The sequence below is a fragment of the Apostichopus japonicus genome, chromosome 7 (genome assembly GCF_037975245.1).
Source record: "Apostichopus japonicus isolate 1M-3 chromosome 7, ASM3797524v1, whole genome shotgun sequence".
Taxonomy (NCBI): Eukaryota; Metazoa; Echinodermata; class Holothuroidea; order Aspidochirotida; family Stichopodidae; genus Apostichopus; species Apostichopus japonicus.
The window spans coordinates 21,451,303-21,701,410 of record NC_092567.1 but is presented as its reverse complement, the minus strand read 5'-3'; the positions used below and the strand labels follow the sequence as shown (position 1 = coordinate 21,701,410).

The 250,108-nt window shown below is 36.7% G+C and overlaps 6 protein-coding genes and 2 long non-coding RNA genes across 32 annotated transcripts in view; 2 read left to right on the top strand and 6 right to left on the bottom strand.

The window, feature by feature from the left end:
* Positions 1 to 7,285: 7,285 nt before the first annotated feature.
* Positions 7,286 to 25,453, bottom strand: LOC139969733 (cysteine and glycine-rich protein 1-like). Of its 5 annotated transcripts, none has more exons than XR_011793794.1 (7): positions 25,280 to 25,453; positions 23,635 to 23,740; positions 22,322 to 22,499; positions 21,597 to 21,729; positions 20,908 to 21,001; positions 19,639 to 19,770; positions 7,286 to 9,702 (listed from the first exon to the last, which is right to left on the bottom strand). XR_011793794.1 is itself a non-coding variant. In XM_071974942.1 (7 exons), the coding sequence occupies exons 2-6, from the start codon at positions 23,729 to 23,731 to the stop codon at positions 15,026 to 15,028; spliced, it is 579 nt and encodes a 192-aa protein (XP_071831043.1). In that variant the 5' UTR covers positions 23,732 to 23,740; positions 25,280 to 25,453; the 3' UTR covers positions 7,286 to 9,702; positions 14,986 to 15,025. The 5 variants fall into 5 exon arrangements, 2 of the variants coding, with proteins under 2 accessions (XP_071831043.1, XP_071831044.1); XR_011793793.1 differs by lacking the exon at positions 19,639 to 19,770 and adding an exon at positions 14,961 to 15,102; XM_071974942.1 differs by lacking the exon at positions 19,639 to 19,770 and adding an exon at positions 14,986 to 15,102.
* Positions 25,454 to 27,291: 1,838 nt separating this feature from the next.
* LOC139969730 (tumor protein p53-inducible protein 11-like) lies at positions 27,292 to 147,657 on the top strand. Of its 9 annotated transcripts, none has more exons than XM_071974935.1 (8): positions 27,292 to 27,624; positions 52,327 to 52,521; positions 135,470 to 135,563; positions 137,234 to 137,292; positions 142,402 to 142,450; positions 145,096 to 145,195; positions 145,693 to 145,794; positions 146,440 to 147,657. In XM_071974935.1, the coding sequence occupies exons 2-8, from the start codon at positions 52,367 to 52,369 to the stop codon at positions 146,619 to 146,621; spliced, it is 741 nt and encodes a 246-aa protein (XP_071831036.1). In that variant the 5' UTR covers positions 27,292 to 27,624; positions 52,327 to 52,366; the 3' UTR covers positions 146,622 to 147,657. The 9 variants fall into 9 exon arrangements, with proteins under 9 accessions (XP_071831036.1, XP_071831035.1, XP_071831033.1 ...); XM_071974934.1 differs by lacking the exon at positions 27,292 to 27,624 and adding an exon at positions 43,058 to 43,253; XM_071974932.1 differs by lacking the exon at positions 27,292 to 27,624 and adding an exon at positions 46,492 to 46,692.
* Positions 147,123 to 186,921, bottom strand: LOC139969728 (uncharacterized). Its single transcript, XM_071974928.1, has 25 exons — positions 186,821 to 186,921; positions 181,910 to 182,079; positions 175,269 to 175,389; positions 173,909 to 174,006; positions 172,099 to 172,297; positions 171,213 to 171,445; positions 170,855 to 170,929; positions 169,992 to 170,131; positions 166,680 to 168,296; positions 165,771 to 165,921; positions 161,806 to 161,958; positions 160,553 to 160,703; positions 160,078 to 160,271; positions 159,188 to 159,315; positions 158,025 to 158,098; positions 157,485 to 157,578; positions 156,793 to 156,951; positions 155,357 to 156,044; positions 154,384 to 154,751; positions 151,411 to 151,493; positions 150,656 to 150,766; positions 149,275 to 149,329; positions 148,674 to 148,812; positions 148,044 to 148,137; positions 147,123 to 147,927 (listed from the first exon to the last, which is right to left on the bottom strand). Exons 2-25 carry the CDS (start codon positions 182,042 to 182,044, stop codon positions 147,785 to 147,787), a joined length of 5,403 nt encoding a protein of 1,800 aa, XP_071831029.1. The 5' UTR covers positions 182,045 to 182,079; positions 186,821 to 186,921; the 3' UTR covers positions 147,123 to 147,784.
* A 2,935-nt stretch (positions 186,922 to 189,856) lies between these two features.
* LOC139969729 (four-jointed box protein 1-like) lies at positions 189,857 to 208,795 on the top strand. Of its 3 annotated transcripts, none has more exons than XM_071974929.1 (6): positions 189,857 to 190,200; positions 202,710 to 203,408; positions 203,841 to 204,017; positions 204,784 to 204,967; positions 205,650 to 205,799; positions 207,500 to 208,795. In XM_071974929.1, the coding sequence occupies exons 2-6, from the start codon at positions 203,012 to 203,014 to the stop codon at positions 207,927 to 207,929; spliced, it is 1,338 nt and encodes a 445-aa protein (XP_071831030.1). In that variant the 5' UTR covers positions 189,857 to 190,200; positions 202,710 to 203,011; the 3' UTR covers positions 207,930 to 208,795. The 3 variants fall into 3 exon arrangements, with proteins under 3 accessions (XP_071831030.1, XP_071831032.1, XP_071831031.1); XM_071974931.1 differs by having other exon boundaries at positions 189,857 to 190,204; XM_071974930.1 differs by lacking the exon at positions 189,857 to 190,200 and adding an exon at positions 192,448 to 192,631.
* On the bottom strand, positions 196,049 to 202,053 carry LOC139969732 (uncharacterized). Its single transcript, XR_011793792.1, has 3 exons — positions 199,432 to 202,053; positions 198,615 to 198,787; positions 196,049 to 198,037 (listed from the first exon to the last, which is right to left on the bottom strand). It is a non-coding gene; the product is annotated as an uncharacterized lncRNA (long non-coding RNA).
* Positions 208,796 to 209,204: 409 nt separating the features above from the next.
* On the bottom strand, positions 209,205 to 213,349 carry LOC139969725 (uncharacterized). Its single transcript, XM_071974926.1, has 3 exons — positions 212,926 to 213,349; positions 210,999 to 211,377; positions 209,205 to 210,341 (listed from the first exon to the last, which is right to left on the bottom strand). The coding sequence occupies exons 1-3, from the start codon at positions 212,977 to 212,979 to the stop codon at positions 209,416 to 209,418; spliced, it is 1,359 nt and encodes a 452-aa protein (XP_071831027.1). The 5' UTR covers positions 212,980 to 213,349; the 3' UTR covers positions 209,205 to 209,415.
* A 5,586-nt stretch (positions 213,350 to 218,935) lies between these two features.
* LOC139969723 (liprin-alpha-1-like) overlaps positions 218,936 to 250,108 on the bottom strand; it is a 132,571-nt gene continuing 101,398 nt past the window's right edge. For 7 of the 11 annotated variants that reach the window (XM_071974922.1, XM_071974914.1, XM_071974917.1 and 4 more), the window contains 11 exons: positions 246,743 to 246,769; positions 242,450 to 242,580; positions 241,614 to 241,813; positions 232,533 to 232,617; positions 231,585 to 231,867; positions 230,562 to 230,737; positions 228,122 to 228,219; positions 227,163 to 227,407; positions 226,256 to 226,447; positions 225,429 to 225,596; positions 218,936 to 224,590 (listed from right to left, as the gene is read on the bottom strand). In XM_071974922.1, the coding sequence (XP_071831023.1) occupies positions 225,471 to 225,596; positions 226,256 to 226,447; positions 227,163 to 227,407; positions 228,122 to 228,219; positions 230,562 to 230,737; positions 231,585 to 231,867; positions 232,533 to 232,617; positions 241,614 to 241,813; positions 242,450 to 242,580; positions 246,743 to 246,769 (1,563 nt within the window). In that variant the 3' untranslated portion in view covers positions 218,936 to 224,590; positions 225,429 to 225,470. Of the gene's footprint in view, positions 224,591 to 225,428; positions 225,597 to 226,255; positions 226,448 to 227,162; positions 227,408 to 228,121; positions 228,220 to 230,561; positions 230,738 to 231,584; positions 231,868 to 232,532; positions 232,618 to 235,269; positions 235,297 to 241,613; positions 241,814 to 242,449; positions 242,581 to 246,742; positions 246,770 to 250,108 lie in introns of all 11 variants that reach the window. The other 4 variants (XM_071974915.1, XM_071974920.1, XM_071974918.1 and 1 more) reach the window with 3 other exon arrangements.
* On the bottom strand, positions 238,284 to 239,396 carry LOC139969727 (uncharacterized). The gene is made up of 2 exons (XR_011793791.1): positions 238,356 to 239,396; positions 238,284 to 238,319 (listed from the first exon to the last, which is right to left on the bottom strand). It is a non-coding gene; the product is annotated as an uncharacterized lncRNA (long non-coding RNA).

The window sequence follows — 250,108 nt, the reverse complement described above, 5'->3', positions numbered from 1 at the left end:
AGTCGGAATTATACAAACCATCCGTAATATCTGGAAAATGTTACAAAAGTAAGTCCTTATAAAAAGGAACAGAGACGAACGGATTACAAAGTTTACAAAAAATATATTGGATATTTCGACCCCTTTTTCTAAGAACTTACATTACGCAAAGTATAAAAAAAGTTGCATTGAATTAAAAAACAAACAATAGCAAAAACAAAATCTTCATAAACTAATATTAACCAACTATAATCATTCAAATCGTTTTTCAGTGCCAATCCCGCTGTAAAAGCCTTGATAGCTTTCACAGAGGACAAAGCCTCAAGTCCCGGCCCCTTCACTCCAAAATCAAGGAGTTGCGCGTACGCCGCCCTGTTCTGAATGACCCTTCAATATATTCAACAGTTCTAATATCTGAATGTTACTTGCACGCGCGCAGCGTAGATCTTGAGGGGTACTGTATATGGGCGTATGAGCTTGGATCGCTTCTCATCACATTTTGCTTAGATTTGTTTTGCGCGAACCACCCTCTTACCCGGTAGGCGGTCACATCCGTAAGACCATGGTATGTGTATAGTATATATTCTGTTTCCAGGGAGCTGTTACTCTAGGTGGAGCTCCCTACTATTTAATTCTAAGGGACCCTGGGTACTCACGTGACGGTAATACCGCCATGATCACGTGGTTTACAGTCTCAACTTATATGTAACGGACTGCAGGGCTTGCAAGTGGATCAAGTTGTTTGGATTTTCTATAAACCGCCGATGCTCTATCTTGGGCGACGTTTTCGAAAAAAAATGTGTATTCAACTACAAAAACGGTTGGGAGAGGGGGGCGACTTTTACTCTTTCACTAATCATAAATCCTTACGTCCAGAATTGTTAAGAGTTTTAGTAAGATATTAAAATTTCTCAGTATCTATAGACTGTGTCAGAGAGTGGTAGTCAAAACATCCAAGGGATTTCAAACACCATGCAATTGTACCGTTGCCTTGTGTTGTCGTTTGACAAAGTGTAGGCCTACATGCTACATCATGAGTTTTGATTGAAACTTGAAAAAAAGGCAAGAAACATTCCCGGCAAATTATTACGACGTCGACCATAGATATCTTCTATCGTGTCCTATCGTGTTGTATCGTTTATGTACCGTACATAGTAGTATTAAGGGGGGTATATTATGTCAGCAGTAGATGCCGTTTTCACGTTAAGCAATATTGTATATGTGTCCGCCTTAAGAGCTACTGTGACGCTCTGGATGTTTCCAGCTCATTGCCACTATCCAGGTGAAACATCTCCTCACACCTAACCTGCTGGCTGGCTTTTGTGGTTTGCTATTTGTGAATGGACTAATCAATATTCAGATTGCATATATTTATGCATTCGACAGATCGGATGTGACATGACAACAGCGCGGTCACGAACATGTGATCGTTAGAAACTTGAGCAAAAAGACTGTTTGAGGCTAAATTTAATTGGATTGTTTGACGTGATTCGCTCATCTTACGGGCCCCAATCGCTGTCAATTTGACGGCAAGAGGAGGCATATGCTGTCTTCTCCGCAAATATGAACGAATATAAATAAAAACAGATTATTTCAACAGCAAAGTAACATAACACAGATTGTTGATTTAACACGCATACACAGTCGTAGATGCTTTAGTATCACTTGTGATGCATCTTCTACGGCAATGTTGGTTTTGCTCGGTTAGGGTGTGGAAGGCGGAGAAATTATATCTTAAAATACAGTTTGCCAGTTTCTGGTTATGATGATATTCTATAAATTCTCAAATCTGTCCACTGTCAAGACCAATGTTAAGTAAGGCGATGGGCTCAGTTGGGAGATGACATTTTTGCTGTTTCTTCCACAAACTCTTTGTTGTGGTGACTTTTCATAGTAACTATAAAATGGAGTAAAGTCTATCCGTTTTGAAATCAAGTCAAACAGTTAATCCAAAGCTGAAGAAAGATAGTTGCCAATTAGTGATAACAATGTCGTAGCCTATATGTAAAAGGTCACCAGTAGTTAATGGTATGTATTGTGTAATTGTGTAATTATATATATATATATATATATATATATATATAATTACACAATTACACAATACATACCATTAACTACTGATGACCTTTTACATATAGGCTACGACATTGTTATCACTAATTGGCAACTATCTTCAGCTTTAGACTAACTGTTTTACTTGATTACAAAATTACATATATATATATATATATATATATATATATATATATATATATATATATATATATATATATCTTGAACACTGTGCAGCCTGCGGCTCATTGACTGCACTGAATTTAATTTCCGCATATGGCCTCTGTGTTATAAGGTATATTACTGTGAGGTTAGACAAAAACACACATGAATCTAATTAAATTCGCATTGAAAATTTATTATCAATAAAAGGCTTGCAACTCTCACACAAAATTCCGTCGTAGTCCAAAACCAGCTAATTACATCGCCTATCCCTGGGAGTACCGTTGGTCGCTATGGGTTTCTCATTAATTGTTCAGGAAATGAATATCTTAACTCAATGACGAAGGAAATGAAGTGACGTCATAAGCTAATATTTAACCTTGATTACACAGCCGTTAGCAGCGGCTTATTACTGTGTCGCGTTCACTGTTTACGGTTGCGTCAAATGACGTATGACATTTACCAGTAAGATGATAACCATGCAATGCAGTTTCGCAGATCCAGTCAGTCACAGTAAGGATTCATTATAATGCCTCGTAGAAAAACGAACTTGTAAATTTATATTCTAAAAGGGAGACATTTTCATTGAAGCAACGTTTCTTAAGCTGGGGTGCACACACCTAGCGGTCAGTGTGAGGCAGGATTTTAGTGGTGCGAAGCTATGTACTTATATAGAACGAGGCCTAAATGACGGAGCCAATGAAGTGATGTAGTTTTAAAATAAAGCAGGGTAGCTAAAAGGTGTCTTCCCATAAAATGTGTCCTTTATGTGCGTTCATTTGATAATGATATGCCTATACATGTGGTAAAGAAGTCTCAAATGTAGAACAAGAGAGTCAATGACCCGGACATGAAATTTAAAAATATAATTTAATTATCATATTCATTTATGGTAAACTTATTCTGGTTTTGGGTGTGGTGGGGGAATGAATGAAGTGTGAGGGGGGGGGGGCATGGGCGTTTTGCGAAATCTCATAGTCTTTATTGTACATCAATTAGCGGCTCCCACAAGTTTCGTTATTCACTATACTTTTATCTTTTAAAACAAAGAATACCTCATGAAAATCCTGCTTGAATTCAAAGCCATTTGAATCCATCGAGGCACCTTTAAGAACAGGATATGGCGTCATTATGACGTAGGCCAAAGAAAAAGCAAAAAAATCTGACCAGCATGTCCTTCTTTAAAGTCGTCAGATATCCGTGAAGTACAACAGAGATCGATTTAACGTGTCTATGTTTGGTGTATCGTCTCCGTGGCAACCTGTATCTTGGCTGTCCCAGTTAGCATATAAACTACATTTAAGGTGGCCTACCGATCGCTATGTAAATTTGGCAGCTGTCCTCTGTTTAGAAGAAAACCTATTTAATTATGAGCCTAGCAAATGGAATCACGCTTTCTCAGTGTGCAACATATACAAGGCTATGGAGGCGAATCCTTATATATCAATTTATACTATTGTTATACCAGAGAAAGGACAAGCTGTGCTAAAAAAGAAAGAAAGATAGAAAAACATGAAATCAAGATCGCCAATCACCATGACGGGGGAGGGGTGGGGGTGGGGGGGGGGGTGAGGGGAACCAAAATTTCTGTCATGGGAGAGGGGTCAGATGCTATCTTATCCTTGGAAAGGGTTCTTACGAAGGTATGGTTTGCTTCCTCTTTGAGAATCTTTAGTAGTGTGGAAGTTGCTTAGATGCAAAATGGCGCTGTATTCTGCTTTTTTGAAACAAAAGTCGAAGACTTGTCAACTTTGTTCAGGTTTAATATTCATAGACGTAATATACTACGTACTGCACACTAGGAAAGTTGATTAGTCTGTACTATGTCGGTGGGGTGGATCAATACATGCAGAGAACATCGAATACTATATAAGCAAGCATTCCTAACGTATCATATTTCGAAGACAATTTAACAAGATGATTATAATAGAAAATTTCGTGAAGCAGCTGAAGAAACTAAACCATGATGACGTCACAGACCACTTATTAGGATCGGCTTCCTGTAATAAGGAAGGGTCTGACCATTCAAACTAGGTTACATTCAATTAACGATGACCTATTTCAATTTATTAAAAAAGTGTCACGAGATGGGATTGTCAAATAACAGCCTGGAATATTTTTCTCTGTATAAGGTGTTTGTCACTGCACTCCCTTTAAGTTTTATGTGACACAATTTTATTCGCGATGGGATGGAATAGAACCCCCAACTAATTATCTAACCAATCTGTAAATTCTACGCCCGTTCTCTTATAATTCCAGTTTTTCGCACATTACACATGTATTCTTGGATGTTACGGTTTGTTGTTACAAATCGAATTTAGGCGATAAAAATATTTTCATTGAAAACATAAGAAAAAATCGTGAGTTAATTTGGTAAAGTACACGAAGGCGTCATAACGTCACATCTTTGCACGGATATATATATTTGTTCAAAAATATATAGTACTCGCGCAGACGACAAGACATTGTTTGTTTCGTCGGTCACTTAGCAACCCTCGATCTTTTGATGGGCTAATGTTTATGCAGACTATATAAAACCCCCCAAAAATACATGCTAAATGGAATTTGTGATTGGTTATCGCGCGCTCCCAAATTTTTTAAAGGCCTACCAACTTTTACGAATTTAAAGCGATATTATTTATATATATATATATATATATATATATATATATATATATATATATATATATATATATATATATATATATATATATATAATTGGTTTGGCTCTTAACGGAGAAAGTGCGCTAAACAAATTACTCTAGATCTTTTTTGGTGCGATGTTGCAAATGGAGAGGGCGGTTGCATCACAAGCAGTGGTGTAATACTTTCTAAGCTAAATGTAAAATCCAACCGACTGACGATAGGAGGTGGGAGAACGCTCCTTCTCCCTCCCCTTTTGAGCACGCTACTGATTTTGGTTCACTTTCAGTAGGCTTGAATATGAACATTCAGTTTGACTTGACTAGCAACGTTCATTTCACACAGCCTAATAGACAAAGTCCACCTTCTTCAAATTGTTTTTGAAGTAGGCAATAATGTAGCCTGGATGTCTGTAAGACAGAACGTTTAGAAGCGGAAGTATTCAATGTTTACTTGTTAATTATACGTTCAAATTTATAGAAGTGACGTACTGAATTAATTGCCTATCTAAGGCAAGCAACCAGACAGGACTATTGTGAAATTTAAAGGGTAATCTTTAAAGGGGAAAAAATAGTTCTTTCGTTATAAAGGCTTTCTCATCAACTTTAATTAAAACACTACTTCTGGAGTACGAGCAGCGTGCGTGCTGTGGATGTGTTTTCTTCTAATGAAGATTGGTTTTGATCTGATGTTAAGCACCTTTGCAAAGGATTGAAATGTTAACCATGACAACGATCTGCTCCTACTGACATATTATTTTCAACTTATAGTTTTGTATGTACTAGACTTTAAAGGTTAACCATTCGATCAATATTTCCTTCTCCGTCCTTATGGAAAGCCATTTTAACATTTAATCGGGAATTTTAGATATCTGAAATTATTTCTTATTTCAGATATCTGAAATTGAATTCGAGATATCTAAAATAGATTTCGAGATATCTGAAATTCTAATTCAGATATCCGAAATTGAATTCGAGATATCTGAAAATTGAATTCGAGATATCTGAAATTGAATTCGAGATATCTAAAATAGATTTCGAGATATCTGAAATTCTAATTCAGATATCCGAAATTGAATTCGAGATATCCGAAATTGAATTCGAGATATCTGAAATTGAATTCGAGATATCTGAATTTGATTTTAAGATATCTGCAATTATTTGTAGATATCTTAAATAAATTGGAGATATCTGTAATTTAATTTGAGATATCTTAACTTTTTTCGAGATATCCGAAATTCCCGATTAAATGTTAAAATGGCTTTCCATACGTCCTGCCCTTACCAAGCCATAGGTAAGTTGACATAAAGCGTCTATCCAACTCATTTACCGAATGAAAACTACATTTCTCATAAAGATCTGAAGGCGGACAAAATAGATGGCGCACTTTCTAATCGTTTTATTAATTGGACTAACACGACCTACTGTTCATACTCTGGGGTGGGCAGAGATGCGACCCTGGGACCGTTGAAGCCGACTCGTATGTGTGTATGTGGGGGGGGGGTGGGATGTTACACGTGAAAGTGGTGCATTCCGAGGCACATTAAGGCTATAATATAATAAGATCCACACCCAACTTGGTGGATATAACTGCATTTATTTGATGTGTGGGTTTTAGAAAGGGGAGATGGTAACCCACATCCCTTGCATCTGCGCCTGATGCTGGAACATATGTGGACATAAATTCAATTCGAAGTCTACAATAATTCGATTGATTGCCCCAATAAACTCCTAGCCTATCAGAATTCACTTTATATGTCCGTATAACGTATGTGGATATTACCATAGGGTGGTGTTAGAATGTATACATACGCCCTATCAGCATTGAAGGCAGTTATTTTACGACACCGAGCAGCGTCATATGCATGTGGTAGGAACTGAAAAGCTTATAACTTATCCCGGCTCATGTATTTGAATTGTTTTGACAATTTGATATACCATTTCAGATTAACAAAACTTTGGATTTCTCCTGGATGAAAAGCCCACCTTACTTTAGCCAGCCAGGACAAGAACTCACAACCTCCAGTACACTATGTTTTATTGCTTTTAAAGCCGCCATCTTGCACGAGGATCACTAAATATTGCATGTTGTTACATCAGAAGAAACAGACAAGATTTTTTTATAAAATGTCTACATCACACGACATGAAAATAAAGAAAGCCAAAATTAAAAATAAAAACAAAACACAACACAACAATGGAACTATATTCTACCCATAAGTTTATTGTATTGTGTGTAAGGGCAAGTTCTGTCAAGCGTGTACAAAGGAAAAGCATCAATTAAAACATAGTTTGATATACCAAACAATAATGAGGTTGCTTTAATAGGCACTCATTGTAAACTATTTTATAAACAAAGTTCTCTGTAGCAATTAATTGCCGAGTTGTCATTTATATGAAATATTGCTGGAGTAGTACACATAATAGCATTTTTAACAATTTTTTTTAAATATCAAAACGGTAAAAATACTTCAAAAGGGTTCATTTTCTAAGAAATGATAGATAAAAGTGGTAACACTAAGACAGACTAAGTTGTGCCATTGTTTGAAAATCATGTCTTAACACCATCGGTTTAATCAGCACTCGCCTTTCATTCATGTTGTTGGAAAAGTAGGCCATTGGTGGTGGCAAAACGGCAGCACTCAAATCTGCTAAAACTTCTAAAAAGTCGCATGAATGTACACAGTGCTCGGTGCTACGGCCTTTCATCATTGCCAGAAGTGGCCAACTCACAGGCACCTTAGTTGCGAGGCCTTCCAGCTTAGACCTATAAGACATCTTTTTCTATACCAACATAGTACAGATGCTATATATCAGGCTTACTTTCTGTTGTAATACTAAATGACTGTATGTATTTTGTAGCAGCTAACAAGCATATTAAGATTTTCATAACATATCTCACGGATCATCAAAGTCTTTGCTAAGCCGGTTCCATTTTGAAATCATGATTTTGGCGTGCAAGCGTGGAAGAGGTATTACTTATACTAATACTGACACTTTTTGTGATGAAAGGCAACAGTGAGAAGACTGTAAGAAACGACAAAGTCATTGTACAACTCAGCTAGTATGTAAAACTCATATCAACCTATATTCAAGCACTTCTGCAAAGATTACTCTTTAACTATTACCAATCTATATCATGCAAATAAATGCCACATTCAACTTCATGACTTTTTTGTTCTTGTTGATATCTTGTTTATCAACACACATCTGCAGTCACTGTAAAGATGGGCAGGTCTCCCTCACATCACCTTTCAAAGGATTTTCACTGCAATTGATTCTTCATTCTAACACTGTTCTCATATACAAGATATCAAAGAATCCTTTTTAACAGAATGCTACAATGCTAAAACTAGATGTGAATAATTGGTTTTAGGTTTTAAACTTTATGATAATGCATATTAACTAGCCACTAACATCAAATTTATTCCAGTTGTGAAGGTAACATGTGTATTGCAATTCACGCTGTTACATTTAAAATACTTGATAAACATACTGTATTTTATGATGAATGATATTACTATAAGATAGATAATAAGGCACTGAAATATATCGAAACTTTAGTAAAAAATAAAGTCAATCCAAAAGAAATGTTGACATCAACTTCAACTCAACATATTTTACAATTTGGGACTTGAAATTTATTTTGAAACTAATCTAAGCTAAATTTGTTGTATAGTACTATTCATATAAAACCATTGTTGGAGTTGCATTGGAGATTGCTTACCTCTGAAAAACCACTGCACCAGTATTTAATTGTACGATATGCTACTATCACATGATTTTCTTGACCACTTATATAAAATCAATTTTCTGGAAAGAATCAGTGATTAGATGACACAAAGGGCTAAAACTTTCTAAATTACTAATTTTATTAGTTTTTTTTTGTTTTTTGCTTTTTTGTGATAATTTATATAACTTTTTATTGCAAGTATGGATGGAAGTTACAGGAAGATGCAAATGGTATCAAACCTTAAAGAATATTATAGCTGTATCAATTAACCAATTGATTATTGATCTAGTTCAGATCCTACGAGTCTTATGCCTCTTGAATCATTGAAACATTGCTTGAAGCTTCAAGATGACTAACTTCCACAACTCACGTGGCCATCCCAACCGGTGCAGTCTCCACAAAGGAATCACTATCGACTCACATGTTTCATTTTGATAACCAAGAAGAGTCAAATTATTTTTCAACATAAAGAGCTTGCAGTTGTAAACACAAAACTAAAGCTAAATTATAAAGTTGTCATCGAGGTATAAAATCATTGTGACTTTTAACACAGAGTATAGTAATGTTATCTGTAAGCTTAGGCTATCAATTATTGTATTGAATAACATGGTAGGCAAGAGCCAGATCTACTGAATTGAAAATGCATTAAAGCTGGTATGTCATATTTTCTATCATAGAAATATAATATATAATTGTATACTGTGTCTCCGCTACAATAGAATAACACCGAATTGTTCATAATTTCATCTGTCAAGAATTGACATTGGAAAATAAATTACTTCCTAAGAAGAAAATTTAACACATTACTGGAGAAAAAGTTGATAGATAGTTACAATCTACAAAGAAACTATGTACAGTGCCCCAACTTTCTTGAGTTATGGAAGACTAAATGATAAAGCAGCATGGGAGGTAGTGGACTTGTGGTACAACAAAACTATTCAAACTTTGTACACGGAGTAAAGCTATTGGATATGCACATTAATGCGTAAAAGCAGTAAAAATTTCAAAAAATGACTGGGAGTCCATCATTAAGTCAATGCTTAGAGAAGTATCTAGACATTTAAGTTAGCTTAAGAGCACCTGCACCTTGTCCAAATCCAACACCGTGGGCACCATACTCCTTAGCATAACAAGCTGTAAAGAGAAAAAAATGATATATAAAAATTGTATCAGTGAATGTCCACTATATTCAGACATACTGTAAACAATGTTCATGCACAGTACAGTTGATTTTGGTAGCTTTAATGTTTGCTTATTGACTTAGAAAGAGCTAAACGCACACATGGCCACATGCCATTTAAAGTGAACAATTTAAGTTTGGAACAAACCCATACAAATTGAATTTGTAAAATTGTTCACACAAAACAGGAACAGCGCAAAGCATATACATGAAAAGATAAAAACACAAAGAACAAAACATCAAAAGCACATAAATAAAGGCTTTTTGAGCGATGCATTTTTCTTTAAATAAAAAAAGACCATGCTTATAAAAATATCTTGTCATTAGCTTAGGAACTGTGTCAAATGAGGAAAGCTGCAGCAGCTGCAAAGTTCCCTGCAGGAGGGCTCACTTCAAAATCAAACAATTTGAGAATATCTTGGCACTCCAGCTGTGTCTATTGTGTGAAACTGCAGTGCCAATGTTGTGAAACTGCAGAGCAAAAAAGATAATATGTACTATGCAGCCTGGCTGCAGGATGCTGCAGCCCCCTCAGCATCCTCTTTTGGCACAGTGCCTAGCAAGATGATAAAATACATTATAAATTTTCACAACAAGATGAAAAACATTTTAAACACTTGAAAGATGTACATCACTTCAGTTTATAACTTGCGATAGTCACAAGAATAATGAAATCTCGAGTCAGTTAATACAGTAGAATGCTCTACTTAGCTCAAAGACAGAAAAAAAATCTTACACAACAAGGATTTCTTTATAATCTGCATCTTTTAAGAGTTCTTTTAAAATCCTACAGTTAGAGCAGTAGGATTATGACATGTACACATTGCCCTTACATGTTCTCATATTTCTAATCGCCGATAATTTACCAAATATATAAACTTGAAAGATTTGAAAGTAGATTCGATAAGCAGCAGAGATAATCTTTGCAGAGTGTCACTTAGCCATCTGGTTACTCTAATTCAAGCACAGAACTTAGACAAATTGTCAAATTGAGCAAAACTAAAAAATTGCTCACCTAACATTGTGATTGATATTTTCTCTTTTATTTCACATTTTTTGATTGAATCCTAAAACACAACTTAATGTAGATTGACATTACAATATTTACTGGAGAAAAAGAAAGAAAAAAAAATTAAAAAGGAGAAAAAATAGGAGAAAAAAAAAGGATACTTAAATACTTCCAATCTATTATTGTTCTCTTCAACAGTTTTAAGTATCAGCCTAGAATTTTATCAACGACAAAAAAAAAGAAAAATGTTGTAGAAAACAAGACAATTAGCATGAAATGGCAGAGTGAGTGGACAAAGCTGTACATAAATTTACGTGAGCATGCAAATAAATATGATGAAAAAGGCAGTAACCGAGTGATTCTTATGAAGATAATGACTTTGAAAACTTGATGAATTCTAGGTACAAATGAGATGCTGCAAAAATATAGTTTACAGAACAGTGATCAAGTATTTTTTTTAATATGATCATGTGAAGTGTTGCCATAGCAACACTGGAATGTGCTGTAATAACCATGGAAATTATGTGATTTTTCTTTTAAGCATGTTTACATTTGGGGCCAATACCGATGAACTTTAAGTAAATAAGCTGCTGCATATATAACAAAAATGAACTTTTATATGATGGCATTTTTACTTTTCGATTTCTTAACAGAAAAGCCTGATGTTACTTTTCAATTTATTTACAGAAAAACCTTTATGTTATCATTCAGATTGCTAATGACGGTATCTTTATGTGCCAATCTACTAGAACTTCATATTTATGAAGTTTTGTATAAATCTATACTGTAACATGTTTTAAAACAAAACTATCAACAACAAAACAGACTTGGACAATAAAACTGATAATAACAACCTCAAAAAATTCAACAACAACTAAACCATCAATGACAATAACAACAACAAACCCAACAACAAGAAAACCAGCAACAACAAGACAACCAGCAACAAAAACAAAACCAGCAAGGACGACAGCAAAACCTCCAGCAACGATAAAACTGACATCAAAAACATCAACAAAGTCATCAACGAGAATAACAAAGTCAACACAAAGACAACAACATCAAAGATAGATCTGCTGATTTTACAATTCGAAATACTGCTATAATGCATCTCATTAACATGCATCATAAATTAAACCAGATTATAAATGAAATTAAACATCAAAACAACAACAACAAAGAAACCCCCCCAAACAGAATACCAAATTGGCTGGCCTAACCTACAAGAATAAGAAATGATATCCTGGATAGAAAACTGAACATAAAATTGGTACATGGATTTCAATATTTGTTCATGTATCAATATATTCAGAAATAAAACTACTTTCAACAGTTTTTCCAGCCAGGCATGTATTCCTGGTGTTTTTCAAATCGTGTTATCTTTTCGATATTCTGTGAACTGAAAAGATTGCAAGTATTCAACAAGAAATTTCTCTGTCAAATTTGAGAAATTTCTTAGCAATCTTGGTTTTCCCTTTGTTTTACCATTTTTTCTTTACATGATAATTCATTTAAGTTTTGAATGCTTTGTGTATATATACAGCATCTTATACTATTTTTTGTCTTCCCTTTGTGTTTCTTTATTTTTCCAGGAGTGTTTTAATTTGTTTAGCCCTGATCCTTCCTTGAGCACTTCCTTTCAGAACAATCTTGTTTTTGTTTTAAATAATTACCAGATTAACCATAAATGTATTTATATAGTATATGTGGTCTAATTAATAATTACAACAACGTTAAAACAACATGGAAATAACTTGAAGGCTACATGTCAGCGGCCCATAAACTTTCAGTTCTATGACCTCAGATTCTCCATGAGGACTGACTCACCACATTCCAACAGAACCCCTCCCTACTTACGAATAGAAGCTTAATGACGCATGAAAGCTAGTTACTGGCTGTGAGGCACCCAATCACAGACTTTGTGTTACATATTAATTCTCATTCACAGCTTTCAATTGATGTTTGTGGAATTTGAAATACACTATAATTAAGTACAAAATACAAAGAGACATACAAAATATATTTTTAGAAATGTTCACTTGGAAGATTGTTTGTAAACTATTTTACTTTGTCAATTATTCACAATTGTCTATTCTACTTTGGGCCCTTATCCAGGGCTCATCTAACTTGGAGGTAAATCCGTACCTGAACACAGACAGATCACAACATACTCTACCATATTTAAACCTACTGTAAACCTGCAATAAGCTAAAACCATGTGACCAAGGGGAAGCACTTAAAGTATTAACACATATATCCCAACATTTATTTACTCTGGTGGGGTGTAGCTGTCCGAGTCATAACCGAGGCATTGTCACAGCAGGATGAAATGTGAGAATCATCTATTACAGACAGACAAACATATTTCCTGTAATTTCTTTTTCATTGATCACTGTTGCTAAATACTAGAATGAAAAAGTTGTAACAGGGTGTGAGGATACTGAAATGGGACACCACACTTTACTTTCTGTCAATTGTGACAATAGAGTTCAGAAGTCTCATCTATGTACAGTTTAGCATGATTGATTCTCTAAAATGATGATTAATTTTAATATGATTAATAGCATGATTGATTTTAATATGATTAATAGCATGATTGATTTTCTACCTCTCTTAACTGGATTTTGAGCAGTAACTATGAAGCTATAAGTTACCTTCAATCAAGAATTTTTCATACCAACTTCTTTATTTGTAACCACAACCTAATAATGTATGCAAACTATGAAAATTGCGCGTAACCTATAAGAAGGAAATATCATCCAGTCTGCATTTACATGTCCAAAAAGCTGCAAAAATAGAGAGATGTTATTTCTGTGATCTCGAAAAAATGAGCATTTATTTCAAGGGGAAAGTGGACACCACCATCTTGCAGCTATTCCTGAGCAATGCACAGCTGCACATTCCTTTAACTTTCATTCAGAAGTAAAAAGAGCTGCTGCAAGTTTTGTAAAAATCGTCAATTTCAAATGCAAGAACATTTGCCTTTTTTACTCTCACAACCCATGGAACGACGACATGCATTTCTGAAATGGAGCACGTCTGATTGATACGAATGATATTAACAGCTGATACAGAGAAGAGCTCAGGGTATGCTCTGAAAGGGCAAGCAGTTCAGTCCATGTGATGCACTTTCAAACACAGTATCACCATGGTAACAAGACTGATGAATATGCATATCATTGTGATGAAGACAAATGTAATATCAAGCAAACATGTAGTGAGATTATAATCATGTGAAATGTCAAGGGGTGATAACACAATCAAGGTTCACACAGCTATAATGATACTAAAACTAGAATGCAAATATGCATTGTGGTTTCGATGATGTAACATGAGCAGTCTTCTTCATGAATCTGACTTAATGCATAGTGAGGGTGTAACTGTTTACAAGTGTTTTACGTTATTTGACCTCTGATGACCCCAAATGACCAATCAAGGTTCACACAGCTATAATGATACTAAAAAAGAAAAGAATTTGTTTGATCTTTGTCTGTACTGATAAATGAATGTCAAGGAATTCACTGATGTCCATTCATGCTCTAGGCAAGTTTCTTGTTAACCCTATTTTGTACAATCACGAATATGAAATATTGCACTTCCTCCACTATACTATGACAAACAACTGCAAAATGATTATGTGGGTATCTGAATATATAAGATGGGTAAAATGGCACAATTTTGAATGTCAAAATACCCTAGCAACAAAGTGCTTCAGGAAGGTTTCGGGGGTTTACTTGCTAGCTTTAATAATGTGAGTAACATCTCATGTTGAGTTGCATTACACAATATTGTGTATTACATAAACTATGCATTACATAACTGTATGTAATTGAACTGCCTTATAAAATTTACAATAGTCGTCACTTTATTGTTGTGTTTGAGGCGTAAAGAGGTAAAATACTAAGGAAGATAATTGTAAACTGTTCAGTCTTTGAATAAAATTCCAGTCTCTCTTCCCCCAGGGTAGAATTCACCCTTTTCCCTATACCTCATTCATCTAAGCATGACATTTATAAGTGATGAACATATCTCAATATGGCAGGCAATGAATTTCTATTTGCAGCTACAGCCAGCAAAGCACACATCAAACCAAGACAAAAGACATTTTTTCTGAGTGAATTTTTTATCTCAAACACAGATAGCAGGCACGTGGTAAAGGAACAAAGAGAGCGTAGCAGGTACAAAGGGGGAGGGTTAACTCACAAGTGGAGTAAACAGCTATCCTTACTCAAGCATTAAAAAGAGTTGCAGAAGCAAATGCAGGGCATTTATTCAACAGTCGACAAAGATCCAGCGCCCTGACCATAACCAACTCCTTTGATACCAAAACCTCGAGCATAACAAGCTGCAGAGAATAGGGAGAGAAGGAACAATAGATTGAACAGAGAAACACAGCCCAGTGATGAAGATGATGATGATGATTCATACAGCGGCATTGTCTAAGGGAATCCTGGTCCAATTATCCCCCTCTCCCCCCCTCCCCCATGCTATACTATTGTATCTCACCCTACCACACTAATTACTCCAAATTGTGGCTTCCTGTCCAGGTTAAAGAAACGATCCATCCACCCTTGGCTCCAGGGGCACTGAGACACAGGTTGGACCCAAAGAACAATGATATCACCAGGCCCCCCCCCCCCACCTTTATTAAGTGCATTATGAAATGAAAAACCACAAGTCCACATCCTTCCAAATTGAACCTCTCTCATCAGACCAGACTCTTAAACTCTGTTGGTGATATGTCATTCTCCCCCCTCCCCCCCCCCAAATATCACTCCATTGTGGACATGTTATTTGCTTCTGGACACATAACAAGGACTGAATAATTGATTCCTACATTATCAATTTTCTCGGTAATTGTTTTTTCTCCAGATTTCGTTATCACAGTTCAGAGAATTTGACCTTTGACATTGCCACTGAATCATAATGATGTGTGTTTAAACTGCAGAGCCAGCTTGAACTCTCAAATTCAGTGAGGAAGCGGTTGTAAAAAGGGAGGGAGACACATTCACGAGGGATGTTTGGACATCCAACTCAAAATGCTATTGAAATGGTAAGATCGTCAGACTGAATCCAAAACTTTGTTCATGCTAAAACTTTCTTAAAATCTCTTCAAAAATCCTCTAAGAAGTAATCATGGACATTGAAGATTGTGGAATTACAACAAAAATTAAATGCCTCATCAAGTCAAAAAATGCTCAATAAATAGCAGTCAAATAGGCTTGGGAAACAACCTTTTAGAAGATAGGAAATCATTTTATTTTAGCACATGTGTGCAATGATTTGGTCTACTCTGAACTTATTCCAGATGTAAATTGCCACATAATAACTACCTGGTAAGGAGGTATACCCCAATGGTTAACCCATAATGCTCTCAGTGTGAAGATTGTTGTCATGGAGAACAGCCTTATGAGAAGTCTGTAAGAATAATCACTTTGTTTTCCTGGTTTAAGTGGCGAGTGATCCAGTTAAGTTCTTTCCCGGCTAAGTTCAACAGGATGTAACCTAATATGAGTCACTAAAAGTATACACTTAGTTTTTTTTCTGTTCACTTCGACATCACCAACATCACAAGCGCATAAATATATTATATATCAGAGGAAGGCACAGTTCCCTGCCCCGAGGGTCCTGTAGCTGCTGGTTCCTATTAATAACCAATTTCCACTTCCATCCAATTCACTACAGTTACTCAGTAACATACTCTGTAGAGTGTTGAACTCTGTGAACATTTCTTATTGTTCTGAAAGTGGCAATTAATCAGACTTTGTAACAATTCACTTTAATTTTAGGGTCAAGTCAAATCAATCATTCGAGGAGTCATTCCAGTCATTTCATTTTTTGAAATCTAGTGGAACAAGTCATCAGTTGTTAAAACCAGTCCTTTAGCTTGACTGTAGCCTCAACAGTTTAATTCCAATATCAACTTCAGCCCTGATTCTAATATGCAAAATAGGTTAGGCTAGATTCTTTCACTAAGAATGTGTGGTAGGTTATCTTAAGGTTGAATCTTCATGTATGTGTGTGACAAGACATGGAAGTGTTAGGTAATATCAATTCATTTTCTAATTTAGTTATAAAGATGTCAAAATTGACAGAAGAAGAGAGCTAAAATATGTACACAATTTTTTTCAGTATTGAGTAAATATTGTAGAACATGACTCAAAGGTAATGCTAGATACATATATGTCAGCATCAGAAGGCAAATTACAGACACGCAAACACACAGACGGACAGCTGTTTGATGTTCCAGGAACCATCAAGTGAAGTAACATGAAGCTTCATTCAAAGGATTCAGAAATTACGTTATCTATGCCTGGAGAATGAATATACTTCAAATATTTCACATTACATTACATATTTAAAGTAAAGAACATGAGAGCAATCATTTGCTATCAAAATAGGTTAGAAAAGCTGAAAGTAAACCATAAATTGTGAGTTGGTAAAAGAAACCAAAAAGGTACCAAGAAAAAGAAAAGAAAAAAAAAACAAGGTAGGAAACGATAATAAAATGGGGCGAGTTAAATGGAGAGATAGAAATCTGCGAAATACAGAAGAAAAAACATAACTACAGAGGGGCAAAAGTGCCAAAGTTAATGACAGTTGTGAACAGGTATTGAGAAATGCTTTATTTCACAAACAGATTAGTTCTAAAAGAGACGAGAAATATCGCTGCACCTGTCCGTGTCAAGAAAAACATGAAAAAAAATCTTCGCATAGAAAGTGCGGTAACGAATTAATCCTTCCCAGACTGATGATATGTAGAAGACGGCAAAGTATATTTGAAACGGCAATACATATATATTTATACATATATATACATATATATGTATATATATATATATATATATATATATATTTATACATATATATATTTATACATATATATATTTATACATATATATATATATATATATATATACATATATATATATATATATATACATATATATATATATATATATATACATATATATGAAGTAAATGTGTTTGGCTGTGTGAATGTTTACATAGGTACATACCAATGTGAAAATGTAATGCAAAGTGTATGGACATATGCAAGCTGTGCGTAACATATGGGTGACATGTATGGAGGGAAACAAAATGTGGAATGACAATACTTACCATACATGGTTTGGATATAAACTTTACGACTATTTAAAACCATCAGTCTGTTTTTGGATTAATTTCCTGGCGTACTGTACTCCCAAGGCTCTAAGGTACTGTGTCAAAATTAGAATTGCTGAGGGGGCTGTATATATTTTGTGCTGTGCAGTTTCAAACAATAAAGCACTGTTGGTCTGTTGAGATGATCTCTACTGCATTACTACTGATTCAGCTTTGCTGCAGGGGAGTTTGCAGCTGCTGCAGCTTTTCTTTATCACACGGTGCTTAAATCACTGAATTTGTAGGCAAACAAACATCTACCTTATATCCCGTTTTCAATAAAATATGACACTGTTTATGATCCAGTCCATGATGTCCTATGTCATGACTAAGATTATATTCTCAACCCTGTCAATGGAGATTTACATACGGTGAACTAGCTCATCCACTCCCAAGGAATTTTATTCTCTGATTGTACAATGTTTCAGGTTTGTTGGACTGAGGATTCAGGAATGACACATTCCAAAGATTTGGAATGTTAGAATATAAACAACATGGCTATGCTACATTCCAATTAACATACCAAGTCCCACATGCTCAAGGTCGACATTTATGCCTGCAAAAACATCGATGAAAAACCTGACAACAGCCATCCTCTAAAGTTTTTAAACTTCGCATCAGGTAATGCGAAACACTTGAGTTCAATTTATTGAATTTAATCTGAAGATATCCCACAAATGACTTTTAATAATAAAGAAATTTTTTTAAAGCAATCAGTCAGCAAGATTGGGAAATAATTTTTTCTGGTTACTCATCACTATACAATAGTGCAAAGATGTTTAGCATTTATTGTACACAGGAACCTTAAAGTATCTTATAAGAGACAAAAGGTTCGGCGCCTTCAAAACTACAATCACAAAATTTGAACACTAAATTATTCCATGAATATCTTATGTTATTACAACCTCCTTTTAGGATCAAGTTCTGTAAGCTACTTACATCCCACAGCAACATAAATTTATTAATTTATCTAGACAAGATTCATTTAGATTAATGAAGTAAAAGGTGTGATTACTCCATTTTTATGTTAAAATGGTTTCTTTTAGTCAGAGTGTCAAAAATAAAGCTGCAGCAGCTGCAAGATTCCTTGCAGCAAAGCTGAATCAATATATATCAAAGAAGGGAGAACATCTCAGCAAGCCAGCAGTGTCCATTGTGTGAAACTGCACAGCACAAGAGATTACATCCTACTTTTGCACATTGCCTTAATTAATTTTGATCAGGTTTAAAATGATATTTGGGCTTTACTATCCCATTTTCCATGCAGGATTGCAAACTCAGAAACGTGATTTTTTTTTTGGTCTTTTAGAAAATTGTTTGAAGTGAAGCTTGGGATTTTATTATCAAATGTCACCAAAAAAAAAAATTGAGCTCAAATAGCTCCTTATAAGGAGTTTGTTGTTTTTGAGATGCAAAGTTTGACAACAATTTTGACATGTCCCAATGTCGTTTCTTGTATTGATCATACTAATGTTAAGAGGTGTCTGCCAGTGCGCCAGGAATGTTAAACATCGCGACTCAACATCATTAATAACTTGTTCAGAAGCTTGCACTTGGTGAATCCAAAAACAAAAAAAATCTTGAAGGGATTCTTAGCGTGATAAATTGAAATCTTATTTCGAGCGACAAACCGGTAGGATATGGTAAACGTTTGAGCAAATATGAGTGATCCTTTTAAAGAAAAAAATGAATGATGGACACAAGATCTGATAATTACCACTATGTTAGGTACTTGCATGCACAAACACACACACAGCAAACTTGGTTAGTGTTTGCTATTGCATCTGCAGGGTGCCGGCCCCCATGCCATAGCCATAGCCTTTCGGTCCAAATTTCTTGCGGTGACATGCTGAAACAAGGAATGTGAGTACACACAAAAGAGAAGGTTACAATTCGTTCTGAAAGTTGCTTTTGTATGATGGTTTACACTACTCGAGAAGAATTCAGAGAAAAGTACACAAAACAGGTGGCAGCAGTCATGTGGAATATCTTAAAAAGAAATAGTTGCTTTCATTAGACAGGTACGCATCTGAGATATCGATTGAGATACACGACTTCTACTGTCTCGGATGAATCGTTATACGTAATTTTCTCATCGGGCAGTCGGTGATGCCAAGCTGGGGTGGGTACGATCGTCTAATATATTATTAACGAATAAAATTTCTTTGGGACCCCAAAGTCCTTTGGCTTGAGAACCAAATGAATTCATCTGCACATTGCTCAATCTGGGTATAGTTAGATTTTGGTTCTCTACGTCCCTTTGCTCCCTCTGACCCACCTAGAAAATTTATCGAGAAGCTCAGCTCTACATGGAAGTAACTGGAGTAAATTATGAATAGCCTTAGATAGGGAGAGTTGGATTGGGTCAGAGGCAATTATTTAATACCTTTCTCAATAGATTGTTCAAATTCACTCATTTTGATCAAAACATGGAAACAGATCAAACAAGTTCTTCTTTCGTCCAAGTCTCGACTAGCGGATCATCCTGGTACCAGTTAATTGAAATTAATGATCATTAAGGAATTCAGTCCATGATCCTATATGCACAGTATTTGCAATAATCACATCAAGATCTTTCAAAGTATTATAACAAATCTGGTTTTAATATTTAATCCAAAAACTCAAATTCTTTAAAGAACTTGTTTCTAGAGTATAACAAAATAATGATACCAAAAATGGGATATACATATATATATATATATATATATATACTACTAAGTGTAGAATTATTTTTGTCTTGCAATCGATAACAATTTTGCCTGCCACAAGATGACACACTTAAAACCATGATTCCTTGTGTCTGTTGACTCTGTTACTTATTTAAATAAGTTCATCACATCGCTGTAGTTTACCGACACGAAGCGATCTAAAGTCTCCTACTTTCAGAGCTTACACTATGAAGCGACGGAACACGAAAGAAGCCCAAATAAAAGGGGATAAAAGGCATGATTGTTTGTATGTATTCACAGCCAAATAAACCACCAACCTTTACAGAAGATTTCTCCCTCCTTGTCACAGAGTGTGGTTGAGTCTAGCCTCTTATTACAATAAGCACAGGTGAAACACTTGTTATGCCAAGACTGTCAAGAAGAAAAGAACAGATCAACCTTCACTCCCTGTCCTTTATAGGAAAAATTTTCTTGGATGTAAAAAGCCCCGTCCTCTCCCGCCAACCCACCCCGTCCTCTCCCGCCAACCCACCCCGTCCTCTCCCGCCAACCCAAAAACTATTTAAACTACTGATGGTGATACAATATGATATGCAGGTTGTTTGATGTAGGTAAATTAACAACCGCTGTAAATGTAAACCTTGGTCTCTGAGAGATATATGTGTACAGTAATATCTACCCATCAGCTTTGGGATATAAAGAGCTGCACTACTAATGAGTTCTGCACCTCTCTTTATCCCTTTTCAATCTTCTGGGTACAATTCCACATATTTGTAATTCTGTGGCAATGAGAGCCAGGTCAAGCCAAGAGGAAAATATTTCACAGGCCCCCTTTATTTGAAGTCTTCCATTTTAATTCCAGAATATGATGAAAAGATTATATTGTATCTCATATTTCCAAGGCTCCCCTCATTGACCTGGTGCCCCTGGCTGCAGCCCCACCACCCTTCCCCCCCCCACCTTCTTTTCTGGTTTGGTGTTTCTGATGATCTGTAATTAACCTTACCTCGCCAGCTCCTTTCTGCGCTTCTGCAGGGTATACAGTACCGTTGCACCTTGGACACCATGGGCCAGCTCCTGTGCGTTCACCTGTATTTAGGTTAGCAGAGTGGTAAGCCCCTGCCGTAGCTGGTGCACTCCTGTCAACAACAACAAATTTAGAAGAAACTTATCGTTGAATGATAACACACCATCATTTAAGGAGACCTGTTGTCTTTGCAATATATTTTTCCTGCCAAAATGAAAATTTTTGCATCTGAGAATAAATGTATAGATATAGACAAATATATATAGATAGAGAGATAAAGACAGATAGAAGAAAAAAATCAGCAACCGTGATACCAGACTGGGACAATATATTGTAAATATATTTATTTTTAAAAGAGCAAAGCACTTGAGATAACTGTAATGTTATGTTATTGAATATGCATAAGATATACGTGTGCAAATGATGCACTGCTTTTGTAGAATCTGCACCTGGTTGTTATTGAGCTGTGCATTTGCATATTGGTATATAAGTTAAAGCATGTCGTCTGCTCGTCCTGGTTCACACTGTCTCTACATCATGTCAACACGTAGTCTTGGACATGTCGTCCCATATCTCTCCTGTATGGTATGACTATGTTACGCAATAAGATATAACAAGATGTTAATACTCAACGTCGACTGTGTTCTACTTGATTGCTCAAAGAACTCATATATTTAAAACAAAGAAACATGACAATAACCTACTTGAGAGATGGATCAGCAGACATGCCCTGACGTTCTCCTTCATCCATGCAGAGAGATCCAGCGCCTTGTCCAAAGCCGTATCCCTTGATGCCAAACTTACGGCCGTGGCATTTCTTGCAGTACAACTCGGCTTCGTGGGGGTTCACATTATTGGAATCCAAGCCAGTGTTGCAAGCAACTGTTGTTCAATATAAGGGTAGAGGAGAGAGCATTGTGGTCAATTGGTTAAGGCAGTGGACTACTGGACTTGTGATCTAAGGATTGCAGGTTCAAGTCCTGGCCAGATCATTACGTTGTGTCCATGGGCAAGGCACTTTAACTTCATTGCCTCTCTTCATCCAGGTGTATAAATGGGGACCTGTGACATAGATCTGCCAGTTGGGCACTGTTTTAATCATAGCTGCTGCCTTGTTTAGGGATTGTCTCTTTTTGACAGGTTGTCTTTGACCAGGGTCATGTTGTTATGTGCCTTGAGCATCGTTGTCAGTGGATATGCATGCACTTTATAAATCCTCAATATTATTATTATTATTATTAAAAGGATAGAGGAAAAAAAGGAGTTGAACACAAATGGTGCAAAGAAAATGATTTTGGATCATTTCGTAGATGTCTAAGGGCGAGTAACCAATGATGCCTACAGTCGGTAATTCTAAGTGTTCTCAAATGTCCTGACTTAAAAAAGGAACCAAATTTCATAAATGACCGTTGCCCAGCACCCATGAAACAATCAATAAAGTGGTCCAGTGTATATATACCAACTGTTGAAAATGAAATATTATTTTAAACCATCTGTGAATAGCCAGCTCTGGAGTTCATTATGGAATACCTACAGTATGCTCAACAATGACTACCATCATGACTGGATATGACCCCTAAGTGACCTTTAACCTTTACATCAAGCCCACACAAATTATAAACTACTCCAGGAACATGATAAAGCTACGCCAAAGAAATAACCACTTTGTTTGTGAAGGAAAGAAAAGGCAGATAATTTTACATAACATACCAAACATGACTCCTGGGTCATGTTTGATTGCAAAATTCCTCAAACTCCGAAATGACTCAAACGGCAAGAAGAACTGTGACAGAACTGTGACATCCATTCAGTCCAGATAGTTAGACATTTATTAAGAATTTTATCAAACTGCACTAGTTTGAATCAAGAGCTGGAGAGGATAAATTAAAAAACCAAGACGTAGTGATTGCAATTGATGAAATCAAAGAACGAAAAACAATTTAGTTCAGAGCTGATTTAAGGGGACATTAGTTCAACAGTCTACTAAACTGGAAAGACTTAATGTGTAATCACTTACAGCATCTGAAACACTTCTTGTGGTAACTGTACTTGTTGGACTTCAGTTCCTCGGCAGGGTAGACATAATCATTGCACTTTGGACATCTAGGAGCCATCTTATAGATCTGAGAAAAAGTGGCAAATAATTAGTATCTTGGGGAAACATACATATTTACAGTCCCCTAGATCACAGAAATACTCTGTACAATTTTGGCCTCAAACTGTTACCTCAGATTAGCAGAAGGGCCGGGCGCGGGCTCTAATTAAGCTGGGGAAAATATGCATGTCACAGTTAGTATTTTCCTAGGGTTAGACACCAATAGAGGCTCCTTTAAAACCCTACACGTGTAATGATCTGAGATGAACACTGATATTTTTTAAGACTTCCCATTTTAATGAGTGTTCAGAGAATTACAAGACTGGTGTGTTGTACCTGTCCGACTCCCTGTGTCACCCTATAACGTCCCCATTCGATGGAAAAGATTGCACCTCACAATTTTTCGAATAATTTTTTACATAATGAGGGAGAAGAGGACACATCATTTATCACCTCTGCAGTGCAGCAATGGCAAATGTTTTTTGTCGTTGAAAGAACAGACCCATCTCTGCTTTCCCATTCACAAACCAGAAATTTACACTAAATCCATAGAAGACTCCACACAACAAAATCTAACAGCAGCAATTTTGAAGAGATCAAAAGGATCTGTGGATCCTGGTGGCATTTTCTGCCAGAAATTAATAGTTTCGGGGGCGGAGACCCTATCGGTTACACCACACCTATACATCTACCTCGGTGCAAAAACTGTGAAGCAAGTATGTGATGCACACATTTCCTACAAGTGATTTGCTTGATCTTACAAATTGTTTGATTTTATCAAAGCAAAATGCAAGCTTCTTATCACTGATTATAAATTAGAGCTGGTAACCTTTATATAATATGCCAAATTGCCTGTATTTCAAATAAAATGGAAATGTTTTTACACCTAGGATCAGCTGATGCTGTGTTAGTATCAGTGACTCAGTGCTTGTTATACTAACAAAAACACAACAGCACATGCGGAAGTAAATCAATACTGTGTCTGCACTAAGTAAATACAATAATATTTGTATTAGACTGACAATATGCGACATAGGCAGTGTAGGCTATAGTTAGTAATGTAACTGGGCCATCAGACTGCGTATTACATAAAATCAGTGTGTCATGTGTTATAATCATTTGACGTTATATAGATCGTGTACCGTTTGCCCCCCCCCTCCCCCCCCCCCCCAACCACCACAAAATGGGTTAAGTATCTACTTCGAATAGGCCTACAGTAGGCCTAAAGCGTTATCACTAAGTAGCTTGTTCTTTCAAAGTTAGATGCTGCCGGAAGCCAATACGCTACTTCCAGTGGAAAGACATCCTATCATTGATATCGGCAAGATTTTAGCGATAACAATGACATATAGTACGGCATAATTATATCTATGCATATTTATCACACAATAGCCTAGGCATATATGTTGAAACTAGAACTAATGAGAAACATCTCGACATTTCGACTCGGAAACTAAGCTGAGCTTACTTATATTAATCTGAATAAACGACGGCCTACAGGAAGTTATAATCATATAACAATATATACAAAAGTATTACTGAAAAGGCATAGGAACAAAATTATTACCGTAATGAATGAATTCCAACAGAAAACACGTTGATCACAATGCCTTTCAACTCGTTGTGTGAAGAAATTCACTGCTCGCAGAGATTCTCACCAGTGAAAATGCCTGACATTCCTGATGGGAACAACTCCGCTTCTTTAGGATATGAAGTCACTTTTGCACACAGAACGCAAATGTTTTACACTGCAAACAAGTACAGCACAATCCTATTTTGGATAGGCGAACAGAAACCGGGAATACAATGTCATCCACAAAGTGGTAACAATTATTAGCTGTAATTTTAACATATGAACCACTAAAACGGTTACGTTATATGCTACTGTCATTAATAAAAATCATTATTCTTAAGGTTTTGATTCAAAAGAAAACCCTTGTGTATAAAACAACCCACTATTATCATCTCCTGTATTGCGTCAGCATTTCCCGGGGTTAAAATTTAACTGCTGACAGTGCTTATGATATTGAGGCTACTAGCATAAATATGTACCAAGACAGGGGAGTAATCCTATAATACACATAACCAACGAGCTGCTTGCAACTACACGTCACATAAGCAACGTAGTCCAACAATTCACTGTTTCAGAGGTTGTAAAAAGGTTGAGCTCCAATTAAACTTGATATTTATCTTATATTTTGTTTTAATAATAAACTGCAGAAGAGGTAGACATGAGAGGGACAAACTAAGAATAAAGTAGAGGTTGCGCTGTCGGTATAGAAGGGTATCTCCGTATCTGATTTGCGACCGTGACTCGGAGGCCGGTGTGGCAGTATGTTTCGTCTCCCTGTAGTTGGTTCATTTTGTTGTCACAATATTGCAATCGAATACAAAATAACAAAGTGAACGAGCTTTGGAGGAGCTCACAGAAATCTGTACAAAGCCTGTAAACGAAGGCTATCCATTATATAAACGAATTAGGTAAAGTATATAATTATTAAACCAAAACAACACAAAACAGAGCAAGGGGAATATATGAACACAAACACAAAAGGTGTGTACCTTAGATGGAAACATTAAATCACATAATACATATTTAATCATTATCCAGCCCCCAAATAAGCATGTTAGTCGTCCCTTAAGTTATAGACACAATCTACGTAGGCCTATTTTCAATAATAATGACGAATGGTCATATTATAAGAGAAATAGTGTCTTACATATATACATGTTGTAATGATCCCATTATATAAGTTATTTGAAGAATCTTCTGACCTCCCAGAGGCCACGTTTGCCCTGATTGTTTACTTATTTCTCACACTAAAAGCATTCAATGATGACAGTGTAAACAGTTACGACTTGTTGCAGTGCTCTTTAGTCCTGTTTGAATTGATGTCGTTAGTGATCAGGCGCCTTAAATTTACTACAAATAGTAAATTATTATCGCAAACTACGACCTGTCGGATGCAGAAAGGGGAAATCCCATCATGGGAATAGTGACCAGGCAGAAAATCATGCAAACAAAGGGGAAGGCCTAGGGTTACTTGAAAGTCTAGTTTGTTATTTGTAAAAGAAGCAAAGTGAAGCCTAAGACTATGAGATAGCTCCCTCACGAATGTTTTTTCCTTCTTTCCGGAGCTGCTGTGGTATGGTGGAGCATGGAGCTATAAACAGATAGCTCCATGGGTGGAGGGAGGGTTGCGTGTTGGGAGGTAGGCCACGGGGTCATTGCTTCTTACCACGTCCACACGCACGATTGTGCTTATAACTACTTTAAATTTTTTGATTGGGGTTGAAAGGGGCCCGAGCTCTGTACAACCACACCGATATATATATATATATATATATATATATATATATATATATATATATATATATATATATATATATATATATATATATATATAATATATATATATATATATAATATATATATATATATATATATATATATATATATATATATTTAAAGCCCAGCTGCATAATCTTTTATATCGCCCTCGATATTGTTTCAATCGTCCAAAGACTGTTTCATTGGTGTATATTCAGTCTAACAGTTTGGCGCAAAATACATCAATGGCAAACGAGTTCTCGGCTCAAAAATTAGTACAGGTGGATGGCTCTAATTCAAATTTTATATTCAGGACATCGGCATTTTAAAGAGTCATTTGGAAAAAACGCCATTGGTTGTTTCATGGATGATCAGTTTCCAAGATTGTGAAATATAAACGAGTAAGCACTCAGTGTTTAAGCAAATAATTCATTGGGCGCCAACGGAGCAAAAGAATTAAAAGCCATAAAAAATATCGATATTTTCACTGCGTAGAGAGTGACTCAAGTTGCAGCGCACAGCTTACAAGGAATTATTCTGTCTTTTTGTCATACAACTTCGCGATCTTTAGAATATTTCGGGTAAGTGGATTTCATGTTTTTGTTTTTTGTCATTCTTGTGGACGTTGCCTCGTACAGTTGTTTGGTTAGAAGTGGGTATAAAGATGAGGGCCAGGGGTATCGGGGGGGCGGTATAAGATTGAGCTCATGTTGTGACTTAAAAGCGAAAATGTTTAACTGTAGGAGGGAGGCATTTATAATAGAAACCGTGAAATCGCTGAGATAATGATGTGCGTTGATAGGTTTTACGTATAGGCTATAAATTTAGTATGCAGTCTTGCACTTTTGTATGGTTAGTAGTGGGAATGGAGAGGAGAAGATCAGGGGCCTGGGGAATAGTATAAGATTGGGCTCATGTTGTGACTTGAAAGCGAAAATGTTTAACTGTATGGAGGGATTAATAATAGAAACTCTGAATTCACTTTGATAATAATTGCGTTGATAAGGTACCGTATTACGTTATAGACTAAATATTTGGTATTCATGTGAGAACGCTATCATCGTTTTTAGATTGAACTTTTTTTTCCAAACTCAAGAGACTTTTCTTGATCAGTAAAGGAAGATAAATATCCATGAAATCATTATCAACTAAGCAAAGCAGACGCTGTTGCACGGTGGGGTGGAGGTGAGGGTGGGAGTGACGATGTTTTCACCTCTCATTTTGCCACTTTCAAAAAGGCAGTTTGTATACACAACCTGGCATTTATAGAGCTTATTACGCCATTAATTAATATTCTAAATTCTAACAAGGTAATCTTTGATGTCGTATCGGCAAAAGTTCTTCAAATGCTTTATTTTTGCTATTATGGTATTTATAATAATTAATACTTGAGACCTGATACATTTGGAAAACTTACTTAGCTGTCAAGGTTCTCATGTATTTAGAATTATTATTAAGATACTTTCTTGTAGAGATAGTATCTTCCTCTGTGAATAAGTGACTTAAATATTATTAAGAAATCAAGAAAAAAAGAAAGTAAGAAACAAACAAACAAGAAACAAAAAAGAAACAAAGAAAGACGAACAATTTCAACTGAATTGCGCTGATGACATCATTCACTCTGTTTTTGCCAGACGCATTCACAAAAGATACCATCGTATTTGTGAAAATTCATATCTTCGTCATATCAAATGCTATGAGGACGTGATATTGACCTATCGGTGCATAAAATTTGTATAATTTTTATAAAAGCAATAAACTTCCCCAATTAGAATATCCCTTTAAGGTCGATTGTATCTAATTGTGTATTGATCATGATTATAATAAATGATAATTAGGGTTGATACAGCTTTACAACTTTACAAAATTGTGATGGCGTAAAACCTAAATGAATGCCTAAACAAACAACCAATTCGGAAGAGGAATAGAACATACCGCCCTGAACTGGGTATTCCGTCTGCACCCCCCGCCCCCCCCCCCCAAGCAGTGCCGGATAATATAATAGACCTAAGCAGATCGGTGACCTATAGCTCCCAAAGGTGAAGGGCCCAAGGTCAAGGGGCGATATTAACACGTGACATACCTTTTGTTTTATTTCCATCATGTTGAGTTTGCCTCGGGGTTGCTAAGGGTGGTGGGCCGGGGGGGGGGGGTGTAAAATCTGGTGCCTTAAGGCTTTCGAGCGTGTTAATGTAACACAACCCTCAACCGAACTGAATAGATGAGTGAAACATACTATCTTGAAGCAGTCTAGTAAGGTACCAGTTATTCAGTTATGACATAATGGTTATTTGAAGACATATAAAGATATAGTATCAAGGGCGTAGGAACCGGGGGGCTCCCCCCCCCCCCCGCTCCGCAAGTCAGAAAACCCCCTTTTCATTTGGAGCACCAAATTGCATCTAAGGCCAGGTGAAAATGAAAAATTATTTACAAAATAGAGTGGGATGTTGAAGTGTGCTATATTGCACCAAATTGCATCTGAGGCCACCTGGAAATGCAGAAAAAAATCCACACCCCCTCCCCTTAGACCCCTCTCCCAGACCGGCCATCATTCTTCAGCCCCCCCCCCCCCCCATTCATAAGTACATTCCTACGCCACTGTATAGTATTGAAAATATAAACGGTTACCAAGTAAAGGCTATAGTTCAAGGTAGCTTTTTCATTTTAGTAGCTATTTTTATTTTTAATCACTTGGCGAAATCAAACTCCAGGGGTTACAGAGAAGAAGGTCACAATTAATTCGACTTAGAATAACCTTCAACTATTGTTTTCTTACCAAAATGATCGTAAATGTAATCGTAGATTGACTCGTTAGGCCGTTCGATTATTAAAACAGAAATCGTCGCATGTGCCTATAGTTATTGCTTAATAACAAGTATTAATTATGCAAATCCGATAACAGAAACATGGCAGTGTCTTTACCTTTTACTTTGTCTTCATTATTTTGTTCAAAGCATGAATATATGCCAGCCACTGATATGTTATTTAGATGAGATTTTATGATCGAATATACCATCAAATATTAATAAATAATAAATAAATAAAAAAGCTACTTTGTGTCTGGGAATCCCTAAATATTTAAAACAATCCCCTTCGAGCAAAGCTTCTTAATTCCTTGTATTAAAAGTAGTACGTTTAGATGTTGGATTTGGACAAAAACAGGTTTTAAAAAAGTGTATATGTGCATGAATCGTATGGCAATTCCGATTTCACTTGCATAACAGTGTCTTTTTCTTTTAACTTTTCAACACTCTCAGAGCTACGTTTTTTGTAATATTTCTCAGAAAAACATGTTAGATTTTGTACAGAGATATATCTAAGACTTCAGATCATAACAATATTGAATTAAAACATTAAAATGTCTTCTGGAAAGAACACGACAGCAACGAGAACACTTGTCACTCGAACTACACAAAAATGACATGGAAAAATATAAATATTGTCAGTTCAACTTTGCCTTCTCTAAAAGAAGGTGCAACTGCCAAGTTCATATATATATGTTACATAACTCACATCTCATAGTATAAAGCCAGGCAACATACATGACAGCCAAGTCAAAGGTAAAAAATAATTATAATCCATCCATCCATCCATCCATCCATCCATCCATCCATCCATCCATCCATCCATCCATCCATCCATCCATCCATCCATCCATCCATCCATCCATCCATCCATCCATCCATCCATCCATCCATCCATCCATCCATCCATCCATCCATCCATCCATCCATCCATCCATCCATCCATCCATCCATCCATCCATCCATCCATCCATCCATCCATCCATCCATCCATCCATCCATCCATCCATCCATCCATCCATCCATCCATCCATCCATCCATCCATCCATCCATCCATCCATCCATCCATCCATCCATCCATCCATCCATCCATCCATCCATCCATCCATCCATCCATCCATCCATCCATCCATCCATCCACCCATCCACCCACCCACCCATCCATCCATCCATCCACCCATCCATCCATCCATCCATCCACCCATCCATCCATCCATCCATCCAACCATCCATCCAACCATCCATCCATGTAGTTTGATAATTGAAGAAATGGGGGGGGGTGCATTCTATACAATTTGTCCAAATCTATAGAGTATAGTGCTCAAAATAATGTTACAATTGATTAGCAACATGTTTATTCATGATAAAACTGATTAGCAACATGTTTTTTGAAGAATACTTTTTCTATATAACAGCTATAGCTTGAGGTTCAATGTTCGGAAACTCAGTTAGCATGTTATGAGAAGTGATCATTGATAATCACCATATATTATCATTGATAGCATTTATCCACAAGCACGTCTGTCTACATTTGCGATACTCCCACGAACGTTCGTAAGTTTTTCTCTCTCTCTCTAAATTTAATTCAATCTATATTTTCACTACACTAAAGTCAATACAACATGTTTGGTATACACGATTAAACGGTGAGTATCAACATGATGGGCATAAAAAGAGAAAAACACCAAAACAAAACAGAATGTTGTTTATCGAGATACTGACTACGTCAAAGCTTAATTTGATCACGTTCAGAGCGAGTCTTCCGTGGATGAAAATTTCCGGTCGGACTGTGCAACCTAAATATCATCCAAGCTATCACGAACGTCAATCTTAGGCCTACGGAAGATGTAGGGTCGAGTGCCCAACATTTGCATCAATTGCCTCGTATAGATATTTTGTTGAACGACAATGTTATTGTGACGGTACTCATCAGGCATGACGAGAGGGAGGGGCGGGTCGTATGTACAGCCCAAGGGGCCCTAGAGTCAATTAGGGGTACTGAGGATATCTGTAAGAAATGATTAATTTATTCTCATTTTCATAACACAAAGAGGGGGTCCGGGTAATTGTCTCTGGCTACAGCCACGGGCTGGGTAAAAAAGAGGGCCGGGGAGATATGGAAGAAAGAATATATATATATCAATATATATGTTGATACTAGATGAGACTAGTGGAACACTAGTAGTTGTTACTCGGAGTTTCACGCGTTATAGCGATCTTCAGACAACTCTGCGCCAAGATAGACGCCAACCTACTCTATATCAATATATATATATATATATATATATATATATATATATATATATATATATATATATATATATATGGGCCTATATATATATATATATATAGGCCTATATATATATATATATATATATATATATATATATATATATATATATATATATATATATCATTTTTATTTTTATTTTTTATATCATGGTAATAACATATATGCTTACGATGAGTATTTTGTGTAAATATACCGTCATAGCTATATGAAAAAGTTGGCATAGTGACGAATACTATTACACACACAAGAACGTGCAAGGAGTCCCGTTATATCCTCTCTCCTTCCCCACCCACCTCTCACACACATATATACGAGCGCACATACAAACATACACCTTATGCTATACTCTCCTATAACTTAATTAAATCGAACTTCATCATTGTGCTCAATGTAAGTTACAGATGCTCTGTTTTTAATGTTTTCAGATTTTTATCATTTACATGGATTTATAATCAGAATTACCAAATCATTGTTTAAGGCATATATAGCCTAACAAACATAGATCTCTCTATGTGATTATACGTTTCGTGGCCTGAATGTCCGTAGGTCATTAGTACAACCTTGAAACGTGTCTGTGTGTATGGACGATGAGCAAAAAAGATATTTAAAGTACGGTAATAATGATATTTCTAAAATGTTTGAATACTGCCGTTTCCAACACTACCCTAAGTGTCTAATTAAGGCTTGCTGGGAAACCGGGTTGAGTGATGGGGATTATGTAGGTGTGAAACTTTGTCTAAATGTTTGGTAGCAACTTCGCCGCCACTTTGGGTATAACACCCTTAAAGGTCATTAATATTGCCTCTCAGATGTGTGCTAGAAAGTTGTGTAATGGTTACTTATGCTGAAAACTGTTGAACTTCAGTACGCATTTAACTGCTAAATTCAAATCATCCTTTCCCTATGTAGTATTTTGGTTGTATGAGTGTTCACCCTGCAATATATTTGTATTGTATAGATGTACACCTTGCAATATATGTGTATTGTACAAGTCAGTGTACATCCTGCAATGTATATGTATTGTGTAAGTGTGCAATCTGCAATATATGTATTTGCATACACCCTACCGAGACAACTCACGAGTGCCTTTAGATGTAGGCTTTAGGAAAAGATATAAACGTTTCTGATTATTCTTCACATGAATAAACTACATGCTCCATTAACATATTACTACACAAGTTTTGCATTTCACTTCTTGCAATAATTATTATAATTAAATCTATTGTTTGTTAACATCATGGCGTAGCCTTAAAACTGACAGAGAGAATTGTCCTTGATGCGTGAAGGTATTACGTCTTTATATATATAGTTTTTGTTCATCTCTGTTTCTCGTTTGTTTAGGTCAATTATGTGATGATCAAATCCCGAAACGAGAAATAAAATCACTTGGTATTATGTTAAAGATAAAGCAGTACACGATTGGGTGCCTCAGGTTGCAAAAACAAACGTTTCGTATTACCGTTTTATTCCATTTCGATAAGCCTATTGAATTACGAGAAGTGTCGCGATATTGTCTATATATAGGTAAACTGTCCTTGTGTAAATATTTGCATAATTGCAAATTGAGGAATAAATAATACAACTGACACAGGTAATATAAACTTGATTGTTATTTCTTTTACAATATTCTCTTAAAAAAATAAATATAAAAATGAAATATTTACATCAAAGGTATCCAAACCTGATTTTCATTTTCTTAATATGAGAGGTGATATACGTTGTGAAAATGTTTACAATAATTTTAATAACCTAGTTATCATTTTTTGGCATTTATTTTGTGTCTTTTGGCTGTATCTAGTTAAAAGTATAATTCGGTGCCCGACAATATAACAGAGAAATTGATGCCAGTATTATTGTTTGAAATCCCATCTTGCCCCTATATCGGTATGATTGAATCCTATTCTATATATATGGCTAACTAAGCCCTCCGTTACACCAGGAATTGGATCCCATTATAGGTGATTTTTTTCATGGATCGGACAGGGGCACAGATTGCTGCCGGATCATTGATCCAATTGGTATAGCTGGGTAGGTGTGTATCCAGGGGCGAAGGGGCGACCGCACCCCCCCCCCCCTTGAGCATATTTTTTTTATTTTATATAATATCCCTAGTAATTTCAAAATAGAAAATGTTTAGATGCAAGTTACAAGACCTGGGAAGTGTCATTTCCAGCGATCTGGGAGGCATTTTCGGCCAAACTTTTCTTGTGCGCTTCGCGCCAACTCATGGTGACGCTACGCTTACATAGTTTGCCTACAGGCTTCGCCCCTCCCTTGGCAAATTCCTCGCTACGCGCCTGGAGCTGGGGCCTTGAAAAAAAGTTGTAGCATCTCTGCCGAAATTAGCTATTTAGTTTTATATTTCTTGAGAAGATTCGTCAGGATCGTTCTTATATTTTGAAATATTTAAAGATAATAATCAGTAAATGTATCCAAAAGAGCCTATGTCAAAAGTGTACAAAATAGACACTCATTCTCCAACTTCAAACGACCTTTGACCCGCAATCTGTCTTCATTGGATGACTACTGAAAGGTTATCCACCACTTCTTATCCTCTCCCATGTCCCCCCTTTTCTTGTGTGGGGGAAGGAGTGGGGCATATTGCTCACTACTTTTAGTGAAATCTGTAACTTTGGATACTTACGAATGAAAATGAATATTTATGTAACAATTTAATTATATGGACAACTGTGAATCAACGCCCTGCACTATTCGGTACGTAAGCTGTTTACGAATCTTTAACTTCGGCGATTGTGAGCAAGTTAGATGTACACATTGAATACTGGACATGGGGAATCAACATATAGGGCAATGTTAAAACTGGAATTATTGAAGCTTACTCATACAGGGAGTGTTAAGAAGGTTGCATGAGGTTGCTGAGTGAAGAAGGGAGGGGGGGGGGGGTCCTTGTCCTGTCAATCATCAATAAAGATTTGCAGATTAATTCATGATATAAAACTGTGTTTTTCTGCAATAATTTTCAATAGCACCTCTACCCCTCTTCCCATCTCCCGTACACCCCACCCTTACACCCAAACTCCGTCCACCCAACCTTACACCCCACCCTTACACCACAACCTTCCATCTGCCGTCGTTATAACAATGTAAAGAGATAACAACAAATAGAGAAATGGAAAGAAGTATGTGACATTAAACACTGTGATTGTCATGAAACATGTTAGATCCTTATAACCCAACTTCATCACCGTAAAGCAACATAATTTAAGCGAAATCCCAACTCAGAAACAGAAAATAACCACTTGTCTCACCATTTTGTCAGAATTTATTTTTTTTCCCTTCAAGGATATTTTGTTTTTGTCGAAATTTTCCTGGCGTTAGTACAAATACTTCGCCAACAATGACGTCATTTCTGATTCCTATTTACGGATGATCATGGGTGGGTAACCATAGTAACGATTTTTTCCCCCTTCACATTAGTCGAGGTAAGTAATTACGTTGTGTTCGCTATATTTTAACGACAAGTTTTTTTTTTTGTACTCTATCTTATAAGGTTTCATTTCGGATTTATATTTGGGATATTAAACTCGGTTTATCAGGTTAACGACCTATAACGGTAACCTTGTATATTTAATCATAAAAGTTATATTACGAGGTATATAAACCTGCAAGGTCATTTGTTTCTAAACTTTAAATATATCGCAAACAGGATTTTGTCAGTAAAATTTACAAGAAATATGTGTGATATCATGCATTATAGACCTATCTGTCCTTGCAATATGCATAAATTACTCTCCGATATGAGATTCATGCATGGCGTCATTTTCATCATTCATAACGAATCCTACGATGTATGTATACATCGTATGTAAATTCCCCATCTCAACGTTTAACGATACAACGCATACACAAAAGTAAAAACACACACGAGATTTCACGCATGCGCTTTGTTTATCTGATACATTTTTTCCCTTTTTCAGTACGTCACTCCATATAGTGTAATAACAACTATCACGTATACGGTTTAAGTTGAATTTCCCTTTTAATGACGCGCACTGAATTCTAACAGACGAAAGCACTTTTAATAGACATATCAGCGCTCGAACTATTTTAATTACATAAAGCCAGCACCGTCTCATGTTTAATGATACGGTTGTTTTGATCGTATAATTTACTCTCGACGAGATTCCATTAACATGAAATCCTTATTTTGCTGCCTGCCACCACCAGTACTATAAAACGGGCCGTTTTGAAGGATTGTAATGAAACAAGAATATATTAATAAATACTAGATACTTATAAATTACATATATATTGGACTTGTACACAAAGTGTAACTGATCGTATTTTTTTCCTAACATTCGGTTCAGTTGGAGACTATCAGTTTATTACAATCTGTATATATTAAGCTCAATCGTAAAAAAAAAATGTAAAGAAGAATTTAGAATAATGTTATTTTCCTTTGACGTCACTGTGTAGTTTCATAACCTAGATTCAGTGTATTAAATATAAAGGCTTTAGTATTATTATATAACTAGGCTGCAGCATGAACCAGTAAATCGGTCGACTATTCCATGTAGTTCAAATCGTAAATGACGTTTATAGCTTCCGTGGTAAAATCATACGATATATTAAAACCCGTGTTATTAATATGTGATATATGGTTTATGCGGTTCATTGGTAATATCATGAACAGAGAATGAGGTTGGGTGGGCAAAGGGAAGGGGATCACGGAGGAGAGGGGAGAGGGAAAGGAGAAGGACAGGGGGAAGGGTACGGGAAAGGAAAAGGATAGGGAAGAAATGGAAGGGGAATGGAATATTATTATTTTATGTAAGTCCTTTGAAGAACTTGCAAGACACACATATGGGGGGTATTACTGATGTATTACTGATTGCTTCTCCTTCTCCTTCTCCTTCTCCTTCTCCTTCTCCTTCTCCTTCTACTTCTCCTTCTCCTTCTCAACCTCCATCTCAACCTCCGTCTTCTTGCCGTAATCCTGATATGTGACGCTTTAATTCGATTCATCAACCAGCGGCGATATCAGAAGTATATTATGATGACAGAGACAAGTAATAAGACCAACATAGATACAATAATGCTCAAGTGTTATGAAGAAGATATGAACCATGCTACATGGTGCTGTAGTAACCCATTTTCTTTGCAAACTTTGGTTCTACGTATAACATGTTTTCTTTCTCATTAAATATGTTCAAATTAGAAAAGATTTACATCTCTATATATAATGGCGTTGTAGAATAGAGAGGGAGGTGAAGGGGGGGGGGTGGTAGGTGAGAAGGAAAAAGAGAGGGCCATTAAGGAACAGAGTAGGGAGAGAGTAATTTGGATTTTCCAAGTATGGTATACGTTTCGAGATAATATATGAAAGGCAGTAATGATATGAAATTATTTGTATGAAAACAAAACTGTGACTAATATACTTTCTTCCTTGTAACATCTTCTTGTTTCACTAAGGAAACAAATAGTTACTCCTTGAAAAACTTCGTCAGTTGTGGCGAGATAAAGAGGGAAAAAACTCCTCGGGCATCCATATAACTTGAAACAGCATATTGCCGCGCTTGTTCTTATACCTCTATACGAAATCTACCTAGTGCCGTAAATTCAATTTTGAACGGTATACACTTTCTTTACAAAGCGGTAATTGTAGAATACTTCACTTCAAATATTTCATCACCAGAACACTATTTTCCATATAAAATTTTTTAATTCTAACAGCAAACCAGAAATTCTCAACATGTTTTGTCTTATTCTTTTTTAACCCCTGATTTGTAATGAAACTTGACTATACCAGCTGACGACTAGGATAATTTTAACATCGAATCGTGTCGATAAGTTAACCAAAGTCAACGCAAAAAAGCTTCTTCAATGGATGCATTTAGTCTCAGAATCAAGTTTGATAAGTTGAAAACAGACCCCATTAACAATAACCACCTGTCCAGTTTAAAGGCATTGAAGACTCGCCCAAACCGCGTGCCGTGCTCTGCAGAAAGTTAACTTTCCGTTGCTTGCAAGTGAAGTTTTCTTCTTGTCGCTACAAAATGCAGACAGTAATGAAATGTGATACCTTGTTATCTTTTATCTAGACCTGAGATGTCCATCGCTGCTATGTACACTGTGTTGTCGGTATTGACCGTAGCTCTATGTATTGACTGTACACTAGTGTCTTATTACCGACGGTAGCAAGCTGTGTGTGTATTTTCTGGGATCGATGGTGGTGTCTAACACTTCTGTTACACCTCATTCGAAACTAGGTCAGATTACCGGCATGAGACGTTTCTTTGTGCGCGAGTCTTCAATGTCATTTTCATTGTTAGGATGAAATGTATTTTTAGACATTATAGATTCATCAATCAAAGTGACTGGACTATCTAGTTTAGCATGCAGCTCCTCGGAGTAAACGTAAAATTTAGTATGAAGGGAACATCATACCTCATGGCCTCAAATAATACCCTGAAATGTATTATCAATACGTTCATGTAGTTTGTAATATAAACGAAGGTAAAATGACATTTATTGGTATTCATCCTGCAGTAATCGCAATTTATATAGCAGTGGATTATCATTCACATCAAGGCCTCGCCCGAGGAGCCGAATTCTCGACTGATCGAAGCAACTTGATTGAAGCATTTCAGGCTTTGAAGATCTATAAAAAGTGAATTTATATCGGCTCACATGAACATGGACACGTGCTGTCCTTACATAGTCTTACCAGCCTGCAGACACGATGTTACAGAAACCATGGAGGTAAAAATGCAGAAACCATGCAGGATAAAGTGGCAGCCGTTCGGTCGGTGTCATTTTGGGTTAGAAGGTTGTTATGGATGTATTAAGATTTAGATAAAAGATAACACATGCATAGCCGGAGGGGAGGGGGATGCGTACAGACGGAATCCCTCCACCTCCCCCAAGAAAAAAAAAGTGTCGTTTTGTTGAAAACATTCAAATAGTGGAATTTGCAAAGAATGAACAGAGGATCCATTCGGCTGGCTGCTTTAAAGTAATTTTGTAGTTGGCCTCCTCAAAGACACATGACCAACTTGCCCTCGAAGTTTACCCCCGCCCCCCCCCCCTCCCGTCATCCCTGATTGAACCCTCTTCCTGCAATGAATCCTGAACAAGTACGAGAGAACTCAGTCTATATATTCAACAAGCAATTCAACAGTCATGTGACAAGGTGGTATAACAACCACGCGATAATAAGTACAATACTATAACTAACCATGCAGGTTACCTATGATCATTAATGTAAAGTACTGTATAGTTTCTCCCCTATGTTGGTCACAAGGGAGGATGCATACGGAACAAGCCTTACACTTAAGAATATTAAGAGTGACTCCCCCCCCCCCATATTAATGTCCCAAAGGAATTTTAAGTCGAACCCCAAACAACGGTTGGTGAGTCTGTCGACTTTCTGACCTACATTCATTTCTTTTTGCGTTAAAAGATAGGGACTCTATAAACGACCTTTAAAATTTGTTAATATAAACAACAGCGCTCTAACTTAACATATAATGAATGACTAAGAGGAAAATTTGGAATTTTAAGAAACAAAAAGGGCTTATACCATGACCTTTAAAGGTGATCATGATTGTCCGCCAACATGCTAGAAAATCCAACACTGGTCACCATGTTACCCATGCCCAAACAAGTTGAACTATACTCAGGGGGGGGGGGGGATAGAAAGCTTCCAAAAAGTGGGGGGCACAAAAATTGGAGGGGCACTATCCCATTCCACAACCAACACTCGTTATGCTATAAACCGATACACACCGGCCATATCACTTAAATATATATGATGTGTGAGTATGTTATCAATACTATTATGGTGCACGTAACTCTATCAACCACATCTGTACTTCTGTCCATCCATACTTTAGAACTTTCCAAAAAAATCCTCCTGTGTTCATTCCTTGAACAAAAGTTTTTAGCAACTTGGTTAAATCCTTAGCATGTACAGACTAAAAATAAATAATTAAAATAATATTTTAAAATTAAGAAAGATATCCAAAAGACAGTTCTTCATCAAAGGGGCACATTTTATTTGCTAGTTTGGAAAAAGTGGGGGCACGTGCCTTCAATGCCCCCCGGTTCCTACCCCCTGACTATACTTGTCACTCTCAGAGCATTTCGGTCTTCTTTATTCTCATTAAAATAAGAAGAACGGATAAGAAAGTCCAAAGAATACAAAGCGACTGTCTTGCCCTACCTGTTTTTTGCCCGCCTATACCCATACTGAGATACTCATATATACAACTTTAAACCCTCCTGTCGGCATGCCGTTCTCCGTTTATATGTGTGTTTGTATATATATATTATTTGGTTCTACTTTATTCATGAAATATTGTAAATATTGAATGCAATATTTTATCAAATGCTTCTAACTATCAATTCGTCTCGATATAGATTTATAATTTACATAAGATCCTGTCCAAAATAATTTTGATGCACCTTTCCATTTCTTTTTTTTTTTTGGTTACCGAAAGGTTTAATTGCATCAACGATTTTTATCTCGCCTACTTGTTTCCATTATCTTAATGATGTTCGTGACATTTTCTTTACTTTTCTCCCGCTCTCTCTCACTGTATTCTGTTACTAAAACTAAGAAATTATAAGATCACATGACATTTGTCTATTGTCATTTCATCGAGATAAGATATGCGAGGAACGATAGGCCATCGGAGCTGATATAGCCCAGTACAGAGTTGATTGCTAGTATATATAACCATCATGTACAAACCATGTGTGTTTAACAGCTGGAATCAAGGTTTCGTTCTCACTTAATAAACCACGTTCACAACGATGGGAATTACCAAACAAGAGCGTAGCATAAGAAGTTTTCCCCGATTATTGGCTTGCGTAAAAAAATAATATGAATAAATATGCAACTACACAGAGAAAAAATAAGTCTCTGCGAGATATTGTAAATATGTTATTATATCATTAACATGCGTTGTGTTGAAGTCGAGAGTAAAATTTTAAATGAGGTGGTTATTACAAAGTTTTTCGCACAAAAAAAACCTCACAAAACACCACCACTTCCTCGTCCTCGTCCTCCTCCTCCTCCTCCTCCAAAGAGGCTGCCGTGTCATTGAAAATTGTGAATATAACTCTGAACGAGTCGGCTTTAACCAAAACACATGGTTTCAAGTATTTTATTGCACTAGTTTATAAAGAACAATTTTAGTAATACTTTCTATAGTGAACTTTCATGTTCAGCTTCAATGTAATCGTGTACTGACAACATATATATCATTGCCGGCTTTTGATCTGCGGTTAATCCCGTATCACGCAATCGTATCGTAGCAAGTGGTGCAGTGTATTGAATAAGACTATAGCAATTACACTGAGCGAACAGTCCCTCCCGCCCTCCTACGATGCCCCGTCCCCCACTCAAGAAAGCTTAAGCCTTATTTATGACTTAAACTTAAAGCGGAATATACGAGCCGATGTCAAAGGTCATCTGAAAATCTCTAACCCAAATTTTACTCAGTGCAAAAATACTTTAGATAGTCCTACAGAATGGAATTGATTTGGAGGGGATCAGGGGGGGGGGGTAGTCACATTTCGAGATGTGTGACCAATATTTAAAGTATGGCATATTCTGGGTATGGGGGGGGGGGAGCAGATGATCTGTAAATTCAAAGAATCGTTAGATGGGTTTCCTCAGGCTGTAGCAACGGCATATAGGTCTGTAGTGTCTCTATGCACAAAAAACATAAGTATAGACAAGCCCAAATAACGCTGGGAGGAATATCTCCGAAATTCAGAGAAAATATATAGTTTCGAAGAATTTTTGAACGAAAGTAATCCTAAATTGGAAATTTACGTTTAGCTAAAGGGGTTTTCTGGAAAAATTTGGCACGGTATGCTTTAGTATATAGTTAAACTTATTCTCTAAAGGCATTTCCTTGTGAATGCAAGAAAGGTAAATTTACTTCTGAAAATGTGCATGTCAGAATTAAGAATCGGTGATATGTTTCTTGGTGATGCGGTGAATATATAGATAGAAGTGGAAAGAAAGTTTATATATACTATGGTTTGAAGACACGTCAGTTTCAGGATTATGTCAGCATAGACCTATTTTACAGCTAGGAATGGTGTGTTATAGTACATTGATTTGAATGGCGCTAAAGGTAAAGGTGTGGAGATGGAGGAGTAGTCGGGGGCGGTTGGGTGGGTGGGTTAGAGGTGAGTGGGTGTTAATAACAAGGTGAGGCATAAGACTTCTTTTGATTTTAAATCCTGTTATAGGATGTACACGTTCACGAAACAACAAAAATCATCGACGACAGGCCATTAAAAAAGACTACCCACAAGAAAAGTAATCTGTCAATTGTTTTAATTATGTAGAGTCGTTTTCATTGTGTCACCTTGTTGCTACTGTTGTTGTTTTCATTTCGAATTCGATATGAGATAGCTTTAATAGTTCCGTTGCAGCTTAAGTTTAAATTATCTATTAGGAATTCGGACTATTTAGATTACACAGAAAGTTTCTTTGTCAATTAGCTCATTAATATTCATTATCTACCATTGCAAATAGAATGGCATACAAGTAGTATTCAGATAGGCTTATATACGTTATACCTTTTAGTATACCGGATTGCCTATAAGTTCCTACAGAGAACTGTTAAATGCGGTATGGACGCCAAAAGCCCCCGGACGCCTAATTTTTTATTCCTAGGACGGATAAGGGTTTCAGGTTTTTCAGGAATTTACAAATCCGTTTGATATCAGAGTTAGGGTTTAGAAAGTGGGTTAGGGCTGCTGCTCCTGTGAAATTATCTTGTAAAAATGAAGGATTGTCGTTCATAATCTGGGGTCAAAACTAGGAAAAAAAGATTCAGAACATGTTTTTTTGAAAAAGCGTCACATGTTTGGAATCCAGGGATTTGATTGGCCGTGCCCTTATTCGTCCTAGGAAAAAAATTACGCCTCCCGGACGTTCTAACATTACACGAGGATAAAGATTCGATGTTAGGGAAACTGGCCGGTGCCAGAGTGGATCAAGTTGTTTGGTTACCGTGCCCAGATTCTGAGGCCGATGGTGACTAAGTTCCTTAAAATGTAAATTTACACCGAAAGTCGGCGGAAAAAACGGACCTGCAGGGGCTTCAGATCGTTCAGACAGAGGTATATATTTCGCTATTTCCCCGGGGTTTGGTTTTAGTGATTTCGGGCTCGTAGCGAATTTAAAGGATTACTCTGAAGTACATGTCTTTGTATCTATAGGTCTCTATATGTCCTACAATTAATTGCTCCATTGACCTTCCAAGGCCGCTATAACATAGAATTTTCAACTGACATATTCTACTCATCATATGAAAACTCATATCTTGACCTATAAGTGCACATTTATCAACCGAAAAACCATGATCGTTTACATGTTGACCTAGAAGAGGTGAAGGGTTAGCCATAGTACGGTACTCCTCAACCCATTTGCCGGTTCTCGCTGAGGGATTGATCTGTTTCACATATATAATTTCTAAAGCTCCTATAATTCCCACACCATCAGTAGTTTGTTTCATCCTCTTCAACATCCAAACATCGAACAAAAACATGATGATGACTGAAACCAGAGGTGACACCCAAAATCGATCTCTCAGGGGTACCAAAAGAAAACATGATGAACTCTCAGCCCACGTCCCCTTACACCAAGTTTCCATGATCAGGCTTTATTTTCCATCTTGAATGACGTTTCTTAAGATATTTTGCTCTTAGTTAATTAAGTTTGTCAGAGTAATCAACTTGTTGACAAATAATTCTTTCCAACAAGGTCTCATATGCAGCGACCTGCATAGGCTATCTTAAAACTTTCCTGGCTGTGGGGTGGGGATGGCTGTCGGGCTCAGAAATGGCTGTAACAAACCAGTGACCAGAAATCATAATTACAGTACAATTTTCAAATTCAAATTTCATATAAAACATTTGCTAAATGCCGATTTTAGTAACATTTTTTAAAATGGAAACAAACTTTTCTGATGACCGAAGCCCCTCCCTTCTCATCCATCAACCCACTCACCCAAGTACAATCAAAACAATTAACTCACAATTACCTGAACAATGTTGTTGACGAGAGTTCGGTGATGTTGTCATTTACGAAGTGAATTTTGTAGACAACGCAAGATACTCCCTTTCTTTTATTGTTTCTATATCACTTATCAACAATTAAAAATGCCAAAACACAAACACAATACCCCTTATGGAGTACCTCTCTCTCTCAGTTAAAACCTCACTCCAAGGAACACTTATACTTATAATACCTGATAGACTTCTATAAGACCCATACGCTTATATACCCCAATTTCTCGAATGAAAAACAAAATATAGCCCTGGGAGACTTACGTCAATAATTCAGAAAAAAGTCGTCTTAGTTTCCAATTGTTGGACATTATTAAATGTCATTACTAAGTAACGAGAAAACACCCTAAGAGGCGTAGACCGTACCAGTGTCTTGCTTACTTGTTTTAGACTTTTGTATAAGATCGACGATAGAATGAAATTCTATATCCCGAATGTTTTCACTATGGAACAAGTCTTACCTATAACATAGAAACGCAAACAGTTAGCCCTTTTTTTATAAAAAAACGGGACCTGGGGGCAGGGACGTAGCCAGGGGGGGAGCAGGGGGAGCGACCGCTCCCCCCCCCCTTTCAGTGTCGATATATTTTTTTTAAACTGTTGTTTTTTTAGCATGGTATTTTGTCAGTGCTCTTTTGATCTTGAATACTCGTCAGCTCCGTTAACTCGATTATAATCGTAGTCACATTCACGCCTACTGATTCAACTACTTGCTTAGTTTGGCAGATGCAATTAGCTAAATTTAGCCTATAGCCTATTACAAGCCTACAGTTGGCCACTGCGTAATAAAATACATATTGCCTACCTAACCGCACTCTATGGAATGTCACGAACTGTATGCACAACAACGTCGATAACGTTCGTTTTAATCCTTTCTATGATTCGTCCTAAGTTATGAAGCAAAGCTAGCAATCGTACGTGATACGCACTTCCTTTAAATAATTATTACACTGCTAACGATAACGATATTTGTTTTTAGGCCACTGCATATCTGGCTATATTACAAAATATGAAAGTTTATATTGTCCATCAGTTAAGTTCGTCAAATGTATTAAAGTCCAGACATTGGACAATAAACAAGAATCATCCTACTGGAAAAATTGTAAAAGAGCACTATGTTGTCTTTCTGATATATTATGTAAAGAACATGTAAGAGAATTCAAACAGGAAACAAAATCTGCTGATAATATGATATCCGTGATCAGGGGCGTAGCCAGTATGTAGCACTGTAGGCCCGGGCCTACACATTTTTTTGGCCAAGTTATCTTTTTTAAAAACACCCATATTTCAAATCCATAAGCTTGCTGGACGAGTTTAAGAGTCCAGACAGGAATAACTATTGAAATGAACGTAGCAAGAATATGGCTAAATTAGGTGACCTAGTCTTCTAATTTAGGCTGTCATTTCTATCGCGTGCCGTTTCATTCAGCACTCTACCCGCCGAAAAAGTCTAGAATCCGATCTTGTCAGTTTTTTTAACATGTAGTTAAGAACCCGTTTACGCAGATAATATTTCAGTTGAGAAAACAGTTGAGAAATTTGCATCAGATGGCAATCGTCGGATAGCTCTCGCCTTCTCTAATATTAGGCTAACTTAAACATTTACAGTTGTTTCAAAGACAATTACTGGCTATAGTTGTATCAAAGACATTTCTGGCCTATCTATATATGTATCTACAAGTATCAGCAGTTGAAAAGTAAGACTACTCGCAGTGTACATGTACTTTGCTAATTTTAAATACCGAACATTATGTAGTATTGAATTACGTACTATTTTAACTCGTTTGTTTTTTTGGTTTAAAAGTGATATTGAATGAGGTGTCTCAAGTTAGCAAGAGGCCATGGAACCAGAATGAACACTCGGGAAGGGCCGTTTCCGGCCATCTGGGGGGTTTGTAAAACCAAAAATTTTCTTGTACGCTCCGCGCCAACCGATGGTGGCGCTCCGCTCAGATAGTCGTGCCTACAATTTTGAAAATCCATATCAGTCGCAAAAAGTGCTCCCCCCTTTCAAATTCCTGGCTACGTCGCTGCCTGGGGGGGGGGCATTGGGGAGGGTGCTCGCTAAATTTCCTCTGCGTTTCAAATGTTGAGTCTCCCTCTGTATTGCTGGCTTGCGGAAACTTCTGACCAATGAACTACTAATATACCGTAACCTAGCGATCAGAAAAGTTCTCATCCTGCTCTATGGTTGGTTACGATAAACTTTATACAACTCTGGTACAAACACACTTACAAATTAGCCTATCGTCATTCATTTACGGGACAGCTTTAACCTACACTCTACAGCTGTTACCATAATCTAAAGTGCATGCAGTGCGCGACATAGATCAAATCAGATGAATTCATTATGGTCAAACCTGGAGAGGTTGAACTTGAAGGGAGAGCAGGATTGCTGCCAACTAGAAGTGTTTGATATATGCTTTAACATATTCAGTTTTGATTCAGATTGTATGACGGATGTACTTCTGACCAAAGACGTTTGCTTAACGTTAGTCTAATATAGGTAGAGGTAGGCTATAGGCTAAGTTAAATTAGCATAGGCCTAGACTAAGTAGGTATTAATACTATTACTAATAGGCCTTCGCGTAGGCAAAGATAGTCAGAGTTCTAGTCAGTTAAGCAACCTTAGGGTTAACAAACGTCCGGATTTCCCTGGCATGCCTCTTTTCTTTGGCTTCCATTGGCGTCAGGACGGATCTACAATATTGCCCACAAATGACAATATCCAGATTTGGAATATCTTTATCCACAAATCTGCCAAATGTGACCAATTGTGACGTAAACAATTGCTAGAAAACATATTTGGCCCTAACATCAATCAAATAGGCCTTTAGTGAACAATATCATAATTCGGCAGATTTTTTCGAAAATTATGGCTGTGATGCTGGCAGCTTCTTAAGTTTGAGTAATATTGACAATGATGGCTCACAAATTTGTACAAAACCTGCATATGTGTACGTTCGTGTGACAGCATTGCTAGTGTTAAGTGAGGCACTGTACTAATGACAGACGCTCACAATTACTTGCCCTGCGTAGTCATCTCAGTGCATAAGATCATTACTTGAGCTAAAATTTCACAAAAGTGCAGGAATTAAGTCATGGAAAAGCAGTGAAAGCTTGCATAGCCTAGAGCACAAAATAATGAACTTCAAATTGCCATGAATTACTACAAATAGCATTCCATCAAATTGTGTTTCTTGTGGAAGTAAACTAATTATGATTAGTTGCTAGGATATACTTTTCTTGCATAAAAAAGTTATTAAATTTTGGAATTGGATCATGAAATTTTGTTACTTTTCAAGGTTTTAAGGTTGTAAAACAGTATGCTTGATTCAGGAAACATTTCCAAAAACTGCTTACATACCATGACATCAGAAGTTCTGTCAAAAATCATTCTTTTAGTAAAGACAAGACATAAAACAAAAACACAATTGCGACAAAAATAATCCAAACAACATCTTGAATTTCCAGCCATAGCAGTACTCAATGGGATTGAGTCCCTGCACAGTTTTTTCTATCTATTTTTTCTAAATATAAATCTAAATCTAAAATATAAATCCACTCACCCATATTAGTTGCTATAGGCCATTAAGCAAGGTAGTAAAATGAATAGAAAACTCAGAAGAAGTAAGTTTGATATTTTATTTTCCATTTTGATACCTTGGGCTCAAGCAATTAACAAGTGAATTTGTGACAGTCAACAAACGTTGAAGGTACAAGTTATAAATGTTAAATCCATGTTGTAAATAACATTTTGTTTCAAATGTAATAATAAGCATTGCATCATCATTGGAACCATTTGGTATCCCCCCCCCTCCACGGTCCCTAGGCCAAGAAAAATGAATACAGACCAATTCTGGTAGAAGCATCACCTTACTATCATTTTGAGGCAGCCATCGATATAAGGGTATATATATCTGAAGGAAAATGAATCTCCATGAAACAATGGAATGCATTTTCCCTTCACATACCTCATTCAAGAAAACAATAGCACTTCCAATGGATATTTGCAAGCCAAGATGTGAACAATAGGGTAAAAAAACAATTATGTATTATAACTTAATTCCAAATTAAATAGTACTCACTGCTCACATTATTTCATGTTTTCCCAACTTTTGTACCGACCATATTAAATACCTTCACATTAGTTTCAGAGTATCACCTCCAAAATATCACAAGTCTAAAATTGCTTAAAACTGTCAGCTTGAAATTTCTCACCCCTTCAATTTTATTTCCAGAGATTGGAAAAGTGTTTTGAGAATGGCATCAAATTTCTAGTTCAAATATCAAGATTTACGTGACTAAAAACTTGAAATTCTATCATGTTTTGGGGTGTGTTTATGGATGACTTTTATAATTTCTATTTCTGTGTTTAGTGGGTAAATGCTGCATATGGAGGAGACATTTAGTTTTAAATCTGCTGTAGCCTACATTTCCAAGCTTTTGTTAAAATACAAAAAAAAATCTTTTTCAATAAATATTAATAACATCTTTCAAAACTCATTGCATGTAGAGCGTTAGTCAAGGAAGCGTATGACTCATCGTTTTAATTGGTTAGTTCAAATCATATAGCTTATTATTAGATAACCTCGAGTTTTAATTTTAAAACCTGCCGAAAAGAAATTTTCCAATAATTTAATCGGAGCTACTTCTATATCTTGACATGCAATCTGTTCTGAATTTAGGTCAGACAGGCTTTTCAATGACAGAAACTAATCCAATAGAGCCATTTTTGTTCTCAGAAAAGAGAGCTATCATTCAGTTTAATCTGTAAGATGTTTGAACCTGTAGCTCACTGGGAGATTTCTTTTATTTGAGGCTTTGATTCCATCTGCTGTAGCAGACGGTTGAGTCGTCATTCGATGTCTGTCGTTGGTTTAAACAGATAAGTGTGTACCTCTAATATTTGATTGTTATCAGTTGACTGCTTAAAGAAAATTGAGGTACCAAACAGAAAGAGAGAGGAAGGAGGGGGGAAAAAGGAAAAAAAGTGCATGTAGGTATAAATACAAGAAGTAACAAATGTGTAACGGTCAGAATGATGAGGGGAATATGTTGAACATAAGTGACAAGCAGTTTTTCTTCTTTGGTATATACAGCGGTTTTCCCAAAACACTGAATGTTTATATAAATATATATATATATATATATATATATATATAAATATTAATATATATATAAATATATATATATATATTTATATATATATAATTGAAATTGTAGTGAGTTGGAAAATCCAAAACAGTGAAAAAATTCCAGCCTCCATCGGGATTCGGATCCCGGGTCTCCCGCTTTATATGCGGACAGCCTATCCACTAGGCTATGGACGCTGATTGTATGTCCAGAGGTTTGAAACCCGTAAGGAAGGTCGTACTTCCACTGTAGGCGCTTGTCACCTGTATCGATATATACATATACATATATATAAAACAGAAACAAGCACTGCTTGTCCCAACTTAACCAGCGAAGGGAGAGCAAGTTTAATAAAGGGTGCAAGTTTTTGATCTTAGCGCATCTGAGTAATTGAAAGTGGGAAACAAGGTGTGTGAGGTTCAGATCTTAGCAAGTGTTTGTTTTTCAAAGCTAGCAATCTTAGGCTCACAAATGGTAGTGAATGTTATCCAAGGGTGCTTTATTTGTTCATATGAAGTATAATGAACATATTTTGGTTGAGTTATTAGATTTTTATAAAATGGAATAAATATTAACATTTCTAGAACCTGTACTGAGGATATGTTATCATCATCAACTCAACTAAGCCATAACGGAGCATACTAGGTAAATATCTTGAAATCTGTAAACAGGTATAAAACTGTAGAAGGGGTCAAATTTTGTTGTTGTACTACGACAAGATTTACTTCGCTCCCCTGGTTACCTGTCTCCGTCTTAACATAGATGCACTTTCCTATCTACCTATTACTACATGACAGAAACTTCTTAGCACATTTCTGGGGAGCCCACCCTCTTATTCCTCCTGAACCTACCATTCAGAATACTAACTACGTGCATTTCAATGCAAAGTTTTATTCCTACCATTTTTTTTCACTCCTCTTTGCATTTTAGTGATCGATTTTCGACCAGACAGGAGTTAAAAAAACAGGATCGATATTTTTCCTAGTCTGTTTAGTCAATATGAAAGAATTTTTCTGTGTCCCTCTATAATGACTCGTAGGTGAATCACTACTTATGCTGGATCTTCAGCAGCAATCACCTTCTGGCTAACGTTTAATTGTACTCTCTAAGTAATTACTCTACCTTGCGATGGGCTCCACTCATATCTCTTTTATCTCTCATCTGGATGCAGATGGCTGCTAAGTCCGTAGGCTGAAAGGGGAGAAAGATAACGTGGGAGAGGTGAGAGGCGGCCGGGGATCCCAGCTAGGGTATCGAATGATTTCAATGGCAAAACTTGATCGTGGTGATCTCTACTCTTTGATTGGATAATCAGAGAACTAGAGATGGCTTTAAAGGCCATCAGTATTGCCCTCCTAAAATATGCTAGATAGATATGCTAGAGGGTCAGATAATGGTCACTCATATACTCAAATTTCAACAAACATTTTACTGCCACTCTAGAAGTAGTTAGATATTTGACTTCTATACTAACTTGTCTATTTTACTTAGATACTAAATTGTCTACTTGTACTTAGATACTAAATTGTCTACTTGTACTTAGATACTAAATTGTCTAATTTACTTAGATACTAAATTGTCTATTTCATTTCTATATTCAAGTGTCTATTTTACTTACATACTAAATTGTCTATTTTACTTAGATACTAAATTGTCTATTTGATTTAGATAAAAAATTGTCTATTTGACTTAGATACTAAATTGTCTATTTCACTTAGATACTAAATTGTCTATTTGACTTAGATACGAAATTGTCTAATTTTACTTCTATACTAAATTGTCTATTTTTCTTAGATACTAAATTGTCTATTTGACTTTAATACTAAATTTTCTATTTTACTTAGATACTAAATTTTCTATTTGACTTAGATGCTAAATTGTCTATTTCACTTAGATACTAAATTGTTTATTTGATTTAGATAAAAAATTGTCTATTTGACTTAGATACTAAATTGTCTATTTCACTTAGATACTAAATTGTCTATTTGACTTAGATACGAAATTGTCTAATTTTACTTCTATACTAAATTGTCTATTTTACTTAGATACTAAATTGTCTATTTGACTTTAATACTAAATTTTCTATTTTACTTAGATACTAAATTTTCTATTCGACTTAGATGCTAAATTGTCTATTTCACTTAGATACTAAATTGTTTATTTGATTTAGATAAAAAATTGTCTATTTGACTTAGATGCTAAATTGTCTATTTCACTTAGATACTAAATTGTCTATTTGATTTAGATAAAAAATTGTCTATTTGACTTAGATACTAAATTGTCTATTTTACTTAGATACTAAATTGTCTATTTGACTTACTAGATTGTCTATTTTACTTAGATACTAAATTTTCTATTTGACTTAGAGACTAAATTGTCTATTTGACTTTAATACTAAATTGTCTATTTGACTTAGATACTAAATTTTCTATTTGACTTAGATACTAAATTGTCTAATTTACTTAGATACTAAATTGTCTATTTCATTTCTATATTCAAGTGTCTATTTTACATACTAAATTGTCTATTTCACTTAGATACTAAATTGTCTATTTGATTTAGATAAAAAATTGTCTATTTTACTTAGATACTAAATTGTCTATTTGACTTAGATACAAAACTGTCTATTTGACTTTGATACTAGATCATCTAAACTAATTTGTGTTTATGAATTGGAATCCAAAATAGTTAGGTAAATCTATCACTGGAGATAGTGTTCAACCAAAGGGAGCAGGTAATAAATCAAAACTATTAAGTAAACTTTAGAGGCACATTTTATCGATACAAACTTGTTTTGCATAGATGGACTAGTCAACCTACACACCTCAGTTTCAAAATGTAGACAATGTTTAAGAATCTCAATTTATGAAAGCATAGAAACCCTAAAACCATCACTTGTGCGTTTCAAACTGTTTTCATTATCATTTAACTGTTTTCCCTTCAACTTTGCAATAAACATATTGTCTTTCTTCTTCGTATTTTTGTCTAGGTGTCAACATCTTGGATATAGCACTCATACTGAAATCAAGATGGCCCATCTGGTGATGTGGAATTCGTCTGAGAAACAACAAAACGATGATGACACGCCGGCTCCTTTAGTGAAACGCAAAACGGCAGACAAAGCGGTCCAGGCCACGTTTCTCTTCAGGCAGGGATCTGGAGCGAGGATAATTCCACCCTTGAGGTAAGCCACCATCTTCATTTATCCCTTTTTCTCCCGCTACCATCCCCACCCAATCCCACCCACCCACCATATGTCCCTCTCTTTGCCCTCTTATAAAAGTGTTTTTTTTTAGGGGGGGTTCTACGAAGCCTAGCATCCCCACCCCATCCCACCCCACCCCACCCCACCCCACCCCATCTCCCTTTCTTTGTCCTTTCATAACAGTGTTTTTTGGAGGGGGGTGGGGGGTTCTACGAAGCCTAGCAAGCCAGCTGAACTGATGATTTATCATTGGGTCATATTTGTTCATTTTTTGTTGTTGAATACGATGGAAACTTTACGACCTATAGGACAAAGTGTTTTTTTAGTGTTTGCATTACCTTTGGTGTTTCATTGGTTATATATTCTCCTGAACTATACATGCTACAGATTGAGACTTCATGAAGATTATGTGAGAATATTTTAAACTCTGTCTTCCTGTTGTACCATGCATGAGGTAAAAAAAATAAGATTCCATTCTCTTTCTGTGAATACTAAAAAAAAGGAGTTACTTTTTTATTAACCATTCAATGTGACATTTGAGAGAGATGTTAAGCATTTGTTGAGCCCCATCACTAGCATCTGGTCAGTTTAATAGCATTCATATGTACCACAACTTTCTGGTAATCACAGAATTAAAAGCTGTGTTGAAACCTTGTGAAAATCTGCACGGCTCCATATATATTCTTAGATTAAAAATCTGTCAAACTGTGTACAGTAATATTTAACTGTCACTTACGAAAAGACTCAGAACTTAGGGGTTGGAGAAAGATGAATGATTCCTGGAAGTTTTATTCACTCTCATTATTCATTTATAATAATGTCACAGCAATGTTGTGAATCATGAGGCAAAGCACTCATTCACCAAACTTATTAGTTCTGAAGTTCCTCCCCTGTCCCCCACTCCACCCCCACCCCCCTTGTCACTAATTTTGCTTGGGTCAGGAAAAAAGTATTGGTAACATGGTTGTCAAGTAAAATCCATCAGCTTTAACTCTTTCATCCAAATTCCTTGTCATCAAAACTGAAGTTTTCTGAAAAAAAGTCAAGACCCTCCATACTCTAATTAAGCCAAATGGAGGCCATGAGATTTTCCTTATTACAAACTGCAAAATACCTTCTGAGCTAAGCATCTGTTTTTCAGGCAAAGAAAGATTGCAAGCTAGATGCTAACATATATATATGTTCAGCCCCAAATTTGAGAAAACAACTTCACCGCAAGCGAAAGCATTGACATTTAAATGTGCTAGGTCGCAATTCCATCCTCAGTATGTTTGTGATGTAGCATTATTATATAAATAGATCTAACAAAACATTCATAGACAAGTTTTTCTTTAAAAAATGAAAACCTTTGAAAAAGAACCAAAGAACACATTGATTAAATTGATTGAAGAATCTAGAAGACTTAATAAAAAAAAGAAGATTCTTTTAAATAAATTTTGGGTGAAGAATAGCAAAAAAATTACTTTAAGGCTAATTTTTATTGGCATACAAACCTCTGAGATTCCCTCAATTTTGGGGGAACAATGGACCTGGCCTCGTTCATCGTCAGTTGTGCCTCCAGATTTTTGGTTCGGACATGACCAATGAAAGATCAACAGCTCTATATAAACAATTTATTTATTCCTTGAATTTAATATTAATGAAAAGGTAGTCTAGGAAACGTCATTAATGTTGCAACATTGCTTACTTTCGGACTGTCCAAAATTAGCTAGAAATTATCAGTATTCGTCCCAAATTTTAGCTAAAAAGGACTAAAAGAACTGAAAATTATAACTATTCCTTTGGTTCTGAATCTACAAATTCAATGAGAAACTACATCAAGCAATGGCAGTAGGCCTAACATTTAAGAATTTTTCATATCTGGCCTTCTAGCTGCCAGAGTTTTTCCTGAACGTTGGCTGGAATTAATGTACTGTACAGTATTTACAAAATACCAAAATCAGCATCTTAATTTGCTGTTGATTTTTACAAATTAAGTGTTTCAAAAATCCTTCCAGATTGTTGCATAATAATAGATGAAAACCAAAGATTAAAAGATGTATTTCCACAAATCAAATGAAAGAATTTTTTTTGGGTTGTTCCAGTTAATACAAATGTCACTATTTTGTAAACTATATATCACTTTAACTTCCCTATAATGCATGACATGATTGTAAATTTAATTTGTCTGACAAAATGAGCAATAACTAAGGGTTGTGAGGAACTGTAGACACAGTACCTCAAGATTTACTGGATATTTCATCTCAGTGGCGTAGGAAGGTACTTTTGAGTGGGGGGGGCTGGGGGAGGGGTCTAAGGGGAGGGGGTGTCCCCCTCCCCTTTTGATTTTTTTGCATTTCCAGGTGGCCTCAGATGCAATTTGGTGCAATATAGCACACTTCAAAACCCACTCCATTTTGTAAACTTAATTTTGTATTTTCACCTGGCCTTAGATGCAATTTGGTGCTCCAAATGAGATTTTTTTTTCTCATTTAGAAATGAAAAAGGGGTTTTCTGACTTGCGAACCGGGGGGGGCGGAATGATACTTCCGCCCCTCCACATTTTTCACTGGGGGGGCTGGCGCCCCCCCAGCCCCCCCGGTTCCTACGCCCTTGTTTCATCTGAATCTGGCAAATTTCAGCCAGGAGTGAATATAGTGGACGGAAGAGGGATTGTAGAATTTACTGTTTAAGCTTCGTAAACTATTAAACCAAATGTTAAGAAGCTGTTAAGAGATTTAAGGTAACGCTAAATTATGTGACGAGCAACAACTTAATTCCCAGCTTAAAGAAATTGAAAGTTCATGATTGCATGTTGAAAGCAACTTGAAACTGTAAAAATCCTTTCCTAGAGTAAAGCAATTGTGCCACACCACCTTAACGTTCATTTCTAAAACAGCTTTATGTAGTTGAAGGTTTCGAAAAACGACACTCAGATTCTTTGCCTGAACTTGGGAACTGTTAAGTTTAACCAATGAGCATTTCAGGAAGAAGAAGTGCTCTGAAAAGGAGGATTAAAAAACAAAAATTGTAAAAGCTTTACCAGAAGGTAAATGTATGTATGTGTGTCTGTTCTTGTGTTTTTCTTTCCTGTTTGATGGGAAATAACATTTGATTACCGCTTTTATCTGAACAAACATAACTTCAACTGTACTATGTGATCTGAATATAAAGTGGAATAACAGACCGGCATAGAGCTTGTTAAAGGGCATAAAAACTGAAAAAATAAAAGTATCTGATAAAGTCTGCAGATTGTCATTGTACTTTTTTTCAATTCAGTTCAATTCAAATTAAAGTTGAATTAAATTTAAATTCCAAAAAACCAAAACAAGAAAAGTGAATACAGGTGTACATCTAGCATACACAATTAACAAAATATTTCATATGATGGCCACTGGATTAAAAAACAAAGGTTGTTATATCTAACGACCACAAGAAGAAAAAAAATAAAAACCTGCAAAAACCTGCAATTTTGAAGAAAAGCAAACAAACAGGAAGAAAAACATAGGGGGGAAGAAAGAAACGTAAGACAAAAAGCTTAAAAGATAGAAAAAGAAACTCGAAAATAACTTTCACTACTTAAGCAATCTATCCAAGCTGCTTTATGAAGGTGAACAAGCAATTAAGGATCCCAGCAGGTTTTTTTTTCCTTATCACAGCCTCAGTTTGTACAAGATGCAATAACTGGACAGCCGTAAAACCCCCGTACAGATTTCAGATACGGCGAATCAATAAACAAACGTGACAGCGTACTAGTTATCACCCTCATCTGACATTTTAAAATGACCTTTTACTTTTGAATATTCTGCAAAAGGAAGCCCATGGCAACAATTTCCTGCTTAAGAGTTAGAATTCACAAAAAAAGTAAAACAAATCCATAGGTGTTTGATTGGACTCGTTACTAGGCAGTAGTCGGCAAAAAGCTAGCTGTACCAGTCGTACAGCGTCTAAACGGACTCTCGACGACGTCAGAATTAAGTAGTAGTATCACATGACCGACTTGAAGAAATAACGTTCACATATCGAGATAGATTATTTATAGTTTTAAGCACAAAAAAGGGCAATTTTAAGCTGTCCTCATCAATTTAATCAGATGTCAATCGTTCAGAGAATTCCTCTTCCAGCCATTGTTTCAGCATTGATTTAGATTGTGTCGAGTCTTAGATGGCATCGCGAACAAGTAATATACATTATGTGTGTGTAAACGGAATATTGTGCATTTGTGTTAAAAAATGCAAAAAGTATTTTTCAAGTTAGGGCATAAATACCTGTGTGATTTATAGCATCAGGAAAAATTTTGAGACTATTTTCTGCTTCTAAGATTGTAAAAAGTCATTTATGGAAGTAGCTTTAAAGTTTAAATGAAAATTTAATTGAGGCGTAAATATTGTATTATGTATGCAACGGAACACATGAAACTTGAAGAACATAGCGACAAATCATGACCAGTTAATACCGTAGTAGGCATAATGTATCTCCTTCCCCCTCCCGCTCCCCCTCCCTTCTCCACCCCTTCCCCACCCCCACTGGATGAGAGGATATTACAAAAATCCTAGTGTATAGAACATGTTTGAAATTTGATGCCATTTTAGATGAAAAAAAGAAGCTGACATTTTTACTTGTTATTGATGACGACCTGTTTGCTTTATACATGAAATTCAAGGGGAAATATTTGGTGCCAAAATGCCAAAATTTCTGTAAAAAGATCAATTGCTGTAGAATTAAAAATTTTCTAAAGGATTTTGGTTTTACAAAGGGTCTGTGTAGTTTTAAACACAACCTAAAGCAGAAGAAAATTCTTCAACTTTTCTTCAAAAGTTGCAAAATATAGTGCCCTTTTATTTCCTCTAAGCAACCTCGATTTAAACCTAAATCTTATGAAATTTGTTTAATACAGTTTATGAAATAATAGTATGACTGCTTGAAAGATAAATGTATATAGTTCTCAAACCTAACCTTCCAACACAAACTCCACTCTTGGTACAAAATGTGACAATTTAAACACTGCGAATATTCCGTGAACGCCTTTTATTACGCTGGGATACTTAAAGTATGTTCTTTCTTTCATCAAATTTTTATTACAACTTTGATAGATCTGGTAATTGACACCTTTTCCAAAACATCACCTTCCTCACTTTCATATTTGTCTTAAAAATTACACAGACCCTTTGTAAAAATTACATATTTTTGTATCTATATATCTCCTTTTATTCCATTTCCATCACCTAGCTGGGAGGTTATAGCAAGACAAGTGTTTAAACTAGAATGCCATTCTGTAATAAAAACAGGTTTGCTTCCCCCTTCAAAGCAGATGTTAAATTGTAAAAGTACTAGACAGCTTTATATAGTCCAGTTGCATCCATCATCACTGGGGTCAACACCACTAATAGTGCAACGTACTATACAACGACTGCGGTACATAAGATGTTTATTCTCATAAGCACAAAGAAGAAGATAATATATCTTTTATTGTCAATCATAGCCTATGTGGGATGAACTATTCTCTGATAGAAATAAGAACAGCTTCAGGTATATATCTCAGTATATATAATAAAAAAAATTAAGTTATCCTCATGTGACCAGTTTCTTTCTTCATAGATACTGTAGTTATAATAATTTGTGTCAATATAATGACAAATGCTTGGGTTTCAAAATTGCGTTTTTGTCTGTAATTGTGTACCCACAGGCCTTGTTTGAACTGTATTGGGGTCAACAAAATTATGTTCAATTCATTGTATTGGGAAGTTTCAGAGGATAGTTGTTTTATTTTATTCTTTAAAATGGAGTCATTTTACACTTTTTAGAGATTCAAATAGTAAAACACAATTTGGACATTGACAAGTACAGTAGAAGTAGGACAAACACAATGGTGAATGTTTACACAATAAATTGATATCAAGAGGTAAAACATTAACTGTAGAATAGAATTCTTTGAAATCTTGAAAGGCATTATAATTCACCTCAAAATGTTAAATAAATTAATGAGCTTAATAATAACAAAACTGTGTCTACATGACTAGTGTGTTTTAAATATATCATTGGCAACATGTACCACATACTTTCAGTTAATTAATTGTGAAATCTGTGGCCTAGAATTTCACAATATTAGCCACATGCTAAAAATGGCCAGTGCTTGAAAATCTAATTGGCTAAAATTCAAGTTCTCACGAGTTGGCATTTTCCTGAAATTCACTTTTTCCTCCTTGCTTACCTGTCTCCCCACAACCTAAGCACTCTCATTCTACTGTGCCTAGAATGTCCTGGTAACCTTTTAACACTGTCACCGTCTATAACCGGCCCGTCCGGTCAATCCCCTTACTTCTCTTTCTGCCATCCAAAGTGCCGGTTTACCTAGGCTTCAAGATTTTTCCATCCACTGGTTTAGAGAGACTTTAGATGTCGTTTGCAGCCCTATAAGTATATCCTTTTCTTGCATAGGGAGGGATTTTGGGACTGAATATGCATACATCAGTTCTTTGTACAGGCAGAACAATAATGCTGCTGGTAATATCAAAGCAGTAATATAGGGTTGTATGTAATAGGTGCTGAAATCATGACACTGTTTTTGACTGACAAACTGTTAACGATATTATATATGTTTATCATATGTTTATCATATGTGTGTGTTTTTAATCTTCACTGTCAGAACATAGCCAGTGCCTTTCTATTCCACTACAAACACAGCAAAATGCCCCTGGCATTTGACCAACAAATTTTTAAAGCTCGAAATTTCGAGGCCTACATGCTGTGTATGTACCGGCTACACTAGTGCATAGTACTGCTAGCTTCTACGATACTTAAGTCTCTCTTAGCCAGAGTACAGCATGCTAGCTTACTGCTGCTTTAAAGACTCAGCCAAGTACGAGCAAAAAATCAGTCTCACTTCTCTCTCTGTAAGGTGTTAGAAAACTGGGGTAATCAGAGAAAGTCTCGTTTTAATTGACCTAAAGTACTTTTGAAGAGCATATTAAATGGCGACATTTTAAACGGTGCTAAGATCAATCGGTCGACTTTTTCCGTTGGTTTTTATCCGGAACTACGGTCGGGTTTCACCCCGTTGCGGTTGCTCGCGAGTTAGCAGTCGGCTTGAGGAGCTCTTCCAGGTGAATGCACAGATTGACTTGGAATACATTCATGAGTAGAAGCATGCTATTCACAAGCAGGGGTGGTGAAATCACCTTGTTTGTACTTCTGGGGGGGGGTGGCTGGGGGAGAAGGGAGGTAGCTTAGGTGTTATGTCATACAGGGGAGGCATGTAAGGGAAGAGGAGCTAGGCCCTCCCTTTTGCAACTGTTGGTAAAATGGTTAGATGCAAAATAGTGCTATACTTTTGGAGTAATCAGGTTGTATCTCTCCCCTTCCCCCTCCCCATTCTCCCTCCCCTCCCCTTTCCACCCCTTCCCCCTTCCCCTGCACCTCCTGTCCCCCTCCCCTCTCCCTCCCACAGGAGCATGCATGATTATGCCTTGTTAACAAGTAGTTTTGAATCGCAGAGACAGCATCTTTGTTAGGTCTACTGCAATCAAGGAGACTAAAGTGTAGCATGTTCATGACTGGACTTTTCTTCTTTCATTTTATTTTTTTAATGATTTTTTCTCTGTTTGTCACCATGGATACCAGTTACATTAAATTTTCTTGTCTTGTAAATGTCTATCATTTTGCAAGCAATTGAATTATCACAAAAGTCTTTTTTTTTTTACTGCGGGTACGTGATAGTTGTAAGTTTCTGGAAAATTTGAAATTTTTTACAAGATTTTTTCAATTTCTATTTCAATATTTGAAATGAAACCCGAGTAAGTAGTCAAGCCAACGGCTGTCATTGTAGTTTGATTTTATGATTGAATATGTACAATAACATCATTAGAATTGATCAAAACTCCACACCGCAAATGCGGCCTCTACGTTCTGCAGTCTGTACATTATATGTCACTCTGAGCTATACATGTATAGATCTGCCTTGATTTGATTGCGAATACAAAAAAAAAACCTTAATGCAATTTTAAGACTTTCTAGAGTAACTAGAAATCATACCTCACACTTTACATGCGGTATATATGGCTTCTTCAGATATCACGGTTCATCTTCGCAAGAATCAGAAAGGTCGACTGGACTAGAAATCAACCGACCTCACTTGCGGGAACTGATTCTCTGGAGAGTAAATACATTTCCACCATCCAAGAGCAATGCAATTAGCCAACAATGACAACAGCAGTTGTTTATATTGAAATTGTAAGCTAGGTTAGACAAAGATGGAGCCTTGGGTTTGGATGTAATATACTGTGATATAATTATACTGTATATCCATCCTCTGATCAACCCGAACGCCTCTTCATTCAATACGACGCAACACGATACTACTGTCGATTAGTAGTCGTATGATCGGTATCTAGAGGATGGCACGTTTTTGGATTAATAAAATAAATAAAAGAATAATATATGAGGACAAAATCTTTTCTTTGATCTTTAAGTGTGGTTGTAGGTGAATATCGAAACAGCTGCATATACCTGTATTTGAGTTCATTTATCAAAATTTACCAAATCTATTAATACGTACCTGGGTATTGCTCGATTGTTAAGATTAACTGCAAATTGTGGGGCACGACCCAAATTAAAATTTTTGGGAAAATTCTTGTTTTCTAACAGTTAAATAGACAAGGGATAAATAAGGATGGCTGTGGTTTCCAAAAGAATATGCACCCAAGCTGGGGAAGGGGATGGGGTCGGGTATAATTTTCTATCTACATTTGTGTAGTACGAATTAGTTTCATGCTGCCAGTGTATATGACCTTAGATGTGTGATACTGCAACATGACTGTCAGGCCTGCCTATGAAAAACTGTCCACCTCAAATTCACTTGAGGATTAATAATTTCTTACTTGATAGCATAAATAACCCCAAGTACTGTAATTAGGATTCATCCTTGAAGTACACCTAATTAATTGACCAACCACTATGATTGTAAACGCAAGTGCTCTAATGGCCAGCAATACTTTCCTGTGCGAAGACAAATTTGGCTTGACCACTGAAATAGTACAGTGTATTTTTTAATCATGAATTTGGGCAGAGGATTCTTTTGTATTGCTAGCATTACCAACTCGGGTAGATATTCAGTCTCCCCTGTTTTGGGCCTAATATAGGGGACTGCAGTGGTGTTTGTTTTAAGCAGGGAAGATCGTAATGAAGCCATTTGGAAGAATTTCTTTTTGAGAGGGGTGGGGTGGGGTGGGGTTGGAGAGAGTGGTGGGGTGGATGTGCCCTGCCATGCCTCCTTCCTGTGGCCCTGCTCCCACATTCTCTGTCTGCCCATCTCTCCTCCTCCCGCTGCTCAAATGTGCAACTGACTGGAATGGTTTCTATTTGGTACAGGACATTCCATCCAACCTGATCACTCTCTGGTACATTTGCAATATCGTATATAAATCCTATATACATAATGAACCTGTTTGATGAAAAGTATTATAATGACATGAATATTTGGGTTAATCAATCGAAGAACATATGAAGATATAATCAAATAGTTATATTTCTAGATCAATATTAAATGAGTGACGACAGGACTGTAGAGTTGCATATTTTTATGGATATTAGATCGTATGATATCATCACATAATATTTATACTGTAATTTTTTTTTTTTTTTTAACTTGGAAGTCAGCTATCATAAGTGTTAATCTGCAACTGGGAATTGCTGTTTTCAGTTCCAAATAGGATTAATTTTTAACCCAAAGGAGGCTTAAGACCTTTCTAAAAGTAATGTAAAAGTTCAAAGCCTGTTGAAATAGGATTAGGTACAGTACTGTGTCAAAAATGGGAATTAAGCTGCAGGGGCTGACAGCATCCTGCAGCCTGGCTGTGTACGTAGGATGTAGCTACAGTATATAATTGTGCTCAGAGGATTTTTGTAGCTGCTGCAGCTACACAGCTGTAGCTTTCCTTTATATTTAGCACAGTGCCTTAATAGCATCACTAAAACCAGAAAAGGAAATGATAACTTGTCATTTCAACAAGTATTCTCTTCTAACAAGATTTAACAAGATGGTTACAAATTAAAATATAAAAAAAAAATGAAAAAAAAATGGAAGTGACTCTGGGAAACCATGTACCTGTGACATCTGTGCAAACATTATGAATGACGACAACCCATGTTGTCTAAGAGGATATCTTATCCAGAGTGAGCATTATTAAAAATACATAAATATCAAATTACAGCTGATAATTCTCATCCCATGCAGCTTCATTGTGTCCCCCACACATGAATGTCCAAAACTGGTTGAGATACATAATGAATCTGATTTGCATACATCTATATATACAGTGTGTGTTAGATTTAAAGTAACAGTTGGTATGACACACTGTTTGTGTGATGTTACTGTTCCACAATACATAGTACATACATAGATATACTAGGCTCCTCGCTTACCTGTCTCCTCACAACCTTAGCACATCATTCTAGTGTGTCTAGTATGCCCTGGTAATCTTTTAACACTGTGCACCCTCATCGACCGGCTCCCCATAGTTATACATAGTTATAATACAAGGGTCACGTTTGATGTAGCTTTGATTTGGAGAGAATCTACATCCGCACCACTACAATTTATTTAAACCATCTTGTCTCTCTCTCTTGGTTTAAAAGTATATTTGAGTTCAAACAAGAATTCAAATTCAGAATTGTGCTTACAACTTTAGACATTTTAATTAAATCACCCGGCGTTCCATGTCAACCTCAGAGGAGCCTAAATCTAGTGTAAATGTAACAGAGCCTATCTATAAACTAGAACTTTTTGCCTTGATTCATAAAGAAATGTCATCTCATTTCCAATCTTTTACTGTCTGTACTTTATCTTAATTTTAGAAAATTAAACAAGAAAAGAATAGAAAAAAAAAAAAAAAAATTAATCGTTTTGAAGGATTTCAGCAGAAGATTTAATTTCACACAATCTCATCTTTGGTGACAACTGATTTAACATGAGAGAGCTAGAGAGATAGAGAGACGAACATTAGTTAAATAATAACAATGTGGTCTGCAGTATAGGGATTCTATCCTTCTTTGTGGAACTAGTTTTTTTTTTTTTTTGTCTTTCTGCACATTGACCAAATCTAATTAGAACTAAACAGACTGTTGTTCAGAATTTTGTCAATTGGTCGATATTGAACTATACACAGGACATCCAGTGAAGTTTTGTCTCCATCCCGAGTATGCCCGAAGCAACGAAATATCGATTTCTATCTGCAGCGAATGGGTCATGCAATCGCTTAAGGGTATTTTTTGTGGAACGTTTCGAATCCAACGCTACGTAAAAGACACCAGCAGAAAACTTACGGTGTTCTTCTTCCGCCTCTTCATCATCAAGCACGGTTAGAGAAGAATTTGAACGTACGGCTTTTTAATACAAGGATAATCACGAGGAGAAATATTCGCAACGACCGTTCTGTTTTAATGAAATCGTGTTTGATTGGATTGATAAGTCAAACGTCAGTCGCTGTAAAGAGAAAGCCCATGTACTAAATAGAAGGTGGTTGTGGATTGTTGAGGGGTTATGTATGTCTTATATTTGCAGTAGACTTATCTACATAAAGAGGATACATGTAGTACATATAGATACATATAGTAATATGTGAGGAACTAAATAGGCATCTATTAATTAAGCCACGTTGTGGGGTTATGCAAGTCTTATATTTGCAGACATCTACATAAAGAGGATACATGTAGTGCATATAGTACATATAGATACATATAGTAATATGTGAGAAACTGAATAGGCATCTATTAATTAAGCCATATGCAAGTCTTATATTTGCAGACATCTACATAAAGAGGATACATGTAGTACATATAATACATATAGATACATATAATAATATGTGTGGAACTGAACAGACATCAATTAATTAAGCCATGTCATACTCTCAGGTATAATGGGATGATACATACCCCCTCACTGACTAATGCCGTCACTATTATAAATGCTTTAATTAATGTAAGCATCACAGTACCTGTCACAGGATTACGTAAGCTGTTGTACAGGAAATGAGGACAACAATGGCTCTCAGTGGTGGAGTTTCTAATTTATTATACAAAGATCAAATGAAAACCCTGCAAGAGGAATAATAGAATTACGAATATTGTTAGCATGTTCTTAACATGTTGGAGTGTACTAACAACACCACAAAGCCTTGTACATGATTATTATGATTAATTTAATTGGCTCAGTACTCTCTAACCTGTTTCCAAACCCGCGTAAAGGCACTTAGCTATAGCTAACTAAGCTACAGTGTATGGCTGGAATTTATTACACTGTACCTCCTCGAAATATCTAGGATTATATTATCTAGGATTATATTATCTAGGATTATATATCTAGGATTATATATACAGTAGGATATAAATATCAATACTAATTACACTGTACCTTCTAGATAGGAGTGTTAGCTCAGTGGTTAAAGCCGGTGCTTTTGGATCATAAGGTCCCCAGTTCAAGTCACTCGAAGATTAATTTATGTTGTCCAGTTACAGAGTTGTTGACAACTGACAATTCATAATCATGGATGTTAAATATGAATCTAAGAGACTGACTTCGGTCAGCTTGCGGCTTTGATAAGCCAATGAGGCTTCTTGGCGAGTTCCTGCTTGCAGGAGGATCTAAAATACATAAATACATATCATAAATTTGCATACTGTATCGCACACCATGAAAATAAGTGACCAGGATCTGGTATATAATACCTGGTTTCTCCTCCACGTACCAACAAAAAAATCATTTTTTAATTTTTTTATTCCATTATGAGAGATTTAATTTCACCCTGACGAAATCAATGCAAATTTTTGAATAAACGATATACATGTATCACTTTGCAAATATGATGTTGAATTTCATGACCCTTGCATATATACAGTAGCCTTATTTTGAACCAAACACTCTCATATTTAAACACTATAAATTAGGCTAACTTTCATACAAACAAGTTAATTTGCTCCCAGGTGAAGGTATGTACAATTTTTCATGTAGGTAACTTCCAAAGGACGATTTAGTGTATAATATATTAAATAATGCCGGAGTTGATTCAATTAAAATTGTTATTATTTTTGTGACCTACTGTAGCCATGTAACATACCACTCACAGCGAAATCTAATAAGCGGTGATCACTGTGTGTGTTTCAGTTCTGGTAACTACGGTAAAAATCAGGGTGCGGTACATATATATGCATCAAGCTAAAGGATGATCGGATACCGTATAAATTACTCTAGCAATTTTAATGTCCATATATATATACAAAGTGCAATCGGCCTGCGGCTATTTTTCAAGAAATCCTTTAATTGGACGTCGTCGTGGACATCTTGGTCGTCATACTGCAAGTTTAAAAGATTTCTTCAGGATTCATTTCAAAGCCTTAAAGTAATATAACAAATAATGACTCTCTTTTTGCTCATGCATATACAGATATAAGATAACAGACTCAGAACCTTGAGAAAAATCGTCCATTAATTAAACAGCAGAATTTTGTTTCCACAGCCTGACCTTGGCATAGCTGCATTGATCAAATAAGACAGTGAGTGCATGGCTTGATTTTAACAGTAAAGGTTATTCAGTAGTGCCTAGTGTTCCTGAATATGCTAGATCTAGCATTCGAATGTCAAGTAATGGTCAAAGTATGTTCCTGAATATGCTAGAATGTCTGGTAATGGTCAAAACAGGTTCAAAATAACAGACTATTTCTTTTGCTTTTGATCTCAATTTGGTAGAAGTTGAAGACTGATAAAAATCTCAACGTGAAATATAGAAATGATAAATTAAAAGCTGCACCAAGTTTGAGCGATGCTCCAAGACAATTAAGTCGTCCAAACTTCTTGTGTTCCTTTAAAGAATTTGCTTTAAGGGTCAGCACTTAGCTGAACGATGGTCAGCTAGGTGACAATACGCAATTAGAAGGATTTCATTCTGTCATCTGATGGTTGCCTTAATGATAGAGTAACTGATGTTTGAAAAACTTGATCAAGTGACTTAATAGGGAAATGAGGATATCTGCGTAGGAGGCAGGTACTTTATATGTTGCAACACTTAGCTGCCACATGTATGTTTGTATGTATTTAGATCCTCCTGCAAGCAGGAACTCACGAAGAAGCCATCATTGGCTTATCAAAGCCGCAAGCTGACCAAAGTCAGTCTCTTAGATTCATATTTAACGTCCATGATTATGAATTGTCAATTGTCAACAACTCTGTACCTGGACGACATAAATGAATCTTGGAGTGACTCGAACCGGGGACCTTATGATTGAAAGGCACTGGCGTTAACCACTGAGCTAACACTCCCACATGTGTATGTGGGACAAGCCAAATGGCTTCTAAACCTACATTTCATGTTCGTCACGGCTGTCAAATTTACGATTTGATGCCGGTAGAAATGCCAAAGGGCTGCTTTAAACATGATAAACAACATGATTATATCTTTCAGTTTTCTTAAATTCAGAAATCATTTTTGTGAGAAAGCTTTGGGAAGGAAATGAGATGCCCTACATTTTGATATTTCACCGTCAGTTTTAACAACATGGCAGCTGTTATGTTTGCTGCAACCATCATTCATTGCCTATCTATTTAACATGCCTCATGTCTGTTACTTGCTTCTCTGCAATTGAACCTCAAAGCTGTGATAATCTTTAAATTGGCCAATGTTTGTAGTAGTGCTCCATCAAGACTAATATGAATGTTACCTGAAGAGGAGTTAATTGATAAAAGATAATAAAGCTGTATTGATTACAGTGCTTATTAGTTTTCTATTATGTTTCTATGAAATGAGGACATTCAAAATCGGAGCTGAGAATTTAACGTTTCGATGAATTTTACTCGTTCAATTTGAATTGGGAAATCTGATCAGGTAGATTGTTAATTGGAGTGCCTCAAATTTGGGGAATAAACAGCATTGAAAAGCCGAATTTAATAATTAAACTCGGTCTTTGTTTTGAAATGTAAACTCTACTGCGGAACTGTCAGTAACAAGGCTTTCATCTGCAATCTCCTGACCTAGTTAACGTCTCTAAAGGATGCTTTAGATAGAGTACGATCAGTGGAATGGGCAATTATTTAACGTCTTGCTACCAATTTAACTATTGAGAACATTGTCTCTATGACTTCAGGACTGAAATAATCGAAACCCTCAGGACATTATTTTCTTGTAAAAGCTATAATTGGACTAACGAAACAAATGTCAGATTTCATGTTACATATAATACATGCAATTTAAAGATTTAAATGTAGTAATTACTCTTATGTTGTAATTCTTAACTTCTAGAACGGCGATCCGCCAAGGTTTGGTGTGCGGCCGCCCAAAAGTGGGTCATGTAAAAACCTTTTCAGTGGGTCTCAAGACCTTTCCAGATGTTAGAAAGTTTACCTACAATTTTCAGATCTTGCGGATGTTCGTATATTCCAAGCTTAATTCCATGTATCCTGTGGATCCATTCTGAGGGTGGGGGGTGGGTGGGGAGGGGTGGGGAGGGGGGTGGTTTGGTGGGTCCTCCCTAAGTCCTCATGGAATCTTCTGGACCTTTGATGTAAACGTTTGCAACAGCTATTTTAGTGCATGTGACAACATATAAAGACAAAATTGGGCAATTTAAAAAAGTATTGCTCGAGCATACCATTTCCACATTTATTTGCAGACTTAGATGAGTTTATGTGGCAAGTTGGACAAGGTCATCAGGCGATATTTAATAATTCCATATTCCTTGTTGGTATGAAAATTGTTCTTTGATTTTTCTCCTTTTAAAGTTTTCAAAAGCATATATTGATATGGGAAAAAAAACACTAAACCATTATGTGCTTTGCTCACATGGTTACGGTAATATCATTATTACCATAGTCATAATTGCACGTGAGCTGTAAATATTCATTTTTGTCACAGATATAGGAAAATATTTTGTGCAAATTACTCCATTCTAGATTAATTGCCAGCACTTTAAATGGCTGAAATGTCAGGACAGGTTTTTTGAGAGATTTCCAGAGGCACACATACTTGACTGGAACATCATAAAGATGTTCAAAGTCACGATTTTTCCATATATTACTCTTTCCGTCATCTCATATTCTCTTAAAAGTATTAAATTTGAGTAAAATCTAAAGGTTAGCATTCGTTAAAGAAGCACGCATTTTTGATAAGAGGATAATGGTTTTCTCCACGGCAACCACTACTACCTAAGACTGTAACATAACGGTAGAACGGAAAATTTCATCCCAGGCCTCGAAATTCATTTCATTTTACTGGCTAAATGCCATAAGCCCGCAGCAAAAAAATGATATAAAAAAGAAGAAGGTGCACTTCCATTTTTCTGGGCAGTAGACATTAAAGAAAATTATTATCGGCAGATGATAAATTGGTCAACAGTCGTCAGTCGAAGAATTGACATGATTTCTGTACTAAACATACGCCCAATATTTAACTGCTTATAACAGCACGTTATCGGGCAGTACATTAACTGAGGCATGTTGTAATCTTTCAGTAACATGCCAGTTGGAACTTTAGCGCCCCATGAAGGTAGACTTTTACGTAGTTTACTGAGCAAGTCAACAGTATTATGCAATTCTAGACCTGCATCATACTGACTTGCATTTCCACTGTTTTACTGAAGCCCAAAAGGAGTAAAATTTAGTTAATTTCATGGAGTGGTTTATACTAGCAAGGTAACTTGTTTTTTTCGTCGAAAGAATCAAAAGGTCAGATGTAAACGACCTTTACTTCATGAAAATTACACTTGCAATTGTGATGTGAGACATTGAAGTGAAAATAACTTTCAAGTTCAGAGTGGTAAGTGAAATGCTTCTGAAACATTGACATGAAATTTGATAATTTTAACCTCTCTCGAAGGGGGTTCAAAATGCCTGTAGGAAAGAGAACCTGCAGCAGAGAGTACTAGTAACAAAATAGAGGGGGCTATTTAATATTGAAAGAATATATGTTATAACATATCTATTGTAATGCAACATCATGGATAAAAGTCTGATGATTTTTTAAGCTTCAAGGTTTTATTTTGAAATTTTATATATTAGTTTAAACATTTGGATGGATGATTATGAATAGAAAGTTATTTAAAGTGAACACCATTTGACCTTGAATAAGTTTATCTGTTTGTTTTCTATTTATTTTGGGGTACCTGATTTTTTCAGGGCTTGTGAAGAGTCAACTTACTGATTTTTCCATCCAGACATTTTAAGATGAGCACTTGATACTATGATGGTAACTCTCTCAAAACTTTAAGTGATGTTAAATAGCTGTCTGCATTTACTTTACATATTATGTTTTAAATGACGCTTTATTCGGATATCTGCATTCTGTGTTACCTTGGAAACTTCAAATGGTATTTCAAAAACAATTGGTTCTTTTGGCCCTGCTTAAAGCAAACCATCTTTTTCATATATTCTAAACATTTTAAGTTGCAATTGACATGGCTGTAGGTGTTGTCTGATATGCTGTAACACAGTGAAACTTTTGATAATATTGCTGTATTTAATTGCAGTATTTAGTAAAGCCTATGCTGATGTATATTTTCACATCTTCCTTATTGTTCTAGCAGGAAAGTTTGCAAAATTTTGTAAGATTTTTTTTTAAACATGTAACAATGCACTGTTAATGTATTTATATACCAATTAATGTACATCTACATTGGATAGTTTCTTTTAGAGGGCAGTCTACCATTTTTTTAATTCATGGAAAATGTCTGGCTAACTGTTCTGGAAGTCTGCCCTCTATTACAGAATATAGAAAGAAAGAAATAGTAAATTGCATCATCAAATCAAATCATGTATTGACTGGCCTGTAGTTCAAAAAAATGTTAAATTTCCAAAAAACCACCCCCCCCCCCACCGTTTGTTTTCCTTTCCGGGAGTGTGTGGGCATTGTCCATTCTAACTATCACTAATGTCTAGTGATAGATCAAAGAGTGAAAAAAATGTGAACAACTTGCTTATTTACAGCAAATAGCCTGTGTAGGTAAATGTGTAAGTAAGAGTGCACAACGTTTTGATCTATTTTTTTTAGTTTGCCTTGCTAGAAGATCCTATGAGGATCGAAAAGGTTAGGCCGTCCAGTGGTAGATGTTAGATATGGCAAATTTGAGGGCAGTCTAACATTTCTTATTTCACAGTTACACTGTAACTGATAAACTGTTCTGGAAGTCTGCCCTCTTTATTACAGAAACTTGAGGAAAAGGGTGAAAAAATAAATAAATAAATGAAAATACTTGTGATGTGCAAATCAAATAATTAATTGACTGGCAAACATTTGATTAAACAATTCTTCATGGTCCTATCAAGTTTTTTGTTTCATATTTGTGACTTTGGAAGTTTTTAACTGCCGGTGTTCTAAGTGATCTAGATATTTATATTATTTAAAATATGATTATGTTTTAACAGAGGAATGCAAATCAAGGAAAGATAAGACTCAAAGGGATATTTCGGCAGCTGATTTTCAGTTTATTGCCTACTAAACAATCTGGAGAATTTTCTGCATCTTCAGGTTGAAATCCTTGTAGCATTTTGTATGGCAAAGATAAGAATTTTTCAGTTTGGTGGTATTTTGTGAATGCAATCTGACAACAGCAGAGTGAATGACATCACCAATGCATATCAACTGAAAAAACTATTTGTTTATAATTTCTCAATAATATTTTACTTACTTTTATTTATTGGAAACTCATATTTCTACAAAAAGGTTGCATTTTGACGAACATCTGAATTTAGAGACAGCCATGGTTTGACAGATCAATACAACAGGAAGATTAATATAGGAATATAAAGCGTTGAAGAATGTTTGTCATTATGACATCACAGACCACCTATTGTGATCCACACCTTGTCATTATGACATCACAGACCACCTATTGTGATCCACTCCTTGCCATTATGACATCACAGACCACCTTCTGTGATCCACACCTTACCATTATGACATCATAGACCACCTACTGTGATCCACTCCTTGCCATTATGACATCACAGACCACCTTCTGTGATCCACACCTTACCATTATGACATCACAGACCACCTTCTGTGATCCACACCTTACCATTATGACATCATAGACCACCTACTGTGATCCACTCCTTGCCATTATGACATCACAGACCACCTACTGTGATCCACTCCTTACCATTATGACATCACAGACCACCTATTTTGATCCAGTCCTTGTCATTATGACATCACAGACCACCTACTGTGATCCATTCCTTGCCATTATGACATCACAGACCACCTACTGTGATCCACACCTTGCCATTATGACATCACAGACCACCTACTGTAATCCACTCCCTGCCATTATAACATCACAAACCACCTACTGTAATCCACTCCTTGCCATTATGACATCACAGACCACCTACTGTGATCCACACCTTACCATTATGACATCATAGACCACCTACTGTGATCCACTCCTTGCCATTATGACATCACATACCACCTGCTGTGTTCCACCCCTTGGAAGCGTTAGCCTAGTCGAAATAGGTTTCATTCAATCAACCATATCTTGAGTTATGGATGGAATCTTAAGAAGTGTGATATTGAGATGGGGTTTTTAACAAACTAAGTAAAATATGTATGTTTGTCACATAAGTGTCAGATTGTCCTGTTATCCAAATATCCCCTTAAAGACAATGGAGCAGCTAGAGCTTACACATGGAAGGTGGTCAGACAAAATAATTCCAAAATTAAACCTGAATTAAAAATTTCTGTGGAATGACATTTGGGACAATGTTTAGGTTATATTAAAAACTTTGTAGCACACGATCTTTACAGAGCTTTTTTCACTATCACTTTGAAAAATTGAGGGCGCTGTTTGTGGTGGATGCAACATCTAGAACAAATATATTTGTTGAATACTGCCCTCTGTTTTAATTAAATTTCTTTCCACACTATTTGTAGTTATGAGCAACATAGTTTCAATGTCACTTACAGAAATTAATGATAAAAGATAAAAAGCTGATATACACATTGCACCCAGCTTTCTAAGTTTACTGGTTCATATTTAACTGTCATAAGTTATCTTCCTTTCAGATTTGACAGAAGAAAATTGTAAATTAAAATATTATCTATCAATAAAACCTGCACTGCCATGCAAATTTGAATTTGTGACCTATAAATCTCAAATGTTGAAGTGAAGGGCATAAATTTCATGTAGAGACGATGAGTTATATATCCTGCTCATGTATCTCATGCCCTTTGGTAAAGTACAAATATGAATTATGAACAATTTGAACATAAATATAATCTTGTCACAGGACTTAAAAACTGTAATTACTGTCATCGCATTTTTAAGATGTTTCTTCATGTATCAGATTCCTCATACCATTTTTAGTAATCTTTGATGGGCCTCCCGTATTATGGGGACAGTGAAAGAGAGACTGGGAGGTTAGGGTGTCAGGGAGGAGATCAGGGGGAGGAATGGGAGACATAGGAACACCTTGAACAATGGGTAGGTCTGGAAGGAAAAGGGCAATGACCTGAGGGGGTCAAGGAGGGTGGGATGCAAAGTTGTTAAAGGTCTGCTGTATAGACCCCAACTATAGCACGCTATCATGGAAAAGTTTCTTGAGATTACGTAATCGACCTGCCTTGGTCGTAAAATAACCTCTTTTTACCAATTAGACTGCAACGCCTACCAAAGGTTTTTTCTTGTATGAGGGTCTTTGTGTGAACACTGTATGATTAACTTAAACCTGTTGAAATGAACATATTTTCCACACAGTGTTTACAGAAAGAGCCTAATGGTGTTAAGAAGCTATGCAGGCTAACTGTAGAGCCAGAGGTCATTTACGACCCTGCCAGGTCGATTACATAATCACAAAACTTTCCTAGCTATAGCATGCTATAATTGGGGCCAATAAAGCAGATCTTTAAATATCAATTGATGTAAGCTGGGAAGATTGGAGTGCAGATGCATAGGAGATAGGTATTTAGTGTCGCCATTCATACATGCCTAAACCAGCCTTAGTTTTGTTCATCATAAAGGGCTACACATCTACTGATGTTCACTGTATAGTACAGTACCTCAAATTTACTTGATCTTCAAATACGACATGAAGTTATACAACATGCATATTATACAAGGTACCCAAAGCGGTTCTAACTTTAGAAGTTTTCACAATCATAGAAAAATTACACTCATATGGCACATACAGTAATTCAAGTACCTCAAATTTCTATTATTACAATTACAACATGTTTTGACATCTCAAGCAATAAAAACAAAAAACGGTTAAGGAAAAGGGCTTGCTTTGTACATTTTCTGATATTAGTCTGAAGCAGCTGCATAGCTATGTGCACATAAATCTGATTATATTTAACCTAATCAAACATCTTCATATGAATATACCATGGAAAAGGAAAGTCAATTTTATTCATAACTTGTTCATACATACATTAACATCCAGAGACATGATAATCTTGGTTATGAAACACAGAACGATTGAGCAATGATGGAAATTCAGAGAAATAAAAAAAAGAAAAAAAAGGAACTAGCAGGTTCAAGTTTTCAAGGTGAGGAGGAGGAGGGGAGGGGGAGGAGGAGGAGATGGAGAAGGAGGAAAAAGTAGGCATTGATCCAGAATGGGGTTAATTCAAGAAGAGTTCAGTGCTAAAATGTTACTAATTTAACAAATGTAGGTTTGATCGGATTGGATGCATATGATGTTTGGAGACGAGAATCCCTGTTTGGGTTCGTTAAGAACCAAAGCCAGACAGGTTCAGGGATGGTAAAGGCAATTTTAAGTACCCAGAATATTAATTGAAATTTAATTTTTGATCCTAATGTAAGGAAGATAAATTATGAGAAGAGGTGTGACTTAAGTTACAATAGTTTTATGTAGCAGGTTTGGGTGGTACTACTAATTGTGACATCCAGGTATGGCAAGAATCAGATAAAAAAATAATTTCATATCTGACACTGACCCAGAATTGTCCTGATCTGTCCTGTACATGTGATTGTGGAACAAGATCTAAAACTTTAACTTCAGTCCTTTCCTAAGTGTGAAAAATCAAATGTTTGTCCAATCTGAACAAACCTCACTGAAAGCTTTGTAGTAATTGTACAACAGTCGGTGGATTTCTTGGTTGATAGCGGACATAATTCCCAATACAAACTCAGCCAGATCTACCCGCAAAATGTTTTCTACTAAATTCTCAGAGATTAATAACAAAAAGTCGTAGATGAAGAAGATGAAAGCTTATTAGGTTGGATCCGAATAATCAATCAACCTTATTGATTCTAGGAAGTCCATCACGTAGTAGAAAAAGGATTTGATTTAATTTGTCCTCTTTCTTTATCCATCGTAGACTTTTAATAGTTTATCGCCTTACAAGTCTGGCTCAATCAAAATCAAAAGTCTGCTATTTTGAGAATATAGTTAAAGTGGCATATATTTCTCTATTTATCCTTCAAAATTTTGAGTTTTACATGTCTGTTTTATATGCAAAAATCCCATAACTACACCTAGTTCATTACTTTGTGTCCTTGGGAAAGATGCTTTATCTCACTTGCCTCTCTCCACCCAGGGGTTAAATGGGTACCTGTGAGGTAACTTGTCATTGGGTGCATGGGCGGCGATCATGGGGGGGGACGGGGGGGACATGTCCCCCCCAATATTTTAGGTGGGGGGATATAGTATCTAATATCCCCCCCAATATTTGGTGGCATAGTTTTTTTTAAGCATATGTTTTGTATTTTTTTTATGATATCGCGAGTAATTTCAAAATAGAAAATGCTTAGATGCAACTTATAAGGCCTGGGAAGTGCAATTTCCAGCGATCTGGGAGGCATTTTTGGCCAAAATTTTCTTTGCGCTTCGCGCCAACTTATGGTGGAGCTACGCTTAGAAAGTCTGGGTACAAGCTTTGCCCCTCCCTTGGCAAATTCCTCGCAAGGCCCCTGTCTAACCATGTCACAATTTGTTACTATATGACCGAAAGTAGTTTTTACTTTTTTTTCGAAATGAATAGCTAGACGGACCGCATCCGTAATGAAATTTGGTTTGCATCTTGTGTATATGTGTAAGTACGTACAATCATATATATGATCCACATCGATATCGGTTCACTGGGTTTCCATTTGGCCTGTTTCCTACAAGATTTCTAACCGCAGGTGCGTAGCCAAGGGGGGGGGGGACGAAGTGTGGAGACCGCCCTTCGAGCATATTTTTTTGGTATTTTCTATGATATCGAAGTTTTATAGTAGCCGTTATAAGAGGTTTTAATATTTGTACACCAATAATTTAACTGTGTCTGAATTTTCAAAAATTCCTTGACCAACATTCTTCACCATACTTCCCTCTACTCGTGCAATTTTGACCGGTCTGTTAGGGGTTGAGGGGGGGTTTTCTATATTGGTTGTCCATAGATGAAATTTTGTGCAACATTATGGGTATGTTTTGAAGTGAATTTATTATTCAAATTCTGAACAAATAATGAGCTTAAAACCTTGAAAAGTGGGGCTGACGGGTATTGTGGGGCGTTACGTAGAATTACCTACAAAAGCAATGATCCACAGGAGATGCAATGAGGTCGAACATGATGTGTGACTGGTGACAATCTTGAAAAAAGGTTATGAATGGAAAAAAAAACTATTGGGAAAAACTTGGTTCTCAGGCAAATATGTTCATCTGGTTGGTCATTTTCAAGCCCGAGAAGTGCCATTTCCGGTGATCTGGGGGGCTATCAAAACCAGAAATTTTCTTGTACGCTGCGCGCCAACCAATGGTGGCGCTCCGCTTTGATAGTAATTCGCCTGCATCCAAGCAAATGTCCCCCCCAATATTTGAAACAGATCGCCGCCCCTGATTGGGTGCAGTATATAACTGCTGCCGACTGGAGGGATTGTCTCTGGGAGATCTCTATTTGTTCGTTATTGATTCAGCTTTGCTGCAAGAGATTTTGCAGCTGCTGCAGCTTTCTGTTTGGCACAGTGCCTAATCAGAAATAAATTTCCCTTGGTGATACTTTATAAGAAAGTCACACATGCTTTCATGCAAATACAACTAAAAGTATCACTTGTAGTTGTCAAGCCGATGAAAGTTTTCGAATGGAATAGAATCTCATTAAATATTAATCGTTGATAGGTAATTAAGCTTGGTTGGTTGCCCTAGTTATAGATGAACTTCAGGCACATTTTGGATCATATTTAACAATTTTATAAAACTGTGTAAGTTTCATTGCAATTAACATTAAGATATTTACATTACTTACAATCAGTGATTAGCTAGGTTTTGGCTCTCCATGAAATTTAATACCACTAATGTCAATCTTTTAGTTGCCAAGGTGACAAATTTGAAAGAACTGTATAGAATTCAGATTGTTGTAAGCAAACATTATTAAGTAATGTTTATTAAAGTAGAGTTTTTGAGTAGATGTTAATACATTTGTATGATACTAAAAGCCCATCACAATTTCGATCAGTTGGAAGTGTATTTCAAATGGTAAAATATGAAGCATATATGTTTGAGAGTTTTGATATTTTGAAAGGATCTAATTTAAGCTTAAATTACATGTGCTTATAGCACAGCAGTATAAAAAAAACGCCTACAGGAAAAGGGAAACGATGTATCAACTTTACTAATTTATCGCTACTTAGAGGGAAATTTTGCGTTAGGTTATAACCATGTGGCTTGTGCAGAGGAGCGAGCTGGGGGAGGGGCTGCCGGGGGGGGGGTGGCATGGTGCCCCCACCTTTGAAATCCTGTGCATGTATAAATTAGCCTAGTCTTATGATCTATTATAATTAACCCCATTAAATCTAGCTACAAAAATCAATTGAAAAGTGGTTACAACATTTTGGCCATCCACTACAGTAACTTTCTTTTCGTCCTGTAAGTTTAAATAATGAAAAAACATGGAAAATATTGCAAAAAAAGAATCTATAGCATTCTGTACTTAAAATGTATGATATATGCTAGTATATATTACACTATCTATTGTACACTTTATGCTGCTCTAAAGTAGATCATGCCAAATCTGGCATAAGAGTAAGAATATGTCAGAACTGTAGAGCTCCTTTTGGTTCCTTTATTTGTTATTTATACTTTACTTCCTTTCATAGACATTAGCAATAAGTGTCAATCTTGTTTTGATAAAGAAATCATAGGGGTATCCTAGGTATAATTTTTTTCATTATTCGTCCAACCATTACTACCAACTGTCCCTATATCTTTCCCTCATAAACATGCAGAAAGAATTATGCATAAATACTCCAAAATTTCCAAAAGAGTCCATTAAAAGTCAGATCTAAAGTGAAACAGATCCGAAAAAAAAAACAGAGAGATTTAGAAATAACATCTAATTCTGGTAAAAGCATTTACATCGATAAAATTAAGTAACCGTGGCAGCAGCATGTCAAGAAATCTGTCAGGGGGGTTTCCCATGGGAGGCACCACTGTGTTATCTAATAAATGATCATGTGTGGAGAAACAAAATGGGATTTTTAGCAAAACACAGATAGTGTTTAGCCAGTGGCCAACCTATTTGGAGAGAATTTAGCTAGCTTGGATGTGAATTTGTTTGGTAACATTGAATGTTGCATAATTCTTACGCAGTCGATGTCTAAAGGATCGCCCATTGGGCCAAGTGAAATGCTACAAAGCTCAAGCTGTAACAGTTTTGGGATAGTGTGGGAGAAGGGGGGAGGGGAAGGGGTCAGCCCAATGTATATGGTGTAGAAATTTCTACTGGCAGGAAAATCATTGCTGTGAAAACTTTAGGGATCCAATTGCCCCCTCCCCTCCCTCTGGCTTCCCTTTGCCCCAGATGTCTGGGCCTTTACAGGTGTAAGTCCATCTATAGAATCTTCCCACATCACAATTACGCAGCTAGTTAACGTCAGGGTCATCATAAAGTATAGTCCTATAAAATTTAGCACCTTAAAAACTTGCTACAAATTTTCATTTTCTTCTCTTTTATAAAATAAATTTGCAATATATTTTTAGACATTCATGAGTGTAACATTAAATGTACGTATCAGTGAGGAGGGCATTATTTTAGGGCTGTAACTGACAAGCAGTTGCTGGAAGTGTGCTTTGAAGCGGGACATGAAAGTACAGTCAATGTAAAACCAATCGTCCCAACTGGGTTGTCATGGTAACAGTGAACATACCTTATTATAATGTTAATTGTTAGGCATAACATTAAAGTATGATATCGAGAGGAAAATGTATTTCAGTGAACAAAAATATGCATTTTCATCCGAATGTGTCCTATGGAAACAAGACCATCTCTTGAGGAAAGTTGAATTTACTTCGCTCCTCGCTTACCTGTCTCCTCACAACCTTTGCACCACATTCTACTGTGTCTAGATTCTCCTGGTAACCTGGAAATAAAAATTGTTCAAAAAGATCGTCTGTTGATCGAGTGATTAAATTGCAAAAAGCATGGGAAGCATGGACTCTGTTGTGATGCTTTAAAGCAAAATTGTGACAATTTTGTGCAGTTTGAACAGTTTTTAAGGGTCTTCTGTTGTAGTAATCCCTTTAACATCAATCAGACATTCAATTTCCTTTGGCTAAAAGAAATCTGTACAGTGAAGTTAAATGGAGCATATCATGTGTCGTTAACCGTGAACATTAAGGATTAATGAGATAATGCATGTTATATACTTACGGCATAACGGTTACCATGGAAATGTACCCTCACTGAAAGAAACGGATGATCGGTGAAGCAATTCCGAACATCCCACAGGAATTTTACAAGCAGTTAAAGATAATTACACCAATCAATCAGCCAAAAGACCATATATATAACTTTGGGAGCTTTTTCGCTAGATTTTACTCAGCTGAGTGTTGACATGTGCATTTAACAAGGTGGCAAGGATTCTGGCTTAAATTTATCTGTGGCCATCAAGCTATGGCTGTAAATATCTAGGATTTGGGCCAGTGAAACTTCCCCATCGGGTGGATGGTCATAGGTCTTACTACTGTTATTTTTCAGTAACTCCAAAGTGATGGAGGCTTGGGACGTGATATCAATTTATTCCATTTTATCTATTTGATGTAAACAACTATAACCTTCCACTGGATGACTGCCGAAGCTGATTTTGGTGTCCCAAAAGAATTTTGGGGGTCTCGGACGACCGGATGACCAGATGACCAAAATCGAAAAAGTTGCCCAGTATACAGTAAATATCCAACTGTCACAGATACTGTATTGATGTTTATGAGTACACAAATTCAGGAAAAATATTTTAAATAAACCAGGATTTTAAGTGACTACTTTAAAAAGATGTATGATGGAAACAAAAACATGTTACATACAGTAGTGTAACTACAATGTGAACTGATTCGCAGGAGATAATTTATGCGGTATTATACCCCAAATTGTTATGTGAACATGAATTGTTGAATCTAAACAAAATATATTGTTATTTTTGAACATAGCTTATAGATCCAGAAAACTGAAACCATATCTCAATTAAGTATGAAATAAATTGATACATATTCATCTGAAACTTATTCACAATTTCATGTTCAAATTAATTAATGTCGTTAGTTTTAATCGTCTCTGTACGTCAAAGAATTGCAAGTATTCAAATAATTTTTAATGGTCGTACAAGTTCCGATATTTTCTGTGTCGTGTAAATTATCTCATGTGACATTTATTCCTTGCACTGTTAAATTTATGTCAGACATGGATTATGGATTCTCTGAGATTTAGCGCCTGTTTACTATCTATCTTGCCTAGGCTGGGTATTGTCACATACTACATATAATCATATGCACTGTATTAAACGTCTGTGCTAATATCAAAGAATTTGTATACGTAACATGCTTGAATGCATGAACGTGTATTAAGGGGAGTTTGATTCTTTGATAAAGGAGCGTGCAATAATTGCTGTATTTTACACTAGTATATACCAATATCACAACAGGACATGGAAGTTGGCTTTAAAGGTATGCTGTATTAGCCCTAAATATGCTAGATATTCAAATATGGTCACTTTATGGTTTTTAACTGTTTTTACTACAACCTTGGAGGAAATTTTCCTCAATGGGATGGACATTCAGTCGTCTTGTGTGTTTCTTAAAAATGTCTGAGAACAATTTTGAGAGTAAAGACCTCCAGGAAAGTACTTTTTGAAACTTCTAACAGCTATAGCGTGCTATAAAATTTGGGGCATATACTGACTACCTTTAACATCAACGTTTTGAAAGTGAAAAAATTAAATTTTTGGGACATTAATTCCTACTGTTTACTGTACTAAACATCCTATGACTCTTTTATGAGGTGTGTATAGCAACATAGATGTATTGGTAACTTGTAAGTGGGTGACACACACACACACGACCTGACTCAACTTGACCGGCTGTGACCAACGGTTTGGCTATAGTCCTGGAGATCCCATTTGTACAGTACTTACAACTGACCCATATGCAAACTGAACAATGTAATGAAACTTGATTGACTGCAGTGCTTCTTTGTGTCTCATGTAAAAGATATATACATCACTAGTAACAATATAGGATTAGTTCAAAGTTAGGAGAGGAGCTATAATAATGCTGTATGTTAGTGTCAGTAACAGGGAGGCCAAGCTTTGTCTCTAAAGGCCACCCCACCCCCCCCCCCGATCACAATTCTGACTGGTATACTATACTTACAGTACCTTGTGTATAAATTAACAGAGCTGTGTTAGACACCGTTGGAACATTTAAGACCTATAAGTTTACATATCTCCATCTCTTTGCCTTGGATGGTAATTTCTGTCAGAAGCAAGCAAATTAATTCTAACTTTGAGATTTAAATACCAAACATTGTACCCATGGTTGGTTGAATATGCTTAAACTTGGCATTAGTCATGAAAACACTACCCTCCCCCCCCCCCCACCCCCACCTCCGACTGCCAATCAGGAATTGTTTAATTGTTGAGTTAAACCTATGCAACTTAAAATTGGGAAAAAATCTTGACAAAAAGTTATTACTACAATAAAAGAAAAATTTAGCTGTAATTCACAGAGTACAAAAATATGTACTGTTTTACATACAAAAACTAGAATAATGTCCAAGTCATAACCTGTTTCAACTAACAGATGGCATGAGACATCATAAATCGAGAGTTCAATAAAATGTCTCCACTTAGGTAACCGTTTAACCTACCAACACTATTTGGTTGCTAAGAAATTTCTGAACATTTTAAGATGTCAATATAATTTGGCTTTACTTTATTGTCATGAAAATTACCACATGGCCCCCAGCAAATGGTTGCTGGGTTTACTTGCTTTAGGGACTCCACCTTATCTCTGGCCCTCAAGTTAATCCTTATGCCCAGGATGAGTGTTCTGGTGTCTGCACCATGATAAAATATTGCAACCATCTGTTCATATATAGTTCTTACACTGTAGTTAGACTTTTGCTGTTGAACCTGCCGTATATTGTCAACCTGCTCAGTTACAAAACATGCTTCTCATTAATTTACTTGGCTCCTCGCTTACCTGTCTCCTCACAACCTTAGCATCCCGTTCTACCGTGTCTAGAATGTCCTGGTAACCTTTTAACACTGTGCGCCCTCTATAAACGGCTCCTCGAAAAGTGCCTGTATCACATGTTTTTTTGATTGGATTTGTTTCCTTCGGATTTCCTACATAACGGTAACTTAGGATTTGAGAGTTTTTCATATGGCATAGGGAGGGATTTTGGGACTGTTTTGTGGAGCGACTAACTGGTAAGCATAACTGGTAAGCATAGTACTAAGGCAAGCATTTCCTTGGTCCATCACAAAATTTATACCAATTAACTTACTGTCTCCAGCCTAATTATGCACTTTACCATCTACCTATTAAACCTACTGACATGGAAACTTTGAAACACAGCTGCCCCTCCCCCTCCCCCTCCACTCCTCCGTCCCTCTCCCCAGTCAAGGTTAGTTTTCCTTTGTCTCCTTGACACAGTTTTCAATCAAGGAACATCCACTTGGTTCTTCAAAATTGTGATGCTCTTTCTACAAATTTTACCAATCTCTCTAAATTATGCAGAATACACATTGACACGATAGTTTCAAATATGAAAGACCATATCTCATACTAGGATAATACAATGTTATAAAATTATGACTCTGTGCCCAAATATTTTATCATTAAAACTAGTTCAGCTTATCAAATTATCTTGCTAGTTAGACAGGGAAGGGATGTGGGAAAAAAAGATTAATAATAATAAAAAAATAAAAGGGCAAGAAAAAGGAAGAAGATGAGAATGAAAAAAGCAGAGTGAAGAAACAAGTACAATGAAAGAAAAAGAATATTCATTATCGACTATTTCACCTCTTTTCTTTTTATTCCTCATTTTACTCTCTCATTTGCCCCATTAAATTGAGCGCAGAAAAGACGAGAGATATGAAGGATGACAAAAACCTAATAATATCACGGTCGAGCAATAAACTAGGTCTTCCATAAAATTTTGTGAGAGTTTTGTCCTAAATATGGTTAGAATAGTTTGTAATATGCAGATCTAGCTGTAGCTTGCAGCCTTCAGCTGTTGCATTAAATCAGTCTCTTTAGTGTTGTTTCATTCAGAGTGGAGATATATATAGTTGGACCATATCATATGAGTGTTAACGTGTATTGTAAAACTCCATTTCAGGTGACTTTTAGGTTTTCTTTTATTCAACTTCGAGAATTATTCCAAGTGACAACAAATGCAGCATAGAATTGATCAAATTACGTAGTTTGTTATTATCTCTATTAAAGTAGTACTCAGTTTTTATTATTGAGCTTCAAGAGTAACGATAACATACAAACACAACATTGAAGGTCTCAAGCAAGGATCTTATTGCATTTTTAGATCCTCCTGCAAGCAGGAACTCGCGAAGAAGCCTCATTGGCTTATCAAAGCCGCAAGCTGACCAAAGTCAGTCTCTTAGATTCATATTTAAAGTCCATGATTCTCTAGAGAGAATTGAAATTAGGAACGAGCCAGTAGAACAAGTCCATTCTTATAAGTATCTGGGAGTTTCCATTACTGATAAATTGGAGTGGGGTGAACATGTAAATACTGTTCTGGCCAAAACTAATCAACGTATGTTTTTTCTACGGAAGCTCAATTTATTCAGACTAGACGCCTCTCTCATTTCTTTGTTCTACAATGTGGCCATCGAGACTATTATTACATTCTGCTTGGCTGCATGGGGTGGCAATACGACTGCTAGAGACATGGCTAAGATGAATACACTTGTTAGAAAAGCGAGGCGAGTTTGCCGGTCTGATGATCTCAGATCAGTAGATGAGCTGCTTGTCAGGGTAACTAAAAGAAATATTATGTCAATTACGTCGTCGGAACATCCTCTAGGAAATCAGGTTGAGTATAGCAGTCGAACTGGCAGGCCAATTGTCATCAGATGCCGGACAGAAAGATACAGACGTTCGTTCTTGCCAAGGGCCATTCTTAGTCTTGCCAACGAGTTTTGTAGGAAATAGGAAATAGGTTTTTTTTTTTTTTTTTTTACTATATGCCAGTACATGGATTTTTATTGTCTTAAGAAATGTATATATTATAAATCTTATGTTTTGATGTATTTTTGTCTGTTGTATGTATGTTATACTGAGATGGAGTGAACTCCAATTCCTTTTATGGCCAATAACGATTCTTATATCTTATATGAATTGTTAATTGTCAACAACTCTGTAACTGGATGACATGCATTAATCTGGGAGTGACTTGAACCGGGGACCTTATGATTGAAAGGCACCGGCGTTAACCACTGAGCTAACACTCCTATTCTAAGCTCCTTTTAAAGTGGGATTTAGAGTTTCTTCTGCTTTAACTAAAAGTTATGCTTAGAAGCATACACAACAATGAAGGTGAAAGACAAAGGAAACATTCTAACCTTCTTTAAAGGAGCATTCAGTGTGTAAAAGGCCGCCTTGAGAAGTGTTTGTATAACAATCATACAATGAATATTCAACAGTCATCATTGACAAAAATATTGTCAAATTCAGAGAAAACACAAAAGCAGCTGTGAATACATATACGTTATTTATCTTAAATTCATTTTTTGTTTTTCAGTAGCTTGTACATAATTTAGTTTTAATTTTAGGCTGCTATACTCCTTTGCAATTGTTTAGCTTGTTCTCCTTTTTTGAATTTGCATTTTGTGATATGATTACTGGATAAATTATTTCACTGACAGGCATAATTCTAACTCAGAGAATGCAACAGATATTTTTTGTTTGAATAGGTAATAATTCTATTCCATTTAGTCACAATTTTTACAGACATTAATTCTGTCAACAAAATTATAAATAGCTTTTATGCTGCAGGTGCACCAAAACAGAATAATAATAATAATAATAATCATAATCATAAAAAAAATACAGATTATTGATTGTTAATGAAAAGGTGCCTATTTTGATGTGTCCTCCAACTCTCTCACCCCAACTCCTCCAACCCTCCCCACCACTCCCTCACCCACCCCAGTAATAAAAATTAATTAAACAACCCCCAAAAATTAACATATTGCGGCTGAAGTACCTCATGGTCGTAGCAGAAGTTACAAATTCACAGCGCGTACTCCCTCACCTCATATAACCTATGCATTACCGTATTAACCTCGCTCTAGCATCTGGCAATTGTCTGTATGTGAGTGTGGCCATCTCCCTTCCGTAATTGCCAGCCTTTTGCGCAAGTATCGCTCTCTCATTGCTCTTAATAAAACTTAAGATTTCAATCACTTCGTATAGTATTATCGTTGTTTTTGTAATTCCATTTCATCTGTTCAACGTCCTGCACGTTTGAACTGCTTCTTGTCTATTAAAACGTTTCATTTTTCCTGATTTTCGAACGTTTTTGATTGGGGAATACATCCACGACCAAACTGCTTTAAGGTTCCTAGCTGATCTCCCTGCAGACCTGTCATCAGGATGAAAACCTACTTGACACGATGATAATGCTTCCTTCATCCATTATTGATTCTTGAGCATTAGCCATCTATTTCGAGAGTCGGTAAGGAGGAAGACGTCAGTGATTGTCACTTGTCTGTCTGCATCAAAAGGTATTGGATCTTAATCTATGTGGATCATCATACCGGGAGCTTTTCTACCTGTGAGCCGTTTTTTTCCTTCTTCTCCCCCCCCCCCCTTTTTTTTGCATGGAATATGATCAAGAATCACTCGAAGGTGTAAAGGAATATTTTGCTTGCAAGTTTATTCGGAGGCATCTGACATTCGATATACGTGTTTGTCCTTTTGGAATTTCGAAACTGGATTGAGGTCTGTAGATCGTAAAAATATCGTAAGAGCCATCATCTTTTACTTAATTCTTTTGAGACCAGGGGGTACATGTGATTACGCTGGTCATGCACAACTTTACTCGCTCTCGGGACTAACTTCACGGTTGTTCTTTTTTCGTAGGATATTTCTTTATCAGACCTTGTAATCATACAGTCGAATCTTCATAATATCAGTTGTGGTACTTTGATAGAAGCGAATTATAAAACTGGTTCATTCTGTGACATAGATATCTCAGGGAGGAAAAGTATGAAGAAGCAATTGTGATAGGTGTTATACTTGATCATATGCAGCAGATCTTGATTTAGAAAACCACAAAAAAAAAAAATGAAAACACCTGCCAGTGAGAACCCATCAGCAAATTGAATGTCAGTTTTAGGTCTGTGTTGATGTTTCAAAGTAATTACAGTTCAGATGTTATAAAAAAAAAAAAATCAAATTGCTTCTTTTAACAAAATTACTTGAAAGCTGTCATGGTTTGTGTGTAGAACTCGAGCAAGGCTCGAGTTAAGGATTGATAGGAAAAAGGCAACTTTTTCAGGTCAAGTGTAATAGAAATAGCACATGCATGGCAATTTTTCAGCTTCAAATACTGTAAGGTCACCAAGGCAAATTTTCCCAAAAAATTGTGTACAGAGGACTTTTGTGTTTTACCAAAGGGGTGAATAGTTATGTCTAGATTGATCTCTCCTTTCCTGCCACTGCTAATCTGTTTTGTGGCACAAATATTGCTGAAGTTTCTTTTATTCTTTATATTTTTATATGTATTATTTATATTAAATATGACCGAGATCAGTTTGTGATGAAAGACTCCCCCCCCCTCCCCCCAAACAGCTACGAAATATTTTTTTTTCATTTTGGAGCTAGATATCTTAGTTTAAAAAAGTCAAGTCAGGGAGCTGTCCATTTTGTAAATCTCCTCTGTTTTAAGAAAGGATACATTACCCACAGCTCTTTATAGGGTGGTTAGTAAGTTGCCAGTTTCCATTGTTAAAGGATTGGTTCAGGTGTTTGACATGTCTATTTTGTATGAAAGAGCACAAAAAGACAAAAAGAACACTGAAGAAACTACCATGATAGCATTCTCTGCTAAGGAGATATGACACTTTGAAGATATCCAAATTTCTTTGAAAACGACTGCTGTAGAAAGACTTACTGTGAGGGTGTGACGTCACATCCTCACTTCTTTAACATTTGTGAATATATTTCTTTAAAAATTATTTACATTTTTTAACACATTTGAAAATAATATAATCAAAAATTCTTCAGATGTTTAATCTCAGATACTTCCTTTGACAAATATGAGATCTCCTGACATATCTTCTGGTTGAAAGTCATGAGATCTCACAAATTATTTAGAGAAAACAACAAAGACTTTTCAGGAATGTGAGGATGTGACATCACAGCTAGTCAGATTTCAGCAGTTTCTACACAATCTGATAAAACTTTACACTTGAATATCTCTTTAACTGAAAAAGATATTTGAACAGTTTTTTCACCACTGTGTTTCTTTTATTGTCCTCTTTCATATAACATAAACATGTATGACAACTGAACCAATCCTTTAATGCAAAAATTCATTGACTGAACAACTACCAATAACAGAGCAGTGGCCAAATAATCAAAGACTGCAGTATGTCTTCAATTTGTGTAAAACAAAAGTTATTTTTTGTCATGACTCATTTTCTAGGAGCTGTAAGAGAGGGTATAGGATGGGAGGGAAGGAGGGGGCACCCAAACTTTGAAAAGCAGTGGGACATGTCAAGTTTAATTGAAGGGACAGACCACAAAGATTACCATAAAACTTACCAACATAATGCATCTAATTCTGGGTATTTGGTACCACAAAATCCAGACTGTCAATGTTCTTCATCGAATGAACACGTGACATTTTTTGGCCTATAATGTTTCAACAACAGGGCACCTTATAAGTACTTCTAATTTATGAACGGGGGTACTTTAGAAGTTTTTCACAAAAACAGGGGACCATGTCACCATTCCTGTGGAGTGTGGTCCGTTATCCCTGGTTGTATTAAGATTCTCTTGTAGTGTATTAATTCTGTCTTGGCTGTGCTAAATCAGTAATTTAGAAGACCCTGAAACTGGAAACCCGCCTGCGGACACTGTCCATTCATTTGGTCATTTCGTCACTCAGTCTCTGTACAATACCTCTCTGCAAACACCCTATATAGCACTCCAATTATCTGCGTTAATTAACCTCCCTAAATTCAATGGGATATTAAAGCAAGTGCTTGTTAAAGGTGATGAAAACTTTGATAGGAATCCCCTAGATCCAATTAATACTGACAAATTAGAACAAAAGTAACAGGTGCGAGTTTCCTTTCAGAATGGTAGATATAGAATCAGGAAGAGGAAATGGATTTTGACCGGGAAGTGAGTCATTGGCGATGCAGTCACTGCAGGAACCATGTATTATTCCCCTATATCCCCAGTACAAAACTTGTGAGTGTGGGGAGGAGGGGGATGGCGTCCTAAGCCTTCCCCATTGGCAGAGAGAATATTGCAAAAATTCTGTAGTCTACAGTATATTAATATGTAACATGTATGTGGTACAACCTATGCAGGCAAAAACATTGTTTCAAATGAGTTGCACAATATGGCACCATATTACATTCCTCAATTTTACCAAAAACTTTCTCAAATGGGACGGGACAAGTAGGAAATGAGCAGGATGAATTGAAGACTTAACCCCCCCCCTCCCTACCCTTCTTCCCTCCCTCAGTACAATAAAGGTATATGTGCCCCTGGGCCATGCAGTACGTGCTTAACGATTAAGTTACCAATGTGGGCAGGTTATCGGTTCATTAGAGTTTCAGTTTTAGTGCATATGTTGTTTGGAGACAGGTAAGTATCATCGTTCTTAAACACCCAATCGAGAAAATGTTTGGGGGCAGCTCTAAACAAAGCTCTCTACAGAGACCTATAGTAGCAACTTCACATGTTTCAACACCACAGATCACTTTGCAGATCTGGATGACAGCTGACTTCATTGTTCGGAGTGACTTACATTCACCTTCATCTTGTTGTAACCTTTACGACGAGTTTTCATCTCCAGACCCGCATCTTTCTTGATGAAATGCCCTATTCACCCGATGGCTATTAATTCTTTCATCTTTTTTTCTGAACTCGAAGTTATTTTTGGAAAGAGTTGTGTTTTGGTATATCTTTCAGCGACTGATTATTTTTCGGAGTCGATGATCATAGATGAATTTTGATATATCCAGGAATCAAAACTCGAAATCAGGTATTTCCTTCAACTTTGAGATTTGAAGCCACAGCCGGCGGATAGAAACAGACAGACCTTCTGTGTTTTCGAAAATTCTGCTTTGATTGTTAAGATATTCTACCGCACAGGTGTATGAAACAACTTGTGATCCCTTAATCCTTTACTTAACACCGCAAGCAGAATAGTTTAGTTACCGTCGATAATTGAAGATGCCATTCCCTTGTAGCCGAAAGATCTTTAGAGCAGCATAACATCTTCAAAGAGCGACCCCTGAAGGCAGATGAGATAGAGAGATAGAGAGAGGGACAGAGTTAAGTTGAGAAACAACATTCTCTCTTTTCAAACGATCAGTTCACAAAACTGCGCTGTGATGAGATTTTCTGTGTGCCAACAAGAATTAATTCAACAAATTCCCCCGGCGTTCATTTTTTTTTTTTACTTTTGCCCCGATTTTGAAGGAATTAAAAGGAATGTACTGTTTAGAATCCTTATAGCAAGAAAAATTTGCAAGTTAAATGACATAGGAGAATCTCTGAGGCAAATCAGTACTGTCAGCGATTCTCTTCTCCTTCGAGTAGAAAATTTTTAGCAACAGTTTTTCCTTTTGGTCGAGGCAAAGGAGGAAAGGGAAAAGAGAGGAAAAACTGTGGAAATCTATGATAAATAAACGGCTGACTTTAGAACATTTTACGGAGTGTGGAAAATTGGAAAAAAATATGGATTCCTTAGAACCAAATCCTGAGTTGTACGTTCCTTTAAGGTAAGTGATTACGTGTTTTTGTTTTCGGAGAATAAATTATATAATCTAAGCTTTGCAGAAATTGCTTTACAGATTTTGTTTGTATTCGGTTACACTTGTTGTATTCTTAGTGCAATATTGGGAGAAAGAAACAAAACCCATGAAAGTTTCTTTCTAATGTGGTTGCAATTTTTAGAGAGATAAAGCATGGTCACAAACTTCAAAATACTGCAAATTTAAAAGCAGTTTATAAAGTAAATGTTATAAAGTGAGTGTAAAACCTGACGTTTTGATCCTGTTGAAAGAAGATCCTGCTAGGATCAAAGCATCAGACCTTCTAACTTTATTAGCTGGAATTAATTAAATATATGACTCTTTTGTTTTGTCAGATGATCCAAAAACAGGGGTAAACATTCCAGATACAAAACAAATTATTGGCAGCTAATAGGTATCATCATCTGACATCATCCAACAGTATTATCATATAATATTACATATCAACTTGAATGAGTATTGATTTAAAAAAAGACCCCCTCTCATCTCCCCCCCCCACCACCCAAAAAAATGCTGAAAGTACTGGACTAACAAAAAGTGACATGTAAAAAATAAAATAATGGGGAAAAATATGAAATAAAGAGTAGGAAGCTTGTGTTTATATATCTGTCAGTTGGAAATTCTAAGACAAACTGACCTGCTTACGAAGAAAAAAAGAAAATATGAAAGAGAAAATTGGATGTAGGCCTACAAAGAGGATGGACAGCTATATTCAGGTCAATTGGTAAAATGAACATATGGAAAACTGAACAACATGTATATAATTAGAAGCCGCAGTTCATGTAAAATGACAATGGATGTTGCATGATATTGCAAGATGGGCATTCGGAGAGCAGGAGGGGAGGGAAGAGGGAGGGGAGGGGCAGGGAGGGTGGGGAACATGAGGGGAGTTAGAAGGGGCCATGCTGGAAATCAAAGCATTACAAAAAAAGAGAGCCAAATCACTTAGCTCAGGCCCTGTCATTTAAAATATCAAATGAATGTCCCACACCCCCCCCCCCCATCTACATGGCATGGTTAACCTGTTCAATTTAAGCGGTTGATGCTTTTTATAATGAGACAGTTAACCAGTAAATTCTTTACAGGGTTACATCCCATCTTCTGCTCTAGAATTTTCTATCTTCTGCTTTTGGTGGATGCATCTTTTCTAGACTGACTACAGAGTAAAAATTGAAATTTTTCGTAATCTAGCAAAAATATCGGAATTAAAAAGTCACCTATTGATTGATATTCTCATGAGAGTAGTTAAAGATATATATATCTCTTGTATTCTGTATGCATGATATCCTCAAGGTAGGTGGAATATTAAATGAGGTGAATTTCCTGGTCTCATTAACTAGTCTTTCCTACAAACAGTCGATTTGAACAGAACGTTTTGTCTCAAAATCGAGGATGATGTTATAATTTTGTTATACCTTATGTGATATTCAAAATATTTGAATTCTTTTGTAACAAATTTTCTGGGAAATCAATAAAGCATTAATAATGTTTATTTACAATAGAAGCTGAGTTAGTTCATTTTTTCAAAAGAAAACACAAAGGTGGATAATTCATAGGGGAAAATAACTACTGTACATTACACATATATGTGTAAAAGAAATACTTAAAATTTAATGCTGGGAATAATTAATAATAATTATCGGCAGTTATTTTTTCGACACTTAAGCGACCACAATTGTTGAAAAACCCACAAGGGCTTATTGAGTACAACTTACACGTTGGGTGGCTTCCAGTTCAACATTTGTAACTCAAATTTGGATTCTTTTTATTTTATAAATAAAACCGTAGATTGCTCTTGGATGTAAAACCCACCTTACCATGACCAAGCCGGGTATCAAACTCGGAACCTTCCCATTGCATAATGCCTGATTGCTTCAAATGGCATCACCTATATCCACTTGGCCACAGCACCGGTACTGTGGTGGGTGGAGGGGGGGGGGGGAGCGGAGGGAGTAAGAAACTAATTTAAGCATTCTTACTCCTTTAATGATGCATTTGAACAAAGTTGGTTATATATCTTTCAGATTTTGCAGCTGGAGTTTGTGTTTTGTGTAATCCGAAACCTCCTAAAGTTTGGCGTGTTTTTATAAAAGAATTGGCGACCTGTTGCACTATTAAATATGGACCGCATGCAAGTTCATTGCGAAAAAGTTTTGCTAGTTGTATCGAATTTGGTTTTTCCATCTCCTCATTTATGAACAAACGGAATAATAGAAAGGATGGCACATTGTGGCATCTTGTACGTCCACCTTAAAGTCAGCCACTAATGTGATAAACATAACATTAAATCGAGGTTTACCCTCGTTTGTGTTTCTGACGATATGAACAGGCTTTAATTAATGTAGACATCGTAGAGTGTTTGCATAACACACTGACTTATTTCAACTGAATTAAATTTAAGTGGTGGATATTAAAGAACACTTTATTATGAACTATTACGTCTGTTCCACTCCTCCTGACCTCCTATTTAAATATGTGTTTCCTTAATTGCCAGCAATTACTATCTGGCAGATTAATTAAGCTGTTGGCACATGGTACACTATCCCTATATTGATCTTCCTTCTTTGGCAGCCTATTAGTTTTAGGGCACACGTGTAGATCAGTGCTAAAGTATTCCTCTTGTTGGGACGATATCTGGTTCCTATCTACGCATTTTGTGATTCTTTGGAGTCTGTGTTTGATTCAACAATGTTTTTCTTAACTAATTCTTTTTTTTAGGGGGGGGGGGAGGAGGCAAAAATTGCTTTTCCTTTTTTGAACTGGCATGTGTCACCAAAAAAAGAGAACAACAAAACATGAAACAAAAAATAATAAAAAGGAGAACTTTTGACCACTAATATCCTTTCTTAATACTTTCTTTCAGCTTGAATTTAAAATGATAGATAAGAAGAGAGAGAGAGAGAAAGAGAAATATAAAGAGAAAAACAATGTTTGAAACCCTACACTTATTACCCATTACATCCAACACCTAAAATCAATTACATGGAAGTATTTGAACCAGGGGCGTATCGAGCGGGGGGATCTGTCGGCAAAAGGAGAAAAGGTGAAGAGAGCGGAAGGGGATGAAAGAAGGAAAGCTGAATAGAGAAAAGGAGAACGGGAGCTCCTTCCGTGCCAAATTTGACTTAAAATATGCACCAGATTGCATCTAAGGACGTTTCAAAACTAAAAATTTTCCAAAGGGGAGGGGGACACCACTTCCCCTTAGACCCCTCTCCCATTTCAGTCACCACTTCCAGATCCGTCGGCAAATCAAATTCTCCACACCCCCCAACAAAAAAGCCTTCGCTACGCCCCTGATTTGAACTGTTATTAGCACCAACGGTCTCATCACACGATAACGTCATTCCCTCGGTAATTGATATTTCGTGTGTACTTGACAACACATTGGACCCAAATGTCAAGCACTTGCTAAATTTGTTCAGTTGTTGGCAAATGATAGCCTCTCCAGTTTGCATGTTTGCTCTTTTATAAGTGATAGCATCAAAGTTGATTATTTACCTGAAAGATTCTCCAGGTGCTACTCATAAAAATTGTAGAGTATCAAAGAATGGTGATCCTTTAAAGGGGTATATATATATATATATATATATATATATATATATGTCTATATATGTCTATATCTGCATATCTCAAATGACGTCTGAGTATGCATAAAAGAACTACAGTATGTTCGAAAGCTTTGAATATTATGTTGCATCCCATTTCCATGGCTATAGCCATCACAGTGGTGTCATTAACATTGGTATACAGAAATGAAAATTGAATACCACCCTTGAGGCCTTTTTTTTCAGTTCACTTTCTATTTAGTAAAACATAATTTTCATATCAGATAAATAGTAATAAACTCTCCATATAAAAGTTAAAGGAGAAAGAAACTCAACCATGAAACCTACCTTAACAAGTCTTACCGAAAATTTTCCGTTAATTTACCTCTTGTGGGAAGTAGCAGCATTTTTTCTAGTTTCACAAAGTGGCTGTGAAAATTTGTTTTTAATTTCTATAATAACGGGGTAAAGGTCAGAAGATCTGAAATAATTCAAAGGAAAATAGGGAAGTTTCTGTAAAGGAAGTATAAACGAGTGTCTTTATTGCTTGGTCAGACGGATGTCATCTCTTATATATTTGGTTAATTGAAGTGACCAGGAAGCATTTGTAGATTGATATGGTCATTTAGCACAGTGGGGAAAAAAAAAACTTGTTGGTTCATTGAAGTGACCAGGAAGCATAAATGGGCATTTAGCAAAGTGGAAAAAAACAACAAAAAAACAAACAAACTTGGTTCTGTTGAGGATCATGAGCACTAATTATGCTGTAACTATATAGTGTGCTGCCATGCATACCTGTGTCACCACGTATTGGAAATGCCTTATTGGTATACATTGGATACTTGTAGTACTTCTATCAGGCCTGTCTGTTATAATGCATGCTTAGTATATTACACCCCTTATAATCCCCTATTGCTTTCAATCTGTATCCGCCATACGTATCCTCTTCAAAAAGCTCCCTTCCTAGCTTCTCTTTACATTTTCCTCTCATTTCCTTCCTCCTACTCTTCCTCATCCTTTCTACCCTTCCCTTCCCTTCCTACCTCTGTTTTTAAATGGTCCACTTTCCTTGAACACTGTCCTCCTTGCTATCCCTCTCTTCCCCTTTCCTTTCCTAATCTCCTTCCCTTCCCTGCCCCTCCTTTTCCCACCTTTCCGCTTTCCTTTGCCCTTTCCTTATCTGTGCCTTCTTCCCATCCCATCCCATCCCATCCCCTCCTTTACCTTCTCCACCCCTCTCACTTTTCCGAACCATTTTCCTGCCTTTCCCTTCCCCTCCCCTTCTTTCCCCTCCACCTTCTCTTCCCATTCTCTTCTCCCCACCATCTCACATTCCCTTACCATTTTTCCTTCCTCTTCCTTTCTCCCTTTAATTACATACCCTTCCATCACCTCATCATGCACCATCGTCCTCTATCTTATCGTACTCTATCATAGCAATACTCCTTCATTTCTTCCCAGTTCCCCTTCTTTGTTATTCTTCTCACTTCCAGCTCTTCCTGCCCCCCTCCCCCCCCCCTCTGTTGTCTCATTCCCCTGAAAGCATCCTCAATTACTACCTATCTTTCAACAAACATACATAGGTCACCTCTCTTCCATGTACAAGTAATGTTAACCATTGTACAGTGGAAATGAATTATCTTTCCTCAAAATCAAATTTTAAATTTTCCAGTTACACTGACAGTGTAAACTTTGTTCTACTTTACTATACTACAGTACCCACACTACTCTGTAGAGTCCTGTAAGCATTCCTCGATTGATTATCGCTGTACCATGTCAAGATTCTTCAATATATATATCTCTCCTTAAAGGGTGTGAAGACTCGCACAAAAAGAAACGTCTAATGCCGGTAATCTGATCTAGTTTCGAATGAGGTGTAACAGAAGTGTTAGACACCACCATCGATCCCAGAAAATACACACACAGCTTGCTACTGTCGGTAATTAGACACTAGTGTACAGTCAGTACATACAGCTGCGGTCAATACCCACAGCACAGTGTACTAACGATACAGCGATGGACATCTCAGGTTCAGCTAAAGATAACAAGGTATCACTTTTCATTACTGTCTGCATTTTGTAGCGAAACGAACAAAACGTCACTTGCTAGCAACGGAAAGTTAACTTTTGCAGATGGCCGCACACGGTTTGGGACGAGTCTTCAATGCCTTTAATATCTTCCCCTATTAATGCCTAAAATTCCCAGTTCACACTGAGTTGCTAATCACACAAGCTGGCAAATCACAGTTGGATCTTACCACCAGAGCTGTATTGTCATGTCAATTTATTCCCCGGCAGGAGGCGGGGGCCCCCAGGGGGGCTGATTTTCCAGTTATTAAAGATAATCTTCATTTTCGCACCCATGGCGGCATACAGTATATCCAATAACAGATACGTGTGCGCCCGGTTTATCCCTTATATATTTGTGTCGATCATGTTGGGGTTTTTGAACTATTTTAAGAGTCAGTCAAAGCAGTCAAATTCTTTGGAGTATACCTGTATAGTTGACTTCCAAGGGTTATAAGGAAGCGAATAATTTTTGGTCAGTCCTCAACAGATGTGAATATTTGTCACCATTCACAGACTTATATCCATCAATGGTAAACAGTAAACCACTTCAAGAAATGAGGTCATAAACTTGATTATATATCCTTTCAAAAAGCTTTCATTGTGTTTGCAGACTATAAATTCTCTCAGTGGACCTAGGAACTAATAACAACTGGCAATGTGCACTAAAAACTTCAGCAGTGCATGTGTACACTAGTACAGGCTCTTATGAAAAAGAAATAGTTTATATCATGGTCAGTTTTTGGGAGTAGACACACATTCCAGTTAGTTATTAAGCCAGCCATTTTTTTTTCTCTTCTATTCCACAAGGGTTGTTCTCTGTAGAATGATATATATATATTTTATTTTGGAAGTTCCATAAAAGACAGTAAGAAACAAGTTTTTCACAAATGTGTAGAGCTTAATAATGTCTTTCATTTTCACTAGTAATTGTTCTACTTAGTAATACAATGTCAGTATGTATATACATAGTGTCATTGTCAATGCTTTTATCAGCCGAAGGAAATTGTAATCATTTCCTGCGGATTGTTTAGTCGAGCAAAAGGGCATAATGACATTATGCTGGACAAAGGACTTCCTGCATGAGTTTAATTTACTTCAGTTGTAAATTAGTAAAAGTGACCTTGTGGAAAGATTATTTTCGTTTGGTTTGTCGTTGCGTTTTACTCCTCGGATTCGATTCAGTGGATCTTGATCTTCGTGCAGGTTTTGGCTATATCTGCATGTAAAAAGGATAGTAATGATATTACTTGTTCAGTAAAGTAGCTTTTGTGGGATTTCTGCTTTACCATATTGGAATTGACATCTTGTGAATTTTGTGAAATTTGGAGCGGAAAATTTTTCTTGTTTCATTTGAAACCATCCTTTTTTACTCGAGTGCCATATTAGTAAGTGAAATTGCAGAAAGGAATAAAGATTTAAGTCAAATGATTTCAGCAACAGAAGTATTTTTTCTAAATGCTTCAAATCTTATTTTTGTTTCATAAATATTGGAAAACTATTGTTTTCAAGTGAGCAAATGGTATGAAATGTTTAGTCTATCATATATAGAGTTTCACACATTGAGCGATCATCAGACAACTCTTCGCTCTGTCCACCGGACATGGAGCACTCTGCCAATGGAGACGCCAACCAATCAAATTAATACATATATATATATATATATTATATATATATATATATATATGATCTCTAGAGTAAGGCAAATATGTCACCAAAACAGAACTAGTATTGTTCGATACAGGTGACAAATGCGTACAGTGGAATTATGACCTTCCTTACCGGTTTCGAACCTCTGGACATACAATCAGCGTCCATAGCCTAGTGGTTAGGGTGTCCGCATATAAAGCGGGAGGCCCCGATTGGAATCCCGGTGGAGGCTGGAAGTTTTTCACTGTTCTGGATTTTCCAACTCACTACAATTTCATTTCATATTTAATTCACTACAATATATATATATATATATATATATATATTTATATATATATATATATATATATATATATAAAACAAAGAAAAACTCTGTATTTTACTCAAAGTTAAAATTTTTTCGCTATACTTAAAAAGTCTGTAAACCCTATTGTGTGGATTTTTGTTGTCATAAAAAGCATGTTTCCTAGGGTAGCAGGTTCTAGCTAAAATAGTTCATGGACATTCAAAAATTGTGTTGCTTTATCACTGTTTCTGAGTCTGAAGTAGAAATGTTTTATTTTGGGGATTTTTCTGTCATACTGCAGGTATAAAGTTTCTTCTCTGTTTCTTGCAAAATTTTCAGACATTTTAAGCCAATAAAAGGAAAAAAAGAGAAAGAATATGCTATCCTCAAGGAAATTATTCAGTCTGAAAGGCAAATCTTTTATTGATGCTCAGTTGCGAAGGAAATATGATTTATATTATCTTGACAAGGAGTAGAGCTCGATTCAAACTCCACATATCAATGACAGGCTGGGTATAGATTATGAAACATCTATCAAGCAAGTTGAGAGATTTTGTCGTTATTACTGGTATGAAATTTGAATGTAAGCCATGCAGTTAAGTGAGTACTTTATAGCACTGAGTTGCCCCTTTGACTCTTAAAATGTGTCAAATTTATATTAGTTTACATAAGAATAGCGATTGCTTATTTTTTTGACATGAACCAGAGTGCAGTACTATGCATATATATATATATATATATATATATATATGCACTCCACTAGAGTACATACTACCGGTATGCGGGGTAACACATAACCACACATCTAGGCTCTGATGAGGCACTTTGCACTTTCTTTACTTTGCTTCTGTTACCTCTCTCTCTCTTTCTTCTTCTTCTATCTGCCTCTGTCCTCGCTGAAACAGTTTGTGTCAGGAATTTAAGTTGGTCACTCAGTGTCAGATGTACCGTGTTGTGTCATCGCACAAAGTTTTATTTACCTCGGACGAAGTTTAGATTGAGCTATAACTGAGGATACACCATCTAAATAGGGAGGGAAGATATGTATCACATTGCACTGAGTTCCTCTTTTAATTCGAATATAATCCACTGATATAGACATCCAGTGTACATGAAGCATTGCAGATTACATCTGTTGCCTTGGGAATTTAGTTTCTTTGATATCACAGTCTCTGTATATAAGCATCGTAGATGAAGACCTTATTTATACACGAATGGAATCGATAGTTTTTAACGGATGACTAGTTTCGGAACATTTGTGGAAAAGAGGAAAAGTAAAAGAATTACAAAGACAGTCAGATTAGTAATTTTCTCTGAAAGTTAATTATCTTATCGAGGAAGAGATATGGAGCAATACGGAGCACCGACCGGACAGATACCCAAATGTGAAAGGTGAGTTTATTGAGAAGTTTTATTGGCTCACTTTTAGCAAATATGTAGAATACCTGCAGGGAGGAGGGACAGGTTAGGGTAACAAGAAAGGGGCAGCTAGGGGGATAGGGAAAGGGGAACAATAGGGTTAGGTAATGGAAAATGGAAAGGGTAAGAGTAGGGGTAGGGAATGGAAAGTGGAAAGGTAGGGAAAGAGTAGAGACAGTGAAAAGGATATGGTTGGGAAAGAGTAGGGGGGGGGGATGGGTGGAATAGGGAATGAGAGAGAGAGAGATAGTGCTGGGAGACACCTAGGAACAGGGGTGGAAGAGCAAAAGGATTGAAATATAGGAATCAAGTTGAATGGAGCTCTAAAATTTGTAATGGTCTTTTAGGATCCTTCCCCAGAAAATAAAATTCACAGTTCAAAGTAAGGGTGTGCATTCTGAAGCATTATTTAAACTTTATACATTAATTAGCTCGAAAATGCAAGTTTGGGTTAAAAAATACTTGAAAATATTCCCTGAGTGAAGGTTTTCCCTCATCTGTCAGTGGAGGTGATGGGGGAGGGGGAAGGGAGGGGAGGGGGAGGGGGGATCTGATAAACTAATTTGATGTGATTTTCAATATTTGGTTCATGCACATCCAGATCCCTCTCCATAGATTTTATTGACATTCTCAATTACATTGATAAAAAAAAGGCATCTGGCAAAATCGTTGCCGAATTTGAACTTCTAGTTGTTTATTTAATTGATATGAAATTAACTTACTGGTGTAACAGCTACTTAACAACATATTGCTATAGCGTTAGTTATTGGATTGAATAGCATTGAAGAAATTTAATTCAAATCATGAACTTAAAATCAGCTGCTTTTAAAATAAAAATGAAAGCTTTTAATCATTAGCTTTTCATATTTATTGTAATTTAAAATTAACAGCTTAATTAGCAGATCATTTTACTTTCATAATGGAATACAGAAAGATCATTTGAGTATATCATGTAACACTTTCATATCCTGCACAGGAAGTGTTTATAGATCGGACCAGCGATTAAACTTGTAACATAATCTTCAGTGAGGAAGCAGGTAGAAATTAGTACTTAACAAGTCTACTGTAGAAACACTTAGATTCAGCTGCACGGGCCAATTAAAGTTTGAAGAATAAATATGGAAAGAGAAATAGAAATGTGTCAATTAAACTTCTGTGAAGAATGGATATAGACAGAGAAATATATCCTGTATGAAAAGCACAGCTACCTACAGTACACATAATAGCTCTTCTTGTGTAATAGCTGAAATTATTTTGAAATTTGAAAGTTAACATGTGTTTGTTGAGGTATTAATTTTTGCTAATTATTTGGTTAGAGATTATGCCATTACTGTCAGAAGTCACAGTTACAGCCTTACAGGCGTTTTAGGTATTTAGTTGAAAGTCTGCTTACAGCAGTATATTTAATGGTACGATGTTGAGAAGAATAACTTAGTTCTGTATCCATTGGAATTTTTTTTTTTTATTGGTAAATTGGACCCATTCAAATTTTGTTGCAAATTGAGAAATTTAAAAGGCGGCGTATTTGAGTTGACAACAATACTACACAGTGGTGAGTTAGAAGAGGGAGTACACGTTTCCATGAAGTGTCGTTCCTACTTTGAGGGAGATTTGCATAATTCTGTCTCTTTGGGTTGGCCTACATTCTTCCTAACCCCCATATCATCCCATACTCACATCTCTCTATACCACCCCCTCCGCATCAAATCCCATCCCTCCTCATCCCATCTCTCCTCTATCTATTCCATGTACCCAAAGTCCCTCCTTTACCTCATCCATCCCATCCTTCAACCCCAACCTTACCATCTCATCAGCCACCACCCTCTCCCTCCCCATTCCGTTCCATATCAACTTTCTCTTGCATGAAGCTACATATTGCACCATGCTCTATATTTGTACTGTACAGTATATAGTATAACCATCATTTTTACAACCTGTTTCCACATTTGGCATCATTCAGTCAACATACTGTTACACTTACTCTACAAAACCTTCATACCTGACCCCACCCCCCACATCACCCCCACACCCCCTATCAGAACAAATATATGATGGTAGCTAATTATTTTCGAACCAAAGGTATACATATAGTCATATATTGCTTGTTACTAAATTTAATGAGACCATATCTAATGACACAAAAATTGCTAAATAATGTTATAATTGGGTCACAAACTTTTTCAATACTTTCAATACACTCTTTAAAAAGTGCTGACTTTATAGTATTGGGAAGAACTGTGTTTGAACAAGTAGTGTTGTTTTGAATATATGCAATTAATATCACCATGGCAACTTGTAAACACAAAGGTATATCATTTTTGTTTTTTCAAGTTGTCATGGTGACATTCAGTGCCCCAGGCAGTCTTCCCCGAATTTGGTATCATCCAATATTTATGCCACTATTTTCTTTATTTTCTATTTTCTTTGAGCCCCATTAATAAGATTTGGGTTTGAATCCCCGGGTCCATATAGCTGAATATATAATTCAAACACAGCTTTATTTTCTTTAGATTTTTGATAATTTTTAAGTTTTTCCTCAATCAGAACGGAAAAATGTAGCCTTTAGAGCTGGCATTTAATGTAATGCAAATGACAACAATATTAAATCTTAACCATCTCTGGCGTAGTTGTGCAACTAACCTGTGCATTGGGATACTATAATGTTTGTAATGTAAACGTGTAGACAAATAGCTTACATTTGGGTAATGGTTTGGTTAATGGGGACATAAGCAGACAAGTGCAATCTTATGATGCATTAATGAGGCTCTCTAGTATTTCTACAGAGAGCGCTGTCATTCTGGTTCTAACAGGGCATGATCGAAACTGTTTACAGATCTCTGAATCAATGTAGCACAATTGCTTACAATTTGCAAACTTGCTGGATGAACTTACATGTACTGACATGTTGAGTGATTGACTATTTCAAGGTTCCACTTGTGCGCCGTTTCGCCCTTAAGGTCCTCAAAACAATTATTTTGAGTGCGAACTCTGGAAAACTGTTTCAAAAGATCTTTTCTTAAGTAATTACAAGTGATATTGTGTATATACTAGTGATCAACTCATAGTAGGCCTGTAGTAGAGACTGTAGCTTGTCAAGTTTCACAGAAACTACCGACGACAGGAATGACGTCGCCCTCTTTTTATTTTGGGTGTTGCCGGGGAGAACCGCATTGCTTGGTTATCCTCAAGCATACACCTCTAAACACCTCTATTTGAGGTCTAACTGTGGCCTTCACTATACATTCTTTACTGAAGATTTTCCTACTGGAATTAAATTATTTAGATAGCCATATTCTGTCATAGCGCCCTCTATTTTGTCACTTGTCATTAATATGAGCATCCATGTTATTAAAGTAGCTTATTGAGTTGATCAGAATTATTTATTTTTAAAACTATTTCAATGATATAATCCTACAGCAGTTTAATAGCCCCTTTGAGTAGGCTAGTCAAGTTTCATTTCAATTATTGAAAATGAAAGTAGAAAGTTCTTACACTTGTTTTAATTGATGTTGATAATGTTAAATGGGAATATTCTTTTAGTCTTGATATGTCATAAGTCTAAGAAAAAAGAAGGAACAATTTGAGTGCTAGTAGTGTTGCTGTTGAGATTTTCAAGATATATTCACCTTTAAAGTATGCTAAATCTCAGGAATGCTCCTTTAAGGCTAAATAGATAATGACATCAATCGTCTCCTCAGTGCAGGACTAAATGTGTTTAATGTTAATCAATTGTTTTATAAATTCTAATAACTCAACCAAAAACCTGTTTTTTAAACTTCAGCAGAGCTCTGCAGTGCATCCTAGGATGACATTCAAAACCATTTGTCCTTGACGAACTTGTAGCGTATTGTAAATATGTCATGTGAGACCATAACAGTAATTCATGTTCTCCCTTTGAGTTTAGTGTTGCAGTTGAGGAATTGACCTAATGGTCTGTGTAATGTGAATTAAACGAAACATTACCTGCAGTCACTTTAAAGTGAATCCTTTTTTGAGCAAAGTCTGTAGATGGCCACACACACATACAAACAGTTGCCAGATGCTAGAGCGAGGTAAATACGGTAATGCATAAGGTTATATGAGGTGAGGGAGTAGCGCTGTGAATTGTAGGAACTGATACACCATGTATCATGCTACACTGTTGTCATTCCCTCAGAATCAGTGGCGGAGCTAGGGGTATTGGTCAGAGGGGGCGAGAATGGTCTGTAGGGGCGCTTTCTACACTATCTAAGTGGAGCTCCACCACAGGTTGGCGCGGAGCGTAGAGAATTTTTTTGAGTAAAGATACTCCCTAGATCGCCGGAAATGACCCTTTCCGGGCCTTGCTAATTTGCAGATAAACGAAGAATAAATAGCCGTTAGAGCATTTTGTCGGAAAATTACACCAAAATAATGTGACCAATGTCAGTAAGTAAAAAGTCGAAAAAGCTGAAAAGGGCGCCAGCAGTCCATTTGAGTCCGTCAGGGGGGGGGGCATCCACCCCCCTGACTGTATGGACGCTCCGCCACTGCTCAGAATGCAAGTTAGAAAACAGACATGGGGGCCAGGGAAACAGTGGAGGGGAAGAAAAGTTAGAAAGGTGTCTTAGTTTGAATAATTGTGACTTTCCTTTTGAGAACCTAGCTACATGGCAAATTTATTAAATATGACAGAAATTTGTGTGTTAGTTTGATATTTTATTATTGGTATTGCACCTAATCCTGTTAAAGAATAATATTATTGTGATGATGATTCAGTTAACCTATTTGCTATTATAAGCTCTATACTTACTTACACACTCCTCAGATATGAGTCATCCCAACCCCACTCCCCTTCCCTTCACCGCCCCACACTCTTGTAAAACAAAAACAAGTGATATAACTGTAACATATAGCTACTTAATTACTGATTAATTAATTAATGCCGTTTACATTTCAAATTTCATTCTTAGAATTTTCAGATTGAAAGATAAAAAAAGAAAATTGAGTATTAATTTTCACTGAGGATCAACAAGTTAATGTCAGCATAAGTGAATATCTTAGAAAAGCAGTGCGTATACAGACTGTTTTACTCAGTTGGATCAGAATATATTCTGATCCAACTGAGTAAAACAGTCTGTACATTTGTAACTTTTTGTGATTGTTTATTGCTAGTGTAATTGGGCCATTACTAACTAAATGACTAATTACTAATATCTTTCAAAATTAAAGACATTAATTCCCAGGCCTGTATAGCCAGGAGTTTTTTTGACTTGGAAGGATCGAGACCAACCCATTTCTTAACAGGGACACAAACAAATTTAAAGGTAGTCTGTATTATTGCACACTATAATTACTAGTAGGTTTCAAAAAGTACTTTCCTGGAGGTCTTTACCCTCCAAATTGTGCTCAGACATTTTTTTAAGGAAAACACAATATACCAATATGTCCCAGTGAGGAATATTTCCTGGAAGGTTGTAATGAAAACAGTTTAAGAATTTTGACCACAGGTGACCATGTTTGAATATCTAGCATATTTGGGGGGCCAAACCCAGTAGGCCTTTAAGGATTGGTTCATCAATCTTGTCCAGGAGCTTACCAAGTTTGATTATGCACATGTTGGTGGCATTAGATGGGGGGGGGGGAAGGGGAGGGGAAAGGGGACAGAGTAGTCTTCACGTTGGGGACACTTTCCCCCAAATCCCTTGGCTTGCTACGTGCCTGTTGCACCCCCGCCCTCGGAAGACGGAACTTCCTTTTATATATATGTACAATTATTGGGTACAAATTGCATTATTATTAGGTGTAAGACAGTGCTTAGATATTGCTGGTGTCTGTTTGAACACTATGAATTAAACCACTTGAATCACACCCGTGAACAAACATGCAACCTGTTCCCTCTGGAACTGTAGCAACTTTTGCAGTCAACACTTCCCAGGTGTCCATTTTGAAAACCAAAACCAAAGTCTATTGTGTATATGAAGTTAAGGACACTTAATAGTTTACACCCCATCATATGGAAATAATCAGAATACAAGGCTGGGTAGAAGGACAATACATATGAACAGTACCCGTGATGTAACAGCAGGAAATGCTATAGGCTACAATGATTGTACAGTGTATTGATTGCATGTATGGTATCCTTATGACAACCTGAAGTGAATGAAACAGGTACACACTTTTCACATGTGTGTTAGTATATGAATGATTTCCATAGTGAATTAATTCAAGTGTTTGCTATTCGTTGCATGGGAAAGAAGTGCCACTATAGTTCAGTTAGGGGCAAAGTTTGACAGTCAATTTTATTAAAGCATTCTCCTCCACATGTTCATATCAACATTGCGCTGGCAACTATTTACTATCCAGCTAGTTTGATGACTCATCTTACACTCTGAGGAGTTTTTCTGTTCTGTTTTTGTCAATGGATTATCTGTTTGGGATAAAGTTCATGTTTTGTTTCTGGTGACTTCATGTGAGCCCTGCTTGAATGTTCTGTTACTGGGGTGTCTAAAGGTTCGAATTTGGAAGTGGATGTTAATTTTCCGGAATTCACATCTTTACATTTGATACAGAAGTTTTGTTACAGATAAGTTGGCCTATATGTGGCATGACGAGCTAGCTACTCCAGTTAATGAGAATTGGCTGCATAAAATTGATGTGAAAGGAAAACCTGAGAAAGTTTTATTTTGATCACTTTAAGAAAGCAGTACTGACATCGACCTGACATAATTCTGTTTAGAAGGAGACAGTATGGAACAGTAAGAGAAATCTTAATTTAATTATTTTATCAATTTAAATGACATTGTTTTCCATAAAACTGTTTAGTAATTGAATTTATTTTGGGTTCACCGATGCTATGCGCATGCAGTCAATGTTTTCAGTATTGGAAAGTAAAAGTTGAAGGGCATAAATTTATCCAGTATTATCCATAAAGATGCTAGAATGCTAGGCTATGGTCAGACATGCATGTATTGATTTGGATATTAAATTTACTGCCACTTGAGTGAACTTACACAAACATTTTGCCTAAATAAGTCTAATCTTAAACCCTCCTGATTTTTTTGGGTAAAAAAGTTATGTAAGATAGTCACAACTGCCAGGGAAAACATACTTTTGAAAACTTTTAGCAAGTTTAGAAATTAGGACAAATAGTACATATTTGATGACTTTTTAAACTTTGAATTCCTAGTGCTGTCTGCATGGTGCTTGCTACAGTATGTTAACAAGGATTACCTTAATTACATGATGAAAACCAATTTGTTTTAATCTTCATTTTCAAGGTGCTTAATTTTTTTTTTTTTGCACAATTCTGTCACAATTTTTAGATCATTACTTCATACCTGATATGTTCTTGTAATATTCTAGAATTAACTCTAATTAGGCGTGAAAAAATCAATGACAACAATGGCTTTTTTCTGTTGAGTGAATGGAGGGGTTTCAGTCCTGAGGTCATTGAACCGAGCCGCCATCTATCTGGGTTTGTGGGTCGGAGGTCCTACCCATTAGAAGTGACAATTTAAGACAATAAATGTTGCATTCTGAGCCTAGCTCTTAGGCAAATTTTTAGGATATAAAGTTGGTCTCTAAAACAGGGTATACCTGCAAGGTTGTGCTAATTATACTACTTAGTTTTTGTGGGGTCGACAAAGTAAAGTTGCGGGGAGTTCTCTTAGTTTGTAAATAATAGGATGCTGAGGGGGCTGCAGCATTCTGCAGCCAGGCTGTGTAGGATGCAATACTTTGTGCTGTGCATTTTTCACATGTACAATAGGCATCCAATGCTGGTGTGTCGAAAATGCTCAATTATTGAAATTGACTCAAGCCTTGCTGCGAAAAAATGTTTGCAGTAGCTACAGCTTCTTGCTTTACATTATGCCTAGATATGTGATCAAAAATATTTGAGTGCTGGGCGGATTTGGGTGGTAGTTTGATCCATGTCCTGGGGGCCGGGGTTCCCCCTCCCCTTTGGAAATGTTTGAAAATGAAGTACGCTTGGATGGCAAATGATGCTATCTTGTTCCTATTCTGGCACTAACTTATGTGCCAAGTATTCACCCATACTTTGGTAATGGTAAAATTTGTTAAATTAATCATCAAGAAAGGATGCAATGTTTATAATTCTGTTTGTGCCGGGCGACATTCAGACCTGCCGGACGCAGCGGCTCGCAGCCCGGCCGGTGTGAGCACATCTGTAACTTTGAAAACTGACATTGTGACTTTGTAAGTTACACTACCTTTCATATATATACCCACAAATGTGACTGTTTAAAGGCATTGAAGACTCGCCCCAAACCGCGTGCGGCCATCTGAAAAAGTTAACTTTCTATTGCTTGCAAGTGACGTTTTGTTCGTGTTGCTACAAAATGCAGACAGTAATGAAACGTGATACCTTGTTATCTTTAGCTAGACCTGAGATGTCCATCGCTGTATCGTTTGTATACTGTGCTGTGGGTATTGAACGCGGCAGTATGTACTGACTGTACACTAGTGTCTAATTACCGATGGTAGCAAGCTGTGTGTGTATTTTCTGGGATTGATGGTGGTGTCTAACACTTCTGTGTACCTCATTCGAAACTAGGTCAGATTACAGGCATCAGACGTTTCTTTTTGTACGAGTCTTCACACCCTTTAAATTGATACAGGATGTTTATGTGGTATGACTTCTGTGCAGGACACATGTGAGAGATTGAATGTACGGAGAAGGAGGAAATGCAGGAGTACATTGAGAGTATCTATAATGAGGGGGCCAGGAAGTGGCTTAGACGTCAACAAAAATTGTGGAAGTGGTGAAGGCCGTACTATAATCATAACTTTCAAAATGTTTACATCCGTATTTGCAGACCAGCCCTGCCTGTCATGTAAAGCTGCACTAAAAGATTACAAATTCCTACAGTACACAATGTCGTCTACTTTTGACACAGTTGCCACTGGATTATCGAATATATTTCCCAACATTTAATAAACAACATCTCGTCACAACTAAAATTGAATCATTTTCCAAGATTGAATAGTTTCAACTTTAGAAAAAAATATAAAAGTAAAAAAAAAAAAAAAACAAAAGCAGCTGTTGGAATAGTCTATGTTTATCATTACAGATTTGCACAATGCATTAATTCCCCCCCCCCTCCCGCCCCCCTTCCACTCCCAAAGTACAGTAGGTAATATTAAACCGATATATATATATGAAGCTGGGTATATCTACTTCCTTTAATTCACATGATTTGTGTTATATAGGCTATACATGTTATATATACCTTTTTTATTGTTAATTTCTTCAAGGAAGTTGTTCAAATAGTCCATGGATATATAATATTACAGATTTTCACAATACACTCATTCTCCCCTCCCCCCCCCCCTCATGTTTTATTGTTAATTCCGTTAGTAATTGCCAAGTCCTTGTTATCTCTTTCATTGTATGGAATTGTAAATGTAATATAGAAAATGTGCACCATTTTCATAATACATACATGCCTGTATTATCTATTAAGTGACAATACAGGTTTTCACAATGCATTGATTCCCCCTTCCTTTTTTTATGGTGAATTCCTTCAAGGAAATTGTTGAAATAGTCCCATACAATATGACATTATAGATTATCACAATACACTCATTCTCCCCTTCACCCCCCCCCCCCATTTTTTATTGTTAATTCCGTGAGTGATTGCCAAGTCCTTGTTATCCCATTCATTGTGCACCATATGAGCACCATATGAGCACATGAGCACCATATTCATAAAACATACATGCCTGCATCATTATTTATTAAGTTAATCATAATATACGCATCAATTGTTTCACTTTCATCATGTCACCCTAGTAAAGGAAACTCAAGTCCTCGTCAGACATCCCTTCCTTGTTTGTTCATGTAGTAATTAGCAATTAACATTAGCATTAACGAACCTCTCTCATGTGCATCACATGTCTTGTATAAGGGGCCCATTAGCTAGTTAAATTAGGCTGATCATGCAATCAGTGATATAAAAACAAAAATTTGCCTTTGAATCCAAGCTTGCTGTCCTTGACATCTGTATGTATGTATTTTAGATCCTCCTACAAGCAGGAACTCGCAAAAGAAGCCATCATTGGCTTATCAAAGCCGCAAGCTGACCGAAGTCAGTCTCTTAGATTCATATTTAAAGCCCATGATTATGAATTGTCAACAACTCTGTAACTGGACGACATACATTAATCTTGGAGTGACTCAAACTCGGGACCTTATGATTGAAAGGCACTGGCGTAACCACAGCTGCGCTAACACTCCTAGTATGTAACTTCAATGATATGAAAAACAAAGCAAAGGGTAAAGATATGTGTATCAATTTGTCTGTCTTTTATAACCAATTTCATTTGGCTATGTATGTATAGCAATTTTGCATATATACAATAAGTAACCTTTCAATAGCAGTTTTTTTGTATCTTGTAATACAATTTGTCTATATTTATAGCAATGTGGCTATCTTGATTATAAGCAATTTGGGTATCTTTTATAGCAAGTTTGCTATCACAGTGATTTGGCCACTTTAACTACAAGTTTAGCCATCTTGTCTGTATAGCAACTTTGTTATGTTGTTACATTTCTTGTATTTTTTACATGTTTTTAATTGCTATGCATATAAAGCAGGTAACGTTGTTCCTGTTGGATCTGTAGCAGTTGTGTTCCCTGAATGTTTCATAAGGCACAGAACTGTTTCAGAAGTTCAGAACAATTTTATAAGTTATTGTTTTACAGTTTTATTTTGCCTTATCACTCCCTGGGCTTCTCATCACCTCCCAATTAAACCCTATACAACACCACATACTTTCTGGCAGGTGCATAGCCAGGAATTTGCAAGTGAAGGGCGAAAATGTAGGTAAACTATCAGAGCCGTAGATACGGCATTGCAAACTATCTAAGCGTAGCGCCACCATGAGTTGGCGCGAAGCGTACAAGAAAATTTTGGCTGAAAATGCCTCCCAGATCGCTGGATATGGCACTTCCCAGCCCTTAAGTTGCATCTTAGCATTTACTCTTTTGAAATTACTAGCGAATATGCTCAAGGGGGGCGGCTGCCACCTTACCCCCCCTTGGCTTCGCGCCTGCTTTCTGGCTTATGTGTGCTGATTCTTTCCCCCTTTATGATGTTCAAATGATACGTACAGTACAGCGCCACGGTCGCCTTTAATATCAAACTGTGCAGTACGTACGTTACACTTGTGTCTGCGATCATCCTCAACTGAAATTTAATAGCTAGAAGATGTACCTTTATACAGCTGTTTTGCACATGTTGATGTAATTAACTTATTATAGCTTACAATAGTACACTAATCCATTAACCTATATACTAATTACATTGCTCATAAGTTCATTTAGTTCATACAGGTCTAATGTATCTGAACGTAGGCCTATATATACAGTATATACTGCAATGTCATCCGCTATACAAGTATCCCAAATGAATGCAGAGAATTTTGATTGTCGCCAAGAATTGGTAACTTTAATTGATTCAGACACCACACAACCTCGAGTTCATCACATGCCTAAACATTATAACTAGCTGGGGCACCTTGAAGCATTGTATTATAACATTACAACAGACTTAGAGTTATGATATAAACAAAACATTGTGTCTCTCGAAAGGCGGACATCAATATTGACTGGAAATTTTAGGTATGTCAAAGACAGTGCTCAAATTTTGATCAGGGAGGTTTCATTCTTATTGTAATTATTCTATGGAGGGTTGGAAACTCTTGTAAACAAACCAAAACCAAGATTGCATGAAATTCAGAGTCCTAGTAGAAAATTATTAACCTAATATAAAATTAGGTTAGGGTTTATTAGGGTTAGGGTTGGTTAAATTATTAACCAAATATAAAATAAAATAAATAAAAAATAATTAAATAAATAAATAAGAAACTCAAAATATAGCAAAAGAAAGCAAAATAAAGTATAAAAATGTGAAAGGGGAATGGAAAGGAACTATAAATACCCTAAAAAATGGGAAAAAAAGGCCAGATGTATTATAAAAAAGAAAGGAAGAGAAGAAAAAAAAGCAGACATTGTTCGTTTAATACTTTTTCCTTTCATTGTAAAGTGTTTACCTTTTATTTATCAGAAAATCAATTAGTTTGTAAACTTTTCCTCACCAAAATACACTTTTTGAAGGCAAATCTAAAGGTAATGACCCAAAACTAAAAGGAACATATAACCAATGAAGAATAATAATTTCAAAATTTATGGTGTGGAAAATTGAAATACCATTTTGAAATTGTGGTATTTTTAGCTACGTGAGATCGGTAAGATGTGATTGGTTTAGTTTACATTTGTGTGATGTTGATGATGATTAATCGGAATACCTTGAATGAAAACCGGTCACGTTTACAACGTAAACATTAACATTTGATGTCGGCATATAATAACATGTTTTCATCCGAGGTGTGTTTGCTTGGATGCAGTTTATGGTACTACCATATAATGAAAATACAGTGGGCTGTGCAGGTCGAATGTCATTGGCTGGACATATTTTGTTAATGTTATTATACTTTCGTAAATCAAAGCATCAAATCTTTAAAAAAAAATTAAAATCTAATAAATCTTTAAAATATTTCCGGCAGCCTAAGTTTGAGATGCGGCCCATAGTTTTAGAACCAAGGCTTTAAAAGTAGATTTGTACAGGAGAGCAGGATGGGAAGGGGGAGGATATGGCAGTGGTAACGAGAAGAATAGGGTTGGGCTATAAAACATTGGTGATGGATATGTGAAAGATTGTAATATGAATATTCATTTTATGCAAATTAAAGAGAACAGTATGTGAAGGGAAGAAATAGCAAGGGGAGGAAGAAATATTCATAATGTAATCATAACTATTGGTTAAAAACAATGAACTTTGAAGGCTATATGTCAACACAATGGCTTTTGCTTCCTCCCATCTATGCCCTCCCCCACCCCATCTTCCCCTCCCCCCAGGACCGTAGCCACACTTCCAAATGGCTAACATTTTATTAAAAACGGACACAAAGTTGTATACACTGCCCTCATATTAACTGCACAAGTGTTGTTGAAAATTAAATGGTAGAAATGATAGCACCATTTGTCATTTAAGTTCCTGTTCCCCCCCCCAAAAAAGTATCTCAAAGGGGACAGGACAGACCCTTGCATCCCTCTCCCTACTCCCCTCCCTAGGACAAACATCAGCAAACTTTTGTGCACCCCCAAAATTTGAACCCTCCTTCCCTCTTCCTATTATATATTATGCTGCTGATTAATTGGCAAGTATATACTGTTACATATGCAACGAATTAAGATTTTGTTTAATCAGCTGTCATCAGATCATCAATAACACATAACTTTCTTAATTATTTCTAATTATGAAATATACTCGTACCAAATTACCACAAATTAAGCCATGTTCATCAGCTAAGATCTACTCAAATTTACCAGGATTTGAGATAGTATATACCTCAGAATTTGTCAAATCACCCTGAAGATAAAGCGATTACCAGATGGTGTTTACATCATTTTTTCAATTACCCAGAATCACTACTTTTATGGTTTCCTACGGTCCTTTCAAGTATATACCATTAATCACCTGAACCGGATCACGGTTTAATAATTTACCACGGCACTATATACTATATATGTCAATAGTTTAACTGGATTTCTCTGTAAAGCAATAGAGTTTATACATTTTCAACGATCAATCTTTTCCCTGTACGTGCAGCTAGGTCTATGCTTACAGTATATTACTGTAGGCTCCATGCATGCAGGCGTACTCACAAATCCAACATTACATGTGCGATATGGGTCTCTATCAGGAAATAAGAATCTTGAATCTTGTGTTTTTGACAAAATCATTGAAACCTTAGTTTTGTTTGAAGAAAATGAAAAGAAAAAAATGCAAAAGTGGGGAGAGATCTATTAAGTTATTAGAAGTTTCAGTTTCCTTTATTCCAGTATAAATAGCTTAAAATACAATTTATCAATATTAGGAGAGTATAAAAAGTTATGATACAAAAATTACAATAAAATTGAAAGCGATTAAAGACATTATAAAGGTAAGTAACAAAATCAACAGTTTTGAAAATTTAAGTGGTATTTTAAGTGGTAAATATTGTCCACTTTTGTGTAATATTCTGTATTTCTAAATATTGCAAGAAACACCTAATTGTACCTGCTGTGGGTTTTGGGTTGAAAAATACCGACCCAGATTTATTTAGTCTGAGGCATAAAATATCTCTAGGTCATTACATGTATGAATAACTGCGGTAAATGCTAAATCACTCCCTGCAATTTGAACATCCCTCCACCTCCCCCTCTCCCTCCTCCCCTTCCCCCTCTCCCTCCCCCTCCCCATCTTCCAGAATCTATCAATCACAGATCTAAGCAGCTCACATGCTCTTGCATGGCTACGAATTTTTGCACCAAATTTGCATCCACTTTGTACATTGTCTTTGAGTATCATTTTTTTTTATCTCGACCTAAATGTCAAAATCCACTTCTCCATCACATTTTTCGAAAGCACCGCATAATTAACCTTTCCAAATATGGTGTTTTGTACTGGTTTAGATGTGTCAGTTTTGAGATAGTCTTTATTGATACAAACTCGATGCCGGTATTAAACGGTATAATTGAATGATCCTAATGCGTGATCGAGATAATCGGTTGAAGTACTCAGCTTTTCTTGTGAGTCAATCTCCTGTATCCATTCAGCAATCAAAAACTTATTCAAAAAATAAAGGAGTCAAACATTGTGGTATTTATCTCGTATCATTATTCCCTGGATGCATGCAGTGGCGCTACGTATGGTATAATATGCCATATTTGCTTCGATTAGTGCTCCTTACTTGCATGTATGAAAAGTACCCTTGACCTTGAGTGTCGTCATAATGCAGGTATGACGTATAGTAGATATATAGTTGATTTCCCCTCTGATTTGCGAAAATGAACTGCGATGGTTTTTGTAATAAATCCGTCAGAAAAGCATAGATGCAGACTGGATTTTCATTTCCTTTTATTTTTAAAGTCAATATCATACATCATGATTAAAACTTGGAGATCTGCCATTATTTGGATCAAAGTCATGTTTGGTGTAGAAAAATTGTTGGCAGACAGATATACAGGTATATATTGACCAGAGGCTGAAATTTAATCTATTACATGGAATAAATGATGAGGTGGGATAGGTGGGGGGGGGGGTTCTCAACTCTGACAAACTGACAACCCTTAAGAGTGCTATAGACTCTACAGTGTGTTCATGAAGCAGGATCATCTCTCAAGGACAAATACACAAATACAGAACTTTTGATGGTAGTATCATTACGATTTATTGCCCCGTATAATTTACATAATTTACTGATAGCTCAGTGTTTTATTTTCAATTTGTTATAAATGCAGATCCTGCTCTTTGAGAATCTTGTTAAGTAACATTCATACACTTCCTTCCGTTCTCATTCCATTCCGTCCTGTCCGATTATCACATTCTGTCCTAAGTCATTTACTCCCCTTACCTATACTGTTCCCGTCGTTCCATAGTGTTCCATTCCATATTGTCCCCTCTCATACTGTCTCCTAGCTCCATACCGTTTCCCTTCTCATCCTGTACATGTCCCTTCTCATCCTAATGTCCCACTTTTCATCCTGCCCCTTCCAATCCTGTACATCTCCCCATTGTGTTCCTCTTCTCATCCTGGCCCCTTCTCTATTCCCCCTTCTCATCTCATGCCCCCTTCTCATCGTGTCACCCTGTCCATTCTTTCCCCTAGCTCTCCTGCCCTTCTCATTTCTCCATGTTCTCCACCTATAAGGCTTCTTGGCTGTGGATCATTCAGTAATCCATTAGAATAATATAATTCATCAGTTATATTAATTATTTAGGAATGTTTCCTCTAAATAGCAAACTTAAAACAATTTAACATACATTTGTCAGTGGGCTTTTAAGAACAATTGTTTTTGAGCAGATTAGTTGTCTTCGTTCCTCTGCCAAGGCCTAAGTACTTTGCCTTTCTCTTCCCAATCCTCCTTTAAACACATACATGTACCTATGTTTTGTCTACTCTGCTTCTTATATGTGTGGAATCAGCTACCAGACCATAATAGATTTTGCACAGAACCTTTCTACAATTACCTCAAGTACCTGTGAGAGCGTGGTGGCCAATTGGCTAAGGCGTCGGACTTGTGATCCAAGGATTGCTGGTTCGATTCCTGCCTAGTTCATTACGTTGTGTCCTTGGGCAAGATGCTTTATCTCACTTGCCTCTCTCCACCCAGGGGTTAAATGGGTACCTGTGAGGTAACTTGTCATTGGGCGCAGTATATAACTGCTGCCGACTGGAGGGATTGTCTCTGGGACAGGTTATCATTGACCAGGGGTAATATAATGTCTGTAAAGCGCTTTGAGACCTATCGCTGACCAAAGTGCTATATAAAAAGCAAATATTATTATTAAGTTACCTCAAGACTCACCTCTTTACTTGCTCATTTGATTGCAGCATTGACTTGTTTTGTTAAGCGGCTAGACCAGCTTTTTCTTGTGTCTGATTTGGCGTTATATAAATCCACTGTATTATTATTATTATTACCCTAGCCTCGTCACTGGTAACATTATTGCACTGCGTCCTCAAAAACCCTCTTCGGGGTTACTGCCCTCATTCTGACATCAAAGCTGTTTGTGACATCAAAGCTTGAATTTCTTAATTCAATTTTATTTGGCCTTCCTGATTCGACCATCAAGAAACTCCAAAAGATCCAAAACACGGCTGCCCGTATTGTGAAAAGGAAATGAAGAAAGTGCCGCACCACCCCACTTCTGAAGGAACTTCATTGGCTCCCTATCAGCTACAGAATCCAGTATAAAATACTTCTTCTCACCTTCTGTGCTCATCATCTTGAACGGCCTGTTTACCTGTCACAACTTCTCTTGCCATATACTCCAACTCGCACACTTCGTTCCTCCAACAAACTGTTTTTAACTGTTCCAAAACCACGATTGAAGAACTATGGTTACAGAAGCTTCCAATACTCTGGGTCTTATCTCTGGAACAAGTTACCAGATCACATTCGAACATGCTATAAACTTTCTACTTTCAAAAGTCTACTTAAGACCCATTTTTTCACTTGTTCTTTTGTAAATTAATTTACTTTCTTTGTAAAGCGCTTTGAGCAGTAACTTTTGTTTACTGATTTGGCGCTATATAAGTCGCATTTATTATTATTATTATTCTTCCGAACCTACCATCATGAAGTATACAACAGGTTGCTGCTTTAAACCTTCAGGACAAAAATTATCATAAGAAAATGTATTTTATATACCAAGCGCAGCAATTCCATAAAACATGATCAAAGGCGCTATTACATAATAAACACTAAAAATATGAAAAACATTAAAACTGAAAACTAATTACAAAATTGCATGATGTTGACCTTAACCTTAAAAATCAATAACCTCAGATCTACCTCATGTTGTTTTTTCTAGATTTTGTTTTTCTAGTTTTTTGTGACAAAAACTAATTCCTTACAGGCTTCGTGGCTTGTTTAAAATAAAAACAATTCCTGTTTGTCTGCTGATAAGCATCATTGTCCAGAAGGCCTTAAAACACCTGTCCATTATTTTTTGTTATTGTTTTTACGATTGCTTTAGTCTGTTTTCTTTGCATAATTAATATATACAGTAGTCATGATTTTGTAAATATTTGTTTAAGAATGGGCAAAAAGAAGTTGTTGCATGGTGATAAGAAAGAACTCAGATAAGGAAGAATATAGGTAAATGGTTTTATATCCAGCATATTGACACCTGTGATGTACCTAAAATGTATGTACTTGGCTCCTCGCTTATCTGTCTCCCCACAACCTTAGCACCCTCGTTCTACTGTGCCTAGAATGACACGTGTGAGGTACCTAAAGGTATTCATTAAACTTCAAGTTTTACTATGACATAGAGTCTATATTTGTCATGGCACTTAATTTTGAAGGAATGAAATTTAGGCACATAATTTATTTTGATATCTTGTAGGAGCTGTTACAAAATAAATACTGCCATCAATCCAGATTGTGTATCATTAATTAGAGTGACTGGATTAAGTCTAAATTACACAGACCACATATCGATTCCTCATATGCAATGTGTTATACACTGTATTCTGTGAAAATACTTAATATATATGTACTGTGTGGCTGCAACTAACATGTTTTTTTCAATGTACGAAGGAAAACTCCGGTGTTGAATTTCACATCCAAGAGTACTGCAGTCCATTGTTAGTCTAGTTTAAAGAACTTGTTTTGGTTGAGTTATTAGAATTTATGAAACGAATGGCTGAACATTAACAATAAGGCCTTGCACCGAGGAGGGCCAACATCACGATCAAATTTAAATCTTAAAGGAGCATTCCATGGGATTTAACATATATTGTAAACCGTGTATGTCTTGAAAACCAGAATGTAGAAACATTACTAGCACCCAAAATATTCTTTCTTTCTTGGTCTATAACTTGTCCAGGCTAAACTTCTGCCTAAACGCTTTGTAGAACATGTCAAGATACCATTAGTTCTATAGGCCAAGTTGTCGATGCTAATTTAGGCAGTAGGCCACATATGCATGTTTAGTAACTGTAGGAATTAAATTGCTGAATATTGTGTAGCTTATACCAAATTTAAAAGCAATTTATATAGAAGTATAATGCCCATAGTTTGGGGAAAAAGCTCAAAATTCCTCTTCCTTTTTCTGGCAGGGACTATTAAAATTCCTTTATTCTTCACCTGAAAACTGCAGGATTAAACGTTTGATACATGCGGATCTATCTATAACACATACAACATATCATCTCCTTGTTTTCCCTCGAGCGATGAAAAATTCCTCTACAAGTATTCATGAGTGCCGTACAGCTGACATTAAGACTGATATCGATCCGGGTTTATTACATTATTCCAATGTTAATTAATGTGACACATCGGACTGTTTTTGCAGCCCACCCTAAAGGTTCCCCGTACTTGTTGGGGAGTTTTTTTTTTTAAATAAGACAGAGCAAACATACGTAATAGCGTTAAATCGTGTCTGTCTGTCTTCAGTTGTTAACACCTCCTGATTCATCGAGTGACATTTATAATCTGGGACACATTATTGACATTAAAGGGACTTAAAATTCTGCAGCAATTAATAATTTACTTGAAATGTTGTTGTTGTAACAGATATCTTGCTCTGTTGGCATTCAGAGTTTAATGAAGGAATTGCCAGTGAATGTAGGTTCAGGTCAACTAGCACTTAAAAGATAAAATATAACATATAAATATATATATATATATGTATATGTGTGTATGTATATATGTATATATGTATATATATATATATATATATATATATATATATATATATATATATATATATATATATATATATATATATATATATATATATATATATATATATATATATATAAACAGAACTAATATTGCTCGATACAGGTGTCAAACGCCTACAGTGAAATTACGACCTTCCTTACCGGTTTCGAACCTCTGGGCATACAATCAGCGTCCATAGCCGAGTTGGTTAGAATGTCCGTTACAAAGCAGGAGGCCCGGGTTCGAATCCCGGTGGAGGCTGGAAGTTGTTTCACTGTTCTTGATTTTCCTTCTCATTACGTTTTCATTTATATATATATTTTTTTTAAGTGCTAGATGACCTATGTATGTATTTAGAAATGAAAGCCAACTTACAGCTGTAGGAAATAGAGTTAAAATGTCTGTAAGACATTTTGTAACCGGTATAAAGCCATTGACCCATTTATGTCAGGTTGACGAGTAGCACAGTGTATGAATTAACGTATGTAGAACAAACAACTGTTGTAATACTTTCTTCCGTAATTCTTGTTTGTATCATTTTTCTGTTTCAAGCCTGTATTCATGGTCGCCTGTCTTTGTAAGGACAGGTCCTTTTGAAACAGTAGAAGCTTTTAAATCAATCTATAAGTTGTAGAAAGGAAACTGAAGAATGCAAGCTTGTTTGCATTAATTCAAATTTGTGGGTGAAATGAAACCCAACAAACAAACATTCTTCTCCTTGTACGATAGATATGCTTGTCATGAACATGTTAACCCCAAAGAGCACAGCGAGTGTTTGTTACGTTTTATAAGTGTCATGTCAAGGAGAGCTGTTTGTTCGTTTCAAACTTTGACAGTGAAATTATGGCGAGGTTGTCACTTCATCAATGCTAGTGTATGGTAAATGTAAGAAACTCCATCACTTAATTAAGCAACAAATTTTGCATATATACCACCACCTCTACCAAAGACAATAAACAAAGTAGTTATACTAATTAACTGGCGCCCCCCTGTTGTACCTTACCATGTACCTCGCCTAATGACTGGTAACAGTTTAGCGTTGCATTTCGCAATTTAGCACTAATTAGTGACGAACTAATAAGGATGGTTGGGATTGCTTCAGATGTCCTGTAAGCATATTAGGCTCAATTAATTTCAATTAAATTCTCAGTTAATTCTTATGACACGATTCAATTCTATGCAAATCAAATATTAACAAGACCATAGCAAACTTTGAAACTTATTGACTTAAAAATTTTGGCATGTTGATTGAACATGTAGGTACAGTAGATGGCAAACCATCTTGGCTTATATCTTAAGTATTCTAGAATCAAATGGATTACATACTTTAGAATAGCAAATAACATTTCATTTGAGGAGCAAATTTCTGCCCCGGCCCCCCCCTCTACTGCCCTACATTTGCACTTTGTAGTACCTCATTAATCCATGAAGCATGTTTGTGCAGTATACAAAAGGTATTTCATATTAATACATATTGAAGACAATCCCCCCAAAATGTGGCTCAGCCTTATAGAAAATAAAGATTGTAAACTTGAAGGCTTTAATAATCTTCATTACAGAAACAAAGTTCTTCTGGGAATTAGTCCTAAATCTCATTAACTTTATGCACTCCCTTTTCCCCCCAAAATGGGGAAACATTCCAATATACCAATTTCCATGTGATTAATAAACTAACCCTCTCCATCCCCTAACCCTGTCTATATACCCTTTCCTCTCTTTTCAAAATCACTCCCAGATTAACCACTTATGTATCCATCTTGCTCATTTTACATGTTCTTGCTATTCCAACTTTTGTTCCTATTCGCTTGCACAATTCCACCCCTCTCCTCTAGTGCCCCTCCCCCTTCCCCCTTTGTCTTAACTTGTAGCTGTATGTAGTGTTTGAAGTCTTCAGCATACAGTATACTATCCCATCATAAACAATAGATTCAAATTACATTAAATTGGTTTGAATGCTCTCAGATGTGTTTTTTTTTCTTTAAAATTCCTAATTTTACCCTGATATTTTGCCCTGAGCTTGCATGGGCACGACATGAAGATATACACTGTTATAATTATCAACAAAGTTTGCTTATGCTAATTAAGTTCTTATGTACAAGCTTGTTATCTTTCATATTGTCTTTGATTAATTGCATTGGCCATTTTAGCAAGTTTCAAAAATTAATTTTGCTGGTTTCCAGCTGGTGTGCGGAATTGAAAACAACAGACGAAATTTAATCTGAGGCTACGGCATAAGTACTTAAATTTAATCCTTTCATGCAGGTACACCCAATGGAGGATTAAATTTCGATAATAATCGACCTTGTTGGAATTAATAGGGCTTACCTAAAATCAGAATGGTCTGGTCTTCCTTGTTCTTGTATCTAAGGCTTTAAATGATGGATCAAATGTTGAATATCTTGAAGACTTCCATCAATCTTATAAAGCTTGCAAATACCAAATAATGATGTAAAAATATCTCAAAAGGGATTAAAGAAAAAGAGTTAAGATAAAATAAAATATTACCACTCCCAATATCAGAACAATATTTTCTTTTAAGACCTTTAAACTTTGCTCTTTTTTTTTTTAATACTGTACAGTAATAACTAAAAATATTTAAGAGTAGTACTAGCTTAATCCATTATATATAGAGGGGTGTTTTTAGTCAACTGTGTATTTAAAGTATAGTGCATAGATCGAACTGTAATATATGTACAGCCACGACTAGTACAGAGTTTTCGTGCCTATAATCCTTTATATCGCGACGGATTTTTAGCTCCGTTTCTACTTTGCTCCACCCCCCGTGGGAATAACAAACCCTCTTTTCAATCGGTTGTTGTTCCTAATTCAAGCTTTGCCACTGAAATTCATTTCCCCCCTTTTAGCAGGCAAAAATTTTGATCAATTTGAAGGTAGACATCGGCCAGGAAAAAAAGAACCGCCGAAGGAAGTTTTCAAATTAGTCGTCTTTAGTCGCCTAGAGGGTTGCGAATGTGCAATCAGCCAAGCGGCATTTAAACCGTCTTCAAAAAGTTAAGACTCTTTTGGACAGGTGATGGAAATCTTCTGCTCTTCAGCGCAGATGAAATGATCATCGGCTGTCAAGTTCGTCCAAAACGATAACCGAGAACAAATTTTCCACGGTTCCTTCTACATTTGTGAAAACTTTGTGAATCAAACTGCATGTTATGTAGACCTGTGTTCAAAGAGACTTTGGAAGCACTTATATCTTTTGTCAAAGAATTCTCTGTTTTGTGAACTGATACAGTACATTTACTCCTGGCAAAGAAAATATCACAGCGGATGAAAATGCCGTCCCTATATTGCACCTATTGTGTGTTACTTTCATTGTATGTGGAAAGCAAATAACTCGAAACACGGACTTGAAGTGAAAAGTTGGATTGGATAATTAATCGTAAAACTTTCTGTCTGTCTTGAGAGAGTGGCATTGACTCAATGGAGTGAATGCAGTGTTATTTACTCTGTTCATCATTCTCCAGATTGCAGGAATTTTTCTGTGATTATTGCCGGCGTCATTTCGATAAGTTCATTTCCCCTCGTTCGTATTTCTTTGGAACGAAAGACTGAGGACGAAATTAGGTTTTCGATCCTACAGAATTTACTGTCTTCTTTGTGGGAATATTTTACGAGCTCCTATTTCGTCACGTCAATTTCAAGTGGCCTTCTCTAGCTATTCCAGTGTTTCTTTACAAATGCAGCCGTCATTGATCTTTGACTTTGCATGCTGGAGACTATATGTAAAGAAATCAACATTTGCAGCTATTTAAAGCAGTACTGCATATATACACTGGACAAAACAGGAGTACAGTATGTAGCGACAAAAAATATTCTTCTGCTTTTAAAAGACAATCTTGAAAGGACACCAAACTTGACTTTCTTCCCCAATTAATGTCTGTCTTTATCTGAGTCTGATTACCTCGTTAATGACTTTGAATGTCGTTGACGTCCTTCAGATTTTCACTTTCCTATGTAGATGGGATCATCAGTTTTTTTTGTTAAGTGTTCTGACATTTTGGTACGAGTAAACAACCTTGAAAGATTAGAAGTTGACACTGACAAAAAGAACATGACACCCATCTGAAACCACTGTACACTACGGAACAATTAAATAGTCAATCTTTGTATATTATAGTTATGAATATCGTCTAATTCATCCGGCTATCATTAAACTGTATAATAATATTCTCTTAGAAGCAATTAACGTTAAATTATCTGTTTAAGTCGCCAAGGTTACACTTGGGATATAAAGTCTTGTACAAGAGGTAATACAATTGGGATGTGGTTGTCAACGTCACAGTTGTCATGGTTACAGAAGCTAGCTAGCTAGCTATGTTTACTCATTTACTGCTGGCAAAGTAATTCCTGTTGTAGATTATTCTGGGTTAATTCATCAGTTTGGCAGAGAAAACATTAAAAATTTAACGTGGCTCTTAGCATTTGGTAATCAAAAATTTCCCATAATAATTATCAGATTTCTGCATCTTTAATAGTCAATTCTGAAAAGATTTTTATCTTCATTTTCTGAATGGACTTTTTTTGTCCATTTTCTGAATGGAGTTATTTGTGAGAAAATTACCATAAGTGAAACCAAATGTTTTGATTTCCTTCCAGCCTTAAATAAATGAACACTAAAAATACTGTATAATCTAGCTCACATTGATACATTTATGTTCTAGAAAGTTCCTGTCCACAAACATTTACAACATTTGTATCACTGATTTACAATTTGGAACTTCTTCGATCTTGAACCATCCAATGATCCTGTTTTTTGTCGCTTAGAGCGATACTTGAAGTTGATTTGAAAATCCGGAATGTTGCTTCACGCTGTAAATTGTCAAATAGAGCGAGCCGTTGCCTTAAGATTCATCAAAATCTCGGCAGTTTAAAGATATAGCTACAATTGAGCAATATCGTGTCAGAGTGTACCGTGGTACATACATGTGATCATCAGTTAATAACACTGCATCAAGGATTCCTCTCAGATTGTGTAAAAGGTGACATAAAACTTCACATCGACAAGGAATAGATTCACGGCTCTGTAAAATTGGACGAATTAAACCCAGACGGGCACATGCACGATTCCTTAAAACACCGTAGCAAGCCGTCGTAATTTATCGCGCAAATTTCTAGATTCGTAAGAGAAAAGGCCGATGAAGCACGTCTTGTTTATATAACTGAGCGATCTTTCGTTCCGAAAGCAGACAACACTTTTACATCATAACTTATTATTAAAATGGCCTTCTAGTCTGCTGAAGTCTGAAGACATTTCAAATTTGAGACATTATTCATCACGACTCTTAAACATTTTCCTTATAGAAACAGCAAGTTTGTCTTTATTGTCACACAACTGGCATTTAATACATGTATACAACTTGTCTATTTCGGGAATATTGAACGGTGCGCCGCGTCTTGAGAGACAAGCTATATAAAGGCTCTCAAAGTAGTTTTTTTCCATGTGTGGACTGATATACGAGTGACTTGAGAAATCAATGGTATTGTGAACAGTTTTCCTCAGCAATGCTGAAAAGTGGTAAAGATTGATTGATTTCAATTGTTCCACATGATAAAAGCAACGTGACAAACTATGTGATCTTTTCTGAAAGAGTGTAATTGCCAGAGCATGTCTGCATAAAAGTATATTAGCGAGTGGGTTTTGTATCACTTTTCCTGACTTAAAAAGAATTGAGCAGCTATGACAGCTATAGTGGGTTACATGAGTTTGTGATAGACATAAGAAGACATTTTATTGGATTAAAAGGAAAAAATGCTTTGATCATATAAGAAATATCGTCGGATAGTACTGTCTGTTAATGTTGATTAGAAAAACTGTCTCGTAAACGACACCAGAGCTGCCATATATATATCACTTTTACCAGAACACAGTGTCTGAAAGAAAAGAATTATATTTATATTAAATTTGAGAACCGTAGCGATTGTTTTACTTCAAGATCATGGACAAATCCAAGCCATCTGGGTAAGTGGATAATTAATTTAGTACCTAACTGTTGTAGGAGACAGGGTAATGTGTTGGTGGGTTTGGAGGGGGGAGGGGGGGGGTGGTTGGGAAGTTGAAAGGGGTGTATAATGTACTTGCACATGTGAAGCTATTTTTCTAAATTTCCTATTTGAGAATTAATAACCTATTTATAATTATTTAAATTTAAATGATATAATTAGAGTGGACCAATAGTTGGGGCAAGGAGCTGCTATTAGAAGCTTCGTGGCCGAAGGGGTCACATGGGGCGATGGACCATGCATGGAGATGGGTGGCAATTGTTGGATGAGGAACAGTGGGTGGGTATATGCAGGCTCTTTCCCTACTGTATGTCAAGTTATTACTGTGAGGTTTTGCACACTTATGATTAGACATGACACTTTTGTTTTAACTGTTTGAACTTGATCAGTGGTTCCATATTAAATCTATTCTGATTATTAATTAGCCAAAGAAAGTTGTAATTGGCTGAACATCTTCCTAGATTATTTTTATTACTATTAAAATTTTGCTTATCACCAAATGAATTTTAATGGCTAGTAATAAATAAATTTGATTCCCGAATACACCTTACATTTTGTTTCTCCTGACACTTAATTTCCATACGTTGTAAATTAACTTTGAATTTTACAATAGTTACTCAAAAAATTGGAAATGAAAATGAAATATCACTATTTATATTTTCGGATAAAGAACTCAATAACTATATTTTCCGTTTTCCACTTTCTGAGATAATTATAACCAACCTAGGTCTTTTCATCCTTCCTCATAACCTACATGAGCAGTGGTGGCGCTACAGGAGGGCATGAGGGGAAATTGTCCCCCCAGATCTTCCATCACCCCCAGTTTCCCCCCAATCAGATCTGTTGCTTATCCCAAATATATAGAAGTAGGCTAATCGTTTGGATTAGAAACAGCATCCAGTGCAACGAATTAACATCAAAAATTGTCAAATGATAGCACTATTTTGCATCTAAGTCACTTTACTTGTAGAAGAATCCCTCCAATTAGATCCCTCCCCCGTAGAGGTGTTATATTTTTGCTTCCCCCCCCAAAAAAAATGAGCAATATGCCTTGCCCCCTAGTTGTCCCACAGATTGTCTTGGCTGGTGCTACCACTGCACATGACCATTAAATAAAAAGTAAAAGAAGAGTTTGTGAGATGAAATGAAAAGGTGAGGAATACCATTGGTTTTGTTATATAATTTGCCATTTTACATGGCTTGTCAAATTCACAGAATATGCAGACAAACTGTTTTGTCAAAATTGTTAAAGATTTAACAATTATTCACTCATGTGCTGCTTTTTAGGAGAAATCCAGGGGTTTGTTATCAAGTTTTATGTGGATCATTAACCTAAGAGACGGATGTAGGGATTGGCGAGAAGCCAGCTGACATATTCATGTTAAGGGTCGCACTCTGGTGGGCCTCTTTCCTCTCTCGCTCCTTTCCTGAAATATGTTACAGATCCTTCAAACTTAAAGCAACTGTATGACATTTGATCACCTTGGCAATGTCTGATAATTCTTTCTCCAAATATTAGAATTAGATTTACAGTAGATTAGAAAGAAGAAAACAAAATTGGTGATTGTTTATATTCTCCCTCCGTCTGTGTGCATCCTTTCAGATAGTGTATGTTACTTTATAAATCACACAATTGACTTAAAGGGTGTGAAGACTCGCGCACAAAGAAATGTCTCATGCCGGTAATCTGACCTAGTTTAGAATGAGATGTAACAGAAGTGTTAGACACCACCATGGATCCCAGCAAATACACACACAGCTTGCTACCGTCGGTAATTAGACACTAGTGTACAGTCAATATATACAGCTACGGTCAATACCCACAACACAGTGTACATTGCAGCGATGGACATCTCAGGTCCAGATAAAAGATAACAAGATATCATGTTTCATTACTGTCTGCATTTTGTAGCGACAAGAAGAAAACTTCACTAGCAAGCAATGGAAAGTTAACTTTTTCAGAGCGCGGCAAGCGGTTTTGGGCGAGTCTTCAATGCCTTTAACTATCTCATGATTTACTTGAAGGACTGACATCTCAATTACTATCTAGCACAGTAAAACTACATTCTTATCTTATCGCTCCCATAGGGAGAATGAGACATTGTAGTTCCTGTGCCAGTTGGGACATATACAGCTATGCCAGTGGCCATGGCAACAGTTGCCATGATAATGGTCAATTATCCTGAGTAGCTACTCTCATCAGGGGTTCACCCATGGTGGGCTACCTCAGGGTGACCAGATATCAATGACTGAGGGAGCGGTCAACGTGTGTGCCTGTGTGGGGGTGTGCATGTGTGTCCAATTTTATGTCAAAAACTCCTAAATGGCTTGCAGATTTTCTTCAGACTTGGTGGGAAGGTACCCCAGGGTGAACCCCTGTGGTCTTGCAGGCCCCATCGAACTAAAGGTCATAGGTCAAAGTTAGGTTAAATAAATATCTTGTTGTAACTCCAAGGGGAAACATTGAATTAACATAGAACCTTCACAAGGTACAATGGAAATGTGAAGTAGTACTTTCCTCCGATTGCTTAGCTAAAAATAACTTAGTTCATTTTAAATCAGTGTTTGCTGGTGGTGAGATAAACAGCTGCATGGATTGCTCTCTTGTTTGGCTATTTTAGTATATGTATAGAAAAATTTACCAAATGAACTAAAAGAAAAGAATAATTTGTTTTGGGACTTTTACGGTAGAAACAACTAACTAAAAACTTTCTTGATATTGATTGATTCAGTTGACTTAAAGTTATTTAAATGTTTTAGTCTGCAGAACAGATCGACTGTATTTAAATACATTGTACAACATGTGAGATGATGATAAATAAGATATTGGATTGAAAGGGGAAAAAAGGATAGAATTACGAGTAAAGTACCAAACACATTAATTACCTAATAGATCCCCGTTTACTATTCTTCTCAATGTCTTAAGTGCTCTGTCGAAGTAGTCAGACATGTTTTATCTTCCTCTCCCGATCTGCAAGAGAGATTTTGGATAGTTTTAATGTCTTCAAAGTTTTTGGGGCACTTTGAGTTCACTTATTTATCTTTTTCAAATGTAGACATCAGCATGTTTCAACTAGGATACTTTATTTGCCTTTTGTTCAAGCCTCATTTGCCTAATGAAGGTTGAAAGGATCGATGATTTAAGTTGAGGCATTTTCAAAATTTTAAGTTTTGACAACTGTCTTAGTTTTAAGAAAAAAAAAAAAAACAGATTTGAGTGTTGGATATATCATTTCAGCTATTCTGGTTTAAATTATATAAATTTCCACCATTAAAATATGTGCTACATCTCTGAAATGCTCGTTTAAGGCTTTAATTAATGATAACTTTCCCAGCTTCCTAAAAATAATTCCTATTTCATGTCCTACAATGCTTCCTAAAATGCTTCCTAAAATGTTTCCTAAATTACAAAATTACTAAAATTGGGGGGGGGGGTGGTGGTTGGGGGAGGTAAGGTAGTTGAGGGGCGGTGGTTGGTGTGAGGGAAGAGGTGCCGTGAAGGAGGGGAAGAGGTGCCCCTGCACCCCTGTTACTACAATCATACTGTATTTTAAAACTCTGATGCCATGATTCAGAGCACTTGTGCTGACAGTATGAGCAGTATGGATATTCTGTCTCTATCAGACAGGTTGTTATGGGAATTAATACTATTCATACTGTCGGTATGAGTGCTTCAAAGCATAATATGAGAGCTGGACAGTGTGTGCATGGAGTGGCATTAACTATAGAATATTGTCCCAATTGGCTGGATTCATTGCCCTTTTGTCATATTTAGTATGCTTATATATGCAAATTAGTAGTTAAACCATGCCTTGTATTTTCAAGAAGAGTATAAGGCTGTTATAGACTGCATGGTTGATCTTGTCCAAACCTAGCTTTTGATTACGTTTCTTGGAAGTGGGAATTGAGTTGTTGTCTCATATTGAGAAGCAATTAAGTCAGTCTTGCAGCACACCTCAAAGTTGCAGGATTTCTGTGCTTGTTATTAAAAGCATTAAATCAATGAAAACGTTTTTTTGTGTGAAAATTTCATCACATCACTGACTGAATAAACATAACAAACCTTGCCATCTGATCAGATTTTTGGTTGTGACTTTTGTCAGTGTTTTCAGATTGGCACACAACCAAGAAAAGTTATTAAAAATGCCTGTTTCTCTTGTAATTAATTAACATGTCAGCGTTCCTTGCGAAGTCATTGTGAAAGCAAAAGTAAAGGATAGTTTGGTAAGACTAATTTACATCCCATAAAAAGCAGCATGAACTTCTTTTAATCATCATAAAAAAAACCATAAAACCATTCTAACTTATAGTCAGTGATTTAGATTTTATTACTCTTCTTGCTGTGGATTTGAACTTTATTTTGTTGCTGGTCAGTAGAAGTATAATTTTAGATTTTATATAGAGCTTATATGATGGTCAGTCATTAGATACTGGATAAAAGCAACTTCTATGGACCCTAGCATCTAGCCTGTCTTGAGAGAGTATATAGTAGTGTCTGAACAAAATGAAATTAAGGCCTTCTCTTGTTTTCAAAGCTTCAGTTGATGGTTATAAGGCTTATTATTAATGTATGGTGTAATGAATGTATTTGTTACAATAATTATCATTTGGGGGGGGGGAGAATGGGGGGTGGGGGAGAAGCATTTGGGAGATGGAGAGGGTCATTTATACTAAGCAGAAACAGATCAACGATACTTATGATTTAAAGGTGTTTATAGGTGATATGATGAAAATATTAGAGAAACCACATTTTATACTAAAATATTTAAATGGGATAGACTATTTTTACTAATTGTAGAAATTTCAATCGCAACTTAATTTGCTAATTTATACATATATCTTGTTAGATTGTAAAACAATACCAAATTACCTAAGGGGTAAATGCTCTGATATAATCATCGTATACACACGGCACTTTGTTGATTGTAAGATTACATTACTTTTCGATGCAATTTTACCATGATGTATCGATCTCGCAGTTTTTGGCAAACTGTCAGTGTAAACTCTTTTCCATGGTAACAACTGAATTAAAATATGTTCCTGTAATTCTTAAACTCTAATTCATGTTCATGACTTCTCTATGCACTCCTAAAAATACACCCTTAGATGTGCATCCCCCACATGCATCCCACATCCATACCCCCCATGCACACTCATTCCCCACACACACACACATGTCCCCCCCCCCACATGTCCTCACATAGGTAGATACAAGACTCAAGATTTATTTCTAATTTCATGAACAGAGAAAAACAAAACATATACTGTAGACTGTGTAGATAATTAGTATCATAAACGTTAGTTTATCTAATTATGATGTATTGTGTTACCGTGGTAATTCAGACATATCATATACTCACACATACAGTGCTGATACTAACCGATAGCTTGCTATATATATACGAGGTGTAAATTTGGAAATTTTTTTTACCCAGAAGTATTTCTAATCTTGGTACAAATTTATCTGGGTTAATGATAAAATTAAATCCCTCAAGCTATAGATGACAAGTGCTGTCCTGCCCTAGAGCTTACCTTGTCTTGACCATATCTAATATTATATATTTTCAAGTGTCTTATTTATGTATTTGGTCACTCATTATGTATGCATGTCCATAGGGGAACTCTACTCTGGTCCTAGCCTACATTTTCTGTGTTTTCAAGTTCTCCCGATGACCCGACGACTACAACTGTCGTGACATCATCTCCCTGCTGTCAGAAACGTTTTGCCATAAATTTTGCCGAGCACAATTTGTCAGTCTAGCTGGAAGGAATCTTAGACATTTCAAAGGGCCGTGGCAAGAATGCGATGTTTTGATGAACAAGAACACCACTACATGCACATTCATATGAAATACTAAGTAGGTCGTACGGACACGCATAGAGCGAAACCCATCAAAACCATATATATATATATATATATATATATATATATATATATATATATATATATATATATGTATATAACCACAGGCATGCTAGCTATTCAACTACGCAATTTGTTCCACCAACAATCCATCTTGTAAATTTCAATGCAGCAATACAACAAACATAATCATATCTAGGTAAAGTCTATTAACAGTAGAAGGTGCACCGTGAAGGTCGTATATCAAATGCCTTCACAGAGAAAGCAGCGCTAGATGATAAAGATGATAAATTGAATTACCGTGCCCTGCGATCTATCGATTATGATAATCCGGCTGCAAGGCTGAAAAGGGCTTTTGCGTATGCAGTAAAGTTCATCTTTGAAAGATGCACAAATAAATGAAAATTTGTTACTAGATGAAAGTTCATCATAGTCAGTTTGCTTGAGATCGTATCACGTTGTATGCGTATGTACTTGGTATCTAAGTATACTGAAAGAAGATATTGAAATGTAAAAATATGCAGAAAATAATTAATTATAAAGTAATTGTCTTAGACAGAAATTGAAACAATTACAAAATACGGATGTTCTGTGCAAACTTTAGGTTGGTTTTGAACATCTAATGTATTAGAGATATCTGAACTTGCCTTGATATTTAAATATATTCCTGTAATAAAGTAATTGTATGTAAGTTTTAGTTTCATCCAATGTGATGTTTCACGTCAATTATTCTCAGTCCTTGTTTGTTATTTTTTTTATTTATTTTATTTATTCCCTTTCATTTTCTGTTCATATTTTGATGTTAAAAGTCTCACAGAAAGTAGTAATTATGACTATTTATATAAGCAAACAATAATACCGGGCAATATGCTAGTGCTTTATACAGTATTGGGTAACAATTTTCAAACCTTCAACTTTGTTACAAAATGCTAATAACAAAAGTTTTGTGTACCAAAAAAAGAAAAACAAATTGCTGTACGGTTTAATAATTTTACATTATTTAGCAATTATGATATGTTTCATATGAGTGGATATGATATGGTTGGATTTTTTACTTCTCTGATTTGATCTCTTTGATCAGAGAATGGGAGGGGATTGGGCCAGAGGGGTGGGGGAGGGGAAGGGCCAGAAGGGTGGGGGAGGGATAAATTAACAGTATTTAGCAATTCTGCTTTGTGAAATAACTCTTAAGTTTATATAGAATACGGTGCAATATTCATGAAGGCAATAACTCCAATCTAGCTATCCTGAAATATTGCTTCCATTAGTAATGTGGAAAACTCTATCAGTTACAATTGAACGGGCTAGAGAGTCATAAAAGAAACTTTACCGTATAAAAAAGCCATCTGTCTTGGTTCTAATCCATTTTTCACATCTTTATTTATACCATGTTTCTAACCGATCTAATTTACTACCATCCAACCGTATCTGATACAACTTTTTTCATGACAGCCAAATATCTAAATGATGCAGTTAATTGTGACAATTACGGGATTTGGCGATGCCGCGTGTCAAATACTGTACATATAATAAACATTTCAGATTTTTCCAATCGTATTAAGTCCCATAAATCTTTCCCGATAATATTTTTGGTGGCATGTGATGGTCTCAGGTTTTCTGTAGCAGAACGATTGCAGTATTTTCCATTGATCTCTGCGAAGATTTTAATGCCAAGTTAAAGCAAAATAATTATCTTTGTAATTAAAGCACGCTATGTCAGTTGACGTGGAAGATAATCTTTGATAAACCTTGCTATACTATTAGTCACTATAATATTCTCAATCAAGATGTTGTTCATGTACCTTGACTCGTCAAGGTTTGTTTCAAATCAGCTAGAAAATGTCAATAAACTGCCAAAGTGGAGATCAACTACTTAATTTGCATTTTTGCATGTCATGTTGTAAAAAACAGCTGGTCACAGCTTCAGTCTTATCTATTGATCTTTCAATTTTGTACTTCAGTGGATAAGGAGGTAATGTCAGGTCAGTTTTAATTGCAGGATAAACAGGTGATATTTGTCCCATTAGCACAGTCTGCACATTGCATAATTGTTTAGTCAAGCACGCCAGTAATTACTTGTTCAGTGCTGAACTTGGAAATTGATTCTGCTAGCAATGATCAGGATATTTGTGTACCTCCTTCCATTGGTTTGCTTTAATTTAGAGCATTTTGGAAGGTAAGCAACCTTGTGGTTAGGTCGTTGACATGGATGAAAGGTGAATGAATAGAGACTGAAGGTTGTCAAGGGAAGATGGGAGAGGGATGGGGGGGGGAGGGAAGGGTGATTGGAACTAAATCCAATCATTGGCTAGCTTAATTGGTGAGATTTCCCTATGATTGGCGAAAGTGTCTGGAAACTTCTTTAATTTGCTTAGACAAGAGGGGTGGGGGGTTAATTGCTTACTAACCTGCAAGAAACTGTGACCCATGTCATCTCATGTTGATTACATCAATTTTCCTAATCCGATGACAATTCCTGCACAAGGATGATGGTTGATAGGGGAAGGGGTAGGGTAGGGTAAGGATCAGCTTTGCACACAAATTATTTGTGAAATTTACTATTTAAAAGTTGTAATGCAAATATATATATGTATATGTAATATGTTTCAGAATAAAGTCACTCTGCTATTACAGTAGGAATCAAACAGAAGAAATCCAAGTGGAAAAATTTGATCAAAGCTGCACTTTGTGTGGTAGAATGAGAAGGGAGGTCATGGACTGGGGGGGGGGGTCCAGTCATAGATTGCGCACACTGTACTGTAGTTAAAGGTTATCAGTTCACTATAGACATGGTAGAACGATAGTGCTAAGGTTGTGAGGAGACTGGTAAGCTAGTCCGCGGTAAATATCCAATCCTGCATTCAGGAACATTGAAGCTGTTGCATATGTACAACAATATTGATCGATCAATTATGTCTATTATATGTAATTTTCATCAGTTTCATAAATGTGACAAGGTCAATGACTTACGACATCGAATTTGTAAAATTAGAAGGTTGAAGTGCTTCCAAATCTTTACGGCCTAGCAGTTGGCGATCAGGTTCACTTTCTTTTCTCATCTCGTCTCGCGGGTAATCATCTGATGAATTCTAACGATTGTTTGTCGTAAAGCAGTGAGATCTATTTTCTCATGACATGTATGTCAGCATTGAATATTAAAGTTTACCTCAAGTGGCTTTTGGTAATGGTCTTCCATGCTTACTCAGTAGGAAGTCAGAAGTTGATCTGTATAAAAATTCTCTTTTGGGTGTTGAAATTTGCATACATATGAATATTCATGATAAGGTCAGCTGCTGTTATATTTATCCAAAAGCTAGTGAAAATCCTTTTCTCATTTTCGAGGTAATCTTGTCTATGTTGGTCAATCAAAGTGGGACCATAAGAAATTTAATGACAAAAATTTTATTCATACATTTTCAACAATTTTTGCTGAAATTTTGTGTTTCTGGTGGGTAAACTTAGATGATGCTGGGACTTGGACAATTAACCCTCAGTTAGCTCATATAGTTCGTGTATACTACCAAGTCAGTTCGGTATGGTTACCAGCTCTTTCTCATTGCTGCCTATAACAAACAGACATTACTGCATTAATATAAGTGTTTACATGGGTACCAAAAATTGGGAACCGGGTACCCGAGGCTGTTACCCGTCGGGTATCCGGATACCCAGAAATTTGTCTATTTACCTCCTGGTATAGCTATTTTCAATAAATTGCAAATTGAATGCTATAACATATCAAGTGTATTTTTCTCTGACAATGTTTCCATGTTCATACATGTTCGTTAATTTCAATTTGCATTTGCTTCTTTTAATTAACCTGTTATTTTAAAAATTTGTAGCTTTGGAAACATTTTTAAACTTCTTAAAAAGTAAAAGAAAAGGAATATACACATTCAATAAACAAATTTAAAGGATTCGGGTAACAAATTAGGAACCGGGTAGTAGAGCGTCGGATGGGTACCCCGGGACCCGGCCCGATAACCTGTGCAAACACTGATTAATATAAACTTCAAATTAGCTACCTGTAATGCCGAGGTTTGTAAACTTCGTACGTCGGCAGGTGTTTCATTTCGAGTCAATTTAAAATGGAATAATAAATCAGTATTCCCAACACATATTAATTCTAGTAATAGGTGAATCTTACCAAAATTTGAGTGAACCGTTTTACTCTGTGCAATTCTCTGTATATTCCCATACCTCTTAGAGATTTTAAATCTCTACAATGGTACAGTCCTTTTTTTAAACTCTCGATGTTTCGTCATAGTTTCACTAAATGATTCAGTGTAATTCTAGCACTTCAAATTTGGGGCCATTTGCTGATAACCTTTTAACCACAGCTGTGCTTGTGACAGGAATGCAATCCAGCTGAAAGAGTGACTCGGTCTGTTTAATATATGTCTAAAAAGTAAAACGTATTTTAAAATAATGGATTAAAGGTAGCAAGAATCTTCGAAACCGTTAAAAAATGACTGTAGGGCTGGATTATAGTGGATTATAGTGACTCGATCAGGTCTGTCCATGGTCCTTTCAAATGCAACAAACTTAATCATGCAATGCATTTTGAGACTAACTAACTACATATTAGTTTATTAGTCCAGTATCACTTCAAATAGTGAAGTTAATGTAAAATATGTTGAATTACTCTATTATTTTGAGCTGCTTACTTTTGAGCTGCTTATTTGTTGGGATTTGTTTAGACTGTTTTACCTGTAGACAATTTCCAGGTAGAGAAATGTTTACGAGCTTCAAAATGAAGTTCTTTTTAAGTCACTTTGTGAAAAGTAGGATGCTGAGAGGGCTGCAGCACCCTGCAGCCAGGCTGTGTAGGAACCTGCAGCCAATAGGATGAAATCTGTGTTGCTGTGCTGTACATTTCACACAATTGGTACATGCTGATCTGCTGATAAATAATTATCTCTATTGTTCAATATTGATGCAGCTTTGCTGCAGGGGATTTTGCAGCTGCTGCATCAAAGTCACCCTAGTAAACCTTCATTTTTTTGGCTATTTCATGAGATCATGTGTAATAAGTACAACAGTGCATGGCTCACCAACCTTCAGCCTGATTACATGTGGTATCAATATTCTCTTTGCAAAGGATTTGTGATACTCCCATGATGTAATTACATCCTAACAACGGTTGCATTCACAACCTGAGTGGACTGGGGTTGAGAGTGAATCAAGTTGTTTGATTTTCATGCCCATGCAATGATGCAAGCTCAATATTGAGTGAGTTTTCTTTAAAGGAGGCCTGTTTTAGTGTGATCTGTAATCTTATTTTGAGCAGAACTTAATTTGCATAGATGCTGGGGCAGTTGCCAAGGAAACCCAAAACCACTAAATGTTTGCCAATATAAAGTCCTTTGATATGTATGTAGGTGCCTTACTTTTTATTCTTGTTTATATTGTATGGTGGCACCAGTTACTGTGGAACATAGTCAACTGTAACCATTCTTGCATGATCCTTTCATTGTATTTTCTTTTGTTCTATTTCATTGTTATATGTTCTTTTGCTATATCTTCCATTGTTATGTATTCTATTATTGTATCTTACAGAAAGCAGAGCAGTGGAGACTTGCAGAGTCGATTGAAGACCAGAAAACTGCTAGGAGTCGGAGAATGTGAAGATGGATCGGTGCCACTGTCAAAGGTAACTTGACTAAAAGTCAACCCGGTAACGTTCTAAACAAGTACAGGACTTCAGATTCATTACAACCCCCTCTTCTGTGTTTACATGCAGTGCGTACATAGCTCATTTGCCCAAAATTTGGTGCTTTTCCAACAATTTTGACCAAACTTACCAATGATTTTCTTACACAAACTAAGATTAAATCAAAATTATTAAATTTACTCAACTAATTATTTTAATTGCAGTGTGAATTAAGTTAACCTGTTGATATGCAGTCAGTATTCTATTATATGTCACCAAATCATATTTGTATTTATATAGTTTGTTGTTCATCATTCACGCTTTTTCGTACTTACTATATATGCTAAAACATATATTCAAAACTTTCAACTTTCTCCTCAATATTTCAAATGATTGTATCGGTATCATTTTCATCTGAAATTGAATATAGGTTTGAAAATTTAATTATTCAAAATCAATGTGTAAAGAACTGCCTTGGACAGAAGTTGCAGGTACTGGCTAAATGAAAAAGTACACCATTCCTGCTACTATTATGGAATATTGGTCCTTTTACTCATTCAATTTTATCTAGGTTAATAGTATATATAATATATATATATATATATTTTACTTCCTGTTGCCAAAGTGCTCAATAAATAGAAGTAGAGCAAGGACATAACATAGTATGCGTAGGTTACCATACACGTAATATATTACATCATATATATGTATTTTCAAACTCATTACAATTTCAAACATATATATATATTCATTTGCTTTGGTTGTTTAATTCCATTTCATTTAACAGAGTGCGTTCAAAGTATTTCTTTCTAGATCCCGCCTTAGGAATCACAAATGATTTCGAGTTGGTTAGCATCATGTTTGATCTCTTAGAGTAAGACAAATATGTCACCAAAACAGAACTAGTATTGTTCGATACAGGTGACAAAGGCGTACAGTGGAATTACTACCTTCCTTACCGGTTTAGAACCTCTGGACATACAATCAGCATGCATAGCCTAGTTGGTCAGGGTATCCGCGTACAAAGCGGGAGGCCCGGGTTGGAAGCTTGGTAGAGGCTGGAAGTTGTTTCACTCTTCTGGATTTCCAACTCGTTACAATTTCAAATTTATATTAATATAGAGAGAGATAGAAAGAGTATAAATAAATAAAAATAACAATATCAATAATCATGAAAAATAATTGATGGGAAATGGGAGGGGGTCTGGGAGTGGATGAGTTGATGAATTTGCCAATTTTTTTTGGGTGCACAGGAACCAAAACAAGAAGTGATAATAATAATAATAATAAAAATAATGCATAAATAGATATTTGTAATAAAATTATCATATGGTTATTGCAAGTTTAGAGAAAAAAAGTCTTCTGACCATTCCTACAGCAAAGTTGGCATATAAATGACTGCTTACACCTACATCAAGTGCACTGCATATTGGCATATGCCTCGGGAAATGGGAGGGGGGGGAGGGACATTATATACATATTGTATATGCTATACCATTACTGCTGGACGGATATTATAGTGTGATCATTGTAAATTTGCAAGTTTCGGTTCCTGCTTGAACAATTTGCATGACCAAATTTGACATATGAATTGCTTTAACTTGCAAATTCCCAAAATGCTTAAACGCTGTATTCAGTTTCTCTTTTTTTTCTCATGATCTGTTCCGCAGATCAGCCAGATTTTAGGTACAGATGATAACTACTTGCAGATTTTCCCAGTAGGCCTCCGGTAAGTTGCTGAGACAGCTTTAATTGCTTTTAATGCTCATCGGAACCATCCTCAAGTAATGCTAGGAAATAAGAAGAAAACAGACTAAAATATTGCAACTGATGTTTTTCCGTACCTTAACAATTTTTTTTTTTTTCCTACCAAATTGAGGGCACAATAACCATTTCCTCAAGCAGGGCATTTAGTTTGTCAAATCTAATCCTGCTGAATGGGTTTGGTAACATTATATTGATAGAGAGCCAAGACTCGAGTAGATCTGATAACTTTGAAAACATCAACTAGGCTTTATATGGTCACAATATTCCTTTCTAAATTGTGACATTTATTTTCAGTTTTGATCATTCTCCACAATACCCTCAAATTTGATCTAGGCTTAATATATATTATAGCCAGTGGAAATAGATTACATTTCAAATCAACCGTATCTCGAGTTAGGAACAAGGACGAGATGGGGTTTTTCCAACTGACTGTGTGGAATTTTTTTTCTTTTCCGTATAAGGGCAAATTGTCTGCCTCCCTGAACATTCCTTCAAGTGGCGATTTAAGTGGACTATAATGACATGATAATGCAATTGAAATAATAAAACCAGTACATAGCCTCTGTCAAATGACCCCTTTTAATAGTGGAACACTACTGCCTGATCAGAAAACTGAAGCAACGTTGAATACTTGAGTTAAATCCAAGGATAAAAGATATCCAAAAAAAAAAAAATCTTGTTATATATTGTGGTAGTGGATTGAGATCATAGGCGTAGGAGGCGGGGGGGCTGGGGGGGCTGCAGCCCCCCCAACAATTTTTTTGGGTGAAAATTCGGGCAATATGCTGAGAATTTTTCGGGCACCTACTGGAAGAATAACAATATGCAATATGTTTTTCTGGGTTTTTTTTGGTAAAAATTCGGGAATATGCTGAAAATTATTCGGGCATCTACTGAAAGAATCATAATTTGCAATGTGTTTTTCAATTTTTTGGTGAAAATTTGGGCAATAGGCCTATGCTGAGAAGTCGAGCACCTACTGAAAGAAGAATAATTTGCAATGTGTTTTTCAAATATTTTGGTGAAAATTCGGGCAATATGCTGAGAATTTTTTCGGGCACCTACTGAAAGAATAATAATTTGCATTTTTTTCAATTTTTTTGGTGAAAATTTGGGCAATATGCTGAGAATTTTTCGGGCACCTACCAGTGGCAGAGCGTCCATACAGTCAGAGGGGCGATGACCCCTGACGGACTCAAATGGACTGCTGGCGCCCTTTTCAGCTTTTTACCACTTTTTTCTCATTCGCGATTATCGACTTTTTTATTGCGCTCTCAAATACCTATTGACATTTTTCACATTTTGTTGGTGCAATTTTATGACAAATGGCGATGACACCTATTTATCCTTCATTTTTTCTGCAAATTAGCAAGGCCCGGAAAGGGTCATTTCCGGCGATCTAGGGAGTATCTTTACTCAAAAATTTCTGTACGCTCCGCGCCAACCTGTGGTGGCGCTCCGCTTAGATAGTGTCAAAAGCACCCCTACAGACCCATTCTGTTCCCCCCCCCCGACCAATACCCCTCGCTCCGCCACTGGCACCTACTGAAAAAAAAAGAATAATTTGCAATTTGTTTTTCAATGGTTAAACTGATATTATTATCATTATTATTGTAAGGACTTCCCCAATAATTATAACCAATATAGAAGGGTAATAACACGAAAAATGATTTTATGTTATTGGCAGGTGTAGTAACTGATGGATGCCTATATGATATGCACATTAACATGTAGAACGCGCGCGGAGCGCGCGAAAAAATTTTGGTTATATTTTTCGGGCAAGTCGTTACAGCCCCCCCAAATCAAATGAGGCTCCTACGCCTATGATTGAGATACTTTTGTTTGGGTTGCATGTATGGCAGCCATCTTGTAAATTTAGATTTGAAACATTATGTTCTCATCAATATACGTATCATGAATATTCATGACTTAATTCCATTATTAGTTGATGTCACAGTTTGGAATGTATAGTGATATCATCAGGCCCTGATCTGGGAGGTATTTTTCTGGAACCAGCCTAGAAATTCTGATTCTCGGGATCTCTGCATTGTTTCATATTTTCTCTGCGAAAGCCTGCAGTGATTATTTTCACAGGTATATGACCTGAGGTGATCAAATGGGTGACAAAATATTCCAAATTTAATGAGACGAAATTTGAAAAATATCACCATAGTTCACGTTTGATATACTTACAAAAGTTTTAATGTGGTAATGCTTGCGGCCAGTATTCTGATGACATTTCAGAAGGAATTCATCCTGTCCCATTCAAAGTAATAAATGTATTGCAGCAGCAGCTAGCGCACAAACTTTAATTGACCCCAACCCTTCTGGATTGCTTCCATTCTTAGGGTAACATTCTTTCCGGAAGGAAACTGCCTATTTTCCAATTCATTTTCCCGTAGAAAGTTGACTGAAAGGTTATTTACATATACCAGTGGTAACTGGTGGAAAAGAAAGAAAAATATCATTAAAACTAAATTGTTGTACATGTTTAGTAGGCTATAGCTATCTACATACCAGGCAGCTGAGACCATGGAGGTAAAACAGACCAAGTGTTATGTTGCAACCAATTAACTTGTGATTTGATGATTGTACACTTGAAAACTTATTTACATATTCTGAATATGCATAAAATATTCTATAAACCTTCAAACTGGATTTGAACTATGGCAGGCTTTTGTGACATATAGCATAGAGCTGGCTGCCTGGCTATATACAGACAACAATGTAAGATATATGACTGTGAATATTGCCTCATTCGCCTGCTTCCGTAGGTTTGCAAGTACGTCGACCCTACAATGGAAACAAATTTGTACTTTAAGTCTTGTCTGGAAGTAGTCACCAAGGTTGCTTGGGGTCCCCTTGGGGTCCCCTTGGGGTCCCCTTGGGCTCCCCTTCATCGTGGAGCCCAAAGGCAGCTTGAATCATCCACCTAATGGATAATCTGCGACTGCATGGCCAGAATCTAGATTCAATTCTGAGATCGGAACTGAAAGTAGATGTGAACTTCTTTTGGCAGGCCCTTGTGGTATATTTAACACAAAAGTGTGTCAAGGAGGCAAGATATATCACTGTTGGCCAGGACTCTTTAGATTCTTGATTTTCACTCAGTGGCGGCACTAGACAACTAAACAAAACGGGGGTGACAATTAGTGAATGGCAATTAACACAGTTTGGCCTGGGAGGGGAGGGGGGGGGACATAAAGGGAAACAAAAGCAACTGTATAAAGGCAGGCATCTTGATGGGGTGGGAAGGGGGGGGGAGCAAGGGGTTGCTCTGTCTGCACCCTAGACAATGTCTTTTCGGGTCAAATGAGTTTCTTTAAATGTGACTACTATATATATGGAATTACTCCTGCTAGCAGACTCATGAGTATTGATTTCAATTTTATGTATTGATACTATTTCATCCAAATTATTCTACTCGAATTTAATTCCAATTCTGGGCTTGGTAGAGTGTTTCAATAAGTATGTACGGTACTGATATTTTCAATCCAAAGATTTCTATGCTTGGAATGTCATGAGCTTTTAATACAGTGTCTTGAAAGAAACTCTGCCAATTTGTGAAAAGTCACTTTGAAATCGGAATAAACCTCGTGAGGGCTTTGTGAAGGTATCTCGCAGGCTTGGCTGTTTAATTTATGACATTCTTTTCCTCTGTTACACTCAAAGGGAATTTACAATCAATATATTCTTTCCTACTTGGTATCTTTGTCAAATATTTGTACAGTCTTAATTTTGTTCCGAGTTCCTCTAGCATTTACGTCCATCCGCCGATTCTGTATACGTATGTATCGATCGATTTCTCACAGCTCGTTTCGACAGCTCCGCCGATTTCCAGCATGCAATTACATGGGATCTTTAAACCATTCATGTAAAATGTAGCTGTATCGAAACACAGGTCAATGCCAGAGGAAATGTTATCACAAAATTTACGATCTTTGTAGGGTATGTGGATACATTTTGGATGGAAGATGAAAGAAATGGATTTTTTAGATGTTTATTATGTTTCCTGCCAAAGCGATTGAATGTAAAATAAGCCGAGATTGGGAGATTTGGGTCAGGAAAGTTTGGCATTAATAAAATATTTATACTACACAAGTAAAGGAACAATAGGAAACTGACTGTGAAATGATATACGAAACGGAAAGAGCAAAGAAAATAGGGATTTGCTGGATCAGTACTAGACTGTTACAAGTTCTGTGTTCTACTAATTAACTAAGCAATACCCAGCTCTTAATTGGTTGCGATTCCTAGTTAGCCATTTCTTAGATGAAAGGGGTGGGGAGGGAGAGGGGAGGGGGTTCAGTCAGAAGTCAAAAGTACTTGTGGCTTTTGCAAATTAATTTTATAAAAAGATTGGTAAACTATTGATACCAAATGTAATCATCTCCACTGAGGATCCAACTTGACCATGAATATTCATGAATGTATTTTCATATTTTTTGTATCGTTAAATGTTGTCTTCAAGGTTACAGAGGTTCTCCATAATGCCGGCATATATGTTTCGGGTCTCAGAGAACTGTGGGGATATATAGATAGTTTTATGGAGTAGGATCCGGTCCATCTACAAAAACAAAGAACTGTTCTTCTGTCATTACCACAAATCATCTTAAACCGTGACCTATCGAAGCTAGTTAACAACATTTATGAGAAATAGTTTTTAGCAAGTTAAAGTTCCCTCCAGAACTGCATAAACTGCATAAAGAAAATAAGGGCCCTTGTGTTCTAAAAAAAAAAAAAAAAAAAATCAGTAAGAATACCACTGGTTTATATTTGATAAGACATGAACATTTTCAATTGGTATATGATATATCAGTGTGCATCCACTGCTTAAAACAGGTAAAACTTTGTCTGCAAATATGCTGAATTATCCAAATGGTAATGATAAAGGCAGAGATGTATTGCAGCTTTTTACAGAGGAAGCACAGTATTTTATAACAGACAAGACTACAACACAAACTTTGAATCCTAAACTCTTCCCCGTTGATATTAAACCAATCTGCTTTTCGTATTTATCTCCATGCATCATTCCCAACTTAATACATCACCCTCTCTCTCCCTTCTCCAGATTATGGCAAGTTACAACATCTGTGGTATTTTCCGCTGTCGCCATCTTGGTGAGTGCTTTGCGATATTAACACACTGATACATTTGCTTATACTGCCATTAAAGGTATACTTTATTGGCCCCAAAATATGCTAGATATTCAAATATGGTCACCTTTGGTTAAACTGTTTTTATTACAACCTTCGAGGAATTTTTCCTCACTGGGACATTCAGTCATCTCGTGTGTTACTTAAAAAATGTCTGAGAACAATTTGAAGAGTAAAGACCTCCAGGAAAGTACTTTGTGAAAACTTCTAGCAATTATAGCGTGCTATAATTTGGGGCCTATACTGACTACCTTTAAGTTAAGGTAATACTTTTATCGTCGCAACATTGTTTATGTTATAAAGATTAGAAGGTGAGTTATTGTAAGATCTGCTGCCATCATACCACTTTTTCTTTACCCATTTGTCTACTGTCTAATATATCTCTCTCATCAGTTTATGAGAAATTTGTTAGTAGTGGGCCTAATTATATGTCAGTCTTGGTTAAGAAGTTGTTGCCATAATTTTTTATGATGCAGTTTGCTAATGTCTGGAAGTGTTTTATAAGAACCTTAAGAGATAGATACTTGTGGAGATTGATTCATTTTTGCAGGGAATGATTTATTCGGTATCGCATCGCAAAATGTCATGCAAAACAAGCAAATTGCTATACAAGTCCAAAGGTACATGGCAGGTTTTTATCTCTGAAACCATAGTATGTTATATGAGACAAGGTTCAGAGCTTTCAATACTGCTATGCAAACTAGGAATGCTAAATTTAGTCCCCCTTCTGTCATAAAGCTGCATTGCACTAAAGCAGTGGTTCCCAATTTTTTTTTAATTTGTAGCCCCCCTTGACTGCCAGGCCACGTCCCTAGCGCCCCCACAAAAATAAAGTAAAACCATGCTTTTATGAATAACTTTATGTTAATTTTATTCTTTGTGTAGCATACATGTTACCTAAGTGTTTGTGATATATGTCTTATCGATTGTAAAAAAATGCCTACTTGGTTCAGATGCCACCCTGTGGCCCCAACCACGCCCTTTATCCTCACCACACCTTATTGCCCCCTTTTCACTCACCGCCCACATAGATACTTCCACTGTCCCCTGGGGGGCGGTCCCGCCCACTTTGGGAATCACTGCTCTAAAGTGAAACACAGGTTCTTAAAAGAACATCTGTTCCCCCCTCCCCCCCCCCAACCTTCCAACCTTTTTCTACATCCCCAAATTTCAGCATGCAAACAGCTAATGCTAACGATTTCCAAAAATTATGAAATTTGTCACTGCTCAAATCCTGTATTAATATGCATTTCAAAAACTTGAGTAATGCAAGTAAAAACAAAAATGCACTTTCAGTTTTAGAAATAAGGTCCGTTTTATTAAGTGGCCATCATTTAGTTTGATACACTCGAACCACTCAATATGACTTTGTAGATTTATTAATGGCAACTAATGGCAACTAATTTACTAATGGCAACTAATTTACTAATGGCAACTAACCTAATATCAAGCATTGTGGGTGCACACGAACACTATCATATTTGTCTTTGTCTGATGGCTAATTCTACACCCATACACTTTCACATTACAGCCATAAAAGAAGTGTTATATATAGTACAAATATAATTAAAAAATAAAACAAAATGAATCCTTTTGTATGGCCAATTCATTCATGTACATTGTTCTTCTCTCCATTATATCAATTAAGCTTTATAATTTAAAGGCATGGCCTACTTTTAAAGATTGTAAAAGATTGCCCAGACATGATTTTCATTCAAATTTGAATATAAAGACAAATTTAATTCCCTTTTGGTTCGGTCTAAAGAGAAAAAGAAAAATCTCGCGAGTGGTTTCATATCAAGGTCTGCATCGACATTGTTTCGTGGGTCGACGCAGAATTCACTCATAGATGTCATTCTTTCCTTCTCGACTCAGTTAATCTTGATAAGGTCAGAGCCTGCTATAAGAAGGTCTTGAAAATTAATAAAAATTCAGCTTTCTATAAGCAACAATCTCTTCTCCTCTTTTTACAGCTCAAAGAGCCTCTCCCATTTTTCTTCTCTTCGATCTCTCACAGATCTGTAATCATATCATTCGGCAGAACGAATAATGTTCACAGACTATTCATCTTAAATTGCAAAAATATTCCTGGGATTGCCTGATATTATTATATTCTCCCAAAAAAAACGTCAACGTTTTTTGTTTGATCGAGGAATTATGTTACGTCTGATGAGGCTCGCAGTTTCCCAGGGTCCTCTTTCAATTGTGAGATCTCGATATAAGTAGCTTCGAATATTCTAAAAAGCCGTTTTGCAAAAGGTTTTCTTTCAATCTCCACATTTATGTCATCTTTTAAGTCTGCGCTGGATTGGCCATCTGGTTATTCAATAAATTTGGAGATTCGACTTTAATTTCTGAGCTTGAACGAGACTAATGGATACTGATATGCTAAAAGCTGCCACAAATGTCATAAATATATTCCATGTCAATAACTCCAAATATGAAATGTCCTAATCATCATTGCTCATAAATTCTCTTAACTTGTTTTTTCTTATCTGAATAATTCCCTTATATTCAAATTTGTGTTGAATGAAAACATAACATGAAATTTTTCCAGAATTCGAGACTTTCAGCTTAATTTTGAATTGTGTTTTTCTTTAAAACCTCAGGCGATCTTTTTTCCTCTTTCTCTATTTGATGTGCTCTTCAACACGAGATGCGGAGATGACTCCATCCTTCCGATACGACTGTTTGGTGCTGCTCTTGCATGTAAGTGGGCTGGAGGGGGTACGGGAGAAAAGGGGTACGGGTGGAGAGGGGGTAGGGGAGGGGAGGAGGCATGTCTGAAGAGGTCTCATGCTAAATACTAGCAGGGTAAAGGGCAGAGGAAGAAGTTCACATCATCACATCATATCTGAATCGGTCTGGTACAGGGTCCAGTCGTAAAGCCTACATAGGGGAGCCACAGTTTGTCCTATAGCTTGTGCTCTAGGTGGGCAGGGTCCAGTGGCAAAGCCCCTTGAGGAGATCAGGGTGACATAGAGACCCGATTCGAATGAAGCTCCAAGAATCTTTCAAATATAAAAACACCCGTAGCATCGAGAATCGAAATATTGTGTTGCCACTCCAAACACCTTCCATCAAGAAAGGGGCCATGATTTGAGGCTGGTGGGGGAGGTGGGAAGAATAAAAGTATAATAGCAAACTTTTCTGTAGAATTTTATTCTCCATTTATCCTCTTTTTTTCCCCCTTATTTTTTTGACAGGTGTAGCGCTCCACTCCTGGAGTTCCACGAGATCGCTAAGCCGTACATTTATACAGTTGCAGCTTCTATCAGAATCATTTTACCTTGCAATGCTCTTCTTAGGTAAGTCAAACAGAGAGAGTATATTTTTAGTCTGTTAGACGCACAGAGACACACACTATATTTTGATAATTACAAAAAGAGGAAAACACATTGTCGCGTGAGTGTTGTCCAAATTATGTCAAATAAAATTGAAACCAAGCAAAACGAAGCATTGTCTGGCGGTATCCAAGTCATAACCACTCTTAATGATTAACATAAATCCGCAATCTGGGCAAATTAATGGTAAATGCATCATTCATTTTCGCACTGGTGATTCTGGTGATAGAAAGACCTCTGAGATGAATCAAAGCATTACTATTTATGATATAAAATGCCGGCTATTTGGTAAAGATTTTGGAAACATTTTCCTAGGAGATGCTTTTAAATTTTATTTTGGTAAAATTTCGAAAACATTTTTCCTGTCCTAGGAGATGCTTTTATAAAATAAAAATATATATTTTGATGAAATAGGTGTAACAATAATTAAGCAAGCTGTATGGTTTGTATTTGTCACTATGTACGACATGAAGTTAACTTTACACTATTTCTATACAGATGCAGAAAATGATAATGAATGAAAATTGCAAATTCCTTTTTTTCTCGAATTTTTAAAGATGCGAATATGACAGTTTTCTATTTCTTTTTTTTCTCTGTTCTCCTTTACAGTCGTGGTGATCACCTTGTGGGGACGTGGTCTCTTCTCCTTTCCGATTATCTTGGTCATCGCCTTAATCATCATGTCGTTTATGATTAGCTTTTATTTCCACTCGGTCATGAGCGGAAGGGTCCGGTCCTTAATGAGGGCACGGTCTACCGTTGAGAATTGTGCCGGTGGAAAAGCAGAATAAATGTATGCGGTAGTTGTTTGGGCTACGCCGTAGTTTTATTTATCATTCAATCATGAACATTTTGAAAAAACATGTTTTATATTGTCATCATGTTGTTTTATGATGTTTCATTTAAACTTGGATATGAGAGGAGGGCAGGGGCCCACCCCCCTTTTGAGAAATTTGCGGATATCAAATGGTAAATCAGCTAATGAAAATGGAGAAAACATTATGATTAAATCTTGATTTAGGGTGAATTCTCTGGATAATTGCCCACCCAACTCTTTTTTTTATCTGCTGAGAGTAAAAAAATTAGTTGGCAAGTTTGTGAATAGTTATATCGTCGTTGGAAAGTTTTATTAGATGTTGGTATCGACAGTCGACGTGGTCTAGATTTTGAAAAATCTTTGAAGATTTATTATTGTCATCATGCACACAGTGTGTACACACGCTTGTTCAATTAATGTTGTTTATAAATCCAAAACACAAAATTTACATAAAAACAAACACACAGAATTTACATAAGATTTTTCACCTTTTTTTTAAAAATTTTTCTGTTTGATGTAAATAGTGAAATTTATATTCTAAATATTATAAGAAATGCACAGTTCTGTACTTGTAAGGGTGGAAGGGTACGGCCGATTCATCGGACAGTATCGGTGGTATACAGAGTGACCCTCCAGTGTGGATCTTGACATTGGACACCTTGCCACTGTCAGCCATGGTAACTTTCAAAATAAATCTCTTTCTATTGCATAATCGGGCTCCCCAACCGTGAACAAAATCCGCAGGGGGGCTATCATATCGGTCCTATCAAGTTCTACGAAAATTGACATGTTATCTCCAACTGTAGCATGCTGTTACCGTGAGTAGATCTCTAGAATTCAACATGAGTTTGTTTGTTCTTTATTGAAGACCAGATCTTTTGCAACGGTGTGTCCAAAATGTCAAGTCAAAACTGCGAGAGGAAAATTTGACTCGATCACCCAGCATGTCTGCACCCGGCCTGGTCTTTCCCTTTTCGTGAGCGTTTCTACGTGACTGTGTTACTTTGATCTGTTTAGTGTACAGTTCATGGACATTAGGACCTATATGATAGCGCCCTCAGTGAAAATGATCGGACGTCCCATGCTTGTTAACATCTGGGGTACTATAAAGGTCACATGTACCACACAGATTCACTTTTAGCACCTCTTGTTGGTAATCTGTGACGTTTTCCCCCAGGCGTGACTAGAACCTCTGTTTATTACGTTAGAAGCCTGTCGTTGGCGGGAATGGCTGGTAGGAGCAGAGTTTGTCTTCAGTGGTGGCAACTGATGCCTTTCGACTAAAGAAGAAAAAAATAAATAAATGTGAAAATTGGTATCGTAAATCATCAATTGGGAGTAGTATGTAACTGTTGAAGTGAAAGTTTGTAACAAGTTTGTAACAAGTAACACTCACCATCTGGGGATGAAAGTGAATTGCTCCTTCCTCTGCTGGAGAAACCGTGGACACTAGAACCCTCTACTGACTGTAAGTCTAAGGATGGGCTGGCCTAAATGAAAGGGAAGAATGAAGTACTTTAAGTGACCGCAACCTGTCGCAACATGGCAGTAATGGATATTCTGGTGGGGAAAACTCAACATGGATATATTGACGACTATTAGCTAGCAAGTTTCAACAAATGTGAGTAACAGGGGAAATCATTTTTTGGATGTGACCTACGCACGAGCATCGGTTATCAAGATTGCGAGGGTCGGTCGTAAGACTATCGAAAACTAGGCACACGACGGTAGAGTTAGATCCTGTTATAGTAGGGTCAAAGCGCGACTGATTTAAATGCCATAGAGGATTCACTTCATAAAATCATGAAGCATATTCAAGAAATACAACTTAAACAACAATTGTTACCCAAACAAAGAAAATCAATATGCATGTGACCATCTAGGTTAGTCTGATTGTGTATGGTGGTGTGGGGTGGGAGTGGTATTGGGGGGGGGACTATCGTCAAACCACAATGACCTCATACAACCATTTTACGGGTATACAGTTATTGCAGGTTTTTTAGCCGAGGTATCGGTCGCTGCTTACCGTCAGTTGAACTCTGCCCTGTAACACATCCGGACTCATTCGAGGAAGGTTGGGTTCACTGTAACTGTGGTTGCCTGTTAAAGTAAGAGGTGAATTGATCCCAGGGCTAGCTTGGTGAGGTTCGTGAGAGAGTACCCATCTGAAAGAAATTTTGTGACGAATTCTCAAATGTATGAATTTTTTTGTTCTTTCCAATGTGGAAATAAGATTTAAGTGACGATATCTCAAGAAGGGACAAGACATATTCTGAAGGTTCTGAAACTTTGTCTCCATAGATTACTATGGTTTCTGTGTGTAGCCCATCTTTGGACTTTCACAGTAACTTGCCAACCTTACATTAACATTTTGCGATGCAATACCGAATAAAATATTCCCTGTAATTGTTTAATTAAATGTAGTTATGTCTATATTTCTTCTCTCTGTTTCGGTAGCAACGCTGTATATCCCTAGCATGTCACATTTTGGGCTTATTTGTTTAGGGTTAGTTAATAAATATTTCATGAACAATTTTTTTCGCTAATATTGGAGACTTTTTTTCTTTTCTTTTTTATAAAGAGACAACTTCACTTTTAGTACAAAATAAAAAAGGTCTTTGACTTACTCAAACGTACGGTCATGAACTTGTTTTACTTTCTGTTCTTCTGCTTCTTGTCTTGCTGCGAGGGCAAAAAATTTATTGATTTAAATTTTTTAAGATAGTATTATGCTGCCTTGGATATTGATTTGGCAATTGTTGAAGTATTGTATTTCATCAAAGCAATACATCATTTTACATACATACTTACTTTGTCTTTAGTTAAATTTCTTGAGATAAACAACATTCTTCCATTACTTGAGATACTTTAATGATATAAATTTATTCTGATGTCTGCTAAAAACAGCAACAAATTGGTACATGATGTATGTAGCAGTTTTCCCAATTGAAATTTCTTGAGATTTTGACCTTTGTTGACCTTCATTCATACATAAAACACAAGGGACCCTTTCACTCATGGGTAAACCACACACCTCAATAGTATGACATTCCTTAACATTCTCCTACTTCTACATCCTCCTACGTGTTTACAAGGTTTTAGGTCATGACCACATCAGAATTTAAATGACCTATCACTCCCACTAAATTAACACTTTAGACTGTTTGCACATCATCCAGCCAGTTTACAACGCATGGGGGAAACTTCCTCGGAGCAATCATTTCTTGACATTTTGAGATTTCCACAATTTGACCTTTCATCCCCATCAAAAACAATAGGGACCTTTTACTGCTTATTACCAAGCCACATGTCAATTAAGTATGTCATTTGAAAAACTCTCTGAGATACATAGGCTTTCAGATTTGATCTCAAGTGACCTTTAACCTCCAAAAGCTATAGAGTTTGCATGTCATAAAGGCACTATAATGCATGCAAAGATTCTCAAAATTTGAACTTTCTAGATTTTCACATTTTGGCTCTCCACAAAAATAACAGGGACCCTGTACTTATAATGGGCAAGCTACATGCCAAGTAGGGCATTTGGCAACAATCTGCCTGGAAGTATCGTCTTTTTGGACTTTTGGAAGGAAAGTTGCCAGAAACACGTCTAATATAGTTAAATGACATAATGTTATGTTAGGTTTACTGTCTTGATTCAGGGCCAAGGCCCTCTCATACGACTTTACAACTTAATCCTGGTCGTTGGTAACTTGTCACACCTACACACCAAAGTGTGCACAATTCAAACAATCTCTCCTGGGCACCACAACCACGTGTCCCCCGGGGACTTCCCATAGGGTGCAGCCACAAACCGGCACACGCAACTATATTTACAAGTTACCTCATAATGGATATAAATAGCACACTTTGACACTGCCTGCAACTCTCCCCAAAACCCCCTTCTTCATTGCTTCGAGTTTGATTCTCAAGTAAAAAAAACAAAATCATGTCCCTCTAACTACATCAGAGCCAATTGCCATGGCGACCAGTATCATAAATAAAATGTACCTTTGAAGTAGTCCTTTCTCTGAACACCTCTCTCTGTCTGAGCCTGGATGACTCTCTTCTCACTTTGAGAATCCTGCATCTTCTTTATCATTTGAAACTTCTGAATTGGATCTGAGAAGAATGAGCAATACATACACAATAGACAAAACAATGTAAGATATAAACAAAATAAATGATAGACAAACAATAGACAAATAATCGTTACCAAACTTAACCACGATATTCGGTAAAGAGAATTACATGAAATGGAGTATTAAAGGCATTGCTCTTTACACAAAATCCCAGTCTCAAACTTTTCCCATATGTATGTATGTATTTTAGATCCTCCAGAAAGCAGGAACTTGCAAAGAAGCCATCATTGGCTTATCAAAGCCGCAAGCTGACCGAAGTCAGTCTCTTAGATTCATATTTAACGTCCATGATTGTCTATTGTCAACAACTCTGTAACTTGACGACATACATTAATCTTGGAGTGACTCAAACTCGGGACCTTATGATTGGAAGGCATCGGCGTTAACCACTGAGCTAACACCCCAATTTAAAGTTGGAAAAGATTATTTACTGGTCAAGTAGATTCAAGAACTTACTGACCCTTTCCCCGTACAGATCTGCATCTCACCAAAACTTATCCAACATTTGTGTCGGCCATATGAGCTAACTTTTACAAACATATTTCATGTGAGGATTGTTATCACCAATGGTAACAAAAGTTTCTCTTTTTTGACTAATTTCTCGTTTACTTCTCAGATTCTTACCTAACATTTTTTTCTTGTTAGTTCTGTTCATCTTCTTCGCTCTCTTGAGCATCAGTTCAGCAGTAGTGTTATCCTTGAATCCCCTGTTAGGAAAACATATGCAGAAATATATCTATATATATATATATCTATATATATATATATAGGTATATAGGTTTGGCATTTTATACATTCATGTGAATTCTTCACTGTTGCAGTAAAATTAAGGAGCTTTCTTTTCTTCTTTCTTTTCTTAAGATTTCACCATCAAATCCACACCAGGGAATGATTTGAAATCAAGCATAAAACTTTAACAAATGTTTCTTATTACACTATTTGGAATAAAAAGGTTTGCCAGCTGATAGGGTGGAAATGGTTCTTTCTAATATAAAACGCTTTTACTCTCTCTGAGAATTTTCAACAAAAGTCATCAAAGATGGAGCCTGGCCACAGTAACCAGACAATGTAATCCATCTGTCTGTGTATGTCTCTCTTACGTTGAGACTGATCATTACAGTATTACCCTAGGTGTAGGAATCACAATAGGAAACATAATAGACACCACACATGGTCTTAGCTGGGGCAGGGAGGTTCGGAGACCCTTTCAAGATCCGAGTCACATACAACGATGTTAATTTACTATTATTTACCATGTCAAAAGTAAGACTCTGAGGGGCATTGCTGCATCCTGAACCTAGGCTGCACCATCGTGCAGCCAGACTGCAGCATGGTGCAGCATCATGCAACCAGGCTGCAGCATCGTGCAGCAAGGCTGCAGCATCATGCAGCCAGGCTGTGTAGACCTAATTGTGCCCCATAGTTTCATAGAATCAAATCTATTGGTCAACAGAAGCACTCCCTATTGTTTGATATTGATTCATACTGTAGCTTGGCAGGATCTTGCAGCTGCTGCAGCTTTCTTTTTGGACATGGAGCCTCAGTGACTTGGCACATATTAGCTTTCATACAGATGAGATTGCAACAAACAACATACAAGTTTACTAGGGATCTCGTCAAATTCACCGCACCGGATTCCTTTATACTTAGTAACCACTACTGGAGCAATGACACGTGATATGTACGAGCTTGACACAGATGAGACTAAAGCAAGCATGCTTATCTACTTTGCTTTCGTAACCTCCAATCGAGCAATGAATCATTAACGACACTTCACACAACATCTATGTTTGAAAACATCAATCACTCGAAACAACTCTGCGACAAACTGTTCCAGCACTTCACAATTATTACTCCGCCTTTCAAGCGTAACATTTTCCCCTTGGGGGAAATTGCATGCATACATAAGAGAACATGAAACCTTGAGAGGTACATTGACAATACAGCAAAACCATGGAACATCATACAGATTATCAAACCTTGGAACAAAATTTGAGTAACTCGTGTTTCTGGTTGAACGTACCTTTCTTCACTAGCGTTTTCTACAACAGTGATTTTCAGTTATTTTTAATGATGCATGTTGTTTACTAAGCAAGCTTGTCTTTAATACTGAATTGCAATGTAAGAAGTAAGAGTATTATAAAGTTGTAAACCACAGAAATATTATGCAGAAATAAAGGGAGGGGGGGGGGGCACTGAACAAGTTTTGAGAGGTGAAGTGCCTTCCCTTGGTAATGCAGTTGATCACCATTCCAGATGAATTAACTTCTTTGTTTTATTACCACAAATTGAAACCGAAAGAGAATCCATTTCAAACAAACAGTTCCAAATTTCCTGTTTCATTACACTTTAAATCCATTGTTTTACCCCTAGATGGGCTTGTCAGGTTTTACAAAGGCACTTACCCACTTCCCACAATCATTAACAAATAATTCATAAAACAAAAGTCCATTGTTTACTGATTGACAAGTCACATGAGGGCATTTGAAGTTATTGTAGGGAAGTCTTTGACACTTTGCTTGAATATTTATTCTTATGTTAATTTCCTCATCAGAATATTCATGAGTGCGATTGGTCATGTAAAAACTGACCACTTGAATATTCATGAGTGGAAAATTTCTCCTTTCTGTACAAGTTGTATATGGTTGGTCAGTGCTACAAGAGAAGCACATGTTTTTTATCCTGCTGTTGGAAGGATGCCACTGTAGACTAACAAGGAGACCAGAATCTGTATGTAATATTTCTTTCTATTAATAACTGGTAACTTTTCTGCTATACCATAAAAATAATAATAATGGGTTTTAGGAGTCTTATCAATGCTAGTGGGCCTACCTGCAGGGATTATGCACTAGACTTAGGCTTAAGGCCTAGGCTATCAAATAGCAGTCGGACACCGCATTGAGTGTCATTTTCAGGAAAGGAGCAGATTTTAATTATTCTTTAGTTTTAATGCGGCCTACACTTAGAAGAATTCACATAGTTGTTATCCTGCTTTGGGGCAGGGCTCTGCTTGGCAGTGTAGGAGTTTGGAAAGGTCGAGCTTTAGTACTCTTGAAGTGTAAGAGTTTGCAAGCAGTCAGGCCAAGGTAGTGCGGATTGTGTCAGGCGCTGCTGTACCAGGACTTGAAATCATGGTAAGTCTGTAATGTTATTTATATTTACTCTAAAGTTTTAAAAATATTATAAAATATTTACTAATAAATGTCTGTATGAAGTAGCCAGTGAATCTGAAGGATGACCTTACAATACAACAAATACCAAACTTGACTCACTAAGAGTGGATGTCTGTCCTCTTGTTGCAATGTCAACAACTTTGATTTATATGTCCACTGTTTTAGATAAACAAAAAGTGAGGTGACCATTATTATTCTATAAATCCGGGGACATGTTGATGTTTATCTCCCCCCCCCCACCCATGTTGACGTCAAGATTCATGAACTGAAGGTATGTTTAAAGGGATGCTGGAATGTCGTGGGGCAAGGAATGGGGGGGGAGGGTACATTTTGAGTACAACTGAGTGCCATGCTTGGGATCTGCAGTAGTCTTATCAGAGAATAAAAACAATCATAAATTCAAATTTAGAATATCTCTCCTTACCATTCCTCGGATAATTTCTCCTCCTTTTTGGATCTGACTGTCCTGGCAGTGGTTCCTATCGAACTCTCACCTCTCTGGGTAGATGGGGTAACAGGAGGTAATGGAGGCTTCCCGCTAAGTACGCCCATATCATGAGGGGTACCAGAATATGTCCTCTTCGGTGACAAAGGGGAGTTACCGCCCTTCCATGCCTGTCTTGGCGGGTGGGGAGCAAACTTCTCCGGTGAAGGGCTGCTCGTCAAGGATACTGACGACAAAGGTCTGTGATAGGGAGAGGTTTCCCTGATGGGGTACTTTGGGGGTAGTGGAGGGTGCATCTTGGGTACCTGTGGTGTCTCTGGAGGCAACCATCCTTTTTCAAGACTCTCCTATAGTTAACGAGAAATTTCAAAAACGAGGTTCTGACTAATTAGCATCATCTTTTTAAGTAATCTGATATCTGAAGGTTCGCTACTTGAGTTATCATGAGTTTTACAAGTTTTACATATTTTGAACCCTGGTGACCCTCAATGACTTTTGACATCTTATAAGACACAAAAAGTGATTCATCCAAACAGGTTACAGGGTAACAAAGTACAATGAAGAGGGTCATCAATAAACAGTGATAGGTGCATAGGATTTCAAAGGTGAGGGGGGGGGGTTGGGGATGGAGGTGGAGGATCCAAATTTCCCAACTGATTTTTTGTAGGGGCATGAATCTTTAAACATTTTTGAATGTAGGGTTGTGGCTGTGGGGTTGTTGAATGTGACTTCCTTGTAGGGGGTGTGGGAGGGGGTATATTCCCAGAAGAAAAGAAAGTTTAAACTTAGAAAGTAAGGACTTAATTTAGGCCTATAAATAGGTCTAAACACAAAGTTGTCTTAATAAATACTTTTGAAGTTATAAAAATCCCGAACTGAAATTTTCCCTGACTGACAGGGGAGGTGGGTGCAGGAGGGGGGGAGGGGGAAAAAGCCTTCTCGGTAATCTCACCTCACTGAATTCGAGGAACTCCAAGTCCACATCTTCATTCAAATAAAGTTCATCTTCTTCCTCTTCGCACTTCTGATTCTGCAATGCTGCCCTCGCTTTCCTGAACCTCTTTCTAACGGCATACCCTCTCCACAGTGCCTGTATCATTAACACAGCAAGGTATTGCCTTGAATGAACCTCAATATCCTGTCGAACCTTAAACCCTCTCCAAACTGACTGAATTTTAATGGCTGCCAATGTTTCAGTCTGAACTTCCTTATGCTTTTCGTCAAAGAGGTTTGTTTCAAGTTTATCAGTTTTGTCCTTATCGATTTTCTCCATAGCCACTTTAGAGCTTTCTTCAATTGACTTAAATTGACTGCGAACAAGTTTTTTAGCATTAATTTTGTTATCATGTTTTGGGGTCTGGTCTGATTTATAAATACTGCCCTCTTTGTCATCAAAAAATCTTTTTTCAGAGAGACTATTATCACTGCTTGGAATGTTCTCAAATGGTATATGACCTTCTGGATTATCAGTCAGATCTGGTATCATCCTACAGAGGTCAGACATGGAGCAGGTCACAGGTGAAAGGTCACCATATTCATGCATGTATCTGTGATCCACTGCCATTTTCAATGAATATTCAAGATATGCTGACCAAGTAACAGCCTCGTTTTGTAATTGGTTCTTGCTAGGTTGAATGGATCTGCAGAAAATAAAGATAGCGATTAGGATGGAAGGATTAGGTACAAGGTTTAAGAGTTTGCCTGATGCAAGAGTATACCCTTGCATATGCCTCATGCAAGAGTATACCCTTGCATATGCCTCATGCAAGAGTATACCCTTGCATATGCCTCATGCAAGAGTATACCCTTGCATATGCCTCATGCAAGAGTATACCCTTGCATATGCCTCATGCAAGAGTATACCCTTGCATATGCCTCATGCAAGAGTATACCCTTGCATATGCCTCATGCAAGAGTATACCCGATGCATATGCCAATTCCAAGTTTCCATCAAACTTTTCCAACAAACTGGATTCTCTGTCCATTCTGTACCACAACTTCCATCACTTGAATGTTTCAAGAAAAAGACACTTTCTAATTTACATGCTTCAGAATTTATCAACGAAGCGCACTTTTAAGTTTTCAACAAGAGGGGGGACACTCTTTTAAATAAAAGGGCACTTTTTAATTTCAAGAATGGAAAAGGATCCTTTTTAGTACCAAGAAGGGATACTTCTACTGATGGAATGTGGCCTTTTTTGAGGTTTCTGACAAACCTGGGGGATGGGGGTTTGGGAAGGAGGGGGGTACATGTTCCCACCGTGCACACCTGGCTACTTCAACCCTGACAGTATAAGTAGCATTAGTTTATTATTAGAGACGTGCATAACCTTTTAAGGTGATGACACTTTCCTCCATGCAAACTGAGAAAGTCAAATGAACACACACCTCACGACAGTACCGTGCCTCTCCTTCAAGGCTCTACTGGCAGCAATCTGTGAATGACACATCTCTTGAAACTGATTAGGAGGATGAAAAGAGGCGGTGGACTCGCACTCATCATCGTCAAGGGAGACTAACGATGGACTTAGTTTCGATATCTCATTTCTAAAAAGATACAGACAAAACAAGAGAGAGAAAAGGTACAAAGTATTGTTCACATATTGTATGTTCATGTTTAATGGGTTGTGGGACAGAAATAGGTGGGAGTAGGGTGGACATGGATATGGGGGGGGTGGGGGAGGGGTGCACTCCCCATTCCAATGTTACAGACATAATTAGCACAACCTTGTTTATAGACCTCATTTGTATGTATTTATGTTTGTATTGGCTTGACCGAAGTCAGTCTCATAGATTCATATTTAACGTTCATTATTATGAATTGTCAATTGGCAACAACTCTGTAACTAGACGACATACATTAATCTTGGAGTGACTCGAACTGGGGACCTTATGATTGAAAGGTTCCGGCGTTAACCACTGAGCTAACACTCCATTTGTAGCCTATAATGCATCAGAATACACCATTTGGGGTTTTTGGTGGTGATGGTGGGCGAGGGAGGGAGGTGGGATGGATGGATGGGGGGAGGTGGACAATTACTGTTTAATAATCAATAATAAACAAATAAATACATCCTTACTTGTAATTAAGCTCCTCAGTGACTGGATTGCCATCAATGTAAAGACATTTAAGGTATGGTAGCTTTGAAAGACCTGCTGATAGACTTTGTATATCTGTAAATTAACAAACACAAAACACAAATAGAAAATAGAGAGCACATTAAACTTGAGCTGCTTCAGGCAAACGATAAAAGAAGAGAAGACAGAAAAAGAACTTTGTTTCCTTTATTTTGCTCGGTTTGATTTATATTCGTTTATTTTCACTTTTCGTCATTATATCCTCAGGCAAGAATATCACCTGGTATCTCGAAACCCTAACACAGTTTATTTAAATAGACATACTAACACAAATTACACATCAGTTACAGTAAACAGTTTACAGTGTGTACTCTTACTACTACTAACCAGAAATGTGAATTACTTGTGTTGGAATGCAAACTTCAAAATGTTTCAAAATTAACTCAAATTCAAGTGTTTGTGAAATGGCAGGAATAAAAAGGACAGTGTGAAGTACTACTATAACTGACCAATGAAGTTGAAGAAAGGAGCATTTTTCAAACCTGTTATGTAGTTATTCCTTAGATCTAATTTCTTCAGACTGAAAGCAAAGTTCAAAACTGGAATGATCGACAGGCTGTGGAAAGTCAGAATTGTTAGAGAGAAGGAAATTATGAAGAGTGGAACGAATGATAATAAAAATAATAATAATTGACATTTTAATGCGCTGGTATCCCTCAAGAAAGATGCTCATGGCGCAGAGACACAAACAGTGCGACAGCAAACCAAAAACAGTAAACATTGATTGCCGGGATACAGAGCAAACATTATTAAAGGAAGACTTAGTTTATAGTCTTGATATTATATAATCCAAGGAAAAAAGGAACATTTAAGTGCTAGAAACGTTTCTATTGGGCTATTCCAGTTTACGAGATAATCACCTTCAAAATATGCATAATCACTGGAATGCTCCTTTAAGGCTAAATTTAAGATGTCGTCTGCTCATCTGTGAGGACCTAAGATTAATGTTAAATCATTGTTTCTTAAATGCTAACAACAATTCAGAGTCATCCAGCACATGTTCTTTTAACTTTGAATAACAGGGCATCCATTTTACACCATTTATTCTTGAAAAACTAGAAACACTTTCTAAACATGTCAGTTTTGCATAGCAACAGAGGAACTGACCTAATGCTCTGTGTAAAATAGACTTTATACTCCAGTCACTTTAATTGATTGACCTCAGCTGTTTAAAGGGTCAGACCGCAAAAATTAAAGGTACTATCAAAATACAACCTGGACAGAGAGAAGTGTCTTTTAACAGGTTACAACATTCAAAATTATGTTTTTGTCTAAAGTCATCCATTAAAATGGAACCTTGAGAAATTCTTCCTAGTAGATGGTTTTGTATCGTTACTAAGATAATAGAAATCTAATGTTTACCACTTACTCAGTACTACAGTGTTCCTTATGAAAGCTACGGTTTTCTTCTCACATTACTTAAAATGGCACAAATTTCCCCATCCCCACCTCCTTTTTTTTGTCATGAAATTTTCTTATTTCCCATCTTCCATATTGGGGACTCTCTGTATGGGAATTTTTTCCTTTTTATCACAAATTTTTCCTTCAATTATTTGCTCCAAAAATTCATTTTAGAAAATCTGAGTATAATGTATCTATCAGAGAGATTGAAGTTAATAAGTTTATCATATAAAATCATACAAACCTATTCTGAGCAAGTGACAGGTATTCCAGCCTCGGTAACCATGACAACTTCATGGTTTCCATGGAGATGAGGCTGTTGTTGTCAAGGAGAAGCTCAATCACCATGACATGATTGGATAAAGATGGAAACTGCAAAATTTGATAATATGATAATAAATCTTATATAATGAAATTATCAAATTTTTGGATTGTTTTTTTTTTCAAACTGAGCCTGTAATTTAAAGCAGCATGCAGATATTTACAAGAAAAATTATGCTGGGAGGTAAAATGGACTGTAGCAAAAACAAGTTTGTATTCCAAAGACCAAAATACCACAAATAGGAGTACAAAATGAGGGCTAAGTTATGGCAATACATTATAGGTTATGATTCAGTGAACAAATCCAGGGCCAGATAAGAAAGAAAAAATAACAAAATCAGCATTGTTGTTTTGTAAACTGCCTTTATTTTTATTCAAAGATATGGCTTTTGTAATGAAATGTAACATGCTAACGTTGCTTTTTTATGCTATGTGTGTCCAAAAATGCTGAAAACTGCCATATCATTGAACCTCATAAGTCAAACACTAATGCATTTGATACATAGGATCTTGTACACAGTGCCATTGAAAGGCACTAATTTAAAAAAAATTCCGTGAATCCATTGGACAAAAAACTAAACCTACTGGTACTTGACGAAAAAATGGAGATTTGTTTGGAAGAAAGAAAGACGCAAAGCTAATTTTACTAAGATTATGACTTATGAAAATAGAATATTAGATACATAAAGAGGGTTAACACTATCCTAAAACAATAGTTCCTGAACGGTTGATATTGTTTTATACAGATACACACACACATACATGCACATATAATAACACAAACTGTATTCACAGAGGAACAAGACGCACTACCTCTGAAATGGAATTGTTGGCAAAGTTCAAACTCTGGAGTAACGGACACGAATCGAGTTCCGGTACGGTGGAGAGGTGATTGTTGGAGAGGTTCAGAGAGACGAGATGAACTAACGAAGACAGACTCTGACAGTTAATCAGCTGATTGTTACTGACATCAAGATGTGAGAGAAGGAGAAGGTATTCCACACCATCTGAAATCAACAAAATAAATTCAAGAAAATGAGAACCAAGAGGGGGCATAAATTGCTACCCACTCAGGGAACCCACTCGTGGCACCTGGCCATTCAAAAAGGATATACGTACCTTTGGCGCTGCAACTTGACAATGTTTTATGCACCTCAGACCCAGCAGCGCACTGGTCCCAAGCTGATTTACCAACACCCCACCCCCTCCCCTCCCTCCTTCCCTTCAATTAACCAGTGACGAGATACATCATCTCTCACAGAAGGAGAAATCCTCTGAATGAACTTACCCAGACGGCTGATTTTGTTATTAGAGAGGTCTAACCACTTCAGTGAAGAACAACCTTCCAGTCCATGAACGGAGGAAAGTTTATTACTGGATAAATCCAAGTACGTTAGGTCCTGTAAATCCCTGCAGTTGACACTGGCTAACTGGTTACCCTGAGAGATAAATGAAAAATTGAAAAAAAGGCTTTTTGACATATCTTCATTTTAGAGACCGTATTAAACCATATCATGCAATTAAGGTACTGTGTCAAAAGTAGGATACTGAATGGGCTGCAGCATCCTGCAGCCAGGCTGTGTAGGCTGCAGTGCTTTGCAGTGCTGTACAGTTTCACACATAGTAGGCATGACTGCTTGGATTATCTCCATTTGTGTGATACTGATTCAGTTTTGCTGTTTAACTGCTGCAGCTTCCCTCTGTGACAACAGCGCTTAAGATTGCAGGTGGCCTAAGCTTGATTGCAGGTGGCCTTAGCTTGATTGCAGGTGGCCTAAGCTTGATTGCAGGTGGCCCAAGCGTGATTGCAGGTGGCCCAAGCTTGATTGCAGGTGGTCCAAGCTTGATTGCAGGTGGCCTTAGCTTGATTGCAGGTGGCCTAAGCTTGATTGCAGGTGGCCCAAGCTTGATTGCAGGTGGCCCAAGCTTGATTGCAGGTGGCCCAAGCTTGATTGCAGGTGGCCTTAGCTTGATTACAGGTGGCCTAAGCTTGATTGCAGGTGGCCTAAGCTTGATTGCAGGTGGCCTAAGCCTGCTAGCTCCAAAGAACAAAACCTTTCTATCGGCTGCTAATTATCACCCTCAGCTTACGCCTCTGTCGAAATCTTGCAAACCTGCCCGCTCGTGAAGTCAGATCCTCGGCAAATCGAATGCTGTCGAGTCCAGTGTGAAGCAGCGCAGGTTCTGAACACCAATAGTTTATCGATTAGAGATGGCAGGTAAATCATTTAATCTTAGGCTAGTTATATCTAAAAGCTGGTCTTTGTTTTCCGCCAACAGTTTTGAAAAACCTGTGGAATATTACTCCAACTAATTTTTTTTGGAATTGATCAAACTAAGACACCCTCCTAGATTTTAAAACTGAAACCATAGTTCTCAAACACTTCATTGCTCAGACTTCTTTAATTTAGTTTCAAAACAATTTTCAGCAACAATCATATTGTATTTTTTCAAACTTGGATGACCTTTACGTAAATTGTTGAAAAAAAAAAAATTATGAATTCAAAATTTAAAAATTTGATAACTATAACAAAACCCAACCTTAAAATCTATGAAAGTCACATCTGGTGAGTTGTCGAAACCTTCTAAACCCTGGATCGCTGATGACCGGCACCTGATTGTGTTCAATCTGGGGCACTCATTCAAAGTCTTCAAAGTACACCCCGGTAGGTTGACAAGCTCAACCGTTGTCACCTGTTTGGTAAACAAGGACGTTAAGAAAATCGTGCATTTTAGAGTAAAAAAAAAATATTATAGTTTGCCACAATTTCAATGTAGAAATGGGGCAGTTCTAACAAAATAACCTAGAAAAATGTTGACAAGGGTTCATCGAAAGCTCTGTAACTTTCCCTAGTTTGATAGGTTTGTTATTCTTTGCAAGCCCGAACCTGACACATACCCGAGAAAAGTAACAAACACAACAAAAAAAGATCCACCCATTGAAAACAAAATTAAAGGCCATGCACTCCACCAGGACAAAAATGAACGAACTCTTGTCAAATAGAAGAAATGCTTTAGGATTTCTAATTGATCAGACAATCCTCTCGTTAAGTAATTAATGTAACTTCTTGCCCATGAATGATTTACATTTGCAGTCATGGACCACCCTCGCCCCCTTTGGACATCAGTGAGACCGACCCTGGCATTCCTATGGAGTCATCTAACACATAGATTAGGATCAAGGTTGGATGTTGTATATGTAATACAGGATGCATTTAACATCGTCAGGCAGGCAAAGACTTTTTTTCCTTCATTTAGCATACCTTACTGTTGCACCTGTCTTGCCTGCTATGTGAATAGAAATTCTCCATTTCGAGTGATTTGTATTTTATATAGATTGGGTGATATGCCTCCACTTATTTATGTCGCTGACTATATATATGCAGATTTAAACATTATTAATGAGACACGAAGGGACTATAGACAATTCACATTGTATACCTGAAGCTGTAACTATACACTTGTTTTGAACCCAAGACAAGGTGGGGGGGGGGGGTTGTTTTGGACTTCAATTGATAATTTTCCCCTTCTTTAGGGTAACAACGAACCATTTGAGACAAGTAACACAGCTTGCTTGATGTTTATTGCAGGTCATGTATGTTAAACTTGCTGGAAGAGACAGTCTATGCCATTAGGTTGTAAAATCACAAAATGTTACCATGCTTAGCATCTACATGTTGGGAGAGGCCAAATGGCTTTACACCTTATATACTACTCTTCACGTCGGGGTAGCCATTCAGATTTGACAGAGTTTAGCTCATTTTCTATATTTTTGTTTGTTTTCAAGTTTGGTAGACCATTTCAGATGGCAACTTGTGGATTTTTCCTGGTAGACAAACCTGCCATACTTTGGCTGGCTAGGGCTTGAACCTGAAACCTCCAAGTTGCTTGGTTTCCATGCTTCTACACCCACTTGACCATAGCACCGGTTCAAGTGGCAAATTTGCTTCCAACGACAGGGGGGTACCCCATAAGAGCAGAGAAGGATTATTGTATTCAAAATCAAAATTTAGAGGTAAAAGAGTCATCAGACCTGGGTATAACTGTTTCATCAATTTTCTTGATTTTGTTAGACCCGTGAATTCCTTTACCATTAAAGCAGACAGGCAAAAAATTTCAAGGAATGAATACAAAACACTTCCCTATAGTCCAGTTATCAAGACATAAAGGCTATTAGCTATGTCACTGTTTTTCCTTTTTAAGTCTTTTATCAGGTACACCATCAAGGACAAATTCAAAATGAATTTGTACCCTTTAAATTTTGGCTCCAGAACTTGCCAAGTACATTCAACTTTTCAAATGAAAAAAAAAAAATGGAAAAAAAAAAGAAGGAAAAAAAAAAGAAAAGAAGCAATACTTGTTTGTGTTCCTTTTACCATTCATTCAATTTATGACAAAACTTGTATCATTTATTGAAACGTTTCCATGGCAACATATAAATGTGTATGGTAAATACCAATTACTAGCAGTCTGGAGGGGGGGGGGGTCCTATCTGCTAATAGTTCATCTGTACTTTTCTGACTAACAATGGCTCCTACCACATCAAAAGCCACCGTCAATAATTCAGACGATACACGGCACTTTTATTGTCTAAAGATGATTGGGCCATTGATTCCACAGAAAAGAAAGGAAACTTTGCATTTGACAAGACAAGCAATACGAAACCCCTGTGGCCTTTTTTTTTCCTGTTCAAGCAAAACACTATTGAAAACTAGAAAAAAACACCGATCAGTCACTATAAATCAGAATAGCTAAAACTTGAGCAAATTAAAAGGGGTTATATCGACTCGCTCCAATGAATAGTCCAAAAACAACTTTAAGAACAGGAAATGGATATATAGTTTGAGTTTGGTTTAAAAATTTTTAATTAATTAATTAATTAATTAAATTAATTAATTTTTTAATTCTGAATATTCTTTTTCCTTTATCGATGGAAGCACCATCTTTTTTTATATATATTTTTTTCACCACCAAGTGTTTGGAAGCCAACAGAGGCTGATTTCAAATCCTTATCTATGTGTGAAAATGGTGAATGTACAGAGGCTTATATCAAACCTTCTCTTTGCAATGAGTGTTCAGAGAATAATGACAAAGACCTGCAAGTCAATGTCGCACCCATCTTGAACCCTGGACGGCTATTTAATGTCCCCATCGGATGGACGAGAGGGTACCTCGGCATCGATCTTCCCACTTTCTCAAAATAAAATACTGAGAGAGGTGCAGGCACTCCCATTTTTCATCGAGCGTTGTAGTGTGGCTATGGGGATTGATGTTGTTTTAAAACCATAGAGAGAACATTCTCGGAGAATCACAAATTCCAAGGAAGATTCCTCACAACAAGACAATTTTGATTGGGTTAAAGAGGATCTGGTTGGTGGTGTGGGTTTTGAATCTGGAACCAAAATATTGTTGGGGGCGGGGGGGGGCCGCTTCTCCTTGTTTTCAACTTCAATACAAGTGATGTTGTCCTTTGACAATGATGCTTGCTATATATTTAACACAATAATCAATTACGTGTTAATATTGTGTATCGTCTTTCTGGGTGGATACGAGGGCATTATAAATCTTTGTTGTTTATTATTATTGTTGTTATTAATCAAGATTAAAATAATTTAATTTATTCTGAGAACACTTCATACATCCAAGCACATACAGAACTGCCATGACTGTGATGTTAGTTTGCAGGGAGGTATTGTACTGTTTTTCTTACGACAAGTTGGCAAATATTTTTTTATCTACTAAGGGGTTTCTGAACAACTCAGTTGCCCCAAATGTAATATTTGATTATTAAAAAAAAAAAGGTCCAGTACTTCCTCCTAAAGTCCTTGAACTTTTCTTGTTTGCTGGGGGTTCCTACATAAACATATTGACAATAAAACAACTCACGCTATTTCCTGAAAAGTTCAACAGAACCTTAACAAGGGATCTTGAGAGGGGAACCCCCCCCAGTTTTTTTACCAATGAAAGATAACAACAAACAATCAAATGACGACAATTAAGTACAAATCCTGTCCAGCTAAATGACGACGATTACCAAAAGTTGGAAATTCATCGTTGAGCCACTGAACCACATTGTTCATACTTTATCAATTTCAGTGAAGTTTGTTAGCTGTTTACAGTCACTGAATGTTTAAATTTGATAAAAGATACGATTTTTTATTCTTTGGACAGTTGGAAATTTTCTTCTCCAAATCTTTAAAAACTTGCCAGGTTTCAAGAACGGGATTCAAGATCTCATAGATACATATGGTTACCTTTCAGCAAATACTTTTAACAGCTGCTGTAGTAGCTGAATCAATTTATCTTTCAGAAGTTGGGAAAAACTTGCTAGAGAGCTTTCAAAATTTGCCAGGTCTCAAGAAACAGATTCAAGTTGGAAACAGAACTTTATGACAGATGTAATTAGTAAAACTAACCACCTGTAAAGGCCACAGGGTAGGTGCTGGTTGGTCTTTACTTAGATTTGAATGCAGAAATGGATATCAAATACAAACATAGCAACAAACCTCAGCTAGAGTCAATGCAACAAGACTTGTTTCAAGTAGTTTTTCTTCAGATATGGCAGCCATCTTCTTTAAGGCTGATGGTCTTCTCAAGTATTTTCTCTTTTCTTTCTCCAGGTTTCTCAACCGATCCTTTGCTTTTATAAGCTGTTTGCTGTCATAAGGAACAAATAGGAAACCAATGAAATTTTATCAACAGTTTTGAGGCTAAATGTGAAATGAAGTGGAATTCCATGGTTTGACAACTTTTATATCACATAAAATAGGTATTCTTGTGTAGAAATTCATAACATGTAACATAGCCCTTGTGGTTGAAAAAGGTTTCGTTAAATATTGTTCTGGTCAAAAATTAGAATGAAGAAAGAGTTAACAAATTTGTCAATGTTTTGACAAGCCACATGAATGCTACTTTAAAGGAGCTTAGATTCTTGTTTGATAGAGCCAATGGCGTGTAGGTGTAGATGTATGAGTCCTGAATGTAAATGAATATCTGAATGCTGCTTTAAAGGAGCTTAAAGAAAGGTTCTTGCTTGATATGGCCAATGTTGTATATACCACTGAGTCTTTAAGCCCAACACACCCCCTGAAAGCTACTTTGAAAGATATATTTTTGATTGATATGGTCTTTGTTTTGTGAACTGTCTAAGCTTGCTTCTTGAAGCCTGATGATATCCTGACTGCTCCTTTAAAGTAGCTTAGAATATGTTCATTTTTAATCTGTGACATTTTATGTGCTCCTTAAAATCAAGATGTGAATGTTGCTTTGAAAGACCATTAACTATAATATTTCTTGATACAGGCAATGTTATGTTTGCCTGGTCCTTATGAATCTCAAAACTAAGTGAAACCAAAAATACTGTTAAAATGTTAAAACATCCTTTTGCAGAAGTTCTTGCTGTTCACACCATTTACCTGAATGATGTAGATGTTTCCATCCACTGTCTCCTTGCTTTTTCCAATTCCTCTGGTAGGTTTCCTTTTTCAGCCACGACTGCCTTTCTTGGGGATGTGACTTCTTCGTCCCCCGTTTCTGAATTTAGTACCCCTCTTTTTCCTTTATCGATGGAAGCACCATCTTTTCCTTCATCACCTATTTCATGCTCCATCTCACTCTGAGAAATTTCTGATGGAACACCCTCTTTGCGGCCATCCTCTCCTGACCCCTTCCCTTGGCCAGATAAATCATCGCCTGCCCTCTGACCGCCTTGTTTGTCGACCGACAGACCTTGATCTAAATCAGACCCATTTCTCTCTGATAATTTGTTCTCCATAAAGGTTAACTCTTTCATGGACTTTGAATTGTTGATGAGCGGATTTGTTCCTACTTCAAATTGCACTTTTTCAATATATTCATTTACCGATGAATATTCACATTGTTCCTTCCCTGCCAGTGCTGTCCCCGGATTAGAAGCTAATGAATAATTCATATCATCGACTTTCATTGGCTGGTTACCATCTGAAATACACTCCATGGTTGGTGAATATTCATTAGGTGCTTCAATTAGTTTCTGAGTGTCATTAGTGGTCTTGGGTATCTTACCTTCAGGTGAGCTCTCTCCTTCTCTGTTATAAGAAGAAACTTGATTTTCCTGATAACGTTGAGATGTTGCTTTATCTCTTTTAGCCACATTCACCGACGGTTTTAAAGACGGGGAAGCCGACATATCTTCCTTTTCCAATTCCCTCTGCTTCCCAACTGAATAATCATTAGTCCTATGAATATTCATAGCATCCAAAGTACCATCCCTGGACATGTCAGATTCATCAACCACCGTACTATTTACTACAGACTCCATTCTCGTACCTTCGTTCCTCATTGCAGTCAACTCACTAGTCTGTTGTGAGTTACTATTAATGTCATGAATATTAATAAATTCTGATGCCATTATATTAACTTTAACGGCAGGTTGTATCTTGGTCGCTCCTGCCTCCAACCTCACCTCTCGCCCTGCTTCTAGTCCCACCTCCAGACCTGTCTCCTGTCCCGGACTTTGTTCCACCTCAAGGCTCACATCCCTGTTGGCTAACTGTTCCACCCTCTGGCCAGCTTGTCCCTCCCCCTGGCCAGCTTGGCCCTTCCCCTGGCCAGCTTGTCCCTCCCCCTGGCCAGCTTGTCCCTCCCCCTCCCCCTCACCTGCCTGCCCCACAACCTCCCCTGATTCCTTCTCTTTCATAATCTTAGCCAGTATCTCATTAGCTTTCTCTTCCATCATCCTCTTCTCCTGCTCTATCCGTTCTTCTTCTTTCCTCTTCTTTTCCTTTTCCTCTGCCTCTCGTCTTTTCCTCTCTTGTTTCTCTTGTTCCTCTCTTTCTCGTTTCTTCCTCTCCTCCTCCGCTTTCTCTTTCAATTCTTCTTCCATCTTCCTCCTCTCGTCATCTTCTCTCCTCCGTTTCTCATCTCGTTCCTTCTTCTTCCTCTGCTCTTCCAGTTTCCTCTGAGCTGCTACCTCCATCTGTCTCTTGTCGGCCATCTTTTTCTTAACGTCTTCTTTGATCCGTCTCAACTTCTTCAAGAATGGCTTCCTTGCCCTGGAAAATGTAAACATTTATGAGTGAGGGAAAAAACAACCACAGAAGAGAATACTCCTTCTAAAACCATGCAATGCCTTTCTCCTTCCAAAGAACCACTGATATTCTACATTTCTCTTGCCCCCCCCTTGCACCCCCCCTCATCCCACCATAGAAGAGAACTGAATATGACCACTGGGTATTCTGGTCAATCCCAAACAACTAATTTGACCATGAAAAAAAAATCTACTTAATACTAAAATCTACTTAATACTGACATATCAATCAATGTTTATAGGAACAACTAACACCACTTGACCTTGTAGAACTTAAAAACAAAAATAATCACTTCAAGCATGCTCCCAAAACCAACAACAAAGAGGTAACAATTACAATTCTCCCTTGTAAACACTTTCTTGGGATATACCTATTGATTAATCTTATTTTGATAAGTGAAAATTGACAGTTTCAATTGCTTTCAGCATTAACTGCCTGAAAAAACCAATCAATAAACAGTTCCCAATGACCTTCACTAATATTGTTCTCTTTTTTTCTTTTCCATCGGTTACTGGTCACGGCTACAAGTTTTGACCGTTTCAGACAGTACTTGAACAAGTTCAGGTTAGATATATTTACTTTCCTTTCAATTAAATCTTTCTTCCTTGCAGGCTAGCTTGACAAACAGGATATGACAAAAGAAAAACACAATAAAAAACGACTCAATAATTAGAAAATAGATTTACTCAGTATTAGAGCAAAATCTTTCATTTATGAAAAATAGACCTCTGTCTCCAGTTTGTAGTTAGATCAACAACCTAATAATGACAGAGAGATTGAATGTGTAACCCAGGGCAACCGAATTTCTTAACCAAACAGTCATTTTCCTGTTAAAAGACCACCTTATAATAAAAACAATTACCAAACTTTGGTAGATTACACAAAACCGACAAACTGATTTTCTTCGATTTTCCAACTTATAAGATTGTTTGCATTTGTGTGGTAAACTAAGCAATGAAAATAACTGACATTTATCTACACGGTCTGGTTCTTTGTCAAATTAAAATCCCTCCACTTGTATGACTAAACTCTTTGGCAACATTTTATTGAAATGTAAAAGGTGACTATGTTGTAAAGCCAGTCTTTTTGTTTATTCATAATACTGTAAAATATTAATCAAAGACTTTGGATTACACTACCTGGTTGTGGAAGTTGGTTAAAACTGAAGGAGGGATTCCAAAAGTAGGCAAAGGTTACGAAAAAAGGAAATCCACTATGTACTTTATGCCAATCAGTCCAATAAATCCATGTTTATACTCTTCAAACCCTTTTTTTTCAAAATAAAATAAAACTATTAGCAAACTGCTATCCACTAGAGAGCCTGTATAACAGAAAATCGGTTTGTTGGGTTTTTGTTTAATCTACCAAAAGTTGTTAATTATTTTTTGTGTTTTCCATGAGGTGATCTTTCAACAGGAAAAGGACTGTTTCATTAAAAATCTTTTTGTTTTTGACAGGCAAGCCTAGAGTTGGCATCAACTTGGTTAGAATCTTTCCACGGTTGAGGTTTCAACTATGGAAAACTAGGTCACAATGGTCAATTTGAGTCTGGTCAATGCGAATCGAGTCTGGTCGTGCAACGTGTGACCGGCTTAGCTTACAAACTTTCAACTTTATTATTGATGGTTGTACAGAAAATTGGTCGTAACAGTCGCTCACCTGTACGAACGGTAAACAGATTGTATCTTCAGGGCTGATTGAGACATTTTCTCGGCCAATAGTTTCTGGTATTCCAGCCGTTCTTCCAGAAAAGCAAGTTTCTCTTCTTTTGTCTTTGCGTCCAAAGTTTTTATGTCGTTCTGCGAACAGGAAAGTATTATTTCAATTTTTCAAATTCAACATGCTTCATATCAATTCAAATGTTCATCAAAGAGATGTCACATCTAATTGATACTTCTATAGAAAACATTCTTTAGAAAATACATATTCAAATTGGGGGTCGGCCAAAAAATTTGGGAGAAAATATAAAATTGCGGATATCTTTCAGAAGAAATTTAGAAACCTTGCACGTAAATAAACAAAATGGCCAAAAATATGACTATTTTGAAATTAAGCACCCTGAATCATTTCATATTTTTCTCAAATGTGAGGGGAAATATGAAAGAAGTTACCACCTTGGGAAACTTCCAAGGTAGATTTTGACTGACTAAAATGAATTTTAGTAGTTGCCTTAACATCCAACATTCCTGAAGTAATAGTCTTTTTCTATAAAGTGTTATAAATGCTGTTTTTGACATTCACAGAAGTTACCAGAGAAAAATTCAGAGGGGACAGGATAGACAGGGTAGGGGTAAGGTGGGGAGTAAGGTAGGGGTAAGGTGGGGGGTGAATTTGAAGACAGGTACTACTAGTCTGGCATGTCCTAGTTACAGTTTAATGAATTTCATGTCACCAAAAAAACATTGATGTGATATTCGTTTTCAAACATCCAACCCTAACCCTCTTCAAGCCCATATATAGTGCAGCCTCCTCCTTGAAAGTTCCCATCCTCATCCTCATCTTCATCTCGATTCGATACTGACCTCATACTTATCCAGATATTGCCGAGAGATTTCAATCTCTTCTTCTAGTTTCTCTTGCTTCTTCGAGTGTTCGATCTGCAACAGAGAAAATATAACTCAGCAAAACTTATTTTTATTACATATAATTTTTGTAATTCTTAAATCATTAAGTGAGAACTAGTAATAGGCAGATCCACAAGGGCTCTCTAATTTCTTGACTGACCCTGCTACCCTCTCCATCCTGCCCACCCCACCGTCACCCCTCCTCCACCCCCTCCCTCAACACCATCACCAAAGAATAGCAGGAGTAAAATGTAAGAGGAAGTTAAATCCACCTGAAACGTACAAGTAATTATAAAAAAAAATTGAATCTTCTCACCATTCTCCTTTCTGCCAGTCTTTGTTGCTCTTCGTTATTTTCTCGTCTCCTCCTTGCTCTGTCTTCCTCTGCCAGCTTCTCTCTCCTGACCCTTGACCTTTGGTTTTCCTCATAGTCTTCCTTGTACTCCTGAAGTTGCGAATTGAACCTTTCTTCAAAGTCCCTCACCGACCGTTTGGCCGTCTCCTCAAAACGTTGAATTGGTTCCATGTATGGCTCTAGAGTACCGGGGTCTTCAGGTAAAATAAAAATAGTCAAAAATTAAAGAAATGTAGTGAGCTCAAAGACTGATAAACCTTGTAGACCCAGTATCTTCGAAAGCAAAGATTGGGATGAACTTCATACTCAGTGTACATACTGTAGAGTCTCCTTAGTGAGAAGAAGAAGCTTAATTATGTTTCGCTGAGGTAAAGAGCTCATTGGAGGTCATCATAGCTCAAAGTCTGTAACCTCGTAAACTTGACATTCAAAAACCGTGCTTAAATAAACTTCATATGGTTTATGTGGATCCACGTTAGTGAGTAAAAGAGCCCTATTGTTTCCCATAGAGGTTAAAAGTCATTAAAGGTTAAGAGAGGTTCACATCTGACTAGTTTGTAAACATCGTAACTTCAAAAGCTTGGATGAATTTCATAGCTAGTGTGTCAGTACACAGTAATGATTACGACAACCTTGTTGCTGTGTTAGTCAAAACCGGGCTATACAATTGTTTGTGAGTGTAAACTGAGTTGGTCAGGATATCAGTAATAACAACCCAACACAATACAGTTTTATCTTAACCCAACCGATTTTATTTCAACTTCCAATTACTAAGAAATTTAAGCAGTTTAATTAGTAACCAGTAACACATTACTAAAAAATTGAACCAGTAATTAAACAAACTTACCTGCCAATACAAGCTGGTTGCCTTCCTCTGAATTTGGCTTTCCAGATGACGGACCTTCCAGAGCCAACACTGGGCCATCTTCCGTGTCGTCCCTTCCCTCAAAAAGTGGGCCCTCCAAGGCCAGGACCTTCACCTCTGGTCCTTCCAGAGCCAGAGGCTTTGTGTCCTCTTCATCTTCAGCAGCCAACTCTTGGATGACCTTGAAAAAAAAAGGAGGATATAAAGAAAATCAGAGGAACTGACAGGAACTTTCTGGTCTCATTGAGGCGTGCCAAGGACCTGAAAGGAGCTGCCTGGTCTGAGATGTGCCAAGGACCTGAAAGGGACCTTGGTCTAAGGGTACCAAGGACCCGAAAGTTGTTTTCATTTTTGACATCAACACTACTCTCTATTTTTTTTCTTTTTTTTTTTTAATGTTTTCATTTCTGACACTTTAAATGTTGCCAGTATATAACCCTGAGAATTTGTCCCAAACTTTTGAAAGTCAAACTTAATACAAGTTTTACAAAATGTCAAGAGGTTGTAAATTTGACACAAAACTTGACGGATGAATGGCTCATTTCGCACCTAGTGGAAGTCTAAGAAAGAGGCCATTAAAGAGTAATTCAAGAGAGTGTTAAAGGAACACAGAGTAGGGAGTCCTTGTTTGTAAAAAGATTGCAAAACTAGGTTGTTAGTTGTAACGTAAAGAGTGAAAGGTAAAGTGAGAAATGAATGAAGTTGACACACATCATATCTAACACCTCCAATGTTTAAAAGTCTGTTCTAACATAAAGTTTGATTGCATTAAAAAAAAAAAAATTCCTTTTGTAATTTCAAAGAAATTTGTTTCTCCCTTGCATGGAAATTGACAGTGTTTTCTTCTATTTCTAGTTATTTGTGACTGGTTGTCGTGACTGTGACTTGTTGTGACTGGTTATTGTGAATGAAGTGACAGTCAGGAGGAGAAAAAGAAGCAAAGATTCAGCTTTTGGAGTTGCTGAGTTTCCTGATCTAAGAAATATCTGACTTCACTTGGGAAAAGCTGCACTTCAGTTTCGGGGCGAGAGGGGGGGGGGGAATAAGGGAGCGAGGGTGGGGTAGGGAGTTGGGGTTGCATTTAAGGTGATGAGTTTCACAACTTTTTGACTCTAGGCTTTGTTAAACCTGACAGTACCTCTTTGCCATCCGTAACTGTTTCGTATAAGTTTGTGAGATGCTGCTGCTAAAATAATGTTAATAAACTTTTTAAATCTTTGATGGTCTGATAGGCAACACTACCCAGATCTGTGAAAGGTCGCTAAGGGGTGGTCTAAAATGTCAGCACAAAATGCAATTGGTAGTAGTTTACCATAGATTTGGTTTCCTAGGAAACTTTTATCTTCCTCTTAGAGGGCACAGTGCAATGAGTTTTATAGTATCATTTTTGAATTATCTATTTTGAGCAACTTTCCAACTAGGGAGCAAAAATAGTGCTTTTTGGTTAATATGCATCTGCCAAAATGTATATTAATATATTTGCCAAAAATATATATTAATAGTTATTTGCCATGGGTCTACAAATGAGTTGTCAGCCTCATTCAGCTTTGCTACAATTATGAATTGTTAATCTTCCTGATACACTGATATCATTTGGGTGGTGGTGGGGGATGAGTGGCATGCTTTATTTATGGAATTTTATTAAGCAGCCGGGGTCACTTGAAAGTGACCTTTGACATCCTTTTAATACAATTACATCATCTTATTTCATGACGAGGGCTTGTATATGTAATACAAATGTGAAAGTTGGCCCAAAAGTGGGACAATTGTAAATGGTTCGCAACATACATACCCTGTCTCTTAATTCTTCTGGGTCTTCTCCTATCCGGAAAGCAAATTCCTTTAATTCTTTCGATTGGTAGAAATATTCGTCCTTCTCTTCGTCGGTCACTAGAAGGAAAAAAACAGAAACATTATACATGTCGGTGATAACAAGGTAATGAAACCATGATACAATAACCCTTGGCAGTATTATTTAAATTGCTGATGTAATGGTGGTATGGGACCCTCCCTCTCCCCCCCCCCCCCACTCCTTTTGCCCACCCAAACCCCTCTCAGTGACATAAAAAGTCAGCTATGACTACTTGTTCTGAAATGTTGAGTAGCATGTAATTTGATACATCAAGACAGTCCTATGGGGGTCTGTACTTTTGTTTTGAGTGTTTTGAGGTAATGACGTTCAGCCTCCACCTGAAGCAGATAGATTGATCTTTGTCCCAGTACCATCAACCAAACATGTCCTTTTCAGTTTGCATCTATATAAAATTGGCCTTCTTTTCTGAAGTGTCCCAGAAGTCTCATGGGCCGGCCCTCGGGACCCAAATGGACTATGGCTTTGCTTAATCCCCGGTGTTCACTCATGTGGTAAACATTTCTCTCTTAATAAACTCACCAAAAAACCATGAATTTGGTATGCGTCACCTGGTATGAATATTCATGAGGGACACAGTTTCCTGTCTAGTCACACTCTCAGAGCATCAAACACTCCATTTTGGGACCAACTGTTCTTATCAATGATTAAGGCACCAACTAGAGTGGGGGTGGGTGTGGGGTGCATGTAAGGTAGCATTGCAGTCACAGTTCTAAATATTATTTATATATATTAATATTAATATTAATATAATATAATTAGTTATTATCAGTTAATATTCATTTTATTATTATAAGTTAATCAGTTAATATTCATTTTATTATAATATAATAATATATATTAATATTATATTATCTAAACATCATTAACACCAATGTTAAATAGTGGTTTGGTGATCAAATGTTCAAAATCAACTCAAATCTTGAGCGACTGAAGTCGCTCGTTTAATTCCTCACACTGGAAGTCAAAAAAAAAGGAAAGAAGAAGCCTGATCTTATTTCTCATTTACTTTTATGTATCTCTCAGTTTGGGGAATAATCGGTAGATTAGGTGACATTGTTGACCAAATGTTGAAAGCTGCTTATAAAGTTAAAACCCAACTTTGAACAAAAAGTGAATGTAACTGTACCATGGAAGGCCAAGAAGGTAATAAACCATCCAGGAAGTGAATCCTCCATAAGGCTTTGGAGACTAGTGGATTTGTTTGATGGGTTTTAATGTGTAATTCTATCTAGGGAAATTAAAGGGAGTATGCTCCCATACAAACAGTATCGCACTTTACCTTCTACAACTTTGGAGAGAAGCGCGTCACATTCCGATATTTCCTGTTGAATGTCATCCGTTCTGCTTTGCACTCTTAAGATGAACTGATTGATGCATTCTGGTACCTCATTGGTCAATTCCTATCAACAAAAGGAGCATGTTCAAATAAATGCATAAATTAAAACTTTTAAAGAAAAATTCACAGATTAAAGGAAATCACAGATATAATACTGTAAAAATTATGTTATTTATGTGCAAACTAAAGAAGAAAATTTTACAGAGCAGAGTTGACTTGTAAAAGTTAATTCATGGGAAACCAGTCACCATGACTTACTTTGACACTGATATACATTGTGCTGTATCGGTGTGAACCTCAATAACCTTCCTCTCTTAGCTACTATACCTGGGAGAAATTCTTCACTAGTGAGCATATGCTTGTGCAGCATTCAGGAGACCTACTCCCAACAATCAATTTTTTATGCAAATTTCCTACATGAAATTTATTTAATTTTTTACAGGCTCGATTTTTAATTTTGAGAGCACATGATGAGCAAATTTTGGGTGTACCTGTGCTTGTACTCTATAGATTATTCTCTACATGTAGACTATACTCGCATACAGTACATTTTGCATTCGTATTCATGATGCTCGGAGGAAACAAATTTCATGTACTTGTACTTGGCTTATACTCGAGGCTTTGTACCGATACTCCTTGGGACTTGCACTTGCACTAAATAATTTTTATTAATTTTTACGGACACTACAAGTCTGGTAATCGCATATCACCCTATGAAGTTAAACTACAGTATGCTTCTTGAGTTATTGTGTTTGCAAGGTTAGGTGCCACAAACACACACACAATGATATCAATTCAGTCCCCTTGGGCAAAGAATGAACAAATGGTTGACTTTTGAAAATGCTTTTAATAGTACAGTAACTTGGCAGCTCATCAATGCACATACTACAGTGTTACTATACAGTGAATAATTAGTCATTATCGCATAAAGAAATGAGTACTGTATGTTGGAATATTGAAAATGGGGGGTGAATTTGGGCGGCGAGGGACAGTACTCTAGACTTCACGAGATGGTCTGTAATTGGTTGAAATGGATGCAGAGAACTTTGTCAACTTTGAACTACGAAAGCTGACCAGTTACCTTGGAAAATTTTGATATGTTTCAGTTAATTTGTTATTCTTAATTGTACATACTTTTAGAACAAAGTAAATATTAAAAGCCCTTTTGTTCCAGGCTCCTCCAATAAAGAGGCAATATCAAATGGTGTGCTTGCAATATCCCATGAAAACTCTGCAGCTGCTGCCTATTGTAAATACCAGTATCAGGAAGTATGTATGGAGGTCACGCTCACTTCGTACTTTTGTATACAGTAGCAATGGTACAATACCTTATACCCAACAAAGCTAACTAAATACGTAACAACCGACCTACAGTGGCCTTTGATGCACCATGATGTATATGGATGAAATTCATGAAAAGAACAACCCAGGCCTAAACAAACACTACTTTCTTTGGAAAGAATAGATTTATTTACTGTATATTCTGTCATAGAGTTGTAAGAATAAAAAAGAAAGGTAAAATACAATGTCATATTGTCTCAAACACAAAACTTTGAGAACTGAGGTTACAACAACAACACTTCAGATCCTCCACGCTTGCCTAATTTGCATATTACTCCAACTGTCACTACGTCCAATAACTGGCTCTGATTTTTACCGTCTCCACCCCTTTAAAGAAAACTCTGTCTGAGAAGGGTTTTTTTTTTCTTACCAAAGGAAAAAAGGTCAAAAAATTAAATAATGCCAGGCAATACACAAGTCATTCTTTTCTCAGAGCTTACCCTTATCCCTCAGACGTGAACCGCTGAAGCAAAACACCGGCGGTCAACTCTGTGAACAATGGCCATTGTTATATTCGAGGTCACACCTCTTTTGTTGATTGCTTATCTGTGAGGTTCAGTTCACAGTAGACTGTTAGCAATCCCTGGATATTATTATTTTCATTCACAATTCATGGAGGAAATTAAAAACCCGACTCGTCTACTTAAACCTGACGTGTACACAGAGGACATATTCGACAGACTTCTTCTTTGTATTAATTTGGTAATCAGATAAATAAGCAGTCACAAATTCTGAAAAGGTCTCTTCCTGATGAAATCTACTTAAACAGCTCAGCAGTTTATACTGTTGCTTTAATCCGCCTGGCATTAATGATTATCGGTCTGATGTTGCCATATATTTTACGACACTTAGCCGCCAAAATTTACAGCAAATTTACTTAATACACTTCACATTATCGGTTTAAAGCTCAGGTTTGGGATTTGTTTTCCTTTTCCATTTCAATCTGGAGAACCATTTCAGATGGAAAAGCCCACGTTACTTTGGTCCTCCCAGTTGCTACAGTAGGTCTCTTTGCTTGTTATTCCACCACCTTTATACAGTTGAGCATAGCACTGGTTCGAAAATATATATGTATATTTCCAGGCTTTAATCTCACAGCAGTATAGTTTTATTAGGCTTTATACCAGGAGGTATCATTTCAAACATTACAGTGAAACTGAAAATTTTCAAATTTTAAAACTTGACTGAATTTATATTTTAATTTTTGAAATTGAGAATTAACTGTGCGATGGAATGATGAGGATGGACCTATCAAATTCTCCCTTTCAGTGTAAAGTGAGTAAAACTCACCCTTTGGTGTAATTGTAAAAATAATTGTTAAAAATAATAATAGTAATAATATTTTTAAAACACTAGGAGTTTATATTAATAAAACACTTGGAGTGTTTAGCTCAGTGGTTAACGCCGGTGCCTTTCAATCATAAGGTCCCCGGTTCGAATCACTCCCAGATTAATGTATGTCGTCCAGTTATAGAGTTGTTGACAATTAACCATTCATAATCATGGACGTTAAATGAATGTAAGAGACTGACTTCGGTCAGCTTGCTGCTTTGATAAGCCAATGAGGCTTCTCCAATGAGGCTTCTTCGCGAGTTCCTGCTTGCAGGAGGATCTAAAATACATACATATTTGGTCTTATGCAGTGCAGGATACCACCTGAACGGGTTCCTTCTATGCGTCTTACGGGTGCCAAAATTTTACGTGACTAAGGAATATACATTGAGACCAAAAGAATAGTTTTGATGCCATTGAACTCTCTCCATCTCGTTCACCTTTGAAGTCGTCACTGAAAACAAGATCTGAACATTTGTCAAGAACATGACAACTTCTGATTGGTCTTCTGTTTGACATTAATGTTAGGCTTCCGAAAGCTTTGACTTTTCACAGTGTTGTGTGAATGCACAACGAGTGTCGTTCGGACGGATCCATACAGGCGCATACAGTGTTCGTTAGTGCTACTATTATCAATTCATAACTGACACACTCATCAACTTTCACTTGGTATTCAAACATACTTTACGGAGATGCCTTAACAACCCGATTCCGTGCAACCTTAGTATGGGTAATGCACTTTGGTTGGTAAAAAAAGATTTGACCCACAGTGAAGCTATTTAGCTGTTTATGTTTAATTAAATGTTTTAACAAACGTAAGAATGTAGAAAGTAGAAATTGCGACTACTTCACTCTTGGGAAAGTTTGTTCCTCGCTACATGCATCTACGTATAGGTTTGATATGCACTTAATTCGGTAATTAAATCCACGTAACCTCTGTTGTTGTTTACGTCTAAAAAACATTTTCTCAAAAATGGGACTTTCTATTAAAGTAGAACGATAGTGACAGAAAAAAAATCTCTCATTTTCATATATAATGTAGTTTATATGTTACCAAGCAACATATTTTTTTAATTTTCCAAATAGCACACCGGAAAGTTATAAAAAAGGGAATTAAAACATCGTTTTTTCGTCTCCGTAATTTAGGAATTTGCAAACACTGCAACGACCTTGAACAGCCCTCAGGTCAGTGAATGACGTCACTGTGATGATCTTTTCTGTTGTGAACTGTTCAGTACGGAGCTGTGCGTGCATTTCGTGTCAGCATAATTGTTATTTCCGGCGTAATGTTCAAGACATAAATAGATAATGAATATCCTGGTGTTTCTTGATTTCTTCACCACGTGTTTACAAGTTTTTTTTTACGAAATTTGCGGCGATTTCGCAACAATTTCCCAATATCTGAAGAGGTAACTCGCAAGCTGACCCAAAGTAACGTAAATCTCAAGATCACGTTTTTGGCGGGTTTTATACAGAGTGATGTATGTATGTGCTCACTTACCAGTCAAACTGGCACAATAACAATAGTGATGATAGTCTCAAACGTAGTTTAGTATAACATCCGAAAGAAAATCCAAAGTTCTAAACAAAGTAGATTCGCTTGTATGCACTAGGCCTACTGTAAAACATAAACGTTCCTTGTTCCTTAAATCCAACAGAAAGGTTTCATTGAGCTTGAAATGAAACCGCATTTGAACTCAGTCGAGTAGTTAGTCTAGCTCGAACAATTTTCTCACTACATGCAATGCCTATTGCGTTTATTCACATGCATGCCTTGTGGTTTGGGCTTCAGGAGGAATCGTATTCTAGCCCAACTTCACGTAGGTCCGCAAACGGTACTTTCACACTGTGCAAACATAAGTGACAGTGTGCGCTACCGTTAGTAATACTTACACGATGTTTTGTTTCGCTCGAGCATACACACATTTCCTATTCGTATTACATTTAAAGTGGTTTGGAGGGTATGAACACATCTCTGACCAAAAAAACTCTGCCTAAGCAACGTCCATGCCCCAATTGAAATTTGCACGTGGATTCTCTCCTCACATAGTCATTAGGTTGTTCACGTCTGACATGTCTTCCAGTTCCAACATTTACCGTTGCATTTATCGGGATATATATAAATAATGCGGCATAAAAGCATCAATCTTTCAAACTTTTTTTTACTTTAGTGACCTTGCCACACGCAAATTTCAATTGGGCCCGAGATGGCTCTATGACCGATTATTCCGTAATTTACATTGGGGCAGTCGGCTTCACTAAAACGACAAGAAAAAGCAGGAACAATAACACCTTATTAAAATTAGACCTTGATGTCTGACGCAGTGTATCAAATCTCCTCTCTGGTTTAGGTTGTTTGTCGAGTCCAATATAGAGTAGGTTGCAACTAAACTTACACACTAAGTGCACACTGCTGAAGTACACTACGCCGAGCTCACTTTGTTATCATCATAATGACGTCACATGTCACTGTAGATCATGTGATCATCATATCGCTGTTCGCGAAAAGCCCAATTTTTGTTTAAAAAATCAACGAGTTTAGGAATTTTTTTTAAGCCTTTCCCAACATCGGATTGACTTGAATTTTCACATGTGTAATATGGAAACCAACTAGAATACTCTTGAATAAAATTGTATTTTTTCGTCGATGCTGAAAAATCACTATCGTTCATCTTTAAGTGTGCATGGTTACAAATTCAGTAGTAAAAAAGTTTTAACAATAAGGTTCACCAAGGTTAAGCTGGTTTTTGATTGCACTGGCCATTTATTCACTTTCTGGCTAAGAATGAATATTTGATACAAAAAAACAAAACAAAAAAGTTTCTGAAAGTACTGTAATTAAAGAACTAAACGTCAGTCAATTGCTGAACAAGGGTAACTTTTGGTTGGTGCCTTCAAGAATCTGACCCAATTCAACATAGCAGCTTGATTTTCGATGTTTATGACACATCTAAAGTTAAATCATTCTACATAAAAGAGTTGGCAGGATTCCAACTGGCATTTATGGCCTATTAAATTAATTCAAAAAGTCTATAAAACAGTTAACAATGGCTGAGTGGTGTCAACTAAATGCTATTGTTTCTATTTCATTTTGGGAAAACTGTTCAAGTGTTTAATGCTGCCATTAAATGGGGATAATAGGGACTGTTAAGTATAACTTACTTGTGGTTATTGTCAGATTATAATGTAAGTCTGACACTACACAAGGTCTTCATGCTGCAGTGAAAACCTTGCATGGTGGTCTGGTGTCTCACCTTCACTCAAAAACTCACATAAAATCAAACCATGACTGGCTTGACTTCACCACCTGCAAAGGAGGTCCTCAGCTATGAGGGAAGGAAGGGATTCCCCTTAAATTAGGAACCCCAGTGATCAGAGAGCCCGCTAAAGACTGGAGAGCTGGTCCACGGGGAACAGCAGTCACTGGGCTGAGCTCTGGACTTAGAGGGAGTTTTCCAGCTCCGTGGGTGATGTAAATGCCACTTTTCCCCGCCCACGATTTCAGGTCTCTCGGTTTTATTCCCCCCGCCTTCCATGTGTTGAATATAATCTGTTTTTATTTTTTCTATTTCTTTGGCATCATCATCTTTCACAGCTTTAAAGTAGTTATATTACTTCCCAGGTATCTTCAGATCCCACATGAAGGAGGACGAGTACAAGCAGGATTGTATCGCTACTCACGATGACGGTCAGAAAGAAAAAAAAGTAGTCTCCCCGATTTGACATTGATCATGAAATACGTCGATTGGATCAGCGAGGGAGCGGAGGAGAGAGACTAGATTTGCGTTGAGGTCTAAATGATAACTAGGGTTGCAAGGATGATAGCAGGAGGGATGGCGGGAGGTTGTGGATGAAAGGTGTGGATGTATAGGGAGGTGTGGCATTATTCAAGGCTACAAAGATAAACTGACCTCAGTTTCTCCTTCATCACCTTCCTCTTCGCTGCTAAGGGTATCTTCCAAATCCTCAATATTTAGTGCATCTAATTCTCTCTGAATTTCCGCCTCTATTTCTGCATCTTCGTCTCCTTCATGGCTCGCCATCATGCTCTCATGCTGATGAGATTACTTAACTAAATCTTCTGTTGAATAAAATATATAGAAAATGCTTACCAAACCCTATCGTAATGGAGAAGGAGAATGCAGGTTTTAATAGGATTTATATCTGGCCATCACAACATTAGTCTTGTCTTGTGTTTGTGTCTGTGTTTGAGTCTGTCTCTTTTCAATAACCCGATCATCTTCGCTGCTACCTTGAGCAAATGTGGTCACTGGCTTTAGATAACAGTCTTTTCGGCGAGTCCGTGTAGATGCAAGACACACATGTTAGACTTCACTTTCTGAACAGAGTTCCATAGAGTAGTAGAATTTGGTAGAAAAGTAGTTAAAATTTTAAGTTTTGAAGGTTTTTGGATTGGACAAATTCAAATATCCTGATTAAATGCCTACTTTTGCTGAGAATGTCCTTTTTTTTTGCTATTTCTTGGTAAATTTTGGTAAAGGTAGGAAAAAAGGGGAAATATACACATGCTAACAGTTACTTTGAAGGAAATCCCAGAAAGCAATTTGCAGTTGATATTTTAAGGTCCCCTTACTAAAATTGATGTATTTTGCTCATTAATCGTAGAATGGCAGAATCTTAAAGTAAACTTCATTGACCATTAATTGCTATGACACATACAAAATATATTTTATTTTTTTTCATCTGCACATACCAAGCTAAATGAATTCCATTTCCTTTCATATCCTCTGTCTCATTTAGGTCTCATTTAATCCTTGTAATTGCTGCAAAATGTCTTCCATTTTAATTAAAAGTTGCCATTTATTAATGTTTGTGACATGTCGTACAGGACATACCTGTCTGTACCAGAACTTAAGTTGAATTTTGGACTTAATTTTCTAGCCGAGGTAATTACAAACCAGGACTGCATGAAACTTGTATGTAGGTCATAAAATGTTTAATCCTCAAAGTTCAATGAACATAGACAGTATTTCATTAAATTTACTGCTGAACAAATCTGTAGAAGTTCAACAGGTCTCGAAGAAGTTGATCTGTGAACATTATACCATTCTTCGTCAAAATATCCTAGTATAATAATTCTTACTTGAATTACTATTTATCGTTGACAATACGTAACTATGCATTAAAGTAAAATACGGTGCACATCAATATTATCAACTACAGCCATTTTTGTGCATGAGGGACGAACATCAATAGAAATGGCAATGGTGAAAATGTTTTATTTAAAAACTTGATAGTTATATATCCTAATATATTTGAATAGTTATGAAACAGGATGAGTACATCTTAATTATCAACCATAAACAAGACCTTAACAAATTCAGATCATTCAGGGGAGGTGGTCACCAAATATGCATGAGGGGCAAAACATAGAGGGACAAAAAATATGTGACCTAACTTTCAAATCAAATTATTTTAAAATTTTAATTGAAATACAACCTTTCACCTATATGACTAGCATATGTGGGAGAAAGGGCAGATTTTTGAGAGAAGGACAGCTTTGGCATTAGGAATGGCACACAGTACGAGCCTACCATGCAATCTTTGTACAATAAGCTGAATCAAGAACCGCTGCGCCTTTATTGTTAATGTACAGTAGTAGTGACAATTCTGCATAACTTATAAGAACAAGGAAGTAGGCAAGCCACAATGCAAAGTACTACAGTATGGTTCTTTGCTGTTTGACAAACTTGACCTAATTACAGCACACAGTATTCATTGCTTTTCTCGCTTTTAATACCAAGGGTTATGTACTGTGTATAGATATACATGCTTCACTGCAGGCTTGGGGCGATTACATCTGAATGTAATCGATTACGATTACTTGAGAATGTATGATTACGATTGCGATTACGATTGCAGCCTAAAGTTGGAGTAATCGATTACGATTACATTGTAATGTAATCGTGATTACAATCATGATTACATTGTGGTTACTTGCACAATCCTCTGCATATCTGTTTAATATAACTCTCTGCCGGGAAATAGGGCAATGAAATAGGGCAAAGGAAGGGCATTTACAGTATATATGGACAAAATTGTGGAAGTATATCTACAATTCCTACCAGGCATTACACATTTATGCCTTAACACGTTTAAGATGTGTAACCCATAAGTCCAGTAAAAAATACAATTTAAACAGACAAAGAGTAAACAGACAAATACTAAAGTAAAACAAATGAAGATTTTCATGCAACACTATAGTTTGTAAACTAATAATTTCTGCATAGCAGCAAAACTAAAAACTCTTTTACATTACTGTATAACACCAAAATAAAACTAAACAGCTTTGAAATGGGGCATTCCACAGTACATGGGACATGGAAGGCCAAAGTAAAAGTAAATTATTTTCATCAAAAAGTGGTCAACTCTGGTAAAGCAAATTCTGATCCGCCAAAATACTTAATTTGCAGTGATTTTTTCAGCAACAAGGTTAATTACATTAATTAAAGAGGTGTAAATGGTGCAAAGTTGGATGGGTTATTGGACAATGGAATGTAGGCAAATTTCTGAATAACTTTTTTCCCCACAACATGAGATGAGTACAATTAACGTTTTACTAATGAACATTGAAATGTTTATTGTGCTAGAGAATTCTAGAAGCAGGAACACTTCTTTGGTCACACTAAAAGCCAATAGTAAGAATTAGTTTTAATCATTTCTACTAATTTTGCACTTCTCATTCAAATTTCACTGTAATCATAAATGTAATACGATTACGATTACTTTGCCCTTGTAATTGATTACGATTACGATTACTTGGTAATTTTCACAAAAGTAATCGATTACGATTACGATTACTTCAAAAAATGTAATCGATTGTAATCAATTACGATTACTGATTACGATTACCCCAAGCCTGCTTCACTGAAGGGCTGACCACTTGTACAACTGCTTGCAGATTGAGCAAAATCAAAAAACAAAATCCTACTTTTGGAAAATGCAGTAACTGTATCTACACTATTAGATACTATAGTACAGTGTATAATATAGTATAAAGGCCCGGTCACACTACAGCGATATTTTATCGGAATACGGTCCGATTTTTCCGATGTTAGGCCGAAGAGTGAGGTTTGTGGTAGTGAATGTAATGAATGCAGTGGAATATTCGAATACCTACTCCAAATCTGAGGTTTTCTGGAACGGACGACATTCTGAAGTGACGTCACATCGAAAAACAATAAAAATCGGAGGAGAAATCGGATAGCTATCCGATAAAAGGAAACGGAGTCAATATCAAAAGTTACGAGAGGGCCATTCCACATGGGAATGGCTCAACATATAGCAAATCAGGTCCTTTATCACTGTGGCTAGAAGACCCGAACAAAAAATTGGCTGTTTCGATTCCTCGGGAAAATCGGATAGTATTCCGATAAAAAAACGGTATAGTGTGACCGGGCCTTTACATGTTCCCTGCATTGTAGTCTTTTTGCTGAGATAGGAGAATATTCAGATAACTTGATCATGTTGTAAAGAGACTCTGTAGGGAGTTTTTCTTCTCAACTTTGAAAAGTAAACACAAAATTATCTGGTACAATGCATTTTGTTATGTTCCCTACAAAGGTTGATTTTCATATTCTACCCCACCAATGAAAAACTTGAAAGACTTTGATTTGCTAATTTACTTATTAGATCAACTTGTTTTACTAATTAAATGTAATTACAATAAAACCCACAGAAAACAGAAGGGATAGGCAAAAAAAACAGTTTTTCTCTGTTTAGAGTACACACAAACATCCCGTATGGCATGTTCATTAATTCTCTTACAAAATGCTGAACTAGATGTGCTCATATGTAAAGACAAATTGTCCTGTACAACATGCCTTGTCGATGTCACGCTCGACATGCTGATAACGGACTCCTACCCCACAAATTAAAATTTGAAAAGACTCTAATTTGCATTTGTTAGTGAGATCCAAATGTTGTGTCGTAAATGTATACAAAAAATGGAAAAGGGAGTGGATACTGTACATTGTTCATAATTTTAAGTGTATGGACAAATTGTCTCATACGACACGCATTTGTAATGTCCGGTACGACATACTGATTCATGGACTCCACCCAGTCAATGATAAATAAAGGTTTAAATTAGCTACACCAACATGTTGTGAATGAAATTAATGCAAATAAATAGGAATATCTGCAGCCAATTTACAGAACTTTTCAGTTTCTACAAAACAACACAAAGTCATGTCCGTGAAGTGTCCCATAAGAAATTTCACTATTTCCCACAAAGAATGTTGAACACTTTTATTGTTATTCTGGTTAGTATATTTAGGGTACAACCTGCCTCCTCACTACCTAAACTATGGAACATCTTTAGTTAGTAAGTTGTGTATTAGGAAATGTCTCCGAATTGTACCGTACGACTGTAAGGAATCGCCCTTCTCTGTTTTGCTAGTGCTTTTTTGTGATGTTAATGTCTAGGCCTAGCCTAAATCATTCAAACCACTTATGCTATGACTACTAGGGTAAATTGACAACAGTTCTAGATGTTGTCTAAGACTACCATCAATGTTTCAATTGTTGATTGTATGCATACCAACGAACAGTGTCATTGCTTAGGCCTAATTTAGGCCTTCATCTATCAAAATGATTCAAAGACCAAAGTCTCTTGGTAGATTCGCGCAACTGGTATATTACATAAATACGCAATATCATTATGACATACACTTCGAAATTCTTATAAAAGTTAAGTCTAAAAACGGCACGATCAAGCTCTTCAAATGACACAAAGGCAATAAAATGTGCATTCTAGCTCAAAACCCCACAGAAATTGATTCCAGTACTTTTTTCCTCACCTTTTCAACCAATTTCATGTTGGTTTCTAACGTAAACATCTGTTACGTACAAAATCCTCTAAGAGCTGAAATTGGAATTTTGTAAATTGAGGGCGCTTTCAAATTTCGCCCGCAGTAGTTAGCATAGTCTTGAATTTTTCAGGGAGCCTATGTTTCTCAGAGTTAACTCCCAGTATATATATATGTTATTCAAACATTCGATAATGACATGCAAGAGTCACGAATTTATTTTAATTGAACACCCTCAGACCTACCGACACTTTGAGGAAATATTTATCTACGGTAAATATTCATCCTTGATCATGGTTATCCAGGTCGACGTCTCCTCACCTGGACATGATTTAGCCTCTCGTAACCGATAGGAATGATATGGACGTTTGTATCTTCATGTAAATATGATCGTAATCTCCTGGCATTATTTTAACCTGAGAAAGTAGTGGGGCAATACCAACTACCGATGTACATCGATGTATCATAGACATGCTAACAGGGGACATGGTTATGTTGTTCACTGTTTGTTTACCATAGTTATTTTAATGATTGTGTTTCTCTCTCTCTTATTTTGTTGAACATAATATTCGCAGTCATAAGAAGCATTTCTCACGTTTATCGAATAGCAACGGTGACGTCTCGCAAGAAAACGAAATATATAACCAGGCAGTTCGACAGCAACTTAATGGTATTAATGCCGCAGTTAAGGGGGGGGGGGTGGGGTGCTCAAACACTACTGTTTTTTTAAAAGAAATTGTGTCCTATTTCACTTAAATCAAATATAAGTTGTACGGTGGTCATTGACTTTCTCCCTTCTTCATTGTTGCCCCCAACGAAGGACTCAAATGAGTCACATCTAACAAAAGGCAAAAAAGGTTGGCTTTAGTTTTAATTTAGATAGGACTATTTATGCCGGCTTGTCAGGCCGCGCCTAAATGGCCAGATACCAAGTTTATCTAATGAATAAACATATTTGATCAGTAAATATGGCTGCTAGCCCTTAACTGGTCACGCATGTAAATATTTGATTTACTCTTCGAAAATGATCAAGCGAACTTGGTTGTTAATAGCGGCACCTGTAACAACAGAAATTACAAGAGACGAAATATTGCACTACTTAAACTTACAAGTAAAATACAACCCTTCAGGCTACCTTCTTTGTAGTCGACCAGGCCACACCTCTTCTAGCGTTCCAAGGGCCTACCGGAAAACTGAAAGTTTGCTCCGGGGACTGTATTACTTCACAAAGAACGCAACGTTTGGTCAGAACTCATTAAATTTCCACAGAAGATATGTTAATAGTTTTTTACTGGTTAAGTTTTATTTACAACTGGCAAAATTCATTTCAGTTGCTTTGTACATTGTACTATGAAAAATGTCCGAGCTACGAAATGTTAAAATAAGAATCGAGTTCACTCTCTTTAGCAATCAAAATAAATAAAATAAAAAAATATTTTGGTTGGAATATCGGCCTTTAGCTTGTTCAATTGCTTTTTCCTCGTTGAGTGAAGTCTTGGTATTTTTTAAGAAAAAAATGAAAGAGATGCCGTAAAATAGTCACATTTATTCATTTTACTTGGAGAGGGAATGGAGTGATAATATGCAATATACCGACATATGCTGTTGTTTTCCATTAAACCTCTCAAAACAAAGCCATCTAAATAAATCAAACCATTGAAGGAAGGTAACATTTATATATGCCGGTAATAGCTGATGAAGGTAGGTACGTCGCACCCTTGAAACGAACGAGCAAAAACTGCCGTTTAAGAGAAAAAATAACAGGAAAAGATCAACATAAATAAATAAATGAGGTGTTTGATTTGTAGCATTTTTCAAAACTATACTAACGAATGAACAATCGAACTTTCTGCATCATGTGTGGATCATGCCCAAAGACTGGTCGCGGGTCGGTATACTCCACTATTACGTAAGAGTGTTTTGTATTTGTGTGCAATCTAACCAGTCGTTGTTTTGTCGTTTTCTCAAATTATTTTGTAAACGACACTTAACATTCTTAACCTTATTCAATTTAGTGACTTAATATTATTTACATTATTATTAATCATTAAGCTATATGCCAACCTTTACCATTGTTAAACTCGGCGGCAACCAAATATCGAATGGTATAGTCCATAATAAAACAACCGGTTATGAACGGGGACATGATACTCATTTCTTCATTTAACACTACAGCGCGTTCCTGTTAATTGATAACATTTTTAAAAGTTGTTTTCTACAAAGTTTCATCTGGTAAAACTCACCATGCTACTAATACCCTGGGGGTGGACTGAGCTATGAATTGCAAACCGCATTCAACCAGTGGTAGTAGGACCTTGAAATAAGCACCACATTTAGTGTCTAGGACCATGGCGGTAAAACAGAGACTGAGTTAGCACTTTTCATGACCAGTAGGACATCGGTGCCTTCAGCATCTTAACATTGCGTCGCAATTCACTAACCAAAATTTCTCAAATACTTCAGGAAGTGAAAACTACCAGTTCAACATTACCGCGTTGTGATCGCAGCATGCATGTATAGGCTTGAAGTCTTGATAGCCGCCGGTTGAGATGACAGTATAGCAAATTATCCATTGTCTGGACAAGAACTACCTTAATGACATCCAAGAATGTTTTCAACAACACTAATGCACCAATGTGAATAGGACACGTGTATATGTGACCCCTTTGGTGGGTGTTTGGACCCGGAACCTAATGGCGGGGGGCCTATACTCTCAGAACCGCCTTTCCACGCCTTCTGGTATTATATGCTTATCTGTCAATCATTTGCAATGCAAAGCTAAATTTTGAACATTCACCAATTTTTCACCTTCTTGACAAAAGTATTGTCACTGGGTAGCGGATTGATTCACTTTTCTGAGTTGAAAACTTGCCTCGTAATTGAAGGGACTATAGAATCGCTGGGAACTCAATTTAAGTTAAAAGCGTAAATATCCCATTCTGAAGTTTCGAGCAAAGAAAATCTATCCACTATTCATGTGCACTGAAGCGCATCGCACACCCAATTGGAGTGTATAGGGGGTAAACGAACAACAGACTTACTTTAGTACTATAGCCGATCTGTGCATATTGATTTGCTGTGGTTGCTTTGAGGAATTATATCGATCAAACAAATTCAACTGCACATGCACAACTCCAAACGTCACGCTAAACTGAAGAAGTATACGGATTTCGAAGGGTTTTCCTTTCGGAAATTCTCTTAAAATAGCAGATAGTAAAACTTCGTTTTGTTGAATGGGTAGCTTAACTAGCAATGACGACGACGGGTTCGTGCTTGGGCTGATCATGTCGCCCGACTTGCTGTTTTACAAAGTATTTTTGAAATCGCGAGAGAAAACTACGTCCAGTCTGTGGAGTGTCTGCGAACGAGAGGTAGGTAAACATGCGTTACTCCTATACAAATGTTTGTAGCATACATGTACAGTTGTCAAGAACTGAAACCTCGTTAGCGAAACCTGTGAGATGCGTACAGTGTAACGATCTTCCTCCGTCTGCGCGTGTAAGTGTGTTTGTGTGTGAAAAGTGTGTGTGTGTGTGGGGGGGGGGGGGAGGAGGGATCGGGAAAGGTCATAGCCCTACAAAGAAAGTTCCCAGCAGATTTCATACTCTCGACAATTTTTGTTAATCCGGTCGTTTTGTTAGACAGGGTAATTCTTCTTGAATCTTGCTTTCAGTTTAGGGTGAACGAGTGAGGCATCGAAGTAAGCCTAGGCTATGTATATTACAGGGTGGGCTAATAGGTCCGTTTCCATAGCTCAGAACAACCAATATGTCATTTGGGTTCTTGGCTCGACTGCCAGAAACCGTGGTTCTATTGAGCAATTGCGTTCTTCCGTTGATTACATATTTGAGATTTTGTAAATTGAGATTTTTATTACTTTATCGATCTGGACACAACAACTGCGTTTATTCAGGATCTGGGTATAGGTCACAAAATCTGCTCCTCATTTGAAATAATTTTGCCTGGAAGGTCCGACTAGACTTCCTCCGGACACACCAGCCCTTCCCGTTCTCATGTGTAGGCTAGGTGTATCGGTGTATGTACCACCCGCACCCAGAGTGAATCCTCGCAACAGTTTTTTTTTTTGGTATAACGAACCTGAATATTATCGACAAAGCAACAGGCATAGAGCCCGCTTAAAGGGATTTCTCATCCTTTTGCAACGCACAGAAAAATATCTGCGTAGCTGAACTCTATTGATAGGACAGGTGCACAATTATGTAGTGTGAGTCGTTATTTACGAAAATTGTAGGACACTCTTAGCGAAACAGGTCTGCACTTGAATGTAGTTGGATTACGCATAGCTAATGCACCGCGCGAAACCGGGAAAGTTTTCCACAGTACAAACCATTTCAGGTGGGCGTCTGCATGGTGTTGGGACGGTAAAGTTTAATAATAGCATATTAAACTAGAGCCGAGACAGGGTGAAGTTGTTGAGAATAGCCAACGTTCACGTTGTTCACGTGATGTATAATGGTATATATTCGCTTTTTTTTTGAGTGTTCAGAGTAAATGAAATACAAGCTTTCCCGGCTTCCTAAGGACTCGTTTCTTTTCTGTTCATCAGTCCAGTCTGTCATTATGTAAAGGCCTATAGAAGGCTCTAAAACATCTTTGTACCAGTTTTCGAGCCGTGTATATGGCTGACAGAAAACAAGGTTAAAACAAGGTTATTTCGTTCGAGGCAACCGAAACATTGTTGGCTTATTAGGTTCAGTCAAGAGGCGACAAGAGCCTGGCCAGGCCACGGGGACAGTGATGCCACCGGGCCCGGCCCTTTTTTGAACATTTCATTTCCCCGGAAGTATTTTTTTTGGAAATGAGAAAACAGTGTTCTCTATCCCATATTTTTTCAGGGACACCGTCATACTTTTCCGGGCCCAATTATTAGCCCCGGGGTCCTGGGTTGTTTCCCCAACACCCTTTCGTTACATAGGTCCAGGCTAAGTGCAGTCAGATCAGATCCAGCAGAGGGACCGCAGTATAGTGTAATGGTAATTGGAAATTTGGAACAAGGTAAACAGCACGACGTGCAACAATATCAAAGTCGAAAAACAAACGAACCCCCTCCCCCTACCACTACCCCACAAGAAGAAAGCAAATTATCTATGCGGAAGTCCTGTAGCTTTAAAAATATGAATTTTGATGAAAGAATATCGAGTTGTATAATCAAAAATATAAAATTGTTATTATAAATGAGACAAATTATAATTAGCAAGTAAAGAGTGAATCCGAATAACATTTGCTGCTTTCACTGGGGTTTCCTCGCCTATATGATATTTAAAAAAAGGATGTGAGAATTTAGGAATTTATCGACGTTTTATCGACGACCCTTCCCCCTATAATAAGTTTTGCATACCATTTGATCAACATCACAACAAGTCCTTCAATAATCGTTCAATTTATTTTGCGCATTCAGTTCATACTCGAAACGGCACAGGAAAAATCATCCACTTACAATAAATTTCGTTAGTAGTGGGCGTATACACAGTAAGTGGGAGTGGCTAAGTGGTAAGTAATATCCAATCAGAGAGTTCCAAACACTAATTAGCAACACTATGAACATGCTTGATAGGCAAACTCAAAGACTATAAACTAGATAAGTGTATGAGAACTAAAGAAAAGACGGTGACCTAATTTTCACCACATGTAAAACACTATTATTTATTGTGCTCAAATGATTTAGATTTCACATTGGACATAAATTTTTCAAGCGAATAAGCACTTATCATTTCGCCAATTAGCTTTTTCTTCGCATGCACGGCGTTCCATGTCTGCCGACCACGTTCGTACGAGAATAAGGTAGGCTCACGATTCTGTGATTGTTTCTTGTAGTTTTTTAATGGATTTTTTTTCAATTGAAACAGAAATTTGTTTGTTATTCTATGAAAACGTTACAATCATTAAAGTTAAGGGTAAAACAAGTCAAATAAATTCAATTTTCTAATCGAATATGCAGAATTTCATTCCTTTTTATGAAAAGTATGCACCTTTAAGACTGTCATATGCTGGGCTGACAAAGTACATGGTACATTTAAAAACCAAATTAGGTATAGTTTTAAGAGAGCACATAGTTTTATCCACAAGTACAATACACTATATGTATCTTTTTATGGTAATAAGAACGCGCTCATAGCGGCTCATAGCGGTTCACACAATCTGTGCAATTTTGTGATTAAAACTTGATCGTTATGAGGAAATACGGGGCACCTGAAAATGAATATAAATATGGCTACGTCTTCTAGGCGACTTAAATCGTATTTGGAACGTTGGAGTGGGGGGTCGGACTAGCCTACCGATGTACTGACTCGGAACCTGTGAGTCACTGTACGGGACCGAGTCGCTGAAGGCGCCGCCAGTTTGCGGTGTCGAGAGCGTCGATTTCCTCATGGTCGCGAGGTGTTATAGCTTCGTCTGAAAACGCCAAATACTGTGTTTGTTTCACGGATCCACGGCCGGCTGTTGGTTGGATAACTGAGCCGGTAGCAGTAAATGCCCCAGTCCGTCCCTGCGATGGAGTGGAGCAAAAATTAAAAGATTCAATTTGTGCCTGTGTTTGAATAAAAGGTTTATTGATTGGGCTCTTTCTCTTTCGCAAGGTATCAGAGTATGGAAGTATTTAGGAAGCATCCCAAGCGACGGCGCGTTTTGTAACTTTTGGATAATGCTTTAATTTTTATATATCACTGTTTTCAGTAGTGTTACGCAATTGGTATTAATCGATATTGGTTACCATGCGGGTCCTCTATTTCGAGAAATCATGGATCCCACCACTGAGTCTATTATGCATACCCTACTCCTTGAATTGCATTATATCCATTATATACCTGTTGAAATATATCCTTTTTCCTTTCTTATTTCAATCAATTTAATGATGATTCCTATAGTTGTCCGTAGCTTTTGTTAAGGCGTGTCGGCCAATTTTATTTTTGCGCTGGGTTTTATCTTTACTATTCATCACGGTATTATCGATTCGTTCCTTGGGATTGCGCCTGTCTATGTGACGCGTATGTAGAGGGGGGGGGGGGGATTATAACAGCCGTATAGCATTTCCTATTTTTCTGTATGGATGCTCAACAGAGTCTAAGTTGTCCGAGGAAATGATACGTTTTTGTTTTTTTTACTCCATGCCGTAATAATCGCATCCTAATAATTACAAGATAATAATAATAATAATAAATAAAAATCATAAATAAAATCAACAATAATAGTAATATAATAAACAGATAAAGCTTCATAAATGCAAGTTCGAACATCAATATGGATTAGTATATACATCCAGGGGGCCGATCCAGGATATTAAGAAAGAGGGCAGGGGTAGCCTTTGGGTCCTTGACGCCGACTTCCATGTAAAGGGGGGGGGGTAAGGCCGTCAAGGCGTCCTCCCCAGAAGAAGAATAAAATAGACGACAAATAATGCGTACACCAGAGACATCGGGCTATGTAGGTTATATACATTTGTTCTATAAGTGTGTATGTTTACACGCATGCAATTAAGGTTAACTATACATGTCCCAATAACTGTTTTTTTTTAAATGTGGAACAACCTCGTAAGGATTGGTGCATGGGGAACTGCTACTCTAAGTAGCGCCCTGCCTGAATGCTGTCAATGCAGTAAGAATGTAGAAGGAAGAGGAAGCGAAATATTTCCCCCCTACGTGAGATCGTCGGATTCTTTTCAACCATACACCGTATAGACTATTCTATACGAAGTCCTTGAATTACATAATACCGGTGTCCTATCCCGTTTGAAGTACTTTAGCCATGGCTTTTCTTCATCTCATCATTTTATTTGATACGCTTTGTTGTTTACTGTCTCTCTGTCATAAGGGGTTCACCTATAGCATATTGCTGACATTATCGTTTGTGTGCGATGCTACAATGTAGGCCTACAATTAAAAGACCTATTGTGTTGACCCAAATGAAGACCCTTTTCTCGATGTGAATGTTTGTCAAGACACCCAGGTGTATTCAACAAATCGTCTTTCACATAAAACAGAATTCCCATTCACACCTCTTCTCATAATGGAGTTAACCAAAATGAAGGCTTTCTCGCTGCAGTCGCGAATGCTTACTACATAACATAAAGACAACGATTTTCTATACTTAAATGGACCACACGTATAACACGTTTAAAGAGATCTTAGTTCCGTATTGACTTGACGAAAGGGGGGGGGGGGGGGGGGGGAGTAAGGTGTTTTTACACAATTCAGTAATTAGAAAGATCTCAGTCGCATCTCCACTTCCGCCTCTGTCAATATCAGCAAACTGTATGCCAGGGCCAATATATTATCTGCTGTGGACATGTTGCTGTTCTATATACTAGCCAAGATGGATGATAACATTATAGTTCTATATAAGAACGTAATCGACGTTCTCGCAATATTTAATTGGACATGCATGACTCGTACCAAATAAAACTCAATACTAATAAACGTTTAAATCGATCGTTCCATATATGTCTTGCCACACGTATGTATTCTTTCTTTCGTACCAAACAAAGGATTGTTTCCAGCTTTCTGCGTAACATTTCTATTCTCTTATCATGTATTCTGTAATAAGTTTAGTATTCATCTTCGCAAGATAGCCAAATCGATATTGTTTTGTCTGTGTGTGTGTGTGACATGACAGTATATGTACAAGCTTACGTATACTAAAGCTACCACTTTATACACGCACATACACCCTTACCTTAGTACATATACATGCACGTACAAAATAGACAAATGAATAATTTTGCTCATATTTGGAAAACAGATTAATTCTCGATGGCCTACGACCAGAAACAATTTACATGTAACTTTCAAGAAAATGCTGTTTGGTTGATTGTACGTGTTAATCTCGTATAGATGTCTGTTAGAATCTTACATGCACGATCGTAGTTAAATAGTCAACTAGAATAAGCTTGTAGACGTAACAATGACATATTCCGTTGCGCCGACACGCTAATATAATAGGCGATTTTTGTTTCTTCGTAATTGGCTACACATTTTGTTGAAATTGGGCAGTTGTTATCAAGAACCGCCGCACACTGTACGACCGTCGCTGAATGTCATTCGGGTAATCGGTAAGTCTCGGAAAGTCGGAGTCGGGTTCAACTGAAGCCAACGAGAATAAAATCTGCCAAATTCTCGTCACCATGGTCGAGTTTAGTCTGGTTCGTTCGGTTGGGCAGTGTGCGGTCGGTCTAAAGGACCCAATTAAAAACAAGTTATGCACTATATACACTGTAAAAACACTTGGGTCATTTTTTGACCCAAATTTGACCCAGCAACTTAGTGGAATCTCCACCAGCCCAGGTTTGGGTCAATTTGACCAAGGATCTGTGTCATTTGACATCTGACCTAAAACTGGGTTATTTTGACCCATACGCTACTTTGACCCATATGCTACTTTGACCCAGCTTTTGACCCAGTGGTTAGTGCAATCTCCACCAGCCCAGCAGATTGGGTCAAAAAAATTGACCACGTAAATGGGTCAAAGCTGAATTTACATTTGCAGTTGCAGGAAGTCTATAAAAGAAATGACATAAGACTTTGATTCCTAATGATAAATTAATTTATTCAAATCACAAAGTGGTGTTACAATAAAGCATGCAACTTCTTCTATTTCACATATAATTATCGATATTCATTTTGTTTTATTCCAACTAGAACATCATAGTAACAGTAAAAATCAGAGTAATGTGATACCCATAAAACTAAACAAACAATGAACACAAGAACATAGGCTAAGGCTAATGTACCAATTGAGAATCATTGGAACTAAGCAATGTTCCTTAAAATCCTGACATACTTAACTAAAACAACTGATCATTTATTCATGTGCACAAACTTTAGTTCACTGAGGAATATGTTCTGTACTACTTGAAAGACTTTAATTGTTGATCTCACAACTAGGTTTGCTGCAGTGTTTGTATATATTAAGTTAATCAAGACTGGAGCATGCACTCACTCTCTACTTCTATCCTTAGTCACTGTAGTAATTTGATTATTAGCTAGCATTTCTAATTGTTTTTAAAGAATATAAATAAACAACATTCCATACTTATTAATTGTATAAAATGTTAGGTATACAAAGAAGACATGTAGTACATAAATGGTGGCTGTAAGAAATAAAATATTTTGGAAAGCTCAATGTTTGGTGGGGGCTTTGTCATGGTCAAAAGTCAAAGACAATATCAAACATATTTTGCAGTGGGTTGGTGGGGCAAGACAAACCCTATGACCAGCTGCCAATTAATAAAATCTTGCAAGCATATCCCAAAGGTGATAATTTCCTCAGTAGTTCTTGTACCAAAACAGCATTAGATTTGAATGAGGAAAAGCTGTTTATAACATACAGTGCAAGACTTATAATCACTGAAAAGTCATCAATAAATGGAAACACTGTGAATAAATATTTTTGCACCACCAATATGTTACAATATGTATTAAATTTTCAGTTTCTCAGGCAAAAAATGTACATCAGTCATGCTTTTGGCTAGTTGTGCATTTATGATGTATGGTGGAACACTAGTTTTGCACCACTGTTTGTGAGGCAGTTCTGCTTCTTTAGTCTAACTAAACTTAACAATAACAAATACCAAATGAAACTTAAACCTTGTTCAAGGTAATATAACATGCAAACATAAATAGCAAACAACTTTGTCACATTATGTAAATTAAAAACCTCATGTAATCATCCCATCATGTTAATGACCATGAACTAAGTGTTAACCTAATGTTGCACTGCCCAAGGTTTACAGGAGATATGTTCATATCCCTTATATGTGTTTTGAGAAAATTATACGATAAAAGGTTACAATGTATAAAAAAAAACCAAATAAATCATATTAAACACTACTTTTGACAAAGTTGTTTACATACCTTTTTTCTCTTACTGACTACTTAAAAAAGCATGTAGGCTTATTACTGAAGGGGATGTTGAAACCTTTCCTTTCCCTTCACTAACCTTAATGAGGAATTTGGGTATAAATTCCCAGGTTGTTTGACACTGGCAGGGGTAGGCTATGTCAAACAAGTACAATGATTTGAAAGAAATATCAAAAGCTGCAATCAAATCTGTTGTTTGCAGAGCAACCCCTTTGATGATCACAAATGACTGAGTCGGATACCTTCTATCACCAAATGCAAGGACGAATGGCTGCTTTCAGGTTCTATCTTGCTTAAGCTCATCTTCCATGAATTGAGGAAGATTGGTCCCAACCTTTAGAAGAAAGAAAATAAATTGCTGCTTTCAATGCACACTTAATTCTGTTGTCACTAATTTAAATAATTAGCAAATCTTTTCACTTGAATCATTACCATAGCAGATTAAGATTCTGTTGACCTCAAATGATCTTGGACCTCCATGAAAAAATAGAGGGATCATCTACTCACAACCTTTGGAAGAAAGAAAATAAATTGCTGCTTTCAATGCACACTTAATTCTGTTGTCACTAATTTAAATAATTAGCAAATCTTTTCACTTGAATCATTACCATAGCAGATTAAGATTCTGTTGACCTCAAATGATCTTGGACCTCCATGAAAAAATAGAGGGATCATCTACTCACAAAGGGCTACCTACATACTAAGTTTAAGGTTCAAGCAACTTAACTTGGCACCTGACTGTTATAAGTGAAAAATCATCATGACATTTTATGCGATTTAATTACATACCAGTAGGAATGACTGAGGATGTAGGAATATCAGTTACTTAGCCTACACAGTTAAAAGAAATTGACTCATATCCCTTACTGAGTATATTGTATGTAGACTGTTCAAGATAATGGTATTAGTACCTTTTGGATCTGTTTTATGTTGAACTTTACATGTGTAGGCTTCTTTACTTCTTTCAGTGTTGCTTCTTGTTTCTTAAAGGCATGGGATCGTTTTCGGGCAATCTTTCCTCAAGATAGTCTGTAGCATAGCCTGTAGCAGGATGTTTCCCATGGGCTTTTGGGTACCATGCTACCTATAGTCCACAGATAAAAAATAGGACATATATAGTTAACTTCAATTGTTCAATTACAGCGACTATAGTATTGGCAAAGACTGTTTGCTGGAGTATATCATATTTTACTGCAGTGGCATAACCAGTAGGGGAAAAGCCCCCAATTGGTCACCCCCATCCCCCCCCCCCCAAATTGACATACAAGTAAATTAGTAAGATAGAAATGATGAACCATTTTACATCTTGTCCACCCCTTAAATACAAGAATTTTATCCCTCCCCTTTCACCCCTTCCCCATATCTTGTCCCCCTCCCCTTGCACAGACTCCTTGCTACCCTTCAGCTCTCCCCAACCCCCACTAAAAAGTCTGATTATACTACTGTTTTACTACATTTAATAGCACACTGTTAACTCTCTGTTCAGCAAGATAGCTATTAACAAGTAACATTATACTGGTCTTAGCCTCTAACGTTATATTTAGTTAAACTTACGTAGTGAGGCTAGGCCTATGCTTTACCAAAGACCAAACGTTAGGTCTAACATTACAGCTATCTATGTATCACTATCAGTATCACTATCACTGTATCAGGGTATTTATGGGCTTGTCTGAACCACGGCGCTCGCAGCACTAATAACATGTTACTTGGGCCTTGGCGTATATTTACCTTTGAATATTGGTATTTACATTGGCAAACCCCAGTCATCAAGGATGGAACTAACAAACGTGTCCATTTTCAGAGCCCATCAAAGTTTTTGATTCAACTAAGACTGCCTTCTTGGTCCTGAATTTACGTATGGTTTGTAGATTTGTGTGACGGTGTTCAGCTGTTGTCTACGAAAGGCGTCATGCAAAAACGCTGATAGTGGTCACATGACATAACTTATCCAATTAGAAAAGTCTTTGAGAATGACCCAGTGCAAAAAGTCAAACTTTCATCGAGCTATTTCACAATTTCAAACAATCTTGCGTAATAACTCAACCAATACGACCCATTTCTGGTTACAGTATGGCTGACTCAGCAGATGGGTCACACAAAATGACCCAGGTGTTTTTACAGTGTATAGCACCGTTTCCCTTCATGCCACCACACTGTGTCTTACCCTTCTCCCTTTCCTGTCCTCTGTCCCCTCCCTGCCCTCCCCCTCCCTTCCTCCTCCCCATCCTGAATTGAGGCTAGCATCTATTATCAACCAATGCCTTCTACATCCTTTTACTATTGGCCCAAAGAAGGAACGTCGAATCTTTATCATTTTTGAAGGAACTATTTAAAGACAACAAACTTCCTGATGCGGTGAAGATGGAAGAGGATAAAGAAGGGGATTATGGAAGGGGAGAACGAAGGGGATTAGGGAATGGGAGAACGAAGGGGATTATTTTATAGTATGACCTTACTGGCTATCGCGACCAGGAAGCAATGGTGGTTCACAAAACAACTGTGTTACCAGCACAAACGACCTCCAGTGGTTAAACTTACATAAGCTCTTAACAAACGCTTTTTGTTTATATTACACACCGTGAAAATCAGTGATAGACTGAAGCTATTGTATTTCGCTTAGTCATAGCAATGTGACAGAGGTCACTGGAATCGTGTCCACGCCTTGTATTTATCGATGAATGTCATCGAAAGGGGATATACCGCTAGATTATATCCGATGTGAATGACTCATCATAGTGTGTGTTTGACTCTGAGTCAAACTCAAAAAGGGCCTACACATTACAGCTTTAAACATTTCAGCAAAATAGTCTTTTTGAGACTAAGTAACTGTCGACTGACTATAGTGATTAATTGTTGACGCATTTACTCAGTTTAACTGTACCTTGTAATGTTTGCAAGGAGGACTATATGCACACACGATTATAGGCCCTATTGTAGGCCAATTAATTCACAACACGAATCTTTTATTCCATAATAACCGCGATTTAAAGTCACAGGTGATGGGAAAAGTCCTTGACAAGAACGCTAGTAATACATGTCCAACAACCATGTCTCACAACATTTCTTCAGTTTGAGGCGTTTGTGTAAGAGCCTACAAGCGGTCCACCCACTTGAAACTGTGTTAACACTGCATTCAACGTACTACTTGAGTCATATTCTCTGTTTGTACATTGTTCGCTTTGCACACAACAGTATTACGTAAATCGTATTGTATTTGCTATCGACCGAAAGGATTCTGTTAAACCAGGGAGTGGTTATATAACAACTCCCTGGGTTAAAAAGCGGCTATATACTTCCGCGATGAAGACTGTAGGGAGAAACGAAAAAACAGAAATCGTTTCCTGATGCTAAAGTTACGTTTATTATAGTCAATATTGATGCGAACTTTCACTCACACAAACGTCTTCTTTTTGGGAACCATAGCAAGATCTTAACATAATCAATAATAGTAAACAGATACTATTCATTTCAGCCATAGTCAGCCGACAATGTATAGAATTTATAACACTGAAGCTCAGTTTAAACGTACTTACTGTAAGAGGATTTTCTTAAGTTGGCTTAGACATTTTCCTTGGAGTCTCTCTTCAGATAGACACATGGTAACCCTAAAGGGAGCGAAACAAATCTTCTCGGCCTTTTGGCTAAGATCATGTGTAGTATATGTTCCCTTTCGAGGGGAATGGTGATACACACCCGACGATGATCACACAGTCTCAGTGTCGATGCAAGGGGACATGGGTTGGGAGCGGATCAGTTGTTCCGTAGTTTAGTTTTCGTGCCCAGGTTCTTTCCTGGGTGACTTTTCTTAAAAAGTACAAAATCTTTATGCAGATCCAGACAGAATGCGGGCATGGTGGTTTTAGCTTAAAGAAAATAAAATTTCCCCTAACGTGATGTATAAGGTCAAGAATATAGTATGACTTTTCTGTAACACTCCGCAGTGTATACTCCGTTGATGACCAAACTACATAGCACTCTAGTACTCTACGCCCTTCATTTAATCTTTTTGCCTAAAATTGAGAGACCCTATATTTAAAAACTGATTATATAAGCAAAATCATAAGTATTCTCAAACTGGGACTTGTATTACGTCACTTGAATTCTTTTTATGAAGATTCTGGAATTTATGAGTAATTGTTAAGTTTACGTCTAGTTGTGCGAAATGACGTCTGTCTTGCTGATTGTACACACACCGGATCTAATAAGTGCTTACAAAATTTTCTGTATAACTTTAGGAACAATTGCAGAACGGATATGGTATTCATTGTTCCAAGTTTGTTTCTCCACTCAAGCAGGAAAAAATAACCGGTTCTCAAACTTACTTGGCAATGCCTCCTTTATTGGGATTGGGGTGCATGAGGGGGACGGGAGGGGTAATTGTGTCAATGGCTTTCCGCACAGGATTTCCAAAATAAGGTGGGGTGGGCGGGGGGGGGGGGGCAATTTCTAGATTTCCCCCCGACTGACTTAGGTAGAGACATGAACTTTTATGGAAGGGCTAGAGGCGAATAAATGATTTCATGAGGACATTGGTATGGCCCTGGGGAGGTAAAAGCCGACTCACACTCAGAGAGGGGGTATGGGTGTGCCTCTTGGCAAAAAGGATTAGACGTCATCACGTCAAGAAGTATATTAGGTCTATAGGCAATGTTGTGCTAATGAATACTCTTGAATTGGGGAGGGAGTAAATGGGGTACAAAACCGAAGAAGTGGTCTTGTTCTTCCCTGGCTGAATGTAAAAACGAAATGACCATAACTGATCGACATTGGAGGTGGGAGAGGGGGGAGGGGGGGGGGGTGGTCATGACAGGTGAGTAAATGATGATCGTTTACCTAACCAATCAATTTAAACAATGATGAAGACTATGACAAGTATATACACAATGTCATTCAATGCAAATCAAGGTCGTTCAAATATATATAAGCTGTGCGCATGCGCAATGCCTTAAATATGAGTGATGTTTATCCTGATGCCAATTTCTCTTCTTTTCTTTGTTCTATTGCAGGTTCTTGATGGTCTACGACAATAGATTTGAAAATTAACTGAACTTCCTTGATAAATCCATTTGGATCATTTATTGACATTTTAAATAGTTCTATTCTATGAATAGGGAATCAACACAATTTCGCGGTCAGCAAAAATAACTAAATCAATAAGGAACTTGAAAGAACTTTATTAAAAAGTCCAATTCGTCATATTGAACGAAAACTTTTATAGCTGCGGCATTTTTAAACATCAGTAAATTCTTTGACGTACAAAAAGTACCAATACCTTTTTGTACTTGGTCATTTTTGTTTAATGTAGCCTATGTATTGTTTATGTATGTATTTCAATTTCATGAAAACTCATCATTACAATACAATATTCATGATGTTTCGTTTGTGCGTGTTTTTAACAATTGCTGCAAATCTTGCATTCGCAAATTTTGTTGAGAAGAATCCTCAAGCAGCTCAAACTATGAAAACGGGTGTAAAAGAGCAAAATATTTCTTATCACATTGATAAATCTTCGAATAACCCCATAGGGGTACAAATATTGACCCCAGATGCATCAGTCGAAAAACATAAAACTGAAGACGACTGCTCCTCTAATGAAACGTGCAAGACCCATCAGCATCACAAGTCAGCAGCTCCAAATACGGATCTTCAGTTAGTAGAAGAGGGGAAGTTCTGGTCGAAACATGTGGAAAACCTCTTGCCTGAAGGTAAACTGCGTAATGTTTTCTTTTTTGCCCCGCGTAACTGGTTCAGTTGCACCACTAATCACGACTATATAGTTCAGTAGACGAGCTTTACATGCCTGTTTCGTTGATCTTGATGAGAAAGGAAATGAATGCAATATGTGACCCGAAGTACCAGGGGTCAATGGAGGGGTCAATGGAGGAATACCATGAACATTATACCAGTTCTTTGATCATAAGTATATGAAAAACAGAATGAAACGATTTTGTTTGTTTGTTTGTATAATCAGCGTTTGTTGTTACACTAATGCAAGACATTTTAAATAATTTGTTTAGTGTTAACATATAACGCGTACGAGGTTACGTTTCACAAGTATGATATGAATATTCATTATTATTATTATTATTATTATTATTCTGTTATAATTATATGTTTTATCCATTTTTGGGGTACAGGTGTGACTGACGAGTTCTACCGTGACTGGGTGCGAAAAACTAGCTATCGTCCGATTGTGTACATAGAGAAGGGGACTCTCTCCAAATGTGGTCGCGATGGCAACGCACACGCCGTAATGAGTGATGGAACACAACTATGTGTTCGAAACTCCAGACATGGAAATCTTGGTTTGTTAGGTAAAGCATCAATTTCTTGCGTCAAACAATGTCACAACTCACGTTGTCATAGCAACTAAAACTGATATACATTCTATAGTACAAATATGTACACCGCATTACATAACCTTGTTATAGTTCATAAACAAAGTTATGACGTGGATTGTAAACCCAAAATGCACTTATTTTCTCAAAGCAACCGTATATTTACCAAGTAGGACAAACCTCTAAAGTGAACAAAATTACACGGTAGTGAACTGCCAAACTGATTGGAACAACTGGATACGTTTTCAGGTGTTCTTTCTCATAGGTTCAGCAAACTTATGGGTGCCATGACAACGAGCATGTGACGTATTACTACAACGAATTGCGTCCTGTATTCCTGTTTCATGTAGTTTACTCTATCACTGATCTTGTTAGTTTTATCTGCAGTTAGGAATAATTACGAAATAATCTTTCTAGCTTATTCATTTTTTGATTTTTTTCTGTATTACACACAGCTTAAATGTATAGTGCGTATAGGCATGGATCTATTAGTGTCTCACTAATAGATCCATGGTATAGGCTACGTATTAAATAGGCTATAGTACATAGGCCATTTGTATAGGCCATTTGTATAGACAAAGTGCTTAGTGTGTTAAACTATCCACCATATGTTACGGGCAGGGCGAAGGTAACGCCTGCAGCCACTACGTTTTAGGATACATGTGTGTGGACAGGGCTGCTTTCGATTATGAGCAAGTCCACTCAGTTTTGGGGGTTGGGCATATCGTTTCAATATTCACAGGAGAATTGCTGGCCTTCCAGCTGGCGCTTTTCATGCAAATTCGTACTGTCCCCGCCATTGCGGTAGGAAAGATTACAACCAATGAAAACTCGACATGGGCAGGTCAAGGGTCACGGCTTGAGGCACTAGCGTTGATGGATGACATGTATGTGACCTTGATACAGTGGATGCCTAGCTTGACTGAGTAAGTTTGTGTAGCAATGGGAAATATCGTCTGGATGTCATAGTTACATCACGCAATCATATTAACTCTCCTCTCACTTCATGTAGATTTTCTTGTATCACCCACCACCAGTCATTGTTGTTGAGTCAGGCCTCACAACATGTCCGTGGCCATAGCGACGACATTACACGTCCATCAGTCGCCTGCACTGATCGTCTGCCTAAACACTTGGTCGTCCGTTGGTAGATCAACTTGGCGGCGGGATGATCGCCTGTTTTGCAGCACAGGTGGTTAAGGACATTTTTTTTGTCTCACCTTTTTTTGCAGCAGATATATGATTTTGGTTGTGCAAATGTCGATCAAGACTGACGTATGGAATCCGAATAGGCGTGGTTGACCCTTATATTTGGCAACCTCAGCACTTTATTTTTTTTTTATTTATTATTGGTAACTCCAATTCTATCCCCTCTCCTTATTATTAAGTTATAAAGTCAATGACCCTCACTTTGAATACCGACGAAGTATGACGTAAGCTATACAGGCCGAACTGGAACTAAACTAAATCTACATCCCAACGTTATGAACGGTAGAGGCAGTGACGTCACGAGAGCCCCTTCACACCGCTTGAGAGATAAGCACCAGTACCGCCGCACTCTATCGTGACTAGAGTACTCACACAAACTGATTCGTTTTCAATTTACAGCGCACATTTCCCATCTGTAATCCAACAAGAACCGTACACTTTGGCCGCAGACAACCCGTTACTTAACACGCTGGATGAGCCTTCACTGGTGTACCTAGCCGAATGGACGGATCTAGTCGTCTTCGACTACATTACCGGTCACATTGATAGGTATGTACTGCACAGAATTATCGAGAGAGAGGTCGTACTCCCGGGGGACAATGATGTCACCTGGCCCCCTATTTTCACTCTTGGTACATCCAATATTCCAGAGCTTTCAGATTTTTCCACAGCTTCGGGCTGTGGTCCCTTCCCCTATCCCGACCCAATCAGGCCCAGTATACTGCTTACGGCGTCAGGTTGTTCATAGGAGTCCAATGGTGTGTTGTTGTGGGTGGATGGATGGATGGATGGATGGGAGAGGGGATGGGGTGGTAGTCGGAGCAGGACCATGTACAGCTCTTCGGTTGGTACAGTTAGGTTGGTACAGTTCTTAGACTCTGAAAGAGCGAAGTTATAAACCTAAACTAGTGTAACTTCTTTGCTAACTGCATGGCTAACAATGAGTTAGGAAGTGATTCCAAACGATTTCATCATTTTGATATATTAAAGTCTGTGAATGAACTGGCAAGGTTTGTCGGGTATGCGTATGGGCTGATAGTCATACATTGTGATGCATCCATGCTAGCTGGACGTGTCCTAACTTTCTTCATTCAATCCCAAGGGTCGTATAGGTTAGGACGGCGGGTGTGGAGAATTGAGCTAGAACCCATTACAACCCACTCCTTATCCCTGTTGTTTTTTATATTTTATGATTTCTGTAAATAATTTAATAAGTAAAATGGGTATCAGTTTTTAATATTCAGTATTATTTATTTAAGAATGTTCCATCCTTTTTGGTTTCGATGATAATCGTAACCTTTGCATTCATGATGGCGTATGTGTGTTTGTGTGTGCATTTGTGACGCCCAGATTGTAAACACGATATCTCAAGAAGGGAAGGTCGAACCAATTTCATATTTGGTGTGTATAGTAGTACCACATTTAGTACAAGAATCCTTTTGTTTTTGGGGTCATCAGAGGTCAAATTGTGAGAACCTTGTAAACATGATATCTCAATAGTGGAAGCTTGGGTATATCTCATATTTGTTATGAAGGTGTATAACATTAAGTAAAAGAAGCCTATTGATTTTGGTGGAGGTCAAAGGTCATTGGGACAGCAGGTCAAATCGTGAAAGCCTTGTAAACATGATATTACAAGAAGGGAAACTTGGACAGATCTCACATTTGGTTTGTAGATGTATGATATCAAATTTAAGGAGCCTATTATTGCTTTTGGTGGAGGTCAAAGGTCATTTGAAGTCAACAAATGCCAAACATTTACTTCACTCCCCTCTTTACCTGTCTCTCTACACTAACACACCTTCCTAAAATTAGTATCGCCAGGACAGCTTGGACAGATCGCATATTTGATATGTTATTATACCACATTGAGTACAAGAAGCCTAATGTTCTTGGCGGAGGTCAATGGTCAATGGTCTCAGCAGGGATCAAATTTTGAAAACCATGTTTTACACAATATGTCAACAAGGACAGATTTCTTACTTCGTATGTTGATGTATCTATCACATTTAGTACAAGAAGCCTGTTGTTGAGGTCAATGTTTATTTCAGGCCATCCTGTGTCATTGCGAATTTATTGCTTGTCACATCAGACTGCTTTTCACTGTAGGCCTATTACTAAGATCAAGTATGTTGTACACCCTCACTATACATGACGTCAGATTCATTAGGAAAACTGCTCATTATACATCATCGAAACCACAATACATTTTTACATTCTGTTTATTTCTCTTCTTCTCCTTCTGATAGAATGACAATATTACTCGACGCAATACGAAAGACAGGAGAGAGATGGCTCATGAAGAACGCCATACACAACCTGGGCCGTAATTCTGTGACGGGGGAGCTATGCATCTTCGACAACGAGTGCGCGTTTTTCGCGTCATATCCATTATTGACTAATAGACGGAAGGGTGGAACTTTCACGAGCATGTACGAGGAATTACTCGGTTCGGTTTGTATCTTTCGACGGTCTACGGTTGATGCAATTACGAAGTTACGACAAATGGACGACGTCGGCGGTTACTTATACGAACAATTGAGAGCAAGTGATGCAATGGCTAAACAGATGATTAAGGAGGTGTTTAATGACCATATCATGTTATCAAACGAAATCAGTAACCGAATCGAAAACGTGTTCAATCATATGCAGAAGTGTCTTGGAAAAACAGGTGACTGAACAGTAGTGGCATTACGTATGAACAACTAAAATGGAAGTGAGGGTGGTGATGGGGGGGGGGCGTGGGGATAGAGGTGTAGCCGTGGTGCTTTGAGAGTGTCACCCCCCTCTTCCCCTTCTAGAAGAATAGCCAAGAGATAATTTTACATCTTTCATCTGTAGAAAGTGATCTTTGTACTAAGGGAGATGGGGGAACCATTTATCAACCCAAGTGTCATCATTCCCATGAATGGAAACTTCCGTGAAGTAACAAAAATTATGGAAAACTATGAAATGACTCAAGGGTTGGTTCCTTCAAGTTCACTCTTTTTTAGTTACATTTCGATGCCACAGATGAAGCTTGTAATCAATATTGACCAGGATGTATCTTTACTGCAATAAATATAACTTTAAGGATGAATATTTAACATTTCTAATTTTTAACTGTCAGGAATATGTCATACTAGAATTATAAAAAAACGATAAAGAGTATAAAGAGCCTCAGAATATAGCCTGCAATATAGACCCTCACCTCCGTGAAAATAATCACGTGGACAAAAAATTTATAATCTGCTGTTCCATCACATCGGGGAAACTTCCTGAATAATGGAGGGCAGAAGGCCAGAACTGTTTTCGGAGACATTCTGAGAAAATCTACGTTCTTCGCTGAGCATTAACACTTACATATTTGACTGAACAAATCCATTTACCCGGAGCAATACACTAGTATATACTACAAACTAACGTATTCAGCATATGCTGTACGAAAATAACCTCATAATATGAGTAAAATTTCATCATTCTATGAATGAAGAATAAAAAACATCATCGAAGCCACCATGCTGTTAAAAGTAAAAGTAAATAGATTGGCACATTTTCGAATTATACAGACAATATATTTTCATGTTTTGTGTGTCGTTTCGTTCCACATGCAAGATGTAGGCAAGATGAAACAAAGGTCATAATGAAACAGCAATTGTTTGGAAAAGATGTAAATTGGGCGGGGGAGGGGGGGGGGGCGGGGGGTTGGAGTGATGTCAACAGTAGTCTGCATGATGGGTGGGGCGGGGGGGGGGGTACGCCACCTATACCCCGGCCTGGTTAAGGGTCTGGGTAAAAGACTGGTTTAAGTTAAGGAGTGAAATCCTCCCCGTGTTGCAATTGGTCATTCTGTAATAATAAAAAAAAAAATACAAATGGGATGCGATGAAGTCCCTTCTGCGCACGCTCGTTCCCGTCGCATGCGCATGCTCGTCGTACAAACAACTTAGAAAAGATGACAAGTTCTATACCTCCTTCTGTGAGTATCGATCTATATTTTGACGGTTACCTCCTTGAAATCCTAACCCACTATATAGTATTCTCACCTCCATTGAAATCCTAACCCACTTTAGGTCTTCCCACCTCCATTGAAATCCTAACCCACTATAGTAGTTCCCACCTACAATGGAACTGCTACCTCAGGATGACCTTTTCCCGCACTTCGTCACAGTGACTGCTGAACCATTTACGCCATCTTGGAACATTTGAGACAGAGAATTGCCCCTCTAATTGGTATCGACACACTGTCGATTGGAGGTAATACTTTAATTCTCGGTAGTCGGAAAGCAGGCTCTACATGCTGTTTTTTCTTCGGTTCTGTCGACACCATAGCGCATCGAGTGTTGGCAGCAGCTGCAGCAGTTGTTGTCCGATTCACCAAGTGTTTATCAATCTGGCTAGTGGCGTATATCTGGGAGGGTCGTTTCTGATTTATCTTGGTACTCCGTGTTATCGTAGCCACATTATAAACTGCGGTCCTAGCATGTAACCTTATAGGAATTCTATTCACATAATAACTAGTATGATCTTTCCTGACGTTTTGGTGAGATTTTTGGAAAGTCCGAAAACGATTGGTGGTGATATTTGACAAATTTGTTTTAGATTTTCTCAAATGATCCTTTCTTATCTTGATCCCGACTAATTCTTGCTTTTCTTTGATAATTGGCGGGAATTTAGTTACGTTGTCTTTACTATCAAATTTTAGTTTTATGTCTGATTTCCCTTCTGGGATAGCTTTTTCCCGCACTGATATCTCTTGTTGAGCATCGTCATTAGTTTCTGAACTAAACCGCTTTGTTGCATGTAAATCGGATTGACTTGAACTTTGAGGGAATTTTCTCTTGTTGTTTCCAATCTCTACGATGGGTTTATTCCTCTGTGGATACCAAGCACTGTTTCGCTGATTCAGAGCTGCAAGGAAATTCTTATCATCACTGGCGTATAACTTCCATTCATTCGTGTCACGTCGATCGTGAAAACCTCCAAATGCGGTATCAGGAAACGACTGGGTAGGACAGCCTACATTACGCACATGTCTGGAGTGAGTTTCTCCATCGTAGATCGTCTGCATTGCAGTGGAATCCTTCCATGAACATTTTTCACGTACAAGAGCTGAAAAATAGATCATAATTATAGTCACATTACAGTTCGGGTTTACGCAGCTGAAAAAGCGATGGGGGGAGGGAGGTGGGGGGAGGTGGGGGGAGGTTGGGGGTAGAGTTCGAAACTATTCCTCACTATGACCGGACCTGGAGAAACATATCATTGGTACGAACGGAATAAAAACACGAAGCATAAATAGGATAGCATGAAAGAAAAAACCATTAACTCGCTTGCATCTCCCAGGTTTCTTCCTAAGTTATGTACCAGATATATTCATATTAATACAAGAACCAAACAATTTTTTCCCGGCGATGACGCCAATGTGGAATGGGTCAGCATCCTACCCCTCCTTACCTTTATAGAAATTTCAAGATAAAGTGTAAAAATTCCGATAAAGACGTCAAACGATAAAACAATTTACCCGACAAACTTCATGACTTATCCCAACAAAGCGACGGACTTTCCCATAACCATCTCCGAGGACAGAAGAAGAATTATTTCAGATACAGACGCCCCTAGTAAACTTAAGATATCTTCACTCCATCAGCCCCCCCCCCCTCTCCAATTCCCGTCTTCTTCCCTTCCGGACTTCCTTCGACCGAATTATTTTGAAGACTATCGACCCTTGCCTCTAAATGAAAGATGGTTCTAATTAATCTGACTTACGATCAAATTCATCCCTTCTGTTATTCCCTTTTCCTTCTCGCATCATTGCGGGGGATTGAGATGAACTAAGGTTCATCGTTCTGTCGATTTTTGTACAGAGATGACCTTTGACCCTTAAAGGTATTTCATAGTCACAATCGAACGTCTTCGCATTTGATTGTGGCTCCATATATGTACACAAGGTACACTTGCTCTTCTTGTGTACCTTCCGTGGCAGAGCTGCCAGGGGAGGTACCCGACGTCGCACTTTGAGCCGACTTCTTGGAATGACCGCATTCTCACATTTAGGACCGCCGAAATATGAAGTTCCATCTGCAGTAGGTTTGATATTTCTGGACTTCAAATCCCTGTTGCAACCAATCGTTCCGCAACGTAATATCTGTAAATAAAACAAAATGGCGAGATAGAGAAAAAAGTCAACATTTAAGATTAAAGATGATAACCAAGGTCAGTTGTGAGCAGAAACTATAGAGTAATTAACATACACATAGATATAGTAATTAACATACACATAGATAGAGTAATTTAGATGATGCTAGATTTATTTAGATGATGCTTGTTAAGAATCGGTAAACTCTATGTTTATGTTACTTGTCATTGTAAGATTGGACCAAATTGATTTCATCTCCCCATGTGAATATTTTGAAGAAAACATGCATCGTGTAATTTTGGGTTAGGAATAATTAGGTGACATTTCGCTTTAGCTGCACGTTTAATTGTAGCATTTAATAGGCTACTATATAACAAGATAGGATTCAGTATATTCGCCTCTTAAACTGAACTTTTGAGAAGGACATACCATAAAAAGTAACTAACAAGTCGGACCTAATCATCAATCAATCTGGGGTTCGTTTCAGAGCTATATATCATTTTATTAAATCTTTTACTATATTTGTTTTTGGTTTCCCGAAAGGGAAAACTATGGAATTACCTATACTGACTTGCAAACTTGTAAGGGGAACCGTGGACTGTAAAGTCGGCAAAAACGCGATCGCAAAGTCGGTAATTACTATAACGGTTACATTCATCCAACACGGCATCATACTTAAACATTTTATTCAAAGTCTAACTGCCAGAGTAAATTAATCAGGTCACAGATCCGGAGTCTATGCATAATAAGTTCTTCAATACCGCCGTTATTACGTTTCGGTTTACATTTCATACTGCAGTTTTGATTAAATTTCGTAGTGTATACCACTTATAATTATGCTAATGAAATATGTAGATTATTGGTAACAAATATATTTGTATAGGCCTAACTATAAACAACACTTCTCTTTATCTTCTGTACCATTGTACCGAAGCTGACCTTTCAACTTCCACAACTCTTTCATTTAACTTGGAACTATGGAATTTCCAGGTGTGACCCCGAGTCAAAAAGAATACTGTAAGGAATTTAATGGCACAGTCTATTTTCGTATAGAAGGAAACCGTTTTTTTAACATGCTGCTCTGTATAATGTCGTCGCCACCAGCTTAACAACTATTGATTTGGAACTTTCTGTATCTTCGGGACTCTTTCTTTCTCTCTTTTGGAAGGCTTACCATTCCGTTCACTCATTCGCTCCTGACTGAGGAAATTGCAAGTTACTTTTAACTTTAAATTCCATTCTGCAGGCATATTTCTCGTTTACTGAATTTACTTGACACATATTCTATTTAATCGCTTTTCGCGAGGAACTTTTCTTCTCTTTCATTCGTTACTGCTAAACTCCGGTCGACGTCATCTATAGCACAGGTCAGTTCTACCCTACCACAGTAAAATTTAAAGTAGCTTACTACATTATAAGCTTGAGAAATGTAAAAGAGTTTAGTTCTATACATTAGTTTTTGAGTTATGTGCACATGGTTCATTCCGCGTCACCGTGGTTCAGCCCTGCAGCCCCATAAAACACTCTCTTTATTGAATAAGCTGAACGAGCACTGACCTGTTCAAATAATTCTGCGGTCCCTGCTGCAACGTCGCAATGTTCACTAATCATGGCTGTTCATCTTGAATTCTTTCTGCTGTTTACAAAGTGATTTCATTTCTTCGCATTAACTGTTTTTTCATGGAGTTAATGACATCTGTACACATGACTTTCCTGGATTTTCTTAGATGAACACTAATTTGACAAGACGAAACAGTCAACACATGCATGGCTAATGGCTACTGGCTTAAACCTATCAAGTTATGTTTGTATATCGAAAACAGTTGCATGTTGTGATGTCATAAACAGAGTGATACTGCATAACGTATGCTTAAGTGAAGCGCTGCCATGAAATGATATTTTTAAAGATGTTAGACGCTAGCCTAGTCTCTACTACACTTCGTGCACACAATGTGTACCAACGATTATTTTTTACAACGCCGAAGGCGCTAGATTGATACTTCTAACACACACAATAAAACCCCATTAAACCAGTACACGTCGGCGTCTGATTGCATGCAGCGCGTTTGTATAGCCTACACTTAAAGATTAAGCCAACTTGCGCGTACAGGCGCACGCGCATTCGTTTCACTCTGCTGATCGTTCAGTGAAGCTGCTTTTATTTCTATGATGGCGACAGACACTAATTTCTTCTCGTAATACAGATAAGGAATCGTCACATAAATCAGACACGCTCAAGAAAAGGGAATGCTGACCGACTATGAGAAATGGGCTATATATACCCTTATGATTTTTTTCAATTTTCGACCAAAATCACGACTTTGTTAATTCTTGCCAAAATCATGCACAGGGATTAGGGCGACCTTGTGGTTATATACTAGAAATAATATCGTTATTATCCATCAATTTATTAGTGAAAAAACATATTTAATCCTAATTTTTAATCGTTATATCTTAATGTTTTAGTAACCCCTTTAAGCTTAGAAATTTCATAGAACTACTCATGAAACTTGCTTGAGAAGCTTGTCTGGGCCCTTGAAAGGCCAAAAAAAGAATGCTGACCGACTTTGAGAAATGTGATTTTTGGGCCCAAATCTGACAATTTGGTAAGGCTATACCCTTATGATTTTTTTCAATTTTCGACCAAAATCATCACTTTTTGAATTCTTGCCAAAATCATGCACAGGGATTAGGGCGACCTTGTGATTATAAACCAGAGATAATATCGTTATTATCCATCAATTTATTAGTGAAAAAAACATATTTAATCCTAAATTTTAATCGTTATATCATAATGTTTTAGTAACCCCTCTAAACCTAAAAAATTCATAGAACGACTCATGAAACTTGCTTGAGAAGCTCGTCTGGGCCCTTGAGAGGCCAAAAAGAGAATGCTGACCGACTTTGAGAAATGTGATTTTTGGGCCCAAATCTGACAATTTGGTAAGGCTATACCCTTATGATTTTTTCAATTTTCGACCAAAATCATCACTTTTTTTATTTTTGCCAAATTCATGCACATGGATTAGAGCGACCTTGTGATTATAAACCAGAAATAATATCGTTATTATCCATCAATTTATTAGTGAAAAAACATATTTAATCCTAAATTTAAATCGTTATATCTTAATGTTTTAGTAACCCCATCAAGCCTAAAACTTTCATAGAAAGATTCACGAAACTTGCTTGAGAAGCTCGTCTGGGCCCTTGAGAGGCCAAAAAGAGAATGCTGACCGACTTTGAGAAATGTGATTTTTGGGCCCAAATCTGACAATTTGGTAAGACTTACGATTTTTTCAATTTTCGACCAAAATCATCACTTTCTTAATTCTTGCCAAAATCATGCACAGGGATTAGAGCGACCTTGTGATTACAAACCAGAGATAATATCGTTATTGTCCATCAATTTATTAGTGAAAAAACATATTTAATCCTAAATTTTAATCGTTATATCTTAATGTTTTAGTAACCCCATTAAGCCTAAAACTTTCATAGAAAGACTCATGAAACTTGCTTGAGAAGCTCGTCTGGGCCCTTGAGAGGCCAAAAAGAGAATGCTGACCGACTTTGAGAAATGTGATTTTTGGGCCCAAATCTGACAATTTGGTAAGGCTATACCCTTATGATTTTTTCAATTTTCGACCAAAATCATCACTTTTTTTATTTTTGCCAAATTCATGCACATGGATTAGAGCGACCTTGTGATTATAAACCAGAAATAATATCGTTATTATCCATCAATTTATTAGTGAAAAAACATATTTAATCCTAAATTTAAATCGTTATATCTTAATGTTTTAGTAACCCCATCAAGCCTAAAACTTTCATAGAAAGATTCACGAAACTTGCTTGAGAAGCTCGTCTGGGCCCTTGAGAGGCCAAAAAGAGAATGCTGACCGACTTTGAGAAATGTGATTTTTGGGCCCAAATCTGACAATTTGGTAAGACTTACGATTTTTTCAATTTTCGACCAAAATCATCACTTTCTTAATTCTTGCCAAAATCATGCACAGGGATTAGAGCGACCTTGTGATTACAAACCAGAGATAATATCGTTATTGTCCATCAATTTATTAGTGAAAAAACATATTTAATCCTAAATTTTAATCGTTATATCTTAATGTTTTAGTAACCCCATTAAGCCTAAAACTTTCATAGAAAGACTCATGAAACTTGCTTGAGAAGCTCGTCTGGGCCCTTGAGAGGCCAAAAAGAGAATGCTGACCGACTTTGAGAAATGTGATTTTTGGACCCAAATCTGACAATTTGGTAAGGCTATACCCTTATGTTTTTTTCAATTTTCGACCAAAATCATCACTTTTTTTATTTTTGCCAAAATCATGCACAGGGATTAGGGCGACCTTGTGGTTATATACCAGAGATAATATAGTTATTATCCATCAATTTATTAGTGAAAAAAACATATATAATCCTAAATTTTAATCGTTATATCTTAATGTTTTAGTAAACCCATTAAGCCTAAAAATTTCATAGAACTACTCATGAAACTTGCTTGAGAAGCTCGTCTGGGCCCTTGAGAGGCCAAAAAGAGAATGCTGACCGACTTTGAGAAATGTGATTTTTGGGCCCAAATCTGACAATTTGGTAAGGCTATACCCTTATGATTTTTTCAAATTTCGACCAAAATCACGACTTTTTGAATTCTTGCCAAAATCATGCACAGGGGTTAGGGCGACCTTGTGATTATATACCAGAGATAATATAGTTATTATCCATCAATTTATTAGTGAAAAAACATATTTAATCCTAAATTTTAATCGTTATATCTTAATGTTTTAGTAACCCCATTAAGCCTAAAAATTTCATAGAACGACTCATGAAACTTGCTTGAGAAGCTCGTCTGGGCCCTTGAGAGGCCAAAAAGAGAATGCTGACCGACTTTGAGAAATGTGATTTTTGGGCCCAAATCTGACAATTTGGTAAGGCTATACCCTTATGATTTTTTCAATTTTCGACCAAAATCATCACTTTTTGAATTCTTGCCAAAATCATGTACAGGGATTAGGGCGACCTTGTGATTATATACCAGAGATAATATAGTTATTATCCATCAATTTATTAGTGAAAAAACATATTTAATCCTAAATTTTAATCGTTATATCTTAATGTTTTAGTAACCCCATTAAGCCTAAAAATTTCATAGAACGACTCATGAAACTTGCTTGAGAAGCTCGTCTGGGCCTTTGAGAGGCCAAAAAGAGAATGCTGACCGACTTTGAGAAATGTGATTTTTGGGCCCAAATCTGACAATTTGGTAAGGCTATACCCTTCTGATTTTTTCAAAATTCGACCAAAATCACGACTTTTTGAATTCTTGCCAAAATCATGCACAGGGATTAGGGCGACCTTGTGATTATATACCAGAGATAATATAGTTATTATCCATCAATTTATTAGTGAAAAAAACATATTTAATCCTAAATTTTAATCGTTATATCTTAATGTTTTAGTAACCCCATTAAGCCTAAAAAATTCATAGAACGACTCATGAAACTTGCTTGAGAAGCTCGTCTGGGCCTTTGAGAGGCCAAAAAGAGAATGCTGACCGACTTTGAGAAATGTGATTTTTGGGCCCAAATCTGACAATTTGGTAAGGCTATACCCTTATGATTTTTTCAATTTTCGACCAAAATCATCACTTTTTGAATTCTTGCCAAAATCATGCACAGGGATTAGGGCGACCTTGTGATTATATACCAGAGATAATATAGTTATTATCCATCAATTTATTAGTGAAAAAACATATTTAATCCTAAATTTTAATCGTTATATCTTAATGTTTTAGTAACCCCATTAAGCCTAAAAATTTCATAGAACGACTCATGAAACTTGCTTGAGAAGCTCGTCTGGGCCCTTGAGAGGCCAAAAAGAGAATGCTGACCGACTTTGAGAAATGTGATTTTTGGGCCCAAATCTGACAATTTGGTAAGGCTATACCCTTCTGATTTTTTCAAATTTCGACCAAAATCACGACTTTTTGAATTCTTGCCAAAATCATGCACAGGGATTAGGGCGACCTTGTGATTATATACCAGAGATAATATAGTTATTATCCATCAATTTATTAGTGAAAAAACATATTTAATCCTAAATTTTAATCGTTATATCTTAATGTTTTAGTAACCCCATTAAGCCTAAAAATTTCATAGAACGACTCATGAAACTTGCTTGAGAAGCTCGTCTGGGCCTTTGAGAGTCCAAAAAGAGAATGCTGACCGACTTTGAGAAATGTGATTTTTGGGCCCAAATCTGACAATTTGGTAAGGCTATACCCTTCTGATTTTTTCAAATTTCGACCAAAATCACGACTTTTTGAATTCTTGCCAAAATCATGCACAGGGATTAGGGCGACCTTGTGATTATATACCAGAGATAATATAGTTATTATCCATCAATTTATTAGTGAAAAAACATATTTAATCCTAAATTTTAATCGTTATATCTTAATGTTTTAGTAACCCCATTAAGCCTAAAAATTTCATAGAACGACTCATGAAACTTGCTTGAGAAGCTCGTCTGGGCCTTTGAGAGTCCAAAAAGAGAATGCTGACCGACTTTGAGAAATGTGATTTTTGGGCCCAAATCTGACAATTTGGTAAGGCTATACCCTTATGATTTTTTCAATTTTCGACCAAAATCATCACTTTTTGAATTCTTGCCAAAATCATGCACAGGGATTAGGGCGACCTTGTGATTATATACCAGAGATAATATAGTTATTATCCATCAATTTATTAGTGAAAAAACATATTTAATCCTAAATTTTAATCGTTATATCTTAATGTTTTAGTAACCCCATTAAGCCTAAAAATTTCATAGAACGACTCATGAAACTTGCTTGAGAAGCTCGTCTGGGCCCTTGAGAGGCCAAAAAGAGAATGCTGACCGACTTTGAGAAATGTGATTTTTGGGCCCAAATCTGACAATTTGGTAAGGCTATACCCTTATGATTTTTTCAAATTTCGACCAAAATCACGACTTTTTGAATTCTTGCCAAAATCATGCACAGGGATTAGGGCGACCTTGTGATTATACACCAGAGATAATATCGTTATTATCCATCAATTTATTAGTGAAAAAACATATTTAATCCTAAATTTAAATCGTTATATCTTAATGTTTTAGTAACCCCATCAAGCCTAAAAATTTCATAGAACGACTCATGAAACTTGCTTGAGAAGCTCGTCTGGGCCCTTGAGAGGCCAAAAAGAGAATGCTGACCGACTTTGAGAAATGTGATTTTTGGGCCCAAATCTGGCGATTTGGTAAGGTAATGCCCTTATGATTTTTTCAATTTTCGACCAAAATCACCACTATTTAAATTCTTGCCAAAATCATGCACAGGGGTTAGGGCGACCATGTGATTATAATTTCTTTCTTTCAATTTTGTGATGATGTACCATGGATGGTGTTATATCGTTTCAATTCATCCGGATATTAGATTTTATCGTTTCGCTTTCCTTGATTTCTAGAACCACATTTCAAACTGTTAAATATGGTAAAGGTGACAAGAAAGAACAGACAATGAAAAAAGATAACACGGAGGTTTCTGGAGTTATCTATGAATTAACTCTTTTTAATGTTCATTTCATATTATCATTATGTCCACAAAGTTATTAAGTATTTATAGCACAATTCTCTCATTGTATGTTAGTTGTTACGTTTTATACAATATCCATACATCATCACGTTCATTTAACTATCATCCACACCATCCATTCATTGCATGATCCAACCACTGATCTTCACATGCCTATTGCACAATGGTCACATGTCCAATGCATGAAAACCACATGAATTCCGCATGTCTTCATGTAGGCGCTGCATGTCTAAAGCATGATTGATTACTCTTTCACACAACGTTTTTTTTTGCATACACACACACAAAAATTGACTTTGAACATTTCATGGAATAAACCTTATGTTCACCACTGGGCAGGATTTTAAATATGAACAACGAAAGAGTATTTAACAAAAAACACAAATGATCTGCTATAACATTGGTTTCACTGATTTCTACAGATGCAACATTCCTTGAAAGATTTGCACAGGTAAAGAAAAGTTTGTACTGTTAATTCTAAATACAACATTTTCCAATTTGTTGATAGTCAGTAACTGAATCAATGGGGAATAGCAAGATACAAGGCCAGTGACGGAACCAAGCGATACTAAAAACTTATTAAAAAATTCCGAACGCAATGTGAAACCAAAGATACTTTTCATAGGTAAGCAGAAAGTCTCCTTAAAATGCATCCAAAATTTCAGCAATTTCGATAAGATACCTAAAGGGAAAAGACATAAATTAGTCAATTGTTTGAATGCAAAACATTATTGTGCCTGGTAGTAAAACGTTTATGGGTAAAGCAATCTATGATCTATAAAATGCTCCTGATTTAAGTTTTGTATTGAGTTTTTAAGTAACTTAGTCTAACAAGGAAATTTAACTGGGGTTTAAATGTTTACTGAAGAAAGCGGGAGGATTCAGCGAGATGTGAAGTCTATCGACGCCTTAATGTTGTAGCAAGACCAAACACCAGTACTGCCCAAGGGAAGGGGAAGGGTTCGCTATATATTTGACTAAAAAGTACCACTGACATAAACCACTGTGACTAATTAAACTGAAGAATATAACTTGCTGATGCAAGTAGGGGGGGGGGGGAGGGGAAGAGGTGAGGGCACAGAACAAAATAGATTTTGATGCACATTTCTCACTTTGGTCCCAGTAATGCCACTTTTATCTCAAACCTCTTCTTTTAGCCACTTATTAACAGTTTACCTGTCAAACTTAATTTGAAATAATCTAAAGTTTAATCAGACCGAACTAATTTTAGGACAAATTTTTAAACTTACATAGCCACTTGAGAGATTGACCCGTATGAAAGTCAGACAGGGCCAAAAAAAAAAGAAAAAAAAAGGGAGTTGATGCCCTTTGAAGAACATGCTCATTATTCCTAAAAATTACAAATTATGTGTAATGATCATGAAACATAATCAGTAGAACCTATTTACATTATTCATATGAATATCACATCTGCATACACTTTGCATAGTATAAAAAACGTTTTTTTTGCCAATAAATATGATGTATAAAGAAAACAAAAAATGTCACTGCTCCATAAGCAACCTTTCCTGTTTGGGGGATACACAGCATCTTGTTCTCTGAAAAATGTCAGAATCCTTGAAAATTAGAGGTTAACATTAAAAAAAAAAAAAAGGGAAAAAAAAAGAAAATGAGAAAAACATAACAATGTACAGTTGTAAGAAAATATGATTATGTAATAAATACTGTAGACATATGTAGGGAGAGAGTTGAGGTGTCTCGGATCGGCACAGTTTGAGAAAACGACGATGAAAAAAGAAGAAGACACATTCAGTTTATAGAAAGTATGTTTGAGCATATAAGATGATGGATATCAACTGAATCCACAGATATTAAAGTTATCAGAAGATACCCCACTAACAATCAAGGAGAGCAATTAAAAATCCAAGGATTATTCTTTATCGCAAATCTAGAATGAGGCATAAATTGCTACCTCCTAGCAGCACCAGGGCATTTGAACAGGCGTGACCTTTGGCACCTTGGACGAGATCGTGAGCACATTTCGGGACCATGAGGACATCTGACAATGGACCCAGCGGGCACGATGGTCCCTAGTCGGTAGGACCATTCTGCCCTTGGTTGGGTCTACACCTAAAGTGGTTGGCAACATGCTGTGAGTCCATTATTCCATACCGATGCATTTCATAAGCCTCCACTAGGGAAGTGTCATTTCAAATACTTTAAAGTATTTTGGGAAATCATCTATTCAAATCCAATGGAACTCATTAATTAACATTTGTGAATAGGAAAAGTCTGAAGGGGGTACCCTAGGTCTGATTAATTCCCAATTCTCTCAAAATTTATGTAACCTTTGGTGGATATGATAAAAATTTGACTGAAAGTTGCCAGCCAGCTGTAATAACAAGTCAAATGCAGTTTTAGTCATAATTTAATCGGTGGTTCTGTGCATGTCATTCATTATTTAAACACATCACACAAAAAAGGAACTATCTTTACGGTTATAAACTATTAGCTAATCTGAAAATATGAGATGAATTAAACAAGCTATTCTGAAAGCAATTCTAAAAAGCAGAAAACACAAATATGTCACCAATATTTTGAAGGAATGAGAGTAACACAAGGTGTGTATGCCTGTTGATGCAATATCAGACAATAAAATTACAAATTTTACCTTTCTATTTCCCAACAGAAGAAAATTTGTTTCTGTAGAAACATAAACAAGAGCTACACTGCCCTGTTGGAAAATCACATATCTCCCCCACCCCCCTCCCGAATATTCACATTACACAAGGCAGGGAGGCTTGTAAACCTGCTTTTAATGCATGGTTGTGGTTTCAACACAATGAACACAGTCTTACATTTCTCTTTCTTTAATAACCCTTTTCCACTACTTTCACCCCCTTCTACCAGCTTTGGATAGACGCTTATGAACTTAACTTTTCGATGAATTTGTTGCTGTTTATCCTTAGAGCAATAAAACCTGTTTATGACAAAACTGAATAAATTATCATTAATATGTTAGTGTGTTTACTTGACATTACTTTAACAAAATTGTTAAACCACCATGCAATTGACTACGAATATTGTTTAGTGTATAAAACACGATTGGAATCATGAACGATCGTTATTTCTCCTATTAGTAAAGTATTCCTCACTCATCACATCTTCAGTATACTAGAAAAAGTTGTAAAACTTGGGAATGTTTTTCTTGTTTTGTTGTGCTAGTTTTGTCACTGCAAAGTTTTGCCAAACAAAGCTTCTCTGATTTTGTACATTTCTGCTGAGTTTAGATTTTAGAGATTATTATGAAATGAATTGTTTAAATTTTTTTTAGCATGAGGTAAATTTTGGTGCACAAAATGCGAACAAAATAGACAAACTCTGCAATAAAATTCACAACTGCTATGAGAACTAACATGCAAACTGATCCATGAAATAAAAAATGATAAAGCCCCAAAAAAAAAAAAAAAAAAAACCCAATTCTTATCCATTCCCAAAATATGACATGGAATACATTTTGATGTTTAACAGGAGGAAACCCATTTTAAAACATCTGTGAGATGGTATTGATAACAGAGATGAAAAGGTTCAATTCCTAAATGGTCAAAAAATTGCCCTGCATGTGTGCACCAAAGCCACATGATTATGCAGCTACATACAAGAGCAGAATATCAGAAAATTTTCAAAAGAAAGTCAGAAACAAGTATAATTTTATATGATTTATGCAAATTTGTACTCACTATTACTTTCCTTTGCTTTCTGCCTTACGATTTGTCCCGAAAGGAAAGAACCCCCCCCCCACAAAAAGGAAAACATAATTGCTCAGAGTTCCAGGAACAAAATGTTACTGCATTGGTGGGTAAAATTTGGGGCAGAAATCAGCCTACAACAGCAAACCATAGTGAGACTGACTGGCCTCTGGTGTGAATTGTTTTGGTTTCTCTTTGCATTTGTCAAAGGATCCCTCAAATACACGAAGGAATGTCAACGGTGAGCTACAGATCTTCGGTAACAGAGGCCTATTATGGTGACAGGCAAGAATATATAATACACAATGAGTGGGATTAACAAAGCTAAAAGAGGTTCTTTTTGCAACATGTAGAAATGTGAAGTCTCAAGGTTAAAATGTATGCCTTTCAAAATTTGTTTTTTCCCATTAGCAATGTTCTATTGCTAAGAGATATTAGAGATGAAAGTTTCTGTAAGTTATTCTAGAGAGAAGATTGAAGATATCCTGTTTGATTACGACAGGGATGAACCTGGGGTAAAAAAAAAATCACAGAACTTTGCCAAAATTGCGGTATAGGCTCCAGTTTACATATCCATAGTTAATGAAAAACATGCGAACAACGGATCAAATGATACAACGCTGTTGTTAGAAATTCACGGAAATCGAGAGGTGTTAATCTCGGAGGTAGAAAAGAAATAATGGATATTCTGCGAATTCGCGGAAAAAGCTCATGCCTGTTACAAAGAAAGGACTTACTCTTGTTTTGAACCTTGAAAAATGACATGGGACGTTACGAGAGCTGGCATTTATTCTGGATGAGGTTTGGGCACCGTATCAAATAGAAAGGGATGCAGCAGCTGCAAGATTTGCATCCTATACAGCCTGACTGCAGTCCCCCTTAGCATTCTACTTTTAACTTGATCATAGTTATTAATAATTGCAATAAGCTTTGACTGCATTAGAAAACAGAAACACTGTTTTGATATTCAGTTACTCCGTAGCATAGAACATTATTTTGAAATTGCATTTCAAAATTATTTCCGACAATGTTGACAAATTTTATCGGTATTTAAATGTCTCAACAATTAAAAAAAGGGCTATAAAGTAAGAGGATAAAACATTTACACTTGAGACTTCACTTCCTGTTTACAAACTCACCCCATTATTAGCTCCAGTATAAGAACAAACATATGGAAAGATGTAATCCTCAAGGGAGGAAGGATGATGCTTCTCGTTTCCAAGAGACGTATTTCGCAAAGAACTTAGGATGAAACTGGTCCTCTAATTATTGTAAACCGTTCATTTGGTGAGAAATCAGCAAATATGTTCGACTATTCCAAAACAAAAACTGCCAGCCAGACAAAGAAATGAAAATCATAGACATCAGACAAAGGAATGCCTGATACAAATGATTATAATCTTGTAACAATGCACTATTGTGATTCGAGATCTAACTTTTCAACTACGGAATCGTAGCTTAACGAACGATGTGAATGTCGGTGAAATATACAAAGAACACCGGGTTTGCCGATCACAATTTCTGGACTATATAATTCCTTTTACGATGGGAGGGAGGTAGGTAATGTTTTGGAATGCCAAAATATTATGTAACTGATTTCTCCCACAAAGAAAGGCTTTGAGTATGGAAATAAATAAACAAATGTTATTTAGATGATATACAAAACAATAAACCTCCCACATTTGTAATACATCACTTTTTGGAGTAGTCTTTAAACATCTTTCCGCGAATCGATTACTTTGAAAATAATTGCTGTTTTATGTCTACATGTTGTTAGCCTGCATGCAGCTTCTATCCCAATGTTCTTTCAATGTCGAGTCTTCTGATTGGTCCATTGGCAAAACGCATCATTTGCATCGATGGTTTTGAGAGTCACAAGAGAAAACAGTACCTGTGAAAAGAACAGCATAATGCATGCATCATATAAAACAAAGGGTAGCACTCTTTGAGAGTCATATAAATGTGGTAATTTGCACTGGACATTTTAAAGGTACTTGCCTGCAACCATCACAGCATATTCAATGGGGAATAATATTGTCCAATTTAAAATCCTTCCAATTTGAACCTAATGAACTGGAGATCCACAATAGTGTCTAATTTAACAAATCTTCAAATTTGAACTTATGCAGGTATCTAATGTTTCACAATTTTCAGAGTATTATGTATGTATTATATGCATTTTAGATCATCCTGCAATCAGGAACTTGCGAAGAAGCCATCATTGGCTTATCATTACCGCAAGCTGACCGAAGTCAGTATCTTAGATTCAAATTTAACGTCCATGATTATGAATTGTCAACAACTCTGTAACTGGACGACATACATTAATCTTGGAGTGACTTGGGGTGACTGAAACCGAATTAAAATTTGTAATGATCACCTTTTAGTAGATATCATATGAAAGACAATGTGACATGGATGGTTTGTGATGTTATTTTTATCAATTTACTTTCGCTTTCATCTTGGTGTGGACTTAAATGTATCACACTGAATTACAAGTCATCATTAATGTAACATGGAACATCAATACGATTTTGGCATCACTAAATCCTCTCTAGAATTTGCATAGAAGTTTTTAAATGGCTATAAGTCGGGTCCAATATGAATTATCAAATGCAAGAGGTCTCACAAAAATAATACACTTATATCTTTTCTTGGATTCTGTCTCTTCGGCGGACTGAGAGAGTTAAATCTGAAACTAAAATATGGTGTAATTTTCTTCTACATACCTGAGTAGTGTAAGAGCAAGACAGCATAGGTCAGTGGTCATGTCAGCACGAATAAGTTCTGACATTTGACCCTTGTATAGGAGACGTTGTAGCTGAACCACCGCTGGGCCTCTGGTTCAATGTATTTGTAGGGCTTGAAGTTTGACTTTTGCTGGACCCACTGGCAACCTACAAACGGGAAAGATGAAAAAGAAAGATAGTTATAACGACATTAAAATGATAAAAAAATGAAAATACAAGAGCAGAATGATGATAGAAATAAAGAGTAAAAAATAATGGTTAGGGGGGGGGGGGGAAGGGGGGGACTAGGCAACATTAAAACCTTCAAAGGTAGAATGATTATGAGCAAATCAGATCTTGGACTTACTATTCAATGTTCCAATCTGTACTTTCTTGATAAAGAGGGAGGCCACTAATATATAGAGAATTGCTTTGAAACCTACGCATTCATAACATCGGATGACAAATGACCAGTAAGCCACTTTGACTATTGTTAGATCCTTCTATATTCAAACTTTGCTATAAAGTCTAAGGAACTAGAATAACTTTCAACTCCAAGTTCGCGGGTTGCAAACCAGAAGACCAGAATCATTCAAACAGAACGACCCAAAAAATTTCGGATTTCGATCGTTAATTGATGTCACCTTGAAATAACATGTTTAGCAATGGTTAACTAACTGAAAATTTCTATCCAGGGTGTTTACGATTAAACAATAAACTGCTTTAGAAAATAATCCAAATAAACACAAAGTAATGATAGACTGTAAACAATAGCCCCAAAAATCCAACAAGAATTTGACTGCCAACCCAAACAACATTCAACTAACAGGTGTTCCTGGTCCAGCTTGAGGGCGCCCTCCTGGTGACAGTGGTGGTGGCACGCTACTATATGGATCTACAGGTTCTGGCATGGCACTCATTTCCAATGGAATCTTCTCCTTCCCTCTCTGAGGTGCTGTTTCTTTGGATTTGAACATTCGTCTCCACGACGGACCCCGTTTGAATTTTCCTACATCAGCCTGCAATTAGGGGTACATGAAGCAAATTTAAATGATACTACTCGAAAGAAAAAATGTTTTGAAGAAAGTGAAAGGTAATGAGCATGTATTTAAAGGTCATCATCAGTATTACCCCCTCCCCCCAATATAATTAGTTAGTCCACTAGTTTTCAAAAAAGTAAAAATATCAGACTTTTCAAGATCACAACAGTTTTATGGTTTACCATGAAGCCTTTTCACACTAATATGAACATCTAGTAAGGCTACCTATAGTAGGATATAACAATTGTATCCTCTTTCAAAATGTATGCTATCAGCAATATTGTAAAATCACAAAAGGCTTTTCGAATTTTGCACATGAGACATAACATAACATAGGGACTTTCCCAGCCAGAGGATATGCTATCTCCATCTCAACTTATAAATAGGACTTTCTTGGGTTGGCCCAATTTTGTCTTTAGTCATATTCCCACAGAGAAATGAATGAACAAAACTTGCTCTAGACAAGGAAAGAATTTCTTCCCACCCCCTTCACCTTTTGAAATAATCCTGGTGCATGTTACTGGTCTGGCTTGGCATTTGACACATAGTTGAGTCATAAAGCTAATCAGAAGCTGAATGTGAAATTCGTTGTCCTCTTGTAATACTAAGCGTGACTTAGTGTTGGAAAATGCACTAAGTAATGAAACAAGATTGACTACTCGATATATATTTGCACAAAAAAAAAAATTCTGACCTCTTCCATCCTTCTGTCGGTCCCAGCTGAAATCAAGTTGTTGAATTCTCTCTCCAAACACTGGCGGGCCTGAGAATTTTGAGTAGGAATCTGTAGCGCTAAAGCCAATGCCACGGAATCGTACGTTTCGTCTAAGCTTAGGAGGGCGCCGTGTACGCCGCTCTCCACTAGATTATTTGCATATTCACGAAGACCTATTGATACAACCCATTTGATGACCCTTTCGTTTGTCCAGACTAAGACATCTGTGGGAATGAAAAAATTGCGACTCATAATTACAACATTTTTTTCCACAAATCATGTTCAAATATTTCTGTTTTTTTTTTTTGCATCACTGTGGAAAATGGTAAACCACATCCTGCTTATTTAGTCTGTTGTATATTCTAAAGAAATGAAGTGTTTATTCTTGGTGACATTTTATTAATGTATCTGGCAATAGAAAAGATTTAACATCTGGCAACAGTAGAATAAATGTAATCATCACAGCAATTTCGCTGAAACTGTCTCCACTTTTCTTTATAATGTAGAAATTATTTTCAACAGGAACGGATAACGTTATGGATATAATATAACTAGCAGAAAGAACAGCATTTCTTTTTCATGGAAAAAAATGGTCACATCCCTGATCTGAAATTCTCACTTGAGACAATTATTTCAAAGTTTGAAGTATTTTCTACGACTGAAGTACAAAACAAATTTCCAATAAAGTGGTAATTGTCAATACAATGCATAACTTTTGAATTTTTAACTTTTGAACCTTTGAACACAATCATAGATTTTAAGCAGATTCATTTAATATTATGGATGTATCAAAAGATACATGACTACATACTGAAAGTTGTATGACCATTCTGATGTACTACTGCCAAAGTTACACTATAGCATCTCAGCTTCAAATATGAAAATGAAAAAAAAGAAGAAATATATAGATGAAAGAAGGTTAAATATAAAGTGTTTACCTTTTGTTTCGTTTGCACTCTCCTCTCTCCTCTTTGACAGTTCCCTTCTGTCGTAGTTGACTTTCTTTAAGCAAAGGATGCCACATTGAAAGCTATGTCTATAAGAGAAAGTATGAGAAACATTATAGCCAATCTGTTGGTTGCCAATAAATGCAGAGACTTACATTTTAAATGTGTGTAAAGGTAACTAATGTCTTACCTATGAAAACTGTCTACCATTTTTAACTGGCTCCTAAGGTTTTTCTTATTGAGGTGGTCCAGCATTGGCTGGTATTAGTATCTTTCCCTCTGTTGACTATTACAATGGTAAGTCTCTTACCTACAATGTCTACTACCTTACCATGGGATTCACATGTAAGGTAACTAATCTCTTACCTATGAAAACTGTCAACCATTTTTAACTGGCTCCTAAGGTTTTTCTTATTGAGGTGGTCCAGCATTGGCTGGTATTAGTACCTTTCCCTCTGTTGACTATTACAATGGTAAGTCTCTTACGTACAATGTCTACTACCTTGAATGTGATATGTGTGTTAAGGTAACTAATCTCTTACCTATGAAAACTGTCTACCATTTTGTAACAAGCTCCTATGGTCTTTCTTATTGAGGTGGTCTTGCATTGGCTGGTATCAGTACCAATCCCTCTGTAGACTATTACAATGGTAAGTCTCTTACGTACAATGTCTACTACCTTGAATGTGATATGTGTGTTAAGGTAACTAATCTCTTACCTATGAAAACTGTCTACCATTTTGTAACAAGCTCCTATGGTCTTTCTTATTGAGGTGGTCTTGCATTGGCTGGTATCAGTACCAATCCCTCTGTAGACTATTACAACAGTTAGTCTCATACCTACAATGTCTACTACCTTACTATGGGTTTTATAAGTTAAAGGTAACATATATCTTACCTATGAAAACTGTCTACCATTTTTAACAGGCTCCTAAGGTCTTTCTTATTGAGGTGATCCAGCATTGACTGGTATTTGTACCTATTCCTATGTAGACTATTACAATGGTAAGTCTCTTACCTACAATGTCTACTACCTTACTATGTGATTCGCATATAATGGTAACTAATCTCTTACCTATGAAAATTGTCTACCATTTTTAACTGGCTCCTAAGGTCTTTCTTTTTGAGGTGGTCCAGCATTGGCTGGTATTAGTACCTATCCCTCTGTAGACTATTACAATGGTAAGTCTCTTACCTACAATGTCTATAGGATTCGCATGTAAGGTAACTAATCTCTAACCTATGAAAACTGTCTACCATTTTTAACTGGCTCCTAAGGTCTTTCTTATTGTGGTCCAACATTGGCTGGTATCAGGACCTATCCCTCTGTAGACTATTACAATGGTAAGTCTCTTACCTACAATGTTTACTACCTTACTATGTGATTCATATGGTAACTAATATCTTACCTATGAAAACTGTCTACCATTTTTAACTGGCTCCTAAGGTCTTTCTTATTGTGGTCCAACATTGGCTGGTATCAGGACCTATCCCTCTGTAGACTATTACAATGGTAAGTCTCTTACCTACAATGTTTACTACCTTACTATGTGATTCATATGGTAACTAATCTCTAACCTATGAAAACTGTCTACCATTTTTAACTGGCTCCTAAGGTCTTTCTTATTGTGGTCCAACATTGGCTGGTATCAGGACCTATCCCTCTGTAGACTATTACAATGGTAAGTCTCTTACCTACAATGTTTACTACCTTACTATGTGATTCACATGGTAACTAATATCTTACCTATTAAAACTGTCTACCATATTTAACTGGCACCTAAGGTCTTTCGTATTGAGGTGGTCCAGCATTGGCTGGTATTATTACCTATCCCTCTGTAGACTATTACAATGGTAAGTCTCTTACCTACAATGTCTACTACCTTACTCTGTGATTCGTATGTAAAGGTAACTAATATCTTACTTATGAAAACTGTCTACCATTTTGTAACAATCTCCTAAGGTCTTTCTTATTGAGGTGGTCCAGCATTGGCTGGTATCAGTACCAATCCCTCTGTAGACTATTACAACGGTAAGTCTCTTACCTACAATGTCTACTACCTTGCATGTGATATGTGTGTAAAGGTAACATATCTCTTACCTATGAAAACTGTCTACCATTTTTAACTGGCTCCTAAGGTCTTTCTTATTGAGGTGGTCCAGCATTGGCTAGTATCAGTACCTTTCCCTCTGTAGACTATTACAATGGTAAGTCTCTTACCTACAATGTCTATAGGATTCGCATGAAAGGTAACTAATCTCTTACCTATGAAAATTGTCTACCATTTTTAACTGGCTCCTAAGGTCTTTCTTATTGAGATGGTCCAGCACTGGCTGGAATTTATACCTATCCCTCTGTAGACTATTACAATGGTACATCTCTTACCTACAATGTCTATAGGATTTGCATGTAAGGTAACTAATATCTTACCTATGAAAACTGTCTACCATTTTTAACTGGCTCCTAAGGTCTTTCTTATTGAGGTGGTCCAGCATTCGGGCATCTACCAGACATTCCATATAGGTACTTCTGTACTGAGGTAAGCCAAGGCTAGGTAACCACTCGTTACCTATCCATTCATGATTCATTTCACCAAAGGCTAATGTCTGAGTGAGGAGGAATAGAAATAGAAAAAATTATCAATGACTTGCAGATCTTAGCAAGAAGTTTGTCAAAGGAAGTCTTAAGCCCGGGTCACATCTGCGCAATTCAACACGCGATTCAACGCGCAATACAACTGAAGGTTGAATCGCGTAGTTAGACACGGGTATCAACTTGTTGTGCAATAAAAGTTGCGCCGTAGATTTGCAATAGAGCAATGTCCTAATCAGCGCAACTTCTCAGAAGCAACTTTTCTGATTCGCGTGATTTTAGTTGCGAGTTGAATCGCGCAGATGTGACCCGGCCTTTACAAGTGAAACCTGGGTGTACTTTATGTGTTGTTACAACGTGTCCTTCTTCAAGAATTGTATTGGCTTATGTTTCAGAATTTGAATTATTTCCTTAAGATTGGCAGCTATCACAAAAATTCCTTTCAAATGATAATATTCAAAACCCACCCAATATGGAACAACCTATGCTCTAAGTATCAAATCAAGCCATGTGCAAATATTAATCACTTATTAGTGTCACTACGAATAGCTGCAGCAGCGGCAAGATCCCTGCAGCAAAGCTGAATCAATATATCAAACAATAAATCTGGGCAGACCAGCAATGACTAATGTGTGAAATTGCACCCCATGCAGCCTGGCTGCAGCCTCTCAGCATTCTATGTTTGACCCAGTACATTACTATACTGAACATTATATCATGCTATGAATATTCATAACTTACTGTTCTTGATGTAGGTGGAGCTGAAGGGATGACCATCTCCTGTATGGCAAGTCTTTACATCAGTCAATGCATAGTTATAATAATTAATATTACATCGCACTATGAATATGCATAACTTACTGTTCTTGATGTAGGTGGAGCTGAAGGGCTGGTAAGGCTGACCATCTCCTGTATGGCAAGTCTTAACTTCAGTCGATGAAGAGGGTTACTAATTCCTATTTCTCGTTGAATTTCTGTGTCGGAGAGAGCGGACATGATAGCGCCACTCTTAACGTTTGCTCTACAGGCTGCGACGTACCACGCAGGCATCCCTACCCACAGCTCCAACCACGCTACCACAGTTGGACCATTCCATAATGCAAAGGGAGTACCAGCCTTCACAGCTTCTGCTAAAAGCTCATGCCTATAATGAAAGTGAAGAAAGAAAAAAACAAGGAAAGAAAATCAGGGAAAAAGAAGTTTCTCAAATTTGTTCAAATTTCTGGGATTAGACAACTGCAGTTACAGCCCTTGTGATTAATTAAAGCTATGACCTAATCACCTAAGAAAAAAAATTACATCTATTAATTAATCCCCTAAAAAAAGAAAAAAAAACAACTATTAATCACCAAAAAAAGAATTAAATCTATTACTTAATCACCTAAGAATTTTTTTTACACCTTTTAATTAATCACCTAAAAAAAGGAAATTACAGCTATTGATCACCTACAATAGACACTAAATCTATTAATTAATCGACTAAACAAGAATATAAAAAAAGATCCAATTTCACACATCACTGAATATTCATGGTTTTCTTGATTAACCAGCTGGTAGCGCTGACAAGGGTATAAAAACTCCACGATTGCCTTCTGATTGAACTTGTTGATGCTGACAATAGTCCAAGGGACAGCTACTTTCTGTCTCCCCCCCCATCATTCCCCTCCCTGCTCTGATTAATTGGCTTTCTTCCATTCAATCCAATAAATGAACTTGTCCCACCTCCAATAATAAACTCGCTTGCCCCCATACTTTTGTCCCAGAATTGTTTACACAGAATGAAAGTTATAAGATCCCAAAGCCACTTACTTCTTCTTTCTCCTTCTATCGTTATCTCGTTGACCTAAGTTTGACCCCAGAGAATCCGGTGCTCCCGAGTCCTCTGAGAAGTGAGCTGTTTATCGGAAACAAGAACCGCATATCGGCAATTAAGGTATCTATTAATTGAGTGAACGATTAGTAGAGCCCCACAAAATAAATTATTAAACCAACATAAATAAATAAACAAACAAAGATAAATAAATAAATCATAAACAATGATAAATAAACCACTTATTAATGTAAGAACAATACATGGGATTATACAAGGGAATGAAACTTAACAGGGCATGACTAATAACCAAGTCTCAAACGGGCAAAGCAATTATTGATCAAAGAAACAAACATGATCTGTTGGGTTTTATTCATCTCACTATGTTTTATTCTTCCGGTTCCAAGACTAATTTTCTAATTTTCTGCATCTTTAAAATTTGGGACTTTTGTTTCAAGTTTATCTGATGGTCATAGCGGAAAAGTAAATATGTATATTTATGGATGGTATTATTCTCAGGGTTTAATGGTAAAAATACTGGAATGTCTTGTCTGGGTTAACATTGTAACAACTTTATTTTTCACTAGCTTTGCAAGATTTCCACAATGGAATATAAGAAAAGTCAGTCTTCAAGCTTGATTGAACCATGGATGCTGACTTAAAGGAGCTTATATATTTTTCACTAGCTTTGCAAGATTTCCACAATGGAATATAAGAAAAGTCAGTCTTCAAGCTTGATTGAACCATGGATGCTGACTTAAAGGAGCTTATCAATACATTCTCGTCTGTTATGATGCTCTGTGGTTTGGGCCTATTTCATAGAGTGATATTGCAAGCTGACTGAAACCCTGGATCCTATTTTAGCAAGTCTACAGCATGTGTTTTCTTTGATGATGGTCAATTTTTACTTTGGACCTATGAGGGATTCTTGCAAGCTGAATGAAATACTGAATGCTGCTTTAAAGGGATTGTTTAGTAATGTCACCATGACAACTATGAACACAAAGACTGTCACAAAATTTAGTAACATCATGCAATACCCCAAATTGGTTATTCCAAAACTGCCAAAGTAAAAAAAAAAAAAAAAAAAATTGCTTAAATTTTTTTTGTCGTCTTATCATGTCTACCGATTTTTGTGCCTGTATAAACTCACTGTGTAGGGGCAGGATTTTGTGGCAGACATTTTTTCACCATTGATTTCGAGGCAAAAAGTTTTGAAAAAACAAGAGAAAAGGATGAAGCTAGGTCACTGAATCCTAGCCTTGAATGCAGAATCTTCAATTTGTTATCCAAACCATACAAACATGAGAGTAATTAGAAATATTCATTTCACGGTTCTCGGCTCCTCTGCCTGGAAAATGTAGCTCTAAGATCAATAAGCAGTACATGAAAACAGTTCTGTTTGGAGTAAACTGAATATGACATGTTTGTTATTTTTCGCAGAGATCTGCCGAAAGGATCTATGCAAACATTGGTCGGAATCATCAGTGCCTTGGGACTATGTCTAAAATGTTACGAGCATGTTTGTTTATCAGAGTTTAATCCACGTCGACAACATCTATTTAGATTCGGAGGCCTCGAGATGGTTTGTACGTCATGTTAGGAGCGGATGGTTAGACATATAGTTATATATATACTTATGGGGTGAAGGACGGTCAGCTATTTGAAAGGTTTAAACGATAAAATTAGTTTGGTAACTATCAAAACAAACTGGTACTCTCAGCTGATTCGTTAGAAAAGGTCACATTAATACATCTCTAGACCTCGCATATCATGTTAGAAGTTTTATTTATACACACACACATATATACATATATCTATATATAGAAACACCTGCAAACTAACAAGATACTTATTCTTCGAGCACACAATCAATCCAGATTCCCCTCCAGCCCTTATCAACATTTTCAGGTTTTATTCTACGGACAGGGATGGAATGTTCGACTAAGTTATTATCAAAGACTATGAATTCAACATGCTTGATAGGGCGATTATATTGTAGAATATTAGAAATTAGATCTCTAGAAAAACATAACTGAAAAAAAGGGAAAAAAAAGATGAAAAAAAAAAAAACTTAGGCTAGCATAGAACGAAAAAATTATTATTACTCAGAACTGATTTATCATTAAAGTAACCTCACACATTTTTGGGAGAAAAAATGAGAAGGCGAATTGAAGTAAATATCACCATGCATGCATGCTTCAAATATTGTCACAACAAATCTAAACAGAATGGCACGTTTTTATTCAGAAATTTCCAATAATGGGACAAAATATTTCAAATTGGATGCAGCCACCAAACTGTTCGACTATTACCATCGACTTCAAAACAAATTGTGGGAAAAAGAAAAATGAAGGATGCAAGCAATAATTGGATGAAAAGTCTACCAATATTTGTTTGAAAAAATTAAACCATGTAAAGTTATGAGCACTGAGAAATAAGATGATTGCTGTATCTCAAAAAATAAAACAAAAATAAAAAAATTCAAATGAGAAAGGATTGTCTCTAAAAGCTAAAAATATACATATTTCTTCATTAATTTCATTCCAAAACTGCAATGAGAAACAAAATACATAAATATTTCAATGAAATATCATCACAATACAAATATTAACAAAAACAATAAAAGAAAAAATTAAAGCTCAGTTTCATGATTATAAAGTGTCATTAAAACAGAGTGGTTATGCAAATTTGATCATGAATAAACATATCCATAGACAGGAATGGGGGAGGTACCTTGAAGACATCTCCAAAGATAAACAGCTGAATTTGCAGCAAAGGTGCAAAAAAGACAGAAGCCAGGGAAAGAAACAGGCAGAAGAAGATGATGATAAACATGAATATGCAAAAGATCTCTATGAATATTAATGTACTTTTGAATCGCAATTACGATACAACAGAAAGATGCTTTACGATACTGCATGATCATGAGAAAGATCATAAAAGATATTTGAGGAAAATAAATCCAAGACTGTCAAAGAATTTTTCTTGACGATATTAAAACTTAAATTATAATATTTGACAGACCAGCAAAGGATAATTTATGCCACAGCTGACTCAAGATACAAAATGCAAAACGAACTGTAGAACATTTCGAGTCATCGATGCGCTTTAGAAATAGAAATAGCAATAGCGATCATCTCCATAAACATATGAAAAATTGCCAAAAAGTGTAATGGATTTGCTGGAAGCCATGTTTATAGAGATTAGTTGAGTTTAGCAGCTTGCAATAAGATGTACTACTTTTAGGAGCTAATGTAGTAATAGTTAATTGTACGTACATGAAAATGTTTCTATTCTAAGGGTGAATAAAGATGAGCATTGTTCTTACATCAAAAACAAATCATCAAAAAATTAATAAAAGAAGAAGAAAGGAAAACCATGCGATACAAGTACTTAAACTGCAAGTGATATTAACAGGCACTAAAACCTATAAAAGTTATCAAATCATAGGTAAGTTGTTGCACACAGCAAAACTACATGCAGCCGATAGGACTATACACAAGTAAACACACAATGCATACGCACAGACATTACGATCTATTGAGCTACTTTTTCCCTGAGAACTTTTTTTTGCTTCAATTTCTAACAGATAGAAAGATTGTCATATCTTCTAAAGCTGACAAAGTGATGCGAAGCAATGACAATGACTTTCCACGTTATTCATTTTTTTTGGGGGGGGGGGGTCTTAATTTATGCGCTCTTCAAAATTTGAGCTTTGAGGGCAAGGTCGAATATATGAATGAAGCAACTAAAAATATATACAGAGAATGAATTCAAGGAGGATAGAAAATTAATAGAAAGATTGATAAATAATAGAAGGGTAAAAGATTGCAAAAAAAAATATATGAAGAGACTGTTCTAATGAATATGCAGATCATGAAATGAATAATAATGAAGACCCTTCTAAGCTGAAGCAGGATATAGGTAGAGATGTATATACACATTGTTAACAAAACAGAATATGCAATGAAAGCAGGAGAGTCATAAACAGAGGAATATCGTAGAGTGCAGGGTCAAAGGTCATGAGTATCTCTATCTATTTTTTTCTCATCATTGTGGCTTCTTATTGTTCTATTTGATCCTTCTCAATTCACCTGCAAACAATTCCAGGATTTATTTAATGTTTTTTTAAAACTATGATCCCCAAATTCGGGAATGCTACGAGTGGAGGAAATACTGATAACCTTTACAAAGGGAATCAACCAATGAGAAGCTGTCATGTATAGGCATACTCGTGAATATGCATGAGGGAAATGAAGAACAGATACTTTCCAGTTTATGAGAAAGCCACAAGAATTATTTCCTATTAAATGAAATTTTATCATTATACATAAAATCAACTTTTTCTTCCCCCCTTACTGAAACTAATCTGGCAGAGAGATTTTTTCATCCTTGGAATATGTTTTACAAAATGCTTGTTCCTTTTTTTTAAAGTTTAAAATGATTAGGAACATTCAATTACTCCTTTGTTTGTAACAATTTTTGGAAATTTACAACAATTCTTCTTCAAAATTACAAGGAATCTCTTACAAGAGTTTTTATTACTACTTCTGGGATCGGTTTTAAACTTTGCCATGTAGTTATACTTCCTTGGATATCAACTCGAACCAATAAAATTTAATTTGATGTCATGATTTTTTTTACAACCTGACGAGTGACACTAACTATTTTACTGGAAGACAGATGAAAATGTAATGATTGATGGTAATCAAGGTAATATGAAAACTGAGAGTGCAAAATACTGGTATTCTCAGGTTGTGAGGAGGGGGCAGGGTGAGGGAGGGGGATGGGGAGAGAGGAAGGGCGAGGAATTTGCTTTTGAGTTGGGGCAGTGTTGGAGGAGTCATATGCTTACAATATAAAGATATCAAGGACATGACTGGAAAATATTCCTTTGTGGAAATTGTAATATTTTAGCACAAATAGAAAGCAATAATCTTTGAGATTTCACTAAAAGAGTCAGAAGTTAATGAGTTTTTAAAAGCGAACAATGGAAGCTAGCCACTGCAAATACACACCAAAAAAAAATTAAAATAAATAAATAAATGCAAAAGTACAGAAGCAGCACATTGATAAAGTAGATAGACAAAAATGGACTGATTATAAAACAACATTTTGAATTTTTTTTTCTCTTTTTTTTAGAAGTAATTTTTTCTTTTTTTCTTTTAAAGAGGAAAGGAAGGTTGAAATGGTACCCAAGTGGCATAGCTGCCTTTTCCTGGTTTTCAGGTCAATGTTTTCTAGTCAGAGGACACCTTTGATAAAACAGAAAGTAAACTCATGGATCAAGGCTATATGAATAGAACCAGAACGACCCTAAGAAATATCACAAAGATGGGATGGGGGGGGGGGAGTGTAGGAAGTGGGTTGGAAAGGGGGTGGGGGAGGGGAGAGGCAGGGCAAGTTGCCTATCAACTGAAAATGTCTTTGCCTCCTTTGGTCATTGACATCTGGACAATCGGTTGTTGACATTTTCATTCTTTATATAATTTTTTTTTTTACAATTGCTCCAAAATTTCTTTACTAGCCTATGTATGACCTGAACTGACCCGTTGTCACGATATTGTTAAGATATTTGCACTCTATGGTACTTTGTGCCATTTCAAAAAAGGAATTTGTCTAAAACAATTACTGTGATTCAACCGGTGGCTTTGTCATTTTCTACCACTGTTTTTCATAATTTGTTTTGTTATCTTCCACACTGTGTTTAGAACATTTGCTTTCTAATCCCCACCATCTTGTTTTACACAGTTTTCTTTGTTCTCTTCCACTATTGTGTTTACCTAATTTCTTTTGTTCTCTTCCACAATTCTGTTTACATAATTTCTTTTGTGCTCTTTGTCCATTGTTTACCTAATTTCTTTTGTACTCTTCCACAATTCTGTTTACTTATCTCTTTTGTACTCTTCCACCATTGTGTTTACCTAATCTCTTTTGTACTCTACCACCATTGTGTTCCTAATCTCTTTTGTACTCTTCCACCATTGTGTTTACCAAATTTCTTTTGTACTCTTCCTCCATTGTATACCTAATTTCTTTTGTACTCTACCACCATTCTGTTTACCTGATTTCTTTTTGTTCCCTTCCGACATTGTGTTTACATAATTTATTTGCACTCTTCCAACATTGTTTACCTAATCTCTTTTGTACTCTTCGACTATTGTGTTTATCTAATTTCTTTTGTACTCTTCCTCCATTGTTAACCTAATCTCTTTTGCACTCTTCCACCATTGTGTTTACCTAATTTCTTTTGTATCTACCACGATTCTGTTTACAAAATTTCTTTCGTACTCTTTCATGATTGTATTTACATAATCTCTTTTGTACTCTTCCACCATTGTTTACCTTATTTCTTTCGTACTCTTTCATGATTGTATTTACATAATCTCTTTTGTACTCTTCCACCATTGTTTACCTAATTTCTTTTGTACTCTTCATGATTGTATTTACGTAATTTTTTTGTACTTTCATCCATTTCTTAGTTCTTGGAATATTGTGATTCCTTTGAAAATATCTGAAAATGTCTAAATTTTGTTGATTTTTTAATACAATTATCTTTCACTTTGGAGAAATTCCTCATGAATTTTACAGTCACACAAAAGTCTCAAAGTTCTTGACGTTTGCTTTGCTACTTGAAGTGAAAAATTGACTTAAAACAAACCCAATGAATTACTTAGTTTTGGGATTTTGGACTAGCACCAAAAACATTATCAATTTCAACACAAAGAGCTTCTTCTAGATTGTTACTTAATTTTATTTTGCTAAGTTTTAGAAGATCATACTTAGCAAGCAGGTTTGACATCCAATACCATCATCTAATTTTATAAGACTTCTTACTTTCTAAGTACCTACCCCCCCACCCCCACCCCCCTCTTACCCTCATCACATCCCTTCCTGGTTTTGACAAGTATAACAGACTACAAATATACTAATTTACATATTAGTCTCTTGAATATCTTAGTAATCCTTGCAAGTTGATTTTTAAAAAACAAGCTAAGCGGCACTTTCCAAAATGACTGCAGTCTCATACACCAGGCAGAAGTGAAAATTTTGATATAAACGTAGAGAAATGTTAGTAAGAGGTATGGCATCACGAAATGACATCAGCTAATGTTAAACCACACGAAAGGGATTGGAGAGAGAGAGATACATGGAAAAACACCATTCAGAAAGGTTTCCGAGAGTAGCAAGAGTGTTAAATTATTTTAAGAAGAGTATTAATGAAAGGCACAGATTTGAAATTTGAGTCACCTGACCTACCTAACAAGAGGATACCGATATCAGTGTTGGGAGGGGGGTTACCGAGTTGAAATCTACCGTTTATTTATAACACCACCCCTGGTATTCTGAATTATGATGCAAGCCATCCACCAAACTTTCGAACATATTTTTGGATCTGTCTTTCTTTTTAGATTTGTAAACTCAGATAGACTCCATAATCTTTCCACGGTGTGTATTTAGTTCATTAATTAATATACAGCAACAAGAATATTCTCTGCGTTTGATTTTGCTTTGAGGTTTTTCGTCCTTCGACTGTCGGTATATTTAATAGCCAATACAATTTCATCAACATTTTTTTTTTTTTATATCAGACATCCAAAAATGTACATCCTTTTCTAGAAACATGCTATCAGGATGCAGAAACTTTACATGCAAGTATTTGATACCATTGGAATTATCCCCCTATCCCCCCTAATTATCCCCCTATCCCCGCTCCCTCTTTGATGTTTAATTGTCACAAGAGCTAACCTGAGCATGCCAAAATTTGTTATGACATCATTATTCTCTAATTAACTTTTAATCATTTGAAACTTTTGCTTTGCGATAACAAAATAGAATATCCAATTGAAAGTTTTGCCAAGGATAAACAGGGGATTTTAATTTAATCATCGCATCGGGCATTTCCAGGAAATGTTGATTCATGTCAACTGTATGAATTGAATCTTAAGTGATTGTTTGGACAACTGCGATGAGGAATTTAAAATGTCAGCTTTGGGTCATGAGACATTATTGTTTATTTTTGGAGAGAGGGGGGGGGAGGCAAAATGTATTGCTAGCATGTGCAGTCTTTTTCATTTATTCATAAATGCTGCATTTTTTTGATAATAGTGACTTATAAATTGAAGATGAAATGGTCCTGTGAAATGCTATAATGCCAAAGTCTCTTAGATTATTAGGTCAGAGGAACAATTTCATATTTTTTGAAATTAAAGATTTATTTGAAATGAAATGGGTAATGTGATATGCTTATAAGCTAACGTTATTGAGAACAGATGTGTAAAGAATAGTTGAACATGATCTTATGGGTTTGGTTGAACTGCTAGGATTAAATCAAATTAAGGGTCAAGTCAAGTCTCAGAGGGGATAACCTAACAAGGATACTCTTTGCATATCCTCAACTATTTTTGCTAAATTTCAGAAACGAAAATGTCAAATCTCACTTAAAAATTTGAACCGAATGAAACTTGCTGACTACCTCTGCATGTTTTCAAGAATCGGTTGGAATGATATTGACTAACTTAATGCAAATGAGCGACTCATTAAAACTGAATCCAGACGTTGTTATTCGAAGTTCCACAATCGGGAAACGATTTTTCAGATGGCTTTAATGTCAGATTGAATTCTTAATTTTTTTTCAACTTTTCTTTTTCCTTTTTCAATAATTTTTTTTTCCTTTTTTCCTTTTTTCAATTTTTTTCTTGTTTTTCTTTTTCAATATTTTTTTTTCCTTTCTTTAATTTTTTTTTCCTTTTTCAATATTTGTTTTTTCCTTTCTTCAATATTTTTTTTCCTTTATCAATTTTTTTCCTTTTTAAATCTCCCCCTGTAATTTCCTGCTTCTATTTCCCCATGCATTCACATGCAAGTCATAAAAACCATGAAGAATGAAAGTAGGCAAAGTTGTCAGAAGGAGGAGTAGGAATGGGAAGAGAGTAATTTTAGAGATGGGATGGCAAGAAGAACGTTTTCTCGGTTTTGGTTTCAGAAAGATAAATAAACAGTTCTTTTCTTTTTTTTTTGGACTATTTGATTGATAATTTTTTTCTGTCTTTTTGTGTTTTTTTGTTGGACATTACCTTTGTCACTGTCACCTTCCTTTCCCCTGGCGTTAAGTCCCATTTTTTCTTTTTCCTTTTTACCGAATATTCTCCCCAGGGAGGTTTTGATACCTGTATTTGGTTTCTTGGACAGTTGCTTGTGGATCGAATCCTGACTACTCGTGGTACTGCTGTGCGGGCTGGGCGTCGGAGTGCTGCCCCCGCTCTCGTACGAACCCCTGCGGTGAAAAAACGACGAGAAATGACACAGGAGACAAAGAGGTCGTCGTCATGACGACGATATTTAAAAGATGCCACATTGGATCTGGGTTCGAACCCTTTTTTTTCCTTTTTTTGTTGTTGATATTCTGACCAAACCATGTAATATGTACACATCATTGTTTTATCATTCAATATAACACACAGATCAATGACGTTAGAGACACTTGGCTTTTCCCAATTATCAGAATAATAACATCACTTTCCATCATTAGATGTTATGTATTTAAAAAAAAAAAAAAAATTGCAACAAAAGTTATTGTGACTTTTGCATTTTTAAATTGAGAAATATTTCATAACATATTTTTAAAATTTTTTTTAATACCAAAGACAATTGGCCCTCCTTTAGAGCCTTAGGCTGTACATACCCGACCAAGGTCCTTCCAACCACCCTGGGTACACTACAGAAATAAAATCCAGATGGTACTTAAAAGCAAAATATCTAAAAGTGATTCCAATTAAGGGGACTAACACTGATCCTCCAGGTATTAAACACATGATAATAATGGTGTTATGTTTTAGGGGGGAGTTTGGGATAGGGGAGATGGGGTGGGGTGGGTGGGGTGATGGCTGTTTCATGTTTCTCATTGATGTACCTTCTATTTTCCTCTTCCAGACCATGGGCTTGTATAGATGCTGCGATCCTCTCTAACTGCTGGGTCCTAGGGGATACAGGTGGGCTCGGCTCACACCTAATGGAAGGGATTTCTTGACTTTGGGCCCCAGGCTGTCGAAAGAAAATTTCAAATATAGCAATAAATACAGAATCAAATCTTCCACATGGCCATGAAAACATCTATTTTGAAAGAATCTTGCCATTTCTCTACACATATGAGAGTTTTATCGCTTGGTAACATCAGTGGATCAAATAAGTTGTCAATAAAGTACACATACTACCTTGAGTGTAAACACCTCAGCTTCTGTTGGTTAAACCTTTTGGCTACGTATTGAAGAACTTGGTACAACCCACCTCTTTCTTCCTCTGCCCTAACCCCCCCACCCCCACTTCTTGAATACTCAAATGTATGTCAATGTGATCTACAAATGAAGTGGTATATGTTTTCACGGAACGCTCTCTTCCTTGAAATAATTTACACTTCTATAAAGAACAATTCACGTCAAGCACAATGAATGCACATTTTGCACACACAAGAGTCAAAAGAAAAAAACATGCCCAGCAAACCTGCTGTCAAGATAGCAAAGAGATTTTCATTCAAAGTACGAGCACAACCCCCCGGCCCGCTCCCAGTCCTCCTGCCACACCTCTTACCTGCACTTCTATTCATCAGTCCCATTCTACAAGGATCCTATCCCAAGAAGCATTCAACTAACCACCCCCCCAACCCTCCTCCCACCTGAATAGGCCTTCTCACAACCACCCCTTGTGCTCCACTACTGTCTGTTACACCAACCCACTTTTCTGCTACATTTTCCTTCACAACCCCCGAGCCTTTCTCCTACAAGGACCACATAATCAGGAACAAATTAAATTCACATAGCACATAACATAAATGAGGAATTAAAAAAAGAAAAAAAAATGGAAGAGAACTATTTATACTGAGAACTCACATGCAACTCACAGACAAGAATCCAGTAACTCACAAAAAACATAGAAACATTTATCAAAATCCTTTATCAATGCCACTTCAAAGTTTCAAGTTTCTAAAGACACAAGTACCTTACAAAGTTGGTTTTCACCAAAACTTTAAAAAAAATAAAAAAAATTAAAACTTGACATTCTGTAAGAATTTTTGCAAACATCTGTACAAAGTGTCGATGAAATGGAATGTAGAAAAGTGTTTAATTATGTTATATACCTGACCAGCTGTTAAGCTGTCCAAAACTCTGTCGATACTTTTTCGAATTCGATAAGACAAAATTGCAGCAACTGCTCTAAATACTGAACAAATTAAAGCAAATTCATCATTTTTTCTCCAAGCACCAACATTTAAGTTAATTTTCATGCTAAGAAAATACTATAATCTGGCCACTAAATTCCCAAGAGAAGCTGCAATTTTTATGCCGCAAGCAAATAATGAAGACCACGTTGATGAAAGAAAGTCTTAGCAAAGAAGTTAAGCTGACCCTTTTTTGCAATTAAAAGCAACTTATATGACAAATGTCTTCACATTACTGGATGATGCCGTTAATATTCAAAATAATTGATTTAGGCAAAAATGTTTTGATATTGAAGCAAAATGATTGACACAATGCTTATGAAGTAGTGTAAGAACATGTATAGAGATTTGCAAATAAATACTTAAAAATAAATAAATAAATAAAATGGAGATGAAGATCTAATATCGTAATGGATCACTGATTAATTTTTTTTAATTTTAATACAGATCAAATGAGCACTGTTTCTAATCTGACCAGAGACCACAAAGCCCTAGAAAATGTTTATGGAGTAGAGTCAGATATGCAGACTTTCGGAGCACAATGTTTGATGTAAATATACTTGACTACTCCAGACAAAATGAAGAATGCTTTGTATGATTGAACTTTGAAATAAATTTAGGATGAATGATCGTAAACAACGGATAAAATAACTGTTCCTGAAAACTTCAATGACAAATTTTTGTGTAATTTGAAACAGGTTTTAGTGTATTACAAATGTGTCAAACTGGAAGGCTGCAGCAGCTGCAATATCCCATGCAGCAAAGCTGAATCAATGTATTAAACTAAAGCAAAAATGATCTGGACAAACCATTTATAGTGCCTAATGTGTGAAACTGCACAGCATAACAGACTGCATGCTACACAGCCTGTCTGCAGTAAGCTGCAGCTCCCTCAGCCATCCAATTTGAACACAGTGTCTATAGCAAATTGTATAAATAAAACAAGGTAGTACAGCAACTATCTAATCATTACATTTCTCTCTCCCACATCATGTTTTTCGTTAAGGCCTATTTAACGTCAGTGGCAGTGCGAGGGCGAGATAAGGAGAGCCTCAAAAGTCAAATCTTTCAGATTTTTTCAACGGATAATTGAAACAACCTTACTTTTCAGACGCTTGTGTTTTGTTTTTCCTTTCGCTAACGGTTGAAGGATAATTAATATGTATAAGTTTGATAACCACATTCGCCCCCACTCCCCAAAAACAGAGTTGATGTTAACCTAATTACTGTACGTAAGCACTACGCAAACATTCGTAACAATCTCCTTCAAACTGAACTGTTAATCTACGTCACGCCTTTGTCTCGTTTCATGTTGTTATCGTCAGACGACTGATAATGTCGGTCTCTCCTCCGAGGAAGAAACAAAAACATTTTGTCAATTTTGCATCTTTTACAACTTAATAAATGCTGCAAATGGTAACTGTCCCTGATAATCCAATAAAGAAGGACTAGTTCTGTATGAGGCCCTAGGCAAACAGGTGCGAGATAGTGTCACGAGGGTGCACAGACATACACGAAAGAGATATCACTGCATGAACACTAGAGTGTAGACTAAACCCAACTGTCTGTGCGAAAGGAAAGTATACTTCAGAGGGAGATGTTAGCCTTCAAATAAGCTCTAAATGTTTCATGTTGACAGACAAACTTACCTAAAGTATGCTGAACAACCAATCTGACCTTGGATAATTTTAATAAATTTTCATATATTGGAGATGGAAAGTTGGGACAGGGGAAAGAGGGTGATATGGGAAGGAGGGAGGGGGTTAGGTGGGGGGATACACATAGGGCAATGGAACAAGGGGGGGGACTTAAAACTATGGTCTGGAAAGAACAGATCTGAGGAAATCATTTTTACCCTGCTATTTGATGATCCATTTAACGAGAATGAAATCGTGAATTCCCTTCCTCTCCATTTCAAACCGCTTCCCTCAGATGTGGTCACAACTACAATATAATACAGTCAACTTCATCAATACCTACTACTACTACTACTACAACACAGAGGTCTGTAGGGCACACTTCACATAGCAAACAACACATAACATATCAAATCGAAGTACCAATAGGTGTGACTGTCTGTGTGGGTGTGTTGGTGAATATAAACCTGTATATGTTAGTGATTAACTATTAAAGTTAGTCATTATTCCCATCTTTGTACACCATGTCTTTAATTACTAATACTACACCATGCATCACTGATTATCCAATATTGCCACAAAAAAAAAAAAGTGAAAAAAAAACAAGAGGACGAAGAAGCACTAGCTCTGAAATAATGCAACATTGAATGGGACACACAACAAAGCAGAGCTGGTATAGTAGTATTAATACTACCAAAAAACACACACGACACGAAAGAAAGACAGGAGGCCGTGGAAAGAGAGTGAGTGGATGCAAGCATGACGTTTACGGAGATGCGGTTGTCACGACTACAAGACATCTGGAGGGACACAGGTGCATTGTTGGTACGAGAGGGTGCGTCTTTTTACATACACCTGACAGGCGAATGTCATCATAATTAGATACTTGTTGAAACCCTTCTAGCGTAACACTGTACTAATTATATTTCATTCCTCCCCCCCCCCTTTTGGCTTCTCTTCTCTTGAGAAGCCCAGTAGTTTGCACTAAGCTGAAATCATATCATTCCATTATCTGAATGTTTATTGTATATATTGCTATGTCCAAATCTTCTCGGTTATTCAACAAATTTTTAAATCTGGGTCATGAAGGTTGACACTAACAAATATTAAGTTTCTAATTTTGCTCTGAGCTATAATAACTCGCAAAATTTTTACTCTCTAGAGCCAACAATAAGAAGGGTTAAAGAGTATCATCTTTTGGCACCCTCTTGCACCCCTTGCATGTCCCTACCTTCAGCCCATCGTCCTTGCCTTGCTGACAACAATGAACTTGGAAGATACCAAAAAAAAAAAAGTAAAAAAGAATGCAAGGAATGAAAAACATGAGTGGAAGCATTCACTAAGATCCAATCACCTTCTTTCTGAGTTCCCAAACCGGTTCCTTTGTGTTGTAAAACGAGAGAAAAAAATATACATATGCAGAATAAGAAATAGTATTGAGAGAAAAGAAGATATGAATAAAACAATGGATTACATTGTTCTTTACCCCTCATGCTTCAATGTGCTAAAATTATATGAAATCATGGCAGGCTAACCATCAAGATCAAACAGGGACCTTTTGTAAAACCCCTTAAGCACCTTGTCAAAAAAAGAAAAGCTGCAGCAGCTGCAAGCTCCTGCTCAGCCAGAGTGAATTAAATATCAAACAATTGGAGATTATCTCTGCAGACTAGCAGTGCCTTTTGTGTGAAACTTGGAGCACAATAGATTTTGTCATAGATGCATCCAGGCTGCAAGCATCCTGCAGCCTGTCAACGGGTCCTACTTTGACACACTGCCATTCAGACATTGTGGCAAAAGCCAGACACTGGTGGGGATGCAGCTAGGCTGTGATCTATTGTGCTGGACAGTTTCACACAATAGGCACTGTGCAGGTTCACACAATAGGCGGCACTGCTGGTCTGCAGAAATAATCTCTATTGTTTGAAATTGAACCAGCCTTGCTGCAGTGGATTTCACAGCTGCTGCAGCCTTTTTGTTTTCTTACAGAGTTCCCTGATATACATACATTACCCCTGAACCCTTTTACTGTACATCCACATGCTTGAAATATGTTGAAATTATATCAAAACATGGCAGGCTTAGCCCTTATAACCAACACAGCTCCTAAAAAAAACTTTACAAAAAGAAGAAGAAATAAACCGAAAATCTTGACTGATTGTCCTGCCTGAATGTGTTGCAATGATTATACTGGAATATGGTAGTTTCAGCAACCCAACAAGACTTTTTTGAAAATTTTACTCTAACCCGCCTGTACTACATGGATAAAACTGAAGATAAAACTACGTATTTAAATTGGTAGTTTATCATAGAGCTTTATACCAGCCATGCTTTGATATAATCCTTGATCAACTTGTGAAAATCCAAGATGCAAAAATCTGTGTTAGAGTCTTCATCTTCTTATGTTTCTGTTAGTTTCATCACAATATAATACAGTAATTCTTGCATTAATTATTCACAACATCCCTCACATCAAATTAATGTTTATGGCTTAGTAACATAACAGTTTCAAATGTGGTAACCCTTAGAAGAAAGAGAGGTCACATTAAATACCTTTCTGAGGTTTAAAGTGTTTGCTCACCCCCCCCCCCCCTCCCTTTCAAGCAAAAACATCAAACAACCTTTCTTAAACAAAATTAAGTCACTGGAAACGTTTTAAAACGGCAGAAAAAAATTCTTACCACATACCATAAAGCGCTCACCTTTCCCCTCCCCAAGATAAATTGTTAATGTCACAAGCCATCAGTTTATGTTTGAAAGCTGAAGGATACGCTTGTTTGTATCAGCTATCACTTTAGTGCCAAATCTCTGATGGAGATGGGAGTTTCAGTAAGTCTCAATTGTTGGTTATTTAAGAATTACATTTATTAAGCATTTTTTGTTGTTTTGATCTATACATGTTTACTTGAGAATTTCACCCATCCACCGAAAGTTCATATAAGCTTTTGATATCTGTTAAAGACCCCCAGGGAACCCCATTAGAGATACAAGCAATAAAGGTGTCTTTTATGATGATAACCTGAACATGGAACTAAATCACGCAACTGCCAGGTTTCATCCACAGGCTTTAATCTTTGTAGAATTTGTTTCTCTTCTAGTGGTGGGTGAATAGTAATTACATGACAGTAGATATGTCATCCAGTTAGAACAGACCAATCGATCAATAAATCAACAGAACAGATCCATTAATGAAGCTTAGTTTACGGATCAACAGGTAAAACTCTGGCATTATTAGGATTATTCAAACATGTAAGAGGGAAAAAAAAACAGACAGCTAACATGATAATTCTCAGAGATCATTCAAAAAAAAAATAAAAAAAACAAAAAAAAATAAACTTTCAACGCATTTTTACCATATCTATATAAAAAGTGAAATTGTCATATTACTCACAGAAAATGGTTTGATTTGTGGTTCTGAAGAAAATGTTCGAAATACCTTGAGGTGCTAACTAATGTACTTCCCTTATCGCTCCTGTCAGTAACAATTTTCGGTTTCCTTTGTTTTTCCTTTGGCCTTTTTGAAGACTTGTTTTGATTTGATTTAGACCAATGTTTTTATCTCTAATTTGAAGATACCCTCACAACAAAATCTACTTAGAAATTGCTTTGGGGCTACTTTTATCCCAACGATTAAAGTTAAAGTTCATTCGTTCAAAAGTGTTTGTTTACCAAATTTGTCCTATTCTCGAAAGTGTCTGCTAAAGTTACAGAACAATTATACAGAGACATTCCCAGCAAATTTTGTGACTGTGAGTTAAACTTATTCAAGAGGGATTTCCCCTTTTTAAATTAAAACCTCCTATTTTTTTTTTATTTTACTGCAGTATTATGGAAAACAGGTTATTTCCAACAACATATCTTTAGGATACAGATTTAAATTGACTTAAAAAAACAGGGTAGCTTTAATTCCTTAATGAAAATTTTATGTTGATTTTATTATCTTGCCCTATTTCTTAAACCCATCCCAGTTTAACAGATTGCAGTTCCAGACTTTTCTCTCTAATCCTCCATTTTTCAGCCCGTAAATCATGTAAGAACAATGTCAATATTACAATAATCCTACAAAACCAAAAAAAAAAGGGGAAAAAAAAAGTGGTTTTGCTTCTATATGACTGGTATTTGTCAAAAATTAAAGAAGAGAAAAACACACCCTATTTTTGGCAAGTTGCCTGGCTGATAAGCAAACAATAATTCTTTACTGGCTCTTGCAAATCTGTAGATACAGACTGCATGGCAAAGTTTAATCAGTTCTGATAAACTTAGAGTTTTCCAAAGGGGTGATATGTGTAGAACCGATATCTCAGTATCTATATGCTTTTGTGGCTAGAAATTGAGACATTGGGAGAAATTTATATCATTATTGAAATATTTTTGACCGAAAAAAAATTGAGATATTAACATACAACATGTTAATATTCCAATATCAAAGATCTTTATATCTGAAAATCTGAATATTACGATATTTGAATACAATATCTTAATATTTAAATATCTGATCGTTAAGATATAGAGCTTTTCTGTGGCAATTTATGAATATCTAAATGTCGGCTGTACAAATAATAATATTCATACACAAGATCATGAAGATACTTCGATTTTTGAGTTAAAGATTCTTAATATCTCAAAATCCTATCATTAAGATATCGACATATCTATCTAAATTACCTTAACTTTTCAGATATTTAAATGTTAGCTTATCCTATCTTCATATCTCGACTTC

Excerpts from the sequence above, each read along its gene's own strand:
- LOC139969725 (XM_071974926.1), bottom strand. The coding sequence starts at position 212,979 with ATGATTAGTGAACATTGCGACGTTGCAGCAGGGACCGCAGAATTATTT. Across the intron at positions 211,378-212,925 it reads CCGCAGAATTATTTGAACAG|ATATTACGTTGCGGAACGAT; the intron begins GTCAGTGCTCGT and ends TTTTATTTACAG. Across the intron at positions 210,342-210,998 it reads CAGAAGGGATGAATTTGATC|CTCTTGTACGTGAAAAATGT; the intron begins GTAAGTCAGATT and ends TCTATTTTTCAG.
- LOC139969729 (XM_071974929.1), top strand. The coding sequence starts at position 203,012 with ATGTATTGTTTATGTATGTATTTCAATTTCATGAAAACTCATCATTAC. Across the intron at positions 203,409-203,840 it reads GGAAAACCTCTTGCCTGAAG|GTGTGACTGACGAGTTCTAC; the intron begins GTAAACTGCGTA and ends TTTGGGGTACAG. Across the intron at positions 204,018-204,783 it reads TGGAAATCTTGGTTTGTTAG|GAGAATTGCTGGCCTTCCAG; the intron begins GTAAAGCATCAA and ends CAATATTCACAG.
- LOC139969733 (XM_071974942.1), bottom strand. The coding sequence starts at position 23,731 with ATGGCTCCTAGATGTCCAAAGTGCAATGATTATGTCTACCCTGCCGAG. Across the intron at positions 21,730-22,321 it reads TCTGCTGATCCATCTCTCAA|GAGTGCACCAGCTACGGCAG; the intron begins GTAGGTTATTGT and ends TGTTGTTGACAG. Across the intron at positions 15,103-20,907 it reads GGGAGAAATCTTCTGTAAAG|CTTGTTATGCTCGAGGTTTT; the intron begins GTTGGTGGTTTA and ends TATTCTCTGCAG.
- LOC139969730 (XM_071974932.1), top strand. The coding sequence starts at position 46,541 with ATGAATTCATTATGGTCAAACCTGGAGAGGTTGAACTTGAAGGGAGAG. Across the intron at positions 135,564-137,233 it reads GATCGGTGCCACTGTCAAAG|ATCAGCCAGATTTTAGGTAC; the intron begins GTAACTTGACTA and ends TCTGTTCCGCAG. Across the intron at positions 137,293-142,401 it reads ATTTTCCCAGTAGGCCTCCG|ATTATGGCAAGTTACAACAT; the intron begins GTAAGTTGCTGA and ends TCCCTTCTCCAG.
- LOC139969728 (XM_071974928.1), bottom strand. The coding sequence starts at position 182,044 with ATGATGGCGAGCCATGAAGGAGACGAAGATGCAGAAATAGAGGCGGAA. Across the intron at positions 174,007-175,268 it reads TCTCTCCAAAGTTGTAGAAG|TGACCGACGAAGAGAAGGAC; the intron begins GTAAAGTGCGAT and ends TTTTCCTTCTAG. Across the intron at positions 156,045-156,792 it reads AGGCACGGTACTGTCGTGAG|ATCCATTCAACCTAGCAAGA; the intron begins GTGTGTGTTCAT and ends TATTTTCTGCAG.